The sequence below is a fragment of the Eulemur rufifrons genome, chromosome 8, assembly GCF_041146395.1.
Source record: "Eulemur rufifrons isolate Redbay chromosome 8, OSU_ERuf_1, whole genome shotgun sequence".
In the NCBI taxonomy this organism is placed as follows: domain Eukaryota; kingdom Metazoa; phylum Chordata; class Mammalia; order Primates; family Lemuridae; genus Eulemur; species Eulemur rufifrons.
In genome coordinates this window covers 65848215-66117500 of record NC_090990.1, presented here as the reverse complement: position 1 = coordinate 66117500, position 269286 = coordinate 65848215, and the positions used below count along the sequence as shown (strand labels likewise).

At 35.4% G+C, this 269286-nt stretch overlaps 1 protein-coding gene and 1 pseudogene across 14 annotated transcripts; one reads left to right on the top strand and one right to left on the bottom strand.

Annotated features, from left to right (window-relative positions):
- Positions 1-43846: 43846 nt before the first annotated feature.
- Positions 43847-169368, bottom strand: PRKACB (protein kinase cAMP-activated catalytic subunit beta). Of its 14 annotated transcripts, none has more exons than XM_069478122.1 (12): positions 97736-97853; positions 88780-88803; positions 87041-87064; positions 82654-82715; positions 80401-80529; positions 78777-78875; positions 77849-77931; positions 70992-71118; positions 70345-70440; positions 67296-67418; positions 55479-55643; positions 43847-47137 (listed from the first exon to the last, which is right to left on the bottom strand). In XM_069478122.1, the coding sequence occupies exons 1-12, from the start codon at positions 97743-97745 to the stop codon at positions 47012-47014; spliced, it is 1068 nt and encodes a 355-aa protein (XP_069334223.1). In that variant the 5' UTR covers positions 97746-97853; the 3' UTR covers positions 43847-47011. The 14 variants fall into 14 exon arrangements, with proteins under 14 accessions (XP_069334223.1, XP_069334224.1, XP_069334227.1 ...); XM_069478123.1 differs by lacking the exon at positions 97736-97853 and adding an exon at positions 97143-97462; XM_069478126.1 differs by lacking the exon at positions 88780-88803.
- A 474-nt stretch (positions 169369-169842) lies between these two features.
- LOC138390302 (large ribosomal subunit protein eL14 pseudogene) lies at positions 169843-198157 on the top strand (annotated as a pseudogene).
- The last annotated feature ends 71129 nt before the right edge of the window (positions 198158-269286 follow it).

Genomic DNA, 269286 nt, shown 5'->3' with positions numbered 1-269286 from the left:
AATAATGATAAGAGATTTAATTCACAGGTGGAAAAAGTTCTAAATTTTTACAATCTGATAACATAGCTTCAATAACATAAAAAGACATTTGACATAATTACAAAGAGATATTGTCAAATTCTCCATGACAGTGAATCATTAAATATATCTCTCTCAGTAATTGATAGATAAAGTGGAACAAAAAGCATCAAGGATATGATTAATTTCAATAATATAAAAAGCTTAATCTAATGAATATATAAAGTCCTGCATACCCAATTAAGGTATATAAATTAGTTTCAGTCATGCATGGAAAACTATAATAATTGATCATGAATTAGACCACAAAGCAAGTCTCAACCAATTTAAGGAATTGGTTTTAAACAGTTTATATTTTCTGACCACAATTCAATTAATAAAGATATTAACTACAAGATCATGTTAAAAAATTATTTAGAAAACTGGAAAACACTTCCAAATAACTCATATTAAGGAGTAAATTATAATGGAAAAGAGAAAATTTTTAGAGTTGGATAAATATAAAAGCCAAAAACTTTACCAACTTTACCAAAACAAGTGCAGTTAAAAAAGGCTTATGGGAAATTTAAACCATAAACACTTGTATTAGAAACTAAGAAAGGCTAAAGATTGTTAAGCTAAGCATCCACAAGAAATAATTAAAAAAAGAACAATACAATTAATTTAAAGAGAGCAGAAGAAAGGAAATAATAAGGATAAGCCCAGAAATTACTGTAATAGAAAACTAGGATATAATAAGGAAGATCAACAATGCCAAAAATTAGACTTTCAAAGAGGTGAATAAAAGAAAAAAAAAGATGTTGCCTGATTGATCTAAAAAAAAGACATAAATTAAAAATTTTAGAAATTAAAAAATGCAGAGATGTAAAAATATTGGTAAACTGCTGCAAATAACTTGTTGTTACAACTGAAGACTTAGACAAAAAAGTAAAATTACTAGAAAAAATGCAATTTACCAAAACTAACTCAGAAAGAAATAGAAACTCTGAGTAGTTTTAAAGCCCTTAAAGAAATTGGTGCACCAATTGGAAGTTTGACACAAAGAAAAGACTGGGCCCAGAAGACTTTATAGGTGAATATTACTACACATCCAAGGAACATAATTCAAGTCTAAGGTATACTCTCTCAAAGAATTGAAAAAGAGAAAAACACCCCAATAAAGAATATACTAGCCTCATTCTATGAAAAAAATGATACATTTTATATAACAAACCATACAAGGATAATGTGAGAGATAAAAAATTAAAAACCGACTTCACTTATGAACATAGCACAAAGCTCTGCAAAAACAAAAGTTTAAAAATGTAATCCAGCAATGCATAGAAGATAATACATTATGAGTTTATTTAAACAAATTGAGTTTATTCTCAGAACACAGGATAGCTTAATTTTAGAAAATCAAATCAATTTATCAAATTACAAATTAATGGAGAATAAACACATGCTCACATGAATAATTGCAGATAAATTGTTTTACAAAATTTAATATTTATTCATGTTGAAACAAACAAGCAAACAAAAACTCATAGCTACCTAGGTATAGAAGTTAACTTCCTTAAGTTGGTAAAGAATATTTACTGAAAACTCACAACAATTTTACTCTCCAGTGAAAGGTTAGAAGCATTCCTTTGGAAATCAGTAAGAGGTCAAGGATGCCTGCTAGTGCTAATTCTAGCCAACACATACTGGAAGCCTTACCTACACAATAAGAAAAGAAAAGGAATAACAAGTTTAAGAAAAACATTGCCATTATTGACAGATGATATGATTATCCACATAGAAAATTTTAAAAAAACTATTAAAAATTAATAATAGAATTTGGTGGATACAAGATCAATATAAACTGTATTTCTACTCACCAACAAAAGAGTTAGAAATTGTAATTGAAAAATCTCTTGTGAGTATAACAAAAATGCAATATACCTAGGAATAGATCTTGCACATCACCAAAGATGAGTAAGCCCTTTATGAAAAAATTATACAACTTTATTGAAAGCCATTAGAGAATTTCTAAATAAATAGAGATATATAATTTCATGGGTAGGGGAATTTACTATTGTAAAGATCTCAGTTCTTCCACAAATAAGGTGTACAGGTACAGTGAAGTTCTAATAAAAATCTCAACAAGGTTTTTCATGGCACTTAAGCTGAATCTAAAATGCATGAAAAAGTACAGGGCCAAGAATAGATTAGATACTCTGTAAGAAGAGCTAGGGTAGTAGAGACTTGTCTTATCAAATGACAAGGTGTATACAAAGGTATTGCATTAAAGGTGGTGTTATGTTGGCATGGGGAGAGGTAAATGGACCAATGGAATACAACAGAGAGCCAAGAAACAGACCTGTGCATCTGAGGAAACTTGAAATGCGATGGAAACGATACTGCAGAGATAAGTGTAGTTGGCATTGGGACAATTGGTTATCCATGTGGGGAATGTGCAATGTAATTGGACCTTTGCCTCACACCATACAAAAAATATTTGTTTCAGGCGAATTAAAGACATAAATGTGAAAGACAAAACTAAAATTTTTTGGAAGAAAATATAGGAGATCTTCTTTATGCCTATTGGATAAGAATAAGAAAGAAGTTTGTAAACAAGACACAAAAATGTAATTTATAAAGAAAAATATTGAAGAAATTTGAGTGCAGTAAAATGAGAAACTTGGGTTCATCAGAACATATCACTAAACTAGGAGATATTTGCAGCACATGTAAGTGACAAAATATTGATAAACAGAAGACTAAAGAACACCTGAAAATTATAAGAAAAAAGGCAGCAACCAAACAAAAAAACAGCTATTTCACAGAAGAGAAAATGTATGCAACCCATAAACATGTTAAAATAGTCAGTCTCACTACAGTATTAGGAAAATAGAAATTCAAACCCTGAAATAGAGTTTTAAAATCACCAGATTGGCAAAATTTTAGAAGTCTGAGCAGGCTGTGTTGGTGACATATGAAGCAATGGAAGATCTCAAGGGTCTAAGTGGAAGAGGGAGGCAGAAGACTCAGAACTAGAGAGATGGTATCATGAGAAAGACTGGACCAGCCATTACTGACTGTGAAGATGGGAGGGGGCTACAAGCCAAGGAACGTGGGCCGTATTTAGAAGGTAGAAAACATAAGAAAACAGATCCCCCCCATAGCCTCCAGAAAGGAACGCAGCCCTGCTGACACCTTGATTTTAGCCCAGTTAGACCCATTTCAGACTTCTGATCTCCAGAACTATTTAAGATAAATTTGTGTTGTTTTAAGCCACTGAACAACTAAATTTGTAGTAATTTGTTACAACAGCAATAGGAAACTAATATAATGCTCTAGAGAAACTCTTGCATAATGGCAATAGAAGACAGATGTAAGACTATATATAGCAGCATTGCTCAAAGTCACAAAAAATTGAAAATAACCCAAATCTCCAGGGTTAGGAGAGTGGATATGAAGGTATGGCAGGACAGTAATACAATGGAGCATACAGCAGACAAATGAATAAGCCACAGGTACATGCATCAAGATCATATTGAGTGAAACAGGTGGTAGACATACATTGAAATATCACTTATATGAAGTTCATATGTTGCTTGAGGCTACAGAAAATATATATGATGTAAATTGAAGCAAAGGAATGATAAACACATAATTCAGCAATGTAGTGGTTATCTTTGGTGGGAAAGGCAGGGTGTACAGATGGGTGAGGTGCATGTAAGGAGCTTCTGCGACATTGGCAATGCTCTGGAATAGTGATTTCACTAGGTTTGTGTTGTTATGCTTTGTAACTCACATACATATACATTAATAGCATATGTCATTTTGTGGGCACCAAGTATTTCATATTTTAAGAAGTAGATGGAAATAATAATAAGAAGAAACTAAGTGTGACTGGAATGTAGCTTTGTCTTATGGTGTTTGAAATCATTAACTGAGCTGTCTGAGGCATCACAATCAACCCTGATGCTCAAGCGAGTATTAAAAATGCAATTTTTGCATAAACTCGGTAGCCAGAGTGACTATGAGTCCATATGGCTTAACTGACAGCTGATTCCTATCCACAGAGTCAAAGCCAAGAAGTCAATAAAGATGTTTATCTCATGGAGAGTTGTTCAGAGGTCAAACAGCCTTCCTTGCACCAGCTTCACTACTAAATACTGGTCAATATTAATGAGTGATTGCTCTGTCCAGTCTCTGCTTTAACCACATACAATCCTCATAGCAATGCTTTGAGGCATGTGCTATTATTATTTCTATTTTACAGATGGACACACTGAGGCCTACAGTAGTTAAATGCTTTGCCCAAGATCACCCAGCTAAGGAGGTGGCAAAGTCTTGATTTGAGCCCTGACAATCTGAGTTCAGAGCCTGTGCTCTTATCCATCATTCTACTGCATCTCAATTGTTTTCCAACTTCATTGTAAATAAGATTTTACACTGAGGCGCTAGTTTAAAATGTGGATTCTTCTGACATAGTTGCTGTTAAGTTAGTTTTCCAATGACCCCTGGAATTCACATTGTCAGTAAGTACCTTAAGCATTTATTTGCCACTAGTTTGGCTTTTATCCAATTCATCCCTCCCACAAATCTAATCATATCCCTCCTCTGCTTAAAATTCTTCCATGCCTCTCCTAAGCATTAAGACTCAAGTTCAATCTTCTTAGCTTAGCACACAAGGCTCTTCATGCTCTGACCCCTGACCATCCCTTTGGTGTCACTTTCCCCCATCCCTCTAAACCCACTCTTCCATCCACAGAGACCTTCTCCCAAAACCATGCACAATGGCACTTCACACCTCCATGCCTTAGTACATGTTGCTTTCTCTTACCTAGAAATGCTCTGCCTACCTTCTTCATTTAGCGTATTCCTACCCATCCTTCAAATTTTGGAATTTCATTTTATACCTTCCCTCAATATTGATTTAGAAACCTTCCCTCCTTCCATAACAGTCCACGCTTTCTCTTTTCATAGCACTAATTGCACTGCACCATAACCTTCAGTTAGGTCTCTTTCTCTAGTGGTCTTTCACAGTAGTGGTAAGCGTTAGTTACTTCTTGAGCAGTTCTAGGCAATCTACATCCATTATTTCTAATTCTCAATACAACTCCCAAAGGTATCTATCTTCAGCTGCATTTCAAAGTTGAGGAACCGGAGCCTTAGAGAGGGAGGTAATGCGTCCATGGTCCTATCATTATAATGGCAGCATAGCCCCCACATCTGAATCAGTAATGCCTTATTTGACTCTCTTTCCCCCAGTGTCTGGCACAGTGCCTGAGGCTTTCCTGGTTGGATAGATGTGGGTAGTTGGATGGCCTGAGTTAATATATTCCTAATTTAGAAGGGAAAAAAACAGACAAATTTGAAGTCAGATTAAGAAGACTTATTTGAGTTCTCTGCCTCTAACTAGCTACAATATAGTAGAGTTTCTAAACAGCTGAGCATGTCCAGAGGTGATTAGCAAGTGGGCTTCCCAGGTGGGGGAAAACTCTGATACTAGAGGCTACAGATCAACAGGGAGGATGGAAAGAGAATCTTAACTCAGAGGCAGGGTGCCTGCTGGTGCAAGCTTTCTTTGTGGAAGAACTATGTTGTCATGCAATATTTATCTTAGTTCCTCAGACAGGAAGATAGCGATTTGCTATCTCTGTGTGCAGCTGTGACCCAAGAGATTGATGTGGGGACTCAGTCCCAGCTCACGTGCATGCACACCACCTGCCTTTTGGTTTGTGTCCAAGGCTGCTGTTTTCTGAAAATAGAACCTGATACTGCCTCTAACTCAGTCCATTTTCACCTCATATTCTCTTGTATAATAGTTCTAAAAGAATCAACCCATCTCTGATTACTTGTTGCATGCAAATATTTTATAAAATTTGTGAAATTTATGAGTTATAACCAAGATATTTAAACTTTATTTTATTAATTCCTGGAAGTTAGTGGCATGTGACTCAGAGGAGAGATATATGTTTTTATGTTGCCTCTCTAAAGATTTATTTACAAAGTCATGGGGCATCCCTTACTCTGAATCTTTTAACAAGGTAACAGAATTCATCAAAGCTGCCTCCTTGGGTTCCATTCCACCACAGTTAGTGGGTGAGGTTATGCTGCTGCACCAGCTTCTTAACTTGTGTTAACTTGCTGACCCCTTCTTTACTCTCTCCAGGAGCTCCTCTCCTTTAATAGAATATCTTCCTTTTAAGTGATTGTTTAATGAGGCTTCTTTGCAGCCCATGTAACTGTTAGGATGTGAGCTAGTACATGTGGGTTTTGAGAAAGATTTCTCCAGGCAAAGATTAGGATAGAAAGAAGAAGTTTATTTACTAGGGTGTCTTATGGGAAAGAGTGATGACTTAGACCAGTGCCTAGCATAGTGCCTGACATGAGCAGGGCCAACACAGAAGTGAAGGAGGTAGAGAATGTTGGTAGAGAGAACCATATTAACCATATTCAGGCTTTTTATTCAAGGGATGCAAAGGTTTATGGCTGTAGCCAAATTAACAGGGCACCGCAAACTGCTGCATTCTCATCTACTCTCTTCTTAGCAGCAGGCTGATAACAGAAGTGGCAGCAGTATGTCAAAGTCCAAGAGTTGGCTCCCCTGCCTTTCTTGGGGACAGGCTTTATTGCTGGAGATGTGACTCTGCCCTTGAGATATGGCCAAGGCCTGGAGCTCCCACCCTGCTCTTCACTCAGGAACCCTTCAGACTGTAAAAAAGCAGATTCTCAAAGGCAATTTTGGAAGAAAAAGATTTACATCTCTTTTCTGCCTGCCCAGCTCTTTTCAGAAGTTGTGCAAAACAGAACTCCCTTGGAGTGCCTGTTAGCAAGAGAACTGATCTTTAACTGTTATTGGGGAAATTTTGGGATTGGATATTTTCCTGTTATTTTTTTGCAAGGCTACCTTTTCAGTAACTGGAAGTGGTGCTGCTGCAAGTTCTGAGCAACTGCAAAGCCACCCTCTGATTCTAGCCAGTTGATCCCACGTCTCCATTCAGTACCTCTGCAGAGAACCCTTGCATAGATTCTCCACCTCCAATCTGTGAAGCTTAAACACAGATGATTGCTTTTCAGTCCTTTTTGTATTTTTATTGACTGGTTAGACTCTGGGCACTGAATTCCCTGTGATGCAAACTCTCTTAGTTGTATGTAACTAAGTCTGTCTATTTCTCACTCACTTACTATCTCAGTTGCTATATATAGCATTGGTTGGCCTAACAATGGAACCCATTCTGTGTTATGCCTCTAACTCTCTTTTCTCCTTCACAAGAAAATCAGGGAGGTGGAGGTGGGCAAGTATCTGGTACATTCTGTGACTGACTTTCTTCCCTTTCCTTCTTGACATTTAGTATTTTAATTATGAAAGTAATGCATGCTCTTGATCAGTAAACAGTCCAGAATTGGAAGAATTTCTCAATCTCATCTCCTATTAATAATGTATTAAGTATTCTCCCAGTTGTTCTCTAGGTGTTTACTAAAAATAAAATAATATGAAAGAAATAAGATAAAATAAAGTAAAATCACACAAAACACACTTTATATACACAAATACAATATAGAATATTACCAAAAATACTATTCTGCAATTTCACTTTTTTCATTTAATAATCATTGTCATTCATTTTCTATGTCAGTATATTTGTCTATCATTCTTTTTAATATCTACAGAATACATTTATTAGAGAACTCTGACTAGAAGTTATGGCAACCCAACTCACGCTACTTTAAACAGAAAAGAGAATTTACTGGTTCACAAGAGTAGAGGAAAGAGAGGTAAGGCCAATCTTGGGAAGGAATGGGTCCAGGGACCCAGTGGTGTTGTGGGGATCCCCTCTCTTTCTATTTCTCAGCACTGATGATCTATTTGTCATCCTTTCCTAGAGCAAAACAAACTTATTTCTTGCAATAAGGACAGGGAGTGTAAGCGCTGCTGACACCTTCTCTTATATCATTCCAGATCTACCAACCTACCAGTTGGGTGATCTTCAGCTAATTACTTAATCTCTCTAAATTGCAACTCTGTCCTGTAAGCAGATGTTCTTGGCCTCAGCATTTTCCTGTGGTACAGCCAGAATTATGCCAGGTGTGAAAACTAAAAGTTCAGGAAGCAAAATTCCTCACTGTTTTGATACAGTTTCCTATAGGTGCAGAAGATGATATTCCTCCTAAGGTGAGGAGTACAACCACATCCTTGAAGGTCACCTGAGGGCAGCATCTTGGAGGGCATCTCTTCTTGCCTGGGCTTGCTTTTGGGGTGTTGGTGCTGGATGTTCATTTCATTGGGTACACTTTTGAGGGTGGGTAAAGAGGTACCCAAACTATAAATCTCTGATTAGGTATCCCTTCAATGAACAACTTGAAAAACCAACAAATTTTCTTAGATATTTAAGAGACGTTAGGTCACAGGGCAAGCTACTATTCCCAAAATTGGAAAGGCTGAAAGATGACTAAAGAGAATTGCAACTTATCAGAACAGAGAACTGTGAGTAGCAACCTCTCCAGGAACCAGTACTCAATAGGAAAACCTAAATTGTAATTGATGAATTGCTGGAGGCTCAGTGTGGACAACTTTTAAGAATGCCACGGGGACTCAGTTATCAGGGGCCTCCACACTTTAGTGAGTTTTGCCTTCAGGAGTTCTACCAGGTCCTCATAGTGAATACTGGAGAAAAATCCCCTCATGCTTCTGTCAGGGAGAGGGAAAAAGAAAGCATTTTAAAACATACCAGAACACTCTGTTCTTTACAATGTCTTCCCTCGGGAGAAACCATTCAGCCACAACCTAACCTTGTAGGGTTTTACCAAGACCTAAATGGCCTGGAAGAAGGGAAATGACAAACTCCAGCCCATGCTAGCCATCCTGCCCTACCTAAGGGACATGTGAGTTTCACAATCCATACACACAGGGTCAATGAAAGACTGAGACCTGATCATAGGACTATAGCATGCTTCCCCTCCCACTGTACCTTTCTACCACATTACTAAAGGTTAGTTTGCAGCAGTTTCTTTTACCCAATACATCCTGTCTAGCTATCAGGAAAAATTAGAAGACATATATACTTTTTTTAATTTCAGCATATTATGGGGGTACAAAAGTTTAGGTTATGTATATTAAAAGACAAAAAGCACAGTTTCAAAAGACTGAGCAAGCATCAAAACCAGACTCAGATATGGCAGGGATGTTGCGATGATCAGACTGGGAATTTAAAACAACTATGACTAAGATGCTAAGGGCTCTAATGGCTAGACAGCAAGCAAGAACAGATGGACAACATGAGTAGAAAGATGGAAATTCTAAGAAAGAACCAAAAAGAAATGCTAGAGATAAAAAACACTGAAACAGAAATGAAGAGTATCTTTGATAGGCTTATTGGTAGACTGAATATGGCTCAGGAAAGAATCTCTGAACTTGAGAATATCTCAAGAGAAATATCCAAAACTGAAAGCAAAAAGAATGAAAAGACTGAAAAAAAAATGCCCCAATATCTAAGAACTGTGTGACAAGTACAAAAGATATATATACCTTTATTATATGTCATATCTATGTTTATGTTATAACACAGTCATAAAGGGAATATGAGAAGAGGAAAGAAAGGAACAGAAGAGATATTTGAAACAATAATGACTAAGAATTTTCCCAAATTAATGTCAGATACAAAACCACAAATCCAGGAATCTTTGAGAACAACAAGCAGGATAAATGCTAGAAAAACTATACCTAGACGTATCATTTCAAATTACAGAAAATCAAAGATAAAGAAAAACTCCTGAAGGAAGCCAGAGGAAAAGAACATCTTGCCTACAGACAGAGGATGAAAGGTAAGAACTACATTCAACTTCTCTTAGAAACCATGCAAACAGGAAGAGAGTACGGAGAAACTTCTGTACTCTATGTAATTATCATTAAAAAGTTAAGGGGAAATACTTTCTCAGACAAATAAAAATTGAGGGAATTTGTTACCAGTAGGCAACATCTCTTAACATTTCTTGCAAGAAATGTTAAGAGAAGTTCTGTAGAGAGAAGGAAAATAACATAGGTTAGAAATTCAAATGTACACAAAGAAAGGAAAAGCATTGGAGAATGATTAAGTGAAGGTAAAATAAAACTTATTTTTCATATTTTTAATAGATCTAATAGATAATAGTTTGTGAAAAATAATAATAGAACAATGTACTTGATTACATATAATCAATGATACATATAATATTATATATAAGTATATATAATATAATATATATGCTTATGAATAAATGGACAGCAATGATACAAAGAGCAGGAGGGAGAAATCAGATTTTTTTTTGGTTTTATAAGGTACTCACACTACCCATGAGGTGGTATAGTGTTATTTGAAAGTGGACTTGAAGTAATTGTAAATGTATATTGTGAACTCTTAGGCATTCACCAAAAAAGTAAAAAACAAGCAGTACAGCTGATATTCTCAAAAAGCAGAGAAAATAGAATAATATAAAATGCTCGATTAAAACTCCAAAATAGGCTGGGCATGGTGGCTCATGCCGGTAATCCTAGCTCTCTGGGAGGCCGAGGCGGGCAGATCGTTTGGGCTCAGAAGTTCGAGACCAGCCTGAGCAAGAGCGAGATCCTGTCTCTACTAAAAAAATAGAAAGAAATTAGCTGGACAACTAAATATATATATATATATATATATATATATATAAACATTAGCCAGGCATGGTAGCGCATGCCTGTACTCCCAGTTACTGGGGAGGCTGAGGCAGGAGGATTACTTGAGCCCAGGAGTTTGAGGTTGCTGTGAACTAGGCTGATGCCACGGCACTCTAGCCCAGGCAACAGAGTGAGACTCTGTTTCAAAACAGCAACAACAACAACAAAACTTCAAAATATAGAAAAAGAGTAGAAGGGAAAGATAGGACCAAAGAACAAAGGAAACAAACAGAAAATGGTAATAAATAACGGTAAATATTAATCCAACTACAGTCATGTGTTGCTTAATGATGGAGATGAGTCCTGACAAATGCATTGTTAGGCAATTTCATCATTGTATGACCATCACAGAGTGTACTTACACAAACCTAGATGGTACAGCATACTACACACCTAGGCTAGATGATATTGCCTATTGCTTCTAGACTATAAACCTGCATAGCAGGTACTGAATACTGTAGGCAGCTGTAACACAATGGTAAGTATTTGTGTATCTAAACATATCTAAACATGGAAAGGGTACAGTAAAAATACAGTATAAAAGATAAAAAAATGGCACACCTTATATGGTACTTACCAGAATGGAGCTCGCAGGACTGGAAGTTGCTGTGGGTGAGTTAGTGAGTGATTGGTGAAGTGGTAGGTGAATGTGGAGGCCTAGGACATTACTGTATGTTACTGTAGGCTTTATAAACACTATACCATTAGGCTACACTAAATTTATTAAAAAATAGTTTCTTTATTCAATAATAAATTAACCTTACCTTTACCGTAACATTTTTACTTTATAAACATCTAATTTTTTTAAACTTTTGACTCTTTGTAATAACTCTTAGCTTAAAACACATTGTACAGCTGTACAAATTTTTTTTCCTTATATCCATATTCTATAAGCTTTTTATCTATTTTTATTTTTATTTTGTTACTTTTAAAACTTTTTGTGAAAAGCTAAGATACACACGTTAGTCTAGGCATACATAGGGTCTGAATCATCAATATCACTGTGAAAGTCTTCAGAGGCAATAACATACATGGAGCTGGCATCTCCTACGATAACAATGCCTTCTTCTGGAATACCTTCTGAAAGACCTGCCTGTGGCTGTTTTACAGTGAACATTTTATTACTAGTAGAAGGAGTACACTCTAAATAATGATAAAAAAAAAGTATAGTATAGTAAATATATAAATCAGTAACATTGTAATGTATTACCATTATCAAGTTTTATGTATTGCACATAATTGTATATGACATACTTTTATATGACTGGGAGTACAGTGGGTTTATTTACACCAGCATCACTCTAAACATGTGAGTAATCTGTTGTGTTACAACACTGTAACAGCTATGATGTCATTAGGTGATAGGAATTTTTCAGCTCTATTATAATCTTATGGGATTATCATTGTCCATGTGATCCATCATTGACTGAAACATCATTAGGTGGTTCATGGCTGTATATCAATAATCACTTTAAATGTCAGTGATCTAAATGCACCAATTAAAAGGCAGAGCTTGTCAGAGTTGATCAAAAAAAACCAAGACCTAACTGTATGTTGTCTACAAGAAATCCACCTTAAATATAAATACACATGTAGATTTAAAGTAAATGGAAGGAGAAAGATATGTCATGCTAATACTAATCAAAAGAAAGATAATTCACCAGTATTAATTTCAGACAGAACAGATTTCACAGCAAGGAAAGTTATCAGGGATAAAGAGGAGCATTGCATAATGGAGACATAACAATCCTTAATGTGTATGTACCTGACAACAGAGCATCAAAACACATGAGGCAAAATTAATAGATCTTCAAGGGGATGTAGATTAACCCACTATTATAGTTGGAGACTTCAACATCTCTCTATTAGAAATGAACAGATTCAGCAGGCAGAAAATCAGTAAGAACGTAGAAAATCAGTAAAACATAGTTGAACTTAACAATGCCACCAATCAACAGGATATTGGACATCTATACTCTACTTCATCCAACAACAGCAGACTACACATTCTTCTGAAGCTCACTTGGAGCATTCACCAGGACAGACCACATCCTGGGCCATTGAACATACCTCAACAAATCAAAAAAAGATAAAAAAGAAATCATGCATTCTCTGTTCTCAGATCACAATGGAATTAAACTAGAAATGAATAACAGAAAGGTAGCTGGAAAAATTCCAAAATACTTCTAAATAACACACAGGGCAAAAATGAAATCACAAGAAAAATTTTAAAATATTTTGAACTAAAAGAAAATGAAAACACAGCTTATCAAAATTTGTGGGACTGGGTGTAGTGGCTCATGCCTGTAGTCCCAGCACTTTGGGAGGCCAAGGTGGGAGGATCACTTGAGGCCAGGAGTTCAAGACCAGCCTGGGCAACATGGTGAGATCCTGTCTCTACAAAACAAATTTAAAAAATTAGTGGGGCTTGGTGGCATGTGCCTGTAGTCCCCGCTACTCAGGAGACTGATGTGGGAAAATTGCTTGGGCCTAGGAGTTTGAAGTTGCAGTGAGCTATGACTGTGCCAGCCACTGCACTCTAGCCTGGGCAACAGAAGGAGATCCTGTCACTTAAAAAAAATTATGAGAAAAGCAGTGCTTACAGGGAAATTTATAGAATGTAATGTGTGTAATGGAAAAGAAGAAAGATCTAAAATCAGTCATCTAAGCTGTCACCTTAGGAAACTAGAAAAAGAAGAGCAAATGAAATCCAAAGTAAGCAGAAGAAAAGAAATAATAAAAATGAAGGCTGAAATAAATAAAATGAAAAACACTAAACAATTAGAGAAAATCAATGAAACCCAAAGCTGGTTCTTTTAAAAGATCAATAAAATTGATAAGCTTTTAGCTAGGCTAATTAAGGAAAAAAGAGGGGCACAAATTATTAACATCAGAAAAGAAAGAGGGGATGTTACTACAGATACCAAGGTCATTTAAAAAATGATAAGGAATACTGTGAACAGCTTTATGCTCACAAATTTGATAGCCTAGATTAAAGGACAAAATCCTTGAAAGACACAGTCTACTAAAACTCACACAAAAAGAAATAGACAATATGAATAGGCCTATATCTATGGAACAAATTTAATCAGTAATGAATAACCTTTCAAAACAAAAAGCACCAGGCTCATATAGGGTCACTGGTGAATTTTACCAAACAGGAAGAAATTATACCAATTCTCTACAAATCTGTTTCAGAGGGTAGAAGCAGAGGGAATACTTCTAAACTCATTCTACAAGGCCAGAATTACCCTAATACCAAAATCAGACAAACACATTAGAAGAAAAGAAACCTATAGATCAATATCTCTCATCTACATAGATGTAGATATCCTCAACAAAATATTAGCAAATTGAATCCAACAAAGTATAAAAAAGAATAATACACCATGACCAAGTGGGATTAATCCCAGGTAAGCAAGGCTAACTCAATATTCAAAAATCAATTAATATAATCCATTACATCAAAAGCCAAAGAAGAAAAATCACATGATCATATCAAAAATGCAGAAAAAGCATTTGACAAATCCAACACATTCATGATAATAACTCTCAGTAAACTAAGAATAGAGGGAAACTTCCTCAGCTTGATAAAGAATATCTACAAAAAATCTGCAGATAACATTAAATTTAATGATGAGAAACTAGACCATTTCCCACAAGAACAGAAACAAGGCAAAATGCCTTCTCTCTCCATTGCTTTTCAACAGCACACCAAAAGTCCTAGATAATGCAACAAGACAAGAAAAAGAAATAAAAGATTACAGATTGGGAGGAAAATAATAAAACTGTCCCTGTTTGCAGATGATGTGATCATCTATACAGAAAATCTGAAAAAAATGACAAAAAATCTCCTGGAACTAACAATTATAGCAAGGTTGAAGAATACAAGGTTAATATAGAAAAGTCAATTGCTTTCTAATATACCAGTATCTTAGTGTGTTTTTTTCTGCTATAATAGAATACCCAAGACTAGGTAATTTATCAAGAACAGAGGTTTATTTCTTATAGTTCTGGAGGCTGGGAAGTCCAAGGTTGAGAGGCTCACATCTAGACAGGGCCTTCTTGCTGCATTTTCCCATGGAAGAAGGAATAAGGACAAAAGGATATGAGAGAGAGAGAGGAAGGGAGAGAGAGAGAGAGGAGAAAAGAGAAGAGAGAGAAGAGAGCCAAACTCATCCTTTTTGTCAGAAACCCACTCCCACGAGAATGGCATTAATCCATTCATGAGCGCAGAGACCTAATGAAATAATCACCTCTTAAAGGTCCCACCTCTCAACACTGTTGCACTGGGGATTAAATTTCTAACACATGAACTTTGGGCAACACATTCAAGCCATAGCAACCAGCCATGAACAAGTGGAATTTGATATTAAAAACATAGTACCCCCCAAAGTGAAATACTTAGATATAAATCTAAAAATGTGTACAAAATCTATTTGAGGAAAACTACAAAAATTTAATGACAGAAATCAAAGGATAACTAAATAAATGGAATGATATATGTTCATGAATAGGAAGACTCAATATTGTCAAGATGTTAGCTGTTCCTAACTTGATCTATAGATTCAATGCAATCCAAATAAAAATGCCAGCAAACTATTTTGTGGATATTGACAAACTGATTCTAAAGTTTATATGCAGAGGCAAAAGACCCAGAATAGCCAATATTGAAGAAAAATAAAATTGGAGAACTGACACTATACAACTCCAAGGCTTATTATAAAGCTACAGTAATCAGGACACTGTGGTATTGGCAAAAGAATAGACCTATCAGTGAAACAGAATAGAGCCCCGAGACAGACCCACTTAAATATAGTCTATGACAAAGGAGCAAAAAAAAAAAAAAAAAAAATACAATATAACCAAGATAGTTTTTTTGAACAAATAGTCCTGAAACAATGGGACATCCACATACAAAAAAGTGAATCTAGACACAGACTTTACTCCCTTCACAAAGATTAACTCAAAATGAATCACAGACCTAAATGTAAAGTGCAAAACCATGAAACTCCTAAAAGATATCAGAGGAGAAAATCTAGATGACCATGGGTATGGTGATGTCTTTTTAGATCCAACACCAATGGCATAATCCATAAAAGAAATAATTGATAAGCTGGACTTCATTAAAATTAATAACTTCTGCTCTGCAAAAGACAATGTCAGGAGAATGAGAATATAAGCCACAGACTGGTAGGACATTTGCAAAAGACACATCTGATAATGGACTGTTTTCTAAAATATGAAGAACTCTTAAAACTTAAAACTCAACAATAATTAAATAAACAACCCAACTAAAAAATGGGCCAAAGACCTTAACAGACACCTCACCAAAGAAGATATATTCATGGCAGATAAGCATATGAAGAGATGCTCCACATCATATGTCATCAGGGAAATGCAAATTAAAACACCAGTTAGGTACCACCACACACCTATTAGAATGGCCAAAATCTGGAGCACTAACAACACTAAATGGTGGGGAGGATGTGGAGCAACAGAAACTCTCATTCATTGATGATGGGAATGCGAATTGGACAGCCATTTTGAAATACAGTTTGGTAGTTTCTTACAAAATTAAACATACTATTCCTACACAATAGAGCAATCATGCTCCCCTGGTGTTATGTCCACAGAAAAATGTTCATGTGGATATGTTTATAGCAGCTTTATTCAAAATTTCCAAAACTTAAAAGCAATCAAGATGTTCTTCAGTAGGTGAATGGATAAATAAGCTGTGCTACATAAGTATACACACATATTTCTAAGTGAAAGGAGCCAGTCTGAAAAGGCTACATACTATAGGATTCCAACTATACAACATTCTAGAAAAGGCAAAACTATGTATATAGTAAAACCATCAGTGGTTGCCAGGGATTAGGAGGGAGGGATGAACAGGTGGAGCACAGATGATTTTTAGGGCAGTGAAACTATTCTAGATGTTACTATGATGGTGGATACATGTCATCATGAACTTGGTCAAACCCAACACCAAGAGTGAACCCTCATGTAAACTATGGGCTTCGGATGATAATGTGTCAGTGAAGGTTCATCAGTGCTAACAAATATACAACTCTGGTGGGGGACGTTAGAAATGGGAGATGTTGAAAATGCACACGTGGGGACAGGGAATACATGAGAAATCTCTGTACCTTCTGCTCAATTTTGCTGTAAACCTAAAACTGCTTTAAAAATAAAGTCTATGTTTGAAAAAAGAAAAAAAAAAGCAACACACCTGATTTTATGACCAGCTAGGTTGGGAAGGACAAACATATAAATCTTCCGGCACAACCCTCTTTGTTTAACTTCATCTTTCTAAAGAGCAGCTGAGTAGGTGTTGGCTGCTTTTCCCCGCAGTATAAATGATTGGCCCTCATCATGTATGGCTTAACAGACAGGTGTGTCCAAGCCTCTCCCCCACTTTTACTTAAGTCAGGTATTTTTATTCCTAGGATAGGTCTAAGATGGAATGTCTTTCCTATGTAAGGGGAGATCCAGGTTTTCTTGGTCCTAAAACTTATACAATTCAGAAAGCCTCTCTTTAAAGAAGAGAAAATCACAGTATGAATACAAAATTAAGTACAGAGGCCGTTGGAAGAGGCCTGTGAAAATGAGGGATCCTAAAGCTTAAAATTCATTACCTTCACAGCGGATTGACCTCTGCACAGTTTCTCATTTTGGAGCAAATCAAAAGAACTCTGCTATTCAAATTGTCTACCCTTTCTACATATATATTAGATAAACTGAATGTATAGAAATGAAAGAAGAAAAAGACACAGAAATAGATCATTTTGCCTGGGAACTGCAAAACTCTCGATGTGAACTTTTCATTCCCCCAGCACTGAGAGAGAGACTTGGCTGTACTTTACCAAGGCTTCTAGCAGCCCAAGCCTTGTCCCTGGGAAAACTTAAACACCTTTTGAGTTCATGTCTAGAAAAGCTCAGCCCCTAACTTGCCTTTCTAAGAGCATTTACTAAAAAGGGCTTGCAACTGTAAATCCTCCCTCTCTCCCTTTGAGATGTATATGTATCTTCTATAATGCAGGAGTGTCTTCTCAAGGACCTGAAAGCCCTTCCTTTGAAATGGAATCATTAGGAAGTAAAGGGCCCTCTCTCCTGGTCTCTGTGACTATAGGATCCTAACTTTGTACTGACCAACCTTTGTAATTTTCCACTTCCCCGACTCTACTGAACCCCTGCTCACCACCCCACCCCCGCCCCCTTTAGACCATCCAGCCACCTTGGTGCCAATCTGAATGGAGCTCAGCCCTTCCCACTACTGTCAGTAGTTATTGAATAAAATCCATTGTCACTGTTGGAATTAATATCCAGCTTTGTTTATCTGTGACATGGCCTGGAAGCGCCTGAAGCTGAGTTTTTAACCACAACCCAGTGGCATAGGCTTTGTTCGTTGGTGAGTTTACTCGTTGTCCCCTGTGCACCCTGAAGTTGTAGAAAGAGCAACACAGTTCCTACATCACCACCTTCCTGACCATGCCTCCCGCTACTTCTCTCCTCACTTGCTCCGCTGCAGCTGCACTGGCCTCCTTGTTCTTCCCTGGACAGACCTGGCATGTTCTTTCTTAGGGCTTCTCTACTTGGGGTTCCTCTTCCGGAAACACCTTTGTCTCCACTTTGCAGAGAAGAACACTTGGGCTCAGAAAAGTTAATTGCTGTGACCAAGTGATTAAAAACCATACACAATATTTTTTTCCCACTGGCTTCATTCTTGACTCCCCTCTTTCTCTCAAGACCCATCTAATCAGTCAGGAAGACCTGTTGGTACCACATTGGAAGTATGCTCTGAGCTCATCACTGCAATCTCTGCTTCCATCATCAATGGCCTTCCCCTCTCACTCTAACTCCTCCTGCGTTGCTCTTATAAGGATCTTTGTGATGATAATGGACCCACCCTGATAGCCCACAATAATCTCCCTGTCACAGGATAAATAATTGTGTATATTTGGGGGGTTACAATGTGATGTTTTGGTGTATGTATACATTGTGGAATGATTCCTTCAAGCTAATTAACATAGCCATCATCTCACATACAGTCATGAGTCATTTGACCACTGAGATATTATACATCCTGAGAGAAGTGTCCTATTTTGTCATTATGAGAATGCACAAACCTAGATAATATGGCTTACTACACACCTAGGCTATGTAGCCTGTTGTTCCTAGGCTACAAATCTGTGTATCATGCCATTGTGCTGAATACTATAGGCAATTGTAGCACAGTAATAAGTATTTGTGTATCTAAACATAGAAAAGGTATGTAAAAATATGGTGTTATAATCTTATGGGACCACCATTTTACATGTGGTCCATTGTTGATTGAAATGTCATTATACTGTGCATGACTGTACTTATCTTTTTTTTAAGTAAAAACATTTAAAATCTATTCTTTCAGCAATTTTGAAATATACAATTTGTTATTTTTAACTATGGTCACATCGCTGTGCAATAGATTCAAGATCCTTAATCACATCTGCAAAATCCCTTTTGCCATATAAGGTAACATTCACAGGTTTCAGGACATCTTGGGGGGCCATTCTTCAGTCTGCCACACAGGACAATGGGACAGGTGCTACAGTGGAGGTAAATACCAGATGCAGTGTGAACATGAATGACAGATCAGACAGGGTTGTGGGGAGAAAAGGATAGCTTTATAGAGTAAGTGGCTGCTCACCTAAGGCTGCCATGGCACCATGGATGGTAGGTATGCATCATGCATAAAGAAATGCACAGGGAAAAGGAGGTATAAATGAAGATGAGATTTGTCTCCGTTATCTATTGCTGTGTCATAAAATACCCCCCAAACCTAACAGCTTAAATCAATAAATGTCTAAGATTTCACACAGTTTCTGAGGGTCATGAATCTGGGACAGCCCTGCCCCATTGTCTCTCCTGAAATCGCAGCCAAGTTGTTTGCTGGGGTTGCAGTCATCTGTAGGGGCCGGAGAAGGGGTGTCTAAGCGCACTCATGTGACTGTTGGCAGGAGGCGTTAGTTCCTTACCATGTGGGTCTCTCCCTAGAACTGCTCACTTAACATGGCACTTGGCTTTCCCAAGAGTAATCCAAGAGAAAGAAAGATAGAAGCCACAGTCATTTGTAACCTAATCTTGCACATGTTATGCCCTCCCTTTTGCCATTCTCTTGGTCACATGGACCCACCTAGATACAGTGTGGGAGGAACCACACAAAAGGGTGGACAACAGGAGCAGGGATCACTGGGGCCATCTTGGAGTCTGGCTCTCATAGTATTCTTGGGTTTATAAGCAGTTTTCCATTGTTGGCATATGGGCAATCATGAAGGTGGGCCAGGACGAGGTTGGCATGGGAAGGAAGGGCAAGAGCATGTGCCGTCTGTATGCTTGGCCAAGAGTTTGGAGATAATCCTTTTATTGATGGGGAGGTATTAAAGGGGCTTAGTCAGAGAAGCGACAAGAGCAAGTTACTTTTTAGGGTGATCACTGCAGTAAGGGTGTGTGGAGGGGTGGAGAATACAAAGAGATTAGGGGCAAAGTACTGCTAAGAGGCTACTGCAGTGCAGGAGAGAGAGGGAGAGGCTGGATACAAGGCAATAGTGGCCAAGGAGTGGTGAGGACGATAAGTTTGGGGCGTCTTTGGAGGTGGAGTGGTTAGGGAGACCTCGAGGCCAATGCAGGGTGCTGGCTTGCAGGAGGGGTGGGTAACAGGAAGTGAATATGGAAAGAAAGGCAGGGTTCACATGAGGGGAACAAGAGCTAAGATGACTAATTTGAATACATTGTGCCTATGGGCATTTGAGTATAGAACTAACTAGTGAGTACTTAGAGTGGAATAAATGTAGTTTAGGCTAACTACAGCAAGGGATTTTAAGCATTTGTCAAGAGAGACTGTGTACTTTGGCCAGAGGAGAGCTCTTTGCACTCTGTGCTGGTGTTATGTTCCAGCTTAAGCCGAACGGCATTTTCTCAACACTATCCTCATATTGTCATCATCCTTGTAACTACCATTTAAGTGCCCATTGTACATCACACTCTGTGCTTCACACGTTGCATACATTAATTTCATTTCATCTTCACACTAACCCAATGAGGCATGTAATGTTAACATTTCCTTTCTATAGGTGAAGAGACTGGGTACTGCTACTATGCCCATGTTACAGATGAGGAAGCAGGCTTAGCTAGCGTCAATGACATTGCTCAAGTTGTAGTGAGTAGGTCGTGGACACAGCTCATAGGTCCAGATCTTCTTACTCTAGACCTCATGCCCTTAACTGAACAGCCACCTCTGATATGCTTTATAGAATTAGAGACACTTTCTGGCAGGGCTGCAGTGCAGTGTTGGTTTATAATCTGATGTGTGAGAGACGGCAAATAAAACAGGAACAATGTCATGAATGTGCTTATGCAGTGGTGTGAAGAAAGGGTCAAATGCCCTTTTCCTGTTAGATATATAGAGATGTCCACATAGTGGCAATGTTCACAATCTTCCTAGAACTCTTTCTGTTTTTGCTATTTCTGAAAAAAAAAAAGTGAGGAATTGCTTTAATTCACTTAGAAAACATAGAAAATTGTTCATTTTCTTGTCACAGGAAAGTACCAGCATTGTGCATTAGCAAGATGGCTTTTCAGGCTTAGGATTGATGCAAAAGGAGTTTTACCACAGTGATATTTTTTGTTAGAAAGGAGAAAGGGGAGCAGGTAGATGAAAGATGTCATATAGATTATGTCTTTTTCTTAGGGAAGTTTCCTACAATGGCAGATAGATTGGTCTGGAAATAGCTACCATTTCTTTATGTAAAACTCAAAAAAATTTTTTTAAAAGTTCCCATATGCAAGGCTATACTGTGGAATTTAAGCAGAGATAAAGGGAATAGCAGTTACACACAGCTTCATAAATGGCTCCTAGATTAGTCGCTGTCCTGGAGAAGATCCAACCTCTGGGCTGCAGACTTCCGGCAGATCTGCCTCCCACTGAGGCTAGAGAAAGTTCATCGTTTCTCTGCGATTGTCTGGAACTTCTCCGGAAAACCAAAAGACGAGACTAAATTTAGAATTTCACCTTGAAATGTGGTAAAGGTAATAAGAACAGGGCAAGTGGGTTGGTTTGCAAGGCTCCTACTTCACATTTTGTGTGAGTTTCCATGCAACAGGGCTTACTAAAACTAGACAAGTAGACAAGTGAGTGACAAGCCAGTGGGTTCCCGTGGGTGCACCAGACAACGTTGGACACAAAAGAACTGCTTGCTCCACCCCTGCCCACCATCCTTCTTCTCCACCCCACGGTTCTCAGAACCTTGTGAAATTTCCTGCACATACCAGCTGTCCAGTGGGTACTTGATTCCTGGCCTTCATTGATACATAAACATATATTATAACTTTCTATCTTGATTTATCCAGGAACCATCTAATGTTAGTAGGAAATATGTTCCATCCTAATTTCCTTTGAGATTTGTTGGTTAGGTAAATGAAGCTGCTCAGTATTTGGGGGAGTCTAGGTTTGGGTTAAGTTGTATTCAACTAGTAGGTCACAACTCTCCCTATTGTGTATAGCCTGTTGGCCTTAACAGAATTTCTGGTTCTGGTTTTGCGTTTCAAAACATGAGCACTTCACTAACATTGATTAAAATTCATCAACTGAGTTTTCTTCAAATAATTTTAACACATAATGCCTTTTATTTATTTTGTTTTTCCATTCAATGAAAAGTATATTAAATGAAAGAAGGAAAACTTCTGTAGTCTGGGTTTACAATTAATAAACTGTTTAGGTGCCCATCAATATACTTGTACTAATGTCATAAAAATGTACAACTTCATACAAATGGGCTAAGGAGAGCAAAAACTATTGAAAAACTGCCTAAATGTAAACTAATCCTCATCCCAAGAGGTCCACAATAATAAAGTCAAATGCTGAATATATGAAGATTTATATGACATTCCAGTACACTATTACTACAAATTCTAGTACTAAGTAGGCTGCAGGAAATCAGACCAGGTGTGGGAAGTCCGTCCATTGACAAAATCAGCCGTCAGTTGGAAACTCATCCACCTGCCGTAATCATGGACACCTTTCAGGCTCTGGATGCTTAGCATTTACTGGACATTAGGATTAGGACAGTAGCAAATGTTGGTTTAGTAAGACCTTAGTAACAATTTTCTGTTTGCACAATTTATCCAAGTTTTCTATAATTGTCTTTATAATTCTATTATTTACTTTGCTTACTGAAGAAATAATTTTATGATATTAGTGAAATGAGTTTTGAGGGCTTTCAGAAAACTAAAATCCCATAAATGACTTTCAGTGTGGAATCTGTGATGTGTTTGGTATTCTCCCCCTTCTCAGGGATACCTCTTGCCCAGGGAGAGGATGCTCGCACACCCGCTCATGGCAGGAATACCCAGACTGGTACTCTGTGCTTCTGAGGTCCAAAGAGAAGCATCCGTAGAAACCCCTGAACCTCACTCTTGACTCTACTTCCTTTAGTTTAACTCATCGTTTTCCTCCAATTTATCATCAGGTTAGTCCTTCTGATTTAGCAACTCCATTCCAACTGATGGGCCTCCTCCTTCTTCCTTCTTCCATATCCCCTGGCTGTTTTGTCTCCTGTTCTTTGATCTGGTGCTGGTTTAAAACACCAATGGTGGTAACCGCTTGTCCTACTCCGCCCGGGATCCTTCCTGCAACACGGTGCAATTGGGAGCACCGCTGCGGTGGGCTGCTGGTCCTGCCCGAGATGCCTACCCCAGTGTTGCAGGGGGACATCAGCCAGCTCCTGGGTTTCTGATAAAAGAATTTCTGACTCTCCACGCTGCAGTGAGACATAGCGCATGCAATAAATGGAGTGCAAAACACTCTTGTGCAAGGAGGGTGTTCTCTGCTCAGAAGACATGGGTCTCACCTGAGACGAGACCTGTGTACCACATGGATACATAGATAGGGTGTGGTCTAGGCGATCAATGCTCACCTGGCCAGTCAGCAGTCCTGCACGCCTTGGTGGAAAACTCACATTCCCAGAAATAACACAGAAGTCCCAAGCTTTGTCATTTAATTCTCCTGGGATTCCACTGTGGATGGCCTTCTTGGGTGATGAAGTAATCTCTGGCTTGGATGTGGGCTCATGTGAGCCCTGTTCAGATGCCTCCTCTGTTGTCACGGACATGTTGACCAAGGAAACGCAAGCTGCATAGTCCCATTCCTTTTTTTCCAAGAAAAAATGCAAATCTAATTATTATTTATTGTTATGGTAAAACATACATAACACAAAATTTATCATTTTAAACATTTTTAAGTGTACGCTTCTGTGGCATTAAGTACATTCACATTATTGTGCAACCATCACCACCATCCACCTCTGGAACTTTTTCATCTTCCCAAACTGAGACTCTGTTTCACTAAACACTAACTCCTCATTCCCTCCTCCTCTTACCCACAGCAACCACCAGACTGTCTCTATGAATTTGACTACTCAAGGTACCTCATGTAAGTGGAATCCATACAATATCTGTCATTTTAATGACTGGCTAATTTTACTTAGCATAATGTCTTCAAGATTCATTCATGTTGTAGCATATATCAGAATTTTCTTCCTTTTTAAGGCTGAATATTATTCCATTGTATGCATACTTTTTGTTTATCCAGTCATCTGTCAATGAGCATTAGGGTGCTTACACCTTTTGGCTATTGTGAATAATGCTGTTATGAACATGGGTGTACAAATATCTATTTCAGTTCCTGCTTTCAATTATTTTGAGTATAAACTCAGAAGTGAAATTGCTGGATCATACATAATTCTAATTTTAATTTTTTGAGTAAATGCCATGCCGTTTTCCACAATGGCTGCACCACTTTACATCCCCACCAGCAACGTACAGGGGCTCCGATTTCTCCACATTCTCAGTGATACTTGTTATTTTCCGTTTTGTTTGTTTGTTTTATATGATAGCCATCCTAATGAGTGTGAAGTGGTATCTCACTGTGGTTTTCATTTGTATTTCCCTAATGATTAGTGATGTCAAGCATCTTTTCATGTGTTTATCGGCCATTTGTATAACTTCTTTGGAGAAATGTCTATTCAATTTCTTTGCCCATTTTTAATCAGGTTGGGTTTTTGTGTTGTTGTTGTTGAGTTGGGTCTGAAATCTGATTTTTTTAAGGGTTTTTCCCAAATGTTAAATATTGGTTATTAATTAAACATTTAAAAAATACTGTGGAAAGAAAAACAACCTTGGAGGTCAAACAAATGACACCACTCTGGCCCACGTGCTCCCAGTTCACCGCCGCCTTCTCCGACTGGCTTGAAGGAGCGTGTGCAGGAAGCAGAGCCTGTGGGAAGGGCCAGACGACGGCCTGTGCACGGTGGGGCTGCTGAACACAGGCGGTGCTTTCCGAAGGCCCGTTTCCCTCCTTTATTACCAAAGCCCAAAGCCACATGCCTAACCTGTGTGTACGTCAGCAATGGAAGCAAATGACATATGTGACTTTTTTGAGGGGAGGTCCTCCTCTGGGGGTGAGGGTCAGGGAAAGTTTCCCATCAGCTGAATGAGAAACACTGAGCTCTTGGCCCCACTGTGCAAGTTTTCACAATGAATATTGCTTTGTAAGACATTTGTTGACTCTCTCTGTTTACAGAAGGAGAAAATAGCACATTGATATGGAAGTGTATTAACCAGATAACTCAAGGAGACGGCAACTGACCTCCACGCTGACCTCTTGCAGTTCTGCTGGGAAATGTGCTTCGAGTGGGCTCCGTGCAGAGGTCTTGGACTGGAAGGCCTGAGATTGATTTCTGCTCCTACTAGATACTGTTGTGTACACTTACTGCTCTAAGCTCAGTTTCTGCACCCATAAAATAGGCTTAATAATACCTTTCTGGAGGGGCTTTTGCTAAGAGTATACAAGATTTTATTTTTTAAGTGGAAGTGGTTTTTAACTGTAATGTTCTTTGCAGCACTGGCCAACCCTCTTTCTTACAGGCTGCCATAGTCCTGGAGGCAGGCAGGGAAGTGGGTGACACTTGTTGTGGCATTTGGTCTAAGCCTCTTGAGTGTTTACTGAAACTTTGAGCCCTCTGGACCTTGTCTATTGAAGGTCAAGGCAGTTTTTTCTGCTGTAACCATTATTGTCCTTGACATTCTCCACTTGGCAGCTCACACTGGCTCCCCAACACGCCCCTGGCAAAGGCACTGCCGTGGTTAGCCAGGGTGGCCCCTGTCCTTTGCGGTCCACACCGCAGCAAGCCCAGTCCTCACTCCCAAAGCTCCTGTTCACACGTGCGCAGGGCTGAGCGTGGGCATCTCCCAACAGGTGAGCACTGTTCTCCAGGCGAAGGCTGTGAAACTCCAGTACAGTCTTGTTGAAGGAGGAAAACATTTTCACAGACCTTGAGGATATGTTTGAGGACATCTCAGTTTAGAGAATGAGGTTCATCCTAGAGCACTGTTCTAGGACGTTCCAATGATGGGACACAGGAAGGCAAGTGACAGACAAGGGCACGGCCTTTACATACCTCAGCCCTTCTCCTTGCTGGAGTGTCACCTTGGGCAAGTTTATCAGAATCCTGAGCTTCAATGTCCTCTTCTGAAAGATTAGGGTAATAATACTGACCTTATCAACGTGATGAGAAGGTTAAATGAGATATCAGGCTTAACGTGCCTGATATTCAGCAGGAGCTTAACAAAAGACAGTTGACAGCTAACAGGTGGAGGAAAGTACCAGGGATGGGCCACGGAGCATTTGCCAGGCACCAGCCAAAAGTGCAGCCTGCACATTCTTCAGCTCTCAGGTGCCAGGGACCAAGAGGGGTCCAAGCACTGGGCATTCTCGCGCCACCCAGTGAGTTTCCTGTCCACAGTGGGTGGTTTCCTGCAATGTGGTGGGTTGTGTCACTGAAACACGGGGTCATAAAGGCCCGCCTTCTCCTTCCTCATCCCTCCTCACAGGAGGCTGGAGGGCCCTTGTACAAATACAACTCCTGGGGATCTGCCTGTAGCCTGATTGCCCAGAATGGGCAGGAAGATTGGGCTCCTCACTGTACCTTTCTCCACAGATGGCCATAGCTATCATTATTCAGGGCTGAGCCCTGGGAGAAAATTGTACAATTGTGCAGATTAGGGCCATGACAAATTCACAGTTTTCAAAATCAGTTAACTCTTAGCAGTCCTCTTATCACTGGTCAGCTCCCTCTCCTGTTCCCTCTCTTCCTGTTCTAAATATTAACCCTTTCCCACCAGTGTCCTAGCTGACCTCTGCTCCCACCCTCTCTGCACATGCCCTGGCGTCCGCCTCTCTGGGGAGACCCAGGCTGTCAGGAGCCGTTCTCACCCCTGCATCTCCAGAGTTGTCCACTTTGGCTCCAATCCTCCCTCCCCCACTCCAGCCTGAGGATATAAGAGACACTCCCTTCAACCCAGCATCAATCTTTCTGCAGTGGATGCATGTTCTTTTCACCTCCCCGGTGTCTCTTCTTCTGGCCAAGAAGCCCCAGCTGCCTTTTTGGCCCCATCCCCTTCCGTTCTCTGCCCATGTGGCTGAGCTGGCGTCGACCCCACTGCTACTCCTGCTCCAGAGCTGGGCGTGTGACCAGTCTTGGCTAAGCAGAATGCTCCAGCCCCCTGGCCACAGCTATTGGATCAGAATGAACCTGGGCCAATCAGAGTCAACCCAGAGACTGTGACAGAGCCAGCGGGAGATAGGCTAGTTATTTCACCAAAACTGTGGGCCTTCAGAGCCATAATGATGGAGCTAGTAAGCACCATTTTTGCTACCACATGAATGCGGACTGCCGGATAATGCAGCCAACAGAGAAGAAAGTGAAGCTGAGCGAGAGAGGAAGGGAGGAGGAGGGGAGACAGAGAGAGACAGGATCCCGACAACATTTTGCGGAGTCTTTGGAATCAGCCATGCCTGAAGTTTTTCAGTTACAAAGGCTGGTCCGTTGTCTTATTCTCTCAAGCTGGTAGGATTTCTGTTACTCACAGCTAAAGAGAACTGAAAATATACCTCCTCTGGATGGTAGATCTCGCTATGAAAGAACTATGTCTGCCTGTGTCGTTCATTTCCAGCACTTAGGACAGTGCCTGGCATACAGCAAGAGCTCAATAAATATTAGTATTACTGACCAGCCCCATCTGTGACTCGTATTGATCCCATGTCTTTACTTACCTCCATCTTTGTTCCTTGATCATTTCATTTCCTACGTTTTACGTCTCTCCCTTCCTCAGATAATATATTTGCTCAAGTCCCTTTAATCCTAAAAATAAAACCAAGCAAACAACAACAAAACGAAACCTTCCTTCACTGTGGCATTTCTTTCTAGCACTCTGACCCACTTTCCCATCTTGTCTGAGATTTTCTGTCCCAACTTTCACTGTTGTCACAGTTGCTCCTGACATCAGTGACATGAAAGCACATAGGACTGTCACTCCCTCTTATGATATCTGCACAGTTATTGACCCCCCCCTTCCTCATGGGGGCAGGATGTCCCTTAGAGCTCCCCAGACTCCACCCCTGGATCTCTTGGTTCATGCTCTTCCTCTTGCCTGAAAGTTCGGCTTGGAATTCTAGCCTTCCATTAACAGGGTGGTTGGAATTCTTTTCTTGCACAGGGACTGAGGCAGCACAACACTTTCTCTCCTTGGAAATTGTCCCACGTGGCAAAATAGATCAGACCTTCATCATCCAGCTTGTACAGTGCTCACAAGATGTCCATTTTGACCTTTAGAATTATGCCGACTCCAAGGAGGACGGCTGTTGGGGCTCAGCACCCTCCCCCACCAAGACTGGTGCCCTGAGCTCAACAGGTATCAGAGGCCAGGCTCTGAGGTTAGCTCTTCAGATATTGACCTGGAAATATTTGCTCACCATCTAGGTTTAGGAGAGAGGTGGATTTCATTGTATCTGGGCTGGTGTATTACATTAGGAGTGGGGCTGTGAAAGGAGGTACTTTGTCACCTGTTCCAAGAGCCCCTCTGGGGCTTCATCCCCGCTGGCTGTGATGAGCTGACAAGCAGCAGAGGATTCCAGGCATCTAAGGAGAAAATTAGGATCCTTCCCTCATAACAAGTGAATGTGCATAAAACATGTGAATTCTTTAATTTATAGAAGTTTAAGCAAGAAATGATCTTTGCTCATTCTGCTAGTTTTGGAAAACAATAGAGTCCTCAGATGGTTACATTCATTTCATTTATCTTTTCAGCAAATATTTGGCAAGCACCTATAGCCTGCAAGGAGTGTATTATCTACATAGGGACAAAAATCATGCAGATAAATAGCTTTAATAAAATGTCCCATTAAATTTAAAATGGATTTTCCTCTGTTAAAAGGCCACAAGGAGCCTTAAAAGTGAGAGCTAAGTCAGCAAGTATGAAGTGCTCATTAATAAATAAAACACCAGCTCATCTCATTCACTGATTGCCAAACCCGGCTGCATATCAGAGTCTAGAGCAGTGGCCTGGGGTCGAGCCTGGAAAGCGGTCTTTCTGCCAGTGTCTTTGGGCATTACGATGTGTCCCTAGGTTTGATCATTCATACAGCTTGCCCTTCCCCTTCGTAACTGGATTTGACATCGTTGGATGGTGTCTCCTCCTTGAAAATGGGCATCTCTAGCTGCACTCCCTCTGCTTCTCTCCTTTCTCTGGTTTTTCTCAATCTTTTTCCCGGGCTACTTCTTTTCCACCAGCCACGTATTAATTTTCTATGGCTGCCATAAAATATTTAGTGGCTTGAAACAACACAAAGTTATTATCTTATAATTTTGTAGGTTAGAAGTCCCACGTAGGGCTCACAGGGCTACAGTTGGGGACCCTAGGGGGGAACATTGCCTTGCCCCTTCCAGCTTCCAGAGGCTGGCCATATCCGGTGGCTCGTGCCCCTAACGGCTGGTTGAATCTTTCCCATGCTGCGTCTCTCTGACCATGTTTCTGTAGTCACAGCTCTCTCTCGCTCTGATTCTGCTCTTGGACCTCCCTCTTTCATGTTTAAAGCCTCGTCCGTTGCTCCATCTGTCACCTCCTCTTTTGCCTCCCTCTTCCACTTTTAATGAATTTCAGGATTACCTGCCTGGGGCCGTCCAGAGGACTTCCTTCCTATTTTAAGGTCAGTTGATGAGCAGCCTTAATTCCATCTGCCACCTTGATTTCCCCTTGCTGCCTGTCGTAAGCTGTCCCCGGGTTCTGGGGATTTGGATGTGAACCTCTTTGAGGGGAGCATTCTGTTACTGAAGTCCTTTGATTATTGTTTTTTCTCTAGCCCTCTCTTTGCAGACTCAGGCCTTCAGGGGCCGAACAGCCAGAGAGAAGCTGGACAGGGAGACGACAGTGTTGAACCTGAGGTCCCTTTTCAAGGGTTAGTGGCTGATTGGCAACAAGATACCAATTGTTGCTATGTAAGAATGTGGGCCCAGCATCGCCAGATCTGATTTTTCAGAAAAACCGAAACTTTCAATTTTCTTTCTTTGTTATATCACTCGACTTTTAAACATTGGCAGTGGATTTAAATACTTCAAAGCATTATGCAAGCCGAACCAAATGCATCTGCTGCTGTATTTGGCTCTGGGCTGCCTATTTGTAACCTCTGGCCTATATGTGCTCCTTGGAAATGATCTCATTATGCCTGAGGATTATGTACCTGGACTCTGCATGATGACTTGTAAACCTGTCTGGCCATCCAGATCTCTCTAATGAGCTGAGAACAACAGCTCCAACTACATGCCGGACAGCCATACTGACTTGTTATCTCCCTGCATGAATCTGCTGTTCAAGCCTGAAATCTGGGAGTCCCTCACTTTCTAATCCAATGGTGACCAAATCCTGCAATCTGTCCTTTGCATTTGATTTAGAGCCTTAATTGTCTCTGTACTGGATTATTACAATACTCTTTTAACTCATCACTTAGGATCCATTCTTCTTCCAGATTCTAGCCTGTCTTGGTTAATCCATTTGGTCTGCTATAACAAGATACTATAGATTGGGTGGCTCATAAACAATAGAAATTTCTCACAGTTCTGAGGCACTCTGAAGTCCAAGATCAGAGTGCCTTCAAGGTTAGGTTCTGGTGAGGGACTCCTTCCAGGTTGCAGATTGACAACATGACTATCCTCAAACGGCAGAAAGTGAGCCAGCTAGCTCTTCATAAGGGCCCCACCCCATGACCCAATCACCTCCCAAAGTTCCCACCTTCAAATACTATCAATTGGGGTTTAGATTTCATCATATGAATTTTGGAGGAACACAGCCATTCAGCTCATAACACAACCTCTATCTCTATCTCTATCATGCAACTCAGATCACATCAAGTCTCTCTTCTACTTAACATCATTTAATGGTTTTCAGTAACCTACAGGATGAAATCCAAAGTCTTCAGTATGGCATTCCATGTCTCTCATGATATGACTCCTTGTTACTGCTTTCTCATTTCTATCTGATATTCCAGTATTACAGCACATTAATTGCAACACCCTACGTGCATAATGGTGTTTGACACTTGCTGTTCTCTGGGCATTGATGTACATGGAGACCTACTCACCTTCAAACCAAAGCCAAGGTCTTACTTTGTGAAATGTTCCCTAACTCTTTCCCCTCTGCACTCCAGGCTATCACTATGCTTTGTTTATGTATTTTTTTTTTTTTTTTTTTAGAGACCAGGTCTTGCTGTGTTGTCCAGGCTAGTCTCAAGCTCCTAGCCTCAAGTGATCCTCCCACCTTGGTGTCCCAAAACACTGGAACTATAGGCATGAGACACGCTGCCTGGCCTGCTTATGAATGTTTTATTGTGCCTGTCTCATGTGACTTTAATTATTCACATGCATGTCTCCCATCTTTATTTCTTATTATCTTTATATTATGAGTACTTAGCACAGGGCCCTCACAACGAATACGCCCAGTAATATTTCTGAATGAACAAATGAATGAATGAACTCATGGTAGACAGATGGTATCTGTCCTATTTATGATCAAAATTGCCCTAAGGAGGTGTAATTCTTTGATGAGTTTCTCATTTCTCTCTTCAAATAAGTTGCTATCTTCCACCAGCTGCAGATGCACTTTGAATGATTTAAAATGCAGAATTCAAAATTGGCTGCCAAGAAATGCCACTTCATTTCCTTTCTAGAATAAAGTGATTTTCCCCACGACCCAGACAAAACAACAACCCTTGGCTAATGTTTCATAAAAAGGAGATTTTCTGGGGAAAAGAAGGGTTAACAAGAGTGTAATTTAGCTTTGCTTGTCTCCTCGGTTTCCTAGGTGTTCTGCAGGTGTTCCTGTCCAGATGTGAGGCTTCCTCTCTAGAGTGCACAGGGGAAGGCCACTCCAGGTGAGGCTTTTAATTCCATGGTGACGCCACCTCAGGAAGTGCCAGCACCCTGTGAACCTTACAGGCTCCTGCAATATAGTCATAGATCTGGGCAAGGACCACAGTTTACACAGCATTGCTCTCACTGACACAGAACACATTAGTCATCTTTCTAAAAATGGGAAGAGCAGGCACAAAGGAGCACTTGTCTTCATGGGGAGCCCAGCCAGCAAAGCCTGTAGACTGGCTAGCAGAGTCGGGCTGAGGAGTACTCCCAGGGCAGTCTCACAGTCACTCGCAGTGTGCCCAGTGCAGGGCGGAAACCAGGTGCAGTGAAGACACGCCAGTCCTGGGCCACATACTTACCGGATGGCACCTTTTTGATGTTTTCTCTCTCTTCTGTGCCTGGGCATGTTATTTACCCCTCCTCCTTGAGAGGAAAGAATGAACATCCACTGCAGGAACCAGGACATGCACTAGATGGCTTTTCCTTTTTGTTTTAATTAATTTGTATTTTTAAATCTCTATTTTGCAGATGAGGAAAGCAGGGATCAGTGAGGCTGAGTTCAGATCTACACAGCCAGTAGATGATAGGGCCAAGATACTATTCCAGGTAGACATTATTTTAAAGTTCCTGCTTGTTCCACTATGCTGCTGCTGAGGTAGGAAAATAGCTGTAAAATCTAATTTTTGTGTTTGTGCACCAGAATTCACAGCGTATGTTAACCCCACTTATGACCTTAGTGGGCCAATGTGTCCAGAGTGTTCTCAGCCCAACATTCGAGCAATCAATCAACACGCATTATGTGAAGGAACTTCTCCAAAGAGGCCTGAGACCCAGCCCCTGCCTGCCAGGACAGCACTCCAACTGCTGAGACGAAGACAGGAATAACACAAGAGCAGTGTGCAAATACGGGAGCTGCCTCAAGGAAGCGTGTCAGCAATTCTGCACATTCCTGCCATGGCACACAGTGCTGATGCCCCCACGTGTGACACACTCCCCGGGGTATTTCTGGGGCTGCAGCTAGCATTCTTCTTTTGTCCATGCGAGACAGTGTGTTAGAATGTGAGCAATTGAGAGGATGTTATAAAGGTATTACTCAGATCTTCTCTAATGTTAAATCACAACAAACCAATAAGAATCTTTGGTATTTGCCAACTCTCCTTCATGGCAGTTGATTTCCTCATGTGATTTGTAATTATTTTAGACATTATTTTTAGGTTTTTTTCAGGGGAAATGTTGGGTTGTGGAGGTGCCACTATACATGCATTTTTATTTGTATCTGACAAAGGGATTCACCTAGTCCCAGATAAGTTTCTATGTCAATTACTCTGCTGGAGGTCTCATATCACACATTTGACCTTACGTTTGTATGAGGTCTAGGCTGGGAGATGTGATTCTTAAGCTGTCTTTTTTCCCCCGCTACATGTCCCCCAAAATGACAAGCTTTTTTTCCCGCCATTGTTAAGAGATTAAGGTTAGAGTTTTCTAGTGCTCTTTTCATAGATGTTCAGTCCTTAGTTAGGCTCTAGGTTTGACACAAAAGTATGTTACTCTCCTTGTATGTGCTAAGGCCATATCTCCCGAGCCTGGTGGGCAGTAAAACTGCACTGGCCAGTCCCTAGGGCTTCTAGCTAGTCCATTATTCCCATGAGCCACAAGAGTATCAGCTCCAGCCTACCCATGGCTTTGAACACCCTTTTCATTTATAGAACCAGGGGACTTCAAAAGTTTCTTTTGAAATCATCTGAGCATTTGAGCTGTTGTTGTTCTATTTTATTGAGCATTTCCATGTGCTTATTGATTGAGAGAGGTGCTTTCACATTGGCTCAGTCTAGAAGCATCATTTCATGGATTTAATATATAGATTTGGTTCAGATTGTCCCAGAAATCTTGCAGTAGTCTTTGTTGTTTTCACTAATTATTAGGGAATATTTAAAACATACAAAAATGTATGAAAATATAATGAACACCCACGTACGTGCCATCTGGGCTAAGAAAGGAAACACTGGTAATACAGTGGACGTTCCCTGTGGCCCCTCCTGAGTTTCATTTCTGTTCCTTTCCTCTTCCCCACCCCAGAGGTGATCATTACCCTGGATTTGGTGTTTTTCATTTCTATGCACTTGTTTTAATTTTAAAAATAACAATATTAGTTAAATGAACATTTACAATGTTCCAGGCTGTCTTTTAAGAGCTGTAAAAGTGCTAAAGTCACATAAAATCTTTTATGAGGTGGGTAATATTATCATTCCCATTTTTTTTTCTGATGAGGAAACTGAAGTTTCAAGAGGTTAGGTAACTCTCCAAGACACAAAGTTGGTATGTGTGTGTAAGCTGAAGGCAGCTGGCCTGGCTTCATAATCTTCGCTATTAACCACCACAGTGCTACATATATATGTGTATCCTTAGATATTACATTAAGTAATGACAGTCTTATTTTATATGATATTAAACTTTGAGTTAACTGTATCATATATACAAGTTTTTCTGTGATTATTTTTTTCCACTCAGCATTATGCTTCTGAGGTTCATACATGTTGATGTTTATAGGTCTCATTCATTTATTTTCTCTCCTGCATAAAATTCAATCATGTGCATTTACTTCTTCTTATTTATTGATTTTCATTTTTGTGGACCCTTAGATTGTTTCCAACTTTTTTCTATTACAAATAATTTTGCAATGAACATTTTTATACATATCTCCTAATAGACAAATGAGTTTCTCTAGGCCATAGTCCTATGAGTAAAACTGATGGTCACAGGACATGTATTTCAGCACTTTTACCAAATTTTGTGAGGTTTGCCTTCCAAATGGTTGATCAATTTACATTTCCAATGGCAGTGCATGAGAGTTTCAATTGCTTCACATCTTTGCTGCAATTATATCATTAGGCTGTTCAATTGTGCCCAGCTGGTGCATACACAGTAGAATATTGTGGTTTTATTCATTATATTCTTAACAGTTGGGCCTACCTGTTCCATTTATCTATTGCTGCATAACAAATTGCCCCAAAATTTAGCTTCATAAAACCTAGTTTGTTAAGTTCAGAATTTTCATGGATTACAAATTCAAATAGGTAAGAGTAGAAATGGATTTTCTCTGCCCCAGGAGGTCTGAGGCCTCAGCTGGGAACACTGAACAGCTGGGAGCGACTCAATGGATGCGGGCTGGTATTGTCTGGAGTAACCTTACAAATGCTCTTATTGGCTCAGACCTCAGGTGAAGATACTGATGCAAATCTCTATGGGTGGCCTCTACATGCAGCCTGGGCTTCCTCACAGCATGGCACTTCCGGACAGTTGAATTTCTTATATGGAGTCTCAGGCCCCCAAATGAGAGCATCTCAGTAAACAAAGTTGAAGCTGTGTTGTTCTTTTATGACCCAGCCTTAGAAGTCACACAATGTCACTTCTCCTGCACTGTATTGGTTAGAAGCAAGTCAATAAGGTAAGCACGTGTTCAAAGGGAGGTGACATAGACCCCACTTCTCAATGGGAGGAATGTCAAGGAATTCACAGACAGGTTTAGAACGGCCATAATGTCCCATAAAGGCTATTTATTGGTCATTTCCCCTAAAATAAAGTACTTTGTTTTGAAAAACACTAACTTTAATTATGTTGTTAAATTTCATATTTTATTTTTCAAAGTCTTTAAAAAGTTTATTAAAGGGTAAAAGCATTGATGAAAATAATAAAATATAATAAATACTTTACCTCATAATAATTTTTAAATCCTAAATGACAAAGTGGATTCTGTTGAGAATATTAATTGTAAATCTATATGTGGGAAGAAATAAATCTTTGAGTTTGATGATCTCCCACAAGCAGAAGAAAAAGTGGGAGGAGGGAAAAATCATAAATTTGAAAGCAGGATTTTGTAGGATTGGACAATCATTTGCCCCGTCTTTGATATTGTTTAATAGGATAATTTCTTAATAAGAGGTACAATATTGGTGAAATTTTGTATCTATCACTCTGGTCAACCCAGGAAACTTTTCCAAAACAACAGAAAATAATTTTTTCTGTACAAAATTTTTGGGTTTTATTTTTAGAGATATAGAAGAGATTTTAGTGAACATCAGCTATTTTCCTGTCTGACCAGCACATCTTTCTCTGGAGAACAGCCCCTCTCCCAGTCTACATAATTCTGGTGAGGCTGTCAATTCTGTATTTCCCTTGCCCAGCCACAGAAGCAGGCTCTGACCCAGGCTGGGCAATTAGAGCCCATTTTGAGGCTTGAAATAGTACAGGAGAGACCTCCTTCTGCTTCATCTGGGACCAAGACTCTTTTGGAAGCGTGAGCCCGAAGCGGGTGGCCCGTGGCTGCATTTTCTGCTGCAGGGAGAGTGCCTGCTGAGGATGCAGTCAATTCTGAGGAAAGCAGGGCCCAAAGGCAGAGAGAGAGGCAGTGTTCTGATAATACAGTTTGATCTTTTAGATCTTGTTGTGACAGAAGTCCACCCTCCGACTTCCTGGTCATGAGAGTCAACTGTTTCCCCATTTTGCTAAAGCCACTTTGTGTTGTGTGGTCGCCACTTGCTAGGGACGGGGTCTTGACTATTATCAATTCCAAAACTACAAAAGCAAGATTCAAAGTTTCCCTCTTTAGCAAAAATTGGCACTAGTTACACTATTATTAGGAAGTGTGTAAAACTAGTCCAAAAGAAATGACATGTATTATGTATGGAAGGAAAGCAAAATGAGAAAAAAACCATGCCCGTGGCACACGGTCGATTTTCACCTTAGAGCTAGGTAAGACCCCCGATGAGTAGATTCTGAATTGGGCTTTAGGTGTTGTATGTATATGAAGAACTGCTCAGCAGCTTATTTGTTTATTGCATGGAGGAAAACTTTTGTTTGGTTAGTGATTATTTTCTGAGCCATGGTATAAAAAGGAATGAGGTTATCAACAGATAACTAAGCGACAAAGAAGGACGTTGCTACTTGAATAAAAGGCTTTTTCTGGATCCCTGTTAACCGTGTGATTTATTCACAGAGAACAGTCTCCACCTAACTCAGCTATATGCTTCCTGTCTTTGACTCAGTATTAAGGAAAATAGTAAAAACTTTAATAACAAGTTGGTTGTGGTCATTGAGTGTGTGTTTTTAGCATACTATGTTAAGAAATGGGCAGCAAAGACATGAGTCTTTTCTCCCCACATGACAGTGGTCTGGTTGTTAAAATGAAGACAGTAGTCTGTCTTCATTTCTCATAAGCTAGAGAAATGAAGAATGAGATAAAAAAACATTTTTTTCTTGGCAGTGATAGTGCTAGTAAAGCCATTTCAGTGGTATCTGGTGGCTTGCTCAAAAGCATATGGGTGACAGAATATTTCATTTTCAATCCTCAAGGGAAAGGATCAGGATTTTTTAAGAAGACTGAACTCAGGTAAAAATGGTTTAATTGCTAAGAGTAGGACTCTTAGAATATTGATTTTTTTAATGAATAAAGAAACCAATGCTCTGTTATTAGGCACATTTATTTTTATTTTTGATTAATTATTTTATCATTATAACAATTACAAACAATTCAACAGAGTACAAAAGAGAAATTATGAAATAATCCCAATCCGATACCATCAGGGAGATTATACTCTTTTCTCTGTGCACATATTGAGACAGAAAGGAAAGGAGATGGAGAGATAGGTACATAACTAGATAGCACTAATTTTATAAAAATTATATATACTTTTTAATAGAAGATATTTAATTTAATTTCACTTATATAAAAAATCCGATTTTCCAGAAGAGGAAACTGAAATGAAAGTAAATGTAATTGCATTTAACACAAGAAAAAGAAGTTGAAGTGAAAATGAAAACTGCTGATGTATGTTCTTTCCCCACAAAAGAATTACAAAATCCTAAAAAAAAAATTGAGTGGTTAGAGTCGTTATTTTACTTAACCACATATACTAATTTTAGTCTCTATTAGTTGATTTTCTGCCATAAAAGGTATAGAAGTTAGAAGTCATCTATCTTCTCGCACTTCTTTCCTCACCTTCCAATTTTGTTAGTTTTATCTAAGTTTGTCAAGGTTTAAAGCATTTATGTTTGGTTCTATAATTGTAATTATCACTGTTGCTTATAATTATAACTACATTTAGACAGAGTCAGTGTTTACTATGGGCTTTATATCACTGCTTCTCCATTACAGATCTTTACTTTGATTCATATGTAGGTGGATGTGAAGAACCCACAGGTTTTCTAGTCTCTTCTTTTGGTTATTTAAGGGAGTCTGTCTTGTGCCTTTAAATTAAATGCAAGTTGGCTGGGTATAATACTCTTGGCTCATACTTTCTATTTCCTAGAACTTTATAGCCATTGTCTAACTGTCTCTTGGCATTGAATATTACTGTGGAGACTTCTGAGGCCAGCCTGATTCCCTCCCACCCCATGTCCCCAGGCTTGGGGGTGGCTTGATTTTTATGCAGAAAACTTTAATTGTTGAAATTCAAAACCTTCACCAGAATATGGCTTAGTGTTGAAAGCTCTATGTCAATTTTTCCAAAAACACAGTGTTGTTTCAGCATGTAAATTTAGTTCTTTCATTTTAGGGAAAAGTTTCTACATGACAGATTTGAATGTTTTTTCTATTCCATTCATTAGTTTCTTTATTCAGGAATGCCAGTAGTGGATCATTTTTGTTCTATATCCATTACCATCTCTGAATTTTATTTAATCTCTTTATTTTTTTCCTCTGCATTCATGGCAATCATCTCACTGTAATAAAATTTTTTTCTGAATGTTAGTAAGTCTGTGGCTTCAGCCCTCATTTATCACTGTGTATTTCCATTCTGTGTCCGGCCTGTGGAGATGTTTATCTGGTTGAGCACGATGTATATCCTTAAACATATATAAAAACGTGCTCTATCATTGCTATGTGTTTGGGGAAGGATAACAAAGGGAGGAAAGAAGGATTTATGTGTCTTTAAAGTTTTAGCCTGACCAGAATTCTCTTCTAAGTTTTCAAAGCTGTTCTGTATCTATCTCATTCTTATTCTTAATGATGTTTATTTTGGGTTTTTCTTTCTTTTTCTTTCCTTCAGATTTCCCAGACGCTATCTCTTCCTTCTGGGACCATTTCCTTTTTCCTGGAATACAATTTTAGAGTTCCTTAATGAGAATCTGTTGGTAGGAAGTTGTCTCTTTTTTATTTGAAATGGTCTTTATTTCACCCTTGTTTCTTCTCTTACAGTGATGGCTAGGACCCTTCGGTACAATGCAGAATAGGAGTGGTGATAATGGGGACATCGATCAGTGTCCAGTCAGGAAAACAGAAACCATTCTAGGCATCTCAACTGAGAGGATTTATTAATAGAAGAAATTCGTTACACAGGTGGTGGATGAATGGGGAGCAAACAACTGCACTTCAGATAACAAAAATAAGTACCAGTCACATTATTACTAAGACGTTTATGAGATCAGCTAAAACTAAAGACAAATAGTAGGATGGTGAAGTGACCCAAAGAGGAGCGACAGCAGGGCACTCTATCAGCTCTAGGACTGGGGGTAAAAAGGAGAAGGCAGGGCTCACGGAGCTCAGGAACTGGGGCCACCCCGTGGAACAGGAAGCAGGACACTGACCAGGAGTTGTGACAATGGAGAAGCCCAGGAGAGGGGTCAGAAAGCAGAGTGAGAGGGACAGGGAGAGACACACCCGTTTCTTCTTCCCTCCAGTCTCTTGTCATCATCTCCCACTGGCCAGGCCTAGCTGGATGCCCGAGGGACAGGGTGCCTGGGACTAGAATCCCCCTACTTTGCAATGACACAGTAGCATGCCAGTGTATATAATGCTAAGTAAACAAAATGTAGAACTTCAAAGACATTAGTTCTTTACCTCCTGGTGTCTCATGTACATAAGAAATTGTTTCTTTAATAATTTTTTTTTCTTTTAGAAGCAATTTAGAACTTTATTTCTGAAATCTTAAGAGGAGAGATCTAGATGTGTTTATATGGTTGAAGGTATATGCTTGTTTTCCAGTCCTGCTTGCAATTTATGGGCCATTTGACGAGATGACTTAAGTCGTTCTTCAGCTTACAGATATTTGCTCTGTAAATCTTTATTTCCTTTCCATTTTCTCTGTCTCCTCCTTTTAGAACTATTAGATAATTATCACATCTCTCAAAGTAAAATTTCCATGTTTCTTTACCTTTCATCCATATTTTTCTATCTTTACTTTTTGAATACTCATGCTGAGAGATTTCCTAGACTGTACCTTCTAGATTACTGATCTTCTATCATATCTATTCTTAAATTTATTTTTTCATAATTATTTTTAATCTTTACTGAGATATAATGTACTAATTTAAAATACACAGTTCAGTAAGTTTTGACAAATGTATACAAACAAAAATGCTTTCTGTGTTTATGTTGTTGATTATATCAGTAGTTTGTTCCTTTTCATTGGTGCATAGTATTTCATCATTTGGATGCACTAACATTTATTGATCCATTCACCTGTTGCTGGAAATTGGATTGTTCTCAGTGTGGGGCTGTTATAAAGCTGCTGTGAACATTCATGTCTTTGTGAGGACATGTGTTTTCATTATCTTGTGTAAATACCTGAAAGGGGAATGGCTGATCATTACAGTAAGTGAATGACTAACTTTACAACAAACTCCCAAACTACTTTTCAAAACGGCTGTCCCAGTACATTCCCATTAGCAATGAATGACAGTTCTAGCTGATCTACATCCTCACCAAACACATGGTAATGCCAGGCGTTTACATTTTAGTCATTCTACTGGGTGTGTAGTGGCATTTAATTGTAGTTTTAACAAGCATTTTGCTGACTACAGAATAGGTTCACTAATTACCAATCCCAGAGGAGGATTCCCACTGCATGGAAGATAGCAAAGACCATCACTAGGCCAACCACCAGGAAGAGGAGGCCGAACACTTCCACACACTGCGTCTTGGTAAGACAGAGCATGACCACACACGTTATATGAAGCTGATTCATTACTTACAGATAGTTGAGGGACAAGAAGTCTCAGATCCATTGTGAGCCTGTCCCCCAAGGCTGGAGCAAGCTGCGAGGGGCAGACGGTGTCTCAACTGCACAAGCCCCACCTGCACTGCGGCAGAGGGACCCTGAAAGGTAGTGCGCCTGGGGTTATATACCTCAAGGGGCAACAGGACTCAATGGGCAAGCTTTAAAGGCCACCCTGCTCACAGGGTATGGAAGAACAAAGCCTGGGCTGTTCCAGGTAGTTCTTGCCTAACTTCAGTTGTTACATTCCCTAGGAGGAACGAGAACAAGGTCCAGACTATTTCAGGCAATTCCTCCCTATATCAGGATATTGCATTCTTAGCACATTCTATGGTTATTCTGAGAGTTACATACAGGAAATGTGGGGAAGGAGAAACAGGTCAGTCCAAGGCCACCCAGAGAACTGTCGTGCACTGACAAATAGTGATGTTGAGTATCTTTCAAGGTACTCAGAACTGACATTGTTACAAAATCAAGTTCTGTAACAATGTGCTTGTATGCTCACTGCATGCTAAGTGCCATGCTTTAGGAAAATCTCAGTGTAAGCCTTTGTTCTCTTTGAATTGTGAAAAGATTTTCTCTACTCCCATCTTTTGGATAATCATAGTTTACCTCAAATGACATTATTAAGTGTGGTAGGCAGAATAACGCCTCATCCACTTCCCCCAAGATGCCCGTGTCCTAATCTCCAGGAACTGTGAATGCATTAGGTTATATGGCAAAGGGGACCTGGGGTAGCAGACAGAGTTGAGGTTGCCAATCAGCTGTTCTTAAAAATAGATTAGCCTGGATTATCCAGATGGGCGTAATGTCATAACAAGGGTCTTTAAAAGTGGAACAGGAAGGCAGAGAGGAGGTGAGAGGGCCTGATGCTGCTGGCTTTGAAAATGAAGGGGTGGCACCAGGCGTCAAGCCAGGCAGGTGGCCTCCAGATGCTGGAAAAGGTAAGGGCACAGTCTTCCCCGGAGCCTCCAGAAAGGAATGCAGCCCTGCTGACGCCCCGATTTTAACCCAGTCAGACTCATTTTGGACGTTAGATCTCCAGAGCTGTTAGATAATAAATTTGTATTGTTTTAAGTCCCAAAGTTTGTAGGAATTTGTTAGAGCAGTAATAGAAAACTAATAAGTTAAGGTAATCATTTGCTGAGCATTACCCCTGAATAACTGGCAGGGGATGGGCCAGCTGGGTATTCGCTCTGTTGACCTTTTAGCCCATTCCCACTTTCCTTTTGGTTGTTTCACTATTAGCATCACCATTAAGAGATGGGCAGAGACACTAAACTCCCTGAATCTGGTGTGCTCAATTTTATGTTGTATACTGCTTTGAGAGGAGAGGAAAGCTTGATGCCAAAGATAAGTCTGACTAGGAGTTCGTAGTGGTTTGCGTTACTCACGCTTCCCCTACTCTATCTCATTAGCCACTGTTTTCTGCTTTTATTTCAGGAAATAGAAGATAGCAAGTGCAATTGAGGTCTGTGACCATGCTAATATATGTAGGCAAATATTTTATATTTATATATATTTTATATTTATATATTTAATATATTTTAATAAAATATTTTATTTTATTTAATAAATTATTTTATTTTGTTTAATATATTTTAATTAAATATATTATATATATATATAAATTTGCCTATGGTAAATTTGTTCAGTTTTGGCCAAGTATAAAGCATTTGAAACGAGATCAATGCAAGTTTTTTGCCATGGGAATACATAGCTCTGAGTGTATTCGTTTAAGAATGCCCTGACAAAGCATCCCAGATTGCGTGGCTTAAACAACAGGAACTTATTTTCTCACAGTTCTGGAGGTTAGAAGCCCAAGATCAAGATGTTGGCAGAGTTGGCTTCTTCTGAGGCCTCTTTCCTTGTCTGGTAGGTGGCCATCTTCTCCCTGGGTAGTCACATGGTTCTCCTTTTGTCTGGGTGCTATGTCCTAATCCCTTCATGGACTTCAGTCCTATTGGATTAGGGCCGCCCATGTAATCTCACTGTACCTTAATTACCTCTTTAAAGCCTTAGCTCCAAATACAATCACATGCTGAAGAGGTACTGGGGGTTTGGACTTCAACAGAGAAATTTTGTTCATGACTCAGTCCAGAACAGTGGGTGCAAAGGCTATGAAATAAGCATACAGAAAATCTTCAGCAAAGTGAAAATAAAAATAAGTATTTAACTTCATTTCTAATATTTGTACAGAAGAGAAAATTTAATCAAATAGATTTCAAATGATGGTAGTTCTAGAGTGACGACATGCCCAGATCTGTGTAATTAGCTTCACAAGGAAATGAGAACTCTAATTTATATAAAGCCCTGATAATGATAAAATGAAGCAAGCACTGGTATAAAATTGGTAAGCTCCATGTTATAAAATGCATCAATATTTCTAAATGTTTGCAATAGCAAACAAAATGGTAAGCTATTAAAACAATTATCTAAAATGATTATTTCTTGAGGTAAAGGACAACTTTAGAGATACACACTAATGAACCTGGCTAAAATGGGAAGAGGTAGTAATGTGAAGCTCAAAAGCACTCCTGAAGAAAAAAGAATAAATTCAAAGGTCATTGTTACAATATAAGGATGAGGGCTCTTGTAATATCAAATACTTTAAATATGAATATTTCCAACATTATGTTAGAAGTAATTTGGGCTAATATGAGAAATGAGAAAAGTAGAAACACTTAGAAACTGTGAAATGGACTTAGCAGTTTCTTAGTAAACATCCAGTTTGAGTAGACGGTGGACATTCTTCCCCCTGTCACTCTGCTCCCGTGGCCAAAAAACCAACCCAAATTTAAAAATCTAGGAATTTATTGGCATCTGTGGTATCAGCAGAAAATAAATCAGGAGGTAAGGGCATCAAATAGAATTCAAGACTCAATAAATTGTCTTATCCATTGAAGATACTTTAATTTTGCAGTTATTGATTAATTAAAAAACAGTTGTTTTCAGCATTTCCTAGCTACAGTAGTGCATAGGAAATTCCATTCTAAACAAAGAAGTAATTAATGAAATAACAACACACTTTAACATTTTACATTGATAGGTTACATTTACAAGGTGCTTTCACATACATTATTTCATTTGATTCTTACAACAAGCAGAAAAAACAGTCAGTGGGAAAAAAAATGATTTTTTTTTTTTCAGGTTTACAATGAGTATTTTCAGGCCAATGGGCAGTCAATGCAAGAACATACCAAGAACAAGACAGCAATTCCCATAAGCCACAGTATCTTTTTTGGTAGGTTGACGGTTTAATATCAACTGAGTATTTAGTATCAGTAAATAAGGAAGAAATTAGGACAGACACAAGATTCTCATGATATTCAAAGAATTGTAAGAACACTGTCAGAGATAAGGAGAAAGATGCCCTAAAATATGCTGCCTTACTGAGACTTCAAAGCATGATATTCCTCCAAAATATCGAGAATCTCGTCATAACCTGTGAAAGTCAGAAGGAACCTTTGAAACTGCCTAATCCAACTCTTCCATTTTATAGATAAGAGAACTGAGGCCAGGGTCACATTGATAGTTTTCTGGCCCGAAACTCAGATGTCTTGACTTTCAGTCTAGGGTTCCTTCTTATACAATGCCATCTCTTAATTATTTACTGAGTAAAAAACATATCTTCTGTTCCAAATAATGTAATTTGAGGTTAAATACTGATTTATACTACTTATTTCTTATTCAAGTTTTTATCTTGTTCTTGGCTAAATTGTGGCTGAGATTGGGAATTTTAAAATATTCTAGTTTAGAGTACTTGATTGGTTGGAAATAGACTCCCTTGACACATTTGAAAGCTTGCTCATGTCCTATAAATAGAAAGTAAAATGGAATGGCTGAATAGCCCTCAGTACCAATGTATGCCTAGGGGTCACTACCCAGGGTGGATTCTACAGCTGGGCACTAGTCATTTCATAGAAAAAAATATTTTTAGAATTCATAGAAATCTTTTCAATTACTGAAAACTAAATAGTAATAATCAAATTGTCATCCCCATGATTTATTAAAATAATTTTACAATAATATACAACAAAGCTACCATAGAATTTGTAGCATACATATAGAATACAATGATCAGCATGTTCTTGGGGCTAACTGAAATACAAAAAAATTAAAATATTTTTTACAAATGATGTTTTAAATTTATTAACATGATGATATATCTTTATTACATAAAACTTGCTACAGCAAGAGTATTTCAAATTTTTCTTGCACATTTTAAATATAAGTGGACCAACTAAAATCAGTGTCAGCCTTTATGTGATATTACCATGCAGAAACACTTGACAACCAAAAGACATATAGGTCAGTGGAGAGAACATTTCAGGCAGGATTTTTTGATGTCTTCAAAGGTTTTACAAGGGTATGGTACAGAATGAAAAGAAGTGGTGTCAGTGACCTACCTGCACCGATAAGGAAGCAAATAGAATGATTATATACATTAGGATCAGTTTGATTAAAAACAATTCATTTTATATGCATGTAAATTGATCATAAAAAATGAACGCAGCTTATTTTAAACCATTTTGGTGTGTTGTTTTAAGATAGGTCACTGAGACACAGAGATAAAACCAGTTGGGGAAAATTAAAAGCCAAACAAACAAACAAAAAGCAAAACAACTCGGTTAAGCCATGGATTCTCAACAAACACTGAACCAAGTGTGCAAAAGTGCTTGACATTTCCACCTGACATCAACGTTGTTAAGTCAGTTGGCAAAAAAGTATAGAAGAAAAAACTAAACTCAAATACTAAAATTGTATCTGTATGATCTTACATTCTGTTTACTGAGAGATAAGAAGTTAAAAATTATGACATCTGAAAATATCACACCTCAAAATTACAAGTGCGGCAGTTTTATAAACTTGTCCCCTTTCCTCATTGACAAGGCATGGGGTGAATGCAGAAGTTGCAGTGGTGCCCCTACCTTAGGTTCACAAACATAGTACACCAGAGTAACCAGCTGGGAACAACTTCCTGTGTTCTTAGGGTTACAAAATAAACAGAAAACCCTCACTTTAAATAAGAGTACCTCTACATTGTTTGCAAGAATCAAGCCATTTGACTTAGCAAAGCATTTATCCAAACCAATGTTCTTTTTAGTTTGCTTCTTTTCCTTTAAAAAGTTTATAATGAAGACTATTTGAGACACTTTAAAATTTGTCACTTTGATTAGTTGTGTTCTATTAAAATACTGGCTAAAATCCTTATGGAAGAGTTAAGGTTTAGAAAACTTAGAACTCTTCTCTAACACCTACAGAAATGCTGGTACCAGGTGAGAGAATCTGGGAGATGATCCATATCATGAGTTTATCCTGCTGAGTGAGACACATTTGTCACACTACACAGGCTGGTCACTTCATTACTCAAGGGGAGGATGATGTAAAAGGAGGCGAAGGGAAATAGAACTTTTGATCTATAGTAATCCAAATTGCTGGGTCTAGCTACTCTGTATTAGTCTATCCAAATTTATTGTCAGAATTCCAACAAAGTTACTGTATTTCTTAATTTGCATAAATTTCCTTGGTGATCAGACATGCTATCTTTGAATATTGTCAAGAGTTTTGGCAAAACTGAGTCTGAGCTACCGAAAGTACAAATAATTATTAGAAAGTTTATCAAGCCATTGACCAACAGAAATATTGGAAAGAACTACTAAAAGCAATGCTTATCCTTCCCTTCAAATATCACATAGCCATAACACTGCCTATCTGAAACACTAATAAAATAAAATGGAGCACTGTTTAGAGAAAACTAATGAAATTGAGAAAGGAAGAAATGGCTGTAGGAGAGGAGAAAGACAACCCAAAGAGAAGTAGGAAAGTGGTCTAGTACTGTGTTATGGCACAAACAATGCTTGCTTAGCGGTGCCTTGTTACATAGGTGGATGCAGAGTGCATACACGGATGATGGCAATAAAGACCTCACTCAGTCGTTGGAATGAAGGAACTAGGTAACTGCTTCAACAAGGACGGTCTCAGCTCCACCTTATCTCTCAACAGAGAGCAAAGATTGAGTGTGAGCTCTGATGTCATCTTATTGTTCCTCCCTAAAATTCACCAAATTCTTTTGCACATTTTTCTGTTATAGAGACACGGATATCTTCTTCTTCATAGTCATCAAAGTTGCTGGTATCTCCAGAGCCTCTGAACTTTGGTATGAATGGAGCTTCAACCTGTAATTGAGACAGAAAAATAAGAAAAAGGAAAAACTCCTGAGAGTTTTCAAAACTCTAAGGAAAATAAATTCCCATTGTTACTACATGGTGGCATCCTTAAATGCCATTAAGTCCCTGAATTATAATATAATAGCATTAGAAGAAGCTGCAACAAACAGTAGGTCTGCAATTAATCTCCACATTTTCATTCAAGATATAGTACAGGACAAGAAAATATTTAAGAATTTCCTAGGATCATTAACTATTGGTATCAAAATGCTGGCTCCTAAGGTTACAGAACTCCAGTTTTTCCTTTATTAGTTCTTCATTTCTAAGGCCTGATATTCTCTATCCTGTTTTTAAAAATTATTTTCTCTTGAAGTTACAGATAAATCTTGACTCACTTTTAATCACCTTCCTTTTTTACTTCCCAAGTTTATTTTGTTTAAAATATCTGGTCATCAAAACTTTCTGGGAAGTTGGAAGGAAATATATCTCTCTTAGAATTATAGAATTATTAAATCCTAAACATTTTTCTCCTTTGATCCTAAAAGTAAAAGGTCTGGCCACCATGTAGAATATGATCCTTTATAAAGATCACATGGGGTACTGAATGCATTTGAAGAAAATATTTTAAAGGCTGAAAAAATAATATCACAATTTGCACAGCATTTACAGAATTTACAAACAATGACACAGTTTCCTTTCTTCCTCAATTCAACACTGTGAGGAAGGCAGGGCAGATATTCTTACTCCCATTTTACAGATTAAGACAGAGTTGATCAAATTCAGATGACTAATATGTGGCTAAAGCAGGTTCCATACTCATGATTCTCCACGTCCACTCCAGAGCTCTTTGTACTATCTATACCAGTAGTCTCCAAAGCCTTTCGATTTATATCCCTTTTAGTAAAACATTTTCTAGTATATATCACCAATATATGTACAGTTACTTATTTATAAATCATTTGTATACATGACTATGCTAATATAAGATATATACACAAATAAGATCTTTAAAAAGAATAAGGAAAAAATAAGTATGAATGGCAATTCTAATATTATCCTTTTGTTTGCTAGCTGGTTGCCTTGTGTGCCCTGCTTCGGGGACTGCTGTTGTGCACTACCCAGAAGAATGAGCTAAGAAGACAATTGCCTCATGTCTAGTCAGGCAGCAATTTAGAATCACACATCACATCAACCATCTGTAGAGAATGATTGTACAGTTTGAGTTGTCCAGGCCACTTCTTTTTTCTGCTTTTTTTCCTTTCTGCTAGATGCATTTGGCTATTGCTTTGTTCATGAACACTGAGTCAGAGAATAAAGAAGACTATGAAAGCCGTTCACATTTACTATCATATTTGTACTGCTGTGTGTAGTTATTATAACTGGAAGATGCATAGCAAATAGGACATCACCAAGATATATAATCATCAGCCTGACCAAAGTCAAAGTGAAGGAGAAAATCCTACAAGCTGCATGATGAAAGCAACAAGTCTACTTACAAAGGAAAACCCATCAGACTAACAGCAGACCTCTCAGTAGAGTCCTTTTAAGCCAGAAGGGATTGGGGTCCCATATTTAGTCTTCTTAAACAGAATAATTGCTAGCCAAGAATTTTGTATCCCACAAAACTAAGTTTCATAAATGAAAGAGAAATAAAGTCTTTCTCAGACAAGCAAACACTAAGGGAATTTGCCACCACTAGACTTGTCCTAGAGGGAATGCTTAAAAGTAGTCTAGACATGGAAAAGAACAATCCATACCTACCAATATAAAAACACCCAAAAGGTAAAACTCACAATTCTTATAAAACAGTAACACAAGGGAGAAAACAAAGCAACTAGATATCATTCAACATGATGAACAGAATACTATCTCACATATCAATACTAACATTGAATGTAAATGGCCTTAATGCTCCATTTAAAATATATAGATAGGCTGAATGGATGAAAAATACACTCCAAGTATTTGCTATCTCCAAGAAACCCATCTAATTAATAAGGATACTCATTGACTCAAGGTAAAGGGATGGAAAAAAATATTCCACATGAAGGGAAACCAAAAGTGAGCAGCAGTAGCTATTCTCATATAAGACAAAAAAGACTTTAAATCAATAATGGTAAAGAAAGACTAAGACAGTCAACAAGAAGATATAACAATCCTAAATATATATGCACTTAATACAGGAGCTCCCAGATTCATAAATCAAATATTATAAGATCAAAGCAAAGAAATAAAAAGCAACATCTTAATTACTGGTGACTTCTACACTTTAATGACAGAACTGGACAGATCATCAAGGCAGAAGATCAACAAAGAAACACTGGACTTAAACGGGACTCTATAACAAATGGACCTAACAGACATCTATAGAACATTCTACCCCAAAACTTCAGAATATACATTCTTTTCATCAGACATGGGACATTTTCCAAGAAAGATTATATGTTATCCCATAAAATAAGTCTCAGCAAATTCAGAAAAATCAAAATCATTCCATGTGCCTTCTCAGATCACAGTGGAATAACAATAGGAATCAACTATAAGAGGAACTCAAAAATTTATACAAAGTCATGGAAATTAAACAACCTGTTGCTGAACAATCCTTGCATCAGTGATGAAATTAAGATAGAAATCAAAAGATTTTTCAAACTGAATAACAATCATGACACAGTATCCAAAATCTATGGGATAAAAAGCAGTATTAAGTGGGAAATTCATAGCCTTAAATGCTTATTTCGAAAAGAAAGATCATAAATTAACAATGTAATGTCACAACTTAAGGAACTAGAAAAAGAAGAAAACCAAACCCAAAGCTAGCAGAAAAAAAGAAATAACAAAGCTCAGAGCAGAACTAAACAAAACGGAAACCAACCAAAAAAATAATACAAAGGATCAATAAAACAAAAAGTTGGTTCTTTGAAAAAATAAACAAAATTGGTAGACCTCTAGCTAGATTAACCAGGAATACAGAGAAAGGACCCAAAGAAACTCAATCAGAAATGAAAAAGGAGACATTACAACTCATACCACAGAATATAAAATATCATCCATCAATAGTATGAAAATCTCTATGCACACAAACTAGAAAACAGAGGAAATGGATAAATTCCTGGAAACACACAACCTCCCCAAACGGAATCAGGGGAAAAAAACCCCCCAAAACAGAAATCTTGAACCAATAACAAGCCTAGAGATTAAAGCAATAATAAAAAATCTATCAACAAAAAAGCTCCCCACACCAGATGGATCCACAGCTGAATTCTACTAGAACTACAAAGAAGAACTGGTACCTATCCCACAGAAATTATTCCATAATATCAAGAAAAGGGAATCCTCCCTAACTCATTCTATGAGTCCAGTATCACCTTAATATCAAAGCCAGAAAAGGACACAAAAACAACAACAGAAAAGAAAACTAAAGACCAATATTCTTCACAAACATACATGCAAAAATACTCAACAAAATACTAGCAAACCAAATTCAACAGCACATATAAAAGATAATTCACCATGATCAAGTGAGTTTCATCCCAGGGATGAAAGTATAGTTTAACAAACACAAATCAAAAAATTTGATTTACCACATAAACAGAAGCAAAAACAACACATGTTCACCTCAATAGATGCAGAAAAAGCACTCAGTAAAATCCAGCACCCTTTCATGATAAAAAACATCAACAAACTAGGCTTAGAAGAAACATACCTTAAAATTATAAAAGCCATGGATAACAAACCCACAGCCAACATCTTACTGAGTGGGGAAGAGTTGAAAGCATTTCCCCTAAGAACTGGAACAAGACAAGGGAGCCCACTGTGACCACTTCTATTCAACATAGCACTGGAAGTCCTAGCCAGAGCAATTCAGCAAGAGAAAGAAAGGGTCAGACAACATGAGGTCAAACTATCCTTGTCTGCTAATTATATAATCTTGCATCTAGAAAACTCCAAAGACTCCATCAAAATACTTCTAGAATTGGTAAATTCAGCAATGTCTCAGGTTACAAAGTCAATGTACACAGATCAGTAATATTTCTATATACTAATAACAGTCAAGTTGAGAATCAAATAAAAGACTCAATACTATTTGCAATAGCTACAAAGAAAATAAAATACCTGGAATATATTTAACCAAGGTGATGAAAGATCTGCAAGAAGAACTACAAAACACCAATGAAAGAAATGAGATGTCACACACAAAAAAGGAAAATCCATGCTTATGGATTGGTAGAATCAACATCATTAAAAAGTCCATATTGCCCAAAGTGACTTACAGATTCAATGAAATCCCCACCAAAATACCAATGTTATATTTCACAGATCTAGAAAAATAATTTTATGCTTCATTTGGTGTCAAAAAAAGAGCCTGAATAGCCAAAGCAATCTTAAGCAAAACAATCAAACAAACAAACCAAACCAAACCAAAACAAAACAAAACAAAAAACCCTAATTTGGAGGCATCATATTATCTGACTTCAAATCCTACTGCAAGGTTGTAGTAACCAAAACCAGAATGGTACTGGTATAAAAGTAGAGACATAGATCAATGGAACAGAATAGAGAACTCAGAAAGAAAACCATTTACCTACAACCAGCTGATCTTCAACAAAGCAGACAACAATATACATTGGGGAAAAGAGGTCCTATTCAACAAATGGTGCTGGGAAAATTGGATAGCCATATGTAGAAGAATGAAACAGAACCGCTATCTCTTGCCATACACAAAAATTAACTCAATATGGATAAAATACTTAAATGTAAGGCATGAAACCATAAAAATTCTAGAATAAAATGTAGAAAAAATTCTCTAGACATTGGCCTAGGTGAAGAATTTATGACTAAGACCCAAAGGAAAACATAGCAATAACAAAATAAATAAATAAATAAATGGGACTTAATTCAATTAAAAAGCTCTGTAGAGCAAAGGAAATAATCAACAGAGTAAACAGACAATCTATGGAACTGGAGAAAATATTCACAAATTATACATCTGACAAAGGACTAATATCCGGAATCTACAAAGAACTCAAATGAATCAGCAAGGAAAAAACAAACAACCCCACTCAAAAGTGGGCACAAGACATGAACAGAAGTTTTCCAAAAGAAGATAGACAAATGGACCACAAACATACGAAAAAATGCTCAACATCACTAATTATCAGGAAAATGCAAATTAAAACCACAGTGAGATACCACCTTTCCCTTGTCAGAATGGCCATATTAAAAAGTTAAAAAATAAATGCTGATGGAGATATAGACATAAAGAAAGGCTTATACACTATTGGTGGGACTGCAAATTAGTACAATCAAATATTTGAATTTTAGGTTTTCCAGAAGGTGAAGAGATGGGCAAAGGCATAGAAAAGCTATTTAACAAAATAATGGCTGAAAATTACCCAAGTCTTTCAAGAGATTTAGACATCCAGATACAGGAAGCTCAAAGATTCCCAAATAGATACAACCCAAAAATCTCTTCTACAAGGCACAGTATAGTCAAACTATCAAAAGTCAAAGAGAAAGAGAAAATTCTAAAAACAGCAAAAGTGTCAAGTCACATATAAGAAAACCCTCATAGGACTATCAGTGGATTTGTCAGCAGAAACCTTACAGGCCAGGAGTGAATGGGATGATATATTAAAAAATGCTGGAATAAAAAAATAAGCAAAACTATCAGCCAAGAAAATTATACCCAGCAAAGCTATGCCATAAAAATGAAGGAGAAATAAAGTCCCAGACAAATAAAAATAGAGGGAATTCATCACCACTAGACTGGCTCAACAAGAAATGTTTAAGGGAATCCTACATGTGGAAGTGAAAGAACAACATCTACCATTATGAAAACACATGAAAGTATAAAACTTGCTGGTACAGCAGACACACAAATGAGAAAGACAAAGGACACAAACATTAGTACTACAGAAAACCATAAACCTACAATGATAAAAATATGAGGGAAAGAAAGAAACAAAGGTTATACAAAAGAACCAGAAAACAATTGACAAAATGACAGGAATAAGCCCTCACCTATCAATAATAACCTTGAATATAAAGAGATAAAATTACCCACTAAAACTATATAGCATGGCTAAATGGATTAAAAAACACACACGACTCAACTATATGCTGCCTATAAGAAACTCACTGCACCTACAAAGACACGTGTAGACTGAAAGCGAAGGGATGGAAAAAATATTCCACACAAATGAAAACCAAAAGCAAGCAAGAACAGGTATATCTATATCAGATAAAACAGACTTTAAGTCAAAAACAGTATAAAGACACAAAGAAAGTCATTACATAATCATACAAGGATCAATTCAGCAAGAGAATATAACAAAACACTGATGAAAGAAATTAAAAAGGATCCAAACAAATGGAAAGACATCCCAGGGTCATGGATCAGAAGAATTAATATTGTTAAAATGACCATACTGTCCAAAGCAATTTACAGATCCAATGCAATTTCTATTAAAATACCAATAACATTCTTTACACATATAGATAAGACAATCCTAAAATTTGTATGGAAGCACAAAAGAACCCAAATAGCCAAAGCAATCCTGAGCAAAAAGAACAAAGGTGAAGGTATATTACTACCTGACTTCAAAATATACTAAAAAGCTAAAGTTACCAAAACAGCATGGTATTTGTATAAAAGCAGACCCATAGACCAGTGGAATAGAATAGAAAACCCAGAAGTAAATCCATGTATTACAGCCAACTAATTTTTGACAAAGGCGCCAATGGAGAAAAGACACCCTCTTCAATAAATGGTGCTGGGAAAATCAGATATTCATATGTAAAGGAATGAAACTAGATCCCTTTCACCATATGCCAGAATCTACTCAAAATGGATTAAGGACATAAGACCCCAAACTATAAAACTGCTGGAAGAAAATATAGGGAATATGATCCAGGACTTTGATCTAGGCAAAGATTTTATGGCTAAGTTTTCAAAAGCACAGGCAACAAAAGCAAATATAGACAGATGGAATTATATTAAACTAAAAAGCTTCTGGACAACAAAGTATTGCTACTGGTCAGCTGGTGTTCCTCTATTTTATTACGGTGGTACACTAACACTAGAGATTAACTTGGTTTATATTTACATACAAGTCTTCAAGTTGCTTCAATTTCTAACACTAAGAATCCCTTTAGCAAGCAAGCAAAAAAACCAAACCAAACAAATCCCAAGAAAACTCAGATGTAAACTTATTCTTTCTGTGTTTCCACATTTCTCATACTAGTACTTTTATATCTATTTATATGACCATCTGATCAATCTTCCTGACCCCTGAAACTATAAGCTTCATATGGACAGGAATAAAGGTGATTTTGCTTAACATATTCTGAGCACCTTGAAGAATATGTAGCATATAAGCAGGCATCTGATGACTATTTAGAATAAATATCAGGTGAATAATTGTTTCAAAAATCTAGTAATTTCAGATTTGTTTTTAACCTTCCATAAAAGCATTAATTAAAACCCCTATTTCCATTACTTATGTTCAAATCGGCTTTCACATGGATAAAGGTAAGTTTTATCTGAAGAAAGACCAATGTTCAGTAATTCAGCAAACATTTAGTGAGCATGTACCAACCATAAGGCTCTTGCCAGGTGATAGGAATATAAAAATGAGTAAGATAAGTTCCCTGTCTTCAATGAAATATTTTAAAACAATACAGAATCTATAAGATATTAATAAAGAATATCTCTTCAGAGAAAATATCACAGTAGAGGTAACATTTAAGCTAAATCATCATGGATCAATAAAACTATGGCAAATGCACAAATGGGAAGTCATTCTGAGTCAAGGAAAAAATTTTACAAGGGCATAGAGTGTGAAAAAGCATGGTCTGTTTGGGGAACAGTACATTAAAAATTTGGAACCCTGATAAATGCCACAGAAAGGTCAAAATACAGACTGAAAAACGAGGAATCTAGCAATTAAATGTTATTATATCTGGCTGGATGCCAATACTGGATAGGCAAATATATTTGTTTATATGTTATCTTCCTAATGTGGCTTCACATCAGTTTTGAAATGCAAACCCTTAGGACATTGCCTAATATATAATTTCCGTAGCATTGCAAAGAGTATGAGACATGTGTAGGAAAAATTTAACACAGAAAATATTTCAGATTGACAGGCAAAATAGAACACAAACTTTCTCTTTAGGAGAAAACTCACTTTTAGGTTATAGGCTATAAAGTACTTGAGATTCTGCATAGGATGAATTTAAAAGGTAAAAAAAGGAAAACTATGTATTAAGTTGAAAATGTTTCTACTACATATGATGTAAACACCAACTTTTAATAAGATTTTAAATTAAAAAGAAAGAAAAGTCTCACCTTCCTCTGGTAAATAGCAATCCAATCTGTTGTGGCAAACCACTTGTGAGTTTTTATGTCACTCACACCATTCTTTAGATTTCCAAATCTCTTCGTCAAATCCACCTGCAGCAGGTTCCGTAGAAGATCCTTGAGATCTGAACTGAAGTGGGATGGGAATCGGACCTGCACAAATGCACCATGTGGTAAAACACACATTATAAGATTCATGATATTTTTGATTTGATTTCATAAAGGTTTTTAAAATAAGGTGACAGGTCATTATATATACAAAAATATGTAGTGATGATTTTCACATACTTTGAACTACATGTTACAGTCCATGCTAGTCACGAAGAAGAGAATTATTTGGGTGAATGCACGAAACCTGTTCTCTTAGGGCTTCGTTTTGGTCATGAACTTCCTTAAGAATATGGACCAGTCTCCAGTAAAACGTGCACATATACAGAACTTCTCCAACAATATCAGAAGGTTCACCCATCTTCAAGAGAAATCCCTTTAGATCTCATATTATAAATCTCTGTCTCAGAGATATAGAAATTTAAATTTATAATATAAATAGAACAAGCAGCATATGAAAGAAATCAGTATGTACATTTTGAAGAGAGATCTATCAAAAAGGAAGTCTAAAAATGATCGCAAAAACCCACACTGCCTTTTACAGCACAGGAAACCATTTTTCTTTTATTAGTAGTTGGCTTTTAAGCGTAATTCTGCTATATGCAACAGTATAGAAATGATTTAGATTGCTTTAAAAGCATTTTTCCACCTCCTAAATTGTGAAGAATAAGTAGTTCTAAATAAGTAGCCTGGCCTCTAGCCTTAAAAACAAACAGAAAACCCCAAATAACTGACGATGTTATGTTTGGCAGTTGATAAAATAAAGTACCACTCATAAGAGACCTTAGCCTATTTTTTTGTTTTGTTTTGTTTAAACACATTTTCTCCTCTACTCCAACCTAACTCCTGGTTCCCACTTAGAAGGACTAGCTGTATCTTGCCTCCTTATTCTTTTCTTGCATTACTACCACCTCTCCACCATCCTTTCCAATTCTGTTCAATCATTTCCACTACCCTCTTCCCTGTCACTGTGTGTGCACGTTTGTGTGTGTGTTTGCACTTGCACTTGTTCCACTTTCCATTGTCCTGTCATGCACCCCTAGGCCTCATTTCGTGTTGCCATCCCCACTAAACATAAACACTATTCTCTGGATTATTATAATCTCAACTTCAAATTGACCACAGCACCTTTGTAGAAAATGCTTTAAAGGGTAAACAGACCCGTTTCTGAACTCCTCACATTCTTATTTTGGTTCTCTACAAGTGCTACGAACACCTCATACCTTTCATAGTGCATCGTTACATTATCTCAGTTGATATCACAATACACCTATTCATTGAACGATGCTGCAGTATTTGTGCATACGTCTGTCTTCTGCAGACTCCGGGCTTCTGAGGGAAGGCATTGTGCCATTTGTACGTTTTTATGCACAGCATTTATTAGGTTATTTCAAATATTGTAGAACATTCATTTGACAATTACTTATTGAGTGCCTACTATGTGCCAGACACTGTTCTAGGTGCTAAATATATAGCAGTGAGCTAAACAAGGCAAAGTCCCTAATTTCACAGAACTCACATCCTAGGTGGATATGACAAACTCAATGAATATATTATTAACTCTATTCTAAAGATGGAGAAACTAAGATTCAGAAATATTATATACCTTACCCAATCATCAGGCTATAAAGTAGCAGAGCTAGGACTAGAAAGCTAGTCTTATGATTTGCAGCCTCATGAATTTTGGTCTTTATTACACTGTCTTCAAATATACAGAACTCCTTAATTTATGTTTTGACTTTCAAAAAGCTCAACATACTTGACATACATTCTCATATTCTCAAAGAAGTTAAATCATTAGCACATAAAGATAGATTCATAACTGTAGTCTTTTGATTGCCATTCTCATGCTATTCTGTAAACAAATTTTTTCTCAAAATGTGGTGCTAGGACCCAATCACATCAGAATCAACTGAGAGACAAGAGTATAAAAATGGAGATCCCTGTGGCTTCCTTCAGATGATGGGGGTGTCAGCCTGAAAATATGAGCTTCTAATCTCCAAGCGATTCGTGTGCACATGGAAGCTTAAGAAGCACTATTCTCAACTCTATTCACTACTCTATACAAAGGTTTTTATTTTCTATGTGAGTGAAAGATCATAAAATTTTAAATGTAAATAATAAAATGCAGTAAATTAAAATTATCACCATACTAGAGGAAAACCAATATTTGTGTCAAGCAACCAATGACTGTTTGAAAGTTGCATAGTTAATAAATGACTAGGATTTAGGATAAAGTTATATAAATTAACAACTTAAAGCCTCATTTCTGCAAAGCCTTTATTATCACAGATTAGGAGAAGTTTGGTGTTCTAAAAAGTAAGACATGTGAACTACCTACCACCTTCTCTAGTTTTACCACTGACACAATGGCTTCTTAGAAGGTAGGCACTGTGCTAAAAACACTTTATATGTACTGGCTCATAAAATCCAAAGTATAGCAATGTGGTAGGTCTGATTATTATCCCCATCTTATAGGTGGGGTGAAGCAATTGAATCTTGCAGAGATTAAGTAATTTGCCTAAGATTATAGAGCTAATAAGTAGTAGAGTTGTAATTCTAAACTGGGTACTCTGACTCCAGGATATATAATTTTAGTTACTCTATGATTTGATCACCTGAAAATAGTCATCATCAGGAACCTCCAGCGGTCCCCAACTTTTTGGCACCGGGGATCCGCTTCATGGAAGACAATTTTTCCATGGACCCAGGGGTGGGTGGGGGTCTTCACTACAGGGGATTGCGGAGCTCAGGTGATGATGCGCGACCCTTTTCCTAACAGGCCACGGGCCGGTACTGGGCCACAGCCTGGGGGTTGGGGACTGCAGTATCTAAAAGAAATTTTCATCTTAAAAATATTTTGCTGTACATTTTCTCTTTTATCCTAGCTGAAATAATAACTAGAGAATAAGAGGTGTTCAAAAGGCATACTGTTTATTTTAAAAATAACATGACATTTTTCCAGTGGTTATGTTAGTTCATATTTTTCCAGTAGTAAATCTAAACTTTATTTAGATTCTAAAAAAATAACTTATTTGAAGTACATCTATCTTTGTTCAGGATAGAATTTGCATGAACTGTTCAATGGTAAGGTGCCAGCTAGCCCCTTCATTATGTTTAGAATGGTAGACAAATAATGTACGATACATATAAATTATCTTCTGAATTTAGGTAATATGCAACGCAATGCACGAAGAATGTAAGCACCTAAGTAAAGCAGTTATTTTGGAATGCACATAAATTTATGGTCTTGAATTAGTGAATGTGGGTGAGTGTGTGTCTGTTTAACCTTCAGGATGGCGATTCTCAAATGGGGTGTGGTGGTAGGTTGTGATGGCAGATAACAGAATCATCGGAAAACTTTTCAAATCATAGACATCTCCTCCTCACCTCCACATCACACCCTCTTGTTCCCCAGGGATTCTGATAGGCAGTCCTCACACTCATAGTGGTCCTATTAATGATGGGAATCTGTCATATCCTTAAGGTATATTGGGGGAGAAAGAATGAGAGTCACTGTGAAAAGTATTTTTTCCCTGATTGTTCTGAAATGTAACCTGAAATGTAATTTCTTTGTTGATTGAACTTTCCAAAGAGCCATGTTGATTAATCAAACAAGAATTAGCAAAGAGCAGACAATAACTTTAATAGAATTGTTTTAAATGCAAGACCTTTATTTGTAATATATTGACCTGGAGACACCAAAGATTTCTATGATGGGAAGAGTAACTAATTTTTCCTTCAAAACTATATCAAAAGGGTATTATTATTTTATTGTTTTTATCATTCTTATCAATTATAACTACTATAGAAAGTGAAGTAAGAATCCTAGAACATTGGAGCTAGAAGGAGCTTAGTGTAGTCTAAACCTTTATTTTTAAATATATGGAACCTGAGCTCCAGTGAGGTCACCAACTCAGTTAGTGGAATTTTTGGGAAAATAACTTAATCCTCCTGACTTCTGTATATAAGAGTTTTCTGCCAGACCAGGACAGGGTACATAATGTGACAGTAATGTAAAGAGTCAGATATAGAAAAGAGCAGAACAGACTAAACTCATTAAACCATTAGGTCTCAGAGATAAAGTTATTGGAAACTGGCATCATTTAACATGGAAGAGGTGTTTTGTACAACATGAAAAAGGTGTTTGCAAAACATATATTTCCTAGAGTAGTTTCTTTAAATTTTTTTCCTTAATATTATTTTCTATTTAGGATTCTATTCCAACCATTAGAAACAATGTTATTTCTGATTTTCCTAATGATTCATTCTTGAGAATAAATCTGTATCTCCAGTGAGGTACAGATACATAAAACAAGCTCTCAACACCTGGAGTATTTCAGAATCACCTGAGATAATTAAAAAACACAGATGTTTGGAATCCACACAAGACTTATTGAATCAGTATCTTTAAGGAAAGACACCAAAGATGGGGTCCATTGCAGGAAAGCTTCATGCAGGCAGAGACCACAACTGATTTGTCACATCCAGCACTTAGAACTGGTCTGGCATATACTACGAGCTTAATAAATATTTAATGAATGCATGAATTCAAATTTGACATCTGATTGAACCCCTACTATGAACATGTACTTGGGCTATATTAGTAAACAAAATAAGATGAAGATTTCTGCCTTCATGGAGTTTACATTCTAGTGAGAAAGACAGACAATGAAACTTAGCAACCAGCATGGTCCTTTAAAAATGTCCTTCTATCACTCCTCACAAAACTTTCATTGTAAGCTCTTTGAATTTTACTCCGAAGAAATGAGTAATCACTGCAAAGTTTCAAAAGAAATAAAAGGATCTGATTTAGCATTTTTAAAGAGACATTCCAGTGACTCAGATGAGAGTGGTAGCAGTGGAAGTGGTAAGAAGTGATTGAATTCTGTATATATTCTAAAGATAGAGTGAAAATGGTTTCCCTGTACATTAGATACAAGGTGAGGACTCCAAGGTGTTTTGGCTTGATCAACTGAAAGGATGGAGTGGCCATCAACTGAGATGGGGAAGGCTATGGGAGGAACAAATTTGCTGGGGCTTGGGGAAGAAGGAGAAAAATCTGTCAGTTTTAGACAGGTGGAATTAGAGATATTTATTAGACATCCAAGTGGAGATCTCAAGTTGGAAACTGGATACAAAAGTCTGGAATTCAGGAGTCAGGTATGGACTGGAAAAATGAATTTGGGAATTGTCAGCTGGCATTTAAGACCATCAGTAGAGGAAATGCAGAGAAAGAAGAGAAGAAGACCAAGCCAAGGAGACTGAGAGTGAAGGATTGGTGATACAAAGTCACTGAAGCCAAATGAAAGTATAATAAATGAACCACTGAGCTAGATTCTTCTATTTCTTGCTTTGCTCCAAATTACCTTTTGTCTTTGGGTGATTCTGAATTTTGATTTACCTACACATAGGATGAGAGAATTAAACTAAATAAAACTGAACATCTTTGCCACCTCAAAAATTTGACCAAGCTACTTCTTTAGTAGAAAGAATTCCTGGGTTCCAACCCCAACTCCAATTACATACATGCTCTGCAATTTAGGGAAAAATCTTTTACCTTTTTGAGTTTTCACATCTATAAAATGATGAGAGTATATATCTCATCTGACAGGTATGAAAAGAAATTACATTATTTTTAAGAAACTGCCTTGCATTATGTCTAGTATTTTGTAGACAATTCACTGGATTTTAATTTTTTAACCTTCCCATTAGAATACTATTTTAATGATCTGAAGCTGGATTTCTGAATCAAAGAAGGAACCTGGAAGACAGCAATATCTATTGTTATGTTTCCAGACTAGCCAAGGACAGTCTGTGCCAGAAAAGTCATTTGGACAGTACAGGAAGTTTCTCCTTTCTTTTTGTCTCATGCTCCACCTGTTAATTTCTAGAACAAACACTTTCACCTTTTCTTAAGGTCTTAAATTTGATAGAGTGAGGGAGAAAATGAAACGACTATAACCTGTTTTATAAGGACAGCATTGTGAATATAGCTGATATGCTATACTGCTTTGTCAAATTACATTATGTAATATGTTAAACACACTATGAAACTCTCTTTGAGTTGAGCAAACTCAACAGAATATTTGTTCCGCTTTCAGTACCGATTATAAAATCTTGTACATTTTGGTTTTAGAAATGATTATAATTTTCTAAAAAATTAAGAGGAAGTTACATCCAAAAAGCAAACCAGTTCTTGTTGTTGTGGTACTCATACTGAGTGATTTAAATTTACCAACTGGTTTACTGACTTTTTTTTCTTTTAGAAGTAAAATAAGGCCAAATCAAATTTGTCTACACTGAACTTAATCACAGAAATAACAAAGTTGATCTTTGAAAGAAGAGAAAAATCTCACTGCTATTCTGCAATTATTGGCAGGGGAAAGGATTGTTTAACTAGTAACAGTATATTTTATGCATTGGAATAAAATTTACTAGGCTTAACTGACTCAAAGAGCTTGCACATAGCCAACAAGCTGTTAATACTCTACTAATTTTTGGCCACAAGCATGTTGAAATAAATTTTAAGAAATTATCTCTCTAAATTAGGTATAATAAATTCTAAAAAAAAATCTGCAGGCCCAGTAAAGAATTGATCTAGCAAAAATGAACATACACATTAGTCAAATTTTCAAAAGGCACAACAACTTTTCATACACCAGGTTTTCTATAGACATGGTGCCAAGCTTCACACTACCTCAGAGGACCTGGGCAACTTTAATCAGCCTGGTATCAATGTATAAAAAAAAGGGCTAGGACATTTAAAAAATTTATAAATATTAGTACCATGCCTGTGGGGTCTCTAATCTGTTCTCTTACCTATGCAGAAACAGTGGTAGATAAAACGAGTCTAGAGGGTTGCAGAGAGCTATTACCTATCCCGTCCTTACTCCCTCCCCACAAAAATAGGAAGCCAGTGTTGCAGTTATTTTCCCACAGTACCACTAGAGTAAAGGGCTGTCATAAAGCGGTATTAATAAGAATTTTAAATTGCCATAGCAAAGTGTTAAAAAATGGTCCTTGGTTTTATGCAAATAGTAAAACTGCTTTTGCATTTCATGAAAATGATTTCTGAGGATTTCTGACTCTCTTTAAATATAGCCATAGCCAAATAGAAAATGACATTTTAATTTCCCCCAAAGCATTAATCAATGGCATCTTAGAAAAAGTGTAGTGGCTTATCTGCATATATGTATGTTATTTGGGAAACAGGATGTATGCAGAAAAGAGTTAACATAGTGGGCCTGAGACTGCTATCCTTAGAAAGGACTCTTTGCAAGTTTAGCCCTGGGCAAGTATCTGGCAACTTGAATGGTACCAGTTCCTTACAACAATATGAAACTTTCCATAAATGATTAGAATGGTTCAACGTACTTAGACTGTACAAACAATATGGTTTATGCTGAACATCTGCTTTTGCTCTGGGAGTCTGGGATTTTGGTATGTGCTAGACAGAGGATGCATATGTGACCAGCCCCCCAGTAAAAACCCTGGGCACTGAGTCTCTACTGAGCTTTGCAGATAACTTTTTATGCTTTTTTTCACAATTTGTTGCTGGAGGAATTAAGTGCATCTCTTTTGGCTGTACTGGGAGAGGACTCTGGGAAGCTTGTGTCTTATTTCCTCTGGATTTTATCCTGACTGCCTTTTCCCTTTGCTGATTGTGCTCTGTATCCTTTTGCTGTAATAAATCCTAGCCATGAGGACCACTGTATGCTGAATCCAGTGAGTCTTCATAGTGAATCACCAAGCCTGGAGGTGGTCTTGAGGACCCCTTACACAGAAGGGAATGGCCACTGGCTGCTGATCAATTACCCTTTATGTAAATGTTGAATTGCTCTTCAGAAAAAATTAAATGACTCCTTGATCATTATCACTATTTTTGTACAGTGTCTCCTTCTACATTGTTGGTGCTCATTAAAAGTGGAATAATATTTACATTAGATGTGATGAAGCTAAAATTTTTTTTTAATCACACAAGTCAAGGACTCTAAAGTTATAGTTTCCATATCAGCTGTTACTTAATTACCTTATTTGCAAGTGTCATTTTGACCACAATATTAACTTTTATATTTCCATGGGTAACGTAGCCAGATAGAGTAGCTGTGTAACCATAACTGATTTTTGTCATAGAGGACATGGCACTGAGGCATGAAATTTCAAGACTATATACAGAAACTCAGAATATGTAATGCTAGGATGAGGCATAGTTAATGAAGGAATTATAATTCTTTTCTGTCAGCTGTGCACTTCCAGACCTGAACCTTAATACTGCATGAATAATTTGACATTTAAATACCACCTCCTCTGTTTTTTTAAAGGCAAAATATGTGTAGGAGAGAATCTAACAAGCTGATTGATCATCTTTCTGTGCATTTAAAAATAACAGCTTGAGTTAAAATATTGTAATAAAGTACTTAAAAATCTAATGGTCAAATATATGTAGTTTATGATTAATCACTTAAAAAATTTTATTTTAACTTTGATAAGTCACTGATACCTATATTCTTTATAGCATGGTTTCAGAATGGAAGATACAATCAATCTAAAATGTTGTTGCAGGGCCAGGCGCAGTGGCTCATGCCTGTAATCCTAGCACTCTGGGAGGCTGAGGTGGGAGGATTGCTTGAGCTCAGGAGTTCCAGACTAGCCTGAGCAAGAGTGAGACCCCGTCTCTACTAAAAATACAAAAAATTAGCCAGGCAACTAAAAACAGAAAAAATTAGCCGGTTGTGGTGGCGCACGACTGTAGTCCCAGCTACTCAGGAGGCGGAGGCAGGAGATGGCTTGAGCCCAGGAGTTTGAGGTTGCTGTGAGCTACGCTGACGCCACAGCACTCTACCCGGGGCAACAGAGTGAGACTTTGTCTCAAAAAAAAAAAATGTTGTTGCATAAAATAATATGCTTTTAAAAATCAGAAAAAAAAATTCTGAATGAAAAGTATTTTTTATTAAAAAATTCAAATGTAAATATAGGATTCACAAATATAAGACCAAAATTTGATTTTTAATGGCTTAAACAATTAAAAAAAAAAACAGTTTCCAATTTGTCTTTTAGCTACTAACCAGAGAGACAATAATATTTTTGCAATGTGGATAGAGACACATTCTAGTTTGGATCTGAGTGTTGAAAGAGATGGGTTTATTGGGAAAGGGTGAATGTGATCTGTATTTCACATAATTTAGATCCTGGAGATCACTTAACGGCAATATTCCACTTCATGAGTTCTACTTTAGATGAGTAATGAGAATAACTTTATATCCAATATGGGGAGAGATAATCTGGCACCTTTTGTTAAAAACAAAAGTACCCCAAACACCCCGTCATATTTCTAAATAAATGAAGGGAAAAAATCAGATATTGTGATAAAATAAAATTTTATGTCATTATTTTAAGGTAACTAGGATTTAAACTGTTATAATTTTTGGACATATGCAGATTATTGGATACAAAATGTTAAAGTTTGATATGAAATGAAAACATAGTCATAAACAGCAGAGAAAAATTTTATCCAATGTAGAATGGTTGATTGGCAAACTATAGCTAATTCATAAATAGGAAGATACATTAATTTTAACTAAAGCAATTTTTCTAAATAAATATAAATGTAGTCATGACAGTATCCTTGCCAGAAAACTTGATTTCCTTTGTGAAAAAGTTGTAAGTATAAATGAAAGCAATACAGTAAAGATTTAGGAACTTTATCATTATCCCTAATTAAATTATTTGAAAATTACTACAATTTTTGCATTTTTAGTCTTTGGATTGCTAAAATATTCTCTCATTTATGATTTTAATTTAGTTCTCTCACCATCCTTTATATGACCTTTGGCACTTATTCCCTTGAGATTCTACATATTCACTTCTCAAATTCTTCAAAAATAAATCACTGCCTCATCTATTAATATTTCTCAATGTTTTGTTTTGGTCATTACAAAAGTTCTTTTTACTGTTACTCTTATATTCTGCTAGGGAAAAACAGTTATAAAGATAAGAATCTGAAGACTAGAGATCAACAAATGTAACAAGAACAACAGTGATAATTATTTAAAATAACTACTGCATCCTGCCTTTCTGTATTGCCTTTATCAGTGTAAATCTTTCAATAGCTCTCTTAGTTTATTTATCTGTAAGAGGTATTTATGTTCTACCTTTGATATACTCGGGGTATAAATTCTTTAGTTAATCCCCTAATTTGTGAATACTGACATAATGTAAAACTTTCCCCATAAAATGCCACAAAATACAAGGGAAAATCTTGTGACCCCTGTAGACTGCATATGCGCTATGAGACATGGAACAACAATACTGTGTTGAGATGTGGATTCTAGGGGGTTGGATAGACGCGTTCTGTTGGTAAGTGTCTTGTTCCAACAGCCCAGTTGTGCAGCATCCATGATTTATATTTGGGTCTTGGCAAAAAAGATAAATTACTACACATGGACAGTCAGAGTACCTTGTGTTAGTTAACATTGTAAACTGTAAGTTCCTGGATGCCAAGGGTCAGCTTTCACACTAAATGAAGAGCTTGAATCTGGCTGAGATACAAAGAAATAGAGTCTTTCCCTCCATCTCCCTCCAGATTCTTCAGGTTGATTAGGCTTATCTCTGCCTAAGAAGGTCTCTCTCTCTCTCTCTCTCTCTCACACACACACACACACAACACAAAAGTCAACTATATCACATCTGAAAGTAATGTGAAGTCAAGATTCATGCTCTGTTTCCTGGTCATAATCTAAATGGGGCTATGTGGTCTTAAAAAAAAAAAAAAAGACAAAGTAGTAAAGTGTACCACATGTAGGAATAGGAGGGAGGGAAAATAAGCAAAATATTCCTTTCCATATACTCTGTCATTGATGTATAGAAAGTCTCCTTCTGGAAATGTTTAAAAGCCTACTCTTTCTTTACTGCATGGTGGGAAGACTCAGGCTTATCTCTATTAAATTGACTTTGGTATTTTAAAAAAGATCTGAGGTCTGAACTAAGGCAAGAGCAAATGATTGATACTAAACGAAATACTTTTGGAAGCAAAATTAAAGGTTATAAATGCAAAAGAAGGAAGGTTTATGGAGTAATTTACAAAATATACAGTACTATGACATAATAAATCTATTCATGTTTAGGAAACATTAACGTGATTTTCATATTTGCTAATAATGACAATTATAATCACAATCAACATGAACAATTCTGTTAAAATTAATTCTATGAATTTCCATCTTAAAAAGGCTTATCCATTTTATATTTACTTCTAGTTTTGTGGTTTTTGACATAATTCCAACAAGAAGTCTCTCCTGAAAAAACAAGGGCACATCAAAACACTGTCAAAACACTAAATCCAAGGAGACATCCACATGAATAACTATTTTTATTTCTTTGAAGGAATATTTAGATTTATAACTATGATCCTGTGCTTTGTAAGTGATAAAAATACTAAATATAGAAATTGACTTACTGTTTTGCTAATTTCTTTATAAAACTGCCTTTTGTTTTCTTAAGAGACCTTGATGATTTAATACTTATGCTGTTATCTTAAATGAATGCTGGATACAAGAGCAGCAACTATGGATATTTCTATATATTTCACAATTTAGGATAATATTCTGATGACACAATACAGTTTCAATTTACAAAGCTTAAAATTTATATATAGAAATAGTTAAAAAAATAGGAAAAATAAAATGTATTACTTACCTTTCCAGAAACAATCTTTTCATAGATCTGAATTGGTTGGTCTGCAAAGAATGGGGGGTAACCAGCTGCCATTTCATAGATTAGCACTCCTAACGCCCACCAATCCACTGCCTTATTGTAGCCCTGAGATAAACCAACACCGATGTCAATTGTGACTTAAGTTACTTAGAAGGAAATAAAGTCATAGGTAATTTCAAAATGATCTGGAAGCATATGAAAAAAAAATTTAAAGCAGTTGCTATTCAGGATAGAATAAAATAAATGAACAAAATGTATCAGGTCAGATTTAAATTAAACAAAGGGAGAATTACCAGATATTGAAATTAGATATTGGGAAAGATTATTACATCTTCTTCCTAAAATCATTAAGAATATTATAGACAATGAAATATCCTCTATTTCACTGGGATAATTTAGTTGTTGCTCAATAGAGGAAGGGAGTTGGACCAAATTACCTCTTAAGACCTGTTCCAGGTCCATAATCTTATGAATCAGGTTTTCTATAGCCTACCTAGAAAGGTCAAAAGTTTTGAAAGAAATAGGAGGTATTGGATTTCATAGTAAATAGTGGAGTTGACTTCAAAGTACTCTATATAGTTGGAGTTAGGAGGGTGAATATACGAGGGATAGTCCCATCCACTTCATAGGCTCTTGTGATAGCTGAACGTTTAATGCGGAACCCAGTAAATGTAAATATTTACATACATTTTATTTTTGCTATCTACTGTTTTGCTTCTCATCTCTACACGGTATACAGGAAAGAAATCTAATTCATACAGTTTTGTGAGGACTACATCAAATGAAAGAGAATAACTTGTACAAAAAGTGTTTTGCAAACCAAAAGTATAATTCAAAGGTTATGTTTAATTGGGTTTGTTTTCATATTAAGCTTTACTAAAATTAAGATCTAGAAGTATTTACGAGAAGATAAATAAGAATAACATGTTTATACTACATGTTTATATGAAATTTATCAACTCTCATCAGTATCAATTGGCACAAAAGAGTATTAAAAAAACCCAATAGCCTGGTCATGGCAAGAAATAAGCTGAGATCTTCCCACATCTCTTGTTCTGCCCTCAAATGTACCCTGTACCACCTCCACTGCCCATAGTCCACCCTTTTGTCAACATGTTAAGCTTTACAAACTATTTAGTTTTCAAATAACTAGCTAACATACAATACTACAATACTATAGAGATTTCTTTTCTCTTTTTTCCTGATTCTGTATGTTTTTTTAAAGACAGGGACTGGTATAACAGGAATAGCACTTTGTTTTGCTCATAGAAATGGGCATTGACTTTGCTGTAACTCTTTGGTTCCTATATTTTAAATTGTGTGCTAATTTACTAATTTTAATAGTAAATATGCCAGATTACAAGTTAACACCCTAGCTATAGAGAATTAAAACAAGTCAATAAGAAAAACATTACAATAGAATAGATAAATGGGCAAATGACATGATCTAATAATTTACACACACACACATTAAATGGCTATTACAAATTTACAAATAAATCTAATAATCAAAGATATGAGAATTAAAACAATGAGTTATCATTTATTGCCTATCAAATTAGTAAATATTTTTAGAACAAGAATACCTAGCGTTAGAGAGGGTGTAGTAAAATAGGCACTTTCATACACTACTGGTATGAGTGTAAAATGGTATACTCTTTTTGGAAAACAGTTTGGCAATATATATCAATTATCTTAAAAATATTCATACCCTTTCACTCAGTAATTCCACTTCTGGGAATCTACCCTAAGGAAATAATGTGAAATACAGAAAAAGTTTTATCCATAAAGATGTTTATCACAGTTATTTATAATAGCAAAAAAACCCTACACAAAAATACCAAAAAAATCTAACAAAAAGAAAACTGGAATATTCAACAATAGAAGAATGGCTAAATTCTTACAGTGAATTTGTAACCAAGCCATTAGAATGATGTTTAGATGCTTGTTATCATGCAAATGAAAAAAGATAGACACAAAACTGTACATTCATTATGTTTCAACTATAATGACACACATAAAAAAATCAAAAATTGTTTTAAAAAAGGCTGCCTCTGGGTGGAGGGATAACATATAGGGCTTTTTGGCCGTTTCTTTATATTTTTCTGTAATTTCTAAATTTTGTACAATGAACATCTATTACTTTTATAATATATACACATTTGTAAATGTTTTGGCACTTATTTTGCAGTCACATTTGTTAAGTATACTTAAAGAAGGAAAATCTGTTAATAGCAATGATATTTAGATTATAAAAGACTAAAATGTTATATATGAATTAAATTATGAAAGATGATGAGATAAAAGCTGAAAAAATCTTTTATTTTATTCTAACACTTCTGTAGGTTAGTCAAATTTCAATTATTCAGTTAGTGAACTATCGAGGCACGTGTCTTATTCCTTCCCTTTTCCTCCCTTCTATTTGTGCCCAGTTATCATTAGTTTCTCCTTTGTTGTTTCTCCACGAAGGGATGCCAGAGGAAAAGAAATGTTAAACCATTCTTTTAGATATGGTTACAGTTTCTCTTACCACATTATGCTATCGGGAAAAGTAGAACTTCCTTCAATAAGACTAAAACTATTCAATTGCTGTAATATTCCTATTAAACTTAAATTTAAAAATACTTCTTATATATTTCTTTAAGTGGTAAATTTGAAATGAAGCAATGACAACTAGTACATATCATTTCTAGATTTGGCTCTTGGTGTAATCCAGAACAAAACTTCCCCACCCTACCATTATTGGGAATAATTATGGAAAAACTATGGTTTTGGCTTCAAAACATGGATCTGGAGGTCATATTTATTCACACTATTTCCCTAAGATCCAGAGTTAAAATTGACAGAGGTTATGGAATTAGTGGTAGATGCTAAATAATTATTCTTCAGTAATCAAACACTAATCTATTTAAATTCATAGCTTAGATCTAATAAAAAATGTAAAATTAGATCAAGAAACAGTTTTCATAAAAGTCCCTAGTAATGCACGTCTCATATTTCTACTTCTTACATATTGACATTATAAATATACCTTGCTAAGGATTATTTCTGGAGCCAAATACTCTGGAGTGCCACATAATGTCCAAGTTCTGCCTTTAACTCTTTTGGCAAACCCAAAGTCTGTGACCTATAAAAGAAAGAAAAATATTTGTGAAGATTTATTGCTTCACAATAAATGTATTTATTGTACCTAAATTGAAGGTTAAAAATTCAAGGTTAAAATTAAAACCATGAACAAAATGGAAAAAAATTAAGTCAATGTAATGAGACTCATTCACGAAGGCCATTATTTAGCGAATGAAAGCTTAAAAATCCAAGTTGGAAACCCCTTACCCCATTGAAAACAAAGAAATTAACAACCACAACAAAAACCCTTTTCAGTCATTATCATAAAATCCCAGACCCAAGGGATAAAAAGGTGAAATTAAAAGGTAAAAATAAATAGTATTAATACAAATGAAACAATGTTAAAAGTATGCCTTAAGTCCAACATGTCCTCTGCCATTAATTGCTACATCAGAAGTGCGAAAGCATCAATGGGAGAATCTGTTCATACCCATAAAAAAGGATGATCTCATTTTATTAATAGGAGAAGTGGAAAATAAACATTGGTAGTCAGGGTTTCTTTCTTGCCTGGTATTTTCTCAAATACGTTATATATAATGTGTTAAGTCATACCTGGATATAACCTTGATGGTCAATTAAGAGATTTTCAGGTTTTAGATCTCTGTAGATGAGGTCTAGTGAATGGAGGTACTCAAATGTTAGCACTATCTGAGCTGCATAGAACCGTGCATGGGGTTCACTGCAAAGAAACAAAACATTGATTTTCTGTAAACTGGGTTAACACATAATAACTAGTAGATTATACATTAAAATTAACATGAGATAAAGGGATTTTAGGAGCAAAAGGTTTTTTTTTTTTTTTTTTAACATATGCAAGCAATCTTGTTAGTTTCTAAACATTTAGTAAATCTCTAAATTGTCTTCAGATAATGCTTTGATACATTTAGGGAGCAGCAAATTTGAAGAAAAATATGACCCTAAAATAGTTATCATTGTAAATTATTATTGCTCATATTAGAAAATATTGATGTCTTTATAATTATGTCTGACCTTGAGAATGATTAAAAAGCAAATGTGCCAATTGGATTGGCTATTGGCTATTGCTACAGTTAATATGCATCATCTACTTTTCTCACAAATTTCAAGTGCTTATAAAATTCCTCTACATAGAAGCTGTTTAACTGCAAATGCCATTGTACCTATTACAAAAATGACACGTGCTCATTATAGAAAAAAAATCATAAAATATTGGTAAAGAATAATGAACACTCATAATCCCATCCAGAAACCATATATACAATCTTGGCATGTGAATTTCCAAATCTTGTACTATGCATGTTTATACAGACATACAGACATAGGTATAATCTCCATGGTTGTATAAATTTGAACAGTTCTTTTATGCATAGATTAGATCAATTGATAGATCAGTGCAATTTTGAACTGATTGTTACTCCAAAAGGATGTACCAATTTTCTAATTTGAGTTTCTAATTTATCTTCTAGTGTATTCACTGAATTCTACTAATCTGGCTGATAAATTACAATGAGTCTCAGATTTGTGTCCTCAATGAACAACTTTAACTGTGAATAGGATTTCCCTTAAAACGGTTAGCATAATTATGACTTGGTAGAATCATAAATAAAAATTCCTCCCCCCCCCCAAAAAAAAAAAGATTATATATGCAGCTCCTTTTGCTTGTCACTACATTCCCCAGGTACTAGCCTGATACACCACAGGTGCTCAGTAACTATTGTTGAGTGAATGAATACGAAAAGAAAAAACCTCTGGGGGGCAACATTTTATAATACCCTTCCAGTTTCAGCTCCATCTCAACACTGTAACAGTCTATACCTTATGTCAAATGACAAAGAAGGAGGGAAACATTGTAAGCAGAGATTGGGACAATCATCTGGTCATTGCAACATTTATCCTTGAACTTAGAAACTTTAGACCTGGGAAATCGCTTCTATTTTCTCCATGCATTTGTAAATGTAGGATGCACTCAGTATCTTATATTTCTTTCCATACACAAACAATTTCATACATCTATAATCAATTTCATAGATCTATATAAAGGTGAAAGTAACATACTCTAAGTGCAATTTGTTATCAGGTATTTCTACTCAGTATTTAGGGGAATGCAGGAGGACACCAGGAAGATCTAATGCTGTAGCAGGTTTAAGTCTATACCTCTACTATTTAAGCAGAGAATCATAATGACTCCATTAAGTCTGATTAAAGCTATGCTAAATAATAAGTCATATACGTACTACCTCAAAGTTTCTAAGATGGGAATTAGCAATCTTTAAGTGTGTATGTAGTATTTGTGAAAGTTTAGAAAAGACAGCATGTCAGTGTGAATTATTTCAATCAACTTGCTTTCCTTGTATTAATAGTACCAAGTCAAGTATTAAAGAAATAAGAGTGTGGGGAGCTATTATATAAAGAAAGTAAATTAATAATCATAGAAAATGGACAAATATTTTTTGAGAAGAGGTTTAGGTGTGGCACTTCAGTGTAAAACTTTGAATAATCATAAGGCCATATGAGGATTCTGCTTGGACAAGGAGCAGTGGAGAGAGAGGACAATAGGAGAGAAAAGAGAATTATCAAAGATAAACAGAAACTACTTTTCATTAGCACAGTGCCTGACCCATATTAGGTGCTCTATACATATTAGGTCAATAAATCAATTTTGGCTCAGGCTCCAGGTAACTAAAATAACTCTAATACTTGCCCATGGCCGGGCGTGGTGGCTCACGCCTGTAATCCTAGCACTCTGGGAGGCCGAGGTGGGCGGATCGTTTGAGCTCAGGAGTTCGAGACCAGCCTGAGCAAGAGCGAGACCCCATCTCTACTAAAAATAGAAAGAAATTATATGGACAGCTAAAAATATATAGAAAAAATTAGCCGGGCATGGTGGTGCATGCCTGTAGTTCCAGCTACTCGGGAGGCTGAGACAGGAGGATCCCTTGAGCTCAGGAGATTGAGGTTGCTGTGAGCTAGGCTGACGCCATGGCACTCACTCTAGCCTGGGCAACAGAGCGAGACTCTGTCTCAAAAAAAAAAAAAAAAAAAAAAAACTTGCCCATTACTTGATATCATCCTGTGATAATCCAAGTCTACCATCATATTTTTATGAATCAAATTACCGTCATCAGTCCTGTCGAGGGACCAGGGGGATAAAGCACTCGGGACATATGGCACCTGCTCCAAGGATTAAATTTGCCACAAGCTTAGCTGCTGAAACTGGCTGTTGTAATCTGCAACCAGTTTTATCTAATAGCTACTGAAAAAACCCGGTGCAACTCTAAGACTAGTTTTACCCATCCCATCACTTACCAATGAGAGCTTGCCAGCCCCCCAAAATTTTACTAGTGCCAATGAACTTTCTTTCAAAACAAATATAACATTTCTCCTTTTTATAAAATCTCCAACTTTGTCACTGCTCTTCAGACACACCAAAGGTCACCTGGTCTGGGTAGATGCCCTCAATTGCAATTCTTGCTTCCCAAATAAAACATTAAATTTAGAGATTCTTGTCTACATTTTTATTTTGACTATGACACCCTTGGTGTCAGAAGTAGGATTCCAAAGCTGATTCATTTCAAGGAGAATCACTGGTCATTGGAACTATAGCACGAGGTACCCACACTGGGGGCCTTTGAGATCCTCTGCTTCTGTGGGGCACCTCTTCCCCCACTGGTGAGTCTCTCTTGGACTGAACTCCTAATTTTGGTCAAGTTTTGTTTTACTTGGGATTTGGTTGGGGTGAGATCTTTCCCCTTCCTATTTGAGAGGGGTCTTTCCCCTGCTGATTGGGAGATCTTGGGTTGGGGAGGGTTATTTTTTTCCTGTTGACCTCAGCTGCAAGGTTTGGACCTCAACTTTGAGATTTAGATAAGGGGATTTTTTTTTTTTGCTTCATTTGGAGAAGGTTTATTGTTCTTCCTGGTAAGTACCTACTTTATTTTCCATTGGCACTTGCGTTTATTTGGCCTTTGTGTACTCGTGCTTGTGTTTAATTGGCTTTTGCATATTTGGCATTAAACCAAATAACCTAGATAAATTTAGTTAAAAATGGGCTCTCCAAGTTTAAAGGCATGCCAAGATATTTTCTGGGACTCCAGCTGGTAACATGTTCAAACATTAGAGGAATCATTCAAACAGTCTGTTGTTCTTCAAACTGAACCAAAAGACCGTGACTATAATATCATACACTGCAGATAAGACTCATATCTCAATTGATATCTTGAAGATTGAAAAAAACATTCAGGACTCAAAAGATTGTCTTGCTATAAAATACTGCCTCAGAGCTAGCTGAGACGCTTTCCTTGTCAGAGCTCTTCCCTCCCCTCCTTACACCTCCTCTTCTTTACTCTTCTCTAAGCTAAACTCTTTTTCCAAAACTCCTCAGCTATTCTAGCATAGCGACTATTTAAGTAAAAACACTTGAAAAACAGAAGATATAAAAGAAAATCATTTTGACTTCAGGCTACTTTTTAAAAGCAAGAAATAAAATTCCCATGTAAACGATACCCTCCCTATACTAAAAGGAATGGAAACATTCTTATCTTCAAGGACAAAGAATTGAGAGCAAGAGAATACTGTACAGAACTTGTCAGAATCACTCTTCTTGTTTAACTTATCACTCTTAACTATTTTTTGTCCAACCCAGTATATTTCTAACTGACTCAGACTGCTCTACCCCAAATTTGGTTCACAGCCTTCATATTACCTATTTAAAAAAATCATGAAGTTTAGCCTTAACTCATTTGTCAGACAAATAAGTTGGATCCTACTGTTTTACAAATCTGCGAGTTTATGTTTTACTGTCCATGACTAAAATTCTGAAATACAAGGTATAAGATATTTATATGTATGTACATGGGTTAATATGTGTTTATGTATATGGACATGATTATGTAGCATATTGTGTCTACATGATAAAATCCAGCATAGTTGATTAGAAATCCTTAAGGAATTCTATTTAGATAAATGGGTATTCATATGAAATATATAGTACTTAACTCCAGTTATTTTTTTAGTTCACATGGCTTAAATCTTTGATAAATTAACTGGTTTTAAAATTGCTGATAAAATAGAAATGTCTCCAAAATTGTCAGCACACATGTGTTCTAGGTCTCCTGATCAGAGAGTTTTATATTTGCCTCTGATAGATTTTTTTTAAGGTCATTAAGGTTTAAACCCAGCCTAAAATAAAGTGATCTTTGTTTATGTAATTCTTTGATAAATGAGATTAATTTAATATTGTCAGTTTAAATAAACAGCTTCTGAGTTATCAACAGAATACTCATGTATTTACATTGAAGGTTCTAGGCTGGGCATGGTGGCTCATGCCTACAATCCCAGCACTTTGGGAGGCCAAGGTAAGAGGATTGCTTGAGCCCAGGAGTTCAAGGCTTCAGCAAGCTGTGATCACACCACTGCACTCCCGTGGATAACAAAGTGAGACTCCATCTCTTAAAAAATAAATAAATAAATAAATTTAAGGTTACTTAGATAAACATTTGATATTAACAGGCTATAAAATTGGCTAATAAAAAATTCCTTAAAATAATGACTAGCTTTGTCTGATATCTCAATTCTTATAAGTAATCAAGATATAATTGTTAAAAAAATAAATAAATTAGGTAATTCTAAATGTTTATAAATGAACTTCTCACATGATTTAAAATCTTAAAGTTCTTTAATGTTAAATTAAATAATACATACTCATTAAATGTCTGGGTCGTACCCAAATAGGATATAAAACTGAAACAAATTGCTAAATAAATATAAGTTCATTCTTGGCTTCTTAAATTTTATAAAAAGACTAATATATTTAAGTCTACTAATCAAAATATGAACCTAAGAAAAATAATTTTGTATGAGAAAGTATCATATGTGGCAAATTTTTATTCTAAGATAAAATGATTAGTTGTTCCAAAACACAAAAAGAGAAGAAGAAAAGAAAAATTATAGGATTAAGACTGGAGGTTTCAGAAAATGATAAGAGGTCTAAACAAGTCAAAGAGGATTTATAAAGGATGGGCCTTATGAAGGAAGTTTTATGTGTGATTGGGTTGTCTGGGGTCAGAAAGAAATTGTTTATGTGCTTTTCTAAAAATTAAACATTGGTGTCAGAGGTACACAGATAGAGGACCAGAGTCTGGTTCTCTATATTTAAAAAAGCAAGGTTTTCTTGAAGTATTATCTGCTCTTAATAAAAATGCAAGACATTTTGATTTTTACTTCTAAAATCTAGCATAGGCAACAAAAGTGAAAATGAATAAGTCGGATTATATCAAACTGAAAAGCTTCTGCACAGCAAAGGAAACAATAAACATAGTGAAAAGGCAACTACAGAAGGGGAGAGAATATTTGCAAACTAATCATCTGATAGAGGATTAATATCCAGAATATATTAATACAAGGAACTCATATATCTCAACAGCAAAAACCCAAACAATCCAATTAAAAATGGGTAAATGATCTGAATAGATATTACTCAAAAGAAGACATACAGATGGCTAACAAATATATTTTTAAAATTCTCAACATCACTAATCATCAGGGAAATACAAACCAAAACCACAATGAGGTATCATCTTACCCCAATTAGGATGACTGTTATCAAAAAGACAAAAAATATCAAATGCTGGCAAGGATGTGGAGAAAAGGGAACTCTACACAATGTTGGTGGGAATGTAAATTAGTACAGCCACTGTGAAGAACAGTATGGAGGTTCCTCAAAAAACTATAAATAGAACTACAGTATGATCCAGCAATCCCACTACTGGGAATTTATTCAAAGGAAAGGAAATCATATTGAAGAGACAGCTGCACCCCTATGTTTATTGCACCACTATTCACAGTAGCCAAGATATAGAATCAAACTAGGTGTCCAACAACAGGTGAATGGATAAAGAAAATGTGGTATATACACACTATGAAATAATATTCAGCCATAAAAAAGAATGCAGTCTTGTCATTCATGGCAATATAGATGGAATCAGAGGACATTAGGTTAAGTGAAATAAGCCAGGAACAGAAAGTTAAACACTACATATTCTCAATCATGTATAGAAGCTAAAAAAAAGTTGATCTCATAGAAGTAAAAAGTAGAGCAGAGGATACTAGGGGCTGAGAATGGTAAGGAGAGGGGAAGGACAGAGTGAGATTAAAGTACATGAGATTACAGCTAGATAGGTAGGTAGAATAAATTCCTGGGACCAATAACTAGAACCAATAATCTGGAATCTCAATAGTCTTTTTGTATTGTTTTTAAATGAATAGTTATTGAATTATCCGTTCTGATTATATATTATTAAAGCAATTATAATGATCATAGTCTTTTTATGAAGATGAATAATATGAATTTTTGGTATTGGCATTAACTTTAAAATTTGACTTAAAACAACACAAGCATATAAAGATTTAAGGAGGGGAAAAGCATTAGTTACCTGAACCTTCCAATTCTTCTTAAATGTGAAAACATTTCACCCCCAGGGACATATTCCATAACCATGTATAAATTAGAATTATCCTATGAACAAATAAGAAGAAAATAAATTAAAATTATGAAAACTAGGTAAAAATTATTTTAAGATTACACCATGCCACAGATTAGTCTGGGACTTTTGCTATTCCTACTCTTGCAGGGGACATTTAACTCTGAACAATTAAATATTGAGGCAATGAGATAATGCTATAGTGTATGCAAAGGAATTACAAAGCTAAAAAACAATTTGTAAAAGCTCATAAGAATATTTACATTTTAGGTACATGAGAGTAGTGATTTTAATATCTTAAACATATAGATTGTCATTTGATTTAAAGAATAAAGGGAGGAAAAAGGTTAAAATATTTCATATTCAACTTGCAATATGCCAAGTATCATTCCAAAGAGATGAGAAGCTGCCAGTTTAAAGAATAAATTTTATGCAACTTTATCAGACACTTGAATAGTGTAGCAAACACTGTTCTGCCTTGTATAAGTTAAAAGACTAGAACACAGATTACTAAGTAAAAGAAGATGGTGAGATCATAGCAGAACGTGTTCAAGAAAAGTAGAAGGTGTGTTGGGTATAAGAATTGCTTAATAAGACATCCCTATGGTTTTTGATAAATCGAAACATTTGATTTTGTAATACCATCTCATTTAGAATTACACATATCATCTTGAACAATTTCCCGAGGGAGAATCAAAACCTTTTCCAATGTTACCTAAGTTTATAAGCACAATGGATTTAATTACATAAGAACTAAAGATATTTCTTTTTTGTTTTTTCATATTATTCAGGCTTATCATCTGGTTTAGAATCCTATTCACAGCTTCGTATTTAAAAAAATACATCAGGTTGAAATATCTTATTTAGATATTAAATTTACCTTAAAAGAATACTCCAGTCGAACAAGAAAAGGAAAATTCACTGCCTGTAATATTCTTTTCTCATTCAAAGTATGCTCTATTTGCTTCAGTTTAACAACCTGTAATTGAAACATAAGTATATTTTAATGTACTTAAACAAAATTAAAAAGTTATTATTTTAAAAGAAAAAAAATAAAATTTTTTCCACATAATGAACTTAGATAAGCAAAATTGCTAGACTTGGATAAGGAAGATAATAACTACCAACTAGGATTCAAATGAAAGTCTTAATGGAGGATTTAAAACTGGGTCTTAAAAAGGTCAACTATGATTTCAGTTAAGAAGTGAAAGCTAAGTAGGAACAAGAAATAGACTCATAAAAAATTACTTAAAAAATTAATACGTCAAAGTACTTAGATCCTAATGAATTATAGTACACTAAAAAAGCTGGCCCAAACCATTGTAATAAGTACAGATTTTAAATACTTCAGAAGATAAGCAATGAAATTATTAAGGAAACATCAATAATTGAAAACTAGTGGGTAAAAATAAACTGTTCATTTTATATTACCCGAATAGATACAGGTACAAATTCTAAAACTTCCATGTACACCATCATAGAAGAGGATACAAAAAATATTGGGAAAAAAACTACTATGTATTTATAACAAATAGGTCATATAAGCTTAATCAAGCTTCCTCTGCATTGTCTACTCAATAGAAGGGGAAAATACTTTATCTTAACTTCATGATTGTATTCCACGTGGGATTCTATTTTGAATTTAAGAAAAGATGACCTTAGGGAAACATAAATAATTGTCTTGTATCTGTGTAAATCATTAGAGGGCGGCATTCTTTCTTGCTAGAGGCTTATTGTCAATGCAGGGATAACCACAGACATCAAGAAGTTAAATATTAATATAAAAGTTAAAAGTAATTAAAATATCAGCCAGTTATTGGTAGATAAAAAGAGAAGTATACCAATAATATTGAGCAAAGAATAATTGGGAGTCAGCAGATCCTGTATTCTACGGTATACCTTCTATTCAACCAACTTTGTGACTTTGGAGATGTTACTTCAACTCTTTGGACCTCACGTTTTTTAAATCTGTAACATGAAGTAGTTGGGTCACTGCTGTCCCCATTTTAACTAGTTACAATTTAGTCCATAATTATCACAATAAATTACAGCTGTCCCTCAGAATTCCTGAAAGATTGGTTCCAGGACCTTCCACAGAAACCAAAATGCCCGGATGCGCAAGTCCCTGATATAAAATAACATAGTTTCTGCATATAACCTAAGCACATCCTCTGTATATTTTATGTCATTTCTAGATTACTTATCATATCTAATATAATGTAAATGCTATGTAAATAATTGTTATGCTGTATTGTTTAGGGAATAATGACAAGAAGAAAAGTGTGTACATGTTCAGTACAGATGTAATTTTTTTCCAAGTATCTTGCATCCATGTTTGGTTGAACGTGGAACCCAAGCCAGCTGTGTATTAATTATGCATCATATAGTCACAATATGTAAGAATACAAATAGAATACAAATAGACATTATACTCCATCTGTTTAATAGTCTAGCCAATAAAACTGAAGTTAACCCTGAAGGTAAATAACAACAAATACACTAACCTTCTGTTTATCTAAGATCTTCATGGCATAATACTGTTCAGTGGCTTTATGTTTCACCAACATGACTCTTCCAAATGAACCTGTCCCAAGGGTTTTTTTCCTTTCAAAATCCTCGAGCCCAGCATTATTCTAAATATACATAAAAAATAAAAATAACTTTAAAATTAGAAATCCTCATAAAAAGACTATGATCATTATAATTGCTTTAATAACATATAATCAGAATGGATAATTCAATTTATAACTATCCATTTAAAAACAATGCAAAAAGACTATTGAGATTCTAGGTTATTGGTTCTATTTTCCTCTTTGAATAAGAAAGGATCTAATATCTGAGAAGAGAATTATATTGTAAAACAGAACATAATAGTAACAGGAGAAAATAAGAGCCTCAGTTGAAATATTAAAGATCATATTCCAATATGCATCCCTAATACTGGATTTCTAATAAATTAGTTCCATATTTTGATAATTACAAACTGACCAGAAGTATACTGGCAAAGACTCATGTAAGCCACAGTCTTAGTGCACTTAGAAATAACTGTAATGAATAGGTAAGCTGAAGGATCAGAGTCCTTTCACTGGAGTTACCTCTGAGGAAAGCACTGTCTTACTTCATTCCTGTCTTTATACAAGCTTATAGAACTCTATAATAGCATGAGAGATCCTGGTGGCTTTTTCTCTCTGCTGTTATAATAACCCAGTATTACCTAAGACAGTAACAATAAGGAAAGAAGAGTTCCTCATTCCACAAAGAACCAAAAGCCAGAGTCCAGAACAATAATCAGACTCTTTTTTTTTTCTTGAATAGATGTTTTGTTACAAGGAAACATCTTTGTTTGGCTTTGACTACAGCATAGAGCAAAGAATTGGAAGCATCAATCTATTGAATTTGTTGCTGCCACAACAAAATGAAAATTACGAGGAGCAAATTATGTGCTAAAGAGCAACAAGTAGTAATTGCTGACCTACTTCACGAAGATCTCCATGAATATATTAGAAAAATACTTGAAGGCCCAGTCTGTAGAGTGTTTAGCTTGAGAAAAATGTGATGCAGTATGATTCTTATATAAGAGGAATCTGGATAGCTATCGGAGTTCACTGTAGTTGGATTTGATTTCTATTGTAAATCAAACCTTGCCTTTTGAAACACATTTTAGCTTCTTGTTGGATCATTACAGAGACAGCAAGCAATCTAAGGTTTACATATAAAACTTGTTTTCATCATATTTTAATTTCACACTTCCAATAATTTTAAATTGCCATGAGATTCTTTATCGATGCACAAAAGCACTTATAAGTTTGAATTAATTTTATGGATTAATATTTAATTTTTTATTTTCTCAACATAGATGGATTAAAATGTTTAATATAGTCCCAATTAAATAATGGAAATAAGATTTATTAAAAGATAACAGAACATCTCTTTAGGCTAGTCACTGATTTTCTTTGTATTATAAAAAATATGTCATTTTCCTCATCTCCCTTAATGTTTCATGTTACATAATGTCTAACATTTTGTAATCAAATTGTCTAACAGTTGTGACTATGTTTTAAGTTACAAGTCATGTTCTAAATCTTGGTAATCCTGGCATCTTCAGAAAACATTTATTAGAATTCTTTAGTGAAAAAAATACTTGAAATAAAAACTTTTTTGTGCTAGAAAAAAAGACTTTCAAAATTTAATCTACTATTGAAGTTCATTAATTATTTGTAACTCTATAAAAGGATTTTTTGGGGAAAGTATAGATGGTTTTTTATACATACAGTTTTTAGATCTTAAGATCTGAAGTACTTAAATTATATAGAATATACCCTATTAAAATGTTGACAAAAGTATCCTGTATACTAGGCATGTTGCCAAAAGCCAAATATTTGTGATTAAGATTTGAAACTGTACAACAGGACTCTTATTGTTGCAATTAATAAAAATAATAAGATGACATCAAAGGCATAATTCAAAATTAATATAATATTAGAAAATATCAAGATTTTATAGCAACTTCGAGTTAGTATCAAAATTTATAATTACGTATTATACTAGAAATTAATTCCTTCTCTAATTCAGGTATACATAAATTTATTAATCAATGAATCAAAATAGAACATTATGGCAAAATTCCTATTTTAAGCTTATGTTTACTAATGCCACATGGAAATTAAAATTTTTGAGGTATTAAATTTCTTAGGCAGGAATCATGATTTTACTTAACACACGGTATTTAAATTGAAGAAAATCTGAATATTTCTTACCGGAGGAGGATTTTCCCATTTTTTCAAAAAGTCTTCTTTGGCTTTGGCTAGAAACTCTTTCACTGAAAATATATATAAAAACAAATTTGTCTTGTAAGAATATTTACATTACATGTATGAATATTTATATTACATATACATTTTTATATTACATATAAATATTCTCTCTTAAAAAAATACAGACTTATGTTAACTATTGTGATTAAAGGTATATTCACCACCATGTTACACTGGAGAATTAGTGTCTCTAAACAAGAAGCAAATATTTTCTCAAATTTCTAAGAATCTCTAATATTGTTCTATATGGAAACCACTTTGATAATTTCAAATCTAATAACAAAAATACTGTTTCTGAAAGCATACCAGAAAGTCAATGCAAAAAAGTTAGAAATTAATCCAGGACAAAATAGTGATTGTAAAAAAGCCAGAAGTGATATTAACAGAGCCTTTAAACACAAGAACTGAAAACAGCTAGAGAACATGAAACTGTTGATTTGTGGAATTTAAAATATAATTGATTTTGATGAAAAGCTGTTTCCAGGTTTAAGGATTTATGTTGTGTATTAGATTTGTGTTCTCTATACTAACGGCTGTAGAGAAAAGGAAAAACTACTGACTAACACATTTCCCACAAAGACTTAAAACAAAACAGAACAAAACATCACCAACAAAAAATCCAAACAGCCTAAAAATCTCATTCTAAATTTGCAGCAAAAACTAAATGTTTAAATGCCTAACTTATAATGTACACTAAAGTAAGACAAATCAAAACCAGATGTTCATATATTGATTAATAATAGCCACACTGTTTTATAGAGCAGTGGTTTGATCAAGTTTCAAATCTATAAATTAAGTGATGTATCATTTAAAAGTTTTCACCTTTTCATTGTCTTTCTCTAAAGTTATTAACAAGGGTTTCTGTTTACAAAACAACTTCAGGTGTTTAAAGACAAATAATAGGGATAAAATTCCAAAGAGCTAAAATGGCATTAACAAAATATATTCTTGTTCTTATTGTTATTAATAGGTATGAGAATGAAACCTGACTACACTAGAAGTAATTATTTTAGTGTTTCTTTTTGTTCAGAAAGTTCCCAATATTTCTCTATTTGAATCTATAAAGTAGAAAATAACATAAATAGGATTCAGATAGTGTTGAAATAATAAACAGCTAGAGTAGACAAAGTGAACTTGAAGTGGCACACTGGCAATTATTTTAGAAATACTAAGAGTGATGATGAGGATGAGGATGAGGATGATGAAAAGACAGAAATAAAGGTGGAAGTGAAGGACTCATAAATTCTTTAAGATCCCTAATGATACTGTAGTATTAAAGTGAGGTGTTTTAAGATACACATTATTATTTCCTGCTTTATCCCAATGTGTACCTTCAGCAAAAGACTGTTACTAACCAAAAAGGCTGCTGGCATTTTAAATGTTTTGAGATTTCAAAATGATGGCAAGCATCAAGAGCAGACATTAGTTTGTAAGTAACACTAGAGTATGAGTTTCTGAAGACATTATTTTACTACTTTCTGTAAACTGACCTTTGTATTTTCATATAAAATATTCTTAATACTTATTTTATAAAATTTGAGAAAAATAATTTTTAAAATTAGAATTTTCCCATTGTAGGAAAATCTCATGCACCAAAACAATGAATAAAATAATTTAACCTAATTATCCAAATATGATCTAATTTTTCTCTGGGGGTGGATTAAGGGTGGCAAATTCTTACATTTTTCTAGGAGTTTAGGATGGTTGAAGTCATCCTACTTCTAAAAGTTAATATATTAGTTACAACTGATGAAGAGTGGATTTTTAAGTACAATTCTTTTTTCATGGAGTAGACACATCTATCATGGCATTGACTTGGAAATGATGGCTATAAAATAAATTGAAAGCATAATTTATTGCAAAATACAACTGTGGCTTTTAAGAAACAACTTGTGATTCCCAAAATATACTTCTTATTTCTTTTGAAAGATATTTTTAGTTATCTTTTATTTATAGAACTTGCACATCAAGTTGCAGTACAAACTTCCCAGATGCCTGTATGAGTATAAATAATTTAGAGATAAGGAAGAGAATCAGAGAAAGAAAAAAAATCCCTAACATCCTGTTTCAGCTTCTCCTGTCACTTTATGTTAAGTAGATCTAGAGTCAAGAAAAAAATAACTGATCAAAGGAAGGTCTAGCAGTATTTGCTAAACATAGCAAGTTGAAAAAAATTCCTTTTCCCTAGCTGGTGATGTGCTAAAAGGAAAACTTCAGGTACCACTTACTTTTATCCATAATAGAATATTCAGGAAAGTCTTTAAAATAGTCTCTGTACTCATCAATATTCTGAGTTTACTGTCAATTAATACTGTAGAAAGTAAATAACAGTACTCATAAAAGTCTTATGTAAAAATGATCAGAAATGGGCATTAATCAAAGATATTAAATTTTGTGAATTATGTCAACATATAAAGGGATTTCCTTTTAATAAGGATGAGAATTAATTATAACGTCAAATGGTTTCATGAAGAAAACCCTGTTCCTGAAAAAATTTTTTGTCATATAAAAACACATATACATATGAAATCTCTAATTTATACGTGCATTATTTAGAGGCAAAGATGAACATAGATAACTCTTTGTCAAAATATGTTAACCAAAATATACATCTTATAAATAACAAAATAAAATTACCAAAAATAAAATATCTTATAATATGCTGGATTATGAATAAGTCTAAAGCACTAGGTAATCCAGAACCACATATATTTGCTTTGAATTTTATTTTTAGATAGTGATAGATTTAACTTCAAAATGCTTTTCTCTGGTTATTTAAAAAATTTCTATCCACTGACATAGGTGTTGGCAGCTAATTAATAAAATAAGAGGGGGGTAGATGGCCAGATTCAAACATTGCACCACATTCAATCCAGAATTCCCTATAAAGCATATATTAATACTTCGAAGTTCTCAATTTTATAGTTTACTTGTGTTCTAATACATAAGCCATATCTATCTATATTTAACCATTTAAACCATTGTGATGGTTTTAGAGCTTGGCACATCTGAGTTAGAATATTAGCTTTAACATTTCTTGGCTGTGTGATCAGAGATACCTATCCCCAAAGTGTCTGACAGTGATTAGTAACTCTTCATAAGAAAAAATACATCAAAGAAGAATTTTTCTGCAAATATATTTTATTCCGTATTGGTCGATAATAGAGCCAACTAGGTACTACAAAAATAAGAAGGACATATCAAAAATGAACTCCATTTATTCCCAGAAGTATACATTTTCAATTATATTTATTTTCTCCTCAGTTTGTATCATTTAGAGTCTATCATACTGCATTCTAAAGGAAATGAGCATTCTGAAGGAGGCTGTAGGTTCACCCAAGGTTTATTTGCAGGAACATTCACCCATATTCACGAGATGATAAAAGAAAAAAAAAACGATAATTTTTATGCATTTCCACAAATTCATAAAAACACGACTTAATTCTTATCCCTCCAAATATTTTTGAATGTTCTCATACACAGGACATAGTATAAAAATCAGATTTCAAAGTGCATTTTAAATATTAGGAAAACTGACTAAAAATTCAAGCATGGCATAACTTTATCTCATATAATTCAGATAATTCTAAGTAGTATGATAAGAATGTTTCACTAATAACATTCAGCAAATTTATTTATTAGATATTTTGGGGTACTGTGTTAGATAAACTAGATTACTGCTTACCATAAGTAGAACATGTCATTAGTTATAGTATGCCATTATCCAGTTCTTAAAAGAGTATTACTCATATTTTGTAAGAAGAGTTTACAAATCTATTTTAAGATTTATAAATAGATTATAACTACTCTAAATGCTGAGCTCTTCAGTTTCTTTGTAATGAGATAAATTTTGCCTTCCTTTTCTATACAACTGTAACTTTAATTTATGTGAGAAAAATAGAAAGGAAACAAGCAGACAATAGATCAAAATAGAGTAAAAACATCCTTGGGTAAATACCCAGTTAAAATATTAGCTAGCTCATTCAAAGTTTACAACAGTATATATATTTTAAAAACTACTCATTAACCTGCATAATCTAATTTAAATGGTATATATTAATCTGTCTTCTGCTACCCTATGTATCTTCCACTGCTTCAGGGTGCTAAATGTATTGTTTTTAAATTTTACACAAGAAACTGCAATATAAATCATTTCTACAGATAAAACCCAACACAAAACTAAACAAATCATTTCCTTCATCAACAAAAATATTTTATTAATTCAACATACTTAATACAATATAACTTTATAAGGAGAATTAACACTTGCAAACAACAAAGTAAAAAGTTTTAAAGGTAATATTTGTTTTATTAAAAAGTAGTTGCCTACCAGATATTTCTGAAGAGGAGCAAGCTTGTGTCCAAAAGATAAATTAAACAATGATTAAATTACACTCATAAAAATAACATTAGCATAAAGTTACCTATACATTTTCCCAGAATATTTATACACAGAAATAAAATGTTAATGTGGAAACTCAATAATTTGACTGCATGTATTCAAATAGGATACCTTAAAATTAAATAGTAAAGAAATAAAACCAATAACTATTGTTTAGTGTCAAAATCAATACCATTCTAATTTTCCTTAAATCAATAATTAACAAAAACTATAACGCCTCATGACAATAGGGCTAACAATTTGAAGAAGCAAATATTGAAATACAAATCCTGTAACTATTGCAATACCATCTCTGAACTTCTGATATTCAGTTAAACTTCACTGTAGGAAAGACACTGTAAATTATAACACCTTGTTTATTCCCTTCTGAAAGACTTGTGTCTTTCAGGCATTCCACTTCCTTGGTGTTATTTTAAGAATCTTTTCAACAATATTTATTGAGCGCAGTTTAGTGGTGTCAGATTCTGAGCTAGACTCTGTGAATACTACAAAGATACAAAATATCTCCTGTTAAGGGAATGAGAAGCTAATGGGGAGATAGATGAATCATTATATTAGAATGTGACAAGGACTACGACAAAGGCAATTATATGGTGCTATGAGACCTTGTAAGAGAAAATTCTTGGCCAGTAAGGTACAGAATAATAGGAGGCACAGCATTTGTTCTGAATCTTGAAGAATAAAGAATTCCTCTGGCAGATAAAGTTGGGGAATAAGACATTCTAGGCTGAGATGATCTGATATAAAAGGCATGGAGGAAGAGCATGGTTTATCCAGGAAATGGCAACTGACTTGTAACAGCTGCAACATGGGGTGTGAGTGTACAACAGCAGGGGAGGGGAGGTGCACTGGCAAGCAGGTGCCCAACCATGGAGGGACTTGTTTGCCATGGTGATGCTTTTCAATGTGTGGGAGGGAAGGAGATCAAGCTGCGTTAGTTCACAGTTACTAGACTCTATTTCTTCAGGGAAATAGAAGGCAAGATGACTTGCTGAGAGCGCGGGGAGCCCGGTGGAGTAATGAGGGATGACGAGGATTAGCGGCTGGAATATTTTATACCTAGATGGCTGTCTATATGGGGAATAAAAGACAGGGCTACTCTAAAATTTTCTATTGGGGAAAAAACAAGTATTAGGTACTATAAGCAATTATATGTTTTTAGTGCTTTTTTTGTAATAACAGTTCAAAAATTTGTTACTAAACAAATTATAATTCACGTGCCCCCTACTGTCTTTGTATTTTCATCTCTCTCCTTTACCTTCATAAAAGCATTATTCTATTTCAGAATTATTTAGTGTACGTCAGAAAGCACAAAACAGTATGGAAACTGAGTAAATTACCATGAAAATACCAAGTTTTATCAACAAATATTAGTAACAGAAGAGGACAGTCTTTCAAAATCTCTAGAAAGTGTAAATCTAGTGGAATGTATTAGTTTATCCTCTGCCACCCCTACTTCAAACACCCACCTCTTTAGAACTCTATATTGGGTATTTCTAAGAATACCCCCGCTGCCCACATACACACTGTACTACAAATATTTTCAGTAAATAGGTCTCCTATAAAAATTAAATATAAAATATTCTAATTGCCAAAAAATACTTCATAAAAATCCAACTTATAATAATCAAAGTAACAGAATTATTCTGGTAAAAGTGGTTTCCTACCAGATGCATCTGATGATTTGCGAGCTTGATCAAAAAGAATAAATAAATTAAACAGAGATTAAATAACATATAAAATAACATACCCATAAGAAGTTACCCATCCATAAATGTTCACTAGTATATTACACATTGAAATAGAATGAATAAAACACTTAAGCATACATATTAGAAAATGTCTTATATAAGGATTACAACAAATTCTTTGAGTATATATATTTTTAACCAACCAAAAACCCTACTTTGGAAATGTGTTTATAAATTATCATATTCTATCCCTTTAATCTGAAGGGTAATTGTGGTCACTTTGCTAAGGGGCACTTTACTTGCCTCACCATATTCAAACATGTTCATTCAAGGTAAATTCACTATAACCTTAAAAACGACAGTGGGTACAACAAATAACTTTGTGTAGTTTATTGGATTGGGCCATGCCTACCTTTGATTTCTAAGATACTAATTAGTCTTTCTATAAATACTAAAGTCTCACATAAATGAGTGTTTGGAAATTTAATAGGTAGTAAAAGCTGCATTTGCTATGACAATATTTATTTTACTCTTCTTTCCTCTCTTTATGTTTTATTATTTGTTAATTCTTTTTCAAGTCTTGGTTACAAGTGAACGGTATAATTGATTAACTCACTAAATTGTGAAAAAATAAAAATTTTATTATAGTGTTTGTACAGAAAAAATATAAAAACTTTTTATGAGATGTATTTAAATCAAATTCTAGAAAGAAATACATTAACTTATTGGACATCTACATGGACAGATGGATACACTATGAGTCCACATTCACCACTAATCACATGTACATGCTCTCTCTTCCAACAGCTCTCTATCTGGGGATACTGAAGATTTTCTAGCTCATCCATTCCATGTTTGATTAGAGATGTTTGCTATAGGATTTTATAATGAAAACTTAAACTACATTTATAGTCATAAAACTAATGACCCAGGCAGTCTTCAAAATGTTCTTTGAAATGCATTTTACTTCCTTAGTTGTTCACTGAGGCTTTTTGTTAATGGAAATATTGTATCTACCACAATCATATGTCAAGGAATTTCCAGACATTTCTGCATTCAAATATTGTCTTGTTGCCACAGTATAAAGTTATGGGTAGATCCCTAGATGACAGGGAATGCACGTGATCAACTTAGTAACAAATTGTTCAATAAATGGTTGTGTCAATTTATAGCCCTCCCACCACATTCTTGATGCTCCATATTTTCAACAAAAAATGTTAATGTCACACTTTCCAATTTTTGCTAATCTAATGAGTATGAGGTCATATCTTCTTGTTAAAAATTAGGTAAATAACTCTCAGTAGAATGCTATAATTTTTCCCTTACATGTCTTATTACTCTTTTATTAGATTTAGTCCTAGGTTCTTTAGAGCTTTGGTTGCTATTGTAAAAGGGAGACTTTTTAAAAATTAACTTTTCTTTTTGTTGCTGATGTATAGAACATAGTGGATGTTTATATGTTGGTTTTATTATATCTGGCAATCTATCCAGACTGTCTTATCAATTCTAAAATCATATTGGTATTAATAGATTCTCTTGAGTTTTCTATGTAGACCATCACATACCATCTGTGAATAATGACAATTTGTTCTATCCATCTTTTGCTTGTCTTACTGTGCCGGTTATGACAAACAGTGCAATGATGTATAGAAACAGTGACAGTAGGCATCCTTTTCTTATTCCTAACTTCAGAGAAAATGTTTCTAACTAATTTTCTTTTCCCATACTTTACTTGTAAAACAATTCTAGACTCAACAAATGAATCTAAGAATATTTTCTCTTTTTCAATGCTCTGGAAGATATTGTACAAGACTGACATTTTTGTTCTTTGAATATTTCTTAGATTTTGACTGTAGAACAGTCCTAAATTTGTTATTTTGAATAAAGATTTTAACTATGATTCAAATTCTTAAATAGGCATAGTTCTAATCAGTTCTTTTAAAAACAGTTTTCCATGAACCAAACTTTGCTTCCTCTGTATCTTTATTTTCTATGAATATTTCACTAATTTTTGTCCATGTCTTTATCAGTTTCTTTCTTCTTTTGATTTACCATGCTGTGCTTATCCTAACTTGTTTACTTACATCATGAATGTCTTTCTCCTTTCCTATTTTAAGCATTTAAAAATTTATCTCTAAATCCATTTTGGCTTCACCTCACACGTTCTGATATGTAGTTGAATTTTAATTTCTATCATGGATTAATTCTTGACCAGTGAGTTATTTGAAATTTTTAAATCTTCAAATATATACATTTGTGTGTTTGTTAGTTTTTTTAGCCTTTTATTATTGGTTGAACTTAACTGCCTTGTGATCAGACTGTAGCCTGTATATCAATTCTTCAAAATTTGTTGGATATGTGTAGTCCTGCAACCAATTTTGTAAGTGTTCTGTATAATTCTGTGTATTCTCTAATTACTGGGTAAGAATTCTCTCTATACATCTATAAATCTTATGTATTTTTCCCTGTAAATGGGTAAATTTTGTTTTATGTATTTTGGGGTTCTGTTAGAGGTGTATACAATTTTTCTCTTATATATTTCTTTTTTATGTCATTAATTTTAAATAGTAGCCTGTACGTGACAATTCTACTATGGCTACAGACAATTCTTGGGAGGGTCTAATCCTGTTGTGTCTAAATATCACTTGTAGTAGATGTGTGTGTGTATGTGTGTGTGTCTATTTTGTTTTTGGATTGTGAACTCTGAGTTCAGAGGGGCTTTATCTGTGAGAAACCTATAGGACTTGATCTGAGGATGTGTCCCAACAGAGGGTTTGTATTAGCTTCTGCCTAGTGTACTGTGTATGCTACCAGTCTGTAATTGCTCTGATAATGTATTTTATTGGCGGTTCCTAGACCACAAAATTAATACACATTAAAACCCGAAATCTACTTGAGGGGAGGCAGTTGATTACAAATTCTTGGGAGAAGCATCCCACAACGTGCGCACAGGTCTCTACCTTGCTCCCAGGAACCCAAGCCAAGGAATACAAGTTCTTTATTTTCTCCCTGTGTTAGTGAAGAGGTTTTATTTTCTACCCTATGCTTTCACTGAGGTTATGATCCTTTGAGGTTCCTAGCTTTATACAGGGGTCTAAAAAATCGCAAATTGTGTGAATCATAGAACTTGTCTTCCATCCCTTTGAGGCCATTTTAAACAAAAGTGCTTTGGTCACCAAGGCATGAAAATCTCCTCAGAGTAGTCAAGGTACACTCCCCCTTACAGCTCTGATCTTCATTTACCACTTCATTTTTCGCACTTTGGGAATTTCTTTTAACTCTTGCAAACTCAGGTATTCATTTAAATGGATGATTGTTATAGTTCATCCAGCATTTCAAGGTATTGTTGATCTTCAACAATTTTTGTCCTAAAAATGTTTTCAAGTTATCTAGTGTCCAATTTTGGAGCTTCATGTTAGGATGTAAGATGCAAAGAGACCTGGATGTTTATGGAATTCATTTTTTATGCTTGAAATTCCAAATTTTCACCAGGATATATTTAAGTGTTGTCATCTTTGTTAGTCTTGTCAAAACACAATGAGCTCTTTCAATATACAGATTCAGGTTTTTCTTTAACTAAGAAGTTTTCCTGAATCACATTTGATTATAACTTCTGTTCTAGTAATCATATCTGTAATGTGAGAATTTGCTATTTATTCAATTTGTAGAATGCCCTACTTTTATTGATTTCTTTTTGTCCTACTGTTATGTAACATACTTTTCCCCTCATAAATTTTTATCTTGTACATTTCCCCTACATTCTGGTAGAGTTTATATGCACATTATTAATTTACTGCTCTTTACTGACTCTAATGCAGCTTTGTATTCTGGAAATACCAGGTTTATTTTCTTATACTCTTTCCTTATCACATCATTATGCTTCTTTTCCATTCCTGCCCCTCAGCCAGCAATCATTTCATTCTAGTTTGCTGTTTTATTTTCTTATCTCTCATGTCTTAATTCACTGACTCCATGTTCACTTGACATTTTTAAGAATTAACACAGTGATATCTATAATTTCTTATGTTTGTACCTTCCTGAACAAATATTTTCTAAATATAATTTCATTCTCTTCCTCTTGAAGACTGCGATTTTATTCTTTTATGGTGCATAACCTTTTTTATAAGCTCCATGTTGTTTATTTCTTGTTTCTTCATTCATGGACAATTAGAAACTTTTCAAAACTTTATAAATGCCCCAAATAAGGTAAGTGGTTTTTCTTTGGACTCTCTTACTTCCTATTTAGGTGCTATTAGAATTAACTCCTCAGATCTTTTAGTTTATACATATACATATTTATATTATCAGTTAAAGAATCCAGTAACCTTCAGAATTGGGAATGTAGCCAGGACTATAGGGTTCCTTGTTGGTGGCGGTGCCTACCACATCAAGGGAGACCTTTTCCACATCTGAAAGAAGAAAGGCCACTTTTCCAACTTTGCCTAACCTAATAAATTGTTAGTTGCCCCACTATATCCATTTTAGAATGAAATAATTAGCAGTGTTGGATCTTCCACTCATTTTTCCCCCAGTCTTTCTTCTAAGCCTCGTCCCTCCAAGTTAACGTGGGAAAAACTATTGTTTATTTCTTTTCTGCAAAGGCAAGCTACCCAAATTAGAACTGTTAGTTACAACTTGGAGCCTGATCATAAATATGATCCTATACATTTTGGGACAAACGTATAAGATCATACATACTAAGGACAAATCCTTAGTTTCAGGACAGGGGTACTGTTTTCCCAGTTTTGTGTTCTTATAGTATTTTCAGTCAGGATCTAGAAAGGGAAATTAATTAAGTGCTCGTGTTCAAGTCTGCAACTTTCCTGTAACTCATAGCAGGTTAATGCCTTCTTCTTCAGATTTGCCCCCCACTACAGCTGGGCCAGAGTTCTCACCTAGGATTTTGATACAGTGATGCTAGTTACATCGATAAACACATGAACCAGGAATACACATAACTCTGAACATATCAGATGACTAACCTCCATCTTGTGCAAGCAGCAGAGAAAACTATTCTGCACACAGTGAGGATAACAAAGCAGATACAAGGAGAAAAGTAAAGAAATCATGTGCTCTCAGAGAGAAAAATTGAGAAAAGGTACTATTACGATTCAGTCAGCTTTTCACATCTCAATTCTAGTCCTTGGTAAAGCTCAACTTTACTTTTTACCTTTGAGCTCCATGACATACTCTTCATCCTGATAATACCTGTATCTTTTTCTGCTTAAGCCTATTTGAGTAGGTTGCTATTTCTTCTAGTCAAAAGGGCCTTAAGACAGACAGACAGATTGATTTTTAGAGGGCTTTCTTTAGTATTCATAAAACCTGGTTGCTCAACAAGAGCAAAAACTTCATAAAAAGAGTTATGAGTATGAAAAAAAAATTAGAAAGTGAAAGCTTTTTTCACACTTAAAATCAATATTTTTAAATACTAGAAAGATAAAAGTTCTGATTAGTACAATTTAATATCTTAATCATTTAATCTGACTTCATACTACAAAGATGATTCAGTAATAAGTAAATACTGTGATTATTGTATTTTCTGAACCAAAAAAATCAAAACACACAACTGATACTTTTCATTGGTAATGTAAGAAAAGTGTTTAGATATATAAAAAATGTCATTTTTTTACATTAGTCATTCATTTATTCTACAAGTATTTATGGGTTTTTTGCGGTGTTTGGGGGACTGGAGTAACTATTGGAAACACACAATGAACAAGGTGCTATCCTTGACTTAAGGATTTCAAAGTTTAGAGGTTAGAAACTGACACACAAATATATAATTTCAATATAATACAATAATTGTTAGAGTTTTTAAGTTTGCTTTGGGAGTACAGAGAAATCACCTAATTCTACAGAGTCGATGATGAAGGCATTAAAAAGCATAGCTGGTTCTCAGAGATTTTATGACAAAGAATATAAATATGGAAAGTTAGCAAGAAATTATATGTAGTATAGTATGGCTAGATCAAAATTTGTGAGAGAGATGCAAATAAAGCCAGAAAGGCAGGTCATTGATCTCATATGCCCTACTAAGGAGTTTAACTTTTCTCTTAGAGGCAATAAGGAATAATTGAAAGTTTTCATACTGGATTAAGAAATGAGCATATTTGCATCTTAAAAATTGCAATGTGGAAAATGGTCTGATGGGATATAAATCTGGAAGCTGGGGGACCAGTGAAGCAGTTATTATAATAGGACTGAGAAGAGATCTGGAATACCTGATCTAAAAGCATTCCCACTATCAGTGAGATTGGAGAAAACTGAGTGATTTCTGATGTGAAACCAATAGAACTTAATGACTGAGTGTATGCCTGAGGGTAAGAAACAAGGTTTCTGATTTTACTACCTGCCTGGGCAGTGGGATCATTAACAGAAACCAGAATCTATGAAAAAGGAGCAGATTTGGGCATGGGAAGACAAAATTCACTTTTGAACTGAATGCTCAGGTAATGACTGAAGATGTAGGCATGGATGAGATTATTTGGTGAGAATGTCGCATTAAAAGAAGGCCAAAGATAGATTCCCAGAGAAAACTACCATTTAATTGACAGGAAGGAGAAATGAAATAGCTTTATAGCTAGAAAAGTACCACGTACACATAAATACCACATGTATAGTTGTAGACTTAGATAAAAAGGACCAACATTTGCTTATTTTTACAAATAAAACCACATTTCACTTGTAATTTTCCACTGAAATGGCTAAGGCATTTAACCACTTATGACATGAGCAAAATTACTTGAAATTGGACAATCCTGAAAAGGTCAGAATGTCTAGTTGTGATTACTATGATAGAAAAAGGCTATAAGGGAAGGCCAATATGATCAAGTATATCAAATACTATCCATAATCCATAGCTTTACTTGAAAGAAAAATAAAGCAATAGAGAAGCAGCAATAATTTTTTTACAGCTAAATCCAACACAGCCTATTGTAAAAACCTCCAGAACATCACAGTGGTTACCTAAAGATCTTAGGTTACATGCCAAATTTTCAAAGAGAAAACAAACATTGGCCTGATTCAAAGAAATAAAAGTATGATAACTAGCTATATTCAGTTTTGATATCCATAGACATCCTAAGGAATATTAACATGTTGATTGTGTAATACTGGTCCAAATTTAAAACATAAAATCAGAAAGATCTACTTTGATGATTGGAGAATAAAAATCCAGTTCATTCCTAATATTTTGCAAGTAAAAATGTCCCTTTAATGTCTAATATCATTCTATAAACAAATATATAACAGTGTTTAAGAGGCTTATATTGTTTTGCAGCAGGATAAAGAATATTTATTGATGATAATGAGGCGATCTCCAGTTATAAAGAAAGAAAATGTTGATTGATTTTGAATTCTGTCATTATACAGCAAAACTCCAATTCTCTCAGGCTCTGAATTCCAATTTCAAATCTCTTAAGTGTAAATCATAGGTCTGTTATGTTATCAGAGAAACCATATGACATTTCCCCTGAAAATATCTAAATCAAAGGTTAACTTCTAAACATTCTCTTAAGATGCTAATGAATTATGCTTTAAGCAAGTATTTCTCACTCTCACAACAGGATATCTATTTTTAGCTGCAGGTTTGGCTTGAAGTGACAGCTTTTACCCTGTGATAAACTGCAGTATATATACTGTAGTACATTTTCTCAAAAAGCAATTCTGGAAATTTTTAGAAAAAAAATAAATCATATTAAATAACAAAAAAGAGACCAGTTATCACAAATGTATTCATTCTAATAAATTATTTTCCCCAAAAATCTGTTTCTTAAAAATTTTAACAAAGCCTCCAAAACCAAAATGCATATATTTATTTCATCATTAAATCCTTATTTCTCAATGAATTTTAGGTAAAAGCAACCAACGAATCAACAAAATTTTGGCAGCATCTTATTTTAAGATTACTATTTGAAAAAACATAATCAAAAAGAATCTAACAAAAATTAGTATTAGGATGACAAAGATAATCAAGGGAAAGTTTAATTATCTTCAGGATTAGGTATTTTTAAAAATTCCTCTTTTATCATGGTGGGTCTTCTAGTCACTAATTTATAACAGAATTAATAACAGAGCATAATGAATACATTAAATCAAACCATAAAGAAAATTAGTAACTGATTATTGGTATTGACTATTAATAGTGGCATTAATTGTTTACAGTTCTTAATGGCTTTTAAAAGCAATTTACTATAATGCCTAATTTGCAAAAGCATCAATACAAAATACAATTCACTGTAGCTCTGGCTTTACATCCCCTTAAAAATATTTTTTCTTCTTATAGTTAAATATTTTTTAAAAATATACAACTGCAGAGTCTCAGAGAGCATACTTACCACTCATGATGAAAACCAACCTTTCCAAAACATATTGCTCAAAACAACAATCCAACAGCAAAGGGAATTATGCTAATCTCTAGAGGGAGAAGAACCGATGGTGTAAACACATACACTGGAACATGCAGCACACAGAAAATGAAAAGAGCTTTCTTTTGTTTTAAAAAGAAAAGTCCCTAGAAGCAAAGCATAACTGTCTGGCATGAGATATCACTAGTAAACATCAGATTAATGCTGAAGATGTATATAACTAGATTTAATCTCTTTCAAGCTAGTTATCCTAGCCTCCTTCATATACCACTAGAACAACTCAAAATGGCAGGGAGAAAATGTTCGAACCAGGATGTATAAGATGTTCTCAATTATATCAGCATGAGTTGTTACCACGGCAACATTAGACCAGAATTATCGGTTCACTTGTAACCAAGGAGTAGCTTTTCTAAAGCTTTAAGCAACCAAGACAAATAAAATACCTTTTTATTTTAGAGCCACATGATTCTCAAATTACCACGTCCCTTAAATTTAAGCACTAATCTACCCTTTTTACATTTTTCAAAGATATAAAAAAATTGCTGTTTTCTTCAAATACTCACACAATCCCATGTTGAACCTGGCAAGGAGCAAACAGCAGAATGATTGCACCTAAACGTCTTTCAATTACACCAGCTCTTACTGCTAGCTGTGGACCTCACTGATATTAAAATGCTGTGTGCTGTTGCTAGTGACTATTGGCGATGAATCTTATTGCCCAGATCGCTGATAGCTTTCATTTTTCATGAGCCAGAAAGCTATACTGCAGCACAAATGTTAACCATTTAAACATTCTATATTATGGAAGAGACAAAATATAATACTATATATATCTCTGCATTTATAAAGGAGAATCATAGAATAACATTTATCAACTTCCATTAAATTCAGCATTACAAATGGTGTCAGATGCCATCCATGTGGTATTCGGAAGAAGATAATACACAAAAAAGTTACTGGCAATTATTGTGGAAGTGTTAAATTCCTCATAGCAAACAGGATTAAGATGACAGATTGTATAGCAAGGTGAGCAGACTGGATGGCGTGGTGAACAGACTGTTTTGATTCCCAGAGACCCAAAATTTGTACCAAATGGTACAAAGGATCTATAGAATGGTGCCTTATTAAGAGGAACTTTAGCAAGTGAATTTGCCATTTTAAAAGTTGCCAGGTGAGGCAGGGCTTCTGGTGATGGAGAAGTAAGTCAGAAAATCTCCCCAAGAAACAACTATGGAGTTGGACAAATTGTCAAAAATAATGATTTCATGGCTCTGGAAATTGAGGAGTATTTATTCATGAAAAACTGCTGAACTTTGCATAAGAACAGTAGGAGTCTGTGATGTTCTTGCCTGGGACTGCTCCTATTCCTTCACAGCTCAGTCAGTACAGTAATTCTACCAGGGAAGGGCTGGTCATGAAAACTAGCAGCTTCCCTGCTGTAGGGGGCTGACTTGTGTTGGAGTGAAGGTCAAAAACCCATTAGTGATATTGTCAACAACAACAACAAAAACTAAAGCTGTAAGAACTTAATCGGGAAAGTGCCCAGCTCTTCAAGTCTAAGGTTGCAGCCCTGATAGGGATGAGCAGCAGACTGTGGTCTAGCAAGAAATTTAACAGGGAAAATGGAAATGAGAGTCAGATAAGGGCTAGATAAGTTCTCCACATATCCCTGGCTGACTAGGAGGCTATGACATGCACAACAGGGCCCAGTGGAAAGTCAAAGCTGGTACAGACTTGAAAACTACCTGAACATTGAATGTGTCCCCAATTAGCACACAGTTCCATCAGCACTGACTGGTCCAGGTGTTCGAGCACAACCTCTGATCAACTGTTGAATAAAAACTAAGCTATGGAGACACAGGACAATCTCTAAGAAGCTAGGTTAAAAAATAAAACTTAGAATCAGAAAAAATACTGATCAGAAAAAGTAGCAGTCACACATCATAGGGGATACAGATTCCATACATTAAGACCAAGGAAGTTATTAAAACAAAATAAAACATAAACAAAACTAACTCTCAGGGAAGAAAGAATAATCAGAATCCAGAACTATTACAATATTTTATTTTAACAATTTTTGACAAAAAATTGTATAATCCATAATGACTAAAAAACAGTAGTCAATAGAAAATGTCTCTGAATGGGCCCAGATCTAGGATTTAGCAAAGACTTCACAACATCTATTATGAATATGTAAAAAGAATTTTTTAAAAACTGTGTTTATGTTTAAAGAATAAAAGGAGAATATGATGGCAATGATATCACAAATAGAAAATTTCAATACAGAAAACAAAACTATTTAAAAAATCAAAAGCATAGGCTTGAAAAGTACAATAACCAAAATTTTAAAATTCACTACAGGCCAAATAGAAGATTTGTAAGAGCAAAAGACCAAATCAGTGAACTTGAAGATAGATAATGGAAATCATTCAGTCAAAGAACACCGAGAAAAAAGAAGAAAAATGAACAGAGCCTCAGAAACATGTGGGATATCAAAGGTACCAACATTCATCTAGTGGAAATTAGAAGGAGAAAAAAGAGACAAAGGGTGAAGAAAATATATTTGAAGAAATAATGGCTGAAAATGTCCCAATTTTGATGAAAAATATTAACCTGCAGATCCAAGAAGCTCAACTAATGCCGACTAAGATAAACACAAAAGAGATACACACTTAGACACATCATAATCAAGTTGTTGAAAGATAAAGACAAAGAGAAAATCTTGAAAGTAGCAAGAGAGAAATGACTAATCACGTATAGGAAAAAACCAGTATGATTAATGATGACTTCTCACTAGAAATGAGAGACCAGAAAAAAAGTGGAATGACATATTAAAATTGCCAAAAGGGAAACGAAACAAACTTGTTTCGTTTTGAAGGAAAACTATCCTTCAAAATAAATGTGAAATAAAACATTCCCAGGTAAACAACAAACAACTGGTTATATATTTTGCAAGCAGAAATGTTTGATGAAATCCTTAAGGCTGGAAGGAAATGCCACTAGACAATAACTCTAATTGACAGGAAGAAATGAAGAACACTGAAAATGGTAAATGTGTAAGTCAGAGGCTATATAAATACACGCTTTTCTGTCTTTCTTAATTTCTTTAAAAGACTTAAAATTGTATGAAGCAATAATTTTAACACTGTATTGCCAAGTTTATAAAACATATAGATGCGATATATGTGAAAAAACACAAATTTGCAAAAGAAATGGAGCTATATTGGATCAATGGGGTTCTATTTTACTAGAATTAAATCAATATTCTCCTGAAGTAGATTTTGATAAGATAAAAATGCATATTATATCCCCTAAAGCAACTATTGAGAAAACATCTTTTAAAAATTAATTAAAAAATCACAAGAGAGGAATTCAAATGGCACACTATGTATATTTGTTTAATACAAAAGAAGGCAATAGAAAAGGAAAAGAGGAGCAATAACAAAAACTATGAGACATATAGAAAACAAACAGTAAAATGGAAAATAGAAATTCAACCATATCAATAATTACATTAAATATGAATAGAAGAAACACAAATCAAAGGGCAGGAATTATTAGACTGGATAATAAATCAAGGTCAAACTACCTGCTATGTATAAGAGATGCATTTTAGATTTAAAAATATAAATAGCTTGAAAACAAAAGGAAGAAAATGATTTATCATGCAAACCGTAACCATAAGATAGCTGAAGTACCTATACCAATATCAGACAAAACAGACTTTAATTTGAGAAATATTACTAGAGACAAAAAGAACATTTTATATTGATAAAAGGGCTAATATATCTGGGAAATTTGACAATTAGAAAGGTATATGCGGCCGGGCGCGGTGGCTCACGCCTGTAATCCTAGCACTCTGGGAGGCCGAGGTGGGCGGATCGTTTGAGCTCAGGAGTTCGAGACCAGCCTGAGCAAGAGCGAGACCCCATCTCTACTAAAAATAGAAAGAAATTATATGGACAGCTAAAAATATATATAGAAAAAATTAGCCGGGCATGGTGGCACATGCCTGTAGTCCCAGCTACTCGGGAGGCTGAGACAGGAGGATCGCTTGAGTTCAGGAGTTTGAGGTTGCTGTGAGCTAGGCTGACGCCACGGCACTCATTCTAGCCTGGGCAACAGAGTGAGACTCTGTCTCAAAAAAAAAAAAAAAAAAAAAAAAAAAGAAAGGTATATGCATTGAACCAAAAAGCCCCTACAATATTTAAAAAAAAAAAAACAAACTGACAGGATTGAAAGGAGAAATAATGCAACAACTATAACTGGAAATTTCAATACTTCTCTCCTAATAATGGATAGAAAAACTAGACAGAAAATTGGTAAAGATACAGAAAACTTACATAATTCCATAAAAAAACTTGACATTTATAAAATATAAAACCTAACATCAACAGAATACACATTCATTTCAAGCACACATGGAAATTCTCCATATTAATCATATGTTAGGCAATGTAGTCAGTCTCAATTAATTTAAAGGGATTGCTAAATATTTCAAAATATCTTCTCTGATTACAGCAGAATTAAGTTAGAAATCAACAACAGAGAGAAATTTTAGAAATACCCAAATATTTGGATATTAAATCACAAAGAAATTCCAAGAGAAATTAGAAAATATTTTGAACTGAATGAAAAAAACCTACAACATATCAACATTTATCACATGTCAATAAAGCTGGGCTTAGAAAAAAGTCTATAGATTTAACCACATAGGTTAGAAAAGAAGAAAGGTCCCAAATCAATAATTTAAACTTCTACCTTAAGAAACTCAAAAAAAGAAGAGCAAATCAAACCAAAAACAAAAAGAAAGATCAGGAGTCAATGAGGTTGGTCTGAGTGCAGTGGTGTTTACAATCTAATTGATCACAACCAGTTACAGATTCCTTTGTTTCTTCTCCACTCTCACTGCTTCACTTGACCAGCCTTTAAAAAACTAAATAAATAAAAGGAGTCGATGAAATAGAAAACAGAAAAACAATAGAGAAAAATGAAGGAGACGAAAAGTCTTATTAGTAACACTTTAGCTAGATTGACCAAATATTAAAATAAAATTTATAAAAACAAGAAATATTAATTATAAAAATTAGGAATGAAAAGACATCACCACTAATGCTAGAGAAATTAAAAGGATTATAAGGGAACACTATAAACAACTTTATGCCAATCATATAACTTAGAGGAAATGAACAAATTCTTTTTTTTTTTTTTTTTTGAGACAGAGTCTCACTCTGTTGCCCGGGCTAGAGTGAGTGCCGTGGCTTCAGCCTAGCTCACAGCAACCTCAAACTCCTGGGCTCAAGCGATCCTCTTGCCTCAGCCTCCCGAGTAGCTGGGACTACAGGCATGCACCACCATGCCCGGCTAATTTTTTGTATATATATATTTTAGTTGTCCATATAATTTCTTTCTATTTTTAGTAGAGACGGGGTCTCACTCTTGCTCAGGCTGGTCTCGAACTCCTGACCTCGAGCGATCCACCCGCCTCAGCCTCCCAGAGTGCTAGGATTACAGGCATGAGCCACCGCGCCCGGCCTGAACAAATTCTTAGAAAGACTCAAATTATCAAAACTATGTCAAGAAAAAAATAGAAAATCTCAATAAACCGATAAAAAATTAAAATATTGAATTTGTAATTAAAATGTTCCCCACAAAGAAAATCTCAGGTCTTCATTTCTTCTTTGGGAAATTATATAAAACATTCAAAGATAATATCAACCTTACACAAACTCTTTCAGAATTCAGTGAATGAGGGAACACTTTATGAGGCCTGATACCAAAGCTAGGCAAAGATCAAAAGAAAACTACCAACAAATATCCATCACAAACATTGATGCAAAAATCTTTATCAAAATACCAGCAAATTTAATCTAGCAGTATATAAAAAGGATTACAACATGACCATGTAGGATTTATTCCAGGAAGGTAAGGTTGGTTCAACATTGAAAATCAATTAATGGACTACACTATATTAATGGAATAAAGGACAAAACCCAATAATTATCTCAGTGTATGCAGAAGCAGCATTCCACAAAATGCAACAGCCATGATAAAAACCTCTCAACAACTAGGACTAGAAAGGGAACTTCCTCAGACTGTTAAAGGGCATATCGGGGCGGGGGAATCCTACAGCTTATGTCATATTTAATGGTGAAAGATAGAATGCTTTCCCCATAAGACTTGGCACAAGGCATTCACCACTGCTATACAGCTTTGTCCTGGAGGTTCTAGCCAGTACAAAGAGGCAAGAAAAAAGATATTAAAGGCACACAGACTGACAAAGATGAAATAAAACTGTCTTTATTTGCAGAAGATACGATTCTATATGTAGAAAATTCTAAGGGATCTGCAAAGAAACTACTATTAATAGAAATAAAAAATGAGTTTAACAACATCATAGGATATAAGATCAATATACAAAAATCAATAACATTTGTATATACCAGCAACAAACAATCCAAAAGTCAAATTAAGAAACAGGTCCGCTCACAACAGTATTAACAGAAATAAAATACTTAGGACTTTAACAAGACTTGTACACTAATGAAATTAAAGAACATCTAAATAAATGGATAGACCTTTCATGTTCATGGATTGCAAGACTCAATATTATTTAGGTAGTAATTGAATGTTTATTGCAGCACAATTCATAATTGCAAAGATGTGAAATCAACCCAAGTACCCATCAATTCATGAGTAGATTAATAAAATGTGATATATGTATACCATGGAGTACTACTCAGCCATAAAAATGTATTAATACCTTTTGCAACAATCTGGATGGAACTAGAGACCATCCTCCTAACTGAAGTATCGCAAGAATGGAAAAACAAACACCACATGTACTCACTATTAAATTGTAACTAACCAATCAGCACTAAAGTGCACAGATGGAAGTAAAACTCAATGGAAATCATTCAGGGGGAGTGGAGAAGAGGGGATGGGTGAAATCATACCTAATGGGTGTAATATACACTATCTGGGTGATGGACACACTTATAACTTTGACTCAAGTAGTACAAAAGCAATCCATGTAACCAAAACATTTGTATCCCTGTAATATTCTGAAATTTAAAAAAAAAAAAAAAAAAGGAAAAGGCCATATTACAAAGCACCCCCCCCAAAAAAATAGCAGAACTGTGTAGATATACAAATTCAAATAGCTAATGCCAACTGGATACAGCAATCACCTCCCATTGGTCAAATGTCTTGAGCTCAATGGAATCACAGGATTTTGAAGAATCACAGACTCTTCAAAAGAAAAAAGTCACAATTTCTAAATAGATTTGTGTAAATCATATGGCCAAACTGAGTGGTCTACTTGCCTCCATGAAAGTACAATCTTCTTAATAAAGTCACTGCCTTTACAGCAGTAAGTATATAGTGACACAAAATCTAAACATCACTGGTAAATATAGCATTTGATCAAATCTAGTTTTTTCTCAGGAATATAGGATCTTCTTTTCCTGTCATCATCAGCATTATCATTAACACACCTTCTCACATATTCCCAAGACCTTCAGCAGCTATTATGACAACCAAAGTGTAAAACCAACAAACTGGTGTAGCCAAATTCACAAACCTTAGCAAAGCATTTTTCCTGCCCTTGGTGATAGTCTCTAGGTTGGTATCACAACAATGGCCATGTGGTTAAAATAGTGTTCACTAACAGACTGTGTTTCATCTGGTTTTAATTAAGAAAATTCAACCTCTAAGAGAAATGTCTGAACATCTATTTATAGCGCTTATTAAGCATTATCTGTTTCACGGGCTTATAAACATCAAGAGCTCTCAATTTAGTACTTCACGCAAAGTAGAAGCTGACTAAATTTTTGTTGAAAAAACATTATTTGAACTTACTTAATTTGTTTTACTATTTAGCCAAATTAATTTTATTCCCAAAACATTAAATTTCATTTTCAAAAGCAAGTAGTCACTACCAGTTAAAAGATTATTTTTGTTTTTAATCACTATAAAATTAGAGAATAATTGCTGTTAATAAAAATTGCAAGAGTCCAGAGGGTACAAAAAAAAGATGATAATTCTCCACAAGTTAATCTACGGATTCAACATAATCTCTATGAAAATCCCATAGGCTTTTCTTTAGAAACTGACAAGTTGATTGTAAAATTTATATGGAAATGCAAAGGACCCAGAATGGCCAAAACAATTTTGATAAAAGAAGAACAAAGTTAGAGGACTTACACTACTTGATTTCAAAACTTACTTTAAAGTTATGGTAATCAAGACAGTATGGCATTGGCATAAGGATAGACATATAGTTTACTGGGATGGAATTGAGAATTCAGAAATGAATGCCTATATTTATGCTCAATTGATTTTTGACAAAGGTGCCAAGACAATTCAATGGAGAAAGGAAAGTCTTTTCAACAAATGGTGCAGTAAAAATTGGATATCCATATTAAAAAAAAAAACTTAAATCCATACCTCACACCACATACAAAACTTAACTCAAAATATGGAATTTTAGAAGGAAGCATTAAGATTAAAAATCTTCATTACCTTGAGTTAGACACATATTTCTTAAGATCTGATACCAAAAGTACAATATAAAAAGGAAAATAAATGTTGAACTGGACTTCACAAACATTATAAACTTTTGCTCTTCAAAATCATCATTTTAAAATATGACAATGCAAACCACAGACTGAAAGGAAATATGTGCAAGTTATATATCTAGAAAAGAATTTGTGTTCAGAGTATATAAAGAATTCTTAAGACTTGATAAGAAGACAACTCAATTTTGAAAGTGGGCAAAAGATTTGAAAATACATTTCTCCAAAGTAGATATATAAATGGCTTGAACGAACATAAAAATATGCTCAACATCATCAATTATTAGGGAAATAGAAACTAAAACAACAATTTTAAAATGCTGATTTACACCCACAAAATGGCTAAATCAAAAAGACTGATGATACCAAGTATTGATGAGCATGTTAAGAAACTTCAGTGCTCTCACATTACTGGTGAAAATGTAAAATGGTATAGTCACTTTGGAAAACAGTTTGGCAGTTTCTTAAAAAGGTAAGGGTAAATTTATCATATGACCTAAAAATTCTACTTCTAGATATCCACTCAAGAGAAATGAAAACATATGTTCATACAGACTTATTGTCAAATATTTATAGCAACATTATTCAAATAGTCAAAAACTAGAAACAATTCTCATGTTATTCAATCACAGAATGGATAAACAAAATGTGTTATATCCACATAAAATATGATAATTCAGCAATAAAAAGGAACCAACTATTGATATGTTCTACATCGATGAACCTCAAAAATATTATTCTAGGGAAAGAAGCCAGAAATAATAAATTCCATATTATATAATTCCATTTATATAAAATGTCCAGAAAAGAAAATCTATAGAGACAGAAGGTAGATGAGTAATGGGTGCAATGCAAGCTATCTGGGGGATGGGCACTATGCCTTTGACTCAAATGGTACAAGGGTAGTTTATGTAATCAAAATGTTTGTACCCCCATGATATTCTGAAAATTAAAAAAAAAGACATTGTTATTTAAAGTGCTGATGACTTAGTAAAAAAAAAAGTAGATCAGTGTTTATCTGAGGTTGGGTGAGAGTGGGTATTGATTGCATATGGGTAACAAAAGAAAATTTGGGGCTTGATAGAAATGTTCTTAAACTGAATTGTGATGATGATTGCATCACACTACAAATTTACTAATTAATATTGAATTATACACTTATAGTGAATGAGTTTTATGGTATGTAAATTATACCTCAATTTTTAAAAATAGTATTTCTTTACTTAGAAAGAGACAATCTACTTAAAGTAGACATTCTTTGCTCTGGGAAGAATCATTTCAGTGGACAACTTAATTATGTAAAGGTAAGGCTGGTAGACATCCATTATCTTGGAGGAAGGACCTAACCAAATCCTTTGGGGCTTAGTAAAGGCTGTTCTTTCTCAGTACTCTGTGGTAAAGAGAGATAATTAAGAAAACAAGGATATCGGCATAAAAAATAAAACAGGAATTCTGAAAAGGAGGGATCAGAACTTAGACCTCATACTTTCTGAGGTTCAGAATTACCAGAACGCTTTCATGAATTTTAATGATAGATCTATGGCCCATGAGTAGGAAGGCACATTAAAGAGGCTTTATCAAAGAGGAAAGGAGTGTCTAGATTGATGATTCAGGCTTAACATTGGAGATGTTATAGGCCAAATACAAGTGCCAGGCAGGTAAAACAACAGAAGTAGTGAAAGCTAGAGCAAGTCAGACAGTATAAATCTGACTAAGTGACTACGCTGTGAATGCAAAGGAAACGTTCTTGAAGGAAATTAAAAGTGCTACTCCAGTGAACACATGAATGATGAGAAACTGAAACATTCTTATTGCTGATATAGAGTTAGTAGTCTGGAAAGAAGGTCAAACTGGCCACAACATTACCTCAAACCAAAGCCTAATACAGAAGAAGGCCCTGAGTCTCTTCAATTCTATGAAGGCTGAAAGAGGTGAGGGAGCTGCAGAAATAAAGTTTGAACCTAGCAGAGGTTGATTCATAAGGTTTAAGTAAAGAAGCCATTTCCATAAAATAAAAGTGCAAGATGAAGCAGCAAGTACTGATGGAAAAGCTACATCAAGTTATCCAGAAGCTCTAAGACAGTTAATGAAGGTGGCTATGCTAAACAACAGATTTTTCAATGTAAACAAAACAGCCTTATATTGGAAGAAGGTGCCATCTAGAACTTTCATAGCTACAGAGGAGAAGTCAATGCCTAACTCTCTTGTTAGGGGCTAATACAGTTGGTGACTTTAAGTTGAAGCCAATGCCCATTTATGATTTTGAAAATCCTACAGTCCTCAAGAATTATGCTAAACTGATTCTGCCATGATCCATAAATGGAACAACAAAGCCTAGATAACAGCACATCTGTTTACAGCGTGGTTTACTGAACATTTTAAGTCCACTGTTGAGACCTACTACTAAGAAAAAACCATTTGTTTCAAATTCTTACTGCTCATTGACAGTGCTCCTACTTGCCCAAGAGCTCTTATAGAGATATACAAGATGAATGTTGTTTTCATGTCTGATAACACAGTATCCATTCTGCAGCCCATGGATCAAGAAGTAATTTTAACTTCCAAGTATTATCATTTAAGAAATATATCTTGTAAAGTTATGGCTGCCACACATAGTGATTCCTTTAATGGATTTGGACAAAGTAAACTGAAAATCTTCTGGAATGAATTCACCATTCTAGATGCCATTAATGATGAACATTCATGATTCATGGAAGGAAGTCTAAATATCAACAGTAACAGGAGTCCGGAAGAAACTGATTCCAACCCTTATAGATAACTTTGATGGGTTCAAGACTTCAGTGGAAGAAATCACTGCAGATTTGGTGGAAATAACAAGATAACTATGATTGAATTAGAAGTGGAGCCTGAAGATGTGACTGAACTAATGCAATCTCATGATAAAACTTAGATGAATTAGGTATTGCTTCTTATGGATGAGCAAAAAAAGTGGTTTCTTGAGATAAAATCTACTCCTGGTGAAGGTGCTATGAACATTGTTGAAATGACAACAAAGGATTTAGAATATTACATAAATTTAGTTGCTAAAGCAGTAGCAGCATTTAAGAGGATGGACTCCAATTTTAAAAGAAGTTCTACTGTGAATAAAATGCTATCAAACAGCATTGCAGCTACAGAGAAATCTTTCATGAAGGGAAGAGCAAAAGTTCCTTTGATGTGGCAGACTTGTTTTATTTTAAGAAATTGACACAGCCGCCCCAACCTTCAGCAATCACCACCCTGATCAGTCAGCAGCCATCAACATGGAAGCAAGACCTTGCACTAGCAAAAAGATTATGACTCACTGAATGCTCAGATTATGGTTAGCAATAAAGTATTTTTAAATTAAGGTATGCACATTGTTTTTTTTTACATAGTGCTTTTGGACATGTAATAGTTTATAGTGTAAACATAACACATATATACTGGGAAACCAAAAAATTTGTGTGACTTACTTTATTGTGATACTCATTTTATTGAGGTGGTCTGGAACCAAACCTGTAATATCGTTCAGGTATGCCCGTACTTGAAAATTGCTAAGAGATTTGATCTTAAATGTTCTCACCTCAAAAAATGATAAGTATGTGAGGTGATGGCTATATTAATTTGTTTGATTTAACACACCACAATGTATACATATAGAGCCATCACATTATACACAATATACACAATTTTATTTGTCAATTATATCTTAATAAATCTGGGGGGGAGAGATAAACTTTCTAACATCAACAGCTTATAAAGGATGGAGCTAATAATCAAATCTGTATTTTCTGCCTCTACATTTATGTTCCTACCATTACACCATCAGCTGTAAAAGGCAGGTATAAGTCACTATATTTTTAAATTTTTAGAAATGTCAATATATTGTTTTGACAATACCTTTATTTTTCTTTTTTTGAGAAAAGCACTCGCTCTGTTGCCCAGATTAGAGTGCAGTGGCAACACCATAGCTTGCTGCAACCTCAAACTCCTGGGCTCAAGTGATCCTCCTGCCTCAGCTTCCCAAGTACCTGGGACTACAGGCAGGTTCCACCATGCCCAGTCAATTTTTGTTCTTTTGGTAGAGACAGGGGTCTCACTCTGTTGCCCAGGCTGGTCTCGAACTCCTGGGCTCAAGTGATCCTCCCACCTCAGCCTCCCAAAGTGCCAGGATTACAAGCGTGAGCCACAGAACCTGACATAAAATATTTTAAACGTTAACTTTGTAAAAAAAAAATAAATAATAAAAAACACATTTCATTAAAGATAACAGCTATGCAATTATTTTTTACACATTCTTAACTGCTATAATCTATGAAAAAATAATTATAATAATTAAAAACTAGTATCATTGGTGTACCTTGAAAAAAATGTAGGAAAAATTTTGATAAATACTAATAATAAAGGAGAAAATAACGCATGCTTGATGTGACCGAAAACTTTACTATGGAATTTGAACATTGTAATATGACAGGTGCTCGTCCCTGAATACTGAAACAAATTTAACTCCAAAAGGACGTACATATATATCTATTAATAGGATGCAATTAATTTAATGCAAAATCCTTTAAATGGTCATGCATTCTTTAAATTTGTCCTATAAAAATAAAAATAATCTTGAATATGCACAAAAATTTAATTACAAGGATGTTTATGAGAACTTTTTTTATATAATAGCAAAAGGTTAAAAACAACATACATGGTCAGTGATTAATTAAATAAATTATAGTAAGTAATTATGATTGAATACAAAAAGATATTGTAAAACAACTCTTTATAAGGAAAAAGTTATAAAACACCGTGTACTGAAAGATATAACTTTGGGGGCTGGTGGAAATTTGTGTATCTATACACAAAATACATATTCAAAAACATTAACGGTGGTTCTTTTTTGGCAGGATTGTGTGTGAGTTTGTTACTTTTTTCTACGGTTTCCATATTTTCTCCAGTGGAGATACATTATTTGGAAATCAGATTAAAATGTTACTAGGAAAAAAGTGCTTCTCAAACTTTAATGTGCATATGAATTAGCTGGGGAATCTTGTTAAAAAAGCAGATTCAGTATGTCTGACTCAGTATGTCTAGGTGGGGCCTGAAATTCTCTTCTTTTCTGACAAGCTTCCAGGTGATGCTAATGATGCCATACTCACACCTCACTTTGGGTAGCAAGGCTCTCTTCTAATCCTGTTGTATGGCTATTTTTGCAAAGCACAAGCAAGTAAAAGCTTCTCATTATGTTAGTACACTTGATATAGTACTTGATGTTGCGAAATAGACAATGGAAATATTTTATGATTTCAAATCATTTAATATCTCTTATCTTTAGTTTTTCTATGAAGTCTACTGATTATTCAAATTTTTATTAAAAAAATCATGATAGGCCGGGCGCGGTGGCTCACGCCTGTAATCCTAGCACTCTGGGAGGCCGAGGCAGGTGGATCGCTTGAGGTCAGGAGTTCGAGACTAGCCTGAGCAAGAGTGAGACCCCATCTCTACTAAAAATAGAAAGAAATTATCTGGCCAACTAAAAATATATAGAGAAAAAATTAGCTGGGCATCATGGCGCATGCCTGTAGTCCCAGCTACTCAGGAGGCTGAAGCAGTAGGATCGCTTAAGCCCAGGAGTTTGAGGTTACTGTGAGCTAGGCTAACACCACGGCACTCACTCTAGCCCGGGCAACAGAGAGAGACTCTGTCTCAAAAAAAAAAAAAAAAAAAAAAATCATGATAAAAATACACAGGTTCAGTGAAAAATTCAGTGTCTCTGGAATATGGTATTTACTAGAGTCAGGCCAGCATTTTACTGCTTTTGGTCAATGATCATAGGCCTTTAAAATAAATTGCAAAGAATAGAAAAAATTAGAACCTTGTTAGTGTAAGACTATAGTGATATTTAGTATTAATCTAAAAAACAATTCAACATTTATTGAGAATTATGCCGGCAATAATGAAATATATTGACATGTTCTTATAAAATAAGCCTTAATGAAAGTTAAGTGAAAGATGATAATGAGAACATAAACAAGTTTATAAATTCTAATAATGATGAAGGATAGAGAAATAGGACACTTGTGATTTTGATACAGAGATGATATCTGAGAGAAGCCTTAAAGTATGAGCAAATTTACCATTCGTAGAAATATAGAAAGAGAATTGCAGACAGAATTAACATCTTGAACAAGCACTGTTATGAAGTGCAATCCATTATCTGACTATCTGTTGCCATGTTCACTGTGGTGTCAAAAGTGTTAATTCTAATTAAGTGCCAGCAAAACCACAAAATGTATAGTAGCTGTTTACATTTCTATGTAGAACAAAAAGCAAATTATTAAATAACTTATCCTAAATTATACTAGTTAAATTTCTTTAGGCTCGCTTAACAAAGGTTGCATAATATTTTCTTCTAATCTAAAAAAATGCATTGGCTCCTACTGTCTATTAGAATGCATGTCCAAAATTCTGAATATCTGATAGAAAACTTTTAAATATTAGATCCACAAACTACCTTTCTAGACAATATCTAAATCTTTTAAGTAAATTCTAAATGTTCATATTTTCACATATTTGCATATGTTTTCTTAGAATAAGATAACCCTTTCCTCCTTCTCTGGGTCTTGAAATTCCATTCATTCTTCCATATTCTTGAAGGCCCCTATCTTCTCTTTAGCAATATTTTTTTAATTACACTTAGCTAGCACAGCAAGCTACTTACACATTTTTAAGCAACCATTTCATTATGCCTGAATGTTATGCCATGTTTGCTCTTCCTACTCTTGTTTTTGAGAGTAAGAACTAGATATTATTTTCCTAGAAACTTGTTTACTTACTATGATATACTAAATACTCAAAAAAGGTTTGCCAAATGAGTAGAAATTGACTACTATCAAGATGCTTATAGAATAGTTGCACATGAAAAAATTAGTGTAAAAAGATAGTGTGGAAAGTATTCTAATTTAGAAATTAAATGGTACAGATTCATTCAGACTGACAAATAGGAAATACATTGTCTGAAAGACTGTATAGACTTTGGAAAGGTAAAACTGACTAGATAAAGTGGTCCACTACAACCACTTTAGTTATCTAATTCTGCTGAGGAAATCAATAATCATAATTGCTCATTTGTCCAATACAGTATTTAAATCTAAGATTCATTAATATGATTTGTACCTACATGAAAAATAGCCTGTCAATTCATGGGAAAAGAAGACAGGTAAAGTGTTTGATGGTACTGACCTATTCGCTCCTTACAGTGTTGCAGTTAGACATTTATTAAATGTATAAAGTCAAACATTTAAAACACACAAAACTTCAATCAATATTATATAACTCAACATACCATTTATGATCAAAGGAAGATTTAAAAGCTAACCATAATAAATTTTCTAGAAAGAGAACTTAATGAATGTCAATATTCTCATTCATTCTAAGTCAGAACAAAAAGCAGAATGTCTCCATGCTTTTCTTTGAACTTCATGTACTTATATGAGCATGGAATTAGCTGTTACATATTTATGTTATCAAACAGGAATTCCTGTTACTTAATTTAGTAGTAAAAGATGAAGCACCTGGAAACCACTATGTGGCCTTTGTTCTGTATTTCTTCCTATACATAATGTCACTGGAGAAGTAAAAAACTTGGATTGAAGTTTGTTACATTTCATATCTGCCTCAATTGGTAAACACTCTTTACTCAATAGTTCATGAACCTAATTTTTAAAAAATTACATGTAGTTTCTGTGCTTAGTTGATTTCTTAAAATAACACTTGGGGAACAAACATATTCAGAGTGTTTATCATCAGGAGATATTACATTCCTTTTTCTTGTCAAACAAGTCATGCAAGTAACTGCTTTAAGTAGCTTTGAAGAATGTGGTTTGTATGAAAACTTTGGCATAGTAAAAACTCCTTCCCTAACTCACTCTGCAAATGAATAAAAATTTGTGTTTTCACCACAAAAATAAAATTGGAATTTTGAAACAATAGGATTCCTCTGTTTTTGCTCTATCAGTGTTTTCTCTTCTACATTAACACATTCCATAATAGGAAACTAGAGCTCAGTGCTTACCATACTCATCCTTACATATAAAAGTATTGTGTCTATTATGATATTTTTGCAATGAGAAAAGCAGAGGAATAATTAATGAGCATTCAATTATTCTTTACGTATTTCTTACATCATGCCTTATTTGTAAGGCTACAAGGTTTGTTCCTAATATTATTTGTGTACAATGACCCTATTTGTTTTATTTTTTCGACTTCATAATCAAGAAAAATGTCAATATTTTACATCTGTTTTTCCAAAAGAAATCATGGCTCATGATACTATTTTCCATTGCTAGATTTTAAAATGTGTTTCAGAAAGCATCCTAGGTTCCATAAATTTAAAAAATGGTGAGGGTCTAGTTTAAATATAACTTTTAATTATTAAAAACCTATGACATTCATTGATTTGAGATACATTTACTAAACACTCACTATATGAGGAACAGGTATTAGTAAAACAGAAATTAATGCAATTTTGTCCTCATTCCTCATTTAACTTTAAAAGATCTTTGAAGTGCATAAAAATGATTTCCAAAAGAGCTTAGGACAATGCAATTTAACTAAATAGGACAAAGAGAATGAATAACAAGCTTTCCTTACATGGTAAATTTTAATAATGTATCATTTTTTCAATATTCAGCAGTTCATTAACTTAAACATATAAATATATACACACACACTTATATATGTTATATTCCGCATCCATCAACTTGCTTATACAGAAAGATTAACTATAGATAGTCAAAACCTTTTGAATTAAAAAAATTTTGCACAATATATATTCTTCCTCAATTTCTCCCTAAAATAGGTTGAATATGGTAAAAAAAAAAAAAAAAAGCTCTGATTCAGTAAAAAAAATTAATTTCAATAAGCTTCTACAGAACTATGAAAGTGCTGTATAAACTAAGAAGCAAATTTTGTAAACCATTTTTTCTTTTTGGTTTAGCTGAGTATTCTTCCTTAACTGCTATGCAATATATAAACAGAAAGAGGCAAACCCTAGGGCTATTTGATAATCAAACAAACAACACCAAAAGGGGCAAGAGTTCCAAGGGTAATTCTATTGTTCCTTTAATCAGAGTGACAAAAATACTTTGAGGAGAGTCCAAGGTGAGGTGTGGAATGGAGGTACTAATACTGCTTATATTGCGTATATTACATATGAAACTTATCTTGTAAAGTGCATGCCACCAAAAATGGTTCCAATAGCACCATTTTAGCAAAGCAGTAAGTCCAGACATTTTAACATGCCTGGAAACAATGTGATACATGCAATAACAATTCTTTCCCCCATTTTTAGTCATATGTATATATGACATAAAATATAATTATGAAAGCTTCTGATATTCAAAATGTTATAAATGTATCCCTTTACATAGAATAATAATGTTTTTATTTTAGAAATTTCTGCTTGTATAACTTTCACACATACATTTAAAAATAAAAGGTGGCAAACATCATAGATATTTAATTATAAGTTCAAGACTGTTCTTGCCCTTTTCAAAGTTTAAAGCTTATAAATATAAGAAATTTTAAAAAGTAAACAGATCACTGTTTCTAAAATTCAGGTATTTTTTTATATATAAGAACAATAACAAAAACAGTAACATATACTAGAAATGATGTCAGAATTTTTTAGAAAATTTTCTCATGATATTGAACTTAGTCAAATATAAAACAACACATTGATAAAAGCTACATGATTCAGCTCAACTCATAATCAAGTTTTTGTGGAATTCTTTCAACTTCATCTTGCAAAATGTCCTGTTCAGATCATAAAAATATAAACAAAACAGGATTCATGTTTGATTCTAAAATGCCCATTACTATTGTAGCTGCTAGTTATAGTGTATCTGTTTTTGTGAAAACAAAAAACAAAAAAAAAAAAACTTACTTGATCTGTCCCATATAGCAGCAGTATGTTCAGAGAAATGAAGGCTGTCATTTTCCAGAGCAGTTTTCTGATCATGTGCAGTACCTTTCGAATGTCTATGAAATAATCGGCTAGCAAAACCTTCCAATTTCTGAAGAGCAGTAGTTGTACCTGTATGCTGGTTATAAGGTAGTTCTCTGTAAGCTGCCATTCATGTGCATTTACACTTTACTTAAAGCAACTGCAAATATTTCCAGAAGGAGCTCAACAACTTCTTACACAGAAGCTAAGAGCTATGCATGTGTCAAACTTCCTGTTTGCAGGGTATTCAAACCACTACTGCTGCTCTGTTTCCTGTTAATATAAAACAGCACATTACTGAGCTTTTCTTAGCAAAACTCTTTTCATCTCAACTAGAGATGGGTATTTTAGAAACTTGCCATATCTGCCTATTTTAGTGTGTTAATATTAATATAGAAGTTCAGAGCATTAAATATAAAGCTTTGTATATATAGTAGGCTGAAAATTTTTTTAAAAAACAAAACTAGTTAAACATGTATTACAACCTTGTGCAAACAACTGAAGGCCAAACCACCCTCCAAATATGTTAAAAAGAAATATTGTATTTTTCCAGGAAATCAGCCAATATATAGATTTTATGAATCCTTATGAGCAGTTAATTTTTCATCAAAAAGTGGTAGAAACTCTTACAAAACAAATTTATAACACATATGTTATAACTTAAAAAAATCTGAACTAGCACCTTAAAAAACTTAATATTGTTAACTTACTAATTTAGGTCTATACAGACACTCCAGAAACTTGGTATGTCAGTATTGCTTATCAACCTTTAAATCTGCTGCATGTGTCTTGCTATGAGCATTATATTTTAAAACATACTAAAATTTGAAAAAAGCAACAAAATACAACATTTAAAATGATGTAAAATCAGCCATAGCAAGAAATTTCAAGTGAGAGAAAAAAAATTCCTTCTAGGTGGCTAAGACATGTTAAATTTAAAACCTTAACACTAAGGACTACTGCGTAAACTAAACCCCTGATTTAGTGGTCTCACTTAGAAACATCTCTTGATTAAAAGTAAATAAAATTTGTCATTATCAATTTGCAGGAAAAAAATTAACTTGTGGCCCTTAACAAGAATTTTAAGTACTTGCCTTTTGACATTAAATAAAGGCAGAGAAATTTGTGTGGTTCTCTTTGGAAGTGCTAAATAAGAGAAAGAAGGAAGGAAAGAAAGGGAAAAGAAGGGAATAAAAGGGAGGGGAAGGGAAAGAAAGAAAAGAAAAAAAAAAAAGGAAAGGAAAAGCAATCTTAAAAAAAATTATCTAAAAAAATCTTAGTCCAGATTTCCTGCCAACTATTTGAGAAATAGAATACATAGAAACAATAATGACAAATAGAATAGGAACAATCATGTAATCAAATTAGGACAACACACACACACACACACACACACACACACGGCCACTAATGAAATATTGACTAATGAATTTTGCCATGTAACAGCTCATTTGTCTATACTTTTTGTGTAGCAAAATTAATATCAATCTAAACAGACAACAGTATCTATTAGAAGAAACTTTTTAAATGTGTAGTTTTATGTATAAATATTATGTGTATAATAATACATCATTTGTTTATTAACATTTGACAGTGCCGTACACAAAACAGACTTTAAGTGTCTATAGTCTTTAATAAACATTTGTAGAGCACAGACTGATTCTGTATGGAAAAAGTGCGTGAAATTCCTTTGACTTGCTCTCCTAAGTTAAATTCAATTCATCTTCAAGGCTCAGTACAAATGGCACCTCTTCTGTGAAGTCTCCCACATACTTTCTAGAAAAATAAACTGTTACCTCCTCTGTTTTCACTGACTTTATAATATTATGTTAAAATTTGCTGATTATGAATTTATGTGTCCCTAAATTTTGAGTTCCTTAAATTCATAAATGCAATGCATGTATTACATACTCAATAAATACATATTAAATGAAGAAAGTATTTTTTCATTTTTAACAACTTAAAGATCTTTAAGTAGAATAATCACATACTTGAAAATGTTTGAATTTTATTTGTAAATCTTTATAAATAATCCAAAAAGCACTAAGTTGCTCATATATAGACAATCGTAATAGAAGTGTTATCATTGAATTCCTTTTTCTCTATATTCAGTTACTAAATTTTATTCATTCTTTGGTTCCATTTTCACTCAGTGAAAATGTGGATTTCTAAAATAAATTCTTATTTTCTCTGCTTCCAATCACGCTCCTTTAATCATTTATCTCTCTAACATATTAACCTCCCCCAAATTTTACTCATGGTATTTTCTTGCCAAATACACAAACTAATACTAACATTTCAGCCTGACTATTCATTTTTAAAACATCTAACAAGACTTACTTATATTCAACATTGCTTAAGTACAGAAATTCCATATTCCTAACTAGAATACTAAGATTGATTTACTTAAAACAATGCATAAGATTTAAAACAAAATTACAACAGCAAAAAAAAGTAAGCTTCACTAAATGAGTATCTCAAAAATACTACATTTGAAATCTGTTCATTTTTTTCAATAAAATTGTTTCCATTTGTTTTAAAGTCCTTATAGAAAGTAGAATATTTAGCCCTCAGAGCAATGTTTCTATATAAGGTAACGTGACCAGGAAGCTGTTGCTATGGAAGTGCTTAGGCAATTTGATTTTTACGAAGGGAAAAAAAAAAAAAAAAAAAAGAAGAAGAACTCTACTGGCATCTACTGCTAGAAGGAAAGAACTACAATTTTAACTAAAATTATGAATTCCTTATAATTCAAATTAATGTTAAGAAGTAAATTGCTCGTTACTCTTTTTGATGTTATTTTCAGCATTTTAATTTGCCCTAAATATCTATCCATGTACCCAAAATTTGCCATAATGGCATATCTTGCAGTAAAATAATGTAAGATTTTAAAACTAGAGAGTAATCAACTTCATGAGGTTATAAAGTCTTTATTCGTTCTGCAATTAATTTTAGAAATTATAGCAATTTTCAGAGTGAATCTGCTTTAATTGCCATAAGATACCACAAAATACTGGTTTGTTTCTTATATATCTGTACATATATATTTTTTTGAGACAGGGTCTCCTTCTGTCACCTAGGCCAGATTGCAATGACTTGATCACAGCTCACTGCAACCTCAAACGCCTGATTGCTTTCAGCCAAAGTGATCCTTCTGCCTCAGCCTTCTGAGTAACTAGGACTGCAGATGTGTGCCACTATGCCTGGCTAACTTTTTTTTATTTTTTATTTTTTGTAGAGATGGGGGTCTCAATATGTTGCCCAGGCTGGTCTCAAACTCCTGGCCTCAAGTGATCCTCCTGCCTTGGCCTCCCAAAGCGCAAGGATTATTACAGGTGCAAGCCACTATGTCCTGTCTATTTCTTATATTTAATAATAGTAATGACACATTTGCCAAGTCCTTTATAACATAAAAAGTGATTTGCACTGTAAAAATATTGTGAAATTATTGTAAGGCTCATGAGATTCTTATTAATAAAAATAAAATAAGCAGCACAGGTATTATTATCCCTATTTTAAGATGCAAACATAAACTTATGACTATTAAGTGACTTGCCCAAAGTCATCTAGATCCTACTGCTAGATTAGGGCTCCTTGTATTACAGAAGACTGACTATTACAAGGAGTAAACACTTTTTCAAATGCAGTATTTTTCCAACAAGGGTAGGGAAGTGGAGGTAAAAGAATAGTGGTAGGTAAGATTGGTTCTTGGATAGATTATCCAGAGTCTGAGAATTTGCTATGAGAATGTTTTCATTTGGATGGTCAACAATACTCATCCAATTTCACTGTCCACATTTGTTTATAATTCTGTTTGGGCCCAGTAGAACTATGCATTTTAGAGTTTGAAGGTGAAAGAAAAGAAAAACATGAAAGCATATTTAATATGTAAACAATGTATTTGCTCCATGTGGAGGACAAGTGACATGACTATGACCCCTGCTATTCAAATAAACGTTTTAGAGTAATAGTTTTGCCTTTTCCAGAATGTTGTATAAATGGATTCATACATTATGTAACCTTTTAAGACTGGCATCTTTCATTTAGCATAGTATAGCAATTGAGATTTATTTATGTTTTAGTAGTTCACTCATTTTTGTTGATGAATAGTATTCCATTGCATGAATTTTTACCACGATTTATATATCCATTCACACAATAGGATTGCTTTTGCAACTTTGTCAAATATCCATTTGACTGGTCGGTTGCAGTGGCTCACACCTGTAATCCCAGCTACCTGAGAGGCTGTGGGAGGATCGCTTGAGCCCAGGGGTTCAAGGCTGCCATGAGCTTTGATCACGCCACTGCACTGCAGCCTGAGTGACAGGGTGAGAACCGGTCTCTAAAAATAATAATAATAACAATTGATGATAGGTTGTGTGGGCGTATTTCTGAACTTTCTATTCTCTTCCATTGACCTATCTATGTGTCAATTCTTTCACTAATGCTACACTATCTTGGTTACTGTAGCTTTCTAGTAAGTCTTAAATCTGATAGTGTAAATTCTCCATTTTTTTCTTTTTTAAGCTGTTTTGGCTATTATAGTTCCTTTACCTTTCCATATAAAGTTTAAAATCAATTTGTCTATGTCTTCACAAATAATCTTGCTAAGCTTTTATTTTGATTGTTTATTGAGAGAAATAACATCTTAACTATATTGAGTCTTTCAATCCATAATCATGGTATGTCTCTCCATTTCCTTGGGTCTTTGATTTTTTTCATCAGTGTTTTATAGTTTCCAGCATACATATGTCACACATATTTCATTTGATTTATACCTAAATATTTTTAAAATTGCAGCTATTGTAAATGGTACTTTAAAGAACATTTTACAATTGTTCAGTGCTACTATATGGAAATACAACTTATATATTAATGTTGTATACTGCAACCTTGCTAAACTTAAGTTTTAGAAGCTTTTTTTCCATTTTTGTAGATATCTTGGGATTTTCTATGTAGGCGATCATGTCATCTTTGAACACAAACAGTTTTGTTTTATTTTTGTGTTTCTAATCTGTATGCCTTTTATTTATTTGTCTTGCAAATTTGCATTGGTTAAGACTTCCAGTACAATGTTATCCAAGAGGGGTGAGAGTAAAAACATTCTTATTCCAAGTCTTAGGAAGAAAGCATTCAGTTTTTGTCATTAACTATAATATCAGTTGCAGACTTTTTTTTTTCCCCGCAGATGCCCCTTATTGAGATAAGAAAGTTTCCTTTTTATTCCTGGGTAGCTGAGAGTTTTTATCTTGGAGGAATTTTGAATTTTGTCGAATGCTTTTCAGCTTCTATTGATATGATCATGTGGTTTTACTTCTTTATTCTGCTAATATGCTGGGTTACATTGGTTAATTTTCAAATATTGAACCACCCATGAATTCCCAGAATAAACACCTCTTGGCTTTGGTATATTTTATTTATTTATTATTAAATATACTGCTGGATTCAATTTACTAGTATTTTATTGAGGAATTTTGTGTTTATGTTCACAAGAGATATTGCTTTGTGGTTTTATTTTTATGTACTATCTTTGCATGATTTTGGTAGCAGGTTAAGGTTGACCTCATAAAATAAGTTTAGAAGTATTCTGTTTTCTATTTTTTAGAAGAGATTGTGAGAATTGGTATATTTCTTCCTCAAACATTCAGTAGAATTTACTAGTAAAACTATCTGGGACAGTTTTCTTTTTTGGAAGATTACAAATACTATTATAATATAATTTGTTCAATAGATATAGGACTGTTGAGTTATCTATTTTATCTTGAATGAGTATTGGTAGTTTGTGTCTTTCAAGAAATGGTCTATTTTTCACTAAGTTGTCAAATTTATGTGAATAAAATTGTTTCTAATATTCCCTTATTACCTCTTTAAAGTCTGTGACATTTATAATCCACTATACTACATTATTTATTTTACTGCTCAAATTATTCCAACATTGACCATTGGAAACACTTTTAATTGCCTCCCATGTCCCTTTGATATACCCCCATCATTGTGTGTGCATGCCTGTGTTTGAACACTTCCTTACCCTTAAGCACTATAAGATGCCCTATGCTCACCTTGTGTATTTCCTGCCCCAGTCCTTGAATCAGCCATTTCTCCAAGGAGCCCTAGTTCCTTTTACTGGAGAATGGTATTAGAAATCAAGATCTGAGAACTGGGTACCTCGTTGCTACTGAGGTTGCTGTTTCTAGGACCTCTTAGCTGAGAATGCAAGCATACTAACATTTGCATATTCCTTTGTCCATAAGTATTTCTATTGTAACCATCTATGTCTATGAGCTAACCATGAGTTCATCCTGGTGTCTACAGCTGTAGTGCATTACTGCATGATTCCTTCTAACTGCTTCCCCTTGCTTATCTGTAAATTCCCACTCCAACAGTGAGAAATCTGGCTCCCACCATCAACCATCCATCTACCTACTTACCCAATTTCAGTGTGCACATATAGCAACATCAGAATTGTTAAGCTTGTAGGTTAACAAATTTATGCCTGCAGGAAATAACTTTATCAACTCAAGTACACTACTTATGTATAGTTTCTTTTTCCTCTAGTTTTACGGACTCCACTTATTTCCAAAGTAACTTAAGTCAATACCTTTTATCCCCATTTGCTTGAGTAGGTTGTTTCATATATTTATAGTACAGTTAGATTATTTTGTCACATTCTGCATTCCATCCTGGGATCCACCAATGTTCTAAATGATTTTTTTAGAATTTTCATGCATTAAGGCTTGCTCTTTGTGTTGTGCTATCAGTTTGGACAAATGCATAATATCATACATCAATTATTAAAAGAGGAGTGTTAAAGGCTTCCCTTATAACATTAGATTTGTCTGTTTCTCCTTTCAGATCTATCAGCTTTTGCTTCATGTATTTTGACACTGTGTTGTTAAGCGCATATATTTGGGATTGGTAAATCTTCTTGGAGAATTGATTGTCAAATAATTATGTAATACCCTTTTTTTATTATTGATCATTTTTTTTTGCTCTAAAGTCTGCTTTTTCTGAAATTAATAGAGCTAATCCAGCTTCTTTTTGGTTAGTGATAGTACGATACATTTTCCTCCATCTCTTTTCTGCCTATTCTTTATATTTAAAATGGGTTTCATAGAGACAGTACATAACTGGGTCTTGCTTTTTTTTTTTTTTTAAGTTTTGTGTTTTATCCACTCTGACAATTTCTGTCTTTTAATTGTTGTGTTTATACCTTTCACATTTAAAGTGACTATTGACATAGTTAGATTAATATTCACCACATTGTAAATGTTTTTCCTCATTGCATTTATTCTTTCCTTTTCCCCTATTTTTCTGCCACCTCTGGTTTTAATCAAACATTTTATATGATTTCACTTAATCTCCTCTTATCAATCATACCTCTTTTTAGAAATTTTTGTTAGCGCTTGCCCTACAGTTTTCAGTGAACATTTTAAATTAACCTAAGTCCACTTTCAAATAGCACTATATTGCTTGCCTTGTAGCACAGGTACTTTATAACACAGTATTCCCAAATCTTTTCTCTCATCCCTGTGACATTGTTGTCATTCATTTCACTTGTCCATATCCCATTATCACCTAGTACATTGTTACTATTATGACTTTAGACAGTTATCTTTTAGATCAGTGAAGCATTTTTTTAAAATATCATATTTTACCTTTTCTGATTATTTTCCTTTCTTTATGTAGATCTGAGTTTCTAACTTGCACCATTTTCCTTTCCTTGAAGAACCTCTTTTATCATTTCTCATAGCACAAGTCTGCTGGCAATCAATAAATAACCTTAGTTTTTATTTGTCTGTTAAAGTATTTGTCCTTAACTCTTCAAGGATAATTTCACTGGATATGTATTAATAATTCTAGGTCAGTGTTTTTTTGTTCTTTCAACTCTTTAAATATTTTACTCCACTCTCTTCTTGCTTGCATGGTGATGAGAAGTCTACTATAATTCTTACTCTGTTTCTCTATAGGTGAAGTCTTTTCTCCCCCTCCCCACTCTGGCTTCTCTCAAGATTTCCTCTTAGTTTTCTGCAATTTGAATATGATATGCGTGGTTTCGTTATTTTGGTATTTATTTGGCTTGGGATTTTCTGAGGTTCCTGGACCTGTGTTTTGAAATCTGCCGTGAATTTTGTAACATTCTTGACCATTACTTCAAATATTTCTTCTGCTCCTTTTTTCTTCCTTTTCCTTCTGGTATTTCAATTATGAATATGCTACATTTTTTAAAATTAGCCCACAATTCTTGGATGTTGTTTGTTTGTTTGTTTTCATTCTTTTTTCTATTTCAGTTTAGGAAATTCCTATTGACCTATCTTCAGCCTCACTGATTCTTTCCTCAACTGTGTCCATTCTCTTACTGGGCCCATCAAAGGCATTCTTCATTTCTATTACAGTGTTTTTTATATCTAGCATTTCCATTTGATTCTTTCTTAGTTTCTGTTTACATTACCCATGTGCTTTTGCGTGCTATCTGCTTTTTCCATTAGAGTTTTTAAAATATCCATCATAGTTATTTTATATTCCCTATCTGATAATTCCAACATCTGTAATACATGTCTGGTTCTGATGCTTGCTTTGTCTCTTCAGGGTATTTTTTCTTGCCTTTAAGTATGCCTTTAATTTTTTTGTTTTAAGTTCACCATGTTACACTGGGTAAAAGGAACAAAGGTAAATTTACTGTGTAGATTTGTTAATCTGCCAAGGAGGTGAGCTGTGTTTAATGTTTGCTATAGGTGTCAGAAGCTTCATGTTCCTCTGGTACACTCGTTTTTGTCTCCTCCATTGACTTTGGGCTTGCGTCAGTAGTCCTCCTCAGAGAAGAGTTGTTCTGGAGATTTCAATAGACTTCACTTTTCACAGTGTATTTAGAATTAAAAGTGACCACTTTGAGGGTAATTTATAAGCCTTACCAATATTTGTTTCCCTTTCAACTCTTCTCCCTTTTTATTTTGGTTGTTATAGATCTATATATGCTGAAAACTCCACCAATGTTACAACTTTTTATTTCTACCATCATATATATTTTAATGAACCTAAGAAGAGAAAAATAGTCTATTATATTTACCCAGATATTTATCATTTCTGTTGCTTTCTTTTCTTAATGAAGTTCCAGATTTACCTCTGGTATCATTTTTCTTCTGCCTCAATAACTTTCATTAGCACTTCTTTTAAAGCAGGACTGCAGGTGATGAATTATCTTTGGTTTCTAGTAATTTGATTATGACGTTATCATCTTAGGGTTCACTGAACTTCAGGATCTCAGCCATTACATCTTCAATTTTTTATTTCTGCATCAATTGCTTTCCTCTCCCTCTGTGATTTCAATGACTGGTATGTTAGACATTTTTATATTGTCCCACAGATTCCTAAATCTCTATTCCCTTTTTAAAAAACATGGTTTCCCTGTTGTTTACAATAGAAAATTTCTTCTGATCTTCTATTCTAATTCACTGACTCTTTTCTGTGTCATTTCCATTCTCTCTCATAGTTTAAGGTATCTGTGTGGTTCCTGTTGCTGTCACCACTGCCACAGGAGTGCAGTGTCAGGTGTGTGTCTTGCCTCCAAGCAGGACCAGAAGAAAAACAAACAAATGAGTTTTCTTTTATTTTTTTCTTTCCTGAAGGGGATTTCCTTACAGGTTCTGTCATCAGAAAATGAGGATTTTTCTTGGAGTATTTTCTGCCTGAATCCACTGCACAGTTTTGGGATTCAAGTTGCCTTGAGTCGAAGCTGGGAGATGTGGGAGGAAATTTTTAAAAGCAGGAAATTCACTACTTTTATCTGTCTCTTTTCTAGTTTTGATTTTCCTTCCCAATCTGCCTGCTATCTTTACTTTTCAAAATCCTTCCATAGCTACTTTCTGTATTCTGTTCAAGATTTTAGGTGCAATCAGTGGGAGAGACAGTTCCATCTTAATTGGAACGAGAAGCCAATCCAATCACTTTCGATTTTAATAATTTAAAAATAGATCTAGAAATAAAAGTTTTAAAAGATGAAGCCTGACTTTCAACATGCTCCACCTTGATCTCAGTGTGAAATTAACATACATTTCTCAATAATTCCACAATAAAGTTTTAGTACTTTTTTCACAGTACTTTGTGTAACAAAAAGTTACATAAAAATGTGATTTTTATATAAAATTTAATGACTACTAATAACAATGATGGTGCCATTATTAATGAGGAGTTGTCAGTTTCACACTTGGCAAACTGATATACTTTTAAATATATAAATAAATTTTCACAATCACACTCTATATTTTTCATCCTTGGACCCTCCATAATTCCTAAAATAATAAATAGTAATAAATATCAAAGTATAGTAAACTAAAAAACTTTATAATCTTGGTAAATATTAAGGGATAAGATAATACAAGACACAAAAACAGTATCTTACTATTCCACATCAAAAGAGAAATGGAAGTTTATTGAATTTTAGCAAAATCTAACGTAAGAAGATCCAAATGTTCAAAACATATGTTCTACAGCAAAACATAAGTATTTTCTACTATTTCTTTCAAGAATTTAAATTGCTTTTATTCAGATGCCTGAGTCTGGAGTACACTGTCCAATATGGTAGTCACTAGTGACATGTGGTTATTTAAATTGAAAATTTAGTTCTCCAGTCACACTACCCATATTCCAAGTGCTCCTCATGGGTACTTTCTAGACAGTGCAAATATCAAATACTTCCGTTATTACAGGAAGTTTACTGGACAGAACTGGACAGTAGAAACATCCATAATTTTGTGGAAGCATAGTTCCTGTGATAGCTACAGGCTAGAACTCTGTTACCTCTTTTCTTTTTTTATGCCTATAGTGAAAAAAATTTCAAATAATTTTCTATTTTTTAAATGAACTTATTTTAAATTTCCCATTTATACATATTTTTTGGAGCTACTGTATATTATTATTTATTCTAACTTGTGATTTCATCAAGGTATACATTTGATTCAGGGCCTATTGAGGAGATACAATGTATTGAGGCAGCACAAACTTATGTTAAAAAATGTAATAGCAGATAGTTGCTTGATAAATACCCAGGATCAAAAGATGTAAGGTGAAAAAAGTTGTTTGAAGGTTGTATTATCTTGGCTGATCATCCACTTAATGACTGAATAATGACAGGTATATTGATAATATTAAACAGAACTGCTGATAGATATTGCTTCTCTTAAGCTAGTTCTGAATAGATGATTTGAAGAGAATATTGTAGATGGGAAGAACTGTGGAGGCTGGTATTCAAGGCACTTATTTCTATGACTTAACTGATTCCTTGCACACTAAATATTTTAAAGAACCCAGTACCTGTTTTGCTAATAGATACATTTTTGCCACTGTTTTATCTGTTACTTCTATAATGTTTGGTTTTCTCTTCCACAGAACAAGATCATTAATAACTTCCCTGCTATATCACTGGTTTTGTGTGTGGCTCAAATAAGAAAATATAACTGAAATTGCTTCATAACCTGTAAATATTACAAAAATGCCAACTAGTATTACATGAACACATCTGATTAATAACTATTAATATATAGCTATCAATTACATTAAAGAAAATCAAAGTATATTTCAATATTTTTTTTTTTAGTCTAACCACTGGAAGCATGCAAACAACTAAATTGTTCAAACAAGATTTTTAAAAACTATTCTTTTGTAATATTTTGTGGATGTGGCACAACCACCGATTATATGCAATTTGGACAGAATGCTATAGAATTGAATGAAAAATTCCAGTGACATCAAAGCAATATTGTCCTTAAAGCATGAAAAGTGTCAGTTCTCTGTGTTCCATACTGTCTAATATAGCTTGTATGCTAAAATATCTTTTTTTTTAATTGTCCTTTTTTGCAGCTAAGGTATCTACATTATAGAATAGATTAGATTTTGAGCAATCCTGGACAAAAAGGTTTTTCTTTTTACATAATTAAAACTTGGCAAATAGGTTTTCTTTAAATAAAAAAATTCCCATGACACATATATTTATCCTTAATAAAATTTTATAATATAAGAATAGAAAATATTATATTTTCTTCAAAATATAAAATATATTCACTGGTAGTACTTTTAAAACAAACAACTAAATATTCAGATAGGAAAATAGTCAACACAGACAACTCAATGTGTTTTTAAAATAACTTCTCAAATGTCAGAATCTAACAGAAAATAAGAACTAAATTTGCTGTCAATAGCTATCAAATATAATAAAAAGAAAAAAACTATAAAATTCTCATTTGTATCATAGTCACAGTAAAATAGCTTAGTAATACACCAGAAATAATCAAACTTTACTTGTTCTGAACTTAGGCTGTTTACCTAATTAAATGCAACTATTAGTGATACCAGCAGGCAAATTAACTTCATCTTTTCTCGAAAGATATATTTTTAATACTGATATACTGGAGTATACCTCCTGCAGTGTTGATTAGAACAGCATTTTTGTTTTGTTTTTGTTCTTCCATCCAACAAATAAGAGCTTTAGAATGCCTTGCTCAATGTCTTGCAGGTGTTTTTAAGGGGCAGGGGAAAATGAGCATGCTTACTAATGATATGTTTAAATCACTGATACAGCTATTTTCAGATTTTATTTGATAGCTTATTGTTTTTTAATTGTCCAATGTAGCAACTTATGTTACTGTTTGGTTTTCCTCCCTTATTTATCTTCATTTCATCTACAAATGTACAATTTCTATAATGTATGTCAAGTAACAGAGAGAAATTTATTCCATTGCTTTACAGCCATTCAAATAGGACTTATTAGTCATGCCTTGAAAGAGTAAAATTCTACTCATGAATATTTTATTTCTTGGAACAGTGGCAGATATTTCCAAAAATGAATTGGCTCTTAATTTTTCAAAAAATGTTTTTGATATTGGTGTAATGAGCCCATTTAGAGCCTTGTGTTATGTAAATTTCAAAAAAAATTTAATGCATTCCAATGGACCTTGATATTTATTTTTGTACCTAATCAACAATTGAAGAAAGAGAGCATATCCAACCACCTGCAAATATGTACTGAGTATCTATAATGTCCAATGATTAAATTGTAGAGAATATAAAAAAATTATGTAAGAGGAATTTTTATAAGAAAAGGAAAATCCAGTAATGTTTATGTAACAACTCAAGATTTACATGACATATCATCAAATATGTAACTAGAATAGAGGCAAATTTTTCTACATAGTTAACTTATTATGGCTCAAGATACCAATTTGTTAACAAAATAATTCTAATGTCCATGAAATACTTTTCACATACCAAGGAACTCCAGCCACTCCATCTACATGAAAGACTCCACAGCAAATGTAAATACAAAGTTTGGAAATTTTAGAAGCCTAGCATCCCTAGTATTTTCTGCTTACGGGACTTTAAAATCCCAAAAGACCATGAAGAGTAGAAAGGGGAGTTCAGGGTGTACTAGGTATTGAGGAAAATGGAATGGCATATGTGAAATATAAGAAGTGTCTTGGGGTATAGACAGGATTTAGATAGGATCAGAAAAAATGACAAGAGCAACTCAAGAAGATGAAACTATGTGAATGAAGGCTTAGAGGAAAGAATAATTATGATGCCAGCAGAACAAAGAAAAAACCCTGTGAAGAACAGAATATATGTTGGCAAGTAATGGAGAAGCCTGTATTAGTTAAATGGGGCCTGATTACGATTCTTTATGAACCAATCATTCCTTTGAGGCCTTCCCTGAAACACTCTATTCTCCCAATTCGTTCTCCTTCGTGGATTGAGAAATGTGAAGAAAGAAGTAAAAGAAGATATACAGAAGGTAATTTGTGGGTAGAGGTCTATTTTGTATAGGGTGGTCTAAAACTGTCTGAGAAACATGACTTAGAGTTGTCAAGACCTGAAGTATAAAGAAAAACTCAAGGAATGATGGAAGATGAGTATACCAAGCAGAGAGAAACAGTGAATTAAAGACCCTGAGATAGAAATGAGGCAGAAATAATGTAACTACTGGGAGGAGAATGGATTGCGAAATTTTCTCTGTAGGTGGAGGATAAGAATAGAAACATGGAAAATAACTTCTCAAATGTCAATTAAAGATTACTGCAACAGTCCAGGCAACAGATAAATTTACCTTAAATAGTAAATATATCCTCCTCTCAGTTGTGACTATGAGTCTTAAGCATGCATACCAAAGGTCACAGTCTCCCTGTACTTCCTCTTCTTTCCAAACTCCCTATGTCTTGGTTCCAACTTTCATCCTGTTTGTCGTATTACTAAAATACAGTCATATTTCTAAAACACAACCCTAACTGTGTAATTACAAAAAGACAAACTCAAGTGTCTTCCCATGGCCTACAAAGTCCAAACCCATACCCCAGGCATAAGGACTTTCATAAACCTTAAGCAGCCTTCCATTTAGTTCCATTTCAGCCACTCATATATTAAACAATAATACTACTAAACTAACTGCCCTTTCCTAACTCTGTGTGTTTGCATAGTGGGAAACTGCAGTTTCCCACTTTGGTTCAAAACCAGGCTTGGCAGCTAACCGATTTCTGATAAACACAATGCTGCCCCCATTAGTTCCATCTACTCCCTGGAAGCTGTAAATAAGTCTTAACACATAGCTACAGGGACTCCACAGATGTAATTAAGTCTACTAATTAGTGACTTTAAAATAGAGTTCCCTAGATTACTTAGGTGGGCCCATTATAATTACATTCATTCTTAAATGCAGAGAACTTTCTCCAGCTGGAAGCAGAAGAGAGCTATGGTGAGATGTCATTAAGATTCCAAGTGTGGCAATTCACAATTGCAAAGAAGTGGAAACAACCCAAGTGCCCATCAATACATGAGTGGATTAATAAAATGTGGTATATGTATACCATGGAGTACTACTCAGCTATAAGAAACAATGGTGATATAGCACCTCTTGTATTTTCCTGGAAAGAATTGGAACCCATTCTACTAAGCAAAGTACCCCAAGAATGGAAAAATAAGCACCACATATACTCACCATCAGATTGGTTTCACTGATCATCACCTAAGAGGGCCTTTAGGAATAGCACTGATCAGGTGTCGGGCAGATGTGGGTGGGGGATGGGATGGGTGTATACATACATAAGGAGCGTGATGCGCACTGTCTAGGGGATGAACAAGTTTGAAGCTCTGACTCGGTGGATGGGAGGGTGGCAAGGGCAATATACGTAACCTAAACTTTTGTACCCCCACAATGTGCTGAAATAAGAATAAAAAAAAAAAAAGATTCCAAGTGAGAGAAAGATTGGACACATCACTGCTGCCTCTGAGATATTAGAGCCCACGTACAAGCACCAGAGAGAGGCCTCTAGGAGGTAAGGGTGGCCCCCAGATGACAGCCACCAAAGAAACAGAGACCTTAGTCCTATAATCACAAGAAACTGGATTCCCCCCAAATATAAATCAGTTTGGAAGTAGATTCTTCCCCAGAAACTCCAGAGAAGAGCCTGCCAGAATCCTGACCTACAGAACTGTGAGATAACAAATGGGTATTGTTTTAAATCACTAAATTTGTAGGAATTTGTTATGGCAACCATAAAAAATACAAGACTTAAGTGTCATAAGGTAATGGGGGTGAGGAGAGTGGGATTCTATTTCCAAGAGTAGTAAAATATATGAAACATGGAATAGGAAACTCCTCATTGTGGTTGATGCAGGCACAGTCTCCCTCTACCACCTTCAGAACCTTCCCATTGATCTACTGACCCTCTAGTCAAGATTATGGCCAGGTAGCCCAATATCTAAATCTCCATGGGCAGGCTTTCTAAATACCTGAACAGAAGAAAAGAAGATGAAACTTCTCCCCTCAACCCACTACCACTACACAAAAGGAGAAGGCATGGGATAGTTACTCCTTTCACTGACACAAGAGCCCTTAACAGTGTGGATTAGGGCAAACTTAAGATCTCAGGAATTTGTCTGCCAGTGTAGTTGCTCTGACTCCACAGAATGGAATGGTGAAGGTAGCGGGCTATAGGCTCAGATAGAAAAATTACAATGTTCACATTAAGAAAAATCACACATTTCACTTTTACCCATAATTACTATTGTAGAAGGCTGATCTTCTCCACTCAAAGTGTAGCTCAATGCTATTTCCTCTGTTTTAGCTCCTAAAATATAATACCCATATTATTATACTGACCACACTGTAATAATTACGTTTATACTTCTAACTCTTCCTCTGAGCTTCTCACATCATTTTCTACCTCCTGAATCTAACATAATGGTGATCATACAGTAAGCATTCAGTAAATGTTTTTGAATTGACTAATTTCTTCAAGACCCCATGGCTCTTTTATGAGACAGTTTTAGGTATCTCAAATCAAAGACAAGTCACAGAAATAGAAGGCCTTTATTAGGCCCCAGTGTATCACATATATTTCTACACTACTTTAGAGGGTTATGCATTTCCACTATCTTATAATGTCTCTATTTTAATTTAATATTGGATGTAAAACTGTAAGAAAATATAAAACTTACTATTTCAAATATTTTGGAACCAAATTTTCTTATAACATATATTAGACTACATAATATATTCTAAATGTTGTAAGATTGATGATGATAATAATGCTAACTTATATGTCAGGCATTGTTCTAAGTTTTTTTTACATGAAGTAAATAGCACATTCATTCCTTACAACAACCTATCTTTAGATTGGGTATCATTATCCTATGTTCCAGAGGCACAAAGAGGTTAAGTGTGTTGCAAAAAGTTACAAAATTGCAACATTCTATATAGTATTTTATTTTCATTTCTTTTTTTCCTACCTACCTCCAAGAAGTATATCAAACTTATTTTAAATAAATTACATTTTCAAAAGTTTTAAGCCTTTCCCAAAATCTTTTTTGGAATAAATGGAAATACATTAAAGTGTCCAAAAACCAGAGAGATAAATTGCTAAGATTTTGTTGAGTTCTTTTTTGTACATATGGTTTCTCCATTTATTTTAGAGCTCTGCTAAGTGATTACTGAATCCATTAGTTTCTGTATAAGGATTTGGCAGTGATTTCAGTAACTTTCATTTCTAGATCACTCTATAAATAATTTTCTTATTGCGACTATGATAGACAGCTAACAAACTTGATATAGTTTTAATATCAAGTAATATGTGAAGAAACTTTAGCACAGTGGAAAAGTAGTTTTAACTTCATTCTCTAGGAGAATCCACTCCACACCATGTGGTATCCACTTCTAACACACACATATTAAAACTAAGAAATAAATATTAGCTTAAGGCACAAGGACTACAATATAGCTTAAACTGACCCCATTTGAAATCACCCAGGCAACCTAATAAATGATCTGGTGCCAACCATTGCAGGAATAATTAGATGACACTTAGCTCTTAAGTACTATAAGCTATGGAGTCAGCCAGAAGGTGGCAGAAGGGGGCCATTTAAGCTTCACATACAAATCCAAAACAATCTTTTACTGTCATTACCTTAAATTTTGGCAGTCTTGATTTGATTCTCAGCTTGACTGTTGTTGGTGTATAGAAATGCTACTGATTTGTGTACATTGATTTTGGAACCTGAGACTTTTCTGAATTTATTTATCAATTTCAGGAGTCTCTTGGCAGAATCTTTGGAGTTTTCTAGATATAACATCATATCATCAGCAAAGAGCCATAGTTTGACCTCCTCTCTCCCCATTTGGATACTCTTAATTTCCTTCTCTTGCCTGATTGCTCTGGCTATGACTTTCAGCACTATGTTGAAAAGAAGTGGTGATAGTGGGCATCCTTTTCTTGTTCCAGTTCTGACTGGGAATGCTTTCAACTTTTCCCTCTTCAGTTTGATCTTGGCTGTGCGTTTGTTGTGCATGGCTTTTATAATTTTGATATCAGCTCCATCTGTGCCTATTTTGTTAAGAGTTTTTATCATAAAAGGGTGCTGAATTTTGTGAAATGCTTTTTCTGCATCTATTGAGATGATCACACAATCTTTATTTTTGCTTCTGTTTATGTGGTAAACCGCATTTATAGATTTATCTATGTTGAACCATCCTTGCATCCTTGGGATGAAGCACACTTGGTTGTGGTGGATTTTTTTTTGATGTGCTACTAAGTTTGGTTTGCCAGGATTTTTTGAGAATTTTTGCATCTATATTCATAAGCGATATTTGTTTCTTGGATTTTGGTTTTCTTTTCTCACTCTTATTCCCACCTCCCAGAAATACCATTATCGATACTTTGGAATATTTGCTTCAAGTCCATATTTCTGTTTATCCTTTAAAAATTATACAATGTTGAATAGAGTATCTATTTGGAAATTAGAACATTACAAATAACACTTAAGGCACCCTTGATTACTACCCTCATCCTAATTCCTCTTCTCTGCTCCCTAGAAGCAACCACTATTCTAAATCTGCTGGTGGCCTTCAGATCTCTTTTTTTTATATTTTTACATACATATATGTTTACACAGAAAACATATACTGCTGTTTTTTAAAAATATACCTAAGTAGCGTCATGCTCTACATATCACTTTGTGAATTACTTTTTTCAAATGCACCATATTTTACCTGTTTCTCTATTGATGGGCTTTTAGGTTATTTCTAGTTTCCATTATTATAGATAATTCAATAATGGACATCATGTTCATGTCTTTCTCTCTCTCTCTCTCTCCATTTTATTTCTCCTAACATCATGATATGTCTCTACTCATGATTTCTTTCAGCTGTCCTTCATACAAGTGATGACCTACCATCTAAGGCTATAGTAATGTTTATAAAGTCCCTAGTTATTAATCATTTTTAACAGTTTTATTGAAATAATTTACATGCCATAAAATTCACCTGTTTTAAGTGTATAATTTAGTGATTATTTTTCTTTATTTCGATAGATTTATGGGATAGAAGTGGTTTTTTGATACTTAGGTGAATAGTATATTGGTGAAGTCAGAGCTTTTTAGTGTACCCATCACTCAAATAGTATACATTGTACCCAATAGATAATCTTTCATCCCTTTGCCCCCCTCTCAACCTCCCTCTTTCGAGTGTCCAAAGTCCATTATACCACTCTATATGACCATGTATACCCATCATTTAGCTCCCACTTATAAGTGAGAACATGTGGTATTTGTCCATTCCAGAGATACTTCACTTAGGATAATTGTCTCTAGTTCCATCAAAGTTGCTACAAAAGACATTTCATTCCTTTTTATAACTGAGTAGCATTCCATAGTGTATATATACCACATTTTTTTTATTCACTCATCAGTTGATGGGCACATAGGTTGCTTCTATATCTTTGCAATTGTGAATTGTGCTGCAACAAACATATGGGTGCAGGTGTCTTTTTTCTAAAATGACTTCTTTTTCTTTGACTAGATACCTAGTAGTGGGATTGCTGGATTGAATGGTAGGTCTACTTTTGGTTCTTTTAGAAATATCCATACTGTTTTCCATAGTGCTTATACTATTGATAATTTACATTCCCAGCAACAGTGTATAAGTATTCCCTTTTTACTGCATCCAAACCAACATATCGTGTTTTTTGACTTTTTAATAATGGCCATTCTGACAGGGGTAAAATGGTATCTTATTGTGGATTTAATTTGAATTTTCCTGATGATTAATGATGTAGAGTATATTTTCATATTTTTGTTGGCCATTTGTCTATTTTCTTTTGAACAATACCTGTTCATGTCTTTCACCCACTTTTTGATGGGTTGTTTTTTTCTTGCTGATTTGGTTGAGTTCTTTCTAGATTCTGGATATTAGTCCTTTGTCGGATGTATACTTTGCAAATATTTTCTCCCATTCTGTAGGTTGTCTATTTACTCTATTGGTTATTCCTTTTGCTGTGCAGAAACTTTTTAGTTTACTTAAGTTCCATTTACTTATTTTTGTTTTTGTTGTATTTGCTTCTGAGGTCTTAGTTATAAATTCTTTGCCTAGGTTAACGTACAGAAGAATTTTTCCTAAGTTTTCTTCCAGAATTTTTATGGTGTCAGGTCATACATCTAAGTCTTTAATCTATCTTGAGTTAATTTTTATGTATAGTGAGAAATAAGAATGCAGTTTCATTCTTATGCATGTGACCCTCTGATTTTCCCAGCACCATTTATGGAATAGGGCACTCTTTTCCCAGTGTATATTTTTGTATGCTTTATCCAAACATGACAAACCCATAGCCAACATCATACTGAATGAAGTAAAGTTGAAATCATTTCCCCTAAGAACTAGAATAAGACAAGGATGCTCACTATCACCACTTCTATTCAACATAGTACTAGAAGTCCTAGCTAGAGCAATCAGGCAAGGGAAGGAAATAAAGGGCATCCAAATTAGAAAGGAGGAGGTCAAACTACCCCTGTTTACTGATGATATGCTCCTATATTTAGAAAACCATAAAGACTCCTCAAAAATCTCCTAGAATTAATAAATAAATTCCACAAAGTTTTAGGTTACAAAATCAATGTACACAAATCAGTAGCATTTCTATACACTAATAACAGTCAAGCTGAGAATCACATCAAGAACTCAATACCATCTACATACAATAGCTGCAAAAAAAAAATGTCTAGGAATATACTTAAGCAAGGAGGTGAATGATCTCTGTCTACAAAAAGAACTATAAAACACGGATGAAAGAAATTGTTGATGACACAAATGGAAAAACATCCTATGCTCATGGATTAGAAAAATCAATATTGTTAAAATATCCATAATGTCCAAAGTGATTTACAGAGTCAATGCAATTCCCATCAAAATAATAACGCCATTTTTCATAGAATTAGAAAAAACAATCCTGAATTTCATATGGAATCAAAAAAGAGCCTGAATAGCCAAGGTAATCCTAATCAAAGAGGACAAATCTGAGGCATCACATTACCTGACTTCAAATTATAATACAAGGCTATAGTAACCTAAAAAAACATAGTACTGGTATAAAAGCAGACACATAGATCAATGGAACTGAGTATAGAACCCAGAAATAAAACCATACACCTACAATTCAGGGATATTTTAAAATAAATTTATAGGGTTGTGCAATCATTACTATAATTTAATTTTGGAACATTTTTCCCATCAACCCCAAAAGTAACCTAATGCCCATTTATAGTCATTTCCTATTCCCACTCTTGGCCTGAGCAACCACTAATCTACATCTATAAATTTGCCTCTTCATATAAATGAAATCACACAATGTGTGGTCTTTTATATCTCACTTCTTCCATTCAGCATAAAGTTTTTGAGATTTATCCACGTTGTAGCATGTATCGATACTTTCTTCCTTTTTACGGCTGAATAGCATTCTGTTGTATGGCTATATCACATTTTGTTTATTTACCAGTTGTTCCATTTTATCACTATTAAGAATAATGATTCTATGAATATTCATGTACAAATTGTTGTGTGGAATATGTTTTTATTTTCCTTGAGTATTTTTTCTAGAAGCGCAATTGCTGGGTATGGCAATTTAATGCTTAACATTTTGAGAAACTGCCAAACTATTTCCAAAGTAGCTGCAACATTTCATATTTACACCAGAAATGTATGAGGGTTCCAATTTCTTCACATCCTCACCAACATTTCACTTTTTTTATACATACTTCTTTTTGCACATGTGTAAGTATTTCTATTCAGAAGACTCCCCTAAAAGGGGAATTCTTGGGTGGCAGTTTAAACCCATTTTCACTTTTAATTGATATAACCAAATCATCTCAGGAGTGTGGCCATCCCAATTTACACTCAACATGCTTGTCATACATGATACTATGTGACTTTTTCATCTTTCTTAATGTGATGAATAAAAAAAGGTACCTCATTTTAAATCACATTTCACTAATTACTAGTGAAGTAAAGTATCTTTTCATATATAAGTTGATCATCTGAATTTCATCTTCAATAATTTATTCTTTCATATCCTTTGCTATGTTTTTCTTTCCTTTCTCATTTTTATCTCTTTTTGTTGAGTTACAAAATGTTCTATATTCTAGATATTAATTCTCTGTCAGTTTTATTCCTGGAAAATATTCCTGACAATCTCCTTTATTAAGGAATTTTGAACACTGTCTTTCAGAATTCCTCAGAGCAAAAACATTTCTCTGAACTTTCAGAGTCTCAGGTTCCTTGATTCCTGTGCCTAAGAGTTTAACTATCCATCCTTAGAGTACTTTTCACTGGTTTCCCGGGAGCCTTACAAATAAGACTCCTATCTATTTTTCCTAGAGGAACATGTGAACAAGGCTCCCCTTTAGGACTTATACTAGTCAGGCTTGTTGGCTGCAAAAAAGTAAAACAAAAACTGATGCTATTCAGTTTAACCAGAAAATTAATGCATTAGATGAGTTTATGTAGAATGGATGAGAAGACTCCAGATTACGGCAGGAACCAAAAGAAGCAAGACACGGTTAAGAAGCAATCTACTTAGGACATCATCTATTGTGAAATGAAATGGACACTCACCTCCAATGCTGATGGCAATGTCACCAATGGATATCCGTTGCTACATCACTATATTCTCATTCTGTAAAAATAATCACCATTTAATCTTGTGTCTTTGAGTCAAGCTCACAAAACTCCCTCACAATACTAGTTTTTTATTAATAAAGCAAGTAAACCTTGGCCTGAAGTTTAGGTACGCAGTTGTAATTATTTCCAGGAACATAATTAGTCTACTCTACTACAAAGCAGAAGTATTTTAATGACTATCTTACCAATCTTATATTAGAAATAAATACAAAATGGAAAATTGTAAGCACTAGTTGACACATCATTCTCTGGGTCAGTAGATTGTTTTACAATAGTTTTTAGATATATCTAAGTTGTTATAACTATATTTAAAACAAATAGCTTTCTGAAAAATATCTCAGAAGGAACTGTATCCATTTATTCATCAAGTATTTCCTGAATGCCTACTATGTGCTAAGTACCATACTATATGCTAGACTTCTGTGATAAGCAAAAAGACAATTACAGTTCAGTGGAAAAGACTGAAGTATGAACAAAAAAAGTGGCATGATTCTATGAAAACATGTAAGAGGAGACTCTAACATAGTGTGGGAAGATCAGAAAAGGCTGTCCTGAAGGCACAATGACTGACATGAAATGTGAAAGTTGTGAAGAAGAGTTAACTTGGCAAAGGAGAAGAAGGTAAAGAATCTTCCAGAAAGTCAAGAGTGTGGGTAAAGGGGTAAATTTCAGAAATTATAGCTTAAAAATATATATGCTTGCTGAATAAAATATTATTAAAATATTAGAAATTACATACGGGTACTATTTTAACCTTGGTTAATTCCTATGAGATGTTTCTATAAAATCAAAAATAGAAGGAAAGGTGCATAGTAAATCTTCAATAATCCACACTTATGTAAGATTTTAATATAGATAATACCAAATAGAAAACTGCAGACAAAATAATTTTGATTTAGCATTGAACTAATCCAAGGCATTTTTTCCATAATAGGTTGACCGGTTTTGCTCAAACTAATAAAAAAATTATTTGTAAGATCTTAATAAACGTTAGCCAGCAGTACGGAAAGACTCATTTTGTATTTTGGGCATACTTCTTAGTACAAAAATCTTTGGTTAAAGCCATTAACAATGCCAGTGCAATCATAGTAATAACAATGTCTTATTGTGCCTTAAAAAGTACTATAAAGGGTTTTAGCATGGAAATCAAACAAGATAAAATGGCCAAATCATGACAGGTTTTATATGCCATGGTAAGAACAGATTTTCTTCTATGTGCAATGAAGCACCATAAAAATAATCTTAAGCAGGGAGTAAACAGATCAGATTTGGAAGACAGTCTGGGAAAACTGAAGGCAGGAACATTGGCTAAGAAACTGTTAAAGGTATCTTCAAAAGGGACGGTAAAGACCTGAACTAAGCTAGAATCAAGGAAACTGGAAATCATTGATAAAACTCAGTCACCAATGAGAGGTAGGTGACAAAGAAAATGAGAGAATCTAGGATGACTCCCAGATTTCCAGTTTGTATGACGACAGGGGCATGCCATTTTCATCAAAGTAGGGAATGTAGATTTAGGGAAAAGATAATGTCAATTTGACTTTCCAGGGTTCATATCCAGTAAAAGTTAGATACTCTCAGAGCACAGACAAGATATGTGTTGGTCACAAAGATAAGAAGTAATAGGAAGTGGCAGTACTTGAAGTAATTAGTGGATAACTCACTTGGGGGAAACACTATAGAGTAGGGAAACTCTCCTCTTACTCTATAATAGAGTAAGGAAAAAATCTCACAACAGATTATTGATGACACTTGCCAGAGCAGGTAGGAAGAGAAATCAGTCTAATAGGAGCTGAAGTGTAAACAGAAAGTAAGAAATTGGAAGCAGTGAATTAGCCTATTAATTAATTAAATAGTTAATTAATGGTATTGAAGGTTTGAGAATGAGATGATATAGCATAGAGAAAGTTTGCTTTTTATTTTTAAAAGGGGAAAAACTTGAATATACATATATGTAATATATGTGTATACACACATACACACTATGGGGGAAGAACAGAGCAGAATGGAAAAGCTGAAAGTATGAATAGGCCTTTTAAAGCATGATACCAAAGGTAAAACCTATATAGACTTAATTACATAAAAATTTAAATTTTTATAAAATTGAAAGATAAGTAGGAAAAGTTTGTAAGACATATAGCCAGAAAAGGATTAATAAGACATTCATAAATAATTCAATAGAAATATAAGCACAAGAGGAAAATAGGTGATTTATTAAGTACATAAAATTTACCAATAAGCATAATGTTCAACTTTTTCTGGAAATAAACTTAAATTAAAAATGTAAGGTTCTGTCTTTTTCCTAGTAACTGTATAAAGTTGTAAAAATTATAACTCATTCTTGTAATGCTTCAGTGAAACACTCTTGTTATTTTTTAATCACGTGCATGAGAAACATGTATCAGAAGTCTTAAAAAAATAAGTCTACAATAGTATTAGTGCAAACACTGTTAATATTTTTTCAAGAAATGATTGGAAACCTCAATACCCAACAATAGGAGCTGCCTTTTATACAAGATAGTACATATCTATAAAATAGAACATTGGATAGTCATAAAAGTGCTACTGTAACACCCACCAGAATGGCTAATGTTAAAAACAAAGGAAAAACCAAAAGTTGATGAGAATGTAGAACGATAAGAACTCTCACACAATGCTGGTAGGGTGCAAATTGTTACAACCATTTTAGAAAATATTATATTTGACAGTATCTATTAAAGTTAAATGTCCACTTGTAGATATGTACTCAACAAAATTGCATATATATGTTCACCAAAATACATGCAGCAGAATGTTTATAGCAGCATCATTTATAATAGTCCCAAAAAAGAAACATCACATTCCATGAATAGTAGAACAGATAAATTATGATATACTCACAGAGTGGAATTTTATACGACAAAGAAAATGAACAATTTCCAACTATATCCAGCAATAGGAATGAACCCACAAACAAAACTGTCAGGCAAAAGAAGCCAGACACGTAAGAGTACATACCATATGATTACATTTATAAAAGAGGCAGATGTCATCAATGCTATTGGAACTAGGGAGAATGGTTACCACTGAAGTGGAAAGAAAAAAAATTAGTTCCATATACTTTATTATATTAATACATTTAACATACTGAATATAAAAAGATCCTTACAGATGAATATCTCACTGCATGGAAAAATTCATGACACAAAAATGAAAAAACAAATTAAGTCAGTCTATGCAATATGAATGGCAGGTTTGGATAATTGTTACTAGTGCAGGCTCTGAAGTTAAGATCACCATGATTTGAATCTCAGTTATGTGATCTTGGGCAAATTTATAAATAATAATACTTTTTCTGAAAATTCTTTTTTTTTCAGGAAAAATAAGCTCACTCTAGGTTATTGGGTGGTATTTTTTTTTAATTTTTTTTTTTTTTTTTTTTTTGAGATACAGTCTTGCCCTGTTGCCCAAGCTAGAGTGCCATGGTGTCAGACTAGCTCACAGCAACCTCAAACTCCTGGACTCAAGCAATCCTCCTGCCTCAGCCTCCCAAGTAGCTGGGACTACAGGTGTGCACCACCATGCCCGGCTAATTTTTTCTATTTTTAGTTGTCTGGCTAATTTTTTTTTTATTTTTAGTAGAGACGAGGTCTTACTCTTGCTGGTCTCAAACTCCTGACCTCAAGCAATCTTCCCGCCTCAGCCTCCCAGAGTGCTAGAATTACAGGCGTGGGCCTCCACACCCAGCCATCCCTTTAGGTTAAAAGCAAGTTTCAGTGCCTTGATATCAGATTGGATTTTCTATAAAAGAGGAAATTGTATTTGCATAATAAGGGGGTGTGAATGAATTGGATGTTCCAGAAGAAAACATGTAGAAGGGAAAAGCGACCAGAGTGGAATTCTTTTCTAGAGAATGGTCAAGAAAGAAGACCTCTAGTTGATAGTGCAGTCAGAGGGACATTTGAAAAAATCTTTAATGTCTTATGAGGATTAAGCTGTTTATTTACCTTTTAGCATATTATATAAACTATCTTGAATTTCATTTAAGAAATTTTCAGTCAGTTGTACTTTGCTAACTAAATGCTTTTAAAAGAGGATTTATTTTAGAGAACACTCAGAGGAGAGTGTCCCACTTGAGATTTTTAAATCAAGGAATGATACCCAGCTGTATCTCAGATTATATCATTACTCTAGAATGAAGTCAAGACGGTATGCTCACTATAAGTGCCCAACTATTAGATGCAAGGTGCTAGGGAATAAACCTGTATACCATGGAAAACCTGTAGGGACAGATAAATTTGTTTACAATGGAAAAGAGGTTCCAGAGGGTCTTCTGGAAAGGACTGGGACATAAACAATTTAACATGTGACTAACACCTTTGGTACTACATACGAATGGCCAAGAACTAGATGAAAAAGTACTCAACATCACTAACCATCATGAAAATGCAAATCCAAACCACAGTGAGATATCATCTCATCCCAGTTAGAATGGCTACTAAGAAAAAGACAAAAAATAACAAAGGCTGGTGAGGACGCAAACAAAAGGGAACTCTCATACACTGTTGGTGGGAATGTAAATTCATACAGCCATTATGAATAATAGTATGGAGTTTCCTTAAAAAATTTAGGTAGAAGGAATAAGATCTATTGTTCTGTAGTACAATAGGACAACTATAATTAATAATTTGTTGTGTATTTCAAAATAACTAAAAGAATAGAATTGGAATGTTCCTAACATAAATAAATGATAAATGCTTGAGGTGATATCTATCCCAATTACTCTGATGTGATTACACATTGTATGCTTGTATCAAAATATCACGTGTACCCTATAAGTACAAATATTGTGTATCCATAATAATTAAAAATTAAAAACCTAAAAATAGAACTACCATATGATCCAGCAATTCTGCTACTGGATATTTATCTAAAGGGAGAAAGTATATTGAAGAGATATCTGTATCCCCATGTTTACTGCAGCACTATTCATAATAACCAAGTTACAGAATCAACCTAAATGTCCATCAACAGAAGAGTGGAAAAAGAAAAAGAAAGTGTGGTATATATGCACGATGGGATACTATTCAGCCATATAAAAGAATGAAATCCCATCATTCGCAGCAACAGGGATGAGCCTGGAGGATATTTTGTTAAATGAAATAAGTCAGTCACAGAAAGATAAATACCGTATGTTCTCATTCATATGTGGGAGCTAAAAAAAGTTGAGCTCATACAAGTAGAGGGTAGAATTGTGGTTACTAGAGGCTGAGAAGGGCACAGGGTGGAGGATGGGGAGGATAGGGAGAAGCTGGTTACAAAATTACAGCTAGATAAAAAGTAAGTTTCTAATGTTCTACAGCACTGTATGGTAACTATAGTTACCAATAATTTATTGTACATTTTCAAACAACTAGAAGATTTTGAATGTTCAAAACACAAAGAAATGATAAATGTTTGAGGTAACAGACATGCTAATTACCCTGATTTACAATGCATACATGTATAAAAATATCACTCTGTATCCCATAAATACATACAATTATTACCTGTCAACTAAAAAGGAAAAAAAGCATTGGTTCTTACTTGCTCTGTGAGGTTGGGCAGATGATAGCATTTTTCTTTATTTCAGTTCCCTCACTTGTGTTTCAGTTGTCTACTGCTAGGTAACAAAAATCTCAACTTAGCGTTAAAACCACCACATTTTGCTCACAATTTTCTGGGTCAAGAATTTGGACAAGGCACAATAGGAATTGTTCATCTCTTTTCCACAATGTCTCCAGTCTAGGCTGACCGGCTGAACAGCTCGGGGATGGCTGGAACAGCTCAACTGAGGTCATACATCTGGCCTCTCACTTCTCACTGTTTGCTGAGTCACTCTCTCATCTGGCTTCACTGGAAGGTTGGGCTAACTGAAAGGTCCCAGAAATATTCACTCATGTGTCTAGTGCCTAGGTCTAGACAAGTGAGTGACCTCTCAATCTCTCTCTCTCTCTCTCCTCCTAGTGGCTACTTGGGCTTCTCACAGCATGCTGGTCTCAGAACAGTCACACTTCTGACATAGCAGTTGGCTTCCAAGAGAGCAGAGGCTGTCGACTCTCTCAAAGGCACAAGCCTGTAGCTGACCCAGCATCGCATCCACCATATTTTATTGGTTAAAGCCCAGATTCACAGTAATGAAGACTATGCTCTGATGGAAAGCATAGTCAAGAATTTGCAGCCATCTTTACTCTGTCACAGTCTACCCTCTGGCCACATATTATTTATAATATATTCCTCCCTTTTCAAAGTACCCTCAACCCCTTAAGACACTCCCCCAGAGTCTCATCCCATTATAGTATCAGCTCAAAGTCCAGGATGTAATCTAAATCAAGTGCAGATGTAGAGGAGGTGCCTCAGATTTAGTATCTTGAGTGCAGCTCCTCATAATGTAGTTCCTCTTAATCTGAAGACCTGTGAACTAAAGAGACAAGTTATCTGCCCAACAGACCCCCAATATACAATGGTGAGATAGGAATAGGAAAATTTCAATGAATACTCCCATTCAAAAATGGGGAAAACAAGAGGTACATAACACTCCCTGGTCAATAGCATTCCAAAATTTAGTTGGGCACATGTTACTTGTTCCTCAGTTAGTCCTATGGGTGATTATCCACATTTTTTAGCTGTACTCTCTGGCTTCTTGGCTGCATTCTCTGAGTTGTCCTTCATTTTCCATAAGAAATGGCTTATGTTTAGAGCTGAATAGCTTCTCGGCATGCTTCTTTTCCATAGGAGGTTGAGAGCCCAGACACTTCTAATCATTATGAATTTTCTTTGTTCCTTTCACTATAAGCTAATACAATTCCTTTTAAAACTCTGTGGATTTCTTATATATCAAATTCAAATCAATTCCAAAGACAAAAGCCACATGCTCATTTCCTTTGGAGAGACCCTTCTCTACCTTGGGTCTCACATAAGACTGCTATGGGATAAGTCCTTAAGATTTCTAAAAACCACAACTGTCTAATTGAGAGGATATGTGAGCTACACACTTAAGATTCTTATATGCCTTTTAGTCTAATTGAAGGTCTATGAGGCATCACTTTAAATCCTCTGGGGTCCTAGCAAAGGATCTTACACAATATTTTTTTAAAAGGTACAGTTATTCTACCTTATTAAAAGAGAATAAAAAAGTCAAGAGATAAATAAGATTTACCATAAAAATATAACTCTAGGCAATTGAGGCCCTCCTTCTTGCACCTAGAATTCTAGAGAGAGAATTCTCTAAATCTTTATTAAACAATAATTATCTCATTAATTATGTAAGTCTCCGCTCCTGGTATTTAGATAGATGAAATTCCTCTTAGAATTCAGTGCTAGAAAAGTGGTTCTGTACTGTATAACTCCCTTGCCATGTAAAAAGTGCTAAGTTTTATGCTCAAATACAGTAACTAGCCACAGCATAGGTTTACTGGTTCAACCATTTTCCTACCATTTATTTTGAGGCTTTTGTTTATTTTTAAAATTCTGCTTTAAAGGTAATGTGATTAATGCATATACCTTCTATTGCAAAACACCTGAAATCTTTTTTGGTTGTGGTAATGAGGTGGGGATGAGGAAGTGACAAGCATGAGAAATAAATAAATGAAAGTTGGAAAGAAAATAGAAAATTCCATTCCTGGCTTGGGAAAATGAACCTCCCCCCTCCATGCTGGGGTTTAAAAAAAAAAAAAAAACAAACCTGCCTGTGTTGGTCAGTTTTATGTGTCAACTTGGTTAGGGTATAGTCTCTAGGTAGTGAAACACTGTGTTGCTTTGAAGGTATTTTGAAGACATGATTAAAGTCCATAATCAGTTTACTTCAAGTAAAGATCATCCTAGATAATCTGGGTGGGTCTGAGTCAACCAGCTGAAAGGCTTTAAGAGCAGAATTGCAGCTTCCCTGAAGAAATTCATCCTGTGGATTTCAGCTTCAGCCTGTGCCAGAGAGTTCCAGCTTGTCCTTCCTTGCAGTTTGCCTTGTGGATTTTGGACTTATCTAGCCAGCCTCCATAATCAATAATGTTTCTTACAACATATTTCTTAATATAAATTCCTACTGGTTCTGTTTCTCAGGTATAACTCTGATACACTGCCTTATAGAGTAATGAGTTTCCTATCATTGGAAAGATTATAATGAAAGAGAAAACTAAATGAAGTAAAAGTTGACAAATTTTTAGAAAGGTAGGAAAATATGGCATGGTGATTAAGAACACTCTAGAGTCAGACTGCTTGGGTTCAAATCTTGACTACTTATTAACTGTGTGGCTTTGGACAAGTTACATAATCTCTTTATGCTTCAATTTCCTCCTGTAAAAATAAGAACAATCATAGTTCCTACTGCAAAGTATTGTGAAGGTTAAATAGATTATTATACATATAGCACTGATGACAGTGCCTGCCACATGGGAAAAGCTAAGGAAGATTCTGAAAAAGTGCTAGGTAGATAAGTCCATCAGATTCAATGATAGTTTCAAGTGCATAATTTTTAAAAGAAAATTGTCATCACCATATTAAGCGAATGGTATAACACAGTGATTATGAGAAGAAGGCCTAGAATCAGACAACGTTTGCATCACACACAACTCAGCCACTTAACTAGCTGTGTGATCTTTATTTTCTCTAAGTCTTAGTTTTCTTGTTAGAAAATACAATGATAATAGTATTTACTATATAGGGTTATTGTGAGAAACAAATGATATAAGCCACTTTATTTAATTATTAAAGTTTTGATAGATAACTTTCTAAAATTTCCCCCTTCATTTTTATCTTTTTATTCTTGATGATCCTGAGCTTATGAACATAGATTAGATACCTACAATCTCATATAACATTACCCCAGTAGATTAATTTGCTGTTTCTAGTTGTCCAGAGATTGACAATCCATATAACTTATTAAAAAAATGAACCCAAAACAAACAGTGGTTAAGGATTTCCCTTAAAAAATAGCTACTATTTATTGATCAACTTCTGGATACCAAGAGAAACACATCATACATGATTTCTAAACCTCACAACTAGGAACTATCTCCATTTTGCACATGAGGAAAAATTCTGAAAGTAACTACATGAGTTCTGATACAAATGCTCTGTGACATCTATTATTGCTTCTCTGAGAACGCTTTTTTAATTTTTTGGATGTCAGTGTGATTGACACACTAGATTAATAATATTAAGTGCCCAGGTAAGTAATCTCTGATCACGTCAGTCCCTAGCTTCTAAATTCTCAAAGGACATTTAGTTAATTTAAAAGGGGATGGGGCAAAATGGTGTGGGGGGGGGGGGCGGCAAAACAATTCAATTACTTTCTCAATTAGATATATTTATATTTGTTATTAATAAAAGCTATATTTCCACAGAGAATAAGAATACATTCCCATTTACCTATGCAAGTATGAGTATTTTTAAACTCAAGAAAAGATATATATTTAAAATGAAGTACATGTTAATCTACAAAATATATGAATTAACATTGTCTTTGACTATACATTAATTGTAAACTAATGGCATTAAAATGCATTGACTATATTGCCCTTTTAACTGAAAATTACATTAGTTTAAAAATCAGATTTTTAAAAAGTACTTTGCTAAGATTATTTATGGTATTTTAAAATAAGCATTGTACCTATGAATATATTTCTTAATATATTTAATACTACAAATAATATTGAGCTAGTTGTAGTTAATTTAATATATGTTTGTTTAATATGTATATCCTCTAATCTTTTTAATATAATATCTAAGTCCATTTAATATGTACATTCCCATCCTATCCTACCTTAGCCACTTACTCCAAACCCATTTCATTCTACCCTTTCTTGACAACCATGTTCTATCTTTTTAGTTCACTCTCTGTAATAACTCTAATAATCTTCAAACCCTACCAGTATCTCTAATCCTCTTCATGATCTTTCATACCTTAATATTCTCTTTTTCCTCCTTAAAAAGCACAAATTCCAATGCTAGGCATTATAATCACTTCCTGCATACACTTTCAGCCACTTGCCCCTCTCTCATTTTATATATACTTGCTTGACAAAACCATAATTCTAGTGAAATCTCTATACCTACACTGTGCCTACACTAGTGCAGCTTGGTGAGGCTGGAGAAAAATATAAACTACTCTGAAGTTTTATCATTTGCATTCATAACCAGAACCCCCAAGTGTATATTCATTGATATCCTGCAATTATACTGTATTTCCCTACTCCATTCAATCTCCCGTTCTCCTAGCTGACTTTCATACCTTCTCCTCTTTCCCAAACCTCCAACACTTTTTCCATAATTCTTATTCTCAACTGAGAATATTGCTGCCTACTGCTCTGAGAAATGTAAGCAGATGTAAATGTACAAGATAAAACAATACAGCTTTTAGAAGAAAACAAGAAGAATTTGGAGTAGGCAAAGATTTCTTAAAAAGGAAATAAAATGTGCTAACCATAAAGGAAAAAGATTAGTACTTTGAGTATACTGAGATTAAAAACTTGTATTCATCAGAAGATATCATTAAGAGAATGAAAATGCAAGCCACAGAGCTGGAGAAAATATTTATTTATTTATTTATATTTATATACTGTGTGCATATATATTAACATTCCTGCAAAATAATAACTCCTATTTTCTCTTCCTAGAAAAATAGGCAAAAGATTCAAACAGACACTCATCTAAAAAGGTTATTCAAATGGCCAAAAAGCATATAAAAAAGTGCTCAACATGACTAGTCATAAGGGAAATTAAAATTATTAATAAAACCATAATGAGATATTGATAAACATCCACTGTAATGGTTAATTATATATATCAACTTGTCTAGACTAAGAGATATCCAGATAGCTGGTAAAACATTATTTCCAGGTCTGTGAGGATGTTTCTGGAAGAGATTTGCATTGGAATCAGTAGAGTGAGTATGAAAAGATTGCCCTTACCAACCTGGATGGGCACTATCCAATTTGTTGAGGTCCTGAATAGAACAAAAAGGTAGAGGAAGGACAAATTCACTCTCTGTCTAGGCTGGGATAGCTATCTCCTCCTGCCCTTGGACATCAGTGCCCCTGGTTCTCAGGTCTTTAGACTCAGACCAGGACTTACACCACTGACTCCCAGTTTTCAGGCCTTTGTGCTGAGACCAGGACTTACACCATTAGCTCCCCTGGTTTTCAGCCCTTGGGACTTGGACTGAATTATACCACCAGCTTTCCTGGTTCCCCAACTTGCAGACAACAGATTGTGGGAATATTAGCCTCCATAAACACGAGTCAATTTCCATAATAAATATATACATATATATGAAGAGATTTATGTTATACACACACACACACACACACACACACACATACCCCTCCTATTGGTTTTGCTTCTTGGAAGAATCCTCATTAATACTCACACCAAAATGGCTAAAACAATACAAAACAACATCTGTTGATACCAAGGATGGTGAAGATATGGAGCCATGGGACCTCTCCTACACTGCTGCTGGGAGTGTAAATTGGTACAACCTCTCTGGAAAACTGTTTAACAGTATCTACTAAAACTGATATACATATTTTGTGACTGAGCATTCCATTTATATGTATATGCCTAACAGAAATGAGTACAGATGTGTATGAAAAGGCACAGGAATACTCGATAATGTTCAAAGCAGTTTTATTCATAATAGTCTCAAACGCGTTGGTGGTATAGTGGTGAGCATAGCTGCCTTCCATAATAGTTCCAAACTGGAAAACAACCCAATTGACCATCAACTGTAGAATGAAAAAATATATTGTGGTATATTCACACAATGGAACACTAAACATCAACAAAAAATAAAGTACTGATACACGCAACAGCATGGCTAAATTTCGTAGACTTAATGTTGAGATGAAAAGTCCAGGCAGAGAGGAGTAAAATTGTAGTTCTACTTATGTAAAGCTCAAAAATAGGCAAAACTAATCTATGGTGACAGATTCTCAGAATAGTGGTTACCTTTGAGGCTTATTGACTTTGGAGGGGTACAAAGGAAGCGTCTAGAATGCTGTTAATTTGCATATATTGATCTAATCATGATTATATGAATAATTTGTAAAACCTCTTCAATCTATAAGCTTGAAATTCACACACTTTATGTTATGATTCATTAGACAGATTTACAAAAAGAAAAAATACTATCACAGGACTTCTGCTTCAATAAAGTCATTTATATCAGAAAAAATATCTTGGTGAAAATAACTATAAATACTGGTGGGAATGGGGGTAACAGTTGTTTGAAAGTACTAGAAAGCAAACAAGGCAGCAGGTCTTGAGGAGCCAACATCCTGAAAAGATTAAAAAAATGATTAAGGAGAGACCTATAGTCTCTTCTGCTTTTGCCCTCAAGGCTATTTCCAATGTGTAAAAAATGTCTTTTGGGGGCATTTTTACCCATTGTAAAAGGCTGAGGGTCAGATATTGAACATCATAGTTGGCTGGAGAGAAAAAATTAGAATTCAGGGACTTTAGGGACCAAGATCTCAGAAATAAAAAGCCCAGGATTCTGGACTACTTTTTGAAACATTCCAATGTCTAAGGTGCCTGGGGCATGACACTAAAAAACACGTAGTGAAAAGAGGCTTTTTAGGAGGCTAGAAAACTAAGCAAAGATTTCAGTAATCTCACTGTGGCGAGGAAACAAAAACTGGAGTTCAGGGCTAGCCAAGAAGGTGGGGCCCTAATAAATATCTCATGCTTTCTGTCAAACCCCATGAAAGGCTCCACTGATAGGAGTAAGGATAAATAGGAAATAGACCAAGCCTTACAAAATTTTAAAATCTGTACATACATTATTTATTGAGACAAGCCAAAAAGTCATCTCAATTGTTGAATGGATCAATACAATCTGATCTAACCCTTACCATCAGCCAAAAGAAATCCTCTTTAAAAGAATATAACATGATACAGAATATCTCCAATTCTGCCACATAATTGCCAACATTCAAAGATTCCTAGGCATGCCAAAGATAAGACCAAACAACCAAAAATAAGAGAATAAACATACAATAGAAACACATACTGATAATCAAAATTGTAGATTCAGACATGAACTTTAATATAGGTATGATTAATTTGCTCATCAAAATAAATGACAAGATAAAAAATTTTATGAGTTAAGTGGAAACTAAAGAAAATCAACTGGAAAGTCTAGAGATTAAAAAGATAATAATTGAGGCCAGGAGCAGTGGTTCATGCTTGTAATCCTAGCACTCTGGGAGGCTGAGGCTGGAGGATCACTTGAAGTCAGGAGATCAAGACCAGCATGAACAGGAGCAAGACCCCATCTCTACTAAACACAGAAAAAATTAGACAGGAGTGGTGGTAAACCTCTGTAGTCTCAGCTTCTTGGGAGGCTGAGGCAGGAGGATTGTTGGAGCCCAGGAATTGAAGGTTGCAGTGAGCTATGATGATGCTACTGCACTATAGTCTGGCATCATATATAATATGATGTCAAATATGTATTTATTCAAAAAATGGATATATAAAAATAAAAAGATAATTGAAATTATATATCAGTAAACTGGATATATACATGTAATTAGTATTCCAGAAGAAGAGGAAAGAAAAGATAAGGTAGAGGCAATATATTAAGATATACTCGCTGAAAATTGTCTTAAATGAATAAAAGATATTTACCCACAGATTCTAAAAAATTACCAACACCATGTAGAGGGAATTAAATCACCTAGGCATATTATAGTGAAACTGCTGGAAATGAAAAGCAAAGAAAAAATGTAAAAGTAATCAAAGGAAAAAAAGACATATTACCTTAAAAAAGCAATGATGAGACTAACAGATGATTTCTCAACAGAACATGAAAAATAAAACATGATGGAACAATATCTTCAAAGTGTTTAAAGAAACTAATTCTGAACCTAGAATTCTATGCCTATAAACCATATCCTTGAAAAGTGAAGATAAAAAATAGACAATTCCAGATAAATAAAAACTGATGAATTATCATCACTAGGACACCTTCACTAAAAAAAAAAAAAACACATAAAAGATTACTTCAGGCACAAGTAAGATGACCACAGAAAGAATCATAGGAATGCATAAAGAAATAAATACAACAAAAAGAGCAAATATGTGGATAAATATTGACGGCAGAGAACAATAATTATAATGCATGATGGGGTGTTAAATACAGTCATGCATCACCTGAGAGGCATATATTCTGAGAAATGTGTCATTAGGCAATTTTGTCACTATACAAACATAGAATATACTTACACAAATGTAGGTGTTATAGCATACTACATACCTAGATTATATGGTATTGCTCCTAGGTTACAAACCTCTACAGTATATCACTGTACTGAATACTGTAGTCAACTGTAACACAGTGGTAAGCATTTTTTTGTGTATCTCAATATATCTAGACAGAAAATGTACATTAAAAATTCAGTATTATAATTTCATGGGACCACCATTGTATATCTGGTTTGTTGTTGACTGAAATGTCATAATAGCAACACATGACTATAATTAGTAAGAATAACACTGAACCCCACCATAAGTAAGCTTGTCTTAACTTGTATGTGTGTGAGTGTGTGAGAGAGAGGGAGAGAGAAAGAGAGAGAGAGAGAATGAACATGTAGGCAACAAAAGCAGAATATACATTCTCTTCAAAAGTCATTAGGACATTTATCACAATGAATGACTGTATATGGCTATATGGTGGGCTACAAAGCAAGTCTCAACAAACCTCAAAGGACTGAAACCATTCAAAATATGTTCTCTGACCACAATGAAATTAAGCTAGAAACTCCAAAATATTTGAAAACTAACCAATGTAACCATTAGTCAAAGAAAAAATGATAATGGAAAACAAAAATATATTGAGATATTGTAGCAAACCAAATTCACTATAAACTATAAGAAAAGGATAATATGTCATAATCAGGCTGGGTTTATTCTAGGTATGCAATATTGGTTCCAAACTCAAAAGATATAGAAATAACATTGATATAATTAAATACCCATTCTCAATGAAAAAAACATTAGCAAACCAGGAATAGAAGGAACCTTCCTTAATCAGTTAACAGGTATATTAAAATTTTTTTACCTCATGCAAAAATATTGAAAGCTTTTCAATGATGCCAGGAATATGACAAGGATGGCTGTTATCATTATTTCTATTTACTATTGTACTGAAAGTCCTAACCAGTGCAATAAAGCAAGGACAAAAAAAGTATAAAGACTGGAAAGAAAAAAATTTCACTATCATAATTAAGCAAGAAAAAGGGGGGTTGATTGTACGTGTACATATATATATAAATTCTTGAAGTACCTATAAATAATTTATAATTAGTAAATAAAATTAGCAAGATCACAATAGGTCAGCATAAAATTTCCAATCTTATGCTTATATACTCTCAATTAAAAATTAGAAAATAAAACATTGCCCTGATTTACACTAACATTAAAAAGCATCTTAGACTAAGAATACATCTAATTTTAAAATGTATACCATATTACAAAGAATTACTATAAGATATCTAAATAAAGGGAGGGATATACTTTTCATAGACTTAAAAATTCTATCTTGTAAAGGTGAAATACACCCCAAACTACTTTATATTCAATGCAATCTCAACTGAAATTCCTACAAGGTTTATGTGTGCAATTATGTATGTTGAAACTGATAAGCTGATTTAAAATTTTTTAAAGAAATGCAAACAGAAAGAATATTCAAAACTACTTAGAAGAAGAAAGTTTTAGGATTTATACCAGTGGCTTTGATAACTTAGTATAAAGCTATTTGAATTCATACAGTTTTGTACTGACACCAAAATAGACGAACCAATGGAACAGAATAGAAATAAACCACACATATTCAGTCATTTGATAAACAAAAAATATGACAACGCGATGGGGAAGACATGGTTTCTTTTTCCATTAAATGGTGATGTGTCAAATGAATATTGCTATTAAAAAAAAAAGACTCCTGCATCACAATACATATACAATTCCAGAGAGACTGTAGTTCTAAATGTGAGAAGTAAAACAAAGGTTCTGAACCTAATATAGGAGAATATCTCTATGACCCTGGGATAGTAAGAATTTCTTAAAGAAGAACAAACAAAGCACAAATCATAAAGGAAATGATTTATAAATTGTACTTCATGAAAATTATTACACATTATTGATAGAATCCACTGTTAAGAAAGTAAAAAGGCAAACAATGACAAGGGAGAAGGTATTTGTAATACATATGTCTGAGAACCAAAAAAAAAAAAAAAAAAAAAAAAGGAGAGATACTTGGAGCATTTTTTTTTCTCTTCAGAATATTACAGGGGTACAAATGTTTTGGTTAAATAAATTGCTTTTGTACACATTTAATCAAAGTTGTAAGTATGTCCATCACCCAGATAGTGTCCATTGTACCCGTTAGGTGTGAATTCACGCATCCCCACCTCCCCTTCCCGCTTGCTTGATTTCTGTTGAATTTTACTACCATATGTGCACATGAATGTTGATCTAATAGTTCAATTTAATAGTGAGTTCTTGTGGTTTTTGTTTTTCCATTCTTGTGATACTTCACTTAAAAGGATGGTCTCCAGTTCCATCCAGGTGATTACAAAACACATTAGTTCACTGTTTCTTTTAATGGATGAATAATACTCCATGATATACATATATCACATTTCATTAATCCACTGATGTATCAATGGCCACTTGGATTATTTCCACATCTTTGTGATTGTGAATTATGCTGCAATAGGCGTTTGAGTACAAGTGTCTTTTTTATAAAATGTCTTTTTTTTCCTTTGGGTAAAGACCCAGTGATGGGATTGCTGGATCAAATGGTAGGTCTACTTTCAGTTCTTTGAGGTATCTCCATACTACTTTCCACAGAGGTTGTACTAGTTTGCAGTCTCACCAACAGTGTATAAATGATCCTTTCTCTCTGCATCCACGCCAGCATCTGCTGTTTTGGGACTTTTGGATAAAAGCCATTCTCATTGGAGTGAGGTGATATCTCATTGTGGTTTTGTTTTGTATTTCCCTGATGCTTAAAGACATTAAGCACTTTTTCATATGCTTATTGGCCATTAGTCTATCTTCTTTCGAAAACCTTCTGTTCATGTCTTTTGCCCGCTTTTTAATGGGGTTGTTTGATGTTTTCTTGCTGATTCGCTTGAGTTCTTTGTAAATTCTGGTTGTTAGCCCTTTATTGGATGTGTAGCATGCAATATTTTCTCCCATTCTATAGGTTGACTTTTCATGCTATTAATTGTCTCCTTGGTTGTGCAGAACCTTTTTAATTTAATCAAGTCACATTTATTTATTTATTTATTTATTTTGTTTCAATGATTGCCTTTGGGATCATCTTCATAAATTCTTTGCCTAGGCCAATATCTAGAAGAGTTTTACAACCTCTTCTTCTAGAATTCTTATAGTTTCATGTATTAGCTCTAAGTCTGTCATCCATCTTGAATTAATTTTTGTGAGTAGTGAGAGATATGGATCCTGTTTCAGTCTTCTACATGCAGCTATCCAATTTCCCAGCACCATTTATTGAATAGGGGTTCTTCCCCCAGTGCATATTACTGTATACTTTGTCAAAGATCAGATGGCAATATGAGGATGGTTTTATATTTGGGTTCTCTGTTCTGATCCATTGGTCTAGGTCTCTGTTCTTGTGCCAGTACCATGCTATTTTCGTTACTGTAGCCTTGTAGTATAGCTTGAAGTCTGGTAGAGTGATGCCTCCCAATTTGTTCTTTTTGCTTAAGGTTGCTTTCACTATTTGGGGTCTTTTCTGATTCCATAGGAAGCACAGAATTATTTTTTCTAGATCTGCAAAAAATGTCATTGGTACTTTAATGGAGATTGCATTAAATCTGTAAATCACTTTGGATAGCGTAGACATTTTAACAATGTTGATTCTGCTGATCCATGAGCATATGGTTTTTCCATTTGTTTACATCCTGTGCTGTTTCCTTCCTCAGTGTTTCGTGGTTCTCCCTGTAGAGGTCTTTCCCCTCCTTTGTTAAAAATATTCCTAGGTATTTTATTTTCTATTGTGAAAGGTCTTGAGTCTTTGATTTGATTCTCAGCTTGACTATTGTTCAGGTATATGAATGCTACTGATTTGTGTATATTGACTTTGTAAACTGAGATTTTGTTGAATTTATCACTTCCAGGAGTCTCTTGACAGAGTCTTTAGGGTTTTCCAGATATAAGATCATTTTATCAGCAAAGAGCAATAGTTTGACCTCTTCTTTTCCCATTTGGATACCCTCGATTTCCTTTTCTTGCCTGACTGCTGTGGTTAGGAGTTCCAGCACTATGTTGAACAGAAGTGGTGACAGTGGGCAACCTTGTCTGATTCCAGTTCTAAGCAGAAATGCTTTCAATTTTTCCCTGCTCATTATGTTGGCTGTGGGTTTGTTGTACATGGCTTTTATAATATTGAGATATATTCCATCTATGCCTATTGTGCTAAGAGTTCTTATCATAAAAGGGTGCTGAATTTTGTCAGATCCTTTTTCTGTGTCTATTGAGAGGATCATATGGTCTTTGTTTTTGCTTCTATTTATGTGATGAATCACATTTACAGATTTGTGTATATTGAACCATCTTTGCATCTCTGGGATGAAGCCCACTTGATTGTAGTGGATTATTTTTTGATGTGCTGCAGAATTGGTTTGCTAGGATTTTGTTGAGAATTTCTGCATTGATATTCATAAGGATACTTGGCTGGTATTTTTTTTATCCATTCAGCCAGGCTATGTCTCTTGAGTGGGGAGTTCAAGCATGAATGAGCATTTTTAAAAAGAGGATATGCAAATGACAAATACAGATATGAAAAAAATAATTAACAGTATCAGTCATCAGGGATGTGCAAACAAAAACCAGGACACACTCACCAGAATGGGTTACAATTAGAAATAAGAAAAACATCGAATTTGGGAACGATATGAACCGACTAAAATCCTCAAGCACTTTTGGATGGAAATAAGTTCAAATCACTCTGAAAACTTATTAGGCAGTAGCTACCAGAAACACACACTCTATGACCCAGAAAACTAGTAATTAATTCAATCTCATTCTCTCCCTGCCCGCCCCCCACAGGAACACATGCTTGTATGCATATGTGTGTATATATACCACATATTTATCTAATAAATATTCATCAAAATATACATATATTCACCAAAAATCATGTACAAGAGTGTTCACAGCATTATTTGTAAGAGCCCAAACTAGAAACAACTGAAATTTACATAAACAATTAGGTAAATACATTTTGCTATACTCATACAATGTTATATATCTATGAAAATTAACAAACCACTGCTAACACAAAAACATGGAGAAATCTGACAAATATGTGAGTGAAAGAAGCCAGACATAAGAAACTTGTGATGTAGCTTTCCACCTTTTAAGTCTAGCAATGATTGGGTAGAGGCAGACAGGAAGCTTTGGGGGTACCAACAATATTCTATTTCTTGGTATGGGTGATATTTTAAATGGGTATTCACTTTATCAAATCCATCAACCTATACATTAGCATTTGAAGACTTTTTAAATGTATGCTATACTTCAATTAAAGTTTTACTTAAAAATATTACTACTATAACAAAGTCTCACAATTCTGTTTCACAAAACGTTATAAAATAGATCCCGAGAACAACAAAAAAGTTTCTTCCTGCCCACTCTGCCTTCACTATGGTCCTCATTGTTATAGAAACCACTGGGAAAAAAATTTTGGAAATTTTTGGGTCACTGTTTCCTTTGAGTACAGTAAAGATTAAAGATTCAAAGTCATTAAAGTGTTTGCTCCCCATGCCAAACTTGTATGAGTAGTAGAACAAGAAGGTTAAATCCGAGAGTTTAAGTCAAAGAAGATAAAGGTATTGAGGATAGGTTCCTATTTATTAAACTCAATTGTGCATGTAACCAAATTTGACATTTTTTATGTTGTTCCATACTTCATATAACTTCATGTTGATACTTCAATATTAATAGGCAGACTACAACTTTCAAACAAATTACATTCTAAAAGTCGAGCTGCATTAAATTTAAGTTTTTTGCATCTTGATTGTAAGTAGCTATATATAATACAGCAAGAAAAGAAAAAAGAACATTTTTCTCCTTCCCACCTCCTCCCTGGCCCCAGGTTTTACCCAAGACATTAAAATTACCTGCCTGGTCACCAAAGTCAACTGCATTAGCCACACATACCGTAAATCACAGATGGTAAGTTCACTTCAGTAAGTTATAGATGAAAAGGGGAAAGGAGAAAGTATGGCCAAATAGCAAAACTGAAAGTTAAACAAAAATGGGTGCATGCTTTCAAAATGAATGAGAACACAGCCTGGATATAAAAGATAAGAATACACAATAACGTAAGACTCCTGGGAAGGAGGGCATGGGGTCCAAAGTAATATTAGAGAGATTGGCCTTGCAGACAATGATGTATCATGAGGTAGTTTTTAAAACATGTCCAAAGATTCTTTTAACTAGTTCCATCAAAGGGGGGGAATCTAATTCACCTTCTTTTGATATGGATGCATTTATAAGTGACTCACTTCTAATGAATAGAATGCAGCAAAAAAGACACTGCTTGACTTCAGAGGATAGGTCATAAAAGGTGAAACAGCTTCTACCTGGCTCTCTTCCTCTTTCTTGGAACTCAGCCACCACGTTATAGGAGGCCCTAGCCGTATGCAGAGGTCATATGCAGGTGCTACAGGTGACAGTCCCAGCAAATGTTCAAAGAACCTACAGCTGGCATCAACAAGGAGACACAGGAATTAGCAAGTCTTTAGGTAATTCCAATTCCCAGTTTTTTAGCTGAGCTAGCTGATGTCAAATAGAGCAGAGAACAAGCTGTCCTTGCTGAGGTCTTCCCAAATTGCATTTTCATAAGCAAAATAAATGTCATTGTTTTAAGCTACTAAGTGATGTGTGATGTAACAATACATAAATAGAAGAGACAACTCCTCTATTATAATAGAATAAGAAGATAAAATTAAAATACAGTAGGTATGAATGTGTACAGGAAGAAGTTAAAGGGGTCCTCATCTGATAGCTTTTATTTTCCTTGTGAAATATGAGGCAAGATCTTTGCTTTGAATGAGAGATAATGGAGAAGTCAGAGGTATAAAGAGAGAGGAATGAAGTAGAAATTGTGAAGAACAGGAGACAGAGTTGATCAGAGAAATGTGGTAGAACTGCTAAGTCATGTTGACAGCCCATTTGAGGTTGATGATAATGAATTTATAGTGCCCTTCAGGGTGGCTTTCTCTAGCAGTCCTTAGCTCTTGACGGAAAGCACTAAGAAAGCAGATAGCTGAGTTTATCAGAGTAAGATATTTGTCAGAAATATGATAAAGAGACAGAAGTGCAAAGAATTTTGGGGACCAGGTAATCTAAAATGGTTAAGAAGAAAACTGAAGAACTGAGAGGGCTGACAGATGAATGGATGAGAGGTTCTCATGAAGAATGATCATAATGGGAAGACTTTAAAAGCAAGCAAAAAGGAGGATGTTGTGATCAAAGAATGACACATCTACACTGGTGATTCTTGAGTTATTAATGAATGTGACAAGGTTCTTGGTGACATTAGACATCTGAAATGAAGTGAAAAGGAGATAGGAGATAACATGGTCAAAGAACTGAGATGCAATGATGATGGATGGCTCATTACCATAGAATTTGAAACTACCCAGGATGAATGTAGAGCTTAGAGTATAGCGAAAGACTGTGAGCCTGGTGCAAAAGGTTTTGATGAATGCGAAGTAAGCAAGAGATTGGTAAATGGTGGCAACAAGGATGGGAAAGTGGTATACTTGGATGACTTAAGCCTCAAATGATGAAGTTTTCAAAAGATTGGGAGCATAATACAGTATGTCTTCCTACCTGCCTGAGAGCAATCTCTTTCTACCACTTATAAGTGATATAACTTTGATATATAAATGTTAAATAAACTAACATGTGCTAAAAAGAGAAAAAAGAAGTATCCTTCTTATCAAGCAAACCAATTATGATTCCCAAATAGTGAATGCGTTACAGAGAAAGTTCCTACCAAATGGGGAGGGGATTGTACACTTTTATAAGAGGCTTGAATTTTTGAACCACTTAACTACCCATGATTTTAGCTTCCACCATGTCATAAGCCAAGAACTGTGCCACATTCTAAAGATCAAAACACTAAACAAGATAGATACCGTCTCTGCCCTCCCAGATCACAGAAAGCAATATAGTATAAGTGCTACAATTATAGATGTAAACATCTCCAAAATGGACTCAAAGCAAGTTTCTATTTCAGTCAGTTTCGGTCTATTTCCCAAGATGATCTCAGAAATTCTATACTTCTTCCTACAAAAACTCCTATGTTGCATTTTCACCCTAGTATCAATCTCAGGCACCTGTTTATCATTATACACCTTATCATAAATATCTAAGTGTCTGCCTCCTATTTAAGGGGATGAACCAAGTTTTATTTTTATTTGCATCTACAGATTAGCACAGTGCCTGGTACGCAGTAGGCACTCAATAAATACTGATTAAAAATGACTGAAAGATTGAATGAGTGAATGGCAAATAAATGAATGTTTTGCCTCTGTGTCATACTATGAGTTGAATTATGGCTTATTTAGTGACTTCGTGACTACTGCAACTCATATTCTGCCCCAGTTTAACATTTAATGGCTCCTACCCAATGAGGGAGCCATGCTGAGATTGAAGGAGCTAAATTATCAGTATAGCTGGCCCCTGTAAAAGAAGCTAAGTAAAATCTGTATCAACATGTTCTCTCAAGTTTGTGGCTTATATATGACAATGGCCTGATGATGCTGTATGGTCATCTACTTAGGAAGAATACGGTATAGAAATTGAATACTCATTTTGCTAAGACCCTAAACTAATCATATCTCAGGATAGTTTTTTTTAATTTTTTGAGGACAAAATCCAGATGGTGAACACAAATTTGTCACAGACTTAAAGGTTTAGACTCAACAGTTGTCTTACAAGAAAACAAGTTTCAGATGTCCCTGAAAAGTTAACATATATTCGGAATAGTAAGCAATAGTGAATACAACATTAAACTATAGCCATAAAGGCTGGGACTTTATAACTTATTAAAGCAGGCCAGACAAAAGATATGGCATCTATATTGGATTTTCTAAGGCAGAATCAATTTCAATTATGCTAGTGCATCAATTCAACCAGTGCATTTCTCTCTTTAAAAAAATCCTAAATTTGATTCAGAAAATCATCTGCATAGATGCAGAGCATTACTGAATCTAATTTACATTACAACAGAAAAGTGAAAAAACCAAATTATTGCCAGAGAAAACAATCTATATTCTACTTCCTACAACATTCTCATAATTGTGCTTTTACTTGTCTAAATCTTTCATGAAGACAACTCTTTATTCGCCATTCCATTAGTTAGGAAATAAAAATAAATGAATGGATGAATTATAACAGATTAAAATATGAAAATACACTAAAAGCAATTTAAGCTACACTTCCAAATCAGGGGAAACCATTTGTTATTTGCATAATAGTAGTAAACCTCAATATTAGCAAGAAAAAGGCCTATCTTATGAATATTGATGATTGTTTTGGAAGGTGTAGGGGACTGGAGAGGTCATAAAGCATATAAAAAGAGTAAAAAGGCAAGCTGTAGTGGCACGTGCCTGTACTCCCAGGTATGCAGGAGGATCACTTGAGCCCAGGAGTTCAGGTCCAGCCTGGGCAACATAGGGAGACTATGTTTCCAAAAAAAAAAAAAATTTTTAAAGTATTAAAATTCTCTAGATTTTTAAATTGCTAAAAATATTTCCTTAATTTATAAGCACATATGTTTTACTTTTAAACATAAATGATGACTAATCAGTTACTTACATTTGTTCTTTAAGCCCAGTTAGTATCAAAGTTTTCTGTACTTTTATTTGCTCTAAAACTAGTTCTCATAAGTTTTGAGGCATAGTCCGTAGTGTTTCATGTTTAGGTGAGCAATCTTAGCAATCTCAGATTTTCTCTATCTATATTGTGTGATTTTATACAATTTAATCATGTAGCTCTAATTTTTCTTAGATTAGAGTTCATTTTTTTAAATATTTTTTATTTTATTTATTTATTTATTTTTTTTAGTTTGTCTTACAGTAGACCTCCCATTCTCTTAACTGCTCCACATCTAAACTTTCTCTGGTCCTGCTATATACGAAGCATCACAACTACATATACTATGCTAAAGGTTTTACATAAGAGTAGAATGTTTTATGTTTTATTTCCAAGATTCTCCCCCAATAACAAACATTTAGATGGTGCCTTCACGTAGTAGAACATGAAAATATTTTCAAAGATCAGTATAGTGATTCATAAATTTGTTTCTTAGGTCATAATTTGGAGACTATCATTCTTTAAATACAGATAAAAAATGTTCCCTAAATACATTACCTTATATTTATTTGCTCACATTGAGGATCATTTGCCACTTCTCTGCCCACACAATTTGTGAGAGCTTTCTATGATTTGTCCCCAAATCTTGCTAATTCTCAAGTGTACATTTTTCCTTTTAATAAATATAATAGAATCATTGGATTATAAAGTTGGAAGAGATCGTAGAGTCATCTAGTCCATACCTCTCAATTTTATACTATCACTTGTAGACATTAAAAGCATTATCCAAAGTGAAGTATTAGAATGTATTAGAAAACAGAATTTAGATTTTTTTTTACTCTCAGTTCATGTTCTTACTATGAATTACATCTGAACTTTTTAATATCTGTTTTAAAGGACTCTAGGGGAAGAAAACTGGTATTTACTCAGTACATAATATATGATGGTACTATATTTTACAAGGTGTTTACACTACTCCACATAATTCTACAAAGTTCAGTAACTTACAGGATGCACACTTAAATTGCGAAAGTAATATTTTATGACTTTAAATTACTTTGTTCCTTTAAAAGTTACATTGTTCTCATCAATGCTTTGGCTTTTTTTATTTTCAAAACAAAAAGGCTAAATTTTTAGTAGTGAGAGTTCTTAATTTATACAAGTAACGCCAGATGTTATAGCTTCTATAGTTTCTAAACAGCTGGCTTTGAAAAGTGGTGTAAAATGAGGATGAAATGTGGAGAAGGTCCCTTGACCATCCAAGGTCATTTTCCTACCATGGCTGGGAGAATAAAAAACAATCCACATATACAACAACCAATTAGACATGTCTCAGAAATGCCACGGGCACCCCAATATCAATATGTCCCCACAAATCTGCTTCTGCCCTGTATTTGTCTCCATTACTGGTATTATAACCCATCCACCAAGACACTAATACTGAAAACCTGGGTGTCATTCCCAATTCTTCCTTTTTGTCATTCCCCACATCCAATCAGTACAATATATTCTGCTCATTTTATTTTTCAAATTTCTCCCATTTTGGATCCTTTTCTCCATCCCTACCTATACTGCCTTGGTTCAAATTCTCAGAATCCCTCACCCAATTACTGTAAGAGTCTTCTAATTGATCTTCCTGTCTGCAATCCACTTGCTCCACAGTGTATTATATTCACAGTGCCACCAAAGAAATCTCTTTAAAATCCGAATTTTATCATGTCTCTCCCTTACATCAAAGCCTACAACAGCTCCCTAATGTCTACAGAATAAAATTCAAACTCTTTCCATTCTGTGGCTCTGTGTCCATGTCTTCAGTCTCATATTTCATTATACGATCTTACCTCTTCCTACCACCAGCCCCATACTCTTATTTAGTTATGATGGATGACTTACTTCCTTATCCTGAATATGCCACGCTGTTTCACTCCTATGCATGTTTGCTTACCCAGTGCTCCTTCTACTCAGAACACCCTTCCTCCGACAGTCTCTCTGGTAAACATTTTCCATTTTCAATCCTCAACTCAGGGGGCACCCCCTCTTTGAAGTCCTTTTTGAACCTCACCCTCCCCATTCCAGTGGAAATTACTATTCTTCCCTTGGTTCCCCCATTGAACTTTTATGAAAAGATTTGTAAGGTTTTTTTTTTTTTTCATTATTTGTTGACATGTCTATCTCCCCTGGCTAGAATATAAGAATATAAGCAGCTGGACCAGGTACTGTGTCCTATTTAATCTTTATTCCCATGGTAACGCATAGAGTCTGTCACACATATTAGGAGCTCAATTATGTGTACTGAATGAATTAATGAATAAATAAAGCAATGAACACAAAAAAAGAACTATACAGGATATTCTTGAAGGAATATTTTTTAAAAGTAAAATACTCTAAATGATACGGTACTGACCTAAGTATATTTACCTCCCATAAATTCCACATTGTTCTATTTAGCACTTTTTTTTTTCATTTAAAATTTAAGATTTATTCATCTGAGGAAATTTGGTCACACATGTGTACTAATATTTATCACCTAGATATACAATTTCATAAATTGTACTAACTGGGTCTTTTAAATTAATTTAGTGGTATAGAAAATGAATTATGGTCAACTCTCAATTATCTGACAGGATCTTAATAGCTATCCTGGCTTACCTAGGATCTTCTCATGTGCTGCTTCTGACACTTAGCCATGGCTTACTTTTCTAAGCTGGCTTTCAGGCCTCTAATTATCCTGTTGTCAGCAAGGAAAGGCAACAATCTCTCTATATCCTAAGTTGAGGACACTGAGCAGGAAAATAGGAAAAGTGATTCCTGAACATGAGATAATTTTATACAGTACTCTGAACAAACAGAATCACAGAATCATGGAATTGGATGAAATTATACATATTTTGTCATCAAAACTACATAACTGTTTTGACTTTTTCAAAAAATTTTTTTAAGCTCAAGGAAGACTATTCCCAAGTACCCGTGCATTCTCTGGATTGGAACAAATATCTGCTACTGATTTTCCTTAAAAAAGAAGTCTGATAACTGAAAGATTCAAAGACATAAGATATAAAAGATCACTAAATTTATTCCTCAACATTTAAATCTACAAAAAAAATTTCAATAAAATACATTCACTGAGAATCAGCATTAAAAACTACAGAATTTGAATTATAGTACAGTCCCCAAAAGAATTTAACTTTGTATTTAACTTTACAGATTATCCACAAATTACTGCACTATAATAATTTGATCACTGAGTTTATAAATGCTTATTCAGAGGAAATGCTGAAGAAATAAGTTATTTCTAGTATGAGAAAAAATAAATCCAGCATTTTGTTCATTTACACATACTTATGAGGATCCACAAATAATCAAGATGACAGAAAGATGGGCTGGCATATCTATTACATGCAAAGACAGGTATGTTCTAAACCTGCATTGACCAATATACCAAACACTAATTAGCCATGTGTAAGTTAAAAATTCAGTTCTTTGGTGGTACTAGCCACATTTCAAGTGCTCAACAGACTCACGTGGCTACCAGCTAACACATTAGACAGCATAGGTGGAGAATATTTCTGTCATCACAGAAAGTTCAATTAGACATAGCTATTCTAAACCATGGTAAAATACAAATTTCTAAATACTTTTAGCCCTCAAAAAATGTTAGCTGTTAAGAAACTTGCATTTTTGTTGAACCTAGTCTACCTGTTTCTTGATTAATTTCTATCCACCTTCAAGTTCCTAAGACAGAGAGACTCTGGAAAACACTAAAAGATTATTATGTAAACATTAGGCTATATTGTGACTTTACCACTTGCATTCATGAGAAAATCTGTATCCAAATCTCAACCAACACTTCTCACCCATAGGCCTCAACATCTTTGCCATGAATGTATACTACAAAGCCCCACAGACAACCTGCAGGTATATTTTTCAAAATAAAGTAAATAATGCCCCCCGGGGTTAAAAGAAATGGCATGTGTTTTTTGTGTTGGTAACTGTGGGTACAGTAAAAAGTAGGAGAGTGGATAAATAAAACAATCTTGAATTACAAGAGCTTAAAGTCCTCAGAGAATTGTATCATAACTTATATTTCTAAAAGTTTATGCTTCTGTGTATTAGCTGATGTTGAAATAACTATACTCAAATTATGAAAGGCATATATTAAGATCTTTGAAAGCAATTTTAAAACATACACAGAACAGTTAGGTGTGTAATATTAAGAGTTGTTTTTTCATTAAGTTTTGATACACATCAATACAATCTCCTAATTCACTACAGTAGAACAAGTATCCAAATTAATGTTACTCATGGAAACTGTGAAGATGAGACAGAATCTCCCTAGCTTTCAGATCTTACCACAGAAAATGTTTATTCTAAGAATAGAGGGACAGGTTTCAATAGAGTATAACATATGTACCAGATAGTCAACACTAATCAACACCCTTCTCAATTATCTTTACGCTCAACCTTCATTATTCTGGAATATTTTTGGAACTAAGCTCTATCTAGAACCACCTGCCTGTGTGAGGCTTGGTCCTAACCAAACCTCAAATAATAATTGACTTGATATTTTCCAGCCAGCTTTTCAAAATCAAACATTTTCCCTATTGGCAATTTTGAGTTTTAAGTTCATTCTACATAATGTCAGCATTTATATTTTGCCTTTCAGTTAGGTTTTATACATACATGTTCTCTCTCACAGTAGATAGTAAAATTTTTGAGCTTTTATTTATAGGGTCTCCAATTGAAACTAAAACATTTGGTAAATATTTTGAAAATAAATGTATTAATTGATTATTTAGTGATGCTGAATAGAGTCAGGGCATTCTAGTCCTTACCCTGTTTTAACTAATGGTACAATCTCAACTCCAGCTTCTTAGAGGTCAGGCTTTTTGAAATGGAATGACTGCACATGCTGATCTCTAAGATCATTTATATTTCTAAAAGTTTATGCTTCTATGTATCAACTGAAGTTTAAACAATTAAATTCAAATTTTGAAAGACATATTTTCAAGTGTAATTCTTTTAAAAAAATACACAGAACAGGTATGTAAGGTAAAAGTTTTTCTTTCATTAAGTTTTAAAATGTATCAATACAATTTCTTCACTACAGTACAAAAACAACACATACCTAATAACATTGCTTCAAATGAAATTACAAACATTGATCAACCCATGACATTGCAAATAATTTTCCCCATGACACATAATTTGCTATTATCTCTTATCATTTCACAATAGTTTTTCAAACCATTATAACTACTTTCAGTTTCCATAAATAAACTTACATAAAAAGCTGGCTAACATATTTAAGAACTATGCTGTCACTAACACTTAAAACTTAGGAAAGAATTTATTCATGGAAATAATTTAAATATGTTTAGATAAACATTTAAAGCTTTCATTCTGTTTTCTGTAAATATTCCAAAATTACCTCAGAGCTATCAGTTTCAAATTAACACTGCCTAGGGCAGAATTGGTTTGGCAACTTAATAACAGAAGCATGTAGGTCTCAGAACAGTCTATCATTATTAAAATATAAACACTATACAGGCTAGCAGTTGCTAATGAAATTCACTTATAGATCAATCACCAAGCACACTCTTTTGTAACACAATTAATTAGCACATGCAATTAACAGACCTTTAAATTAACAGGGAAAATGACAACTCAGGTACAAATAATTCTTTACATTTTTTGCATTCTTTATACTTTCTGTACAGTTGGTTACTACCTTGGTGCAATAAAAAAAAAGATAACATAAATTACATAAATTCTACCTCTACATTGGCTTCTTTAAATCTCCATATCACATACTAAAGTATGTTTTTTAATAGTTTGTATGACAGTTCCTCAAACTTTTCTGGAGCTCCTGAAAATGAATACTAAAACCTTACTGATGAAACATAAACCATATAATCTGATCTCATTTTTGTACTTTAAAACAAAATGAATGATTAAATCCTTGTAAATGAATTCTTTATTTATACAGAAAAAAGGCTATTTTCTTCATGCTAAATTATAAAATTAGCCTATGTTACAAACATAGAAACATTAAAAGATACTATTTACACAAACCTAAATCAATGACCAGGCTCACTTCAAGTGCTGAGGTGTCATATACTCCTGGTGATATAACAAACATCATTTGTTATGTGGTCATTCTGAATTATAAAAATCTAATATGAACTTTACAAAGGAAAACCAATTTTCCTTTCACAACCATTCTGATTCACAAATATACACATACACACACACCACATAGTCATACAGAAATTCAATTTTCATGATTATTTTTTACTGTTTGGTGTAAAGTGTGGAATGCCCACACTTTCAGCTCTCAGAAGAAATTAACCGTGTTCTGGAAGCACTTCAAGTCCGAATGACCTTTAAGTTTACAGGCATTGTAGCACATTCTTGAATGTCTACAGAAAAGACAAACCAGCCTAGCTTTTTTTCTCTAATGGTTAAAGTTGCTGTGTGGTCTCATTATCAGAACAGATGGGAAGATCTCTAAGATAGAGTGGTCCACTCTGGACTAACCTCACCTGCGGAGAGCGAGACTAGCAGCCCCTCACCTCCTGATAAGGTTGGGCTGGACGCAGGTGATGGAGGGAAAAGAGCCAACTCAATGCACAGCACTACCTGTAGCTCCCAAAGAGGGGGTCGGGGTGGGGGGAACAAGGGGTGGTGTGGCACAAAGGACTTCTTTCCTCGTACCATATTTGGGGAAGTGATTCAGAATGTGTGCCGTCCTCGCTCTAGTAAAAAAAGGGAATGGGGGGGGGGCGCTCTTCCCAAGCTCTCTCCATCCGGCCCTTAGCGCTCAGCCCTCAACCCGGAGCTGGGGGGGGGCGGGGGGTACGCGGGTGGAGGAGGAAAGCAGCTGATCCCCGAGGCCCCCGGAACGGATCCCAGCTGCCGCTGCTAGGCCGGGACTGTGCCCGCGGCCTCGGGGGCTTCGACCCGGAGGGGCGCTCCGTGCCCCACGCCGGCCCGCCCAGCGGGTACCCAGACCCGGCCTTCGACTCACCGCTCTCCACCTCGCTGCCTTTCTTGGCGGTCGCCGCGTTCCCCATGACTGGGGCGATGGCAAGAAGGGGTCAGGGAGGGGAAGAGGGACTGGGGCCGTCCCCGCCGCTCCACAGTCTGAGGTAACTCCCGCTTCTGCACCCGTCAGAGCGGTGAGTGCTCCCGGCGCTGGCGCCCGGAGTTCGGGCGGGAAGACTGAGCCGAGTCTGGGGAAAGGGTTTCAGCGAACTCCTTGGCAGCGGCGGCGGCGGCGGCGGCCTGACACTCCCCCTTCCCCCGGCCCGCCCTCCTTGCGCGCCCCAGGCAGCCGCGCGCCCCGGCCAGGCTCTGGCCCGGGAGTTTCTCCGCGGGCGGACGCGCGCCGGAAGTGACGTTCCGCCCGGGACCCCGCGGGCGGCGGTGGGCCCCCGCTGTGCTGAGCCCCGGACTGTGGGCGGCGCGGGGGGGACGGTCCCCTCCGTCGGTGTTGGCCGGCTGGCGCTTGGGTGCACATCCCTGAAATAGTGGGAGGCGGCGTGGGAACCGTTATCCTTGAAGAACGCAGAGTCCCTCCTCAGCCTGGCGTTCCCCGTGCTCTGGAGCGGGGTCGTGGGAGACCGTGTGGCTGCTCGCGTTGCTTGCCTTGTGCCCCCGCGGGCCGGGGAGGAACCGCACCGTCGGCTGGAGATGGCACGCGAGGGGAAGCCCTGGGCCTCGCCTCTGGGCCGCCCGGAGTGGTCCCTAATCGCGGTCATGGTGGCGAGCCTTTCTTTCCCTCACAGATTCAGGTATTCTCTGAGCCCACCACGTTGTCCTCGTGTTAGTAAGATCCAGTCACAAGCCCTGTGATGTTGCCAGTGAGATTTTACTGGCTCTCTGTCATAGGTTTTGTCAGACTTCCCAGGCAGAGATAAAGGAAAACATTACTTTTTTTTTCTGCAGAACTTATGTTGTGCGGCATTGTATTTAGCAACTGTCTGTGTAGATCTCAAAATAAGTACATTCCCAATTGTTAGTTGTCTTTATTAATATACATCTTAGGGCACTGAATTTATTAGTTTTACTTATCAGATAATCATGTGGCACTCTAGTGTTTTTCTGTTGCTCGTTCCTTTGAACTTGGCTCTGTGACCATTTATTCCAAATTGATTAGAAAGATTGTAACTTCCCAATCTATTGTATTAATTTATTCTGTGTTCCCCAGACATCAGGCATAGTAGGTGTTTAATGAATTTCCCAGAATGTTTTTTTAAATATCTCATTACTGCTATCATTGTCAATTCTGTTAAATTAATTTAACATTTATATCATGTATACTGTATTCCAAGTTCTATACAAATATTAACTCGTTTGATCTCATAAGAACTCTGTGACATATGTGGTTTTACTAGCATCATTTTACTTAGGAGCAAATTAAGAGGCAGGGAAGTTAAATAACTTACCTAAAATTACACAGGACTTATCTGGTGGAAGCAGGATTTGAACCTTGGCAGTTGAGCTCCAAAGTCTGTCCGTTTGTCCATAATGTTGATCAGAAACTTATGGATGTTGTGGTAAATTGCTTTGCGTCCATTTGAAATCTTGTTGATTTGAAAAGATGGATGCACAATGAGTTTACTTCCTGGGAAAATTTATTATATTGTTTTCTGGGTTTCAGTTAAATTCAAGTATGATAAAAATAATAGGGAGGCAAGGATTTGGACTAGATGATTTGAGGTCTTGTGTCAGCGTGCAGCAATGTTGTAACATTGTTACATCTTTCCAGTCATTTGATTTTGTATTGTGTATGTGATAATTTTGCTCTACATACATAGAAAGTATGCACTAAACCACATCTGTACCAAATTAAAGACAACTTTTTTACATCCTCTATTCTAGAAGGAATCTTTCTAGAATCATAGAATACTCATGCAACTGTCATTGAGGTGAGTTTTAAATGATGCCTTTTTAAATACTGGCTTTAATAATAAAACAGTGCATAATTTGTCATTTTCCTTAACATAATTTTGAATTTGAGATTCGAGATTTCTACTAAGGGGGCAACCATCTGTTTAGTAAATCATTACTTTGCAAAGGATACAGTTGACAGCTATTAGAGAGTTAGATACAACATCTTGAAATTAATAAGTAAAGGAAAAAATTCAGCTTTACAATATTGTATCCCTTTCTCTCAATTTAACTGTATCATTGGTTATGGAAATAAGTTATTTGTTAACGATAGAGAAAAAGCCATCCACAATTTTAAATTTCTTGATATTTTTCTTTTTTCTTTATACAATTATTTCTGTTTCTTCTATTAGCTTACTGTTCTTCTGGTTCAAGGGAGATTTATATATCTATATCTATAGATAGATAGATATTTTTTTCTTTTTTTGAGACAGAGTCTTGCTTTGTTGCCCAGGCTAGAGTGCTGTGGCATCAGCCTAGCCCACAGCAACCTCAAACTCTTGGGCTCAAATGATCCTCCTGCCTTAGTACCCTGAGTAACTGGGACTACAGATGCATACCACTGTGCCTGGCTAATATTTTCTATTTTTTTAGTAAAGACAGGCTCTCGCTCTTGCTCAGGCTGGTCTCAAACTCCTAAGCTCAAGGAATCCTCCTGCCTCAGCCTCCCAAAGTGCTAGGATTACAGATGTGAGCCACCACAGCCAGCCAGAAATTATATTTTAAAAGTATAGTTTGTTGAATAGTTAACATTCACAGTCATTTGTTTGTATTTACATACAAGTTGTTTTTCATTTTTAGAAAAGAGTTCTCTATAGGAATCTGTTGTTTATGTAGCATCTAAAAGACTATGTTTCAAGAATTGTTTTTTACATTCTAGAGGAGGCAAAAATTTCATTAACTGTCCAGTTATTTATGAATGGTCAGAGCTCCCATGGGGCAATTTCTATCCTTTGCCACCAATGACTTTACTACACCTCAGATGACTACGAAGGTAGAACTATATCTTATTTCCCTAGGAAAGCTGATGCAGTAAGAAGGGAGTCATTCAGAGGAAAGACTTTGAGTCCCCTTCCATGTAATATTGTTGCTAATATGAGAACATGTAGCATGATGCGGAAAACCGTACTAGTGGTAGCTACTTTGAAAATTATTATTGTTTCATTTTCTAGTACTTTATAAAAACATTTTCACATGTCATTATTTTATCTGATCCCCACAACAAACCCACATAAGCAAGACAGCTATATTAGACCCATTTTACAAATGAGTAAATCAAGAGTTCAAAGAAGTGAAATAACTTGGCAAAGGTCACTCAAATGGTAAGTGACAGACACTAGATTATATGCCATCACTGTGTGAGATAAATGTAATCTCAGTCCTCATTAAGATTAGATTTTAAAATCCTCATTTTGCAAATGAGAAAACTAAAGCTTATGAACAAAGAAACTTGGCCTTCTTACTAGGGATACTTCTTCACTCAGGAGTGAGGAAAATGGGGGGGAATGAGTAAATTTTTATTCATATTTATTGTGAACGTGAATTTTTATTCATATTTATTTTGTAGTTTTTGCTCATATTGCCACTTTGATTTCCAAGTCTTTTTAAAATAAAGCACCCTCAAACATAATGTATGTTAGAAATACCTGTTTTTTGTTTATAATCACCAGTACAAACTATAATTGATAATTCTTAGAAAATATGATCAGATAATTTTGGTTTTATATTGTATTTTACATCAAATAAGTGCAAGTGAGAATTTATTTAACCATCATAGGATTGTGATTATTTCAAATAATTAATCCACATAATCTAATAATTCATTATGTACAGTACATCCTAAACCAAAAGATACCACATATTAAATACAGGCAGAGGGCAGAGTAATATTTTCAAAATGAGGAAGTAATTTTATAGCTAATAAATTAAAAATTAATTATTTCAAATCATTCTAATACAGTACAAAAATTTGTTGGGGATAATACTAATCTCTTTGTTCAAGGATGAATTTTTTATTGGAGGTTCAGTATTCAGTTTTTGGGATATTCCTTCACAGATAAAGTAATTGACTCTGGTTAAGTAATCAAAATTAATAAAAATGAGCTAGTGCTAGAATATAATTGTGGCTTATCTCTTTTACAGAAGGACTGGAGTACAAACCGAAAGTTTTAAGGAATAAGAGAACGTGGGGCGGGGGGAGAACAAAACCAACAACTTTTTTTTCCCTTAATATGCAGTACTCTTTTTCAGAAAAGTTCATGTTTGTTTTGGATTTTCTAATTTTATTAGTGTGTTTATCAAAACTACATATGGCTAAATCTCTGCTATTTCAGTGTTGTGCTATGCACTTTTGGAATGTACCTATAAAACAAAGATTAACACCCAAATTTACAAAACATTTACTGCTTTATGAAATCAAACATGGTGCAAGAACTTTCATGAAATCTCAGCTTTTATAATTGAACCTTATTGACCAAACTGAAAAGAGGAGAATCTGGCCCACTAAATTAAAATTATATTCATATTGTTGATAGTGACAAACCAGAGTGATATTAATGAGGTAGAAAGGGTTTGAGTTTTGTAGTCAGGACAATCTGGGTTCATGTTCTGATTTGGCCACTATCTGTGACCCTCCACATAAATTACTAAATTTCCCTTGGCCTTGGTTTCCCAAAGGGTGAAGTTACATGGAGTAAATGAAATAATCTATAAAAAGCACCTAGGATAATAACTTTTGTTATTTAATAGGCAGTCAATAACAGTAAATTTTCCCCAACCCCTCTATAACATTATATATTTTCTTGCATTTATGTTTCAGCAACAATCATTCAACAAATAAATTTAATGAGTTCTTACTATATGCAAAGCCTTATGGGAAGTAAAAAGATGAACAAAATCTCTTTCCTGCTCTCAAGACGTTTTTGTGCAAGGTGAGATGAATATATAAGTAAGTAATTGTATAAAATAAGATAGATTAAATTTGGACTATAGTATAAATGTAAATAATTACTGAGGAAACATAAAGGAAAGTTACTATTAAATCATAGATGATTTAGCATTGGACCTTGATGTTTAACAGGCGGGGAAGAGCATTGAAAACTAAGAACAGCTTGAGCAGAGGGTTGCATGGCAATTATCCCTAGATTATACCAGACTAGATGTTATGGAAGGATGTAGTAAGAGTCGCAGACTTCCCACTGGAATGTCAGCTATATGTGGAGGAATTTTGATTTTGTCTCTACTGTGTCTGTTGTATCCAGAATTATGCCTGTCATATAGTAGGTATTCGATAAATATTTGTTGAAAGAGTGCATAAATGAATGAATGGTAGGTTCAAATCAGATTGTGCTCATTTGGGGGAAAACTTAAATGCCATCTAAGAAACAGGCTTTGTTTACTGGGCAATAGAGAACCATTGATATTTAAAGAGAGAAATAATATCATCCCACATTTTATTAATAAGCTCACTTTGATAGCAATGTGATAAATATAGTGGATAAACAATAGATTGGCAGCAAGATGATTGCTGTAGTAGAAGAATGACATGAAGTCATGCTATTGTATACCAGCAGTGGAAGAGAAAAGAAGGGATGCATGTTAGACATTTGAATGTTAAGATCTATAGGATCTGGTAAATGTTACAGCTCCTTAGCATCATAGAAGTGATAGAAACCCAATTCAAATCAGCTTAAGAAAAAATAAGCAGAACTTATTAGGTCATAGAATTAGAAAGTTTAGATTTAGTATGGTTTTTTTAGGCTTAGATCCAAGAGTTCAAGGCTATGTATCTTTAACCCTTATTCTGTTTATATATTTGGCTGTATTCTGCTAAACAGATGCTATCCACATGACAGAGTTACATCCTCCCAGCTTAGCAACTTAAAGAATAATGTCTTCTCTTTCCCAACATCCATAAATTATACAAATATAGGTTGAGTATCCTTTATTTGAAATGCTTGGGACCAAAAGTGTTTTGGATTTAGTATTTTTTTGGACTTTGGAATATTTGCATATACATAATGAGGTATCTTGGGGATGGGACCCAAGTCTAAACACGAAATTCATTTATGTTTCATATACACATTTATACACATAGCCTGAAGGAAATTATATATACTGTTTTTACTAATTGTGTGCATGAAACTAGATTTTGATTGTGTTTTGAATGTGACCCATCACATGGAGTCAGGTATGGAATTTTTCACTTGTATTATGTTGGTACTCAAAAAGTTTTGGATTTTGTAGCATTTTGGATATTTGGATGAGGGATGCTCAATGTGTATATTACACACAGTGTTTCTTCATGGGTTGAGTGACTATTCCTGTAGGAGGCAGGGCACCATGGCTGACATGGAATGAGAGAAGTTCAGTTTTCTAGAAGAAATTGTCATATAGAGTAGACAAAAACAACAGATGCTCAATACAGTGAAAATAAGAGACTTAAAGCTCTCAATCAATTTCTATCCTGAGTGACTGGATAACAGAGATCAGAAATGAAGGAGAAACATCTTGTTTTTAAATTAGTGAGAGTTTTGTGACTCAGTTCATACTGAGCTTGAGTTGGTAGTGGGACATTTATATGAGCATGATGAACAGCAGCTAAATGTAAAGTTAAATCAATACAGGAATTGTGACTTCAGTATAAAGATGTGAGTCAAAGCCATAACTTTGAATGAAATGGAAAATGTGAAGGAAAAAAGACAGCTAAGAATGGGTAGTTATAAAACAGAGAAGAAAAGAAAGTCTGAAAAGGAGTCTTGTGTAGAAGGAGCTTGCAGTGGTCAGACAAGTTCAAAGAGAACCAGGAAATGCAGTCATAAAGGTCAAGAAAGAAAGGAGTGTCAATTTGATTGACTGCATGCTAGAAATGGACTCTAACTACTATGAGCAAAACAAATTTATTGGAAGAATATACAGGAAGGATGCTTGTAGGAAGGAAAGGAAAGTTGAAGAACCAGGCTTGGCACTCTAAGGACTCAGGAACCAAATAGCTCCAAAGAGTCAAAATAGTAGTTGTTTCTTGCCATTTTCCCCTGATGTAGCCAATGGAATGGAAAAAAAAAAAAAAAAAAAAAGAATGCAAAAACAAAAACCCCTGGCTTCTCACCAAACACCACTGACCAGGTGTTCAGGTGCTTTATGGCGGTAGGCTGGTGGCCCATGGCTCCTTTGGGCTTCATGCCTGAAAGCTGGCCACTATTGTAGATGTTATTGATCAGAATAGGGCTTCTGTTGATGGACTTTGTAGACAGGCCATGCTGACTTTATCTTCAAGTTCCCATGCAGTGCCCATCAGAAGTATGTCTAACATGCCTGGCAGAAGGCAGATATTAATATTAAATACAAAATGGGAAGCTACAAGATGGGCTGAGAAGATTGCAGCCAGGGAAAGGAAAGCCAAAATGACAGATTTTGATCATTTTGAAGTCATGAAGCAAAGAAAATGAGGAACAGAATAATCAAGAATGAATATAAGAAGCTTTGAAAAGCAGCTGTCTTGAAAGCTTCTCCAAAAAAAGCACCTGCTGCTATGAGTGCTGCTGAAGTTCTGGCAAAAAAAAGAAATGACCACTGTTGGCAAAGGTGTCTAGCCTAGAAAGTTCCTGTCCAGAAAGCCATGGGCCAGAAGGTAGCACCTGCTCAGAAAGCTCAAAAGGGTCAAAAAACTCCAACCCAGAAAGCAGGTACTCCAAAGGCATCTGTCAAGAAAGCATTAAAGGCTACTATGTTAATAAAAGTGATAAAGGTTCTTTTTGAAAAAAGAAAAAAACTGTTCAGTCTCGTTTCTTTTCCCATGATTCATTTTCTAAGGAGAAAATTCAATCAGCCTGCCTTGGGTTAAGTTTCTGCTTCTTACCCAGAGCAAGGCAAATGATTAACAGTCCCATGAAACTCTTCAGTGGGGAAGCAGAAAAAGTTATAGACTTTTTAAGTTAAAGATATTAGAAATATTCTGTTATGTAATGTGGTAGGCAGAATAATGCCCTTCCCAAAGATGTCCAAGTTCTAATTCCTACAATTTGTGTTATGTTACCTTGCATGACAAAGAGATATTAAGATTCCCAATTAGCTGACATTAAGATAGGGAGATTATCCTGAAATGTCCCCGTGGGCCCTGTGTAATCGCTACAGCCATTAAAAGTGGACAAGAAAGGCAGAAGAGGAGGTCAGAGTGAGGAGATGTGAGAAATTGACACCATTGCTGACTTTGAAGGTGGAGCATGGGGGCAAGAGCCACTGACTGTGGGTAGCCTCTAGAAGCTGGAAAGAGCAAGGAAACCAGTTCTCCCCCAGAGTCTCCAGACAGGAATGCAGCCCTGTTAACACCTTGATTTTAGCTCAGTGAGACCTGTGCCAGACTCTGATCTACTGAACTCTAAGATAAGTTTGTGTTGTTTTAAGCCACTAAGCTTATAGCAATAGAAAACTAATACACGCCACCCCATTTTAAAAATACAGTAAACAGGGAGTTGGATTAAGTGATTTGCTAAATTGTCTGAGACAAAGCCAGGACTGGAACCCAGGCTATAGGTTCCCAAGCCAGTGTTCATTGAACTTTACACAGTTGTTAGAAATTCTTACCATTAAAATTTATGATTATTTGGAAACACAGAAAAAATAAAGAAGGAAAATCAAGTTTAATTTTCTTCTAAATTATTCTGTGAAATAATTCTTCTGGGTTCAATTAAAGAGAATGAAGTTAAATGCAATAGTTTTTCTGGAAGTTGAGGGGGATATCAAATATTATTGGTGGAATATGGCAGATCCATTGTAGAAAATTAATTTTTATTTCCTTTTTTTTATTTCAATGTGGCCACCACTTTCTTTTCAATATTTATTTCCAAATGTTTCATTCCATGCTACTTATAACCACAATTACTCTCTAAGAAATGATAAATCTTGCTAAATAAAAGACACTTTTTTTAAATTCAGGATATTATGGGAGTACAAACATTTTGGTTACATGTAATGTGTTTGCCTTGCCTAATCCAGGGCTACAAGTGTGTCCTTCCCCCATACAGTACGTTTTGCTTCCATTAGTTGTGGGTTTACCCCCCCCACCCCCTTCACCTGACCAGCACCCAATGAGTATTCCTACCATATGAACTCTTTCATGTTGATCAGTTAGTACCAATTTGATAGCCAGTACATGTGGTGCATGTATTCCATCCTTGTGATCCCTCACTTTGAAAGATGGACTCAATCTCTATCCAGGATAATATAAGAGGTGCTAGTTCACCATTGTTTTTTGTAGTTGAGTAGTAGTAGTCTATGGCATACACTTCGAATTAGTAACCATGCAAGGTTAGGAGTGGCCAGAGAGAGCTGAATTGCTCTGTGTAATTAAGGGAGAATTCAATATTTCAGAATAATCTAGGAGAGAGGGCATGAAGAAGAGAGAAAGGGGAGAATTAGCAAGATTTCAGGAGACTGGGGATATTATATGGGGTGGTACAGCCAATATAGATAAAAGATCTAACATGTGATTCCAAGTTGTTTCCTATGCAACATTTAGAGAGCCTCCAGATATTTAATTAATTAAAGTTTTGCTACAAGCAACAGCCTTGTCTTTGTGGTTGCTCTGAAGGAAATGATGACATCTAAAGGACCCTGACTTATAATTATGACAAAGAAATGAGCAACTGTAATATACTATAGAACAAAGAACAAAAACTTCTGAGAAACAGGAAATCAGAGTCAGAGGGGTCCATGAAAATATAAGCCTATCGGATGTATATAAATCATTGAGGAAGGTTTTGGATACTGAAATCCATGTAATTGGGATTTGAATCAACTTTTTGTAGAGTTAAGTAGCTGCATGGTCCCAGCTGACCTCTGAGCTATCAAATTACAACCATCGCTACTGGCAACAATTATAATCATAATTTTTTTTATTTCAGCATATTACAGGGGTGCAAATGTTTAGGTTACATATATTGCCTTTGCCCTACCCAAGTCAGAGCTTCAAGCATATCCATCCCCCAGACATAATTAAAATTTATAAAAGGTTCTGTATGTACCAGGCTCCATGCTAAAACCGTGTGTGTGTGTGTGTGTGTGTGTGTGTGTATTACTTCATACATTTCGTACAACAATTCTATGAAGTAGGAACTATTATACTACAAAATGAAAATGAGACATAAAGAGATAAAATAATTTGCCCAAAGTTTAACACCTAGGAAATAAAGAACTGTATGTACTTTATCTGAACCCAGATCTATCTCATTCCAGAACTGTAACCAGTAAAACCAGTGTTTCCAAAAGTCACGTCCAAACCATCTGCATTAATAATATGGGGGGAATGCTTGCTTTAAGAATGCAGATCCCTGAACCTTATCCAAGCCTATTAAATTAAAATCTTTTGTGTGGACTCAAAATAATATGCCTTTTTGATTATAGTTGTCAATAATTTATTATGTATTTCAAAATATCTAGAAGATTCGGAGTGTTCTCAACACAAAGAAATGATAAATGAAGTGATGGATATCCCAATTATCCTGATTTAATCATTACACATTATAAGCATGTATCAAAATATCATATGTACCTCATAAATATGTATAGTTATGTATCAATAAAACAAATAATCTGCCTTTTAACAAAGTGTGATTTGTGTGTGTGTGTGTTTAAATGTGATCCTTGCCCACACTTAAGTGTGAGAACCATTACTCTATTCTGTTGCATCCATAGCATCAACAGCCCTAGATCAACAGTCCTAAAGCAGGGTTGGTCAGGCAGCCCTTAAGAGTATTTATGATAGTACTGGACTTCTGGAATTGGTACTGAAAATTTATCTAGTATATTTTTATTCTCTACTTATACACACATACAATATGGGAAGTCAGTGAGAAAAGGGTTGAAGAAGGAAAACTAACAATTATTTAGTCTCACTTTGGGCCATGTACTATGCAAGGGACTCTCATCAATTCATTTAATGCTAAATAACAATCTGCACTGTACCCCCTCCCATTTCTAGATAATACATAGTTCTAGATCTTCAGATTTCTTTTTTTGTGAGTAATTGTATTAGCCTTGTAATTAGTCTCTCTATCCTCTGTCTCTTATCTTTCTCCCATCCTTTGTATTAAATATTCATAAATTGTGAAGTGAAGCATACCTCACAAAGAGTATATAAAGTGTACAAATTCAATAGTAATAGTAATAAACAAAAATCCATGTACCCATATCCAGGCCAGAAACTGAATATTATCATACCTCAGATGCATTTTATGTGATCCCACCCAATTCATTGTCTCCACCCAAAGATAAACAATATCCTGATTTAATTAATCATTCTCTTGCTTTCCTTTATAGTTGTTGTGGGTTTGTTTTTTGAGGTTTTGTTGTTGTTTTGCTACTTGAACATACAGCTCTAAAAAACATACTCTTCTGTTTTGCCTGTTTTTGAAATTTATGAGAATTTGTAAGAATGCTTCTGTAATCTGTCTCTTTCAATGAACATTGTTTTTCAGGTATAGTCACGTTGGTGTACTGTATGTATGGTACTGTAGTTCATTCATTTTACATGTCTATAATATTTTGAGAATATACTATTGTATTAATATGAATATATCATAAATTATGTATCTATTATACTGCTAATGAATATTTAGATTGTTTCTAGAATATTTTTTATTTAAACAATATTTCCACAAGCATTCTTGTTTACAAGCATACACATTCAACAATGTATTTAGGTACATAGCTAAAGTGGATTGAAGATTTGTGGAGTTTGAGCATGTTCAATTTTCCTGGGTGGGAGCAAACTATTTTCAAACATGATTGTTTCAATTTATCAGTAATGGCTAATAACAAATTCCTAATGTTCCACATCGTCACATATACTTCTGTCTAACTTTTCTATTTTAACCAATCTGAAAAGAACTTATAATTTCCATACTGAAAAAATTGAATATAATTTCATGTGTTAGAGAACCACTTTATATCTTTTTATGTGAAATTTCTGTTCATTACTTTTACCCACTTTTCCATTGAGTTGTTAACTTTTTCTTATTGATTCTTAGGGACTCTGTTTATTCACAGAATACTAATCCTTTGTAACTTATATATGTGGCAATTATCTTCTCTCCATTCATGGTGTATTAGAGTTCTCCAGAGAGACAGAATCAGTAGGACATACAGTAGGGGATTTATTGGAGGCAATTGGCTCACATGGTCACCAAAGCAAAGAGAAGCCGGTAGTGGCTCAGTTCAGTCCAGGAGCCTCAGAAGTCCATGTTGCAGCCCCCAGTCAGGCCCAAAATCCCTGGGAAGCTGCTGATGCAAGTTGCAGCGTCCAAAAGCTGAAGAACTTTAAGTCTGATATCTAAAGGCATGAGGAGGAAAAGCGTCCTGCTCCAGAAAAAAGGGATGGGGGCGGTGGGGGGCAATGAAAGATAAAATCACTAATCACCGTTTTTTTTTTGTTGCCCATTTTGCCCCAGCCCTGAGTCCCCAGCCAATTGGATGTTGTTTGCCTACATTGAGGGTAGGTCTTCTTTCTCAGTCCGCTGAGTCTCATGTCATTGTCTTGGAAACACCATCAAAGACATACCCAGAAGCATCTCTCAATCCATTCAAGTTGACACTGACACCTAAAATTATCATACATGGTTAGACTTTTTAATTCCATTATGGTATTTCTGATGTATTTAATATTTTATCAGCTTTATTGAAGAAAATTGACATATTTAAGTATACAATAAATTTAAAAAATTTTTTTTTTTTTTTTTTTTGAGACAGAGTCTCACCCTGTTGCCCAGGCTAGAGTGAGTGCCGTGGCGTCAGCCTAGCTCACAGCAACCTCAAACTCCTGGTCTCAAGCGATCCTCCTGCCTCAGCCTCCCGAGTAGCTGGGACTACAGGCATGCGCCACCATGCCCGGCTAATTTTTTCTATATATATTTTTAGCTGTCCATATAATTTCTTTCTATTTTTAGTAGAGGTGGGGTCTCGCTCTTGCTCAGGCTGGTCTCGAACTCCTGAGCTCAAACGATCCGCCCACCTCGGCCTCCCAGAGTGCTAGGATTACAGGCGTGAGCCACCGCGCCCGGCCTTAAAAAATTTTTATTCACACACAAAGCCATCACCACAATTACAATAATGAACATAGCCATCACCTTCAAAAGTTTCTGCATGCTCCTTTGTAATCTTTTCCTTATGCCCCTCCTTGCATACACAGTACCAGGCAATGACTTCTCTGCTTTCTGTCACTATAGTTTAGTTTGCATTTCACTGAATTTAAATAACAGGCTCAATCAGTATGCACTCTTTTTTAATTTGGCTTCTTTTACTCTGCATAATTATTTTTAGATTAATCCTTGTTGATGATGTCACATATCAACAGTTCCCTCGTTTTTATTGCTAAGTAGTATTCCATTGCATGGCTATATTTCTACATTTACCTGTTGATCAACATTTACATTGTTCCTAATTTTGACTATTATGATAAAGCTACTTTGAACATTTTGCTCCTTTGTTACCGGTTTTTTCTTTCTTATTGAATTTTGAGAGCTCTTTATACATTCTAAATTCAAGTCTTTTATCAGATATATTATTTGCAAATATATTCTTTCAATCTGTGGTTTATCTTTCATCCTGTTGAGTGTCTGTCAAAGAACAGAAGTTCTTAATTTTGATGAAGTTCAGTTTATCATTTTTTTAAACAAATTTTTACCCAACTCTAGGGCAAAAACTCCAAGCACAGATGGCTTCACTAGTGAATTCTACCAAACATTTAAGAAAGAAATTATACCAATTCTACACAAAATCTTCCTGAAAATTAGAGAGAGGAATATACATCTCTACTTACTCTATGGGGCCAGCATTCCTCTATTACCCAAAACCAGACAAAGACATTACAAGAAAAGAAAACTACAGACCAATGTCAATCACTAATATACATGCAAAAATTCTAAATAAATTTTAACATATCAAATCCAATAACATGTAAAATGAATAATCCATCATTGCTGAGTGGGACATATCCCAAATATGCAATATTTTCTTAATATTTGAAAAGTAATCAATGTAATGTTTAAGGAGTAAAATACTAAAAACATAACCATGTCAATAGATGCAGAAAATCATTTTATAAAATCCAACTTTCATTCCTGATTTTAAAACAATAGATTTCAGCTAGGAATACAAGGGAACTTCATCCAGGTGAATGTCATCTACTAAAACCCTACAGCTAATAACATACTTAGTGGTGAAAGATAAAATAGTTTCTCCCTAACATCAGAAACATGGTAAGAATGGTTGCTTTCAGTACTTCTATTCAGCATTTTACTAGAAGTTCTAATCTGTGCAATTAGGCAAGAAAAAGAAATAAAAGCTATAATATTAGAAAGGAAGAAGTAATATTTATTGGCAGAAGATTATGTGGAAAACCAAATGGAATTTATTTAAAAAGCTAGTATAAAATAAGGGAGATTAACAAGGTTGTAGGATACCAGATCATTACTTAAAAATCAGTTGTATTTCTATATTTTATCAATGAACAATTGGAAATTAAAATTTTAAAAATACAACTTACAATGGCATCAAATATATTAAATATTTAGAAATCTGACAGAAGAGATTCAAGACCTATAAACTTAAAACTACAAAACATTGCTGTGAGAAGTTAAAGAAGGATGAAGTACATGGAGTGATAAACCGTGTTCATAGATCAGAAGACTCAGTTTTGTTAAGTTGTCAGTTCTTCCCCAAAATTTATCTATAGATTCAATGCATTCTCAGGCAAAATTACATCATGCTTTACTTTTTTCTTTTTTGTAAAATTGACAAGCTGATTCTAAAATTCATATGGAAATGCCAAGGACTTAGTAACTTTGAAAAAGAAAGGCAAGTTGGAACACTTATACTACCTAATTTAGAGACAGAATAAAGCTACTTTAATCAAGAGAGTGTGCTATTGGTCTAAAGATAGACAAGTAGATTAGTAGAACAGAAGAGAAAGTTCAGAAATAGACCCATACAATGATTTTCAATTGATTCTTCCAAGGATAGCAATGCCATAGAACTCACAGTCTAGGGGAAGAGGCAGATAAGCAAACACTTTCTACTGCAGTGTGGTCTTCTAATGCAGAGTGTCTTAAGTACCTATTGGCTTTCATGGGATCACTGATGGGGAGGGTATTTAACTCTGACTTCTGAAAAAGCACCCAGAAAAAGTTTGTTAAACTTGAGGGTTGACGTGGAAGCGGAAGTAGTCCAGAGGGCCTGAGATATGGGAACAAACCTGTGAAACAGAACAAACATTTGAGCTTATATACAAAGGCAGTGAAATGTGAGTGTGGTCAGATCAGGGAAATACAAATATTCTGATATGAAAGGGTCTTTATGGGGAAATGGGAAAAGATGTAGATGGTGAAGTAGAAAATAACTGAATTAAAAGGGCTAGTATCCTATCCTAACATGTTTTTATTTTATCCTCATAGTGAAAGGAAGCTGCTAAAGGATTCTTACAGGGAAATGTCTGATTTATATTCTAGAAATAACTCTGGTACCAGTGTGGACAATGAATTGAAAAAGTTCAAGAGTAAAGATACTGCCAGTTGCCTTGCCAAAGTACATTTTTTCTTTTCCTCCTTACCAATAAAGGCACATTTTTTTTAGGTTTATATTTAAAAAAGAAAAAAAAAAAAGGTTGCTTTAGGTCATTAAATATGAAATGTCCAATTTTGAAGCAAAAGTTTAGTTTGTTATATCTCAAACAAGAAGCAGTACAATTAATCAATGTATGCGCTTAACCTATCAACAGAGTTTTGCCATCTTAATGGTAGCTTGTTTATGCCAGCAGTGAAGAAGCCTGGAGAGCAAGTGGCAATGAAATCGCAAAAGGCATTTTCCACAGCTTGTTAAGAATTGAATATTTTTCCTTGCAAGAAGAGGTCAAAAGCCAGGAAGAAATGGTAGTCAGTTGGTGCAAGTTCTGGTGAATACAGTGGATGATAGAAAGTTTCCAAGCCCAGCCTCTGAAATTTTGAGCAGCATTGTTTGTGCGACATGTGGTTGAGCATTGTCTTGCAAGAGGATTGCCCTGTCTCTATTGACCACTTTCAGCGGCTTAATTGCAGACTTCCTCATCATTTCATCCAGTTGGTTGTAGTAGACATGCTGTAATGGATTGACCAGGTTTCATGAAGCTATAGTGGTTACTACCAGTGCTGAACCACCAGACACCATTAGCTTTTTATGATGACTATTTGGTTTTGGATGGTGTTTTGGTACTTCATCTTTATCCAACCATTGCGCCAAACACTTGGCAATTGTCAAAAAGAATCCATTTTTCATCACATGTACAATATGGTGTAGAAATGGTTCACCTTTATGTTGTGACAGCAAAGAAAGGCAAACATCAAGACATTTCTCTTTGATGCTCATTTAATTCATGCGGAACCCATCTATCCAGCTTCTTTGCCTTGATGATTTATTTCAAATGGTCCAATATTGTTGGAATAGTAACGTCAAACCTTGTTGCTAATTCACGTGTAGGTTAAGATGGATTTGCTTCCACTATAGCTTTCAGCTCATCATTATCTACCTTGGTCTGTGGTCACCCATGTGGCTCATTTTCAAGATTAAAATCATCAGAATGAAACTTCTCTAACCATCAACATACTGTGCTGTGTGGTCATTAACCACATCCTTCCCAAACACTTCATTGATATTTTGAGCTGTCTGTGCAACATTGGTTCCATGACAGAACTCATATTCTAAAATAATACAAATTTTTGACTTATCCATGGTTTCACAAAAATTGCTCTTAAAAAAATCTGAAAGATAGTCACAAGCTAAGCCATGCGTTCGAAAGAATGAGAATGTATCTCCACAACAAAAATAAAACAAGAAATGTCAAAGTGAAATGTCAGAGATATCAACTGTCAAACTTAGTACATAAGGAAATAGGAGATTTCTTACTTAATAACCTAATACATGCAACAAGTAAAACCTAGAAGTTTCTTACAGAAGTGCTACAAGAAAACATAAGTAATATTTTTATAATTATGGAGTAGAAAAAAAATTTCTAAATATAACACAGAGCTGCAAAACTGAAAACCATAAAATAAAAGAATATTTATATATATGCATATATATGTGTGTGTGTAATTCTTGTAACAAAAGTTTTAAAAGCTTGTGTGGCAAAATGAAAAAAAAACAACAAAAAGACAAATCAGCAAAAAATTACAATGGATTTGTCAAAGATTTAATATCATTTAAATATAAAGAACACTTATAAATCAGTAAGAAAGATGAAAAGCAGAAAAGGAAATTAGTCAACACAAGAATGGCCAAAAAATATATAAAAAGAAATTCATATTTACACAGGCAAAATAAAATAACAGGATAGGATTTTCTACATATCTGATTTATACTTGTTCTAAAGAGTAACATTTTACCTAAGGCTTGTTAATGTATGGGATAGAAGTTATTTTTATATTGTACAGAGGGAATATTAATTTGTATGATTCACTTGGAGAACAATTTGACAACCTATAAAAATTTCTATCAAAGTATGTATAAAAATTGGAAAGGAAAAATAATGAATTAATATAACTTAGAAACACAGAAATTAACAAATTAGAAAAAAATTGAATATATAAACAAATTCATCCTTCTAGCTTCCAAGTGAGATAAACAATGTTAGTCAAAGACCTTACCAGCCAAATCATGGTCCAAAAAAGGATGAAAATGTCACCAGATCCCTAAAAACTTCACTGAGGTGGCAGATCTCAATTTCATGAGATTTATCACCCACTCTCTGGCATAGATATGTCTTACTAAGGCATTGAGTATCTTTTCCACTTACTGCTCATCAGATACAGTTAGCACTATGCAGATCAGCATGACATTCTGTGGAATGTACAAATGTTAAGGTCCCAATAAGCTATATTTTGACAGAGCAGAAGAATTAACATAGTTCTGGGTTGCTATAATTTGAATGTTTGTGTCCCCTCCAAAATTCATGTTGAAACTTAATCCCCAATGCGACAGTACTAAGAGATGGGCTCTTTGAGAGGTGATTAGTGCCTTACAAAAGGGCTGGAGAAAACTAGCTAGGCCCTGTTTTGCCCTTCCCCCTTTCATCATATGAGGACACAGCAAAAAGGCACCATTTTGGAAGCAGATAGCAGTCCTCATCAAATGCTAACGCTCCTAGAGCCTTGAACTTGGACTTCCCAGCCTCCAGAATTGTGAGAAATAAATATTTGTTATTTATAATCTACCTAGTTTATGGTATTTTGTTATAGCAGCAGGAGCAGACTAAGACATGGGCCACAACAATGAATAAGTAATGCTATCCTTGAAATGTAAATGCTCTTTCTGTTCCTCATTACTGTTATGGATAAAGAAGTTTCCATTCACTGATTCAATAGCTACAGTGTCTGTGTTGATCACAGTGCAGCAGCTAGGATTAGAGTTACCATCTGGTTAAGTTTATAGCAGTCCACAGCATCCATTGCAATCCATCTCATTTTTACAGAGGTGAATGGGGGTATAATAAGAACTAAAACCCATGTGTCCTGCATACTTCAAGTCTTTAATGGTGGTACTATTTTCTGCAATTTGTTCTTCTGAGATACAGTTGCTCTGATTTAACATCTTGGCTTGGATAAGTGGATGGGGACAGTTTTAAGGGCTTCTCCCTAGACTTTCCTATTATAACAGCTTCTACACCACAGACCAGAAAACCTATATGAGGCTGTTGCCTGCTATTGAGTGTCTGTATACCAAATATATACTTTAGGAATACAGAACTAAAACCACAGGGAAAGTCACGGAGCCAATGAACCCTCCCTGGGACGGACTTGGACCAGAACTCCATTTATTACCTGGTTTTTATAAGCTCACCATTCTAAAGAAGACTATAATGTCATTTCAGGTCCTCTGGTGTCAATATCCACTCATATTTCATATCTAAGAGTTCTCAAAAAGTCTGACTATTCCACCTTCTCCATTGCATAGCTGCCTTGATAAATAGCCAAAGACTTTGTGAGGAAGGATCAGGGTAATGTTTACTACTTGCGGTTATGTTGCAGGATATTTCCTCAAGGGGGCTTGGCTTCTCTTCAGTCGATGGGCTTTATATCTATGTCAGTTTGTGGAATGACATAGGTATAAAATGAGGGACTACTATTTTCCATTGCAGCACCTAATCATCAACTGCCAACTTTTGTTGGATATAGTATAAGTCAAGTAACAACCCCAGTTGGCAGTCCACCATTCTCACTCCTTGGAACACAGTGATCTGGCCATCACCACAGGTCCTTGTAAATTAAAGGACCCCTACTGCTATTCTGGCATTGCTGTCCATTGTGGACCCTAAATCCACATTATCTCTGATGCATGCAGAAACTCTCAGACCAATAAGTAGGAAATCAGTTCCATGGCAATATCTGCTACTGCCAACCCTGAACTATTGAGCTCCCTCACTTACAGATTCCTCATTGCTTAGTAAAGAAAGTGTCCACTGGGCCATTCCAGGAAATAGTCAGGTTGTGGGTTCTCCAGTCTCACATTGAAAATCTAGTCAAAATTCCCATATCCAGAGCCTTCTCACCCTTTCCTTAATACTATTCCAAAGTATCTCTAACATATCATTTATGTAGGCATCATCATGTCTAAGCTTCAAAACCAGAGTAGGACTGGCTCCAGGAGTGCTTGCCACAACGTTGAATCAAAAGGCATGAGAAGATGTTCCCACATCAATTTCCCATATTGGTCTCATATTTCCCTACCACCACTACTTCCAGTCTACTCCTACAGATATTCTCCTACCAGAAGAACTGTTGCCTATCCCGCAGAAATTATCCCACAACATTGAGAAGAAAGGAATCCTCCCCAACACATTTTGAAGCCAACATCACCCTGATACCAAAACCAGGAAAGGACTCAACAAAAAAGGAAAACTACAGACCAATATCCCTTAGGAGTATACATGCAAAAATTCTCAATAAAAGCCTAGCAAACTGAATTCAGGTACTTATCAAAAAAATAATCCATCATAATCAAGTGGGCTTCAACCCAGAGATACAGGGATGGTTCAACATACGCAAATCCATAAATGTAATTCACCACATAAAAAGAAGTAAAAACGAAGACCATATGATCCTCTCAATAGATGCAGAAAAAGCATTCGACAAAATTCAGCACCCTTTGGTAAGAATGCTTAATAAAATAGGCATAGACGGGACTTACCTAAAATTGATAGAAGTCATATATGACAAACCCACATCCAACATCATACTCAATGGGGAAAAATTGAAAGCATTCCCACTTAGAACTGGAACCAGTCAAGGTTGACCTCTGTTACCACTTCTATTGAAGATAGTGCTAGAAGTCCTAGCCGGAGCAATCAGACAAGAGAAGGAAATCAAGGGCATCCAAATGGGGGCAGAAGAGGTCAAACTATCACTCTTCACTGACAATATGATCTTATATCTAGATAACCCCAAAGATTCTGCCATGAGACTACTGAAATTGATAAACAAATTCAGCAAAGTCTCAGGTTACAAAATCAATGTACACAAAGCTGTGGCATTCCTATATGCCAACAAGAGTCAAACTGAGAACCAAATGAAAGACTCAATACTCTTCATAATAGCAAGAAAGAAAATATAATACCTAGGAATATATTTAACTAAGAATGTGAAAGACCTTTACAGGGAGAATTATGAAACAATGAGGAAAAAAATAGCAGAGGACGTAAACAGGTGGAAAACCATACCATACTCATGAGTCTGCAGAATCAACATTGTTAAAATGTCTATACTACCCAAAGTGATCTACAGATTCAATGCAATGCCTATTAAAATACCAACATCATTTTTTGCATATCTAGAAAAAATAATTCTAGGCTTTGTATGGAACCAGAGAGGACCCCGTATTGCAAAAGCAATCTTAAGCAAAAGAACAAATTGGGAGGCATCAATTTACCAGACTTCAAGCTCTACTACAAGGCTGTAGTAACTAAAACAGCATTGTACCGGCACAAGAACAGAGACATAGACATAGACCAATGGAACAGAACTGAGAACGCAGATATAAAATCATTCTCATATAGCTATCTAATCTTTGACAAAGCAGACAAAAATATACACTAGGGAAGAGTCCTTATTCAATAAATGGTGCTGGGAAAATTGGATAGCCACATGTAGATGACTGAAACAGGATCCGCACCTTTCACCTCTCAAAAACTCAACTCATGGTGGATAACAGACTTAAAACTAAAGCATGAAACTATAAGAATTCTGGAAGAAAATGTTGGAAAAACTCTTATAGACATTGGCCTGGGGAAAGAATTTATGAAGAAGACCTGAAAGGCAATCACAGCAACAACAAAAATAAATAAATGGGACCTGATCAAATTAAAGAGCTTCTGCACAGCCAAGGAAACTATCACGAGAGCAAACAGAAAACCTACAGAATGGGAGAAAATATTCACATGTTGCACATCTGATAAAGGGCTGATAACTAGAATCTATATAGAACTCAGGAGAATCAGCAAGAAAAAATCAAACAGTGCCATCAAAAAGTGGGCAAAGGACATGAACAGAAACTTTTTAAGTGAAGACAGACTAATGGCCAAGAAACATATGAAAAAATATTCAATATCTCTAATCATCAGGGAAATGCAAATCAAAACCACAATGAGTTATCACTTAACTCCAGTGAAAATGGCTTTTATGAAAAAGTTCCATAACAATAAATGTTGGCATGGATGCAGAGAGATAGGAACACTCATACACTGCTGGTGGGACTGCAAACTAGTACAACGTCTATGGAAAGTAATATGGAGATACCTCAAAGAGCTAAAAGTAGAACTACTATTTGATCCAGCAATCCTGTTACTGGGCATCTACCCAAAGGAACAAAAGACATTTTATAAAAAAGACATCTGCACTAGAATATTTATGGCAACACAATTCACAATTGCAAAGATGTGGAAACAACCCAACCCAAGTGCCCATCAATATATGAGTGGATTAATAAAATGTGGTACATGTATACCATGGAGTACTACTCAGCCACAGAAAACTCTGGTGACCTAGCCCTTCTTGTATTATCCTGGATAGATCTGGAACCCATTCTACTAAGTGAAGTATTACAAGAATGAAAAAACAAGCACCATATGCATTCACTATCAAATTGGTATTAATTGATCAACACTTATGTGCACATATAGTAGAAACATTCATTGGGTGTTGGGCAGGTGGGAGGGGGAGGAGGGGATGGATATGTTCACACCTAATGGATGTGGTGTGCACCATCTGGGGCATGGACACTCTTGAAGCTCTGACTTGGGCAGGGCACAGGCAATATATGTAACCTGAATGTTTGTACCCCCATAACATGCTGAAATAAAAAGAAAAAAAATCCCCCAAATTAAAAGTTTATAAAGAAGTTTGTAAAGTAAAAAAGCTAAAATATTAATTTATTGTTGAAGAAAGAAAATTTTTAAATAAACTTAGTGTAGCCTAATGGTACAGTGTTTATGAAGTCCACAGTAGTGTACAATAATGTCCTAGGTCTTCGCATTCACTCACCACTCACTCACTGACTAACTCAGAGCAACGTCTACTCCTTTAAGCTGTATTCATGGTGTACCATTTTTTATCTTTCATACCACATTTTGACTGTACTGTTTCTATGTTTAGATATGTTTAGATACACAAACACTTTCCATTGTCTTCCAATTGCCTAAAGTATTCAGCACTGTATGTGCAGTAGGAGCAATAGGCTATATCACATAGCCTGGATGCATAATAGGCTATACCATCTAGGTTTATGTAAGTACACGCTGTGATGTTCATATGATGAAATCACCTAACCACACATTTTTAGAAAATATCTCTGTTGTTAAGCAATGTATGAATATATTTGATGGTAGAGACAAGAGGATTTTCCTGATGGAATTTATGTGAGTTGTGAAAGTAAGAGAAGAGTCAAGGATGATTCCTAAGTGAATGAATAAATGATACTAGTATGAAGGAGTAGATGGGGTAGGGTATTGAATGAGATCAAAAAGATATTTCTGGGGAGACAGTGCAGATCATGTAGGGTCTTTTGGACCATGGAAGGAATTTAAATTTTATTCCAAGTGAAATAAGAAGTTTTTAGAAAATTATCATGATCTTTTACACATTTTTAAAAGATCCCTCTGGCCACTAGTGTAGAAGATTTTGTAGGAAGGTAAGAATGGAAGCATGGGACCCAGTCTAAGATTTTGTAATAGTCCAGGAGGATTTAATTGTAGATTACAACAGGGAAGAAGAATGGAGGTGGTGAAATGGGGCTGAATTTGGGATACCTTATGAAAACAGAGTTTTTGGGATTTGCTGATGAATTGGTTGTGCAATATGAGGGGAAGAGAGGAATCAAAGAAGACACACTCTTAGGTAGAGCAACTCAAGGAGTGAAATTTGATATTTACTAAAGTAGAGCTGCACGGGGCAGCAAGTTTGGTGGAAATTGAGAGGAATGGAAATAAGGAGTTTGGTTTTGGATACATTAAGTTTGGAGATGGCTATTAAAGGTCCAAGTATAGATATCAAGGAGACAACTGGATATATGAGCTCAGGTGAGAGGTTGGAGACATAATTGCCTCTAGTATACAGGTCCTTTAGGGACCTTGTTCATTATAGCCAAGAATCTGGCACAAGTTCCCGGAAATACTTGTCTAGAAGACATTTGAAGATATGTCTCACTGCGTATTGCACCTCAAATTCATGTCTCACCCTCAAACTCTGTCCCCAGACCCAAAGTTTCTCTTTCTCTATCCCCATCTCTTTCACACACACTCACACATTCCTCTCTTTCTTTCTTTTCATTTCTTTCTTTCTTTTCTTTTCTTTCTTTTCCCTCCCTCCCTCCGTCCCTTCCTTCCCTCACCAGTGTCTTACTATATCACCAAGGCTGGTCTTGAACTCCTGGGCTCAAGTGATTCTCCTGCCTCAGCCTCCACAGTATCTAGGACTACAGGCATGCGAAACCACGCCATGCTGTATCCCATCAACTTTCTGACCCTCATTTCCCTCATTAGTAAAATGTGGGAAATTAGTGCCTACCTTACAGTGTTTCTTCAAAGATTAAAATGGGATTAATCATACGAAGTACTTAGCACAGTACAAGGTACATTGTAAATAATAAATAAAAAATGTTCCTTACCTCTTGCCAGCATTGCTGCCATAGCTACTTTATCAAGCAAATTTCATTTAGAGAAGAAAAGCCACTACTAGTTATGTAGAATAAATGATTTATTATAGGAGTTAGACCTTACTGAAGTGTGGGAGCTAGTCAAAAAGTCTGGGTGGCCTTGTACCTGGTATTGAGCCTAAAGTCACAATAGGATATCTGGGCTGTTCATAGTCCTCCTATAACCTGTAGAATATGTATACTCAGCCAATCCACTTAGAGTGAATTCCTGTCTTATCCTTCCTTCTTCTAAATGTTTGCTTTCAGTCTCTGCTGGAGGCTACACTGTGGGATGGCCAGCCTGCAGGCTGCAACCCTTTATAAGAAATAAAGCTCTCCTGATTATAGATCTCATGATTTTAAATCAACAGGATTTTCCTGCCAAGTTTGTTCTTTGACGAGCATTCACCTGGGACACAAATATCTTTGCTTTCAGAGAGACCTACCCACATACTTTTTCCAGACCTCCTTGTCACCAGTTTTCCAATTGTGTTCCTACCAATTCTTTCATAATAGTGAGAGGGACCAGATACAACAACCTGTACTTCACCTTGGAACAGATAACTTAACATGGCCCAGATCATTGGAAATCTGGAAATTTCCCTAAGATGTCAGACCTCTGAATTTTTGTGGGTTTGTTTTCCACCACTTGACATTCATGCATTTTACCACAATGTCTGGAAGAATTTCTAATTGTTGCTGCTCACCAGGTCCATCAGCATGATATCATCAGTGGAATGGAACATAGCAATGTCCTATGGAATTCAGAGGCAATCAGGATCCCTGGGGACTAGATTTTGGTCTGGGCTTAAGCATTGCTATATCCCTGAGATGGGAGCATAAAGATGTATTGCTGGACCTATTAGCTGGAAAGAAACTGTTTCTGGTAGTTTTACTAATAGTTTTAGCAAATAAAAACATATTCCAGATCAATAACTTGTATACAAGGCATCAGGGATGTGTTGACTTGCACCAACAACAAAAACGTCATATGTAACAGCAGATGCAATTGAAATTAACATCTGATTAAGTTTAAAATAATCCATGGTCATTCTTTAAGGTTCAACTGTCTTCTGCATGGTCATACCATTCCTATGCTTAAAACATTCCAGTGTCTTCCTCAGCCCACAGGACAAAATCCAACATCCTCAGCCTCACATACAAGAAATACCTGATGTTATTTTCTCATGTTTTCTTTCAAGAGTTTAATGAGTTTTTATCTTGTTTAGTAAATTTACTCCATTTTGAATATTTTTGTGCATATGGGATAAATATATATTTTTTCATGTGAGTAACAATTTTTTTCAGCAACAATTATTGAATGTTCCGTCATTTTGGAAATGATTTGTTATTCCACCTTTGTCACATACCAAGATTCCACATATTCATGAGTCTGTTTCTTAGGCTTTCATTTGATTCTGTGTGTCTGTACTTTAATTCTTATAACCTTATTAATAGTCTTGATGACTGGCAGCATGTGTTCTCCTATTTTCTTCTCAATCTTTTACTTTTCCATCCAATTTATAATCAGCTTGCTAAAAGTTCTGTGGAAAGCTTGTTGGAATTTGGATTGCAATTTCATTATCTTGATTTGGGGGGAGAATTGATATTTACAAAATATTGAATCCCTCTATTCATGGGCATGACTCTTTCTTCATCCATTTGGGTCCTTAATAAAGTTTAATAACTTTCTCCATAAAGATTGTGCCCACTTTTTGTTAGATTTTTCCTAGTACTGTATAGGTTTTTGTTGCTATCATACAGAAGTTTAAGAGTATTACAATTTAGTAAGAATATCTCTTCTTTCTTAAATCTTTAAAATAACACTTAACAAAGTCTTAAGTTAATATCTTTATCACTTTCTGAACAATAGCAATATAGCATAGATATTGTAGGTGATCTTAGAATGCTTCAAATCCTACAAGATGTATGCTATATTATTACTGTTGTTAGGGAATCTAATGCTTTTTTAGTTTGTCTACAGGTTTATTGCTCTGTTAAGCAATAATTTTTTGATTCTGTGTTTGGTACAAATTTAGAGTCCAAATTTTTCCAGTATTCTTTTTCTATTCATGGCCTTGGGCAGAATGTGGCATTTAATTCTTTTTATTTTGTTTTGTTTTTCCCTTAGTATTTTAGAAATCAATGGAGAGGCAAGGCAGAATGTAGTTTTCCCCAGCTATAAGTAGCTATTTCAACTCCACAGTCACCTATACTTGCTACCTATGGGACATGGATTTGCCTCTTTATGAAGACATTAAAATTCTATCCTTCTACTTTTAACAACTATCTTCAGCCCTAATAACCATATAAACTATTGCTCACCATTCTAATTTTGAACTCCTGCTAATTTATGGCACTTTGCAGTTTCTCTTTCTTTCTTTTGAGTTCACCAATAAATTGAAAATACTATTGTGTATTTTGTGCAGTGTTTCTATGTGTTTGAAGCAGGAACATGGTATATCTTCCACATGAAGTCAGTCTATCATATTTGTCAGATTTCTATTTTTTTCTTTCCTTGAGATTATTTTGTCTGCTCCTAAATTTTTCAGCCGCTGGGACAATATTTATTGCCTCAGAGGCAAGGCAGATAAAGTCTACAACAAAGAAGTTTGTAGAAATGTTTAGTGGAAGTTTTGAATACTCAGCAGGCATCATAGTCTGAAACCAAAGAGCTTTTGATTTGCAAGGGTTAGCCCCTAAGAGGAAAGTTATTTTGTTTTGATTTCTAAAAATGTTTGGTTTGGATCACAAAAACCAGAAATTGTAGGACTAAGAGCATAGATAGTATAAAAGATAAATGTTGAGTAAGGAAGAATATAGATTGTGACATTGGCCCCTCAGAAGGAACACAGAAAATAGATGATAATTAAAATTAGTGTACCTACCAAAGAGTCACTATAGGAGGAGTCAAAGGAGCCCTGTAGCAAAAGCTATAGGTAGATCATCCCAAACAGGGAACCAGATGGAAGATTCATTTAAGTCTCAAACAATCAACAAGCCTGTGAAAGTCAAGATAATGCCTAGGGTAATCACCTAGTCCCACTCACTCCCATACATCAAACAACAGCCTACACCATCAGTGGGGAAGGCAAGTAAGGAACAGAGAGCATCAAAACACTCCAAAAGCCCCTCTTTCACTATAATGGTGGAAGGATTCCTACATTTGGAACTAAGACCTCAGGCCAGCAGAGCATAAGTTTACAGGAACAGGAAGCTAAAATTTTGCTAGTGGGTCACAGGAGTAATAGTGAGTGGTGCCACTTCCATTTCCACTTCTTGATTACTGGACCTTGAATTCTGGCACTGTGGGGAAAAGTACCATATATTGGACACTAATTGAGAGCATATACAGTCTTCTGAAGAACTTTGATCCAGCTCTGCAAGGTATTGCCTCCTAGCTGGTGCTATAACTGAATTTTCAAAAGGCCATTCCACTATTCTGTCAAACCAGCTATTCAGGATGGTGAGGAATATATAATGAGCATGGGCCGATTGCTGCAATTCTTTTGCTGTGAAATGAGTTCCTCAATTAGAAGCAATGCTGTGTGGGATACCATGATGGTAGATAAGGCATTCTGTAAATTCGTGGATAGATGTTAGTTTTGGGAGAAGCATTGCATGCAGGGGAGGCAAATCTGTACCCAGAGTATGTGTCTATTTTAGTAAGAACAAACTACTGCCCCTTCCATGATGGAAGTGGTCTAAGGTAATTAGTCTGCCACCAGGTAGCTGGCTGATCACCCTGGGGAATGGCACCATATTAGAGACTCAGTGGTGGTCTCTGTTACTGGCACATTAGGCACTCTGCAGTGGGTGCTGGTAGGTAGGTCTTGGTGAGCAGAAGTCCACATTGCTGAGTCCATACATGACCTTTATCCCTGCCATATGGCCACTTTGTTCATGAGCCCATTGGGCAATGACAGTTGTGGCTGGGAAAGAGGCTTACTGGTCCCCTTATCTACTTGATATCAAAATCTTCCTCTGCTGAGGTCACCCCCTGGTTGATCATTCACATGGATACAAATATCTTCATGCTTTGTGCCCATTCAGAGAAGTCTATCCACATACATATTTCCCAAATTTTCCTTTCATTACTTTTCCAATTACGTTCCTTTAAAGGCCCTGACCATCCAGCCAAACCATTGGCAAAAGCTCATGAATAAGTATATAATCACATGTCTTACCATTTCTCCATCCAATCAAAGTGAACAGTGAGGTGTACTTCTCAAAGTTCTGCCCACTGTGAGGATTTTCCTTCAGGGATATCCCAGAGTGGAGCTGTAGGAGTTTAGCTGTCCACTTTTGGGTGGTGCCTACATATCATGCAGTATCATTTCTAATCAATTCATGCCTTTTCTACCACTGTCAAGTAATCATAGGAAACTCCCTGTGAAGTCATAGTGCAGGCTGGGAGAGAGAAGGAGGTGTAGCAAGAGTGGGGACCATGGGAACCTGGGTCACTTCTTCATATAACCTACTTGTGCCTTCTGGGCTTGCCTGGGCCCCATCATATATACAACATTTCAATTTGTCGATGGACTACTACTGTGCATGCCTAACTTTATGGCTTGGTAGGTCAATAACATCTAGTTCACAATGGGCACCTCAGATTGCATGGTAACTTGCTGGTCCATGGTTAAGAACTCAGTCTCTACTAAGGCTAAGTAATAGGCCAGGAGCTGTTTCTCAAAAGTCGCATAGTTATCTGTAGAGGACAGAAGCGTTTTGGTTCAAAATCCTAAGGGCCTGCACTACAATTTGCCCATAGGAACTTGCCAAAGGCTGCAAACAGCGTCCCTATCTGATACGTCAAACGCCATTGGATCTGCTAGATCATATGGCTCAAATTTCTCAGCAGCTTGCACAGCAGCCTGAAGCAATTACAGAATTGTCCACCATTTTGGACTCCACTTAAAACTAGCAGCTTTCAAGTCATATGGTAAAAGGGCCAGAGTAACACACCCAAATTAAAAATATGTTGTCTCTAAAATCCAAAGAGGCCCACTAGGAATTATGGCCTTTTTTTTTTGGTTGAAGGAAGGGACAGATGCAGGGACTTATCCTGCACCTTAGAAGGGATATCTTGATATACCTCACACTACTGGACCTCTAGAAATTTCACTGAGGTAGAAGGTCCATGAATATTTGTCAGATGATTTCCTGCTCTCTAGCATGTAAATATCTTACCAATAAATCTAGAGTAGTTGCTACTTCTCACTTATTAAGTTCAATCAGAATAGTGCCATTAATGTAATGAACCAGTGTGATATCTTTTTTTAAATTTCAATAGATTTAGAGGGTACAGTGTTTTTTGCCACATGGATGGATTGTATAATACTGAAATCAGGGCTCTCAGTATAGCTATCATCAGAATAGTGTACATTGCACCTCATAGGCATATATTCATCCTTCACCTCCTCCCACCCTCACCCCTATTTAGTTTTCAATGTTCACTATACGACTTTATGACCATATATATCCCAGTTTAGTTCCCACTTATAAGTGAGACCATGTGGTATTTGTTTTTCTATTCCTGAGGTACTTCACTCAGTATAATGGTCTCCAGTTCCATCCAAGTTGCTGCAAAAGACATTATTTCATTCTTTTTTATGGCTGAGTAGTACTTCATGGTAGATATATATATACCACATTTTCTTCATCAACTCATCAGTTGATGGGCACTTAGGTTGATTCCATATCTTTGCAATTGTGGGTTTGCCGCAATAAACATTCCGGTGCAGGTGTCTTTTTTGTAAAATCAGTTCTTTTCTTTTGGGTAAATACTCAGTAGTAGGATTGCTGGGTTGAAACATAGGTCTACTTTTAGCTCTCTGAAGAATCTCAATGCTGTTATATGTAAAGGTTGTACTAGTTTACATTCCTGCATTTCCTTTTCACTGCATCTATGCCAACATCTATTTTTTTTTTTTTTTTTACTTTATGATAATGGCCATTCTGATGGGGGTAAGGTAGTATCTCGTTGTGCTTTTAATTTGCATTTCCCTGAGGATTAATGATTGAATATGTTGAGCATATTTTCATATGTTTTTTTTGGCATTTGTCTTCTTTTAAAAAATATCTGTTCATGTCTTTCACTCATTTTTTGATGTTTATGTCTTTTACCCATTTTTTGATGTACATGTCTTTCACATATTTGTTTTTTACTTGCTGGTTTGTTTGAGTTCTTTGTAGATTCTGGATATTAGTCCTTCATCAGATGTATAGTTTGCAAATATTTTCTCCTACTCTGTAGGTTGTCTATTTACTCCATTGATTATTTCTTTTGATATGCAGAAAACTTTTTGTTTAATTAAGTCCCATTTATTTATTTTTGTTGTTGCTATATTCACTTTTGGGGTCTTGTTCATAGATTCTGTGCCTAGGCCAATCTCCAGAGAGTTTTTCCTATATTTTTTTTCTAGAATTTTTATGGTTTCAGGTCTTACATTTAAATCTTTAATCCATCTTGAGTTAGTTTTTATATATGGTGAGAGATAGGGATGCAGTTTTATTCTTTTGTATGTGGCTCTCCAATTTTCCCAGCACCATTTATTGAATAGGTTGTCCTTTCTCCAGTGTATGCTTTTGTCTGCTTTGTCAAAAATCAGTTGGTTGTAAAAAAGATCACAAATTAATAACCTAATGTCACACCTCAAGGAAATAGAAAAAGAAGAACAAACCAAATCCAAAGCTAGCAGAAGAAATAGATAAAATCAAAGATCAGAGTAGAACTAAATGAAATGGAAACAAAAAAAAAACATACAAAAGGTCAATGAAATGAAAAGTTGGTTCTTTGAAAAGGTAAACAAAATCAACAAAACACTGGCTAGATTAACTAGAAATATAAGAGAAAAGATTCAAATAAGCTCAGTTATAAATTAAAAAGGGACATTACAACTGATACCACAGAAATACAAAATATCATCTGAGACTACTTTGAAAACCTCTACACACACAAACCAGAAAAATCTAGAGGAAATGGATAAATTTTTCAAAACACACAACCTCCCAAGTTTGAATTAGAAAGAAATAGAAATCCTAAACAGACCAATATAACACATAGCAAGATTGAAACAATAAAAAAAAGTCCTCCAATAACAAAAAAGCCCAGGACCAAGCAGATTCATGGCCAAATTCTACCAGACCTACAAAGAAGAATTGCCAATTATCCTGGCATAACATCAAGAAGGAGGGAATCCTCCCTAACTCATTCTATGAAGCCAGTATTACCTGATACCAAAGCCAGGAAAGGATACAACAACAATAACAACAAAAAAACTACAGGCCAATATTCCTCATGAACTTAGATGCAAAAATCCTCAACAAAATACTAGCAAACTGAATCCAACAGCGCATCAAAAAGATAATTCGCCATGATCAGGTGGGTTTTATCCCAGGGATGCAAGGATGGTTCAACGTAGACAAATCAATAAATGTGATTCACCACATAAACAGAATTAAAAAAAATCCACCATATGATCATCTCAATAGATGCAGAAAAAGCATTCAATAAAATCCAGCACTCTTTCATGATGAAAACCTTCAACAAACTAGGCATAGAGGGAACACACCTAAAAATAATAAAAGCCATATGAGAAACCCACAGCCAATATCGTACTGAAAGGGGAAAATTTGAAGGTGCTCCTTCTAAGAACTAGAACAAGACAAGAATGCCCACTGTCACCATTTCTAGTCAACATACTGGAAGTCCTAGCAAGAGTAATCAGCCAAGAGAAAGAAATAAAGGGCATCCAAATTGGGAAAAAGGAGGTCAAATTATCCCTGCTTTCTGGCAATATTATCTTATATCTAGAAAACCCTCGAGACTCCACCAAAAGACTCGTAACATTGATAAATTCAGTAAAGTATCAGGTTACAAAATTAATGTACACAAATCATTGGTATTTCTATACACTAATATCAGTCATGCTGAGACTCAAATCAAGAACTCAAGGCCGGGCACCGTGGCTCACGCCTGTAATCCTAGCACTCTGGGAGGCCGAGGCGGGTGGATCGCTCGAGGTCAGGAGTTTGAGAACAGCCTGAGCAAGAGCGAGACCCCGTCTCTACTAAAATAGAAAGACATTATATGGACAACTAAAAATCTATATAGAAAAAATTAGCCGGGCATAGTGGCGCATGCCTGTAGTCCCAGCTACTCGGGAGGCTGAGGCAGTAGGATCGCTTAAGCCGAGGAGTCTGAGGTTGCTGTGAGCTAAGCTGACGCCACGGCACTCACTCTAGCCTGGGCAACAAAGTGAGACTCTGTCTCAACAAAAAAAAAAAAAAAAAAAGAACTCAATACCATTTACAATAGCTGCAAAAAAATACCTAGGACTATACTTAGCCAAGGAGATGAAAAATCTCTACAAGAAGAATTACAAAACACTGATGAAAGAAATCACAGATGACACAAACATAAAAAAAATCCCATGCTCATGGGTTGGAAGAATCAACATTGTTAAAATGTCCATTCTGCCCAAAGTAATGTACAGATTCAATGGAATTCCCATCAAAATACCAATGTCATTTTTCACAGACCTAGAAAAAACAATTCCAAACTTCATATGGAACCAAAAAAGAGCCTAAGTATCCAAAGAAATCCTAAGAAAAAAAGAACAGATATGGAAGCATTGCATTACCTAACTTCAAATTATACTACAAGGCTATGCTAACCAAAATAGCATGGTACTGGTATAAGCATAAACACATATTAATGGAACAGAACAGTGTGATATGTTGTGGAAGGGAATGGTGATCAAGATTCCTGGGAACTAAATCATGTTTTGGGCTGGAAGGTTGATATACCCATGAAGCAGAACAGTGAAGGTATATGGCTGGCTTTGCCAGCTAAAACCAAACAGCTTCTGGTGGGTCTTAATGACAGGAATGGAGAAAAAGGCATTTGTCAGACCAATAGCTATATACCAGGTAGCAGGGGATTGTTCATTTGCTTAAGCTATGAGTCACTATCTGGTTAAGCTTACAATAATCCAATTTCATTTTCCAAATTCCATCTGTTTTCTGCACTGGCCAAATAGGCTAGTCAAATGGAAATACAGTAGGAATCACCACCCCTGCATCCTTCAAGTGCTTGATGGTGGCACTAATCTCTGCAATCCATCCGGGGATGGCATGTTGCATTGGTTTACTATTTTCCTAGGTAGAGGAAGTTCTACTATCTTCCATTTGGCCTTCCCACTATAATAGCCCTCACTCCACAGGTCAGGGAACCTGTGTGTTATAATACTAGAAATGGCAAGATTAAGCGTTTTTCTCTACAGTGCATAAATGCAGGGATCATACGCAAGTTAAGTTCTCTTACGAAGAAATAATGATGATTCTACTGCTGCTTATCTGTATTGTGACTATAAATGCATTAAGTCTCTGGCATCTAAAAAGAATTCTATAAATGTTTGCTATTATTTTTATTAATCCACTGCCCCCTAAATATAAATTGCTTTGATATTCTATCCAGTAGTTTTATTCCAAAATTCTAGGTTTCTGCTGTATTCCAGCAGTCTCTCCTGGCCCTGGGATTTTTCAGTGATGCTGTAGTTTTCTGATATTGATTCCTTGCCTTAGAATGCACATTGGTTCTTGCTGCTACCACTTGCTACTCCCTAGGTCCTTGTGTTAGTCTGCTTTGAGGTAAATGCTATAGATGTGAGAAGTGAGTCTTAAATAAAATATTTATAAAAGGACAACTTGTTTATGCTGCAAGAGGAAGAGCCAACCAAGTTGGGACAGGGGCAACAATAGTGTTAGAGGCAGCAGCAGCTGATCCAGATCTCCACGACGTGGAGTGGAGATTGGGGGCAGCAGCAGCAGCAGCAATAGTGAAAAACCATAGGACATGAACCACAAGGGCTTTGCCAAGAAATAGGCAGGATTTGGGGGTATGGCCTTGGCTTGTTTAGGAGCAAGAATCACTAAAGAATATTATCCTTAGCCATTTATTTTGCAATATTTTACTTGAAACAGTAGTGAGAAAGTTATTTTTGTTATATTCATGACATCAGAGTTTTAAGAAATTGATATTTTGACCCAAACCATAAATCTTTACTAAGTGTTTGCTATACATAAACTGAAGGCAGAGAGATCTGAGTTTGAATTTCACTTCTTCTCCTTATTAGCTGTGCCACCTTGGACAAATTGTTTAACCCACATAACCCCCCAATTCCCTTGTATATAAAATTAGCACAATAATATTAGTATCTAGTTGATAGCATTGTGATGAGCATTAAACTAGATAATGTATGTACCATGATCAGTACAGTTTGGCATGTAGTAAGCAATAAATAAATGTTAGCCATATATTTTTACAAGTGCAGGGAATAAAAATTTAAATTTGACACTATTCTTAATGGTTATGCTTACAGACATATAAATAAATATGATGCAGTATGGTAAGTGGGTTTAATAGAGGTATCTAAAAGTGCTATGGGAAAACAAAAAAGAGAAAAAGTAATTGTATAGGGAAATTGGGGAATGCTATAGAAAAGTAGATGATGTTTTAGTTAGAATTAAAGGAAGAATTAAAAGAATCTAAGGAGAACATGTTGATGAAGTTTACTTAGGCAGAGAAATCAAAAGCAAGAAGTCCCAGAAATGAATGAGGACATGATCATTTAGTGTTAGCTAAAGCCATTGAAGTGGTTTTGTGGTATGATGAAAAAATTCTCAGCCATATCCAGTATTATAATCTTATTTATATTTATAATTCTGTTTTTTGTTTCTATTTCCCTTTTTAAAATTTAAATTTTACTTTAACAAAACCACTCTTCCCATAATGTGATATAACTGTCAAAAAAGTTAATGTGGTTTTAGTTGAAATTAATAGAGTCCAGAAAAAGGGAAATGATAGGCTCTCTATATTCCGTACCAAGTATCAAAATATACTTTGGTTACTGTGGTTGGTTCTCAGTACACACATTAGGAGAAACCATGCAAACTGTAGTTCTTTCAGACGAGAACCACCATTATGGTGATGAGGAATTTAAATCATGACCTATAATGAATATTTAAATGCTCCAGAAATGATTATCCCAGAGGAGAGCAGAAAAAGGGAGAAGGAAGAGAAGCATATGCCACAGAGAGCAGAGTGAGAATGAGTGGCTATGAAGTTACGGGAAGAACAAATTCCACTAAATCTAAGAAAGATTTTACTAACAAGCAGAGCTGTTTCAAATCACATGGGCTGCCTTGGGAAGGAGTGAGTTCCTCACCAACAGAGTTGTTTGAGCAAAAGTCTGTCAGGAAAGTCATATAAATATTCAAGTGTTATACAGGGAATTGGGCCAAATGAAATTAAGGTCCCTTTCAAACCTGAGACTTTTGAGTGTCAGTATCTGCCCTTCGAATTTTGAAGATACATGCTAAGACTCTATTATGGTGCAATATAAAAGCCAATCAAAGATGCTTGAATGGTTATAGATGAGAATATACAAATAATCTCCATAGTGGAATATGGAACAGGAAAATATCAAAGCCCCAATTGCATCAATCTGCTTTTGCTAGATATGCTGGAGTTATAAATAATTCCAAAATCTTGGTGGCTTACCAAGAAAGAAACAAAGCTTTCTTTCTCACTATTATTACACGTGAGCTGCAGATTGAGTAAAATTCTGGACAACATCCCCTTCTGTTGAGATTAGGCTGAAAAGAAGTCTGTATCTAGCCATTGCTGGAATTATGGAATAGTGCAACCATATGAGGGCTCTTAAAACTTCTGCTTAGAGTTGGCATCAACACTTCTATTCCGTGTTAGTGGTCACAGCAAGACATATCGCTAAACTTGCCATCAAAAAAGCAGGAAGGATGGCCCTAAAAGGGAGGAGTAGCAACTATTTTGACTGTATTTAATGTATTACATCAAGTTATGTAGTCATGGTTTGACATTTGACAATTCCACACAGTGAAATAAATGACTTCTAAAGAGCAAGAAAAACCTTTTTAGATAGCACTTATTTTGGAAGTGTTTCTGCCTACCAAAAGTTAGGGTAATCTAAAATACCAACTACCTACTTCACTGCAGAAAGAGAAAATGGAACTCACAGTCATTCACAGCAGGTGTATTTGCAGAGTTGCAGAAAAAAAGGCATTTCCCTATATTTCATCATTGATTGTGAAGAAAGTGATAGGAACACAAACTACCTAAATATAGTTGATAAAGACTTTGTGCTTTAAAAGTAAATTTTTGAATAATTAATCACAGAGAGAGCAAATTCTCTGCAAGTCCCTGACCAGAACTGCCTGATGATGGGAGATATGACCCTTTGTCATGTGGGGGCTGCACAGCTGGGGAGAGGAGCTGGTGCTGAGATTGGACCAGAATAAAAGAGATAAGCAGAGGGCAAATTTTCAAGGATCTTTTATATCAAACTAAGATTTTGCACTTAATTTAGAGGCTATGGAGAGCCCATGAAGACTTTAATCATGGAAGAGAGAGGATCAGATTTGTGTTATTAAGACAAAACCACTTGGATGATAATATAGAGGATGGATTAGAAGTGAGACAAAATTCAAGGTAAGATTAGGTAATTATTAGCAATCGGGGCAAGAGGTGAAAAGTCCTTGAACTAGGCCAGAAGCAATAGAAACAAATAAGTAAAAAAAAATGGAAAACTATTTTAGAGATAAAAATAGAGACTTGGTTGCTGATTGGGTGAGAATGCTAAATGAGGTGGACTCAGGTGATTGCAAAATTTTGGGCTTGGTGCAGGTGGGTAAGTATAGTTAAATGTTTTAGAAATGCAGACTCAAGTCTAAGGCCTCATTGCTACTTTCTAGATTTGTGCCTTTGGCACAAATGTTATTTTATCTTGCTGAACCTCTATTTCATCATCTGCAAAACTGAACTGATAGTAATATTGCCATCATAGAACTTGTGGAAGAAGTCAAACACTGTCACCAGTGCCAGGTTTTAGAGACCCTTTAAACACTTTAGAGATTTGGGGATACATTAAAGATAGGCCAGTCTACCATCTACTGTCATATGTTTGATATTGTGTTTCTGGGATGGATAGGCCACATGGGGAACAGGACATGTAGTCTCTAGTGTTTCTTCAAAATGGATATTGTGAAAAATGCTTACATAAGAATGTTAAAAATCTTATCTTTCATTTTGCCATAGTGTTAATTGTGGTTTGCTATACAAATGTGTGTCTTGGGTGGTCCTTCTTCTCTCTTTAGTTCCTTACTAGCTATCTTTGAGTTTGAACCTTCACCCACTTCCAGGTTCAGTAGACCAAGTACTCAGAATTAGTCTAGATTTTGTACAACCACTTAGAAGGAATGATGACACATTTTGGGATCAGGAAAGGAAAATTCATAGAAAGGAAAGGAAATTTCATAGAAAGTAGGCAGTAACATCTTAAAATTTTGGATTGGCTATGATTGGAAACTCCTTATATTTTAATTGGGAATCAGAGAATGCATAAGAAATTCCATTACCACCACCCTAAAACTAATTACCTACCCCACTGTAAGCAGTAAATAAATAGTAGCTATTACTTTTGTTATTAGCTATTATTATTATGGACAGATAGCCAACTGAAGTGTTGCCAAAGACTATTAAGATTTCTTGAGGTATATAAAAACTCAAAAGGAAAAAGCCAAATGGGAAAAATAGGTTTGTAGCTATTCATTCTGGATACATAAAATTATAGATGTCTGTGATTGCTATTTGTCTCTCAATATTCATTGTATCCTCCTCTCTTTTAGTAATAAAACTCTGAGTTTAAACTCAGCCAAAAACTACAGATCCCAATCTACTTTGTAGCTAGGTCTTACCATGTGACCATTCTGGCCAATGAGATATGAGCATAAGTGGTAAGTGCTACCTCTGGGTCACATTCTTGAGAAGATGCTGCTTGCCCTTAACTCTTTGTTCCTTTTCTCATGGTAATTGAGTGAGTGTTAATCAGATGAATAAGGATAATAAAGATAGAAGAACCCCCTGGAGGACCTTGTAGAGCAGAGCCATTTGCAGTCTACCTGCCTCCAGGCAGATATATAGGATTTAGCACTGAATTTTTTAGTCTCTCCATTATAGCAGGTTAGCCTACTATGTGAAATAAAATGCCTGGCACAATGCCAATCAACTGTAAGAGAAAACAAATTTTAAAAAGGTGTACAAATGATACAGATAGATCATTAAAGATGGAGTCTAAAAATGTGATTATAATTAAGTTTGAATTCTCTGGGTATGGAAACCATTACACCTCTATAACATACATTTCTATTGTTTGAGTTTCACACAGTCAGACTCATTTCACTTTTTGAGGACTGCATTGTGAGTGAAAGTAGGAAATTTTCAAATATGCTTTTAAAGATGCATACTCTTTGTGTGTAGTAGCTGTCTCTGCCCTCAGAACACAGACAGCAGAGTATTTGCCTTGGTACAAGTCTAAGGGCTCCTGTTTAGTTGCCAGACAAACCAGGGAGTCTGTTCCCACATCATGTATCCTGGACATGTATAAAAGCCTTCAAGTTATATAACATAACATAATATAATAATGGTCACTCTGCTAAAGAAACAGGGAAGGTAAGTTTTTCTTCCAAGTCCTGGATGTTTTTTTTTTTCTGTGTGTGTGTGTGTGGTTTCTTTGTGTTGGTTATCCATATTCTCTTCCATATCATTGAGTTTTCTTACAATCCATGTTTGAAATTCTTCTTCTGTCATTTTAGTGTTCTGAATTTGGTTGAGTTCTACTCAGCCACAAAAAACAATGGTGATACAGCACCTCTTATATTATCCTGGATAGAGCTGGAGCCCATTCTACTAAGTGAAATATCACAAGAATGGAAAAACAAGCACCACATGTACTCACCATCAACTTGGTATTAACTGATCAACACTTAAGTGCACATATAGTAATAACACTCATCGGGTGTCGGACAGATGAGAGGGGAGGAGGAGGGAATCGGTATATATACAACTAACGGGTGCGGTGTACATCATCTGGGGGATGGACACACTTGAAGCTCTGACTCGGGTGGGGCAAAGGTAATATATGTAACCTAAACATTTGTACCCTTGTAAAATGCTGAAATAAAAAAAATTAAAGAAATAATAAATACTCAGTACTAGATCTATCTTTAAAAAAAGATATTTGTGACTTAATAAGTTATGGTAGAAAAATAATCCAACTGGTTAATTTCTTTAACTGCATTGACTAAAAGCTAGAATTCCCATAGAAAATAAATCTCTATTATATACACATAAAAAAATAAATAGGGAAGGTAAATGCAAAACAAAAGAAAAAAGAAATTTTCCATTACAAATAAAGCCATGTTTCTTTTTGTTGACTTATTACTAACACTCTCACCAAGCACCTGGTCCTTTGATACTGAACATATTAGACACACATAACAACCTACCTGGTATTATTCTGGTATTTTTTTTTTTCATCTCCCAAGTTCTCTAAATGTGCACATTATATTAGATTTTCTGAACTTCTACCACTCAGATTTTTTCCCCTATAACCACAAGACCCCTGAATTTATATTTCTACAAATGGAAACTTGTCAACTAAATTAAATGACAGATGGATTTCAAAATATCACTAACCTAGAAGTCAGGCTTCTGATTCCAGCTCTGCTGTGCCTAACTGTGTGATTTTATTCAAGTTACATAATTGATTTGGGCCCTAATCTATAAAACGGGAGAACTGACTGCATAGCTTCCTAATGACCATATTCTGGAACTCTACAAATATGTGTGTTATAAGAATGATTTTATCCATAGGAAGGAAAATTCTTTGTTTTAGTATATTCAAGTCATGAGAAATATATATTGTAAAAGGCACATATTGAATATATATTGAAAAGAAGAGTTTATGCCTCCCAAGTCACCTGGCCAACCAGTGTAGCACACTCTCCCAGCTAATTCTACACCTCTGCAGGCAGAGACATTCCAGTTTGTAAGACAATGAAGCACCTGCAGCTATGCTTCCGTCCCATCTTCATGATGTTCCTGCCTCCTTGACAGCCTGTTCTTCCTTACTTTTAACCAGGCTCAGTCACTTGAAACTTCTGTCTTTCAGCATTGGCTCACAGAGCACAATATGATATGATATGATAATATGGTAGGATACGATAGTAATACTCATAGAACATGAGCAAGTTTTACACAGCTATGATCCACTCCATAATGTCTTAACATCCAAAATGACAAACTGGTTCGGACCACCACTGTTCCAAGTCCAGAATCTGAACTGACTAGAAATTCATGACAATTATCATTTCTAAACATCAATTTCACTACTGGAAATAGGAGTAGATAATTGTACTCTAAATATTTTCAATATTTCAAAGATTCCTTAGGTAGCATTCTCCATACAGAAAACCCCAACCATGTGACAGAGAACGCAGAACTCTTTAAAATAAAATCATAATACATTTAAATTTATTATCAAAATGGATAATAAAATAAAATGAAAACTAATGTGGTGATTAATTTTATTCTGCTTTCATAGGAGAGCCCAGTATAAACAATAGCATGCATTCCTTGGCTAGTTTCAGCCAATTTCTTTCTGACCTTCTAAATAATATTGACATTGATATTATTATTAATATCGATATTTATGATCTATCACTTTATAAAGCTTTCAACCGAAACCACCCTAAAAATCAGCACAATTTAATGATTCTGACTCCTCACAGAATGGCATCCCAAAAACACTCAGGAGAATCCTCATCTACGGAAATGTAACATATGGCTTCAGTGATGCTGAAGGGAAGGGACAGGCAGAGCACTGGAAGGATATCTGAGGCCTCAGTCACAGCAGTAAAATCTTCTGAGGACTTGTATCTTCTCTCACAGTCTTGGAGCAGAGTGCTCCAGCAAGTGATGATAAAGTGTAAACACATGAAAGAAAGAACTGCCTGTGGCTCTTGTCACCATTAAAAACCCACTCATAAAAGACAAAACATTCAAGCTGCCTCTGATCTCATCTAACAAGAAATGAGCTAAAGGCAAAGGCTCTCCATATCCCTTTCCCTGAAGAAAATTATCATTAATCTCCCCATTAATGACTTCAATGAAATGATGTCAATGGAGCAATTCACTAAGTCTCAACTTGCATTAATTTGAGATATACATAGGAGAGGTAAAAATAAAGTGGCTGCTCAGAATTGTCAGAAAACTGGAAAATACAGCAGAACTGGAGCAAGATTTGAATCATTTCAAAGACGAATTTAAAAATTGCTCAAAGAAAATGGGAAAAATGACAAAAACATCTATCTACTGAAACCTTATACATTGAGGTCTTCAGTTATGCTACACGGTGAAAATGGAAAGCTTTATTCTCCTAATTAATATACTCCCTGCAGCAAACCAAAAATGACAATGTATCATTTATTCCCCAAAGTGAGAAGCCAGGCAGACACTAAGAAAAACTTGAATTGGGAGATTTTTGCCTTTTCTGAGCTAGGCATTGTTTTTGTATTGTTATAAAAAAGGCTCCTACTGTAAGGTGAAATGCAGAACATTTTAATCAAGTGCCCCAGATTTGTTTTAATCAGTTATGGTAAGACACAAAGACACAGAGATGATTGTCATGAAGGAAGAAGTTTGTACTCACAGGTCCCTAGAAACAGGAGGAATGGCTGGCTTGCCACATTGGACCACATATGGAAGTACCACAGTTGGTTAGTAATTTTAGGATTGGCTAGTTTAAATAATTTCTGCAGGCTCTGGGGCAGAGGGCTGTCCCTAGTTGTCTGGTACCTGGACCTGGGGTGATGAGGGTAGGTAGACAGTGGTGGCCCAAGATGCAAGAGCCTGATAAAGGAGGTGGGTGGGGATGTGGGCTCTGGATTGGTTGGTTTACACGTGAGAGACGTGCAAGCAGGTGAGCTGCTTGCTATCTAGGAATTAGCTATCCCTGGGAAGGGTGGTGTCTTTAAGTTCTGTAAGGCCCCAGATGTCAAAAGCATAAAATACAAAAGCTAGAAAATATGGCTATTATAAAAAAATATATCATACATCATAATCAGTGCTATGAAAAATTGCAACCAAAATTTGCACTGAAAATATACAAAACCTTGAGAAACATTAAAGTTCTCATCAGTATGCAGAATCCATAGTTTCATTATAACTGCAAATATATTTTCTTTAGCTCCATTTGGGGATTCTTCCTGTATAAGTACTGGAACTTGTTATTTATACTTTGTTATTTATACTCTTTGTATCTCACTTGTTACATTCACATATATATATATATATATATGTGTGTGTGTAATGGTATGACATCTGGCTAAATGCAAATTATTTTAAAAACTACTATGTACCTTTAAAAAATACTCTATGAACAAAAAATGACATTTGCTCAAACTAAATTGTTTAGTTTGCTGAAAAAATTAGCTCAGAAACCTGGTACAAGTTAAATAATATTACGACTTCATTTTTTAAAAGTCCATATTGTCAGGTCGTTTAAGATGACCAGTCAAATACGGCTCAGTGGCAGTTGTCAGTCTGTCAGGACTATCCTATAACTCACACAATCAGGTGTGTCTAGGTAATGGATCAGTCTCCTTCCTTGGGTCCTCTTCTTCCCAACTTTTTAAGTTTGAAATGCAATACCCTAAGGCTTAGTCCTTAAACATTTTCTGTCTCTATAGACATCTGTTTTCTTAGTGCCCTCAGCTAGATTTGTGGCTTTAAACCCATTTATATGTTTTTAACTCCCAATTTTATTTCTATAGTCCAGATATCTCTCCAAAATTCCACACTCATACATCTAACTTTCTACTTGACAGTTCCACTTGGATGTCTAATAAACACCTTCAACTTCATATGTATCTAAAATAGAACTCCTTATTTCTTCCCCACCCCCAACAACTTTCTTCTCCAATAGTTTTCTACGGCTCAGTTAATGCAATTCGATATTTCCAATTAGGAAGAATGGGAGGCCTTCTTAACTCCTTTCTTTCTGTCATATCCTATATCCAGCCCATTAGCAGCACAACCTTCTGGACAGGCTCTGCCCAGAGTTCACATCCTACTTCTTTCTGGTACAAATTTGGGGCCTTAAAGGTTGTTTTAAATCTCAAATAGTTAAATGCTGTTTTAGTCAGAGTTTATTTAGTAATATAATTTCCTAAAAAATGTAGATGGTTCTTCATCTGTTTCTCTGATGAAATCCCCCGTTGGTTCTTGCTTGTTGTCTACATTTTACATTTGATGTTTTAGCACATTAATCATAATTACCTTAAATATTCCACCTGGTAGTGCCAATATCTGGGTTATCTTTGAGTTTGGGTCTGTTAATTGCTTTATATCTTCACAATATTTTGTTTTTATCTTGCTTTTTAGTCATGTGACTTTTGATTGAATATTGGCCATTATGTGTACAACAACAGAGATGAAGGTAAATAGTATCTACACCTGGATATATGCATGCCTCTTCTGCTAGGCCATTAGTGTGGAGCTGGGTTAAGCTAGTCAGGAGCTGAGCTGGATTTGGGTATTGTTTTTGCTTTTGTTGCACCACAGGCTTCAAATTTTTTTTAGCAGTTGGGCTACTACTACCTTGTGATCCTCAGGATAGGAGACAGGATGCTGAAGGTTTTCTCTCAATATTGCTACTCTTCCCTTGACTTTCTGTTATTCCTACACACTTGTGCTGCAGAGGGAATCTCTCCTCACACTCTTGCTCTCTGTGTCCCCAGTGGTTGGATGCTGTTGCAGGAAGGGATTCTCTGTTGTCCTGTTCCAGCCTCATTGTTAGGCCCTGTGCAGCTGGACATTGGGAGTGGAACTTTCTCAGTATTCCTGGATGTTCTCCAAGTGGCAATGACACTGTATGTGAGGTTAGTTTTGTGCAGCAATATCCTGCCTCTTTGCCCTGTGCCTGCAGACTTCTGATTGGTAGAAGAGTAAGACATAGATGGGTTTTGCTTCTACTGTTTCATCATGCAGTGGGTCTTTGCTTGTACCTTGTAGGCAAGAAAGTTTGCTGCTCCTTTCCCAGTGATTTAAGATGTTTGCTTGATAGAAGAAAAGGAAACAAAAGTAAGGCCTCCTGCCCATCCCCTAATAGTCACCAATCTCTTCCTTCATACCTGTGCCAGTGAGCTGGCCCTCTCAGATCTCAGTCTTTTTGTGAGCATCCTGTGGGGGCCTGTGGGAAAAAGCTTGCGAGTGAGTGCAGTCTCCATTTGTTTCTGGGATGCCCAATTATCCCAAACGGCCATGTTAGCCCACATTTGGCTTAACTTTGTCTTAAATTTATTTTAGCTCATTTTTTTTTTTTTGTTATCCACTTACATGGGTAAGTTTTTCCCATACTTTTGGCAGAGCATATGCTCTCTTTCTGAAGGAACTTTGTGCCTCTTTAAAAATTATTCAGGTTGTTCAATTCAGCTGCCTTGTGACTACAGCTTTTGGAAATTCTCAGGACAGGTTATGCTTTTGTAGATCAATTGGACATTTTTCTTTTTTTATGGTATATCCTAGAAGAAAACTGAAATTTGCATTCTCCAGTTTTAAGTAATAGAAATCAATCTTGGGTAACTTAAGTAAAAGAGACTTATTATATTTGAGAATTAACTGAATCCACAGGTAAGCTAAAGAAACGGGTTCAAAATTATATAAGAACCCAGGTAATTTCAAGAGTTCGGGCAATAAGGACTATTTAACCATCTCGTTGGGGGGGTACCTCTACTGAAAGGAATGAACTCCAACTGTCCTAGCTTCTCCAGATTTAAAGTCTGGGGAGTATTTCTGATTGGCCAGCTTAGTCGTAATGTCTACAGGTCCTATCCCTTGATTTTGGGAAGATACTATGTTTCAGTAAGATGGGGAATAGGTAATGCATCAAAATAGTTGTCATATAATTGGAGTAGGATAAATAGATTCTGAATAGGTTAGAAAAAATAATTTTGCATTATGCATACAGATGTTGCTGGTTTACTGATTTCAATCTGTTGCCATCCAGATTTCATTGATTCATTCATTCAGCAAATATTTTTTGGCATTTGTTATATGCAAAGCAATGTTATTGTTGGAATTATTGGTAAATGAACACAAACTAAAGAGCATTTATAAATTAAATTATTAATTTTTGAGCTTTATTTATTGGTTTTATTTTTAAATATATAGGTAATAATGAACATGTGAAAATACTAATCTTTTGTTTTGGCAGTGAGTAATAAGGGAAGGACAGAGAATAATATTAGGGAACCTATATTTTACTCACTGAAAATGCAAAATCATCATGTTGATAATATATGATACTTTAAGGAAAAGAGATAGCATAGCCTTTGGTATATAAATGCTCTCTATAGTATAAAAAATATATATATTTTTTATAATTATGTGAATTTCAATAATTGTTGTCTATGTCCTGAGAATATTATGGGATCTATTAGTCTTGGCAGTGACTTAAGGCAAAAAGGCAAGGTCAAAGATAGTACAGAATTACATTGGATAGAATTATTTATTGTAAATCAGGTTTTCATTCGTTGTGCTTCTAAGGAAATTACCACACTTAGAATCTGAAATTGGGCCAAAAAGTTAGCAAGTTTAATGTATTTTTTACTTGGCAGATGGAATGATTTTCCTAAGGAATTGGCCTGGTGATGAAATGTTCTACATTTGGGACACTCGAATCCTCAAATGTGATGAACTACAGTAGCTTCTCTTCCTTAATGAGGCAGTAAAGTGAAATAGTAAGGGTGGGTGGGGGCTCAGAAATCAGAATTAGTTGGATTTGGACAAACTTAATTTTGAATCCCACTTTGCCAATTTCTAGCTCTGTAACCTGAGGAAGTTGTTTGATACCTTGAAATACCATTTGATACCTTGAAATACCGTTTGATATATTTCCTTATGTATAAGATGGGTGTAATATATTCTCATGAGGATTAAATGAAGTACTTTGTAGAGTGTATATGCTTATGGAAAGCTCAGTAAGAAATAACTATTATTATTAGCTCTTTTACCATAATAATCTAAGTTTGAACCAAGTTTGAAGCTTCTCGGAGCGATTTAGGTTAAATTATTTACAATTTTTTTTCATGGAAATGAATTTGATATGCTGAATCCTGCTATTAACACATTGGCTTACTATAATTATCAATCAGAAATTTTAGTGTCACTTTAAAAAAATCAGACTTGCAAATTATAATTATAAGAAGACATTGTCTGTCATTAGGAGCAACAAACAAAAAACCTTAAGCTGCATCCCTGACAGAATGAAGAAGTGGGGTTGCATTGTGTAAGAAGAGCCGTGTTCCTTCCTCAAATCACATCACCTTAGTATGGGAGACATGCATGAGACAAGAGATCACTTTTTGACTGACGAGCTAACAAGTTTGTAGTCCTCTAATTCCATCATAAAATCATAGTACCGTCATGAATAGAGCAAATATTTGAGAGTTTTTACTTTTAGTCTGCTTTGTTAGTGATTTATTATGAATCATTCCTTTCTTAAGTGATATTACTATTAGTTATGAGTTGAATGAACTCATTTAGTCCTTGGACAAATCACTAATTCCTTACTGGACTCTGCAGAATGGCCATGAGACCCCGTTTCCTTCTTGGTCGAATTTTGATTACAAAATTGTGTTTCCTAAAACTTCAACAGCTGGGGGTAAAAATAGAGACATAATAACCACAAATAGTCAGGCCTGGTTCTTCGCCTATCTTCTTCTGAGCCACGCTGAGTCCCACTCAGCATGCTCTTCAGTTATTTCAGGGAGAGGAAATAGGGCTGGTGGAGAGTTGCTCCACTCAGGATGCTCAGTCACCATGGGACATCCTTCCCCTCTGCTTGAGATTCCAAGAGCTCAGAGTTTACCGCTACCTCCTGTGTTGCTTCTTCCTGGGTTTGCGGGTACTGCTGTTGCCAATGATAACTTACTGCTTGTAAGATGGGCACAGCTGAAATTAGGAAAACAACAAAAAGCAACAAACTCCAAATTAACCAAAAAGACTCACCCATCTTTGTCAGAGAGGACCCAAATATTATTTTTTTGTGTGTTTTCCATGTCTTAGTGAGTTTCCAGTAAAACAGACCTTCTAGTTTGGCTTGAGCCCCCATCTTCCCAGGACTTAAACCTGGGCACTGGGCCGGAAGACAATGTGAGCAAAAGATATCAAGTTGTACTCAGATCATCCCTCCCTTTGGACACAAAGTCATAGCTATTGAAACAAGATGTGTGCCTGACTTTTTCTCCCTCAGGATGAATTATTATTAGTATTACTATTATTACACCAGGGAATTCCTCAGTCCGTCATTCAGATGTGCCCTTGGCAGATGTTAGTCTTCCAGACAAGCCCTGACTGATCTTCAAAGCATGGACTACCTAGAGCTTAATGCACTACCTTGCTTCATTGTCCTTTTGGTATCCTTTTTATAGCATGAAAATAGGCGTTAGAACATGCAATAACAACTAACACAGACAGTCTGGCTCTATGTAGGTACCAAAATGGATAGATAACTCAGATCAGATGCCTACTTCTCCTGCCCCGACATGTAGCATCATGTAAGAACTCCAGAACCATGACCTAATTCCAGGGAAAATGTGGGAAGATCTTGAATTGACTGAGACTAAATCTTCCTTGCCTGATGGAGTGGGGTATTCAAATAAACATTAATTTGAGTAATAAAAAGACACAGTTAGACCTAAGGGAGATTCTGGTCATATGTTGATACAACACAGATCCTTTTCCCTTCATCTTCAGCTCTAAAAGTTCTGCCTCCCAGGAGCCCAGTGGCTGTTGGCTGTCACGCACCACTGGGTAGAAGTAAGGTGCTGGGCTCCCTTGGAATTCTAGCAGAGTGAAACTAGCCTAACACTTTCTCTCCAAAGGGATGGACAAAGAGCATTATCATGGAGCTGGTGAGGACTAAGAGCAGCAGAGCCTGGAAAGCACTGGGTGGTTAGAGATCTGTGTCTCTCTGGACAAGAGACAATGCTGGCTCAGATCTCCGTAGCTTTACAAGGCCAAGAAAGGACTGTGAAGGAATACTTAGACTGGATCTTCCTGTTTCTCAGGCTCTGAGAGTATGAGAAGACCTGACAGCAGAGGGCTTCCCTGCAGCAGGGTCTGGTAGCCTCTCTGCTTTCAATCATAGGCCCCTAGAGGTAGAGATGGCTTCATAGTTCACTGTGAGAGTCCTGTCATTTAGCATCTGAGCTCCAATGAACTTACATAGAAAAATAACCTATCCAATAGCAGAGAGAACAACAGTCATCAGAAATAACATACGCTATTAGAGTACCACTGGAGGAGATAGTGACAACTTGAATTAAGATTCAAGAGCAATATTAACAATTCTTTCTGGAATTGAAAACATGGCTTCCCAAATAAAAAATTGAGGTAAAGAATTGAAGGAGAGGATAGTCTCTATTATAAATCTGAATTAGTGGTCTGAAAAATCAAAGTCTAAGAAATATTTCAAAGCATAAGGCAAAAGAAAATTAACCTCAAAAAGAATTGAAAATTAGGTCCAACGGACCTAACATGTTTACAATTTCAAACTGAGAAAAAAGAACAAATAGAGGTAAGGCAATAATTTAATATAACCAGAAGAAAATTTCCTAGTTTAAGATCTAAGTGTGGTAAAATTCCTTAATGCTAAGAATATAGGGGGAAAAAATCTCACAAGTTTCCAAGTAGTAAGAACAAATTATCTACAATGAAAAAAGTGTCAGACTTGCATCAGACTTCTCATCTGCAAGAATGGAAGCTAGAAACAAGAGTTAACTAGTATACATGGTTTAAAAATAGGATCACAGTCAAAAATTTAATACCTGGATAGGATATCATTCGCCTCTCAGGATAAAAGAAAAAAATATTTGTAGACATACGAGAAACAGTTTACTACTTAGTATTTCATCACAGGAAATCCACAAGGAAAGACCTGAACCAAACAATATATAGACCAAAAGAGGAATCTCAAGATGGAAAAAGATGAAAAGAAAAGTAGAACTGGAGGATAGGAGAGAAAGAATGTTTAAAGAGGAAAAAAGTGAACATACTCTACAAGACTTATTTTATTCAAATGGAGGAAAAGGGAGAAATAAAGGATTTGGTAAAGAAAATATTTAACATCTTGCTTTCATGTGATAGTCCAGTTTGCTTATCTGGACTCTCTGATTATGAGAGCAGGGAAAGGGAAGATACCATTTATGAAAAGAAAAAATCCCAGCAGAGCTTGCAAATAAATGAGGGAAAAGGGAATCAATGAAACTTGATCAGAGGCAAATATAAGAAAAAGGTAAAAGGGAAAACAACAAAGATAAATAAGTACAAAATAAAAATGGAAGGAATAAAGTTAAGCATATCAGGCAAAATGTGATTGGACTGAAATTCCCTTATTAAAAAAGACTTAGATTTGGTTTAAAAAGAGCAGATTTATGCTTTTTGCAAAATAATACTTAAAATATGGTAATAAAAGAGGTTGAAAATAAAAGAAGAACCAAATCAAACCAAACAATGAAACAGCGTAGTAAAACATCAACAGAGGCAATTTTAATAGTATACAATGTGGAATACAAGGTTAAAGCACTAAATAGCATAAGGACAGACTTTATAAAATTGATTAAATGTGCTGTTTTTGACAAACAAAATAAAAAGCTAAATATATAAAGAAAACTTTTAGAATTGCAATGGGACATTTTATTTCAATTAAAACAAGAAATTAAAGAACATGATAAAAATAAATTGTACTGGATTTTTCAGTGTATCTCTCCAAACATTGAAATAATTTAACAGTCCCCCCCCAAAAAAAAAACATATGGAGAGGACATAGAGTAAATGAATGATAGAAATATGAAACTTGATTTGTCTTAGTCCATTCGAGCTGCCATAACAAAATACCATAGACTGGATAGCTTATAAACAACAGAAATTTATTTGTCACACTTCTGGGGCTTGCAAGTTCAAGATCAAAATGCCAGTAGATTTGTAGTCTAGTGAGGGGCTGCTTTCTGGTTCACAGATGGTGCTTTTTCACTGTGTTCTCAGATGGTGGAATGGGTAGGGCAGCTTTTGGGGGCCTCTTTTACAAAGGCACTAATCTAGTTCATGAGGTCTCTATCCTCATGACCTAATCACCTCCCAAAGGCTCCACCTCTTAACACTGTCACATTGATTAGGTTTCAACAAATGAATTTTGGGGGAACATAAACATTCAGACTGTAGCATATATTAATACAGAATATTTTACCCCTTGAATAGGATATGTACACATATAAATATAGTCAATATTTCCATAAAACTTTTACAAAAACAAACCGTGTGCTTAGCCAAAAAGAAAACCAAATACATAGAAGTAGAAAGCTTACAGGTTACATTCTTTCACCACAGTCTGATAAAGTTAATTGGAAAATAAGAAACACACAATGAGCTAAGTCTTGTATGAAAGAGAAAATTAAAGAAAAATATAGAAATGCCCAAAACATTGAAAAATAAAACACTTTTAAAATAATGAGGCACAGCAAAAACTGAGCTCAGAGGAAAATATGTTGTCTTTAATTATGGAAGCAGAAAGGTGAAAATAAGGAATTAAGTACTTGATGAATCCAAGTAAGAACAACAATACCAAAAACAAAACAAAACAAACTTTGAAGAGGGTATTAAGAATGATAAAAACTAAACTTATTAAAATAAAATTAAAGAAAACCATAATAAATTCAAAGATTGGGTCTTTAAAAAGACCAATAAAATAGATAAACACCATGTGAACCTGCTAAGGAAAAGAGAATAAAATCAAAATTAGATAAGATCAATATGTGAAAGTAGGAAAGATACTAAAAGAATTCTAAGAAAATACTAAAGATGACTGTTAAGTAACCATTTAAAAAAACCCTAGAAGACATAAATATTTCCTAGGAAAATGTACGTTATCACATCTGATAAGAAGTAAAAAACTTGAACACATCAATTATTATAGAAGAGATTGGAGAAGTGATTAATGATCTACTATTGAAAAAGGCTGCAGGCAGATGAATTCACATCTGAATTTTTAATCTAACTATTAAGGAATAGATAATTCCAATATTATTTAAACTATTGTAGGTCTTAGAAAAAGATTGAAAGTTAATTTTACGGTGCCAGAATAACTTGAATACCAAAGCCTAAAAAGGAGTGCAACAATAATTAAAAGTATAAGCCAATTTCATCTCTGAATAGGGATGCCAAATGTTTAAGTAACACATTAGAGAATACAATAGAGGAATGAATCAAAAGAATAACACACCATGACAAAACAGGCTTTATTAGAAGAATGAAAGGGCAGTTCAATACCAGGAAGTTGAGCTACATATTGATTTTATTAAAAATTAAAGGGAAAGAAGCCCAACCATTATCAATAAGTCATGAAAAGGCACCAGATAAAGGTCTAGTGACTAATGCCAAGAGAAACTCAAAGCAAAATAGGAACAGAAGGAAATTTCTTATATAATAAAGGAAAGTCCATTAGCAAACATCATCCTAAATGGCAAAAATTAAACCTTTCACTTAAAATCAGGAATCAGACAGGCATTAATATGATCACTTACATTGGTGGTTCTAGCACATATAAGTAAAATAACTGGCATAAATGATAAAAAAAGACAGAAAGTTTCTGATACTGATAGGCCTATTTTCTCAGAAAACCACAGGGAGTCATGAAAAAACATGTAATAAGAGAATTTGGTGCACTGGATGAATACTAAATAAATTATAGAAATCACCAGCTCTATTTCTTTACTTGGGCAAAAGCACCTAGAAAAGAAATGGGAAGAACATTTCATCCAGAAGACAAATGCTATAAAAAAATTTGATATAAATTGGTAAGAAAGGTACAGAACTTTTCTTTTATAGTTTTATATATATGAGTAAAACCATAAAAATATTATTGGGAAATGCAAAACAAAATATAAACAAATGGCAAAGCTTATTATCTTCTTGGATGGGATGACTTACTGTTATAAACATGTCAATTCTCCAACAATTAACACATAAATGGAATGCAATTCTAATTACTCTTTTTTTCTGTTACATAAAATACCATGTAGTAGTTGAAAAAGGCCTTACACCTAATGGGTACAATGCATGCTATCTGGGTGATAGGCACACTCATAACTTTGACACAAACTATACAAAAGCAATTTAGGTAACCAAAATGTTTGTACCCCCATAATACTCTGAAATAAAATTTAAAAAAAAAGAAAAAGGTCTTAAAGTCCAAATATCTACATATAAAAGTAATTGTGAATGAGTATAATTTTTACCTTGGGGCTTTCTGAAGAATTGTTGAGAATGATCAAAACGACACTGAAGAAAAGATTCTAAGCACTTTAATAAATACATTTCTATATGATACATATAAAATTAATATAGTAGGTTTTAAATACCAGTCTTCCATTTCCTTCTGAATAAAGAGTGGGGTTGAGGGGTTAAGTCTAGGAGGCTGAATGTTTTTATTATAAGCCCTATATCATTCTTGTCCTTTATGGTCTGATCAAACTTGATTGTGCATTAGAATCACCTATGGATCTTCATAAGAATATGTAGACTCCAGAGTCCCACCCAAGACAAGAGTTCTTACAATCAGAATCTGTAGCAAAAATTAGGAATGACTGGCCAAGTTTATGCTGCAAGGATCACCTCTTATTTCAGGGTCTCTTTTCTGAACACAGAAACCTAGAAAGGGTACCCAATGTTTCCATTGGGAGTACTGTCATTTGAATCTTCTTTGTGAGAAATTACTCATTTCCCTTTAGGAATGAAAGTTTAATAGATTTTAAATAATAAATACAAATAGATTGTCTATTGCAGAGAAGCATGCAATGTACACCTTTCTCTCTGTATAGCAGGAGGCAGTAAAAGTATGATGAGATTAATGTCATATATTAGTTTGGGTTTGAAACCCAGCTTTGCCTCTTTCCAGCAGTGTTACCTTTAACAAATGAATTGACCCTTGTAATTCTCATTTTCTTCATCTATAAAATGTAGGTGATAATAGTACTTAATGCATATGATAGTACTAGTACTTACCTCAAATATACTCATGATTTAATAAGTGTTAGCTAAAAGCAAACGAAGAAAAACACTCTCCTCTGCAAGAGTAACTTGGGATGTTAATGTGACCACATGCCTTAGTAAGGAATCAACACATAGTAGGTATTTAATGACTATTTTTGAATCAAGGTTCAATATTGTATGGCTCACACTGCAGTTTTATCAAAGGCATTAGGTATTCTCGTTCTCTCTAGCTCTCTTCTTATTAGCATCATTTTAAAAGTAATATTGGCCGGGCGCAGTGGCTCACGCCTGTGATCCTAGCACTCTGGGAGGCCGAGGCAGGTGGATCATTTGAGCTCAGGAGTTCAAGACCAGCCTGAGCAAGAGTGAGACCCCGTCTCTACTAAAAATAGAAAGAAATTATATGGACAGCTAAAAATATATATATATAAAAAAATTAGTCGGGCATGGTGGCATATGCCTGTAGTCCCAGCTACTCGGGAGGCTGAGGCAGAAGGATTGCTTGAGCCCAGGAGTTGAGGTTGCTGTGAGCTAGGCTGACGCCATGGCACTCTAGCCCGGGCAACAGAGTGAGACTCTGTCTCACACACACAAAAAAATAAAATAAATAAAAAATAAAAAAATAAAAATAAAAATAAAAGTAATATCATCTGTGGCCAGGTCATGCTGGTTTTTGAATACAAATGAATTCACCTCAATATTAGTGCCTAAATAAAGTTTAATAATCATCCCATCCCCCACTCTAGGCTCCATCATTTAGGGCAAAAAATCCAAATCCTCAGTTGTGTCTCCCAGGCGCTCAGGAACAATTCCATTCCTGCTCCACTGCCCCATTCCTGCTCCACTGCCCCATTCCTTCAATTTCTTTTGATAGGTTTCCCAAGGCTGCTAGCACAAAAATTCCCTTTTCTTCTTTATTCAAAAACATACATTCCAAGAATGTCACCTTATAAAAATAGATGGCTGGAGATGTCACAGATTCATGAGGACCACAAATGATAAGGTTCTAAATCCCACTTTGGTCTTAGGTGTACCACCCTAAGTCCTCCCTTCCTATATCCCTATCATCCTGTGTCTGACATAAAGCACTAATTCCAAAGGTATCTCATCTACTCCTGTTTTGTTCCTGTTGTTGTTGCCTTTGAAAGTGAAATAACTGCATGGAAAGAAGTATCAAACATTCCTGAGGCTGAGACTCTGTCCCTGAGTCCCAGTTGTCTGGCTTCACTGGGGACCGAGTGCTCTCATTCCTCAGCAACATGGAGCTTTGGGGATTTCTGTTGTGCTGGTGCTGATCTGGGAACATTTACAATAACAGTTAACATAATAAGAATGGCACATAATATGGAAACAAATTTTATTCCTGATTTTGCTTTCTGGGGGTGATGTAAATGTTTGTTGTTAATGCCCCTATTCTGTAAAAATTCTGGTAAGGTATATGAGGACTCATGACAATAAGTCCTTTTAAAAACTCTTGCCCCTTCCTGGGATTGGAAGAATGATAACACGTAATGTAGTAACTGTATGAGTAAAGTGTAATATAATGTAAAGACAGCGTAAAGATTAAGAAGGCAACAGAGAGGCAAAAACTCCAGGTAGCAACGTCTGCTCCGCCACTTACTATGAGACTTTAACCTAGCACAACTCTGAGCCCAGTTTATCCATTTAAAATATACGAAAAATATTACCAATCTCACAGGAGTTTTTAGAAGAGTGAATGAAGGAATGAAATTGGAAATACTCTTTGTATAGTGTTTGGTCCATAGAAGTTGCTCAATGTATGTTGATTTACTCAATAGAGGACAAAACTTTAATTCAGAGAAAATGACCTCAAGTTGTAGAATTTCATATTATTTGGGATGAATTCGGAGGGCCTTTTTTTTTTTCTCCCTTTAATCACATTTTGTATATAGGTAGTTGCCAATTGTGTTCCATCTTTTCCTTCTTTCTATACACTTGTCATGATCTTCACCATGGTCCTGGTCCGAAATGAACCTGTGTAAGCCTGGTTGTGTAGTCCCTGACGCAGGAACTACAAAAGTCTAAGGAATGTCATGTGTTGGAACTTCTTTGAGTTCTATTAAGTTCATTTCGTATAAGAACATAATTACCTTCTGGCTTCCAAGGACACTAATCTCTAAAACGGTAAGCAATGAACCTCAAATATTCTTGAATTTCTTCCACAATCTTTTATAGATCTGTATGTTGAAATGGTTTCCTAAGTTTACATTTTCCAACGGCCTGTGGTTCAACATTTGTTTATCAGTAACTCTGGTTCAGAATGGTCCCTTACCTCCCCTCATCTACAAAGCACCTACAGGATGGAGTCTCATCGGATTTTATTTTGTAACTTTCAAGCTGCCCTTGGATATACTTTTATTCTTTGCTTTGCAAAGATGCTTAGATAAAAGATCTGAGGAGCCTCCCCCCAAGATTCAAGATGCTCCACTGCTTCGTGGGACGTGCCGTGGTGAGACCTGCGCCAGGAACTCACGCGGCAGGCCAGCGCCCTCTCGCATCTCGTGGGGAGGGACCCGCCCAGCGCCCCGGTTGCTAGGTCCTCTGTTTGCCGCGTTCGAAAGGAGCCCCGAGCGGGACCAAGGCGAACGCCGAGGGGGGAGCCCGGGAAAACCCAAACTGTCTTCACTTACCCACAAGGAGAAGCAGCGGCTTCTTTGTTGGTTTTCCCGTCCCCAACCCCTCCCCCACGCCTCCATCCCCGGCGCAGAGGGGGAGAGGATTCCCCTCGTCCTTGGTTCCTCCCAACCGTCGCCGGCCCTCGGCGCCCGCGCCTCGGCACGTCGTGCACCCCCGGTCGCATCCGGCGAATGGTCTGGCCCGTCGGTAGCCACCACCCGCTTGGGCAGCGACATCTGCTCCAGCCGCTCCGGGTCGAGCGCCGGAGCCCCAGCCGTGGCCGCGGGCGGTGGGCGGACGGAGGGGAGCACCCGACCACCAGCGCAGGCTGCTGGCCCCGGCGGCCGCCCACGCGCAAGCCGGGAGGCGCGGGAGCCGCAGGGGGACCGCCCGCAGCGTGGAGGCGAGGACCCGAGCCGGGCTTGCCTCATCCGCGGTGAGTACCTGCTGCTGCCATCCTCCCCGACCCTTTCCCACCGTCCCCACGCGTGAAGGTCTCGGCCCCCATCCCGGGACGATCACTGTTCTGGGGACACTGTTCGCGATGGCAGCGGTGGAACGGGGAGCTGCTGTTAGTGCTAATGATTCAGCACCATTCGTGCCCCGAGAGGTTTGGGAGGAATGGGGGAGGGGGTGGTGGAGGGGACGAGGTCAGTTGCCCTGCTCTCTCTTCAGTTTTTAGGCTCCAGGTGAAAGACCCGGGCGAGCAGTGAGTGGGGTGAACAGGGAGGCTCCCTGCTGGTTTGTTCTGTAATTCCGTGCTTTCCCCACACCCTGATACAAACCTCCGTGAGTATGTGGTGCATTCTTGAAAGTGTGTCAGTTTAATGTCTTTTTCCGTACATGCGAGTGAAGTCTAGGGCCCTTGTGCGTATCTCTGTTTCTCCACTTCTTGCTCCGCTGGATGCCTGATTCATGCCATCATCCACCTTATTTTACATCGCAGCGTTCCCTGGACTAATGTGAAAGATGCCCCCATCAAAGTTACCTCGTATTCTGGGCAGGTTTTACTGGTCCTGGCGTAGGAAGAAAAGACTTAGGGGAGGTAGGAAATAATACTTTCAGAACCTAGGCACTTACTTTTATATATAGTATTTCAGGAAATCTTCATAATAACTCAGAACCAAATGTGGAAAGTGAGGAGTGGGGAAGTTAAATTACATTCTCAAGGTCACAGCACAGGAATTTGAATACAGATCTCCCTTGACTCCAAAGTCCATGGACCTTCCATTGTATTAATGACTAGTGTGTCCATGTGTACATATATATGCTCTGTTAGAGGCTAAACAGAATTAATTGAGGAGTAATCTCAAACAACAGCAACAACAACCTGTAAACTTCATGCATGTGGAATTACTGCTCTTTTGGCATGAAAGTAAGAGCATTCTTTAAATCGTAAAAACAAATCTATTTTCTTAGAAAGCATATGGCATAAAATAATATCTGTACAACAGTGCATAGGAGAGCTAGGTCATAACAGGAGATGTTCAACACATTTTTGGCAGTGCTATATGGTAGATGCTTATGTGTTGGAGAAATCAATTAGGAAAATAAAAAGAAATCTGGAAGTTTTTTTTTTTTAAAACTTTAGGGAAACACTGTAGGAACAGTTATCTAGTTTACGGGGTGTGTGACTGAACTACATCCTACAATAGAGTGACAGATAAACCTAGACTCAGGTAATGTTGTTTGATTCATTACAACTCTATCATTTAGCATAGCAGATGATAACTGCGTTTTATAGACTAAGGAACTGAAATACAGAGAAGGTTCAAGATCACTTAGTTAAGTGGTGGAATATGGACACATATGGACTTTTAGGTGCTACCTCTTCCATTTAAAAAATATGTGTGTTTTAGAATGTAGTTCTGTATAGCGAGAAACTGAATTGATTTGTTTTTGCCCTTCAGAGTCAACAATTATATTGACCTTGTATGCTCCATCTGCAAAAATAATGGATGCTAGGTCTTTCCTTGTTTGATGGGTCATTTTACTTGCTTTCATTTATGATTTATGTATTTTCTTTTTAAGATACACAACTCTTGTTGATGTCTCAGGAGGCAGGTTGCTATAGTACAAAGCTCATTATCTCTAAGTAATGGCATAATATTTGGTGGTAGACAGGAACATAGTAATCTTAGTCCATCATTTCTAAAGTATTGAACCATTGCATTAGAGAACTCTTTATTAAGTTAATGGGAATATTGGATAGACTAAAGCCCATTGCCTAAATAAGGACATAAAATGGAGGCACACATTTATATTTGTTGTTCAGACAAGGCTATACCAGCAGTAGAGTCCTGTGAAGAGTCTTACATTTGATTCCTAGGAGGTCATTTCTTTCTGTTCTTTGTATAGTTATAGGCTATATCCTGAACATTGGTGAGGCATCATGAAATCCAATCTGTTTAATCCCAAGGTGGACAACAGAATGGGTATGAATGAATAAGCAAAAATATAATATCACTGCTATTAAAAAATGAAAAAAAGAAAGTACATGCCCTAGTGATAGTCAGCAGTAACATTTTAAAACAGAGGCAACATGTTTTATTTAGATAACATCACTAAGAATATGAATATAATACCAATTTGGCTTTCGAATTACAACTCCCTCTCCCCGCTGTATTTGTCTAATGACTACTGTCTGTAGACGGTCTAAATTCCTGACTTCAGAGAACTTCAGAACTTCAAGTCTAGCTAGGTAGATATTTACTTACACATGAGTAATTAACAAAATAATTTAGAATTGGCTTAATACCAGAAAAAGGTGGTACAGACTTAAGTGCCATAGCAGTACCTTAGGAGAAAGGAGAAATAGTAAAGCCTAGGGTGATCAGAGGATCAGGAAAGTCTTCATTGATGGAAGTGAATTAAATTAGTCTCTGAGAGATGGGATGGATTTCAATAGGCAAAGAGAATGCCATAGGTCCAGGAGAAGCACTCATATGCTGTCTGGATACATGGTGACAGATTAGGAGGAATCTTAAATGTCAGGCAGTAAGATCTGTTTCTAATCTGGTAATCATTTCCCTTGCTTCTGTTCCCATATCCCTTGCCCTGAGTCCCCTTCCAGAAAATGGTATATTTCCTAGGTACTATACTAAAAGGACAAATTGTCAACTAAATCCAGAAAAAGTTTTTTATGCAAGTGAAATTTTTCCTCTTCTGGAAGTTTGCCTTTTTAAAAGACTGCAGTGCACCCCCCGAGCCCCCCCACCCCTGCCAGCAATTTGGAAACTACAAGAATATAAAAAGGAAAAAAAACCATCATAATCTTACCAACAAAAGACACCACTATTAATATTTTAATGTGTTTTCTACACTTTTTTATGCATAATTTTAATTGTGTTATATAGTAATTTTTACATATTTTTTTCCCTTAAATTCCATAACATTACTTTTCATTTAATTACAAGTGGGCTCAATTCCAGGCTTCAGATGCTTAATACAAGGCTTAAAATGCCTGTATAATTTTCCATTTGGTATATGTACCATAATTTCCTAATCATTCCTAATTGTCACCATATTATTGATGATAATAATAAATAACACTGTGAGGAACATCTTTGTGCTTAAAATTTTTTCTGTATTTTGCAAATTAGTTACTTAGGCTGGAGTCTCAAATAAAATTTCTGGGTTGAAGGGTATGAATTCTTAGAGTTGGACTCTTTGAAGCAAGTCTTGAAACTACTGAATTCTATATGTTCAATTTGGAACATTGACATGTTGAGTACAGAATATTTGATTATTAATAACTAGTAACACCCAATCTTGTCTGTGGCTCCTCAGATTATATTCTTTAAAGCAACATCTTTTCATTAGAAATGCTAATTAAATCATAGTCACTAGGAGAAGTGCAGTTAGTGGGGCTGCTGAGGAGAGATGTATTTGGAGAACAGGTTTTGTGAGAGTTAGCAAGAGTTTATAGTCAAAGAAGGGACATATATGGTAGGCTACTTTCTGGTCCTAGTATTATATTTTTGGACCTCAACTATAAACCTCTGCCCCCCTCCAAAAAAAGAAAACACATACACAACACACACTGTATCTGTCACCTTCACATTTCAGCCTCTTCCATCCTCTGTATCAGATTCCCAAGTCTCCAGCTTCAGTATCTTGGTAATGCAAGACATGGATATCAGCTCACTTTTATACTCTAATTCAGAGAATTCACATAGGTGAGGGCAGGAATTTGGGTCCTCTGCCTAGTTCTCAGCAAAAACTCTGGGTACAAGGTACAAGCGTGTATGGGAGGCACACTTGATGGACCTCAAAGACCCCTGCCTCCTCCCCTGGGCACATTTGCCATAGATGGCCTTTGAGAATAGTGACCACTGGGCGATGCATAACATTCCCAACATTGCTTCTTAGCATTCAGATGCTCCCCTCCCCTTGTTCCCAGGATCCGTACACTAGAGGAAATGCCCCTCATGGAGGAGAGAGAGAGAGACTGTGCCTCAGTTTCCCCTATCTGTTGTAGAGATATGTGGCACTTGTCCTTGTGATGAGAAGGGACAGGTACTTTGGCCAGGCCCCTGACTCACTCCTGCAGCTTCTCACCTGGGCCTCTTTCAAGTTCCGCTTCCACCATCCCTGAACCAAGGCTAGGAACCCATTGAGGCAGGTAGGCCATTAAGTGTCTCTGAAGGCCAGTAGAAGGGTAGTCAAGGGATATGAATGTGCCTTGAGGACACTACTAGGGAATGGAGAAACAGGTTCTTATAATATGCCATCAGTCCCTCTTGGGGGACCTGAAAGGAAACAATGAAAACGAAAGCATCACATTGCAAACCAAAACGGCCTCCTCTCCCTTTCAGGTCCTGAGGGATGATTTCTGATGGTAGCTGGACATTCAGGTAGGCAGAGTATTTTAGGCAGGATTTTTCCTGTGCTTAGTTGAAACCTATTATAAAAAGTTTGCTTAAGCTTTTAGAAGATAGTAAATCCATTTCCATTTTTCTCAGGCATTATCTGTTAAAATCGAAGTGGGTTTAGGAAACAGTTTCCTAGAGTTAAGTTAAAGTAGAAAAGTTAAATTTAAATAGGCTTGCCTATTTATTCCCTACTAGTCTTTGTTTTTTCCCATTAGATATTTATCTGTTAACACCCTCTGGCTCATAGTACACGTAGGAGCTGACAAAGCCAAGGTATTTTGATCCTTGGGGCTCTGGGGAAGTGAGCGAGTGTTAAGTATATTTTCCTATTTTTTCTTTCACTTCTTATTTACAAGCACCTGGTTGGCTTATGTTCCTTTGGAGGTTTAGAGTTAAGTCGTCAAGCACTTACTGGGTCTTCTCTGGGGCTGACCCAAGGATGTAAGCTCCTTCCTTTTGAAACTGATGTTCTTGGTCCACTGGGTGTGCTGGACCACCAACATTGTTTGCTTTTTCTGTGGCACCTGAACTTCCAAACTTCGGTGTTATTTTTGTTCCTCTGCTTAGCTGTGTGAAATGGAACGTTATATTTGACAAAGGATTATTTTGAACATTTCCATCTCTCTTGCCCACTACTTTGCTAAGTATGAACTGGTACCACAGCTCATTCAACAAGATGGCAGTATCTGTTTTTATAAAAATTTTTCTCCCTCTTTCATTAGTGTATGTGCAGTAAAGTTGACTATTTTAAGTAAATTGAACATTTGTAGATTTGGAAGGTGGATCAGCAGTAATCCAGGCAGCAGCTTCAAGATCATTTCAAGGCTATTTGTTGGATTAGAATTTTAAGGCTGCTTAGGTACACCCATCATTTAAGGTAGCACTGACTTTCTTTTGTAGGTGAAGTGACCCTACTTACACTTTATTTATGTAAAATCTGCTTTAATTGATGTAGTCCTAATACTATGTCATATGTGTGGAGTATTGGTAGAAAAAGTTAGCAACTGTGGGTTTAATTTGAATCATTGCATTTGATGGGAAACATTTTTATATGTAATTTTATAATCACTTTTATTTAAAAATCTAGTTTTTTAAGTTATGTAACAAATAAAATCTATGACCATGTGTGACATTCATAGTGATTGCTGTAAAATCGGGACAATAATTTTAGCACACTTCTCATTCTATATTTAGAATCAGTTAGTCTGCAGTTAACCAACAAATACTTGCTAGTTGTTCTATGGAGAGGAAAGATATAAATCGAGCATTTTCTAGAACCAATTTAATATTTATGAAACCAGATGGGGGCATTTTCATTTAGCTTTAAGTTTGATCACATCCAAGATGTTAATAATTAATTACTTAGCACCTCTCAGTCCTGAATCTTAAAGATTAGCAGATATTATTTCCTCCATCCTAACAATGTGAAAAATCAAATTAGGGAGAGGAAAAAAACAGGCAAAATTAGTATGCAGAGTAATAGTGGGATGAGAAATTGGTCTATAGCTGCCCCTTGTAGATACTAATTTTCACACTAGATGCTAGTATTTATTATATGGAAATAAGAGAATGACCTTTATGAGTTTATTGGGTAGTCTTTTTTATTTTATTTCTTTCAGTGTATTTAAAGAAATACAACTTTCTTAATTTTTTTTGCTAATTTGTGATGACTATTTTCAGTTTACATCAGCTTCCCCTTGATTAAAATATGCACATTTCAACCCATTATTTTTGGAAAATATAAACAGATTGCTTCTGGAACTTGTCACAATAATGACATGAAAATAGACATCTTAAATATTAAGGAGTTTGAAAGGAGGGGTCAATGTGTCTGAAAATTAAGTGAACTGTATATTTGTGCAAAAGCTTTTGCACTTGTCAAAAATCAGTGCCAAACCAGTATTTCTGGCAGGAAGAAACATTTATTGCTACTTATGTTACTGTGTTGTCATTTCAGAATAAGAGGCATTTTATTTTTTTTACATTAATCTTGAGTACATAATATGTATCAAGAGATTTTCATCCTTGACTAAGGATTAAAAGTTAAATGTGTTCTTCATTAGCTATAGTATGGTATATATAATTCTATTTGTACTTAAGAATGTATCTATGAATTTTATTTTTGGAACCTATAAGGAATTAGAATAAAACAAATATAGCATGTGTGAAGGTCCTAAAATGTAGCTCCTACTGGGAACAAAGTTAAGCAAATACACTCAGAAATATCTATGAGTACAGAGATTTAGATCTCCAAGTAAAATTTTATAGTCCAAAAGTTTTTCTCCTTGATATAACTGTACATGTTTTGGTAATAGGAAAGTGATTGTTATACTTTCTGGAAGAAAAAAAGTACTATTTTTTTCTTTCATAATACTGTAAAAAATATTGTGATTTATATAATTATTTGGATGATTTCTGACATTTTGTAGGCATTCCACAAATGCAACTTTGTTCAGTTAGTATTTTGTAGCATGAGTTTTATAATATAATTTTTTATTGTGATAAAAAACACAAAATTGCCATCTTAACCATTTTTTAAGTGTGCAGTTTAGTAGTGTCCAGTACATTCACGTTGTTGCAAAACAGACCTCTGGAACTTTTTCATCTCATAAATCTGAAACTTTGTACCCATTAAACAACTCTCCTCCCACCTTCCTCCATCCTGCCCTCCCCCCTGTAACCACCATTCTACTTTCTGTTTCTATGAATTGGACTACTTTAGATACCTCATATAAATGGAATCATACAATGTTTGTGTTTTTGTCACTGGCTTGTATAACTTAATGTCCTCAAGGTTCATCCATGTTGTAGTATATGTCAGAATTTACTTACTTTTTAAGGCTAAATAATATTCTATTGTATGTGTATACCACATTTTGTTTATCAGTTCATCATCCATGGACATTTGTGTTGGCTATTGTGAATAGCACTTCTGGCTATTGTGAATAGCATTTCTGTGAACGTGGACATGCAAATATCTCTTTGAGACCCTGCTTTCAATTTTTTTGGATTATACCCAAAGTGGGATTGTCAGGTCATATGGTAGTTCTATTTTTAATTTTTTGAGGAAGCTCAAACTTTTTCCATAACAGTTGCACTATTTTACAATCCCACCAACAATACACAGGGGTTCCAATTTCTCCACACCCTTGCCAACACTTATTATTTTCTGGTTATTTTGATAGTAGCCATCCTAATGGATGTGAGGTGATATCCCATTTAGTTTTGATTTGCATTACTCTGATAATTAGTGATGTTGAGGATCTTTGTATATGCTTGCTGGCTATTTGTATGTCATCTTTGGAGAAATGTCTATTCAAGACTATAGCCCAGTTTTAAATAGGGTTATTTGATTTTTTGTTGTTGAGATGTAGGAGGTCTTTGTATATTTTAGATATTAACCCTTTATCAGATATATGATTTGCAAATATTTTCTCCCATTTTTTACACTGCCTTTCACTCTGGATTATTTTCTTTGATGCACAAAAAATTTTAAGATTGATGTAGTTCCTGTCTATTTTTGCTTTCATTGCCTATGTAGCATTGCTTATTTTTAGCAGTTAAAAAAATATATTATTTGAAGTTTTTCATACTGCTGTTTACAAATTCCTTTCTTCCTTCATCTTTAAAATCCACAAGATTATTCTTGAGACTATATAATTGTGATACACGTTATAATTATTTTACAAATTAAACTTAGTTTTGATTGGCTTTGTCTCTGTTGAAGAGCTACTTTTTAAAATCTGTTCAATGTAGAATTTTGTTATAATAATTTAATCAGATGTCAGTATGAATTGTGTTGAACCTATACATCAATTTAGGAGGAATTGACATTCTTATTATGCTGAATTCTTCCAATCCATGAACGTTGTATGTCTCCCCGGGTATTCAGGTCTTCTTTGATTTCTTTATCAGCATTTTATAATTTTGATTGTACAGATATTGTACCTGTTTTCTTGGATTATACCTGTGTATTTAATTTTCTTTGGGCAGTTATAAATGATATTGAATTTTAAATTTCTGTTTCCATTTCTTTGGTGTAAATTGATTTTTGTGGTTGATCTTGTTATCCTGCAAACCTTATTGAACTAACTTTTTGGTTATAGGAGTTGTAGATCATTTGAGGTTTTTTTATTTAGGCAAATATGTCTAAATAAAGACAGTTTGATTTCTTTCTTTCCAATCAGTATGCTTTTATTTTTCTCACCTTATTGCAATAGCTAGAACTTCTAGTACTATGTTAAATAAAAGTGGTGAGAGTGGACATCCCTGCCTTCTCACCAATCTTAGAGGGAAATCATTTGGTCTTTCACTATTAAGTATGAGGCTAGCTGTGGATTTTTTATATAGCTCTTTATGTAGTCAAAGAAGTTCCCCTCTATTGTTAGTGTACTGAGAAATTTTACCCTGAATAAATATGGGATTACATCAAATGCTTTTCTGTATCAGTTGATATGGAAGTATGATTTTTCTTTCTTAGCATGTGGATATTCAAAAATCCCTGATTGATTTTTGAATATTGAATCAGCCTTGCATATGTGAAATAAATTTCACTTGGTCATAACTATATGCACATACGTTAGATTCAGTTTGCAAAATTTTGTTAAAATTTTCACATCTAAGTTTATGAGAGATATTAGTATGAGTTTCCCTTTTGTTGTGCTTTCTCTTTGTCGGTTTTGGTTGTTAGAGGACTATAGGCCTGATAAAATGAATTGGGGAGCGTTTCTTGTTTTTATATTTTCTGAAAGAGATTACATAAAATTGGTGTTAATTCTTCATTAAGTGTTTGGCAAAATGCTTTAATAAAACCATCTGGGCCTAGATATTTCCTTCTCAGGACCTTTTCAATTATAAAATCAAAATTATTTCTTTAACAGTTATAGAACTATTCAAGTTATCTGTGTCATCTTGACTGAGATTTTGTAGTTTGTGGTTTTCAAGAAATGGATCCATTTCCTCTAAGTTGTTGAATTTATGAGTAAAATTGTTCATAGTTTTCTCTTATTATCCTTTATTGTCTGTAGTTTCTGTTGAGATAGTCTCTGTTTCATTCTTGATAGTGGTGACTTGTGTCTTATCTTTTTAAAAAAAGCTTTGTCAATCTTGTTAGAGTTTTGTCAATTTTATTTATTTTTTTGAAGACCCATTTTTTTTGTTGTTTCATTTATTTTCCCTATTGCTTTCCTGTTTTCAATGTCTTTGATTTCTGCTTTTATTTATTTCATTTGTTTCTGCCTACTTTGGGTTTATTTTTCTCTCCTTTTGCTAGTTTTTTGAAGTACTTATATTATTGATTTGAGATTGTTTCTCTTTTCTAATATAAGCATTTAGTGCTCTAAATTTTCCTCTCAGCATGGTTTTAGCTGTATCTCACAGATTCTGATATGTTGTGTTTTCATTTTTGCTCACTTCTGTGTCTTTTCAAATTTTCTTTGAGACTTCCCTTTTGATCTTTTGACTATTTAGAAATGTATTGTTTAATTTCCAAGTGCTTAGAGATTCTGCTGTCATATCTATTGTTGGTTTCTAGTTTAATTTTATTTAGTCAGATAATATACTTACTCTGTATGGTTTAAGTTCTTTTAAATTTGCTATAATATGATTTTTGAGCTATATAATATGGTACATCTTGGTGAATGCTCTGTGTGCACTTGAAAAAAATGTGTATTCTCCTATTGTTGAGTTCAGTGTCAATCAGATCCTATTGGTTGATGGTAATGTTCTATTTTCCTATATCTTTGCTGATTTTTTATCTAGTAATTCTATGAATTGCTGAGAGTAGGGTATTGAAGTCCCTGACTACACTTGTAGATTTTTCTATTTTCCTTTCAACTATATCAGTTTTTGCTTTATGTGTTTTGCTCTGTTGTTTGGCTCATATACATTTAGGATTCTTATATCTTCTTGGTGGATTGAAATTTTTTTAATTTTGCAGTGGCCTTCCTTGCCCCTAGTAAGTTTCTTTGCTTTGAAATTTACCTTAGCTGATATTAATATAGCCACTTCTGCTTTTTTAAAATGAATGCTTGCATAATATATCTTTCTATCTTTTTATTTTAGAACTACTTATGTTATTATATGTGAAAAGAAGTTTTTGTAGACAGATGGTTGCATTTTTTAATTCATTGTGCCAATCTCTCTTGATATCTAAAGTAATTATCGATATGTTATGCCAAGTCTGTTCTTTTCCTCTTGTTTTTTGTTTATGTCCTCTCTTTCTCATTTCTGTTTCTTTTTCTTGCCTTTCTTTGGGTTACTTGGATATTTTTTAGAGTTGCAGTTTGATTATTTATAGTGTTTTTTACTATATCACTTTGCATGATTTTCTTAGTGGTTGCTCTAGGTATTGCCATGTACATATGTAATTTATCACGGCCTACTCCTGACATTTAACCACTTTGAATTGAGTATAGAAAACTTTACTTCTATTTAGGTCTTTTTATGCTCTCTACTTTTAAAGTATAATTGTTTCAATTATGTCCTCTAAATACATTGAGCACCACAGCAGATGGTGTTTAATTTTGCTTTTTCCGTAAAATATGATTAAAGAATTTCATGAGGTCAGTGGTAGTCTTTTTTTGTTTTTTTGTTATTTTTTTGAGACAGTGTCTTGCTCTGTTGCCCTGGGTGGAGTGCAGTGGCATCTTCATAGCTCACTGTAATTTCAAACCCCTGGGCTCAAGTGATCGTTTTGCCTCAGCCTCCAGAGTAGCTGGGACTACAGGTGTGCTCCACAATGCCCGGCTAATTTTTCTATTTTTAGTAGAGACAGGGTATCGCTTTTGCTCAGGCTGATCTCCAACTCCCGAGCTCAAGTAATCCTCCCGCCTCAGCCTCCTAGAGTGCTAGGATTACAGGTGCGAGTGACTGCGTCTGGCCGGTGGTAGTCTATTTTGCGTACTTCTATTTTTTACCTTTTCTGTTATTTTTCTTTCCTTTTCGAAGGTCTCAGACTTCTGTTATAAGTTTCTTTGTGTTAGGAGAACTTCCTTCAGCCATTCTTTTAGGGTAGATCTGTTATTAACAAATTCTCTTAGTTTTACTTTGTCTAGAATGTCCTTTTTACCCTTAATTCCTGAATGATGGTTTTGCTAGATATAGGAGATGGGGTTGACAGTTACTTTCAGCACATGAAAAATGTGCCACCTTTTCTGGCCTCCATGGTTTCAGATGAGAATTGTTGTTCCTTTATAGGTACTATGTCATCTCTCTTGGCTGTTTTAAGATTTTTGTTCTCTGTCTTTAGCTTTCAGAAGTATAATTTTGATGTGTCTTGGTGTATATTTCTTTGGGTTTCTCCTATATGGGATTCACTTAGCTTCTTGAATCTGTAGGGTTATGTCTTCTGCCAAATTTATTTCAATGATTATTTTTTCAAATACTTTGTCATTCCCACACTCTTTCTCTTCTTTTTCTGGGACTCTAGTGAGTTGAATGTTACATTATTTTTGTCCCATTGATCCTGGAGGCTTTGATCTATCTCAAGTTCAATAATTCTATCCCCAGTCATCGCTACTTTATTGGGATTATCCAGCAAGTTTTTAACTTTAACAATTGTATTTTTTAGTTCTATAGTTTCCCTTTGGTTATTTTTTTTGTAACTTATATTCCATTGCTGAGATTTTCTATTTTTTCAAGAGAACTTAAAATTGACTACTGAAGTGTCTTATGACAGCTGCTTTAAAATCTTTGTTAGATAATTTCAATATCTTATTTTGGTGTTAGCAATAGTTGATTTTTTTTTCTTTTTTGTATTATGACTTTCTTGGATTTTAGTATGACAGATGATTTTTGATTGTGTCCTTGGCATTTTTGTTATTTTGTTAGGAAACTCTCAATCCTATTTAACTACTATGTCTTAGCAGGTAGTCACCATGTTTAGGTTTAGTGTGTAGGTTCTGGCCTGCCTTTGTGTGCTTTAGTTCCAGTGAGAATTTAATTTTCAGAGCCATTGCAATGGTACTTTGGTCTGCTTCATTCTATGGTGCTGCTGAGGGTTCTGCTCAACCCTGATGATGCTGTCTGTGGGAGCGTAAGGCATTTCCCTGGGCTGTCACCTTCTGGGTTGGCAGGAGGGCACAGAAGGTGCTGGGCCTTGGTCTCCTTATGCCTCTTGGTGGAACGAAGAGAGACACAAGTGTCTGCTGATGCTGCTGTAGCTAGTGGATCAGACTGTCCATTGGTGCCTCCCTTGGGCAGTGGGGGCTGAGGCTCCCCACTAGGTCTCTATTGGACTTTCGTTTTCCTAGACCTTTGGCCGGGTAGAGCAGACCTTTCCTCTGTTTTGTTTTTTGTCTATGCTTTTGGAGGTTATGGGTTGCAGGCATTTCTGATGCCCTATCCTGGAGTATATAGGAGATAAAAGAAAACTCAGGGAACTCAGCACATTGTTGTTACTCAAGTCCTGAGGTTCATAGCCACTCTTCCTTCTTACTTCTAGATTTCAGAGTTCTTTTGTTATTGTCTTATGGATAATTTCCAAGGTAGTTAGTTGTATACAGAAAGGAGGAACAGGGAAAAGTGAATTTATTCCATTTTCTTCCGGAATCAGAGTACATGCCTTCTTATATACTGTTTTACTCAACATAATATATGCATAGGGCATTTCTGCTGCAATATCAAAGTATGATGACTGACATGAGAAAAGTGCTTGTGTGACATTTTTGAGTTGCAACCTGCATTTGCTGCTTCTTTTTTCATGGATGACCATTTTTATTTGAAAAAACCTTGACATACAAATCACAGTTTTTCAGAATTGGGTATTTGGCAGACATTTTTCTTGAAAATGAACAAATTAAGCCTATTCCTTCAAAGAAAACCACTGACAGTATTTGTTGCCAATGGCAAAATTTATGCTTGCAAGAGAAATCAGAGTTTTGGAAACTTTAATCCACAACTGTGAGCTTGCCAGCTTCCCAATACCTACAGATTTTTCTGATGAAATCACTTAGTGATGTTTTTTGATATTGTATAATGAAATGTATCAACATTTGGAAGATCTGCATAACTGAGTAACCCAATATTTTATAATGACAAATACATGATGTTATAAAATTGTGCATGGGTGAAAGTTCTGTTCAAAGTGTAAAACAGACCATTGGATTTTGTAACAGAATGAAAAATTCATTAATATAATTTCAAATTCCATATTGCAACAAACTTAAGAAACTACTACATGTTGAGTTTTGGTGTAGTATTAAATTTAAGCATACAGAATTATACGAAAAGGCTATTAAAGTACTCCCCCTTTTTTCCAACTACATATCTCTGTGAGGCCAAATTTTCTCATATACTTTAATTAAAACAACTTAGATTGAGTGCAGAAGCATATGTAAGAATCCAGCTGTCTTCTAAGAAGCAAGATATTAATGATATTTGAAAAATATAAAATAATTCTGCCATTCTCCTTTTTTGTTTTTGTTTTGAAAATTATAGTTATTTTAAAAACAAAATGTTTTTGTTAATATGTAAGTTATTAGTTATTTTAAAATAAATGAATAAGTATTTTAAACACTTACCAGTTTTAATTTTTAACATGGTAAATATTGAAGGTGTAACCTTCAAAACTCAATAATTTTTAAGAATGCAAAGGGTTGCAAGACCAAAAAGTGTGAGAATCATTAGCCTAAGACATTCAAGGAGAAAAGTGAGGACAGAGGCATGGACATGTGGCATCTCACACCTGGCAAGTGAAGGACATCGGTTTTACTAAGTTGACACATGTGCTTGTTTTGTTATTTCTCCTCTAATACTTTCATTTTCATAAAAGATGGTTTTTCTTCCACATTGACTCATTGATAGATACTCCTCTCTCTGAGAATAACTGTGGTAAATAGACCAGTAGAACTCCAAAATTTCCTCAAAACTATCCTTACCTTAATTTTACTCTAACAAATGTAATATATAGAAATATAACGATATTTTGAATTATGAATTTTAATAAATAGGATAATAGTATGGTATGATGATAACTTATGCAAGGATGAAGTAGTTTAGAAAGTTTTATCAAGAATTGACTCAAATATAGTATGAAAAGATTTGAATTACTATTCCCCAGTATAATTTATATATAGGAAAATGTACAACTTGGTGATTATTTACAAGATTTTAGAAAATGGCTTTTGAAGATATGGAGTAGTTTGTAATAGTACAGACATGCAAGGTAAGAAGAAATAAAGCTGAGCAGAAGATCACTGAGATAAAAATAAAATGAGCTGGGGAGAGATTAGCTGACAAAATGCATGCTCCAAAATCTTGATGTTTGGTAGAGGTGGGGCATATGTTTAATTCCTAATTGTCTAACTTCCAGGCAAAAAGGAAAACAAAACTTCTAATGATTAATTGAAAAACTGATCCATAAGAAAAACAAACCAATTGCTCAAGAGGAACAAAGTTGTTTCCTGTATTCAATCCATGGTGAACTTTTTACTATGTTTTCTTTTAAAGTGGATTCAGTATAACGTAACTTATTAATACAATGTCTTCAACATTCTCATAGTGAAATTCACAGGATGATATGTCTGTCAGTGTAGGCCCATAGCATGCCTTTGTGTCTTTAGGGGAAGTAACTTAACCTCTCAAGGTCTGATTATTTTCTTTTCTGACGTGAGAATAATATCTGCCTTGAAAGCACTGTAATGTCAGTAAAGACCATGTAATATGTGCTCAATAAATGATAGCTATAATTCTTAAAGCAGTTCTGTTAGAGTGGCTGTGACTAGCAATATGTTGCGGTCCAGGTATATAGCTTTCTGGTGACCTGGCTTAATCCAGAAATGGATGTTACAATATACGAAGAATGAAGGTTCTGCATATCTTTTAGGAAAATCCTTCCTACATATAGAAATTATTTTCATAGCTGAGATTTTGAGGGACAGTACATATGGGGTTTTACTCCCTGAAAACTGCCTGCTATTATTTGTTTCCAGTCAAGTGAAGAATCACAGGATTTGACATTAGCTGAGTTAAGTAACAGCAGTTTACCAAATACATTATATCTGCCTGAATAGAAGGACATACCATCTCTGTACTAAAGTAGGCTAAGAGTGACCCTAGACAGGTTTTGAAACTTCCTCTAAAATCAGCTTTGGGTTTGTTCAAACACACAGAAGTGTGGGTGACAGAAGTCCCAAACTTATGACATGGAACGTGGCTCTAAATGCCCATCTCATCTAGCACGGTCCTATGCACAAATATAATAGGCAAGACTATCTTTGTTAGAAGGAAGTGTAATTTTTTTTTTTTCAGACTAAGATTGTTTTTTTTAGAGTATTTTCCTGACTATCAATCAAGTCTCTATTGAGGAAAAGAGAAAACAAAGGTGGTGAGGTTTGGTGAAGTCTCACTCAGTAAAAGTTGAATTAGGTCATTAGCATTTACATATATTTTTCAGTTGAACAGAGGAGTAAAATTAGTTTGTAGTAATTGCACAAGCATTCCAGAAGGTTGACTTGGTTCCTTAGGGGTCTTTTAAAGTGAGCTATCAGAAGAACATAATGGATATTTGATTTTTAAAAATCTTTCGAGTCTTTGTTAGAGTCGAATTTTCTTTCATTAGTAATCCCTTGAGAATCTGCCTCAAGCAAGTCCTGCAATCTCCTCACATTTTCCACATCATTAAAAGCCTTGCTGGACTATCCCCAGAGGACTAACTCTGATTCGCTGTGGCGTCTGCAGGCTGCTGAAGCTAAGCATAGTCTCCTCACAAAAGAAGGGCCCAGATCCTTCCTGTCCAGAACAATTCAGCGGGAAGGTCATGGTCATGATTTCGAGGCCATTAGATATTTAGGTATTAATACTTTTAATAAGTGTTGAACTTATGACTAAGTTGATAGTCAATTAAGAGTCAAGTTTATATTCTAGCCCCTATAACTGTTTTGAAATTGTAAGCAACTAATTTGATAATAACAGCCAAATGTCTTGCCTATAAGACATTTCCATCTTCATTACTGCTAGATTAGAGTTTCAGGGTTTTAAATAAATGCTCTGCTATCATTTTCATTTACTTCTCCTTTTCCAAAACCAAAGTACTTCTTCCTTTATTGGAAGGCCTTCTGGTGTAATTTTGATTTAGACTGATTGTTAACAGATGGTCATAAAAATCAGTTATAAAGATATTGAAATATTAATAGATTTATGCCACTACTTTTGAGTCTTACCTTCATAGTTGAGATTTGTAGTTTCTCATAGGAAAACTACATGGCTATGTTTGATGTTTGACAATGAGTAGTTCTTCTCTATAATGTGTAAAATCTCTAGTATACTATTCTAGAAGGCAATTAAGATGAATAATCCTTTTTTAAAATTTATATGTCTCATTTGAGTGTTAGATAGGGTTTGGTTATGGGTCCCTTCAATAGGCTGTGTCCTCTTATTTGTGGTTTCTTATGTTTGTGAGGAGCCGGCTAAATGGACTGGGAAGCTGAGAAGTAAAAGTGTCACTGGTTCATACATTGCCGAGGGCACATTTGTAACTCAATCTTTTTCTCTGACTGGTGTCCGCATCATTTTTATCCTGATGGTCTACTTAAGCAGCTGCCTCAGATTCCATAATGGATGAAGTATGATTATTTTAACTCTGTGATGTTTAGTTATATATTTGGTAGGTGAGATAGATGATATATAAAACCTAATGGACTAAAATGAGGAAAATAGGAAATTTATTGTTTTGTTATGGGCTGGCTACCTGGAGGGGTAGTATACTCAAAGTACAAACTAAATATTTAGGTGAAGTAGTCATATAACTCATTAAAGGCATTAAACAAATAAGAAAACCTTGCTCTATTCTAAAAATACACGTAAATTTTCTGACCTTGGCGACTTTAACGCTCCCCCACCTCCACCCCTTTTTTTGTCCAAAAAGGGCTGAATTTAAATCGAAATTCAAATACTAGCAGGCTATGAGTTTTGTCCACTTCCAGTCCTTCTGTCTGTGCTCCAAGGGGAAATATTTGGCTCACGACCAATTCTTTACCTTGTTTGGACATTATCAGAATTGTGGATGCTGCAGGCTGTCTGTCTCTTTCTGAGATGAATCAGCACTGCTGTCTGCCAGTCAGCTCATGGCTGGCTTTTGAATCAAATAACTGGCCCAGGAGTATTCAGTGAAGTTGCATAAAGTAGAAGAACATAAAATCATTTGATTTAGGCCAAAAATTTGAAATAAAAAAATGATATGTGATTTTTCCCCCCACTTTTAAGATTGCTTAAGTTTGTAACTAGAGGTTTTGAAGGTTAACTTTTCAGAAAGACTGGCAGAATTGCTTCAGATGAATTCCTAAAATAGATTTTTGTGGAGCAGTGTGTATGCTCTCTGGAATTCTCCCAAGTTTAATTCTCATTTCTATCCTATTATGGTTTTAAATTACTTTCTTCTAATGCTAAGTAAATTTTAGTTCTATTTTTTTTAAATTTATATATTGTTTCCATTCTAACTGGTACTTACTAGATGCAATCTATTGAATGTCTTAATTATTCAGATCACTGTGATAATATAGAACTTTCATTTGGTCAGGGATATAAGATATTAAAGCCACATATCTGCACATATATGCACGTAATATTTGTTTTTGAAAGCAACCTTTTATAATAATCAAAATTTCCAGTATTTCAATAAAGTTAAGAAATGGGAAAGACATGATAAAATGGTTTTTGTAGATGAACATAGATAATAAAAGGAGTTTGATGGAGTTAATAAGTCAAGTGGTTGTTTCCTTTTGATTAGCATTTTTATAAATGTTTTTCTCCCATTACCATTCATAAAATGGAAACAAACCACAACTAATTTAATGTATTTTATTTGGTACTTGTTCAATAAATGTCTGTTAAATTAAAAGCACGTAGGGAAACAGGAATTGGAAAGTTCTATTTAATATTAAAATGATTAAGAAAATAGGCTAGTATAAAACAATGTCAGCTAATCCAGTAAAGCTACTGTCAAAGTTTGTCTTCCTTCTCTTTTGATGTAATCTTTTGCAGAGAAGAGTATCCTTAGGACTAGGTGCAGATAACCCAGCAATTAAAGTAACTCTAGTGGGAATTTGTGATAATTCTGAAAGACAGAAGATTCAGTCCATTCTTAGTAATTTAATATTTTATATAACCAAAATTTCATGAGTAAAATACTGGAGAGCTGCTGTACCTAATTAAAACAATTAAATTTTCCTTTGTATGAGACTCTGTTTTGTTCATATTGCTCAGAATGAGAGACACTGCCCTTTCCAATAAAAACTTTAAAACAAATACTTTAAAAAATATGATATAATGTGGTAGGCATTGTAAAAGTGGTATTGCACTGAAGGACATTCTACCTTGGATAGAGAAGGAAAAGAGGGAGACCACTAAGCTGGACTTGATGCTGCTAGAGAAGAAAGACATTCCAGGATTAGAGAAAAACACAAGTACGTGTATGTAATGAATGAATGTTAGACAATGAATGACATTTTCAGGATTATCTTTTTCTCTCACGCTTTTTATCTCTAGCTGGAATATCCTTCAAACTTATTTTATTTGCAACTGTTAAGAAATATAATTTACTTCTTGACATAGTGGGTATGTATGTGCACACACATACAAATTTCAAGACATAGTACTTACAGTTAATACTTTTCTTACTACATGCAGTGCAGTCTGGCACTGTAATATTTTCATCTATTCTATTATCTCAATTAAAATGCTTACTGAAGCTCACCAAATTGATTTCATGACCTTTTATGGGTCATGGTCTGTATTTAAAAATGGAACAAAGACAAATAAAAACCTGTAGTAGAGCTCAGAATATATAGGGAGACCCCTTTCATACCAATATGCAGCTTTGCAGAGTAATTATTTGGCTCTTTCTCAGTAGGGTTTTAAGATGGTCAGAAACAGACTGATGGCTTTGGCATATTTGCCATGCAGAAGGCAACATGGGATGGTGCAAAGGCTTTGGGGGTCAGACAGACCTGTCCAAGTCTTTGACAAGTTACTGAATCTGAGTCTCAGTTTTCTCATCTGTAAAATGGAATTAATAAAGCTATCTATGAGGACTAAATGAAATAACACTTCTATTTAAGCAGTAGTTCTCAAACTTGGCTACACATTTAAATCACATGAGGACCTCCAAAAAATCCCTATGCTCAGGCTGCACTCCAGACCAATTAAAATAGAAAGTTTTGGGCTGAGATCCAGGCATCAGTATTTTTTAAAGCTCTGTTTGTGCAATTATGTTGAAATGCCTGATTGCAAAGCGTTAGTGCAGTAAGTGTAACATGGTAGACGTTTGATACGTGTCTAGTCCCCTTGAATTTCTATATAGTACAAAAAAGTGAGCATTAACCTACAAATGCTTCTACCATATTATCATTCACTAGACACCAAACTTAACAGTATAATGACAAAAATATTTTCTATATATTTAGTAAGTTCTATATTTTCCATTGTATTAAGTAGATATATTTAGTAGGCTGCTTGTTATTGTTTGTTTTGATTTTGGTCTTAGAAATGTTATTTATTGTAATTATTTTTAATGTGATTTTTTCTGTAATATAACTACCTTAAAAAAACATCTAAACGAATGATTTATTTCAAGTATATAATTTATTTTCTTTGCATTTTAATAAGCATTTACTTATTCTCGTCATATCCTTTAGTGTGTTTCCTAGTTTTGAATAACAGCTTCTATAATGGCACCAAAAAAGCAATTATTTTTTCATAGATATATATGTTCTTTATACTTAGTACACATTTAAATAACAAAACAAACATTTTTCCTGTGTCCAGGAAATAGATTTATAAATTACTAAATCAACTTTGCTTAGGTGAATGTTTATTTACTGTACTCTTTTTTTCTCTTCTTTTAAAAAAAATATTATTTTTTATTTTTATTTTTATTGTTTTACTCACCACTATGCTAACAAAGATAAAAGTTTATTTTTAATTATTATGGGTACATAATAGTATATATTTATGGGATACATCTGATGTTTTGATACAGGCATACAATGTGTAATGGCAAAATCAGGGTAATTGGGGTATTCATCACCTCAAGCATTTGTCATTTCTTTGTGTTACAGTTCCACTCTTTTAGTTATTCTAAAGTATACAATAAGTTATTATTGCTTATAGTCACCCTATTGTGCTACCAAATACTAGATCTTATTCATTCTAACTATATTTTCGTACCCATTAACTGTCCTTACTTTATCCCCTCTCCCCACTACCCTTCCCAGCCTCTGGTAACTGTCATTCTACTTTGTGCTTTTTCTTTCAACATATTCAATTATTAAAACATTTGTAGGATTCCTTAAACACTCGTAAATGTAAATGTGTTTATACATGTAAAGCTCTTAGAATAGTACTCAGCACTTAGTAAGCATTTAATAAATGTTATTGTCCATTGTGAGTGATTTATAAAAATGCATAATACAAAAGTATATTATGATAGAGTCAGATATTTGCAAAAGAAGATAAAGAATTTTAAGTTTAGTGACTGAGAATAAAAGTTGGTATTTTTGCTTGTCGGTGTTTACCACGTAAAGAAAAAGTGCTTGATATACCAATAAGTATAATATTTTCATATTTAAAATTGAAGTATCTGGTTTCAAGAGGGGAAATTAGCTTTATGAGATTTTACAGGTAATTTATTTCAGAAAAGCTTTGCTATTATGAATATTAAAAAAATTGAAGAATTTGAATGAAGCCCATATAAATCCTGATCCTTTACTTTGTTAGATTTGTAGATACGAGAGTAAATTTACTCAATATCAATAGAAGACTTTTAAGGGCAAGTATTTGTAGAGGATGCAAAGCATTTTCTGAATGTAGGCTTCGAATGAAGGATCATCTCCAAAGCATTCCAATATGGTGAAACCCAAGCTAGGAATAATCCACTTGGATTGAATTCTAGAATTTGTGAGAAGTATCTAATTGAAGAGTTGAATCTTATGAAGACCGACATGTCTTGTCAGTGTGATTATCTGCCATGTGGTCTCATGCTGCTGTCGTCATTCTCAAATTATCTCCTTTAACACCATGGAACCGTAAGAGTCACTTGTGATGAAAAAACATTTGTTATCCCCCTTAATATTTTGAAATAAAAAAATAAAAAAACAAAACAGAAAACAATTTACTATTAAAATAAATCCAAGGCTAATTTTAGAAAAATAAATTTAAATCTAGAATGTGTCACGGGTAGGTTTTGGGACAGCATTGTCAGAGGCTGTGTGATTTACTTAGGATTAATGACTAAGCATATTTTGTAGAAGCTATGAAATCATATATTCTTAAGTGACTGAAAAAACTGAGTTGATTTTGCTAGGAAGAAAAATTAACCCTCAATCCGTCCCTCTCACCTTCTTCCTTTCACTTTCCTCCCTTACTATGTTTCTTAATTTTTCCTTCCATTTCCTTATGAAAAATTAACTGCATCCTTTTGAAAAACTTTCTCATATAAATAGGGTATGATACACATTTCTTTCCATTCTGCATTCATTTTTATTATAGGGCTTGAGATGTGTTCAAATGCTAATGAAAAACAAGCCATGACATTGTTGGTCAGGAGTATACAACTGTGTGTTGTTTAAAGTGCTGTGTTGTATCATTCAGCCAACTTTATCGATTTCTGAAAAGAAGATAATGTATGTAGAGAGCTTACTGTGGAGGTCAGTAATGGTTGGATTGGTGAATCTTAATATGGATAACAGAATAGGGATGAATTTGGGCCCTGGCTGCAAGAGACCAGTTTTTAAAAAAGCAATGACCTTGGTGCTGGAATTGGATCCTATAGAACCAAGTGTGGTCTTAGGCAAGTCAACTAAATTGCTTATTCTGCACTTCTTTATTTTTCAAATGAACAAAACAATTTTTATTAAGTTGGCTTTATAATGTTGTGAAGGAAATAGGGATTAAGAGTGAGAATACCGAGTTAAACTGAGTTTGTTTATGAGTGGTGGGATACCAGTCTTAACCACTTATGGCACTGTATCTTCATCTCTTCATCTACAAAAATGGGAATGATATTGCTACCAGTTTCAGAGGATTTTTTATAAGTATTATAAGAGATAACCTACATAAAGCACTTAACACAGTGCTTGATACAGAGCAAATATTTGTTCATGCACTCATTCAACAAATATTTGAGTGTCTACTGTGTACCAAGTGTTTTTCTAGGTGCTTGGGATATAAATGTGAACAGAACCAAACATAGTCCCTCTTCTTTGAAAGCTCATAGTACAATTAGAGAGATATAATTAAATAATTAAAAATAAATGTATAATTACAATGATAAGTGCTGTGGAAGAAAGGTACCCAATGCTGTGAGAATAATGTCAGAGAAGGTGGGATCTAACTAGGCAAAGGCTGGGGACAGGAAGGGTTGGATTCCAGGCTGCAGGAATAGCATGTACGAAGTATATGTAGTGGGAATATATGGTGGGAAATTCCAACACAGAGTGAAAGGGAAGGTGGCTCAGGATGAGGCTGGAAAGACAGGAAGCCTAACAGGTACTTGTGTTTGTTGAGGGTTCCATTAGGGAAGCAGGACCACAATGATATGGAATAAGGTATATATTACAGGGATTGGACAAAGTCTACTGAGGGCTTGTATCTCTGCATCTGGTGGTGGGTCAGCAGGGCGGGTAATCAGAAAGAACAGCTGGACATGTATTGGAGCCCATTAGGATAAATTGGAACTCACAAGGGTAAACTAGAGCCTTTATCTGACTTTCAGTCCCTCCAGCCTTGACAACATGGGTGATCTCCAGGGGAACCTGGTGCTTTTTGCCATCGAGCGGCAGTTGTGCCTGACCCAGAAAGCCTGGGTATGTCAGGGTTCCGAGAGACTGAAGAAGATCTGTAAGAAGCTGGCGAAGCTGCAGGCTCAGATGCTACACTGTGCCAACAAGGGGAGCAAGCAAGATCAGTGTCAACATGTAGGAGCTGCAATAGTGTGTGAGCCCTATATTGACCTCCGGAGCATACCTTCGGAGTATAATGGCTGGTGCTTTACCTGTGCCTTCAAAATTGCATTCAGATTTCTCTGGTGGGTAACTATAACTTGAAACCAGGCAAGAGAGGAAATTCTAAGAAACACTGTTAGCTTAGCTAACAGCCATTCCTTTAGAGGTCTTTTTTGGCTATGTGATTGGGCTTTTGGATTTCATTAGATGAGCATTGGAAAGCTATCAAATAGGTTTAAGCCAGTTAGTGTGGTTGGGAGAAGGGACATGGGGGAATAACATGACCAGATTTGTGATCAGATCTACATGTTGGAATCCTGCATTCCATGTAGAAAATGCATTGAAGGAAACTAAGAGTAGATATAAGTAGATCTCTGAGTAACCTAGTGCAGTGGTCCAAGTGAGAGATGATAGTGGCTAGGATTAGAGGTGGAGGTAAAGGGGATGGAAACAAGTCTATATGGATTCCAATGATATTCAGAAGATAAAGTAAACAGGACTTGGGAATGTAAATGCTAAGAGTTGAAGGAGAGGACTATGCCAAGATCATGAGCTTGCTTTTAGACATTTTGAGTTTGTGGTGGCATTGAGAATATCCAGATGGAAATATTCAGTAGGTATTATTAATAATTGTCATTGCTATAGTAGTAGAGGCAGCAGTAGCAACATCAATACTATTTGTTAATATTCTTATCATTGACTTATTCCTCAGGGACCTAAAATCATTTCTGATTTATTTATGGGTTCTCAATACTCTGCTTATTCCCTGGCATAGAATAGGACTAATATTTTATATCCCTCTTTTTCTCTTTCACTAAACCTTTGCATAATCATGCAATTTTTACTTTTTACCCAGGACTAACTTCTCTACTTCTGTTAATTCCATCTCATTCCAGCTCCTAGAGGACCCTACTGACCCTAGCTCAGGGGTCAGCAAACTTTTTCTGTGTAAGTCCAAATGGTTTCTGTTACAACTAGTCAGCTTTGCCTTTTTAGGGCAAAAGCAGCCATAGATGTTACCTAAACAAGTATGGTTGGCTGTGTTACGATAAATCTTTATTTACAAGACAGATGTGTGCCAAATTTGGCCTGTGGGCTGTAATTAGACCCTGTGCCTAGTCCATTGTGTGTTTTATTTTTCTTTAATTTTTAATTATTTTCAACACACTGGATTTCAAACATATTCAAGTTTTTTCTGTTATCTCCCCCTCCCACCAACTCTACCAGAAACAACTTTCATTGAGACCCTTTTCCCCTAAACCACATACCATCTTTCTTTTCTCTTCACTTCTTGAAAGTCATCTTTTCTGGCTGCTATCTAGTTAAATTTTAGTAATTTGAATTTCCCTATTGTCTCAAAAATAATCATGAATTCCACTTTTCCAAATAAGATGACTTCTTCCTAGTCTTTATTCTTGAGCTTTCTTTCTGTAGTATGTCTCGTGTGGTTGCCTATACTATACCTTTTTTGCACTGTTCTCCCTTTGACTTCTGTGACCCTGGAGTCTCCTTATTCTTCCCCTAACTATGATGGCCATATTTCACTACCATTAAAATAATTGAGGTCAGGGATGTTGAGAATAGCAGAGGCTATGTATGTATGGAGGCAAGGAGCATAGGGAAATCTGTATCTTCCTCTCAACTTTGCTGTGAACCTAAAACTGCTATAAAAATTGTCTTTAAAATAATTAATAAATATAAAAAATTCAGCAATTGGCTGTGGAGTTTTATGGAGAGTTAGGAACTAGAGGTAGGTGGTCTAAATCTCTTCTTCCCAATACCCCTCTTCCTTTGTCTTCTTCTTACCTTCTATTTTTAGGATGTCTAGAACTGTTTTTACAGGGTAGGGGAAATGAAGTGGGGAGTTTATTATTAGAGCTAACAGAGGCATCAAGACCTTAGAAGCAAGGAGAACCAAGACTATGTGCCAAGAACTAGAAGTTAAGTCTGAATAGACTGCAAAACTATTGGATCCAAAAGAAGCAATCAAAGATGGTACAGAACCAAGAGCCTAGCAAACTCCAGCAAGTGCAGTGGAGTTGACAGAGAGTGAAAGCTTCCAGCAATAGGTCACTGAAGGTATCCTGGGGCTGTAAACCATATATGAGCATTCTCTATCAAATCCATCAAAATCATTCTAAAGAAAAATCTAAGTAAATATAGCACACCTGCTATGCAAGCACAACAAATAAATAATATAATCAAACTATAGGGTAGTACTTGCTGTACTATATCAAATCTCCTAGTACCACCCACAAAAACCAGGTTAAAGTCCTCTACATAGAAACTGGATCCCAGGCTTTGCTAAGAACCAGTGCTAATACTTAATTTGCTTTTATACAATAGCTGGGGCATGGCAGGGTATGTCAGTTGAATTTAAAGGCCAGGTCTCAAAGGATCCATCATCAGGTAAATGATAATTGAAGTCTTGGGCACAAATAATATAATTTAGGAATAGGTATTGAATAGATGACCTAAGTGCCCTGCCATACCCCTTGTATCTTACCACTTCATTATACTTTGCCTACTTCCAACTGCCTGCCAGTATCTGCATTTCTTTTCCTGAAGGCATTTGCGGCTTTTCCTGGAAGTCTTGAGACTAGAGGTCCCTTGCTTTTCTAGGCCTCCTCCCTTTACCCCCTTGACCACCGTCCGTGACCCCCGAAGAGCAGGAAGTGCCATGCAATTAATACCCACCCTACACCCATATCATTTAACCAATGATTTACCCTGGGTGGGTTAACTCTGAAGCTATGTGTTTTACGCTGGTTCCCAGAGTTTCCTAGGGGATTAAGCTCCAGCCTCCCACAATGTAGCTGGCATTATAATACACACTTTATTGGTTGCCTTCCCTTCCCTGTCTTGCTTCCCTGCTCCCCTACCAGTGTTTCCTGCATTTTGCAAAATAAACTATTTATATTTAAATCCTTATATCACCGTTTGTTACTGTGGAACGCAAACTAATACCTCTTGGATAACACCTACAAATAGAAGGTAGACAGGTGAAGAACCACATCTTATTTCCTTAATTAGCAATTATCTTTCAATTTTCAATTACTTTCTGAAATTTCTACTTGGACATGCTGCTGAAAGCTCAAATCTGACATGTCCAAACTGAAATCAGAACTTGAAAAACAAACTGCCTCCACATTGGTTAGGAAGAGATTTCTAGACTTTGTCTGTGTGCTTTCTTTCTGTTCATCTCTAAAGGGAAAATCTTTTAAGTGAATTCAGCATGTACTGTGTGTTCCTAATTTTCTCTGACTTGGGTGTGAATAACACCTTATACAAATATAACCTGTGTTGTAACTTCACTGCTAGCTATTTTCACACGATGATCTCAGTCTTGGCTTGAATTCCTGGAATCTGGAATCAGTTAGTTTACATTTTGATTTACTCTGGAAGTGTTAACCTCAGAGGTAGTTTAGCAAATATTCCAAGTACCAAAATAAACACAAAATGTTGCAATTCATGATCATAATCTTTGTTTACTACTTAGGAATCAGGCTATTTTGGAAGTAGCCAATTTTATAGATTATTTTAAGAGGTTTTAATTAAAACTATATAGTAAAATTCTTCCCGGTACATAATTCATAATTGATTATTTTCATATCTTTGCTTTAAAATAGTCTGAACTTTCAAAAAATAAATTGTGACATGTAAAGCAGATAGGTAGTTAATATAATATCCCAATTTAGGCATATTTGTTTAGGCTTAATCAATTGAAGCAAATCTTCTATAACTTTATCATTCATTCATGGTAAAATAAATATTATTTCACTTATTATGAATCATTCATATACTTGCTCAGATAATTATTCTGTGTCTTCTATACCAGTAAAGGCTCTTCATAGTCAATTTTAATGACCATGTAATTACCTATTCTTTAACTGTATCATAATTTACTTAATTTTTCTGTGAGATACATTTAGGTTGTTTTCAGTTACAAGTATTATAAATAATGGCTTGACAGACATTCCTGTTCACAAATGTGCCTCAACATTTATCAGGATTGATTCCTAGAAGTGGAATTACCAAATCAAGAGCATAAACATATCACATATTTTAGGCTTTTGTTATACTTTCTAGTGGCTTTCAAGAAGGTTCCCTTTAGGTATGGTCTAGAGAAGCCATCCTCAACCCTTTTGGTACCAGGGACCGGTTTCATGGAAGACAATTTTTCCATGGACTGGGGGTAGGGGGAATGTTTTGGGATGATTCAAGCATATTACATTTATTGTGCACTTTATTTCTATTATTATTATTATATTGTAATATGTAGTGAAATAATTATACAACTCACCATAATGCAGATTCAGTGGGAGCCCTGAGCTTGTTTTCCTGCAACTAATGCTCCTGCTGATCTGACAGGAGGCAGAGCTCAGGTGGTGATGTATGTGATGGGGAGCAGCTGTAAATAGAGATGAAGCTTCTCTTGTTCACCTGCTGCGTATCTCCTGCTGTGCGGCCCGGTTCCTAACCGACCAATACCAGTCTGTGGCCTGGGGGTTGGGGACCACAGGAGATGGGAAAAAATTATAGGCTATCTTCAAAAAGTAGACTGGTAACTTAAATTGCTTTGAGTTTGATTTCAGTAATTTACTGTGCTTAGTTTTCTAATGTAATAGTACTAAAGTCAGTGGGTTGTTCTTAATGTTGATTTATATATATAAACCAAATGAGGCATTTAATTTTGTGTTATATGAAATATTATTTGTAAATAACATTAGATATTTAGTAATGTAACACTGACTGGAGTCAGTATAATCTAGAGAGTAAACTGAGAAACTTACCATTGTCCATCATGAGTAGCCTGTTCTAGTGTATCTGCATTCTCTCTGGGAACATAAATATTTCACTTACGAAATGATTCTGTTACCTATGGGGTCATTTTATCAAAAGTAAACTTGAGAAAAGTAATGTAACTGGGGAAATACTAATACTGAATATTATCCAGTGGTGTTCTTGACATATTTCTAAGAATATCTTTGTTTACTTTGTGAAAATAATTATAAATAATAAAATCAAATAGAGATTTTTTGCACCTGTTATATAAAATTATTAATTTAATAAATATTTATGGAGTGCCTCCTGTGTTCATATTTCTGTATTCAAGTGAAAATTATTCTTTTGTGTATATTTTTCTTATTTCCCATTATGATAAGAATGTTCTGATTCTAATTGAAATAAACTTGTTTATCTTTAAATCCTTATTCTTGTCACTAAAAAAAATAAATTGTGGAAAATTTTAAATAATACATAACAAAATTAAATAAAGGATGGAGACTTCCTCTAAACAACTTTAGCATTTATTAGTAATAGCCTTATGACAACTCCTACCTCCTTTGAAGGAAAATTCCATCTGAAAATTATATAGAGTGAGATTATGAAGTCAGCATTCTCATTTTTCCTTGATAGCATAAAATGGGAAGTCTGGGATGGGGGATCATAATGAGGAATTCATGAGTTGAATAAGACACCTCAATTCCCTAGCCTCAGTGTTGTAAGAGGTAAAAAGAAATGAAATTTTCCAGGCTAAAATCTTAGCTGACTTTGAGTCTTCCAATACATATTTTTTTGTTAATATTTGTAATAAAACCTCTTCTGCTTAGAACTCAGCTGTGTTACAGTTTCATCTAACTAGAACCCAAGTGAGAATCAGTAGGTAAATATATTGACTTCTTGTTATTCAAAGTAGGGTTATGTTCCTGTTAAAATATGAATTTAAATATAATTTGTTTGCCATTGAATTCCATGGTGAAGTTCTTATCTTCTTGGTGGGTGAGTGAGGAATGAAGGTTATGAGTAAGGAGGATAGAAAAAATGGCAGGCAACATAATTTTGGGATTAGGTGAGATGGAGAGCTGGTACTCATGACCCCAGTATTTTTCTGGCCAATAATATTATGGCCCGGGATCACAACTAGAGGCAGCTGTGGTATTAGCCATCCACTATTATTTGCCACTGAGTTTGCTATTGTTTTCGATAAGCCAATGGGTATGGTGCTTTTTCACACTTTGCTCCAAATCAAGTCAGTCACCTCCTGCAGCAAAGTTGCTGGTTTTCATGCCTTGACAGCCCTGGTAGAACTATTGCTCCTACTGGAGCCGGAGGGTTGTGGTGTGTGGGAATGAGTCCAGGCTAAGAGGACACTCCCACTCTTCTTACCTGAAGTTCAGTAGTTTTTCTGGAATAAAATCTTCTTCCTTTCTTGTATGCCTTTGGTCATTTTCCAGAGTTCTGAAATTGTTATTTTTGACAAGTTTTTGTAGTTTTATCATTGTGTTTTGAGGAAAAGAATTGCTGAACTCTCCACCCTTTTGGAAATTCTGTCATTCTGGGTCCAGTTGTAATTGGAATGTTCAAAGTGATATTTTGAATGAAGCCTGAGTTAGAAAACCTTTCTACATCATGAATGACTGAATTATCCTCCCCCCCCTACACTGGAGCCAAAGATTTTAGAATTTTAGAGCAGAAGGGATCTTTCTGTCTTTTCAGATTGATAATTGGAAACCTTAGTGCCTTGTGCAGTCACCACACAGATTGTTGCTATTAGAATTGGATTTGGAAATAGATCATTCCCATGTCAGTCATTGCTTCCCCTACCCCTGTGCAGATGCAGGTACTGATGTGCTTCCTCTGCAGGTTCTGCCCTTTGCCTCTGAGCTAATCCTGCCCAGGTCATAGTACATGAGGGTGAGGTCTGGTACAAGCTTGTGGTACCTTGAACCAGAAGCTCAGGGATGGGGCCTAGTAATCTTATTCTCCAGGGGTTTCTGGTGCACATTTAAGTTTGAGAACTGCTGGCATAGTGTAAAGGCCTAAAAGGTGATAGCTGCTGTCATTAGTTCTGTACACTAGAAATTCTAATAGCCAATAAGCTACTGCTTTTTATCACCGTTAAGATCACATTCATTGTAAGTCACACAATTATTTTATTTACTCGAAAAAAGTAAACCCTCTGCAACTTCAACTATGCAACAGTGCTTTCTTAGTACTACAATTTTATGTTATACATGTTGGAAGAGCCTTTTAAAGATAGTTTTAAAAATGTCATATCACTTTCTGCATACAAAAAAGAAGAGAATTTAAGTAAAATAAATTCATTAAAGCATTCCTCAAACATTGGAAGACAGACTCCTCTGAATCTCTTCTTGATTCAGTCCTTACTATGTTTTTCCACACAGCATCATCCTCTAGCCATCAAGAGTTGATGATGCAGCATTTCTTAAAAGAGTGTTCCACTGTTGTTATGTGGGTTTTTGTCTCAGCTTCTGACACTGATTCTGCAAATTTTGATGTTAGGCACAGACAATGATAACTATGTCAGGACTACCACCTGGCTGACAGTGATTATAAGATACATCACAATTTTGGAGGTTTTTAAATATTAAAAAACAAACAGTATGGCTTAGAAACAAAGAAATGTGGTGGTAATTATATATAGTCTCTATTAATCTACTCAGTTCTTCTAGAGATAAATGCTGTAGATTTTTCTTTATACAACTGTCCTCATCCATTTCCTTCTCTTTATAATAATCTAGCATCCTTAGTTTCGGCCTTGGTTATATTTAGGTTGATATACCTTTTCCTCCAGAAACTTCTTGCCTTATAGAGTATTTTACATCAGATTTTTAGTTGCATGAAATGTAGCTGATCTTATGGCATAATGTAGGTGTTAGGTTCTCCAAAGAAACAGAACCAATTATATATATGGTGAGAGAGAGACAGAGAAGGAGAGAAAGGGGGGGAGAGAGAGACAGAGAGAGAGGTTATTAATTTAAAGAATTAGTTCATGCTATTGTGAAGGCTGGCACGTCCAAAATCTGCAGAGTAGGCTGGCAGCCTGGAGACCCAAGGAAGAGCTGATTTTGCAGCTTGAGCCTGAAGATAGTCTGAGGCTCTTGCTTGGAGCACTTCAGTCTGCCCTCTCTTAAGCCTTCAACTGATTGGATGAGGCCCACCCACATTATTTACAGAGAGCAATCTGCTTTACTCAAAGTCTACTGATTTACATGTTAATTTCATCTACAAAGTACCTTCACAGCAACATCCAGACTACTATTTGGACAAATATCTGTGTACTGTGGCCTACCCAAGTTGATATATTACATTAATCATCACAGTGAATTTATCTTTCTTAGTAATCTTAATCATGCGATGGCAAATCTTGATCTGCTATAGACATCGTTTTGAGCTTCCTGAGTGCTTTTAGCTTTCCCACCTATTACTACCTACTTAATAGCAGGTGACAAGTTCAAGTTGTCAGAGTCCTTAAGTTCTTGGTGGGGGGTGTGGTCAAGATGTGAAAGTCAGGTCTGCTGATGAGAAGAAAATAGAAGAGTTTTAAGTACTTACTTCATTAAATAAATAATCATTGGGGACTTATAAATGCAGAGCACAATGCTTGTGCTCTGGAGAATGTAGAATATATACACTGTACATTGCCTTTAGGAAGCTTATATTTTAGTTGTTTAAAGAAGATATTCAAATGAAATATTTAAGTAAATAATCAAATAAAAGCAGGAAATAATGTAGGTGGGGAGAGTATTTAAAATTACATACTTCCATGTTCTTAATGTCAGCAAGTCTGTTTCTTTTTAATAGATTGACCATGGAGACATAAATTAAGCTCCTTCAAAATAATCTGTTAGTATAAGAGAATAAGTTTCAACAACATGGCATGCTTAACAAAGTCAGTTCAAGACAGAAATAGATGACAATTTTGCAATGCATGGATTAAACTTGTTCTAAAGAATGCACATTTTGTTTTGCTAGTCAGACTTATATATATATGGATAATTTTAAATATTAGGATTAAACAATAGTAAGTCAAATCCCATGAGGCGGTACTGAAAATCAGCTTTGTTGATTTAGTATAATAATTTATAACACTGAGGTACACATTGTGGGCATATGGTTACATGTATAATTTTATAGATATCTAGGGTACTGTCATTCTTGACTATATTTATAGTTGATATGGTCAATGTCGGTATGTTTTGGATGAATTTTTATCTTTCTGGTAGTTTTGGAGCTGCTAAGTAACTTTTTTTTTTTTTTTTTTTGAGACAGAGTCTCACTATGTTGCCTGGGCTAGAGTGAGTGCCATGGCGTCAGCCTAGCTCACAGCAACCTCAAACTCCTGGTCTTAAGCGATCCTACTGTCTCAGCCTCCCGAGTAGCTGGGACTACAGGCATGCACCACTATGCCCAGCTAATTTTTTTCTATATATATTTTTAGTTGGCCAGATCATTTCTTTCTATTTTTAGTAGAGACAGGGTCTTGCTCTTGTTCAGGCTGGTCTCGAACTCCTGACCTTGAGCGATCGACCCACCTCAGACTCCCAGAGTGCTAGGATTACAGGCGTGAGCCACCATCCCCGGCCTGCTAAGTAACTTCTGAAAGAAAAAAAATGTATATGTTGAAGGCAGGAAGCATATTTTTTTCCTTGCTAGAGCAAATAATAAAATAAGGAGCATTAAATGTCTCCTGACTTAATAAGCTATACAAAAAAATGAAAGGGATAACTAAGCTTTTAAACAAATTGGTGATATATATTTATAGTATTTATTTACTCTTTGAGAGAAGGAAAGGCAGAGGTCGAGAGAGGAAAGGAATGAAAAAACAAATTTGTATGATACTATTTGAGAGTATCTACATAGATTATATTACTGTGCATTGGTTAACTTCAGGCACCAGTTCTGTTCTGCATTCCATTATTGTTTGTTAGACTGAAGGACAAAAATAGTTCTTTTCCTCTGCATTTCTATAAAAGGACTGGTTTCACGGCAAAGATTGTGGTGCCAGATAGATACAGTGTTTTTAACGATCTGGAGTGATTTTTGGGAAAGAATCTTATTTTAAAATGAGCTAAACTTATTAAAGTATAGTTGAATTTAATTACTTTTCTTCACAGAGGGCCTTTCAGGTAAAGGCTATTAGTATTGTATATCTTTCCAAAGGGGATATAAATTCACTTTGCACCTAGTTTAATGATCTAGAAACAAAATAACCTTATTATTCTTCCCCTCCTTAAAATCTTGTGGTTCTACACACAGCTTAACTGATGGAGGCAATCAGAACGTTATATGCACCAGGCCTGTACATTTGCCTTTTTCCATATGGATTTTCTAAACTTAGCCATGGCTTAATTTTACTGGGACTTAATTTACTTTAAAGGGATTTGAAACTATGATAAATTTACCTGATTCTAGAAATTAGAACAATTGAAATTTTATTATTTTAAGCTCAAAAACCTTATAGAGAGCTGTATCCCCGTGATATGGTAGCACAGCAGTTTAGCCCCTATGCTCCAGGCTCTGTGTTTGAGATTGGAGAACATATAAATTAAAGACACTTTTTAAGCTATTGCATACAAGCCACATGTAAGGAAACCTCCTCTTACTTCACTTGAGTTGTGGGATTTTATGAACAGACTTTTTGAAGTAATTTTCTTTATTTAAAATACATAAAAAAATGAAACTTAAATTCATTATCATTTGTTTTGGTTAGGAATCTGGTTTAAGCAAAAAAGAGAGGTTTTTTTTTTTTTTTTTTTTTTTTTTGTTTGTGTTACTGAACAGTTAAGGAATCTGTTATCTTTATCTTTCTGCTCTCCCTCCTTCTTGTTGACTTTATCCTCAGGCTCTGTATAGAGGCAAGATGGGGACCAGCAACTGCTGATGTGTATCCTCTCAGGTTCAAAGCCAGCTCCGAAAAGAACCTGTCTTCTTTTAGGGTCTGAAAATGAGTTCTGGGCCTGGTTCTTATTGGCCTTAGTTGGATCCCGTGTTCATTTCTGAACCAATTCCATTGTCAAGGGGATGGGATTCCATAATCATTTTAGGCCTAAATCATTCACCCGTTCTGGGAGCTGGGATTGGCACCAACCCTACCTAAAGCATATGATAGCAGTAGTGATTCACAGAGGAAACTCAGATTACAGTTAGAAGAAAATGTGTAAATGTAGGCTGTGGCAAAAGTGATAAATGTACAAAGTCATTGTGCCAGTGACTTTATGTGTAGGCTGTATATCTTTTTCAGAAAGCAAAATAGTAATTTTTATTGGGGTAGCATTGTCTATTAGAAGATGCATTTAGCTGGTGATAACAGAGTCTTAAATTAACAGTGGCTTAAACAAGTTGGACGGTTACTTTCTCTGGAGGTAGGCAGTCCAAGACTGGTGGAGCATTTCCAAGACAAAACCAATGTCACTTTGGATTGCTGCAGCTCCTGCAGTCACATTTGCATTCCAAGTTGGATGGAAGAAAAGCGAATAAATGAGTGCCCACTGATTGTCTACTTCCCTTTCACAGTGTTTTACTGGGAAATCCTGCTCAACAACTTTCATTTACACCTTATTGGCCAGAACTTTGCCAGATGGCCACATACACCTGTAAGGAAGTCTGGGAAATGTAGTTATATAGTTAGGCACAATGCCACCCCTAATAATAACACAACGGATATTTTGTTAGTAGGGGAAAACTAGTGATAATGTGTGCATTGAATGAATATCAAATAAGAAGTTCAAAGGAAAAGTTAAAGATTATTCTGATATATCTGTCTCTTAGATGTTTGTCTATATAGGGATGCCCTTTACCAAGGTACGGAACAGAAGAGGAATATCAGGTTTCAGGGGAGTTTAAAGAGTTAAGTTTAGGACATTAAGAACCACAAATACTGGCATCAAATGACATCCGGGTGATGTCATTTGTTCACCAGCTTAGCAGCTGCACATTTTGATATCTATTGTACATTTTCTGGCAAAGAATGGAGAATTGGCTATTTTAGAAATTCTCTGCTTCCCTTATTCCCTTTCTTTCACATTGTGATCTAGGATACTGAAATCTGGGGAGACTTAGGTCCAAAGGAACTTCAGTTTCAACTCCATAGCTTAGAACAAGAGAGGTCTTTGTGTAGCCAAGCATAGGTTATGTGTTTCGAAGATGTGAAGTTCATCTCTTAGATTTGGTGTAGTTCTTTGCAGGGTGAGGGAATTGGGAGGAGGTACATGGACTGACAAAAGTGAGTGAGATATGCAAAAGTTAACTGATAACATGTTATTCCTAGGGAGAAAGTAAGACTTTTTTTTTTTGAGGCTACTGGAAAAGTATTTACAGTTGCAATGTTATATTATACGAGAAATGTGCCCAAAAGGGCGTTTGACTCTACTTAAGCATTTGATGGGTGCGTTATGAAATGACTTTGTCTTCTGTCACTTCAGTAGCTGAATTACAGATGCTACTCGCTTTGAACTTTATGTAATTCACCATTTATTGAGTGAACTTTTTCCTTTTTTCATTATCCTAGGTACTGGAAATACAAATATTAATAAGGGAAAAAGCCTTCAAGGCATGCTGTGTTACCATTACCTATTTATCAGTCCCTGCTTTTTCATGTCATACTAGGCTAGGTTCCAAAGACAAGACACTCCACAGAGCTCAGTAGAAATTTTGTATGGGTGGTATAACTTAAACATAAACATTGAACACATTGTACATTTGCCCTTTTTCACTTGGATTTTCTAAACTTTGCATGATTCTTGAACCATGGATTAATTTTATTGGGATTTAATTTAATTTAAAGAGATTTGAAAACAGAAATTTTCTTATTTTAAATTCAGAAACCTTCTGGAGAACTGTATCCCCATTATATGGTAGCTTGGCAGTTTAACTCCATTGCTACAAGCTCTGTGGAACAGGCTAAGGCCAATTGGAAAAATAAATAAGTAGTACATTAGTGGGAGCTACTGTTGCTCAAGGTCACATTAATTCTGTTACTAGAATGAATAAATAGTTCTTCTGTTTATTCTTACATAATATCAGACTTGGCTCCTACCAGGTTTTTAGAAGTGGTTAATCAAATGGTTCTTTCAGGTCTAGAACACACTGGGGATCCAGCTTTGGGGAATATACCCAGCCTGAGAAAGGGAGACAAAAGTTACTATGTTCAAGGAGTAAGTAGCTTCTCTAAAAACCCTTTCAATTTGTACACACAATGAGTGGTGGCAATGTGTTATTGTTATGAGGTTTGTTTGGGTGATGTAATTTGTACACCAGTGATGCAGCTGTGCATTTTGAAATCTATTGTCATTTCTTGGCAGAAAGCACAGAAATTGGAGTAGTTATGCTTTGGAAGGGATTTTTCTGTGTTTAATTAAAGCTATTTTATTTATAAAAGTAGAGGTTTTCCTTATCTCTTATCTCTAATCACTAATTCATTGGTCTTCTGTTTTTTTCATCCATCCTTATTTGCAAATATAAAACTGAAATCATCTTGCCCTTCAAATTGGCTCTAATTTCTGCAGGCATTCTCTTGATGCCATCTTCTACTCAATTCCCTAAGCCAGAAATCTCCAAGTCATCTGAGATTACTTTTTCCTTCTTGATCACCAAGTCCTGTTGCTATTCTACAGTAGCAGTGTTCTTTCTCCCTATGTCTGTTGCGCTATCTGTGATCAAGCTCTTATCTCTCTCCTGGATTTTTGTAATGTCCTCTTAAGACTCTGTCTTTACTCCTGCCCCCACAATAACTGCCAAAGTAATCTATTAAAAAGAAATCTGGATTATGTTACTGCTCTTAGAGTGCTTTGATGACTCCACATTGTTTCTGAGTCCTCAGGATCAGACTTTAGTTTCAACAGTGTGATTTAGATCACAGTACTTTCAGAAAGACACACAATGGCTCAAGCAAAAGTACTACGGCTATGTCATTTCTACCTTCTACCTCTTATCTCAAAAGGCTAAACCATGATAAATGCATATTTATTTTTTATATAAGAATTACATTCTTGGTATGTATAAGTACACAGGTGCTCATTCTCTGTAGAACAGGGCTGGCTATTGCATCTTCTTCCTTCCTCTCAAAGAGGTATCAGACTTGGTGTTTATCATTCCCATGTAGTCCTTTATACTTTTATTTCATATGCATTAATTTCTTAGCAATATATATTATTTCATATAGCTTTAAACCTTATATAAATGATATGTTATATGGATTCTTCAGCTGTTTTGGATCTGCCTTGTTTGTGCGGTTCAGAATGTGTTCTAGTTCATTTATTTTCACTGGTGTATAGTATTTCCATTGCATGAGTGTACCACAATGTATTCACTCCCTTGTTGAATGATTTGCGTTCTTCCTTTCTCCTCTCACCCCGAGTTTTTGGCTATCCATGACTTTTTCAGCTCAAGTTTCCATGCTTCTGGCCCAATACTTGGGAGTAGAGGGTGTATTAATCTTTGTGGTTGCTGTTAATCCTCATAGTTTAATGATTTTTGGTGCATTTGTTATCTATAAAATGAATGTGTTGGTTGGTCAGCATTGCCAGCTGGTTTGGGGTAAAACAAAAGATGTACACTATCTTTCTAGATTAGCAAACCTCATCTCATTTAGTGGAGCTGTTAGCAGTAGCAAGTGAGATCCATTGTACCAAATTTCTTCCTTTCTAGATGCTTTCCAGAGCAGATTATGAAAAGAAAAGAAGAGCTCTGCTTGGCAAATGCTTTCTCCTCCACTCGTTGCTTTCAAGCACCCCATATGGGTGTGCTTTAAAAGACCAACGAGGAGGGAATGGACTCCAGTCCTGGTGTTTGTACCCCCACTTTCCTTTTGCATGCCAGCAACTCCAGGCCCTCTAGTCTAGTGATGCTCAAACTTCAGCCTGCATTAGAATCACTTGTCAGGTTGTCAATTGATGGGTCTCACGGCCAGATTTCTGATTCAGAAGTGCTGGGGTTGGGTCTGTGAATATGCCCCACTTTCATGACCTCATTTAAACCTACATATCAACCAAAGGCTTCAACTCCAAATATCATCACATTGAGGGTTAGGGCTTCAATAGATGAATTTGGGGGGACACAATTCAGTTCATAGCATCCAGTGTAGATTGTCAGCTATTTTTGTCCAGGCATGGGAAAATACTATAAAGTGGTGCTATGGAAAAGTAGAAAATAGTTTGTAGGGGTGGATAGCCAGGTTCAGAATGGGGGTAATCAAAGTTAGAGTCTGTGGTGGTTGTTAGTGTTATTTGCTGCTTTTTCCCCCCTGCTGGTCATTTGATAGGATTGCACTTCTTAGTTCTTGTTGGGTGTGGTCATATGACTACTTCAGGCCATTGACTTGTGAGTAGAAATTTTGTGTGTCTCTAGTCGCCTGTGAGAGATCCTTCAATACTCTTTCCCTTTGATATAATGACTAGTGATTGCTAGGATGGTAGCTGCTCTCACAGCCTGAGTTCCTGGGTGGACTACAATACACAGAGCACTCCGGCCAATCTTTGGTGGATATGTAGTATGTTAAAGAAATAGACTTTAATTTTTTTAAGCTCCTGAGATTTGGCTGTGGTTTATTATTACAACACAATACAGCCTGTCCTGATTGATAAAGACTGTTTTTGATAGGTTTTGAAAACTGGAAAGTCATACAATAGGACAACAAGTATGGAAATGGGGTAGGGAATGAGCTAGGTGCCCAAAATTATGATGATAGGAGGCAAGAAACAAAGAAAGCCATTGGAAGTGTGTAAAAACCCAAGGTTAGTCTTGGGACACAAAGCGGAGGGAGGAGTTGGGATCGCTCTGCCCACTGACAGCCCTACCCCAAAAATGTCAGAAAAGTGATACAACTATCAAAAGTCAATGAATCTAGTGAAACATGTTTGTTTTACTCCTTGTCAGTGTGAAAATAATAATTTTGAAGTCAATGTAGAAAATAAATACTTAGGAAAACCAGTATTTAGTAAGAACTACATTGGAGGGCTTAAAGACTGTTCAGTACCACAGAATGTGGTTCCTTTTCCCATCACACATACTCAGGGTTGAAATATTCACACCACACATGCTAACATGCTCATATCTGTGCATATATATAATAATTTTTGTCAATTCCACTTGTGATAACCTCTTCGAAATATCACCTTCTCAAATGAGTCCCACCCAGACACAGTATTTAAAATGGCAACCCTTCTCCATCCTTTCCCTCTGCACTCCTGATCCAGCTCTGTTTTGCCCCCATGGTATTCAGCACTTCCTTTAGTTTACTTATTTAATATTAATATGTTTACTGTTATAGTTTGTTTGCTCACATTAGAATGTAAGCACCACAAAGGTAGAAAAGTTTTGCCCATTTTGTTCACTGAGAACAGTGCCTGAAACAGAACACTGGTTGTTGAACTGCAGAACATTCATGAAGGAGAAACAGGACAGTCTGGATATGGATACCCCCCACCACGGTGTTCCAGAAAGAGTAATTAAATCTGTTGCAGCTTTGTGGTATCAACCACATTTTGAAGCCACAACTTGATTCTCTTGCTGTTGGCCCCCAGCTTTTACAGTAGATCCAGTCAAACAAAATCAAGCACCTTTGTGAAAATTTCAATATGTCATGTTTAAAGCCTGGATGTTGCAGATAGAACAAAAAGTGGGAAAGAGTATGGGCTTTAGAGACAAACCACTTCACTGCTACCTATTAGATGTGTGACTTTGGGCAAGTGTCTTAACCCTGGAGCCTAAATTTTCTCCTTTATAAAATTGGAATAAAATGTATTGGGCATTTGTTGGGTGGACTAAGTAAACACAAAGTTATATGAAAGTTCTTAGTACACAGTAGGTACTGGTTTGTATTGGTTCTCTTCTCCTTCCCTTCCTCACCATAAAACAGCTCTTGTTATGTATTTATTTAATATTATTTTATGTGTTTTCAATTTAGTGCTATTTTTGGTTCCTACTGACCTTTTGCTAGATTATTTTAATCACCTATGGTTAAGGTAAAATTCATAAATACGTACTAAGAGCTCATATATTTACTGAGGTATGGATACTTGGGGGTTGTTGGGGAAGGTCTGAGTTTCCTTCATGTTTCCTTCTTTTACGCAAAAGATGTTTTGTCTTCATCTTGTTGTCATCAAAAAATCAGGAATGTTATCTTCATTGGTTGACATTTTAGACTTTAGGGCTAGAAAGAATCAATTCCTTCCTTTTGCATCCTAAAAATTTGTACCTGCTAAGTGGCAAAAGTGAAGGATAGGAATTCAACTTGACTCCTTGTTCAGTGCTCTTTGTACCATATTATACTTTCATCTAAATGAAATGAAAGTATTTTCATATAAGCGGAAAACAAAATTTGATAGTTTTGGTTGTCAACATGACAATGTTGACACAAACTTTTATCAGATATATTTTATTCCTTGTATGTACACAGCATCCTGGTGTACGTACAAGTAGGTCTCCCTTAGCTCTGCCCCAGCCACAGCAAGCCAGCACTGCTCTGTGCATATATTCCGTATTCTGTAATTAGTTTACCCAAGTGGCAATATAATATGTAAACTTTTATGTATGTTGCTTTTTTCACTTAAAAATGTGAAAGTAATATATTTTAAATGACATGTATTTGCTTCTTAGAATTCTATAACTCTCCTTTCTCCTAGCTGTTATTAATTCATTGATTTATTAACTCATTGTCTTAGCCCACATATACTGCTATAATAAAATACCACAAATTGGGTAATTTACAAATAATAGAGAATTATTTCTCACATTTCTGAAGGCTGGGAAGCCCAATATCAAGGTGCTGGCAGGTTCAATGTAGGTGAAGGCTACTCTTTCTGCTTCCAAGGTGGCACTTTGTTGCTGCATCATCTGGAGGGGACAAATGCTGTGTTCTCACATGGTAGCAGGGGTGGGAAGGCAAAAAGGGCTGAAGGCTGTATCAACTGTCTATCATAAAGGCCTTACTCCCAATCACGAGAGAGGAGCCTTCATGGCCTAACCACCTCCTAAAGGCCCCTCTTCTTAATACTATTGCATTGGGGATTAAGTTTCAACATGAATTTTGGAGGGGGCACAAAACATTCAAACCATAGCACACATTAACAAGTACGTACTTAACATGGTGTCAGGCTCTGTTCTGGGTTCTGGGAATGGAGGAGTAAACAAGATAGAAGAAAACCACCTTCTTCATGGAGTTTACCTTCTTGGCAGGTGATTGTAATAGGGGTACAAATAAAGGTCTCTGTGATAGATCAGAAGAGGGCGAAATGAATTTCCTTAGACATAATCAGAAGAAGCTTTAAGGAAAATGTGGCAGTTTATCTGGATTTTAAGTGATTGATAGAAGCTCAATAGGCAGGACTGAGAAGGAAGGTACTCTAGCACAAATTTGTTGGAATTATTTTGGTTTTGTTCCAATCTTGTGTATCTACTGGCACTTGGAAGTTCTATGTTCGAGAATACCATTTGTTTGAAATTTTGGAAAATTAATTCCTTTTGAAAATAAATTATTTTTCTTAGGAATCATCAGTATCTGCTGATCTTCTCATTCTTTTTCTCTGTTATTTTAGTCGAACCAGACAAGGTTTTTATAGATGATTTCTACTATTTGGCATTTTTTTTTTTACAAGATTTTTCTTGTTTTACTTTTTTCTTACAATTGTATGTGTGTATGTTGTAATTAACTATTAATTTAGTTCAATGTCATATGCTTACAGTAGAGCTTTTCAATTTGGGCTATACTGGAATCACTTGGAGAACTTCATTGCTGATAGTTGGGCCCCACCTGGCTCTGGGGTGTGGTCTGGGAACCAGGATTTTCAAAAGCTCTTCAGGTGATTCTACTTTGCAGCCAAAGTCGAGAAACGATTGGCTTAAAGTATTTGGGAGGTAATGAAAACATGCTTTCTTGCTTTTGGAAAGTAGGTAACTGTGGCTCAACTGAATGGCGTGATAAGTCTGTCATCTCAAATCTCTTGCTTAGAATAAAGTGAAATAATTAGAATTGCCATGGTAGAATGAAGTCCCTGAGTTTGTTAAATTGGTTTTACCAAACCATAAATGGAATTAAGTAAAGCGTATATATGGATAGAATAATTTTACGAACTTTAAATTCCTGTGTGGCTGGGGGAAGGGATAAAAGTTCTTGTTTTGAACTCTATACAAATCAAAGTTGTTTGGCTCATTATTTAAGTTGGAAATTTTTTGTTTTTAGAGCCTAGAATAGTAAGGCAAACATTGTTTTCAAAGTCTTGTTGACTTTGTCACCTACTTTTAATGTAATAAGTACTCTGTTACTGTAAAGGGGACCTTTGTTTACTCCAGTAACAAGATGTTGGATGAGAACTTGTAAACTAAACAGTTACCTCCCTGAAATATCAGAAAGCCTCCAGAAAGAAGTTGAACTAAATTTTAGGCTACTCCTGTTTTTTTATTCTGGGAAGTAATCTAGTCTGTTTCCAGTTTGGTATTCGGAGCTGACATCAGTTTAGACATATCTTGCAGTACTACTGCAATAGGGTTGCAAACTTCTCATTTGTCTATATAGTGTGTTAGTATGGTGGCTGAAAATTGTGGATCTCAATGAATAGAATAGATAATCAGATAGAATTAGGTTTAAAGTCTAGGTTTTCTAAGCTGTGTTACCTTGACTAATTTCATTTAACTAGCCTTAACTTCTATATCTGAAAAAACAGGGAGAAGTGTTACCTAAGTTCAAGGTTTGTTAATGAGATAAAAATTTTAAATGCTTAACACAGTGCATATCCTCAACTGGTCTGTAATAAATAATATTTCCCTAGTTTTAATATTGAATTATACTAGGAAATTATTGTATTAAAATACCTGAGAATAAAGCTCTAAATTTTTAAAAATAATGAGACATTATGAATAATGAATATTTGGTTTAATTTATATGAGTCACATTTTATGTGACTGAATTTCTGAATATTTCTGAATTTCTGGTAAACCTTCTAATAATTTCTGGATAAAGGTATTGATATCATACCTTTGTTTATCATAATAAGCTTTATAATTTTTTATTGTGTTTAGAGACATTTCATAAAAACTCCAAGATTCTTACAATATGAAGAAGAAATTAGAAAGTTGATAGTATAGACTGGGTAATATTAGGGCATAAATGCCTAGGTTCATATATATAAAGTTAAAATGTAAACAAAATATACTATAGGCCATGTTGAGATGTAGCCAAATCAAATTAGTTCCTTCATTATTGCATTCCTTTGTATGTCCAAATAAGATCATCACAGTAATGACCCTTTCCTTTTTCTGTCCTTCAATATCATTCTGATTTTTTAAAGTAGACCACACTTCAAATGTGGTCTACTTTAGGAAGTCGGTCTCCCTACACCCTTAAAAAGGAATCACTTTTCTGCAGTCTGTCTACATGCACCATCTACCTTGGCACTTATTTTCCTGTCTCATATTAAAAGCAAGGCTGTAGTTATGTTTCAGGCATTGGGGTGAAGACTGTATGAGTGCTGGGTTAAGAGAATCTGGCTCTGACACCAGAAGGAGCTTTATTTTAATCTCTACCTTGAAACTTACTTTCTTTGTAAAGATATACAAAAATTATTTGACCTTTCTGAGCTCAATTTACTTATCTGTAAGATTGGAATAAAAGTGTCTATATTACAGGTTTGTTGAAAGATTAAGTGAAATAATATAAATGCCTTGGATAGTAAAGTGTTCAATAAATGGTAGTGAATATTGTTATTGTTCATGTATGGCATGTTATTTATTCCATGTAAATATTACACATGACTTAATAAAACTTCCTCTACTAGACTATGCATTCTTTCAGGACAGGAAACCATCCCTT

Excerpts from the sequence above, each read along its gene's own strand:
- PRKACB (XM_069478121.1), bottom strand. The coding sequence starts at position 115,857 with ATGGCAGCTTACAGAGAACTACCTTATAACCAGCATACAGGTACAACT. Across the intron at positions 70,441-70,991 it reads ACCATCAAGGTTATATCCAG|GTCACAGACTTTGGGTTTGC; the intron begins GTATGACTTAAC and ends TTTCTTTTATAG. Across the intron at positions 67,419-70,344 it reads CAGAAATAATCCTTAGCAAG|GGCTACAATAAGGCAGTGGA; the intron begins GTATATTTATAA and ends GGTTTATCTCAG.